This window comes from Aquarana catesbeiana, linkage group LG01, assembly GCF_042186555.1.
Source record: "Aquarana catesbeiana isolate 2022-GZ linkage group LG01, ASM4218655v1, whole genome shotgun sequence".
NCBI classification, from domain to species: domain Eukaryota; kingdom Metazoa; phylum Chordata; class Amphibia; order Anura; family Ranidae; genus Aquarana; species Aquarana catesbeiana.
In genome coordinates, this window is record NC_133324.1 from 807,572,495 (window position 1) to 807,860,852 (window position 288,358).

Here is a 288,358-nt window from a genome sequence, read left to right on the forward strand (position 1 = left end):
AACCAAATGCCTGCAAGACTTCACCCTATATAAATCTGCCCTTCTAAAATACAATTCATGCCCTCCATGCTGCCAAACAAGCCTACTTTGTCTCTCTTATTAATTCCTTGTCATCCAGTCCCCGTCGGCTCTTCTCAACCTTTAACTCTCTGCTTCGTCCACCACCCCCTCTGCCCACTAACTCACTCACTGCCCAAGAGATTGCCAGTCACTTCAAAGACAAGATCGATGCAATTCGTGAGGACATCTCCACTGTGCGTACGTCTTCCCCACCCAACATACCTTGCCTAGCAGCACATTTAACACTCTCCTCTTTTGAATTGGCTACTACTGAAGAGGTTACAAAACTTTTCTCAGATGCCCACCTAACCAATTGTCCCTTGGATCCTGTTCCCTCACAACTACTACGGTCACCCTCTTCTTCTATCCTATGCTCCCTCACCCACATCTTCATTCTCTCCCTCTCTAGTGGCATTTTCCCCTCCCCTCTAAAACATGCACAGATCACTCCCATTCTTAAAAAGCCCTCACTGGACCCTACCGACCTGAACAACTTAAGACCCATCTCATTTCTCCCATTCACCTCTAAACTTCTAGAACGCTTAGTCTACAACCGTCTTAGCTCCTACCTCAATGAAAATAACCTTCTTGACCCCTTACAGTCTGGCTTTCGCTCGCTGCACTCCACGGAAACTGCCTTACTAAAACTCACTAACGATTTACTAACTGCTAAAACCAACAGCCAATACTCCATACTCCTACTACTTGACCTCTCTGCGGCCTTTGATACTGTTGACCACCCGCTCCTTCTCAATAAACTATATTCCCTTGGCCTCCGAGATTCTGCTCTATCCTGGTTCTCTGACTATTTATCACAGCGCTCCTTCAGTGTCACCTACAACTCTGTCTCCTCCTCTCCATTGCCCCTTTCTGTGGGGGTCCCCCAAGGCTCGGTTCTTGGACCCCTTCTCTTCTCTATCTACACCTCCTCCCTTGGTCACTTAATAACTGCCCATGGCTTCCAATATCACTTATACGCTGATGACATCCAAATCTATCTGTCTACTCCTCACCTCACTCCTTCAGTCTCCTCTCGCATTACTAACTGACATATCAGCATGGATGTCGCACCACTTCCTTAAACTAAATCTCTCTATTAATATTAATTAATATTTCCCTATTAATATCCCCCCCCGCCCGTGCCCCCCTCCATGACTTTTCCATCAAAATCAACAATGCAACCATCAGTCCCTCCCCTCACGCCAGGGTACTAGGTGTAATCCTAGACTCTGATTTGTCATTTCAGCCTCAAATGAAAACTCATCTCTTCAGGAAAGCCTATCATGTCTCCAACTAATCTCCTACCACTTCCACCAGCTCATTCCCCACAGTTACAACCTTTTGTACCACCTGCCCCACCCTATTAGATTGTAAGCTCTTCTGAGCAGGGCCCTCTTAATCCTATTGTATTGTATTGTATTGTAATATAGCTGTATTGTCTCCCTTTTATATTGTAAAGCGCTGTGTAAACTGTTGGCGCTATATAAATCCTGAATAATAATAATAATAATAATAATTAATTCAACATTTGGGAAGCGTCTTCAATCTAATCGACTCAATTTACCTGAAAACCAACCATTACCCGGTACAGAAAGACCAGACATGCTATTTGTTTTTGTGGGTGATGAGGCCTTCGCTATCAACGAACATTTAATGAAGTCCTACTCACGGAGGAATCTGGACACCCAGAAGAGAATCTTCAATTATCATCTGTCGGGCACGTAGGCTGGTTAAATGTTCCTTTGTCATTCTTGCCAACAAATGGCAAAATATTCCTTAAACCTATCAATCTTAAGGTCGAAAATGCATGCAAATTAATCAAGGCAGCATATGTGTTGCACAATGTAGTAAGGGATAGAGATGGTGTTAATTTTGAGGACACATTGTCTCACAATTTAGAAGCTGCTGATTTCCCTCATGTCCATGGTCCAACAGTAGGTTTCAGAATTAGGGATGAATTAGCGGATTATTTTAGGAGCCCTGCAGGAGCAGTAAGTTGGCAAGGAAATATGATTTAAAAATTAGAGGTATCACATTAAAATGATCATTAATATGTTGAATATAATTTTTGTTCTTGTTTGTAACTATATACTTACAAACCAAATAGCATATTGTTATCAATTTTGTAAATTTATTTCTTATTGTATTGATTCAAGACAATAAAAACATGTTTACTTTGACCTTGTTTATACTTACTTTAGGAGTTCACTAATAACAATAATAGACAGTATCTCACAAAAGTGAGGACAGCCCTAAGTTAAAATGTCCAAATTGGGCCCAACATGACAATATTTTGTGTGGCCACCATGAATTTCCAGCAATGAGCTAACACTCTTGGGCATGTAGTTCACCAGAGCTTCACAGGTTGCCACTGGAGTCTTCTTCCACTCCTCCATGATGACATCACAGAGCTGGTGGATGTTAGAGACCTTGCGCTCCTCCACCTCCTGTTTGAGGATGCCCCACAGATGCTCAATAGTGTTTAGGTCTGGAGACATGCTTGGCCAGTCCATCATCTCTACCCTCAGCTTCAAGGCAGTGGTCATCAGCTTCAAGGCAGTGGTCATCTTGGAGGTGTGTTTGGGGTCATTATCAGGTTGATATACTGCCCTGTGGACCAGACTCCGAAGGGAGGGGATCATGCTGTGCTTCAGTATGTCACAGTACATGTTGGCATTCGCGGTTACATTAATGAACTGTAGCTCCTCAGTCCCGGCAGCACTCATGCAGCATCAGACCATGACACTCCCACCATCATGCTTGACTGTAGGCAAGACACACTTGTCCTTGTACTCCTCACCTGGTTGCGGTCACACATGCTTGACACCATCTGAACTAGACATGTGCAATTCGTTAAGTTCCGAAGTAATTTTTGAGCAAATTTTTACAAAATTAGTTAATTCCGAAATTTCCAAAATTCAAAAATTTTATAAGTACCGAATTCACGAAATTAGGAATTTTGGAAATGACAAAACACGAAAATAGAAATTTTCAAAATTCTAGAAATTCAAAGTTATGAAATTCTTAGGGTTAGGGTGTTAATGTTAGAGGGTTAAGAGTTAGGGATTAGGGTTAAGGTTGACAGTTTGGGATTAGTAAAAGTGGGATTAAGGTTAGGCTTATGAGTTTGGGACTAGTAAAAGTGGGATTAGGGTTAGGATTAGGAGTTTAGGACTAATAGTGGGATTAGGGTTAGGAGTTTGGGACTAGTAAAAGTGGGATTAGGGTTAGGATTATGAGTTTGGGACTAGTAAAAATGGGATTAGGGTTAGGGTTGAGGGTTTTGGATTTTGTGAATAGTCTCAATGGGATGGGATATTAACACTTACGTTGCCATGCTTATCCGTGTGTAATTTTTGAACTTTTCTGGGTGCTCTCTCAAGTTCTGATAGAGCAACACAAATTGTCCTCTTGGGGAGTGTGTTCGTAGGATGGGATGGATCCAATAGCAACGTTCCTCCTCTGTTTCAGGGTATGTTCCCAAAACATAAGCACAAAAAGTAGCAGTAGCTCAGTAAATTCCATTTTCTCTGTATTCAGTCTCTTCACCCACGAAATGCAGGAAATGTACAGGATGTGATGTAAAAGGGGTGGGTTTTTATGCTAACGCTTAATTTTAGCGATAACGTGGTAAAAGCGTGTCTAAAATGCTGCAATAGCGCTAGGCATTAAATAGGCATTTTTTAAACGTCTCAGTGTGAAAGTAGCCTAATGGGGGCTGAATACAAATGCATGCCACACTTCAGATATTTAATTGCAAAAAAAACAAAAAAAGTTTATCATTTCTTTACACTTCAAAATGATCTGCCACTTTGTGTTGGTCTATCTCTTAAATTCCCAATAAAATACATTTACGTTTTTGGTTGTAAAATGGCAAAATGTGAAAAATTTCAAAGTGTGTGAATACTTTTTCAAGGCACTGTATTAGGGAGTTTGCAGCACTGGGGTTCTGGTTCCACTATCTGTACATATTGAAGATTTTTATGAAATTTGTGAAGAGATCACTGCAGTTGGAACTGTTATGCCCTGTACACACGGTCGGACTTTCGGATGGAACATGTGAGATCAGAGCTTGTTGTCGGAATTCTGACCGTGTGTGGGCCCCATCGGACTTTTTCCATTGGAATTTCCGACACACAGAGTTTGAGAGCAGGCTATAAAATTTTCCGACAGCAAAATCCGTTCGACCGTGTGGACAATTCCGACACACAAAGTGCCACACATGCTCAGAATAAATTAAGAGATGAAAGCTATTGGCTACTGCCCCGTTTATAGTCCCGATGTACGTGTTTTACGTCACCGTGTTCAGAGCGATCGGATTTTCCGACAACTTTGTGCGACCGTGTGTATGCAAAACAAGTTTAAGCCAACATCCGTCTGAAAAAATCCATGGATTTTGTTGTTTTTAATGTCCGATCATGTGTACAGGGCATTAGTATGCACATGAATGTTTTGCACAATTTTATTTTTACATGCAATATGCTACTATGTGAAATATATTTGCTGATTATGTTTGATTAACTTAGAATGTAGTAGTTTGCACATTGAATAGTTTCACACAGGTCAGAAAAAAAAACAAAATGAAAAAATGTAAATGTAAAAAAAAATGAATGACAATATCTAACATTTTGCATTACACAGAAAGCAATACATAACTGACAGAGATTCTAACCCTTCTATAGCATATCCAAAACTTTTAAAATTTTCAAAAGCATCTAAATGGAAACATTTCTTGCTGCACAAAGCTGTCAGTTTCTGATGTTTGCTCATTTTAGAAGATATTGATGAGTAGAATTGATCCCAAATTTTAGATGTTAAATTTTGATGGAATTTAAGGGATTCTGATGGCCAAATACAAATGTGGATTTTAGTGTTATTTTTTAGTGACTATTATTCCAAAAAGGTTTCTTAGAGAGAGGGACCAAACGCTTTTTCAGATATTGGGGTTATTTGCTGAAGGCAAATGGACTGTGCACTTTGCAATGTGCAATTGCACACTGCAAGAGCAGTTGCTCCAGAGCTTAGTAAATGAGCAGAAGCTCTGCTGACTTCCATTATCCAAGCACATGCAAGCAAAAATGCTGATTTTTTTTCATTTTCCTTGCACGTGATTGGGTATTCTTTGCCAAATGAAGCTTTACCTCATTTACTAACCACTTCATCCCCAGCTTTGGCTGCTCAATGACCAGCCCATTTTCTGTGATACAGCACTGTGTCTCTTTAACTGACAATTGCGTGGTCATGTGACACTGTACCCAAACAAAATTGACGTCCTTTTTTCCCACAAATATAGTTTTCTTTTGGTGGTATTTGATTACCTCATGCGGTTTTTATTTTTTGCGCTAGAAACAACAAAAGAGCGACAATTTTGAAAAAAAACACAGTGGGGGTTATTTACTAAAGGCAAATCCACTTTGCAAAGTGCACTTGGAAGTGTAGATCCAAGGAGGACATGCAAGGAAAATAAAAACAGCATTTTAGCGTGCACATGATTGGATGATAAAATCAGAAGGAGCTTCCCCTAATTTCAGATCTACCCCTCAGATTTACAGTGACTGCACTTCCAAGTGCACTTTCAGTGCAATTTCAAGTGCACTTTGCCCTTGTAGTTTGCACTTGGATTTGTAGTGCAAAGTGGATTTGCCTTTCATAAATAACCCCCATTATCTTTTATTTTTTGCTATAATAAATATCCCATATTTTAAAAAAATGGTTTTCCTTAGTTTAGACCGATATGTAATCTACTATATATTTTTGGTAAAAAAAAAAAAAAAAAAACGCAACAAGCGTATATTGATTGGTTTGTGCAAAAGTTATAGCGTCTACAAAATAGGGGATAGATTTATGGCATTTTTATTATTTTTTTTTTTACTATTAATAGTGGTGATCTGCGGATTTTATCGGGACTGCAATATTGCGGCGGACAAATTGGACACTTGACATTTTTGAGACCATTGACAATTATACAGCGATCAGTGCAAAAACAATGCACAGATCACTGTATAAATGTCACTGGCAGGGAAGGGGTTGACACTAGGGGGTGATAAAGGGGTTAACTGTGTTCCCTAGGTGTGTTCTAACTGTAGGGGGATGGGACTTACTAGGGGAGGGGAGAGAGATCAGTGATCATACTTAGTATGAACAATCTGTTTCCTCTCCCCTGAAAGAACCCGTATTTGTGTGTTTAAACACACAGATCCCTGTTCTCTCTGTCACGAGCGATCACGGTTGCCCGGCAGTCATCACGCCCAATGGGCACTCGCATTGGTCAGGGCACACGCTGCAGGCACGTGCCTTCAGCGGCTCACGCATGCCTCCTACAGTGTCTTAAAGGGCTGACATACACCTACAGTGGCTCACCCAGGGGAGCCATTCTGCTGCAGTATAACTGCAACGGCCAGTTTGGAACCAGCCAAGCTCCATAGCAACTGCCTTTGCAGAGTGCAACTCAACTGCACTTTGCAAAGTGCACAGTCTATTTGCCTTTAGTAAATCCATCTTAAATTTGCTTCTATTATCACCTGAGAACCCTTCCTAAATTTACATGTAGATATTTTAAGGACGTGGCTCAGTGTGTTTTTTGCCCATCTAATTTGGTCAGGTGAGGCTGCCAGGAGCTTATAAAAAAATTCTGCACAATTTTCCATCATTTGCTGCTCCGTAATACACACTTGTGGGGGCATCTGGCTCAGATTTAGATTGACTTAAATAGGACTAAAAACGCTATACAGTATAAAATCAAACAATGTGAGCATGCAAAACATTCAGTGTTGGTGAGTTCACCATTACCAAAAAACATATGCAGATAAGGGGCATCTGTAGATAAAAACAAGCTGTGCAGCTTTGACCAGAGTTAAATGGTGCCCTTGCTATAGGCGTAGGCCATTTACATACATTGTGAAGCCTGACTGGTAAACTTCTAGGACATTGCTAAGAGTTCCCTCCTGTGATGGTGAAGGTGAGTAGTAACACTAGGCTTCTCTTAGTAATGTCCTAAGCAATGTCCTGGACGTTTTCCACAGCCAGGCTTCATGAGGTATGTTAATGGCCTACAATTATAGCAAGGGTTTTATTCAGCTTCGACCAAAGCTGCACAGCTTGTTTTTATCTACAGACTAGGGATGAGCCGAACACCCCCCTGTTCAGTTTGCACCAGAACATGCGAACAGGCAAAAAATTTGTTCGAACACCGTTAAAGTCTATGGGACACAAACATGAATAATCAAAAGTGCTAAATTTAAAGGGTTATATGCAAGTTATTGTCATAAAAAGTGTTTGGGGACATGGATCAATGCAAAAAAAGTTTTAAAAGCGGATGTTTTTTCAGGAGCAGTGATTTTAATAATGCTTAAAGTGAAACAATAAAAGTGTAATATTCCTTTAAATTTGGTACCTGGGGGGGTGTCTATAGTATGCCTGTAAAGGGGCACATGTTTCCTGTGTTTAGAACAGTCTGACAGCAAAATGACATTTCAAAGGAAAAGGCATTTAAAACTACTAGCGGCTATAATGAATTGTCAGTCCGACAATACACATAAAAGTTCATTGAAAAAAATGGCATGGGATTTCCCCACAGGGGAACCCCGAACCAAAATGTTTTAAAAAATTGGGTGGGAGTCCCCCTAAATTCCATACCAGGCCCTTCAGGTCTGGTATGGATATTAAGGGGAACCCAGCGCCAAATTAAAAAAAAAAAAAAAAAAAAAAAAAAAAGCATGGGGGTCCCTCTCAAAATCCAAAAGCAATGACATTTCAAAAGGAAAAAAAGTCATTTAAAACTACTTGGGGCTATTAATGAATTGCCGGTCTGACAATACACATAAAAGTTAATTGATAAAAACGGCATGGGAATTCCCCACAGGGAAACCCCGGCCAAAATTTTTTTAAAAAAAATGGCGTGGGGTCCTCAAAATCTATACCAGACCCCTCAGGTCTGGTATGGATTTTAAGGGGAACCCCGCGCCAAAATTTAAAAAAAAAAAAAAAAAAAAAAAAAATGGAGTGGGGTCCCCCCAAAAATCCATACCAGACCCTTATCCGAACACGCAACCTGGCAGGCCGCAGGAAAAGAGGGGGATGACAGAGCGCCCCCCCTGAACCGTACCAGGCCACATGCCCTCAACATTGGGAGGGTGCTTTGGGGTCCCCCCAAAGCACCTTGTCTCCATGTTGATGAGGACAAGGGCCTCATCCCCACAACCCTTGCCCGGTGGCTGTGGGGTCTGCGGTGGGGGGCTTATCGGAATCTGGACGCCCCCTTTAACAAGGGGACCCCCAGATCCCAGCCCCCCTGTGTGAAATGGTAATGGGTACAAAAGTACCCCTACCATTTCACAAAAAAAGTGTCAAAAATGATGAGTTTTTGACCTATCCTCTATTTCTTGCTCCGGTGTTCTTGTCCGACATCTTCCTCCATGGCATCTTCTTCCCATCTTCGTTCTCGGGCCACTGCGCATCCATGATGGGAGGCTCCCGCTGTGTGATGCTTCTCGTCTTCTGACGGTTCTTAAATAAATGGAGGGCGGGGCCACCCTCTGACACACGGGGACTTCCCTGAGGCTTTCCCTGTGATGTCAGAGGGGGCGGGATCACCCTTACATCACCCGCCCCCTCTGAGATCACGGGGAAAGCCTCAGGGAAGTCCCCATCAAATCCACGTTATTTAAGAACTGTCAGAAAACGAGAAGTGTCACACAGTGGGAGCCTCCCATCATGGATGTGGAGCGGGGGGGAAAAAAAAGAAGACAGAAGAAGACAGAAGAAAGTTGAGGGCATGTGGCCTGGTACGGTTCGGGGGGGTGCTCTCTCGTCCCCCACCCCCTTTTCCTGCCGCCTGCCAGGTTGCGTGCTCAGATAAGGGTCTGGTATGGATTTTTGGGGGGACCCCACACTATTTTTAAATTTTGGCACAGGGTTCCCCTTAAAATCCATACCAGACCTGAAGGGTCTGGTATGGATTTTGAGGGGGACCACCACGCCTTTTTTTTTTTTTTCTTCAGTTTTGGCGCTGGGTTCCTCTTAATATCCATTATCCATCCAATATCCATACCAGACTTGAAGGGCCTGGTATGGAATTTAGAGGGACCCCCACCCAATTTTTTTTTTAATTTGGTTCGGGGTTCCCGTGGGGAAATCCCATTCAGTTTTTCTTCAATGAACTTTTGTGTATTAGCGGACCGACAATTCATTATAGCCGCGAGTAGTTTTAAATGACTTTCCTTTGAAATGTCATTTTGCTGATAGACTGTGCCCCTTTACAGGCATACTATAGACACCCCCCAGGTACGAAATTTAAAGTAATATTACACTTTTGTTTCACTTTAAGTATTATTAAAATCACTGCTCCCGAAAAAATGGCCGTTTTTAAAACTTATTTTTGCATTGATACATGTCCCCTGGGGTAAGACCCAGGTCCCCAAACACTTTATGACAATACCATGCATATAAGCCTTTAAAATTAGCACTTTTGACTTCTCCCATAGACTTTTAAAAAGGTGTTCCGCGGCTTTCAAATTTGCTGCGAACATCCCAAATTGTTCGCTGTTCGGCGAACTTGCGAACAGCCGATGTTTGAGTCAAACATAAGTTCGACTCAAACGTCATCCCTACTTATTTTTATTTATTTCAGGTACTTATATAGCGCCGTCAATTTACGCAGCGCTTTTACATATACATTGTACATTCACATCAGTCCCTACCCTCAAGGAGGTTACAATCTACGGTCCCTAACTCACATTCATACATACTAGGGACAATTTAGACAGGATCCAATTAACCTACCAGCATGTCTTTACAGACACTAAAATAACTATCTATTATAAATAACCCAAATAAGATATACTGACACCAAATAACCAGCTATAAAACAATTGATGTCTAATGTAATATTTAGACCAGGGGGGGGCTTGAAAGTTTGCATTTCGTAAATCCACCATGTCTCATTAAGTGAAATCTTTCTTTTTAAATTAGGTCCTCTCCGATGCTTCTCTTTTTTTATATCTAATCGAGAGGGAAATGGCACTTTAAGTGAAGCGGCTGAACTGCGGAGGTGATGATATAAATATCCAATTTTATTCATAACAAGGTAAATATGGTAATTTCATATATACATAAAAGCACAAGGTATAGACACAGTGATACAAAGTATATAAATATAAACATAAATAAAGATAAATTCATGAGGTTAATGAATAGTATATGACAGCAATCTGGCCTTAAAATGCTAAACGCAGCATGCCCGGCCTCTATGTTAATAATCACATAAAAGAAATCTACAAATGTTGGGTTCATGTTATAACATCAAAGCGTAGTGTGTGTCTCTGCAGCATCCAATAGCTCTACGCGTTTCGTGGAATTGTCTCCACTCGTCAGGAGCAGATGCAACAGGTTCCTGTAGATTAAATGGTTATGGTGAAACCACATTATGTATAAGAATAAAGAATGTTATTTAAAGAAGACTAGCCAAATACACTCACCAGCCCTGGCAGTGGGAGCAATGAGGGGCTAGCGAGACAGGTGAACCGGAAGCATAGACCACATCACGGGAGCTGAGGCGGCGTAACTGTACATGGGCAGCTTGGGGTGGTGGTATGGTGCCTGAGGTGGTCCCCATGAATGTAGGTGCTGGCTTGGAAGTATAAGCAAATCAAAACATCTGAAAGCAAGAATGAAAATGTATGTGAGGTGAAATGATGAGGATGTGTAGAAACGAGCAAGGTATGTGTGAGGGGAATGATGAAAAAATGATGAAAAAGTGATGGTGGTGTAAAATTGTAAGCCCAATGTGTCAGCATGTGTAAATAATGGAGAAAAAAGATGAAATGTGAAGTGTAAATGGTGTAATGTGTATGAGATGGGCTGACCTGTATGTGAAAATGGTCTGAGAAAAACAAACCTAGTAGTGAAGTAGCAGCTTGGGTAAGTGTCCTTTGGTTCAACCCCACACACAACACGATTGGTTTTTGCACCTTTTTGTTTTACACATTTGCTTTTTTCACACTTTACTTCACTACTAGGTTTGTTTTTCTGAGACCATTTTCACATACAGGTCAGCCCACCTCTTACACATTACACCATTTACACTTCACACTTCATCTTTTTTCTCCATTATTTACACATGCTGACACATTGGGCTTACAATTTTACACCACCATCACTTTTTCATCATTCCCCTCACACATACCTTGCTCGTTTCTACACATCCTCATCATTTCACCTCACATACATTTTCATTCTTGCTTTCAGATGTTTTGATTTGCTTATACTTCCAAGCCAGCACCTACATTCATGGGGACCACCTCAGGCACCATACCACCACCCCAAGCTGCCCATGTACAGTTACGCCACCTCAGCTCCCGTGATGTGGTCTATGCTTCCGGTTCAAATGTCTCGCTCGCCCCTCATCGCTCCCACTGCCGGGGCTGGTGAGTGTATTTGACTAATCTTCTTTAAATAACATTCTTTATTCTTATACATAATGTGGTTTCACCATAACCATTTAATCTACAGGAACCTGTTGCATCTGCTCCTGACGAGTGGAGACAATTCCACGAAACGCGTAGAGCTATTGGATGCTGCAGAGACACACACACTACGCTTTGATGATGTTATAACATGAACCCAACATTTGTAGATTTCTTTTATGTGATTAACATAGATGCCGGGCATGCTGCGTTTAGCATTTTAAGGCCAGATTGCTGTCATATACTATTCATTAACCTCATGAATTTATCTTTATGTTTATATTTATATACTTTGTATCACTGTGTCTATACCTTGTGCTTTTATGTATATATGAAATTACCATATTTACCTTGTTATGAATAAAATTGGATATTGATATCATCACCTCCGCAGTTCAGCCGCTTCACTTAAAGTCCCATTTCCCTCTCGATTAGATTCAATTTAGGGATGGAGGTGCCTACCCGTGCCTCATTTAAAGTCCCAAACCTTCCACCTTCTTTTCTTCTTTTCTCTTTTTTTATATATCCCATCAAAAATTAAGGCTTTTAGGTCTTTTCCGTGCACAAGTCTTAAATGGTTGGAGACACGGTTTATTGAAACCCTTACTCCTAGTTTGCGTGTGGTGCAACCCACATATTAATACCCACAGGACACTCTATTACATACGTTACGTGTTTGGTATTACACATAATACATTTTTTACTTTCATACTTCCTGCCTGTTTTATAGGACTGAAATTAAAGTGTTTGTCACCCCAACATTTCATATTCCTGATATGTGCCTGCTGTACCATGTACATGCATGAAAGAGTATCCTGTTATTTGTATTGCTTCCTTTGTAAAATCACTGATGTTCCTGCCAGTCCCTCTGCTTTCCTATTAAATACTGAGCACACTAAGCATGATAAAACACTGTGGTCACTTCTCTAGCTGTGCTGCATTCACTGGTAAGCTTAATGTGCTGCTCTTTCTCCTCCCCCCAGCTCTTAAACAGCCGAGAACAGAGGGAATGTGATCACTTATGACTTGGTTAAATTGATGATAGGAAACTCCTATCCTCATATTGATTAGTGGTTCCAAATTAATAATAACTACTGCAGTAGGGAACAGACACAAAAGATACGCTCAGCATCTTTCCAAATTACTGTTCTGCTTTATTATGATGCAATTGAAGGTTTTTATGCACATGATTACGTAGGTATCACATCAATATTACAATTATACGTTAATGGTAACAAGGGGCGTTACATAGGCAGGCTAATTCTAATCAGGACTCGAAAGAATGTAAACATGTACTGAAAACATTATTAGTGCTGTGTGCACAGTGAGGGCAGTATGCAATACATACAAAATAGAATACAATTATTTACAGAATGTACAAATTTCCATTACAGTCTCCCCTCTTTTGATCAATATTTTGATCACTAACCATACCTGGCTATAACCTGGAACCTCCACACGCTTAGGTGGAGGTAGTCCCGGCCAAAGAGGCAAAAAACTCCATTGTGGAGAAAATAGCTGAGCAACTTTTTCATTATAAAATGACTTTTCATTGTGAAAAACAAATGATTGACAAGACATATTTACAGAGTACTGGCTGTAAACTCCTGTGGCCAGAATGGCCTTCTAGCTTAATTTTGAGCATGCTGACTTATCAGCATATGTGAACACAGACAATTCTACATAAAATGGAAGACATACAAAAGACAAAATATGACTTCAACATGGCTAAACTACTTTTCATATATATATATATATATATATATATATATATATATATATATATATATATATATATATATATATATATATATATATATATATATATCCCTTACGATTAAAGTAACTGAATCAAAAAGTACCCTAGACTGATCGCAAGAGGGAAACAAATCAAACAGATTTCTTTAATTTAATCATTTTTGCAGTGTCTGGTGTGGATCCAGGTGACTTTTCCTTCAAGTTTTGCAAAACATGTACATGAAATAGATGTTGTATTGAGTCTCCAAACATTTCCTTATATATAAATGTCTCTTAACAATCCACAAGTCACCTGGCTTTAGTTTTAGATCCTTCCAAACTTTTAGGATCTGGAATTGGGGAGAAAAAACAAATGAGTTTGTCAAAAACCTTAAAAGATCAGCAACATTCTCTGAGATCCGAATGGAGGACTTTAGCTGCTGAGACAAAATATAAGCAAGTGAGTAACACACTCCCAAACCATATCCTATAGGGAGAGAGTCCAACATCCCCCTTAGAGGCTTGATAAAATATAAGAAAACATTCAGGCAAAAGTTTTCTAGTTTCTTACTCGACTTTGTACACTACATTATAGACAGTAGGGGGTGTAAAAATAAAAAACACCTCAAAACTTCTAGTAAGAACTCTCCTATAAAAATGATTTCCTCTGTTACTCTCTGTACTTTCTGCACTCTAATTTACAAACTACTTCTGATAACACTTTTTACTGTGGCCTTTGCAGTAGCATTTGCCACTGGACATCCAGAAAACATGTCCATACAGACAAAATGCATACTCGTAAGATCCTAACTTGGGCATCTGGATATATCTTTTTGTAATCTCTGGAAGGGATGTTCAGCTTTTGGTAACACCTTTGGTAACAGGTAAAACAAGAAGTGGTATGTTATAAAAACAACTGTGGAGAACCCTGGCTCTATCCCATGCTCATTTACTAAGGCAGCCATAACTGCTTGTGATTGATGACACGGTCCATGTGTCAAGCTGGAGGGAAAAGAGTGGCTGGCAGACATAAATAATCACCTTTTCCAAAGTCCTGTTGCATAAGAAGTTGCCCCCTGTGGACCACTTGTTCTTCTCGTTCTGGGGACCTTAAAGTTGAATTATTAATCCCAGCTATACTGGGCCAGAACTAGGGTGGAATCTGAGTTGCACAGACCCAGCAAGTGTCCAGGGCTGTAAATGCAGCATCCTTAGTCACCTGGTCTGCTTCCATGTGTGAAAGTTAATATGGCTACCTCAGCAAGAACCTGGATGGCTGAAACCAACCAAATTATCTTGGCATGCTTTATTGGTTTACCTGCCGAAGTAAAAACAAACTTCTGACCCTTCAAATGGAACCAAAAGCTCTCTATATCTCGACTATCTATATAAATATACATTCTTTTTATAGCTCATAGGCTTTGCTAAAACATGGAGCTCTGCTTCTTGAGCTGGGGAAAAAGGATTCAATGACTCTAAATACAGAGTATCCTTTTGGGTGATAAACTGCATACTCAAATCTACAAAAAAAAATGTAATATCTGGGTCTTCAGGGAGTGTGTCCCGCACTGGGCTCACAGCAGCTGATTTCTACGTCATCAATTTAACACGTGTCTTTGTCTCCAGCCTCCTCCAATAGAGGCAATAAGGTGGCCGAATTCAAATGTATGCATTTTTCATTGTTAGATTTGTACGTAAACAAACTCATATTTTACTAAATAAATTGTAGCGCTGAAACACACATGCGCAATGTAAATAAAAAGTCTGTGCATGTAAACATAATGTCCCAATAGTGAAGTGTTGTCAAAGCAAAAATGGTCCACAGTGAATATGAATAATCCGTGTGTCAGTTGTATCTGCTTCCTAACTGTCAGCTCAGATGTCATCAAACTTGACGAATCGATGGGATACGCTTACCGGAAATGTTGGATTCTACTGCCATGAGCATAGAATCAATGGAGCTTTGTGCCACCAAGGGCAAAGGTGTAGAGTGATGGAGGCAGGGTAGAGCCTCTGCAGGGCCGAGATGTCACCTCTTGATCCACGGAAGCAAGGCAAGATGGGTTCCAAAGTACAAGTGGTTTCTCAATTCCCCGAAATATGTGGAAAGAAAGAGGAATGCTTCCACATAGTGTAACTCAGGGTATTTTATTAAAAAAAACCGCAATACATAAAAAAGTGATCACGAATAAAAGGCAGTGTACAGGGTGTGTAAAAGCCGCCCTACGCGTTTCGATCCAACAACCTTCAACTGGGGCATATAAGACCCTCATAATACTGCCCAAATTTATAAAATAATGTATACAATCAAAGATAGTGCAAGACCAATAGGCTGTAAACATGCGAACAACAATGAATCTTATTGGACCAGGAGAGCGTCCCCTATTTGGAGTATAACACACCCTCTCCTTCAGTCCAATCAGTGTACCTGTAATTAAATGTCACCAAATCTCTCTACCAATAAAGATATCCAATCTCACCCACATCTATGGAGATTGGTATAGTTCAGAGTGGGCGTCCACGTGTAGGGAGCCCGGGAAACAGAGCCAAACCTGAGCGTGTGACGCCAACAACCGGAAATGTGCGTGCCGCACATGAAGGTTGCCTAGCAACCATGCACGTCATGTCCCGAAAGCCTGTGAACACAAAACACGTGTCCGCGTTGCCATCACGTGACACTTGGCTACTTCCCCATGTGATGCCTAACGTCGCTCACATGTGGGTGGTCCGTGCAGGCTGCTAAGCTACTGTGATGCCGTGTCAGTGAAGCCTACAACCACGTGGGCGTAGGGCGGATTTTACACACCCTGTACACTGCCTTTTATTCGTGATCACTTTATGTATTGCGGTTTATTTAATAAAATACCCTGAGTTACACTATGTGGAAGCATTCCTCTTTCTTTCCACATATTTCGGGGAATTGAGAAACCACTTGTACTTTGGAACCCATCTTGCCTTGCTTCCGTGGATCAAGAGGTGACATCTCAGCCCTGCAGAGGCTCTACCCTGCCTCCATACACCTTTGCCCTTGGTGCCACAAAGCTCCATTGATTCTATGCTCATGGCAGTAGAATCCAACATTTCCGGTAAGCATATCCCATTGATTCGTCAAGTTTAATGACATCTGAGCTGACAGTTGGGAAGCAGATAGAACTGACACATGGATTATTCATATTCACTGTGGACCATTTTTGCTTTGACAACACGTCACTATTGGGATACATTACATGCACATTTACATGCACAGAGACTTTTTATTTACATGTATTTACATTGCGCATGTGTGTTTCAGCGCTACAATTTATTTAGTATCTGTTTACATTTTTGTCACATGGTTTGTAGCAGCTTGTTTAGTTTTTTCTGGGTAGCGCATTAATCACCCCCCCCCCTTTCTATTAAACTCATATTTTAAACCTTTCATTAGACAAAAATTTAGTTAGCTGTATATTTGCTGTGCAGAATGTCGGACCATTAAAAATTAAATGTTTGACCAAAACAATATCTAACTTTGTCTAATAGCACCTTTGCATAAAGCTACAGCTCTGATATATCGGGATGAACCCTTCATTACTGGGTCCAGCTTGCATAAATATATTACAATGGCTTGTTTTCTATCATGCTGTTTGTGTAAGAACTCCAGTTTCAGGTTTCAAAAGACATTTTTTTCCTGGCAATATTATAATAAATGATAACAATACCTTGTGGTCATGGAGAGATGCCCATAAATCCAAAATATTCTTCTGCTTATACCACAGCACTTACAAGGAAATGGGGCACATCGTTTCACAATCCACACATTCTGCTTTGGATTTCAAAAATAAAAATAAATAAAAAAACAAAAAGGATCAACAATCTGTATGATGGACCAGAAAGCATCAAAAACTATAAAACAACTGGCTGCAGGTGGCATCTATCCCAACAGGGTGAGTGGACTTGATGTGATGGGTCTGTTATATTTAAATTTTATTTATTATTACTTTCACATCATGGACCGCACATCAAGTTATTATCAAAAACCTTAAAATTTCATTTTTGTAGAAAAACTTATGTATCCCATCCATCTTGGCTTTGTTAAATATTATGGCAGCTGTATTCCAAATAACAACCTCATCTTAATCTTTTTTTTTCGCTCAATAAGGGCTTATTGAATAAATGTAAAATTACAAAAATTGTTATCTTAATCTAAACTAATAGCATTTTTACAAATTTCCCCAATAACCTGGATTTCATTTCCAACCAAAGGTTGTCTAAACCACTTTCAATATATCTATATTAATAACATTTTAAAACTCATATTAGAAATAAATACTCATTATTACTTAATATTACTTCATTTCCTTTTTTTAAATGCACTGTTTCCACTATCAAAGGATATTCAATTTGTGTAATACACGGTTAAATGTAACCTTCATTTTACCATGTTTGGAAAACAGATTCAAAATAATTGTGATCGCATGGTTTATCATTAGATTCGTTAACCAGGCACATTTTGTTATAAATGTTTTGTCTAAAAAAACTGGAATTGGCATGGTGTCCTTCCAGCTTATCACTGACCTCTCATCCCAGCCACATTTGTTCATGAGAGCACAAAGGAGGGGGTCACATCTGCGTACATGACACACACAAGCAATAGAACTAAAGGTCCCAGCATTCGCATACACATACACCAATATCTCTAAAATCGCTTACTTTTTTCCCCTTTGTACACAACACATGCATAGCATTCTCTCACTTTCTTTTAACTCTTTAATATTTCCCTGCCTTAAATTCTGCATTCCTTATTTTGTCCAGATATCTTTTATATCTAGCTTCTATGATCAGACGGGCAGCCAGAGTGCTCATCCCATCTTCCCTCTGACAACATATAAAGTATTCTGTTTTACCTCTCATTTCTCTGTTTCTGACTTTTACTAGTTGTAGTGCCTGACCTCAAATTCATCCCACAACTTAACATGAAAATGTCCCTTTCTGTCTAGTGTTAATGTCACCCTTGATCCATCCTGCTCACATAGATAACTGTTTCTCTAGCTGTTTACTGTGCATGATTCTTAGTCCCTGTTACCCATTGTGGATCCCTGTCCACTTTAACCATTTATCTAGGGGCTCAGTATAGGTGGAACCACACCTTCAGTTCATATATAGCACTCCTCTTGCGCTGGGCATTTTTTTAGGGTCTCTTACCCTTCATTCTCTTACTTAATTTAATGCCCATAATGACTGGCCAGTCTTCTCTACATGTGCCTATACCCTCTTGCCTCTAAACTACTTTATCTAGCAGCTTTACTACATATACCTGTGAACAGCACTATTCTTCCCTTTCTTATCTATAACACTCTGATGAACAATAGACAGTGACAACATATAACCTCCAATCAATACAGTTCGATTAAGGGGAGTAAAATAGGTTCCAAATTACTGTTCTGCTTTATTATGATGCAATTGAAGGTTTTTATGCACATGATTATGTAGGTATCACATTAATATTACAATTGTAAGGGGCATTACATAGGCAGGCTAATTCTAATCAGGACTCAAAAGAATGTAAACATGTACTAAAAAAACATTAGTGCCGTGTGCACAGTGAGGGCAGTGTGCAATACATACAAAATAGAATACAATTATTTACAGAATGTACAAAATCTCCATTACACTTATAAAAAAGGGAAAAATGGATATATATTTTTTAATCTATACACCAATGTTTTGCCTTTCATTTCTATTTTAAACGTAAATGGGTTTTTTTTTTACAAGGTGATCATTTACAATCACTTTAAGTCTTTCTCTCTTTATATCATTTTGCAAGAAAAACACCTACTGCACCTAAAAAAGTCAACTTCATCCAAAAGCATCCCACCAAACCATTACAATGTCATCAATGAATATTTTGTATAAAGTTAATTCTGGTCATGTCCTGCCAAAAATATTTTCCTGCTCCCACTTGTTCAGGAAGATATTAGCAAGGCATACTTTCCCCATCGCTACGACTTTATTCTGATTGTAAAAATGAAAGTATATTAGGTACTTTTCATTTTATTTATCTGCCCATAATTGTCCAGCAAAGGTGAAGCATGAAACTGGTAATGGCTTCTATTCAGGTCCAGAATACAAAAGGACTGCAATTGGTGGCACTCCCCAGCCACCTAAAGATGGGGGGGGGCGGTGAAATGCATTGAGGTGGGGGAATCGTGATGCCTACGTTACTTTCTGTGACATTACTTCTGGCAAGTGGAACTCACTCCTCTTCTGGGTTTTCGGATCAGTGGCAGCCAACTCACAGTCTTGTTGGATTACACAGGGTGTCGGTCTCATATGTGATATGAGTGCATATTGGAGCATGTAAATAAATGGGTTGTGCTATGATGTTTTCTGGGGTTATTTCATTCTTTTTTGAGCATTGGAGAGCCCAGAGACAGTGGGAGGAGATCTGGAGTGGAACTGGCTAAGAGGCATTATTACAACTGTGTGTGCAGTTTGACCTATATGTTCATAAGGTCAGAGGATGCCGTGAGTCTCAGTATGCACGGGGTGAGATATCACGAATAAACACAGAGCACTTCCTTTAGCATTTAAAGAGATATGGAACTGGTTGAGCACTTCTTTGGTTTTATATAATGGACACTAATTATGGACACTAATGGTGCAATATAATGCATAATATAAGTTGGTTATAAGTATGTAATTCGTTTTCTTGGTATTAGTCCATTACATCACTTTGGTATAATTTGCTTGAGCCTACTTGTGTTTGATAATGAGTGTCACACCCCCCCTACCCCCACAAAGTGTACAGAAACACAATTGCTGTCAGACAAAAGACTGTCTATTTCATTTTGGGTTGTCAGAACTACGGCCTGCAACCTGTCAATGTATGGATCTCAGCTTCTACAGTCACTAGAAACATGGAACTTTCTTTATGTTTTATTTTGCCACAAACCACAGTTTGTTTTTTTTTTTACTAAAGCTAGAGAGCGCAAAATCAGGCTGACGTCTGCATAGAAACCAATCAGCTTCCAGGTTTTATTGCCAAAGTTTAGCGGCGGCCCCACATACATTTACTGCAGCAGGGTGGCCGCTCTGTGCCAGATCACATACCTAGTACGTGAGCTGGCACTTCCGGGTCTGGGGAGCATGCCGCCGGTGACCCACTCCCGCTGTGATTGGACAAAGCAGGGCCAATCAGCGGGTCCAGTTATCGTGATGTCTGCCGGAACCTGCTGATCGTTCAGGGGAAAGGAAGAATGGCAGTCTGCCTATGTAAACAAGGCAGACCGCCGTTATGTGAGAGGGAAATGTGCTGATACTGTGTTCCTTCTAAGCAGGGACACAGATCTTTAAATTCCCCTAGTCTAAGCACCCCCCCACAGTTAGTAAGCACACCCAGGGAACACATTTAACCCTTTGATCGCCCCTGATGTTAACCCCGTCCCTGCCAGTGTCATAAGTACAGTAACCATGCAAATTTTCTAGCACTAATCACTGTATTAGTGTCACTGGTCTCCAAAAAGTGTCAAAAGTGCCAGTTAGGTGTCTGATTTTTTCACCGCAACATCACAGTCCCGTTATAAGTCGCTGATCGCCACCATTATTAGTAAAAAGAAAAAAAATTGTAAAAATTGTATAAAAATTTACCATAGTTTGTAGCCACTATAACTTTTCCACAAACCAATCAATATACACGTATTGGGATTTTTTTTATCAAATATACAGTATGTAGCAGAATACATATTGGCCTAAACTGATGAAAAAATTAGATTTTTTAATTCTTTTATTGGGAATATTTTATAGCAAAAAATTGTTTTTTTTTCAAAATTGTCTGTCTTTTTGTATATAGTGCCAAAAAAAAAACACATAGGTGATCAAATACCACCAAAAGAAAGCTGTATTTGTGTGGAAAAAAGGGACATAAAATTTGGGTACAGTGTCACACGCCCGTGCAATTGCCATTTAAATTAACACAGCGTTGTATCTCAAAAAAATGGCCTGGTCATGAAGGAGGATAAACCTTCTGGAGCTGAAGTGGTTAAACAAGATGAAGTTATAAGCTGATTGGTTGCTCTGCAGAAGTGAGCCTGATTTTGCAGTCTCCAGCTTTAAGTAAATAAACCCCATAGTAGCTTAATACAATGTGTTGTGGTGCAGCACAAATTAAAAAAGGGTCATGCGCATTTTGGTGCAATTTAGAGGCAGTAGGCAGCCCATTAAAATGAATAGGTTGCCCCACCACAATGTTTAAAAACATGCAGCTAATTTAAATGAATGTTTGATTTGTAGAGTATTTTAGTGTGTGTTTATTTTTTCAATTATTGGTATATGCTTTAAAATAAGCCTAATGCCCTGTACACACGGTCAGATTTTCCGACGGAAAATGTGTGATAGGACCTTGTCGGAAATTCCGACCGTGTCTGGGCTCCATCACACATTTTCCATAGGAATTTCCGACACACAAGTTTGAGAGCTTGTTATAAAGTTTTCCGACAACAAAATCCGTTGTCGGAAATTCCGATCGTGTGTACACAAATCTGACGCACAAAGTGCCACGCATGCTTAGAATAAATTAAGAGACGAAAGATATTGGCTACTGCCCAGTTTATAGTCCCGACGTACGTGTTTTACATCACCGCGTTTATAACGATCGGATTTTCTGACAACTTTGTGTGACCGTGTGTATGCAAGACAAGTTTGAGCCAACATCCGTCAGAAAAAATCCATGGATTTTGTTGTCGGAATGTCCAATCAATGTCCGACCATGTGCACAGGGCATAATATTTATCTGGAATTTTCTGATAATGCTGTTAAAGAAATCTCAGTCATATTTTTCTCTAACATTACCTTGTCATTGATACAGACTTAATTTTGAAATAATACACAGCTGAAAAATATGACACAAGACTTTAATATAATTTTATAGTTGTAGAGATAATAAGCATCTCTTTGGGAAGAAAGTGCATTTTCAATAGGTGAACAATAATGCACTAAGCTATTCTAAAGATATTTTTAGAAAGTTATATCTTATGGGGCGTACACACGGTCGGACTTTTCGTCTACAAAAGTCCAACGGACGCCGACGGACTAAAGCTGGCTGGTAATCCGGTCGTGTGTGGGCTTCTCCGGACTTTCAGCAGACTTTTTCAGCCTCAAATCCGACGGACTTTAGATTTGAAACATGCTTCAAATCTTTACGTCGTAACTACGACGGACCCCGAAATCCGCTCGTCTGTGTGCTAGTCCGACGGACAAAAACCCACGCTAGGGCAGCTATTGGCTACTGGCTATGAACTTCCTTATTTTAGTCCGGTGTACGTCATCACGTACGAATCCGTCGGACTTGTGTGGTCGTGTGTAGGCAAGTCCGTTCGTTAGAAAGTCTGCTGCAAGTCCGCCGAAAGTCCGCCGGAAGTCTGTCGGACAGGCTGTCGGACTTTTGTAGACGAAAAGTCTGACCGTGTGTACGCCCCATTAAAAGTCATCCTGCCAAAGACTAAAGTTATTAATTGATTGTTTTTTTTTTTTAGTCATTTGTGTATTTTTTCTATCTATATTGACTTACTATAAAGTATTAAACATTCATGTGATATAAAAAAAAAAATCCCCACTTACACTGAACAAAGTAACACCAAAGGGTGTGGTTGAGTGATGACGGAGAGGGAGAGAGAGTGTCAGCTGGAGCTCTGCTCGGATCATCTAATGCCTAATGCTTAATGGCAAATGCCTGATGCCTCATGCCTAGGTAGTGTGTACTGTCTGAGCCCATCTACTGAGACCGCTGACCACTTGTCCTATTGCCGCACAGCTCGTGTGTAGAGCTGGGTTACCTGTTGGGTGTTTTCGGCAGGAGGAGATGCAAAGAGGTTCCAGAGGATCTGGACATGCAGCGAGGAAGGTTTTCGGAATGGTCCTGTTAACCGAAGTGCGCTGCTTACAGGCTTCTATCCCATACGAGCTCCCGCGATATCTGAGCTGCCAAGAGAAGGCAGGACGTCAGACCCACAAAGCTTACTGAGCAGAGATATCCAAGAGCCACAGCACTTCACTGGAATCCTACTGCCGACACACAAACCGATGCCAAAGGGAATTCCAGATGGCACACACTGGTGATTTATGCAGGTGAGCCTACAAGGAAATCTATACAGGAGCCATCAGGAGAGCCTATACAGGACTTTAATAGTGCTATACAAACTGACAGTAAATGCAGAGATACAACAACCAGATGTTGGGAAAACAGAGGGGTGGGTCTCCTGGACAGTCTATACAGTCTGCACAGTCTGCACTAGAAACCTCCTCTGGACTTTCTGGGTTATCAGTTTTGCTGGGCGACCTAGACACAAGGTCTTTTTTATCCGCATTGTCCACCAAGTCAGATATGGACTGCATGACAGTCACCCTGCAACAGGTGCTTAGAGAGGAGTTCAAGGAGGTTAAATACTCATTGTATAGCCTAACAGCAAGGGTAGATACTATGGAGCAAAATCAGATCTCAGTAGATCAAAAGACCCTGGAGGCTAAGTTAACCGCACAATCACATTCTCTCCATGCCCTGTGACAGGATAATTTAGAAAACAGGAGCAGGAGAAATTAAAAACTACGGGGTATACCTGAAGCCACGACAGCAAAAGAGCTATATCCTACTGTAATAGCTATATTAAATAAGATCCTGGGTAAGGATCTGACAGCTGATGTTGAGTTGGACAGAGTCTATCGGATACAGGGTATGACCCCCCCCCGATGGACGGTAAACCTAGAGATACCCTATGTAGGGTCCATTTCTATACTATTAAAGAGGAGATTTGCATGGCATGGTTAATGGGTACCATTGATTTTAACGGAGCATCAATACAGATTCTACCTGATCTTTCAAGATATACCTTACAGATGCGACGCTCTATGAAGCCTCTTTTAGACAAGCTACATGAAGGCGCCGCGTGTAGATGGGGTTTTCCATTCTCCTTATATATACAGAAAGGTCATCAATCGTTTGTACTGCATTTGCCTGCCCAAGTGCCAGAGATGTTCTCCAAATTGGCTATTGCTCCTATTCTGCCCCCAGACTGGACTGTTATAGAATCATATTCAACCTCTATGCTGTCTTCATAATTGAAAAGATTTCCAAAATGTCTTTTTTTTTTTTTAGGCACTACAGGTGTTAGAGGTTTTTCCAACTTTCTGTTTTCTCTATTTGTCCCGCCCTTCCCATCCCCTCCCCCCCTCTTCCCCATCTTTTCCTTTCTCCTTTTTTCTTCTCTCCCTTGTTAAGATCATTAGATAAAGTTGGATATAAGACGATTAAGGAGGAGAAAGGTGGGGTGATTATGGATGGATGGTGGAAGGGGGATAGATATACGATATGCGACACTGGGGGAAAATGTATTGATAATAATGTTTTCGTAAAAGTTGCCATGTTCTATGGGGTTGGGTTAAGGCCAATTTAGATAGTGTAGACATCCTTCTTTGGGGGGGGGGGGGGACCAATGGCAGCCCCAATAATACTTGATGGTTTTTATGTTAAGGTAAACATTAAGATAAATGGTATCACGGTTGTTTCAAATAGAGACCACTAGGAGACCTGGTGGTATGGACATAATGGGGAAGGGGGGGGGGGGGGGGAGAAGGGAAAATATTAAACTGGCGATCACCAGGAAGATAGTATAGTAGCATCTGCCTATAGATTTAAAACAATTATGATATGATTATGTTCCCAAGATACAATATAGGAAACAAAAGAAGCTGTAACTAGATTAAAAGGTCTGAATACAATAAGACTTGATGTGAGCTTTATATACATATAAAAAACTTTTTTATCTCTGTAACGCTGGATAAAATATTGAATCCAAATATAAACAGAGAAGGGAGGGGAGGGTAACAAAAACTGGGAAGTAAACGAGGTCCAACTTTTGGTCTCTTCTTTACAGGTTGAAATATGTTTTTGAAACTCACTCCAATATGTAGTCATTAGGACAGAGGATCAGTATTGTTGTGCAATATGATCTGAGCGACTCCTCCTCTGGTGTCACATTTCCAGTTCCTCCTACATAGGCTTTTTGCCTCCCAGTGCTCTCCCTTCCTAGACTATTCTGGGAGGGGAACGCAGGGGTGAGCAGGCTCATTAAAGTGCCTTATTAGTTAATTATTGCGTATCCCCCCCCCCCCCGTGTCTGTTCCCGCTCTGCTGGTGCACAGGTAATAGATCCTGGATCTCATTATGACCAACATACGCTGTTTATCCTTAAATGTCAATGGATACCAGGGAAGCATACAATGGTTCTACGTGAACTCTGGCGCATGCGTACTCAAGTCAAATTTTACAAGAAACCCATTTTCAACCAGGGAAGAAACCAAAATTTCAGGATGATCGTTATCCACATGTGTTCCATAGTACAACCCCTGATTCCAAGATGAGGGGGGCGAGTATACTGCTTTCTGGGACAGTCCCATGGTCTTGTGTTGATCAGATGAGCGATCAAGAGGGGCGCTATTTGTTTCTTATGGGAGATTTAGCTGGCCGTCGAGTTAGCGTCTATCTATTTACTGAATCATGCTCAATTGAGCTGTCTGGATGTAATCCTTAATGCCCTACAAGGTTTTATGGAGGGTAGAGATCTCAATGTGGCTCTTGACCCATTATTAAAGGTCTCCAAATCCGCCTCACATCTATTATATCAATATCTTAGACGAATAAAAAAAAGCCCTCCAAACCGTCCGATTGGTAGACATTTGGAAAGTCCAACATCCAGCTGAGTGGGATTACACTTTTTATTCGGTACCACATGACAGCTATTCTCGAATTGACTATGTACTGGTATCCCAATCTTTACTACCAGCGGTAGTGAACTCCCCAATTGGAATACAGATGGTGTCTTACCATGCTCCAGTGCTTATAGACCTTCAGCTGGACAAGTTGGTTAACAGATCTTGGTTGTGGAAACTTAATGAATCATGATACAAAAAGGTCCACTTCGAAACGACCTCTAGTGAATTGACTAGAATCTTTAATGATAATGATACAGACAAAGTCTCCCCATTTACAATATGGGAAATGCACAAATACATTATGCGAGGTCTGATGATTAAAAAGGCGACTGAATTAGGGAAAAATAGTCAAGCCACGTTTCAAGCCCAACTAAATTTGGTTGCAAATTTAGAAACTAAGCATAAAAAAAATCACTTTCACAGTCGGTAGCAATAGACCTCAGGTTAGAGCGAGAAAAACTTTCCTCTCTGATGATACACTATGAACACAGGAATAAATCAGGTAAACTGTTGGCCCACTCACTTAGGGAAATTTCCCGGAGAAATTATGTCCCATATATCGACTCTGATAGAGGGGGAAACGTCATTTTATATCTAGAGAAATTGCAGAGGTCTTCCGAGAATATTATCTGTCCCTCTACAATCTGCTGACTAATTTTCCAACCGATCAGGTGGTACAAAAGCAACAATTAATTTGGGATTATAGCTCCTCCTCTGGATTACCGTCAATACCCGACGATGCGTCTCAATCACTAAACGCTCAGATCTTAATTGATGAATATATGAGGGCGGTTTAAATACTTAAGCCCATAAAGCTCCAGGCCCAGATGGGTATACGATAGCCTATTATAAAACGCATTTGCTTCCACTCTAGATCCTCGATTTATAAAAGCATTTAATTTCCTTTTAGAAGATCGGCCTATACCGAGAGAAAGTCTTAGGGCACATATTACAGTCATTACCAAGGAGGGTAAGGACCATGCCCAATGTAAGAATTACCGACCTATTTCATTATTGAGCGTGGATCTAAAAATTTTTACATGGATATTAGCCTCAAGGCTACAACCTCTCCTTCAAAATGTCATCCATCCTGATCAGGCAGGCTTTATGCCTACTAAGGAGGCAAAGGATAATACTACTAGAGCCTTGGATATTATTCATTTGGCTCACTCTCTCGCAAAATACCATTGTGCTTGCTATCCTCTGATGCAGAAAAGGCTTTCCACAGGGTGGATTGGATATTTTTGAAGGAGACACTGACCCATATTGGCATAGGGAAGGTGTTTAGTAAATGGATAGAGGCTATATATTTGGCTCCATTTGCTGCAGTAAGAATCAATGAGGTGACCTCTTTATATTTAATTTGAGTAATGGTGCAAGACAAGATTGTCCTCTATCCCCACTGATCTTTATATTAACCCTTGAACCATTTTTTGCAACATGTTTGAGGAAGTACTGATATTCAAGGCTGTCTGATCGATAAGTTAGATCATAAAATTGCAGCCTTTGCGAACAATATATTGTTCTTTATTACATCACCAGAAACCACATTACCAAATTTATTAAGCGAGTTTGAGCGATATATCTCACTTTCAAATTTTAAAATGAACATTCAGAAATCGGAACTACTTAATATTATGCTGTCAACTGCATGCGTGCAGGCCCTTCATCATTCTTTCCCATGGGCATCTTCATTCCTGACATATCTAGGAGTCAAATTGATTTCCTCAGTAGATAAAGTTTTTCAAGCTAATTTTCCACCGCTATTGCTGGAACTTTCCATCGATTTGGAAATATGGAATAAAGGTCCCTATACATGCATGGGCAGGAATACTATTCTTAAAATGAATATTTTACCAAGAGTATTGTGCCTTTTTCAGACTCTAGCAATAGTCACTTCAGAGTTTTTTTTTAAAATCACTACGTAGTGCTTTTATTAGATTTATTTGGGCAAAAAAAGCATCCATGTTTATCCTACCACTACTTGGCTATGCCAAAAGCCCAAGGAGGTATGGCTTTCCCAGATCCGATAAGGGAGGCAGTACCCCTCGCTAGGGTACTAGCTTGGTGTAGAGATGGGACACAAAGCCTGGGTAGCCATTGAACAATCATGTACTGAGATCCCACTCCAATGTGTGTCATGGCTACGGTCAAGAGCACTGGGAACCTTAAGACATCACCCCCTCATAGGGGCAATCCTAAGAGTAATTCAACAAAGCAATTTTTTTCAAAGTCAGATAGGGAAATTACTGGGCTTTATCCAGTCTTGGAAAATCCGGCATTCCCCCCAAGCTATACAGATAGCCGCTTTAAAACTAACTTTGAGACGTGGTAAATTTCAGCTAGGCAAAGAATCAAGGTTGAAGACTAGGGCAGAAATACAGTAGCTGTTTAATCCGCCACTGGATCCGTGGCGGATGCAACAGCTTACCCATTTTCTTAGCTCCGTTCTTCGCGGGGAGAGATCAGACCGTTTAAATACACCATTGGAAAACCTATGTCTGATAGAAACACCCTCTGCCCATGGGGTATGTGAGGTATATAAAATGTTAATAGTTTAATAGAAAATTCTTACAAGGTGGTACAAAGTCCCATCATTGTTACAGAAAATTTATCCAACAAAGACTAATACTTGCTGGCATTGCTGAGAGTCAGAGGGCAATATGGCTTATATCTTCTGGACCTGTCGGAAACATAGTGGACTTCTGGTCCAAAGTGCGAGGCATTATAGGACAGCTAACCAATTACAATTTGGGTTCTGATCCAGCTAGATATCTTCTTCATCTTTCAAAGCATAAATACAGAAACTCATTGGTCGCTCATCTTTTGAATGCAGCAAAGGCCAGTGTTCCAGCCCTATGTAAGTGGGAATCGCCTCCCTCAATCTCGCTGTGGCTTAAAAAAAATAGCCAACATATATGCTATGGAAAAAAGGTACAGCAACTATGCAAGGTAGAGGAGAAATTTAATAAAAAATGGACACAATGGTCCCTCTTTGTCGGCACTAGGGAATATGGCTGTGCACTTATGGAGGGGGAGCAGGCAGGATGATTTAAAAAAAAGATTTTTTTACTTTTTCTACTCCTTTTATATATTATATATCATTAATCATACCTGTGCACAAGTGAGACATGAAGGTAAACCTTATATAAGCGTTAGAATAAATAAACTAAAAGAAAATAAAAAAAAAAATAATATAAATATATATATATATATATATATATATATATATATATATATATATATATATATATATATATATATATATATATATATATATATATATATATATATATATATATATATTTTGATCTGTGTTAAAATATATTCTGTGATACGTATGCAACTGAATTGTGTTTGTCTATATGTATAAAAAAATAGTTGAATAAAATAGAGTTTAAAAAAAAAAAAAAATGAATAAAATAACACATCCATTGAAATGTTTACCAAGCAGTTGACTCTGCAGAGACATATTAAATTTGTCAAGCATCTTGCACATACAGAGATAAGGTACACCATGTATAGAGTTGTTTATAAATATGTGGGCTGTTAGTTTTTCCTATTAATTGGTCCCGCATCATCTCATTATGCCATGGGTCAACATGGCATGAAAAAGCTAATTATCACAACACAGCAGTGTCTAAAATTGCTCTTTTTCACCTTCCTAAAGTGCCAAAAACACTACATGTGGTCATTAGACAGCAGCAGAAGTAGGATTTAATTAGTTGTGAAATAATGATGGAATTCTGACTTCCCCCAAAGACCATGAATTTGCAGCATCTCAATGATAAATGAACATGTTCATTCTTAGATTCTTTTTGAAGTTACATTACCAAATGTTATTCCAGTGCAAAGTACAGTATCCCAGAACAATCACCCTCAATTAGTATGTTGATTGATCAAAATACAGTAATCTGAAACCTGGTTGGTCACTTTAGGCTACTGTTCTTTCTACTGCCTTATTTATTAAGCCTGATAGAAAAGGTATGTGCAGTTTATGCTTAATAAAATGGGCATATGCTTAACAGCATTACAAGAGAAGTTGGGTAATAAAGTAATTGGAAAGGATTGGGGAGGGTTGTGGCAAGAAGAGAGGAGTCTACACATCTGTCTATAGGAATATTCTATTTATATTCTGAGTTTGCTAAAGCATTTATAACCTTTATTCTTTTGTAAGAGCTCATACCTAGACAAACCAACAGCTGCTTTTTCAGGGCCTTTGAACCATTTACAAAGATTTAATGTAATGTATACATTAGGGATGTCCCAGTAATGTATTTTGATTTTTCACTTGGGGTACATAATACCTCTCCTCCCACACTCCACACTTTGTTCCTTATTCTTCAAAATACCCTTTATAAAAATTTAAATTTCTATGTGAAATTCAAGTTTGCTAAAAGCATATACAGTGTGAATTGAAAATAATGAAAATGTTATAGGGACACAGAAGGACAGGGAAGACTTCCAAGCACAAAGCAGTTTTCCTTGATGTCAACTTCAATTACCATGGTAACAAAAGAGAGTATAAGTTATTTTTTTTTCTAAGAGTAGAGGTGCCACACTATAGTTTTGTACAGGTCATCGTAAACCTGAGAATATCAAACAGCATTAATAAAAAAAAAAATCTGTTAGTCATTGATTAAATTGTTTTCCAATTTCTGATAAAAAGAAGAGGAAAAGAAAAAAAAAAACCATTAAAGTAAATGTATACCCAAACACTAAAATGTATTAAAAGTATGATCAAGGTGATCGTAATTTTAAAAAGAAATTTGCAATATTTTAAAATCTTAAAGTGATTGTAATGTCTAGTTTTTTTCCCCTATAAAAATAACAAACGACATAGTTACCTGCTCTGTTGCAGTGGAGTTGCACAGAGCAGCCCAGATTCTCCCCTTCTTGGGTCCCTCTTCTGTGATCCTGGCCCCTCCCTCCTGTTCAGTGCCCCCACAGCAAGCAGTTTGCTATAGGGGTACCAAGCCATTCAGACACAGAGCCCTGACCCCTCTCTCCCCTGATTGGCTAGCTGACTTTGATTGACAGGAAGAGGAGGCAGATTTGATGATGAGGCTGGATCAGGAAAACTCTCAAGGTTAAAGGATATGAATTAAAATGGGCAGGACCTTTAGATGCTCATCAGTCACGATGGAGCCAATCTTTCAAGATGGAGTCGCTGTAAGGTACCTGTGATAGGAAGTGTCCGAAGTGGAGCTTGGGTGCAGAGGATTCAGGCAAAAACTTAGTCAGGCAGATCAGGATGGCAACAGATCAGGCAAAACGGTACACAATCGAAAACCAGAGATTGGTCAGAAAAGCGAAGGTCATACACAAGCTGGCGGTGAAGTACAAAATCAGCAGGCTAGAGAGTAGTCAGGAATTCAGGCAGAAGTTCAAACATGGTATTCAGAGTAAAAAAAAAGCAGTCAAAACACCTAGGCAGCTGGTCCAAACAAACAGGCACTGAGAGATAGGAAGTGCTGCTATTTATGGGCTGCTTTGATTGTAGATTGTCCACAGCCGGCAGCAGGTGGGGTAGTGAGTCCAGGGTAATGCACCAAACTAAGAGAACATAGCTTATAACTCCAGAGCTCCTCTGTGGCACAACAAGCAAGAGTGCAGCTGTGGGACCAGGAACATCCTGGTTCAAATACACCTAGGTACATTACAATCGCGCAAGATGAGCTTCCTCTTGTCTCTCTGTGAGCTTCCATTTTTATCCTCCCAAAAAGTGCCTTAATTAGAGATCATCCCAAATGGTGTCATTTTTACTATTTAACAACAACTGATTGGAGGGCAATATTACCGATTAACTATTAGTTTGTATAATAGCTTAATTTACCACCAGATGGCACTCTGAGACTAGAAATCCCAACATTAAAGTGATTGTAAATGATCCCCTTGTACAACAACCCATTCAGTTTAAAACAGAAATGAAAGATAAAACATGTGTGTATAAAACATTATAAATACCTTTTTTCCCCTTTTTTGTAAGTGATCACATTCCCTCTGTTCTCAGCTGCATAAGAGCTAGGGGGAGGAGAAGCAGCAGTTCATTGAACTTCCCAGTGGAAATCAGTGCAGGGGTGGGGGGGCATGTTGGGACAAGTCTGATCATTGAAGGAGAGCACACTGAGTTCCTAGCTTAGCTAGAGAACTGGCCACAGTGTGTTCTCCTGCTTAGTGTGGTCAGTTTTTAATAGGGAAACAGAGGGACTGACAGGAACACCAGGGATTTCACACAAAGAAAACAATACAAAGAGAACAGGATACTTTTTCATACATGGTACAGCAGGAACATATCAGGAATATGAAATGTTGGGGTAATAAACACTAAGTTTTCTGTGAAGAGAATTGATTTATTGGATTTAGTCTTGATGGGATAAACCAATTTTATCCTTATATTAATCTAATTGTGTTCATTTATTTAGAGGGTATATAATCTAATTGCTCTGAGGTGTTTGTGGCATTGATGATTTTTAATCTTTGGTACAATTGCATCTTAAACATAAAACATAAAACCTTGACTAAAGAGATGTAATTTTATCCAGAGATCCATGTGAAAATATTAATTATCCACTTGCTGCCCGCCATATAGCAAAATGACTTCTGCAAAGTGGTTGCAATATTCTGACCAGACGTCATATGACATTGACAGGATGTCAAGCCGCTGAGTGCCCCCGGGGGCACGCATCGTGGTGATCATTGTTCTGGCGTGTCAGTCTGACACACCGCAACACCTATCTAGGTAGAGAGTCTCTGTCAGATCAGCCTCTCTCTCTCTCACGTGATCAGCCTTGTCCAATCATGGCTGATCACGATGTGAACAGAAAGAGCTGTTGATCATTTTTTCCTCACTCACGTCTGACAGACGCAAGTAGAAGAGAGCCGATCAGCTGCTCTCCTGACAGGGGGGGTCTGTGCTGATTGTTTATCAGCACAGCCCCCCCTCGGATTCCCACCCAGGACCACCAGGGATGGCCACCGCACTGAACCACCAGGTATGCCACCCCAGACCACCAGGGAAATGCCAATCAGTGCCCAGACAGCTGCCAATCAGTGCCTAGGCAGCTGTCGATCAGTGCCAATGAAAAATGCCAATGAAAAATGTCTGCCAGTGTCAGTGCCACCAGTGATGCTTATCAGTAAAATCTATCAGTGCCAGCCATCAATGCCCATCAGTGTCACCTATCAGTGCCATCTATCAGTGCCACCCATAAGTACCTATCAGTGCAGCCTTTCAGTGCCCATCAGTGTCGCCTATCAGTGCCCATCAGTGTCCACTAGTGCCACCTTTGAGTGCCCATCAGTGCCCCCTATCAATGCCCATCAGTGCCACATATCAGTGCCACCTATCAGTGCTGCCTATCAGTGCCCATGAGTGCCGCCTATCAGTGCCCATTGTCAGTGCCCTTCAGTGCCACCTCATCAGTGCCACCTCATTGGTGCCGCCTTATCAGTGCCACTTATCAGTGCCCATCAGTGAAGGAGAAAACTTACTTATTTACAAAATTTTATAACAAAAATAAAGAAAAACTTTTTATTTCAAAATTTTTGGTCTTTTTTAATTTGTTTAGCAAAAAATAAAAAAATAGTTTGGGTACAGTGCAGCATGACCATGCAATTGTCATTTAAAAAGTGACAGCAATGAAAGCTGAAAATTGGCCTGGGCAGGAAGGTGCGAAAGTGCCCTGTATTGAAGTGGTTAAACTCCTTAAATATTTTGTAAACACTTATACTATTACCATCTGACTTCTAAGAATGTATAGATTATGAAACACACATATTTCATATCATAAGAATTAGGGAAAAGGACATAAAGAATAAATATGCTGGTATTTAGAGGAGCTTACCAATGAGCTTGGTAATGATGAACTAGAATCATTATTGCACTGGTCACACACCGAGGGAGGAGGAGGTAAATAAGTTCATATACAGGTCATACACAATGGCAATATTGAGATGAGTGTGCAGAATAAGGGGAGTGAAGGTTTGAAAAACATCTCACAGTCACTGAGACTGAATAAATGGATCTGCAGCTGCTGATCCACCCATTCTTTCACCGCTTACAAAGTACTGCGATCGCTGTCTCTTTGTACTGAGCTGTCTGAAGACAGTTAGATACTCAATGATTAGGGAATAGTATTGCTGCACAATGCTATTTATCCAGTGGCATTTATAAACAACCAGACCAAGATGTTCTTTGTGATTCAACTTATTTGCACTGTAAACACAGAACCCATTTTGCACACTTTTGAAAAAATAATGAAATACAATACACTTACTATATGTATCTTTTTGAACAGGAAATTAAGGCTAAACTTTGGGCCAAGATACAGTAAGACACAAACGGGGTCACTTACTATAGCGCCGTGGTGCTAATTAGTGCTAATTACAGTGAATTATCGCAAATTGACGCTAATCGCGGTAAATAGCACTAATTAGCGCTAAAACGGTATTCACTATAGTGCTAGTGAGAAAATACCAAACCCTTACTCTACTTAAACCTGGAGAATTGCACATGGAAATATTGTTTAGAACATGATATAATTGCCTAAATGGTACTTTGGAACAATTGGTGCAATGGAAATTTGCGGTATATTATTTAAAAATAATCTGCTTTTAAACTATGTGAAAAAGTGATTTCTACACTGAAATATCTTTAAAAGTCTGAGAAGAGATAAATTCCCAGTTTTTGTACAACTAGATGCCAACACAACTGAGCTTGCGCAGACCTGCAAATAGCTCTCATTTTAGCTCCAATGTCTTTTTTACAGGGGACTATAGTACATACCAAAATGAGCTCTGTGTTAAAGCGCATTTTTTGAAAGTGAAAATCGGCACTATTATAGTCCAATGCAACTTTTAGCCATTGATTCTAATGGAACAATTGTAACTTTCACAAATAAATAATGTTAATGTTGAGATTAAATGTATCTTTCTCTGAAATAAATTTTCCTTTGCAACATTGTTGCTTCTACTTTCTAATATTTTGTTTTTAAGAATGCTAGAATTTGGAATGTTTTGATGTTTTGGTAAAATATATTTTTCTTTGTCACTTTCACTTGTTACTCTCCATCTCACAACAATCTTTACCCAAACTCACCCAAACTCACACAGATATCTTTACAAAGCACAAACAATGCCATTTCTGATTCAAATTTAAAATGAGTCACCATTTTTGTGCCTTTTATTACTTCCAAATAATCATAATTTGAGCCCCAAAAATGTGATATGTGTACCAAATCAGAAATAAAAATGTAATTCCCAAAAAATTGAGGGTAATTTCACTATTCTACACTGGCCCACAATGAACCAGCAGCTATCACAGAATAAATCAAGAAGAATAACTCTTGAATAATGTAATTCCATTGCCTGTATGTTCAAAGAAATGCAGTATCTATGAGTATTTATGTGTAGGAAGTTCTCACATGTGGCAGCTCTGTAGCTTAGAGGTTATAACTTCTACTTAGCATCCCTGAGTGTCTGTATTTGAAACCCAAACATGCCATTTCATGTAGAAAAGTTGTCTCATCTCCCAGGTCCTAAAACTATGTCTAAATGTAATATTTATGTGTAGGAGGGTTCCACCACCATTGTAAATCTTGCCAGATACACTATCTAGTCAAAAGAATTGTGATGCCTGCCTTTAAACAAACATGAACTTTAATGGCAGCCCAGTCGTAGGGTTAAAATTTGATTTGGCCCACCCTTTGCAGCTAGAACAGCTTATGGAAAGGCTAGGAAGGCTGTCCATAAGGTTTAGTATGTCTATGGGAATGTTTGACCATTCTTCCATAAGTGCATTTGTGAGGCCAGGCACTGATGTTGGATGAGAAGGCCTGGCTCGCAGTCTCTGCTCTAATTCAGCCAAAAGGTGCTCTATCCGGTTGAGGTCAGGACTCTGTACAGCCAGTCAAGTTCCTCCACCCCAAACTCACTCATCTATGTCTTTATGGAACTTGACTGGCCTGGACAGAATTCTGACCTTAACACAACAGAACACCTTGGGGATGAATTAGAGCAGAGACTGTAAGCCAGGCCTTCTCGTCCAACATCAGTGCCTGACCTCACAAATGCACTTGAAAGAATGGTCAAACATTACCATAGACACACTCCTAAAACTTGTGGACAGCCTTCCCAGAAGAGTTGAAGCTGTTATAGCTGCAAAGGTTGGTCCAAATGAATTTTGAACCTTACGGACTAAGACTGGGATGCCATTACAGTTCATGTGCGTTTAAAGGCAGGCGTCCCAATACTCAGGCCAATATATTGTATATTACTTGTGACACTGAGCATGGCTATGGACTTAGGGCTGGTTCACATCACAGAGATGCAGAGCACATGTGTGGGGCTGCCTGCTGGCTAAGAGGGTAGCAATTCTGTCTAGCAGCACTGGGGTTGCTGGTTCAATTCCCCAACATACTAATGCTTGTGTTGAAGTTTATATGTTCTCCCTGTGGGTTTCTCCCCACAATCCAAAGACATGCTGGTATTTTATTTTTCTCGTGTCATTTGGTCTGAGCAGGCCAGGTTTTTTTTTGCTGTGATTTGTGGGGGAGAAGGAATCATAGTGTGCATACTGACAAACACCCAACTAGGGCTGTTTGTTTGCTGAAATTCTTGTGAATTTTTTCCATCAAAAGTGGGTTTATGTGGCCATGCAGTCAATGTTGTGTGTGTATTGTTCCTGTCTGACCATGAAAACATGGTTTGGGAGCATGTGCTGACCTTCTACTCTTTAATCTCATTGCTTAATCGCGTACACAAAAATGCAGCTTGCAGCAGAACATACTCACCAATGTATGTATGTGTGTGGATTTGTGCGGTGGTGGTAGGTGTTATATGCTTTGTAAGAATAATGACTGTTAAGTATGTTTCTATAATCTTGCAGATTAAAAAGTGATGTGCTGTCCGTTATACACTGAAAGTAAAGCTGTGTCCACTCTAAGGTTTAGACAAATTTTAGATTGTAAGCTCCTGTGGGTAGGGCCCTTAAAACCCAATTGCTAACTGTTTTGCTAAATGTAGCACCATCTATCCTGTAGACAATTTTTTGAAGCTAGTAAATGAATGTACATAATTTTGTTTCTGCTGGCAAAATAAAAGTACATTATTAAGCTTGTTTGTTGTTGTGTTTTTTTCTCTTTTCTTTCTTCTTTTTAATTGGTTTTGGGGTGGTTGTTTTGGGGAAGTGCAATATCTTTTATATCTTATCATTTCTATATGTATTTGTGCAACAAAAAAATTTCTTCAGCACACCTGCAAGTAAATGATAAAGGTGGAATCGTTATATAACAGTTGTGGAGAATTGCAGGTAAGGAATTCAGCCGGTGGCTAGGCAGTGTTGTATGTGTCAGCCCTGGTTCGCATTGGTGCGATTTGACATGTCAAATCGGTGGCATTGCACCATTCTAATTGGTGCAGCGACACAATTTCCAAAAGTAGTTTCTGTACTACTTTTTGGCGACTTCGGGGTGTGCTTTTTATTGACATCAGTGCAGAAACCTGCACAAATGTCTCTGAAATTCCCCCCCACAGTCAGGACTGACATGCGGGAATGGAATTGTGTGAGTTCAGCTGAACTCGCATGATTTTCTCCCACTGTCAGTGTGAACCAGGGCTAAAACTGGGCCTTTGTCTTTGTAATTCACCTGCTGCTATCCCAGGGACACCATTTCTTATCAAACTCCCTTAACCGCTTGCCGCCCGCCGGCTGTCATATGACAGTCAGGCTGAGCGGCTCTCGTTCTGGTAGGGCACCATATGGGTGAGGGGGCGTGCACCCGCTGTGTCACTGGGCACCTGATGCGCGTGCCCGGCGGCCGCGATGTCCGCCGGGCACCCACGATTGCCCAGTAACACGGCAGGACCGTGGATCTGTGTGTGTAAACACACAGATCCACGTCCTGTCAGAGAGGAGGCCGATGTATGTTCTCAGTATAGAGCTTCACCGATTGGTCTCCTCCCCTTGTGAGTCCCCTCCCCCTTCAGTTAGAAACACTCCCTAGCAACATGATTAACCCCTCGATCACCCCCTAGTGTTAACCCCTTCCCTGCCAGTCACATTTATACAGTAATCAGTGTATTTTTATAGCGCGGATCGCTGTATAAATGTGAATGGTCCCAAAAATGTGTCAAAAGTGTCTGATATGTCCGCCACAATATCGCAGTCATGATAAAAATCGCAGATCGCCGCCATTACTAGTAAAAAAAAAAAAATAATAAAAATGCTATAAATCTATCCCCTATTTTGTAGACGCTATAACTTTTGCGAAAACCAATCAATATACGCTTATTGTGATTTTTTTTAACCAAAAATATGTAGAAGAATACACATCGGCCTAAACTGAGGAAAAAATTGGTTTAAAAAAAAAAATTGGATATTTATTATAACAAAAAGTAAAAAATATTGTGTTTTTTTTTAAAATTGTCTCTCTTCTTTTGTTTATAGCGCAAAAAATAAAAACCGCAGAGGTGATCAAATACCACTAATAGAAAGCTCTATTTGTGGGAAAAAAATAATACAAACTTCATTTGGGTACAGTGTGCATGACCGCGCAATTGTCATTCAAAGTGTGACAGCGCTGAAAGCTGAAAAATGGCCTGGGCAGGAAAGGGGTGAAAGCGCACTGTATTGGGATGGTTAAGTTTATCTTCAAATATCATTATAAGTAGAAGTACAGATTTGCATATCTGAAAATAAATAAATAAATAAATACATTCTAATTGTGGTTGCTATCAAATATTCGCAGCTGCGATCAAAAGAGCATGATTCACCTTCTGCCCTGGAAATGAGTCATAGTAATCACCCAGAAGTTCCTGTGCTGGTCAGGATCTCCATCTAAGCGGACATGACGAGGTCCCTCTTTAGGAAAGAGGAGGTGTTGCTGATTTGCCAGGTAAGTGTAGGATATTTACTTACTCAATTTCGGGGTGGATGTGGTAGTTAGATTCAGTGTGGGTAGGGTTCATTGATTTGTTTGGCATCACCACACATTTGTTTCTGGCCCACTTGCACACATCATTTCCTGCATTTGTTCTGTTGATGTAAATCAGTAAGGACTATGCAAATATAAATGAGAGTTCCTTTCTTTTAAAATATATATGACTTGTTTCACAGTTGGGTGACTTTTTCAGCAAATTTGGACCTCCGAGTTGCATGACAAGTTGTACCCCATGATTCTCAATGATGATATCTGTGCTACTTCAAGTTGCAACAACTTCAAAGTCGTCCCTGTACTACTTTGGTGTAACTTTCATGTGAATTGAGGTATATAGGGTGCAATATTACACAGGCATTCCCAGAAGTTGGGGCCAAGTTGCAGCAGCAAAGTGGCAGCAAAATAGTGTGACTTTCAGGTTGCAGCAGTGTGAATGAGATTCATGGATAATACCTTTAAATTAGGCACTATTCTCACTTGTGTATCCTGCAAGTGGGTCAAATTCGTTCCTGCACTACTTTGGTTTGACTTTGATGCAACTTGAGGTCCATATACAGCAGGATTACACAGGCATTGGTGCAAATGGGCCTAATTGAAAGGTTCCTTTCACACTCGGCTGACTTTTCATACAACTTGAGGTCCATAAGGACCCTTTCACACTTGTGCGACCTGAAAGTCCTGTGATTTTGCAGAGCTTTTTGATGCAAATTTGATGTGATTTGAAGCAATGCCAGTGTAATCTTGAGATCTATGGACGCAGGAGTCACAGGACAAGTTGCACAAGTGTGAAAGGGGCCTTAGTGCAAGGTTCGCACTGCTGTGCTGTTCGACATTGGATAAGATTTGCCCTGCACTGCAAATCACATGCAATGTCTGTGTGATGCAAACTCAGCCATACAGATTGTATGGTTGAATTTGCATCACATTTGGACCAAACTCGCACAGGACCCTTTTTTGGTCCACAGCAGAATCAGATCGCATGAGTGTTGTCTGAATTTGCAGTTCGCTCTGCAATATGCAAACTGATTTGGGGGTGTCATTAGCTTTCTACCGACACTCCCAGCAGTTCGCATATGGCAGTGTGAACTGCCTGCGAGTTGTATGAGATGTGGGAACCCGCACTGGATTCCCAGTTTTCACGCATGGCTCTAGTGTGAACTGGCCCTGACCCTAGGTTCAAACCTATGCATTTTTTAGTGTGTTTTTCAGTTTTCAGATACGCTATACAGTCCATTTAACATGGTTTCCTATGGTACTAGTTCACATCTATGCATTTTGCGGCCAGTGCATTTTTGGAAATGGTTGCGGACTTTTTTCACGCAATTTGCGGGTAATAGATTTCAATGGAACCGCACCAGAATCGCAACTGTTGCATTTGTGGTGTGATTTTTTATGTGTTTTGCTATTATTATTTTAACACTGTATATATCTGGTTGCTAACCGGGCCAGCTGCCGCGTCCTTAACAACCAATGAATCTTCTGCTGTCAGCGGCTTCCCCACTGAAAGTAAAAAAAAATTGCATGAGTTCCCCCCCAGGTCTATACCAGGCCCTTCGGGTCTAGTATGGATTAGGAGGGGACCCTCCCTCCCAGTCACTTACCAGACCCTTTGGGTCTGGTATGAATATTAAGGGGAACTCTGCATCAAAATAAGAAAATTGCTTGGGGGTCCCCCCAAAATCCATACCAGGCCATTCAGGTCTGGTATGGATATTAAGGGGAACCCTGCGCCAAAATGTGAAAAAAAAATGGCATGGGGGCCCCCAAAATACATTCCAGACCCTTATCTGAGCACGCAGCACAAGGCTGCAGGAAAAGAGGGGGGATGAGAGAGCACCCCCCTCCTGAACTGTACCAGACCACATGCCCTCCAACATGGGGAGGGTGCTTTGGAGTAGCCCCACAAAGCACCTTGTCCCCATCCCCACAACCCTTGCCCGGTGGCTGTGGGGGTCTGTGGGCAGGGGCTAATCAGAATCTGGAAGCCCCCTTTAACAAGAGGGCCCCCAGATCCCCCCCATGTGAATGGGTATTGGGTACATTGTACCCCTACACATTCACCAAAAAAAGCAGTGAAATGTGACAAAAGACAATAGCCAGTTTTTGACAATTCCTTTATTTAAAATGTCTGTTTTTTTACTGCTCCTACTCTCCAGCTTCTTCTTCCCCCGCTTCGTCCTCCATCTTCCTCCACATCTTCCTCCGGCCTTCTCCATCTTCCTCCAGCTCCGCTCTTGAAAACAATGAACATCCTCCGACGCTGCAGCCAGCCAATTAATCCGCATCCATAGCACACATTTCATATATAACTATGGGGCGTGGCTGTTGGATGACGCCATTGAGAGACCCCGCCCCCTTGTGACATCACTGACCCATCATGCCCCATGCCGTAAAGTCACAAGGGGCGGGGTCTCGGAGTCATGTCATCCGCCCCATTGCAGCATCAGAGGAGGTTCATTTTTTTAATGTTCAGCGGGAGCGGTGGCAGGAGCAGTGAAGGAGAAAGACCGGAGGACTGACCAGGGAAAGAAGAAGCCAGAGGAAGATGGAGAAGACTGGAGGAAGATGGAGGAAGAAGCGGTGGGAAGAAAAATCTGGAGGAAGGTGGAGAAGACCGGAGGAAGAAGCAGGGAAAGAAGAAATAGACATTTTTTAAAAAGGAATTGTCAAAAACTGGCTATTGTCTTTTCTCACAATTCACTGCTTTTTTTGGTGAATGTGTAGGGGTACAATGTACCTGATACCCATTCACATGGGGGGGGCCGGGACCTGGGAGCCCCCTTATTAAAGGGGGCTTCCCGATTCCGATAAGCCCCCCGCCCTCGACCCCCACAGCCACCGGGACCCCGAAGCACCCTCCCCATGTTGAGGGCATGTGGCCTGGTACAGTTCAGGAGGGGGGTGCTCTCCCCCCCCTCTTTTCCTGTGGCCTGCCAGGTTGCGTGCTCGGAAAAGGGCCTAGTATGGATTTTGGGGGGACCCCACGCTTTTTTTTTTAATTTGGTGTGGAGTTCCCCTTAATATCCATACCAGACTCAAAGGGCCTGGTATGGACCGTGGGGGGAACCTACGCCATTTTTTTCTTTGATTTTAACTCTATATTGCTGGGAATCTGGCAATTCATTACAGCCACCAGCAATTTTAAATGAAATGTTTTCCATTAGAAATGTCATTTTGCTGTGGTACAGTAATATACATGGTAAAGGTGCGCTACTTTACAGGCATAATATAGACACCCCCCAGGCACTATATTCAAAGGAATTTTTAATTTTTATTGTTTCACTTTAGGCATTATTTTAATCACTGCTCCTGAAAAACGACTGTTTTAAAAACATTTTTTCCAATTGATACATGTCCCCTTGGGCAGGACCCAGGTCCCCATACACTTTTTATGGCAAAGAAATTGCATATAAGCCTTCAGTGAGAACTTTGGATTTCGCAGGTTCAAGCCCCATTGACTTCCACTATTCCCGCATATGTGATCTGACAGGCATTTTTGCCGACAATAGCGCTGCTTTTCATTTGCATTAGCGCTCAGTTTCTGAGAGTTGAAGTCTTAATTGCCCTTAATTGGGCGCTATTTTCTGGGACTGCAGGATTTTTCGGCTCTATAGTAAATGACCCCCAAAAAGGCAGCTCTGTGTTAAAAAAAAAAGTATTTTAAAATGCAAGCAGTGTAAATGCCTCGATTTGATCAGTTTCCTGCAGGGCTAGAGTGTGAAAGGAAGTAGCAGCACAAGAAGCCATTCAGTTCATGGGCTGACAAGATGCATGCTGATAGGAGGAGATAACAGAGTGACAGAGAGGTGAGATTATCATTGTGCTACTTTTCCTTTGGCTGTCCAGTCACAGGCTGAGGCAGGTCCAGGATGACCTGGGCTCTGAGTAAGTGGGTGGAATTATGCTGGCCATGAGACTGAGACTATCTAGCAGTAATAAAAACTGTGGGGGAAATCCCTTGGATTGATGCTGATTATTCAGCAAAAGCTGGTTTTGTAATTGTCTCTTTTTAAAAGCTACTCATTTGTATCTTACTTTTTGGCTGGAGTTTTGCTTTAAATAGTTGTATATGTTAAAAAGGTGTCTTTATTCCCCTCTTTTCTTTATCCCATCCCTGATTGCATTTCTATCATAAATCATCAATGTTTCAGAGCATTGTCTTACCCCTATTTCAGTGTTCTTATCAATCACTGTCACTAAAATAATGGATGCCACAGAACATAACCAGCAGTATAGTCCTTTTAAAAATGAATCATTTTAACATTTCACAAATCTGATGCAAGCAAAAGGCCTTGTCATTTTTACAAATAAAAATACATAAGTATTCACTTAGTTTAGATTGCAATCAATAAACAGACATAAGAGAAAAGCATGATTTATAGAGTTCAGCATACAGTTTGTAAGGTTATCAATTTTTTATGCTGCTGTAAAAGAATAGTAATGAATTAAACATTTCAGGAATATCCAACACTGGAAATATAAACTCCTGTCTAATTAATCTAATGTGGGAAATAAATGATCATGAATTCTAATGTTGCGCTTACCTCTTATTATCCATTTCAAAGGAAATCTCAGCCAAAATGTAATAGTGTGAAAACAATACATACAGTAGATATCTATATAACCTACAAAACAGATTTTTTTTTTTTTGCTAGAAAAAAGAACAGCAGTGAATGTTAAAGTGAAGTGAAATAGAGGAATGACATTGTTTCTCATTGTTTTTGTGTCCAGGTTTTGAATCTCGAGATGATTTCATATTAACACACCATTTAATGTAAGAAAATACACCTACTTTGATCAGTAGAATGTACACTTAAGTGTCCAACTCAGAGTTACATGTACAACTGAAACAGAACCTGTAGGCCACATTTATATGAGTGATATGAACTGATTAGCATGAGTGATTAGCACTAATTTAGAATTCCAGCTGCAAGCTGGAATAACAGGTGTGTATGAAGAGCAGTGGCTGCTCAGCTTATACAAACATTTAGCTATCTGTGACTGTTTGCAGAGCCATCCAAAGAATTTTTCAAACCAGGAACATACAATCATTGCCTTATAGGATATATACATATCTTACCTCTATGGCATTATTCTGGCACATTCTCTATGATGGCATCCAATTGAATTCTGGGCTGTTCTGGTCATGTATCTGTAACACCCCAATCTCTCCCCCCTTGGCTGTATTTAAGCTAGCTGGCACAGTGCTGTGGCATACATGAGGAAGCTGGAGGGGATATCCTGTAATAGGCTGTTGAAGATAGGTGGTTTGCTTTGCGTCAATTAAAGTTCTTGCAGTAAACCCAAGGAAGCAATTTATTATTATTATTGATTTATTTATTTCAGGTAATTCTGTCAATTTATGCAGTGCTTTACATATATATATATATATATATATATATATATATATATATATATTATATATTTTACATCAGTCCCTGCCCTCAAGGAGCTTACTATCTAAGATCCCTAACTCTCTTTCATACATACACATACTAGGGCCAATTTGGACAGGATCCAATTAACCTACCCGCATGTCTTTGGAGTGTGGGAGGAAACCAGAGCACCCAGAGAAAACCCCACAGGCACAGGGAGAACATGCAAACTCCAGGCAGGTAGTGTCATTGTTAGAATTTGAACCAATGACCCTAGTGCTGCTAGGTGGAAGTGATAACCACTTAGCCACTGTGCTAAAGCTCTGTAGTGTATTAATGGGCTTTTACTAAATGAAAAAGCTGCACATACAAATTATTACAATTTTAGGAATGCATTATAAGACAGATAGATATTACAAAATATGCCTACACCATTCACAATCTCCTGCCTAACAAATAAGCGTGTACAATTTATGCAATAAGTATACTATATATCTACTAAACTTGGGCCTTCCTTCGATGCAATCTTCTTCTGGCTCCTTCCTTCTCTGAGTCCTGCAAACAACTGTTTCTTTGTCTTCCAGTACATGGTTGTCCAAGTCCTTTCCCCTGTCCCCACTTCCTGCCTGCATCATTCCCTGTAGTGAGCTTCACAAACCACTCCAACAAGTTCAGTTGAACATCAAAAGGGGAGGTTTCGCTTCTAAAACCATGCATGATCTTAATTCTATAGTTATGCTATAAAAATTACTAAAATAGCCATAGAAACATATAGATCAGTTGTAGTATTTTATGCACTGATATTTTTTTTTTTGCTGGGTAGATGAGAAGCGCTTATAGTCACTGCCCTGTTCACAGTAGTCTCTACTTGTCATTGTGTCCAGCCCTGTACCTATCAAGTATGGTAGACTACTCAGTGTCTGTGCTGCTACCAGTGTTTTTTCAGATACTCATGGAAATCAATCACTGTTTTTGCAGATTGTGTTCTGGCTGATTCACCTTTTCCTCAGTGTCCTGCTGGTAAGTGCAGTCTGTATCAGGTGTACGTTATTCCCTCACTGACACAAGATGTGTTTTTTGTGTCTGCAGTCAATCAACTCCTCGGAGTATTCAGCTGTGAGCTCTTCTAGAGTCATGTTCATTAATGTGAGGGTTTTCAGGTAAGTTTGTACTGTCATAAAAAATAATGGGTATTTTGAGATGAATGGACTGCAAATCTTTCCAGCCCACAATGTGAGCACTGCTGCTCAAAAAGCAGAGAGGCAATTCACTCCCTCTATCAATTTTGTTCAAGCCCTGAAGAAACTGTTATGTATTCAAGGTCATGGTAGCCAGAATAAAGGAAGACCATCACATCACAAAAATCGTCCAAACTTTGAACAGTACTGAGCTTTAGGTCAGTTGGCATTGCCTAGCAAGATGCTATGCCTTGTTTGCATGTCAGAGACAATGGTGGACAAAGAAGCAGGAAAAGGGGATGGTGTTTCAGTATTTAAACAAACCTTCGGAGTCTCTACTGAAGAGCCGTCAGAGGCAGCCCTTTCTGTTTTAAGTCATCCTCTAGCTCAGAGAGTCTTCACCAGCGTTCCTTTCTGAAGAAGAGTCTCCTTGGGTAGAACCTCTGAGAGTTGGCTTTGACTTTGCATCTGCCTAGCATCTAGCCAAAGTCATCAAGGAAGGCATTGTGTGGGATATGTCAATGGAACAGATTTCAAAGTTCAGGAAGTATAATCCACAAAGAAGTGGAAGAAGTCAGTGTAACCATTTCCTGTATATATTATAAATCTAATTTTCAATGAGTGTAAAGAAGTGGAAAGGAAACCCTCCTCTCTGTCAAGCAGGTTCACCAAGATGTATCCATTCAAAGAGGATGAAGTCCATTGCTTGGAATCAACATCCTTATGCCCTGTACACACGGTCGGACATTGATCGGACATTCCGACAACAAAATCCATGAATTTTTTCCGACGGATGTTGGCTCAAACTTGTCTTGCATACACGCGGTCGGACAAAGTTGTCGGAAAATCCGATCGTTCTGAACGTGGTGACGTAAAACACGCACGTCGGGACTATAAACGGGTCAGTAGCCAATAGCGTTCGTCTCTTAATTTATTCTGAGCATGCGTGGCACTTTGTGCATCGGATTTGTGTACACCCGATCAGAATTTCCGACAATGGATTTTGTTGTCAGAAAATTTTATAGCCTGCTCTCAAACTTTGTGTGTCGGAAAATCCGATGGAAAATGTCCGATGGACCCCACACGGTCGGAATTTCCAACAATGCGCTCCGATCGCACATTTTCCATCCGACCGTGTGTACGGGCTTTAGTCTATGTGGCAATCATCTGTCCGGCTAGATACATCATCTTACCTAAGAATTGCACTTTTTTTAGGTTTTCTCTTGATAGGAAAACAGCTTTGGAATTGAAAAGAATTTACAACTCCATAGGCCAACTTTGGTACTTACTTCTATTGGCAAGGGAATGAATGTCTGGTTAGAGAAGGTGGAAGCAGATCTGTTGGCAGATAACAAGGTCTCTTTAATCCTGCAATAAAGCTAGCTAGTGATTTTGTTGGTAAGGCCACTAATGAATCTCTTCATTACTCATCTAGAGTTGTGTTGCACTTTGTAATGTCCAGAAGAGCCTTGATGCTTCTTTGAAGTCAAATTGGTGCAAACTCCCATTTGATGGATCTTCCTTTGCTTGGCAACAAGTTTATGTCTGCAATATCTAAAGTTACAGGAGGCAAGTTAGGATTGATTCTGCATGATGGAAAACCTCAAATGGGTACTAAATTTAGACATACCAAGTTTTATTGTCCGGGACTGCATAAGGAGTACATAAAGGGATAGTGGAGCTCACAATCATCCTTTGGTGCTTGACCAAGACCAAGTCTATTCAGAAACAGCAAAAACATTAAAGACCAAATCACTCGAGACAAACAAGGAGGAACAGGAAACTATAGTGAAGGTGAAACAGAATATGTACAAATTTCATAATGTGATTAACCTTTCTCATATCCCCCTTTCAGATCCTGAACTATCTTTACTTTCTAAAGGTGTTTCTTCTTCTCCTTCAATACACTTTGATATCTTTAACACTTTACTGGATGTCAATCGTTTTGTTAGAAATATCGAAAGAAAGCATTTTTCTTCTGCATCGGATCCACCTCTGCAGCCAAGGCAATACACAGGACACATCGCACTGTGATGGGTTTAATTTTTAAGATTTAATGATAAGGTTTGCTTCAGAGAGCCTTCAGTCTAAATCCATGGAAGGGTCTTTTAGTTTAAATGAGGATCATACTACAGGAGGTGATAAATATTTTTATCCTGTCCCCACACGTAGCAATGCTGTGGAAATGTTCAAAATACTTGTGGAGCAAGATCTTGTTTCCCTTAATAAAAGGGTAGGAAGAACTTCTTCTTTCCAATTTGATAATCTGACTAAAGCAAAAAAACTGGCATTGAAAATCCTCAAAACTTGTAAAGGAATAGTGATCAGGCAAGCAGATAAGGGTGGTTCAGTGGTAGTCATGAGTGCGGAGGAGTATAACAACCTATCGCACTCTGACTGCCAATCCGACCACCCTATTTCAACAGAATTTATCACAACTATTAGACACAGGGGTAGAAATGGGAGTCATGACCCCTAAGACAGTGGAGTATTTGTTGGTCCATAATCCAGTGGTATTGTATAAAAATAAAAACACCCCCATAATCCAGGGGCCCCCCATTGTTGCTGAGATTGGTTCACTTTTTGAGAGGCTGGGCCACTGGATCAACCAATATTTACAACCTTTGGCCTTAAGGTTACTGGGGTATATCAAAGATACCACTGCTATCTTAGCCAGTACTGAAAATATGACATGCAATGACGCTTCCACTTGGATTACTATGGGTGTGAAGGCATTATACTCTTGTAATCCCCACAAACTAGCTCTTAATGCCCTCAGATTTAATCTTCAATGCTATAGTTCCTACAGCATGGAACTCAAATAGTTTATTATAATGATGGTGGATTTTTTGTTGAAACATAACTTTTTTACTTTGATAATACGTTTTATCTTCAGTGTAGAGGTGCCTCTAGGGGGCCTAAATTTTCCCCCTTTTTAACCAATATATACATATTGTGGCGGGAGGAATAATTTCTTTTCTCTCCCAAAATACTTTTTTGAGACATATTAAATGGTATGGTCGTTTCATAAATAACCTGCTATTTATATGACAGGGCACCTCTGAGTACATTTTGCTTTTTAGTCAGTACCTCAATAATAACAGCTTGAATTTGGAATTTAGTTGTGATTTCAATAAATCCAATATACATTTTTTGGCATATTAATTTGGAGGGCAATTCCACGAATGAAACCATATCTACTCGCACCTAATGGAAAGAATGTGCCGGTAATTTGGTTTTGTTGGCTACTAGCTGTCATCCACCTGGGGAATGCATAAGAGCCAAGAGAAACTGTTCCACTGAAGAAAGTTTTGTTCAAGAGTGTGATACAATAGCTTCAAGATTAATGGCATGGAAATATGTTAATAGAGCAATAGCCACAGCCGCAGATAGGGATAGATCTGTGCTATTAAAACCTAAATCCCATAAAATAGGTAAATTTGATGGCAATGATATTCTCACTTTTGTAACTACTTATTCAGGAGAATTTAATCAAATCAAGGATATAATCAAAAAACATTTACCTATCTTGTTCATGGATGGGGATCTTTCTTCATTCATAAAGAGAGGGTGTATTTTTCTCAGCTGTTGGGCTAAAACTCTGGGAGGAATGTTGTCACCCAGCTTATTTTCGTCTAAAGGTTTGGCGAGGACATGGTTAAATGCCAACGGATCAAATGCCTGTGGCATTAACATGTGTCGTTTCTGTAATAAACATACAAAAACATCTAAGATAGTACAATCTTGTTCTACAGGGAAGGAGTTTTTCTGCATGATTACATACATTGTGGTTCCTCCAATGTGGTATATGCAATATAGTGAACTTTGTGTAATCTGCAATATGTGGGCTGCACAATTAGATCTCTCAGGGCACGGGTGAGCGAACATTTTCATGGAGCTTCATATCAGAGTGACAAGGGACTGTCAAATGTATCCAAACATTTCAAACATGTACATCAAGGCGATATGTCCTCCTTTACTTTCTATGGCTTAGAGAGAGTGAAAAGTCCACCTAGGGGAGGGGACACCCACCGCAAGCTTTTATAGAGAGAAGTTTGGTGGATTTTTATCTTAAAAATGAATAAAGAAGTATGTGGCGCTGACTCAACTGAATAACATATAAATGAGAAAGGTGTGCTTGATAAGTCTATATATGCAATAAACAAACTATAAAGATAACACTTCTGTGTTACAATTGAATAATAAATAATAAAGTGCAAATAATCTTCAACATGCTTAACAATATATAAATTCACATTGCAATAATAGTTTTTAAAGTGCAAAAATAAAGTGCAATAAATGCTCCAAAGTGATAATACTGTAGTGCAAAAATATAGTCCAATACAAGAAATCTATAAATGACAGTTCATAGGGAAAAAAAAGTGCATGTGCAAAACAGCCAAAAGAAATCCACTTCATCCAATTGATTTCACCATCCGATGTGCGCCACTCATTTGCCCCAGCCTCTCACCTCATAAAAAGACCCCTACAGGTCAAATCAGGCCTTTGTATGGATCAACGCTGAATCCTCAGCAATTGATCAACTCCCACAGATATCCACAACAATGCCGGTACCAGGGTGTGTTTCAGGCTCATCCAATGCAGTATTAACTTGCAATATAAATGGGGGGCTCCATAGTGCAGTAATTCAATCCACTTTATTAAAAAACAAGTAGTAACTTACAGTTACAACAAACACTCGATACAGCTTAGTAAAGGAACTTCCGGTCTTGTCCGCAACCGGAAGTGATGACACCCAACTCCTCCCTGACACGTTGCGTCGCTGAACACATGACTTCATCAAAGGGTAATGGCATAGCAACAGCAATAATTGGTAAACCTCCTAATTCTCTCTGAGTTTACAATAGCATGCTACCAATATACTGGGAATACTCCTACACAGTTCATAAAACACTTTTAAAAGATAAAAACTAAGGCATAAAAAATAATTAAGAGCGTTCTGAAAGAAATTTATAATCCACCAATGGACAATGCCATCTAATGGTTATCCTCTTCCCGCCGAGCGTATGCAGATGTGCAGCCTTAGCTTTCGGGGGTTATACCAGGATGATGCCCGCAGCTGCAGGCATTATCCCAGTTCCGTTTTGTAGAGCGGGCGATCAGCTTTCCAGGGATAACAACCGATGTGGCTAAAAGCCGCTCGGCTGTTATCCCGGAGGATAACAGCTCTCAACGGGGCTCCAATCCCACCGGGAGTCCCACTCATCGATCTGCCTCTTCTGGCGGCTAGGTGCAGACTGGCACAAAGCCGGAAATGGCTTTTTTCCAGTCTCCTGATTGTAAACACGGAAGCGACGTCACAACGTCATTTCCTGTTTACTCGGCTGCCAATTAAAGCGCCCCTGTCCCCACGAGCTCGCGCAGCAAAGAAAACACATACAGAAGTCGCGCCCGCATATGTAAATGGTGTTTAAATCACCCATGCGAGGTATCGCTGCGATAGTCAGAGCGAGAGCAATAATTCTAGCACCAGACCTCCTCTGTAACTCTAACCTGGTAACCGTAAAAAAATTTAAAGCGTTTAAAGCATCGCCTATGGAAATTCTTAGGTACCATAGTTTGTCGCCTTTCCACACATGCAATTCTAAAGCGTGACATGTTTGGTATCTATTTACTTGGCATAACATGATCTTTTACATTATACATAAAAAAATTGGGCTAACTTTACTGTTTCATTTTTTTTGTCCCTTTTCCCAAAAATGTGCGTTTAAAACACAGCTGCACAAATACCGTGTGACATAAAATTCTGCAACAATCGCCATTTTTATTCTCCAGATTCTCTGCTAAAAAATATATATATAGTGTTTGGGGGCTCTAAGTAATTTTCTAGCAAAAAATACAGATTTTAACTTGTAAACACCAATTGTCAGAAATAGGCTTAGTCATGAAAGGGTTAAATCACATAGCTTATTACCCATATTATTAAGTAACTCTCTAGTGACATCTAGCGCATGATTAAAAATAGGAAAGAGGAGTAACACTGACATAATGTAAACCAACGTACTATCCTATCTAAATAGAATGACAAATTAAAAAAAAAAATAAATATTAGCTATAGGCTCTTCACATACAGTTGCAATAAAAAGTATGTGAACCCTTTTGGAATGATATATTTCTGCGCAAATTGGTCATAAAATAGGATCTGATCTCCATCTAAGTCACAACAATAGACGATCACAGTCTGCTTAAACTAATAACACACAAAGAATTAAATGTTACCATGTTTTTATTGAACACACCATGTAAACATTCACAGTGCAGGTGGAAAAAGTATGTGAACCCTTGGATTTAATAACTGGTTGAACCTCCTTTGGCAGCAATAACTTCAACCAAACGTTTCCTGTAGTTGCAGATCAGACGTGCACAACGGTCAGGAGTAATTCTTGACCATTCCTCTTTACAGTATTGTTTCAGTTTAGCAATATTCTTGGGATGTCTGGTGTGAATCACTTTCTTGAGGTCATGCCACAGCATCTCAATCGGGTTGAGGTTGGGACTCTGACTGGGCCACTCCAGAAGACATATTTTCTTCTGTTTAAGCCATTCTGTTGTTGATTTACTTCTATGCTTTGGGTCATTGTCCTGTTGCAACACCCATCTTCTGTTGAGCTTCAGCTGGTGGACAGATGGCCTTAAGTTCTCCAGCAAATTGTCTTGATAAACTTGAGAATTCATTTTTCCTTTGATGATAGTAATCCATCCAGGCCCTGACACAGCAAAGCAGCCCCAAACCATGATGCCCCCACCACCATACTTCACAGCTGGGATGAGGTTTTGATGTTGGTGTGCTGTGCCTCTTTTTCTCCACACATAGTGTTGTGTGTTTCTTCCAAACAACTCAACTTTGGTTTCATCTGTCCATGGAATATTTTGCCAGTACTGCTGTGGAACATCCAGGTGCTCTTGTGCAAACTGTAAACGTGCAGCAATGTTTTTTTTTGGACAGCAGTGGCTTCCTCTGTTGTATCCTCCCATGAAATCCATTCTTGTTTAGTGTTTTGCGTATCGTAGATTCGCTAACAGGGATGTTAGCATATGCCAGAGACTTTTGTAAGTCTTTAGCTGACACTCTAGGATTCTTCTTCACCTCATTGAGCAGTCTGCGTGGTGCTCTTGCAGTCATCTTTACAGGACGCCTCCTAGGGAGAGTAGCAGCAGTGCTGAACTTTCTCCATTTATAGACAATTTGTCTTACCATGGACTGATGAACAGCAAGGCTTTTTGAGACACTTTTATAACCCTTTCCAGCTTTATGCAAGTCAACAATTCTTAATCGTAGGTCTTCTGAGAGCTCTTTTGTGCGAAGCATCATTCACATCAGGCAATGCTTCTTGTGAAAAGCAAACACAGAACTGGTATGTGTGTTTTTATAGGGCAGCTGTAGCCAACACCTCCAATCTCATCTCATTGATTAGACCCCAGTTGGATGACACCTCACTCCAATTAGCTCTTGGAGATCTCATTAGTCTAGGGGTTCACATACTTTTTCCACTTGCAGTGTGAATGTTTACATGGTGTGTTCAATAAAAACATGGTAACATTTAATTCTTTGTGTGTTATTAGTTTAAGCAGACTGTGATTGTGTATTGTTGTGACTTAGATGAAGATCAGATCACATTTTATGACCAATTTATGCAGAAATCAATATCATTCCAAAAGGGTTCACATACTTTTTATTGCAACTTTATGTATATATTGTGAATCCTCCTACATAATTCATATAACGCTTTTGGAGAGAAATAATATATTTGAGAACTATCTAATGAACAGGCATAATCCACTGATGGGCATCGCCATCTAGTGGTTATACCACATATATAAACCTCCTTAATGAGAAAATCTCTAATGTCATCTAGGGGATCATTTTGAAATAAGAAAAAAGATAATGGATGTCACTGACATAATAAAGACCGACGTACCAGAATCCTAGTCCTCTCAACATTTGAATGAATAAAAATCACTATTGGACTCTTCACTTGTGTGGGACAGATATTAATATAGATACATAACTCATAATACACACCACTGTCTAGTGGCTAGTAAAGCCTAAATTAACCCTCTAATAACATGAGGATGAGTAATAAATAATCAAGGGAGGGAAAGAACAAAATTAAAAATGAGATATAAAACAGTTCAAATCTAACTCAACGTTATGTCCCAATGGTGCTAAAGTGAGTAGCTCATGTATCCAGTGAGACTCTGATTGGCTCAATTTGATAATTTTATTGTCCCCGCTCCAATGGGGTTTATACTTTTCTATCCCACATACCATCAAAAATGAGGGATCCCTATTGTGGTACTGTGCATAATGTCTTGATAAGCTTATATGTTTAACAAATCCATTCTTTATATTCTGCACATACTCTCTCAATCTTTTCCATAGTTCTCTTTTAGTCCTCCCAATATACTGAATCTGGCAAGGAAATTCTAAAAGGTAAACCACCCCTTCAGTCTGGCAAGATATAAAGTCTTCTATAAAATATTCTTTTGAAGTCACTGTAGATTTAAAACTTAGTTTCTTCTTCTTGCTTTCTTTACTGTGTCTGCATGTATAGCAGCTTTTGCATGGGTAGTAACCTTTCCCCTCAAAGAAGGAAAAGTTTCTTTTAGTAGGGGGGTCAAGTACATTTTTACCTATACGATTCCTAAGGGTCGGGGCCCTCCGGTACGTGAATTTAGGTTTCTCTGGAAGAATAGTGCCTAGATGTCGATCCGCTCTTATAATACTCCAGTATTTTTTACAAATTCTTTCAATCTGCTTATGTTGAATGTTATAGTCCATAACCAGTGGTACAATATTTCTATTTTTAGTATTTTTAGTTAAATTCTGTATTAATTTTTCTCTATCCAACAGAATTACATCTTTTATCCTTTCTTCAATAAATTCAGGGCGATATCCCTTTTATATAAATCTCTCTCCAATCATTTCAGCTTGTTTAAGGAACTCGTCTTTCATGGTGCAATTTCGTCTCAATCTGATTAGTTGGCCTTTCTGTATGTTGTCAAGCCAGGAGGTGTAGTGACAGTTGTCCAATGGCAGGTAACTATTCCTGTCCACTGGTTTGAAATAAGTTTGAGTGGTCAATCCTTCTCCTTCCTTCTTTATCACCAGATCTAAGAAATTGATTTTTTTCTCCGCTCACCTCCCAGGTAAGTTTACTATTTTTACTATTGGTATTAAGATCAAAACAAAAATCTGTAAGATTCTCTCTATCCCCAGTCCAAATCACAATAACATTGTCGGTGTACTTTTTGAACAATAATAGCTGTTGTGGTTTTTTTATTATAAAGGGCCTCCTCCTCCCATTCAGCCATATAGAAATTAGTTACACTGGACGCATATTTCACGCCCATTGCAATCCCTCGCACCTGTTTATAGAATGTCTTATCATACCAGAAATACCGTATTTATCAGCGTATAACGTGCACTTTTTTCCCCTTAAAATCGGGGGGAAAATCACGGGTGCGTGTTATACGCCGATCCCCGACGATCCCCCGCTGACAGATCGGAGCGAGCGCTGGCCGCCGATATACATAGATAGCTGAATGTACTCGGCTAGGTTCGGCTAGCTCCACTCACAGTCATGCCCAGTCCCAACCTATGATGGAACAGGGACTGGGCGTGACTGTGAGCGGAGCTAGCCGAACCTAGCCGAGTACACTCGGCTATCTATGTATATGGGCGGCGCTTGGCTCCACTCACAGTCACACCCATCCAGGGTGGGACTACGAGAGGAGCCGAAAGCAGCCGAGAGCCGCCGAGATACACAGGACCGACTCTGTGTGTCTGGGGCGGCGCCATTTTCAAACTGCAGTGACACTGACAAGTCACTGCAGTTTAACTGCAGCCTGGGCAAGGCTGCAAATAGACACTGACAAAACTGCAGATGGGCACTGACAAGGCTGCAAAGCTGCAAACGGATACTGATAAGGCTGCAAGGCTGCAAATGACACCAAGGCTGCAAATGACACCAAGGCTGCAAGGCTGCAAATGACACCAAGGCTGCAAATGACACTGGACAACCATGTAGATGGGCGCTGTGCAAGGCTGCCGATGGACACTGATAAGGCTGCATTAATGGGCATTTAAATGTAAGTTTTTTCCTTAAAACATTTTTTTCCTTAAAATTCCCTCCTAAACTTGGGGTGCGTGTTATACGCCGGCGCGTGTTATACACCAATAAATACAGTAGTTGTCCAGACTGTACCTAAGGCAATTGACAAGGAATCTTCTTTGTGCACATTTCAAATCACTCAGTTTTCTTAAGGCCCATTTTGTTGCTTAGATGGCTTCTTTGTGATCGATAGTTGTGTATAGTGACGTGACGTCAGCTATTGCCAGATAGGCTGGTCCATCACTCAAAGTGATACTATTTAGTAGCTGGATAAGATGTTTGGTATCTCTAAGATACGATTTTGTTTTTCTTTTGACCGCCTGTAGGAACCAATCAATATACTCTCTGATCCTTGCTCCCACCGAGTTTATCCCATTAACAATGGGTCTACCCGGGGGTTTAATTCTATCTTTGTGAATCTTCGGAAGTGTGTAGATTATGGATCCTACACGTATTTGGCTGGAGATACTTTTCTTCTTTCCTATTTAATAAATCTTTCAAAAGTCCTTTATGTATGACCTTAGCTAATTCCTTCCTGTATCTCATCATCGGATTACTGCGCAACCTCTGGTATGTGTCGTATGTGTCTTCATCGCCTAGTTGTCAATTCATTTCTTCTTTATATGCATCTTTAGACTGTATCACTATGGCCCCTCCCTTATCCACTTGCCTTATCACTACATCCTTTATGGCCTCTAGTTTTTTAATCCCGCTCTTTATATCACCTGGATCATATATCCTTTTTATTTTCAGATCATGCAGATCCTTAAGAACCATTTTTGGAAAATACTTCGATATGGCCATCATTTCCAATTGGAGGATTAAAGAGAGATTTATTTCTAACATTACTGAACAGAATCCCATTCGTATCAGGGGCACTTCTTGTTATGCCCTCACCAGGTTTACTTGTATGCAGACTCCGTGAAAATGTATTAATGTCAACATAAGTGTTAAAATTATTTAAATTCTTTTTAGGAGCACATTTTAAGGCCTTTGTCAAGCACCTTAATTTCATCTTTTGTTAATTCTATCCCAATAATATTCATAATTTCCTCTAACACTATTCTCTTTTTATTTTGTTTTGTGATTCTAACAATGGGGTTGATTTACTAAGAAAAAGGGAAAGCAATGGTCGCTCTACCTCTAATTACTCCCAATTAAAAAATGTGATACCTCAACTAGGCGTGAATAGGTATTACAGAGTAACCTCTGCTATTCTGTAAGGTTACATGTATTGAACATTTACAGTTACATATCTATGTTAAATTTTTTTTGGCTTAGTGGTCTGCACTGATCTCCAAAAAGCACTTAGGTCATGAGTTTAAATGCCAACCACCTAAGATAGCTGTGGTGGTTTTTCCAGTGCATAAGAAAGAAAAATAATATTTTTGAAAAATTAAAAAATTACATACTATTGCATGTATTTGAGGAATTAATGTTATGGAAACAACCATGCTAATGTGGCATTGGTGACTAGGCATTTACCTATTTTCATCATATTCTGCTGATTACAACGTAAGCTTTAAGTAGGTGATACCATCAGGTTATACCATCTTTGGGATCTGAACCCATGATGGAGTGCAGGAGTGCAGACCATTATACCTGGAATAAACATTAGTACAATGATTAACAAATTCACAAATTGTAGAAATAGAACTCAATATTCTCATAAAATACAAATTCAACATTAAAAAATACTTGACATGTACAGTAATAGAGATGTAACTGTAAATGTTCAATAAATCTAACAATGAGTGTTAGTATACTGTCTGCTATTTTGTAATGTTACATTTATTGAACATTTATAGTTACATCTCTATTATATGTCAAATATTTTTGAATGTTGAATTTGTATTGGTACCTAACAGTCAGCTCATAAGTTCAAATCCCATCCATGCTACCACCTTCCTAAAGTTTCAATGGCAAATGCATATATGCTTTGGCTAAGGTATAAGTGCCATTAGCAAAATAAATAAACCCTATTGTACAATATTTATACTGCAGGGTTTAAATGTATTGTGCTGATGGCAATTTAGCTTTCGCTTAAATCCATTCCCCATTGAAATTTTAGGGAATTTATTGGTAGCATGGCTGGGATTTGAATCCATGCCCTTACCGTTGCTAGAAAAGAATGCAGAGCCGTAAGCCACTGTGCTGACTACATTTGTACCTGGAATATACATTACTACCATGATTAACATATGGTAAACATTAAACTCGATATTCTCATGAAATACAAATCAACATTCAAAAATATTTGCCATGTAATAGAGATGTAACTGCAAATGTTCAATAATTCTAACAATAAGCGTTAGCATAATGTCTGCTATTTTGTAATGTTACATTTATTTAACATTTATGCCACGTACACACGATCGGACATTCCGACAACAAATGTTCGATAGGAGCTTGTTGTCAAAAATTCCGACCGTATGTTGGCTCCATCGGACATTTTTTGTCTGACTTTCCAACAACAAAAATTTGACAGCTGGTTCTCAAATTTTCCGACAACAAAATCCGTTCTCCTAAATTCCGAGCGTATGTAGACAATTCTGATGCACAAAATTCCACGCATGCTCTGAATCACGTACGAGACAGAAGCGCTTGGTCTGCTAAAACTAGCGTTCATAATGGAGATAGCACATTCGTCACACTGCACAATTTTTAATCTTTTAACCACTTAAGGATCAGCCTCGTTTTGGATTTTAGGTGTTTACATGTTTAAAACAGTTTTTTTTGCTAGAAAAAAACACCCTAAAAACACCCTAGAGAATAAAATGGTGGTTGTTGCAATACATTTTTTTGCACCTTATTTGCGCAGCGGTCTTATAAGCGCAATTTTTTTGGAAAAAATTCACTTTGAATAAAAAAATAAGACAACAGTAAAGTTAGCCCAATTTTTTTTATATTGTGAAATATAATGTTACGCCAAGTAAATTGATACCCAACATGTCACGCTTCATAATTGCGCTCGCTCATGGAATGGCGTCAAACGTTTACCCTCAAAAATCTCCATAGGGGACATTTAACAAATAATACAGGTTGCATGTTTTGCGGTATAGAGGAGGTCTAGAGCTAGAATTATTGCTCTCACTCTACCGGTCATAGTGATACCTCACATGTGTGGTTTGACCACCGTTTTCATATGTGGGCGTTACTCGCGTATGCGTTCGCTTCTGCGCGCGAGCTCGTCGGGACGGGGGGTTTTTAAATTTTTTTTTATTTTTATTATTTATTTTACATGATTTTATTTATTTTTACACTGTTTTAAAAAAAAACTGTGTCACTTTTATTCCTATGACAAGGAATGTAAACATCTCTTGTAATAGAAAAAAGCATGACAGGACCTCTTAAATATGAGATCTGGGGTCAAAAAGACCTCAGATCTCATATTTACACTAAAATGCAATAAAAAAAAAAATTAATCAAAAAAATGACATTGAAAAAAATATGCCTTTAAGAGGCGCGGGAGTAAGTGACGTTTTGACGTCGCTTCTGCCCAGCAGTGTCATGGAGATGAGTGGGCGCCATCTTAGCCTCACTCGTCTCCAGGCACAGCACGGAGTAGGACGCGATTGCCTCCGCCGCTCCCGACGGCTCCGGTAAGAAGCGGAGGGCACTGGATTGTGGCGGGAGGGGGGCCCCTATGCCATCACTGATAAAAGTGATTTCGCTGCGAATCCACCGCAGGGACCACTTTTATCAGAAAGCCGGCCGCTGCACGAAAACAGGGATACCAGGGTTATGGTAGCTAGCTGCTGCCATAACAATGATATCCACAGTCAAAGTTTGGATGTACATCGGCGTGTGGCGGTCCGGAAGTGGTTGATGCAGCGCATTCTCTTCTTCTTTATATTGCTAGAATAATGAAGTTGTTTTGCTGCTGATATTCACATAGAGTTCTCACAAACTGATTTCTTTATTATGTCTCGTAATCTCATGAATAATATTTGTTATTTTTTTAGTCAGATCTCCATAATTTAGAATTTATAATTATAGTGATTTTTTTTTTCTGAAAATCTCCATTTTTTAAAATATTTTTTCTGAAGAACGCCTGTTTTTTTTTTTTTTTTTTTTCTGAAGATCTCCTGTCTTTTTTTCCTGAGGATCTGCTGTTTTTTTTTATAGTCACCTTTTTTTCTGCTTTTTTATGAAGATCTCCTTTTTTTTATATTTGTTTTTCTACTGATCTCCATTATATTTTTTGTCATTTTGTGTGTCAAGTTACCACAATACCATTATTAACTTGTATTTTTTAACCTCAAGGAGGTTGTTTGGTGTTGGTGTTGGTGTCCCTTGTTAATTTTGACATTGTATTTTTGAAATGTACCTGCCTACTCACAAACAAAACTGTCCTTTTTGAAGTAAAACACATAGGCAAGTATTTGTGAAAAAAAAAATAGCCATTTAATATTGGTCATAACGAAATAAAGAGGAAGGCAACGCTGGATAAAATGGTAAAATTTGCGAAACCTTTGTACCCCACATCAACTATTTTACAGCCAAAATTGGTAGCATGAGGAGTCCATACAATAGTGAGCACAATCCGGTCCAGGACTCCGAGAGGTCACAAACAGCAGCAGATGACATATCTGTCCCCAGGCTGTGGTCTTAAAACAGCCTGCGTCTTTTGTCAGACCAGACCGAACCCAGCCTATCACTCTCTTGTCTTCCTTACATGCTTGCTTCCAGGCTGTGGCTCTGGTGTTGAAGTTGTGGCAGGAGGTGGAGGAGGAGGAGGAGGACGATGGTCGAACTCACAAACCTGGCCTTGGCTTGTGAGTTCGCCCCTCAACCCTTTATTTAGGGCTTGTAAGATAACTTCCTCACAAAAGAGGCGTTGGCCCTCCTCCATTTTCTGAATTTTGCAGGCTGCCATGCAGGCATAGTGCTCTTAAATATTGGGTGGGGTTCTGAGGGCCGCAGTAGCCTACCGAAATAGCCCAAGTGCTGGCTTCTCAAGGTTACTCCTCTTCCTGGGACTTTGTTTTTGATGGTGGAGGGGAAGGACCTGGGATTCAGGCAGGCTACTGGGCCCGGCCACCTCCTGGCTGCCACTTAGCCCTGCCACCTCCTGGCTGCCACTTTCCACAGCCTCCTCCTGGCTGCCACTTTCAACAGTCTCCTCCTGGCTGAGGCTTTCCTGTGTATGAAGAAGGGACATAGTTTTCGTTTTTGGTTCCTAAATCACACACAATTTTCAGCTCATGACTGTTGCAAATTGAATGTTAATAAATAGAAAAGAATATCATTCTGAGCCCAGCATTTTTCATTCTTGTCCCAATCATTTGTGGCCACTACTGTCTATTGATTTGTAAAACACTTTGTTAAATCAGAAATTGAGCAATAATAATATCTAGTTAACATCATTAATTTTTGGACAAGAAATATGTTGAACAATGCTATACCTGGCTCAAGCTGGGCTCCTCCACATCTTCCTGGCTATAAGGCCCAGATTGGACGTCGGAAGCCTCAACTGAGGTGGAAGGAAGCGTTGAAGGAAGACTGGAGAGTGCTGGCCTGGGTTCCCTCTGGTTTGCGAGAAAATGCAGTCTGTCATATTACCACAGCCTAGGTACATAAATGTAATCTGCTGCAGCTCCTGATCTCTGGGAATCCTGGACCTTCTTGCGCTCCCTATTATAAATGCTCCTCTTGCCACCAATTGTGGCCTTCAAATAGTTGATGTCTGCCATGGGGATCTGTGGCTTCACAAATTCCAGGTGGTTTAACTGCCACAGACAAGGCAGCTCCCTGTACATATCAATGAATAATGGGGATAAAGTCTTGATCATTCAATAGATCCATTTTCTCTACAAGACACAACACAAGACAAAAACCATAAAATGTCAGGCTAAACTCTTCTAATATTGTCCCAATATAGGCCTCAATCTATAAGCAGTATAGGCCCAAGTTAAAATTGTACCTTCGTTCTCACGATCGGTGCTTCCGATACTCCTTCCTCCGCTCACAGATCATATGTACGACGCACGTGTGTTATGATTTATATACACTGCTCTTGCATGAAACTTCGCCCGCCCCTGACCTTCTATCTAGTATATTCCCCGCCCCTTCTCTTTCGGCGCAGTGGGAGAGCACATGGCGGAGAGACAACAGGTGCATGAAGACAGCAGCAATGACGAAAGGCCGGAGCCATGAACATCCCAATCCTGGAGGAGATGTAAGGCCTGAAATATGTCCTTTATAGAGATGGCAGAGATGGTGGACATCTTGAAGAGGGCCGACGATGACGGGAAGCATGGACCTTACCCAAACCCAAATGTGAGAAAAGCCAAGATCATGACTAAAGTTGTGAAAAGTCTGCACAGGAATTTTGGGGTACGACGATCCAAAGATCAATTGAGGAAACGCTGGTCAGACCTGAAATTGAGGGAGCACGTTTAGTACAGAAGGATCAAGAGAGTTCTTCAAAAAAGTAAGTAGTTGTCGTGTGTTCCTATTATTATTATTACATTTGTGCTGCTCCATGTGCTTTTATTTACTGTTGTACAGTTTTAAATGGCAACTTTCAGGTTCGTAGGCACAGTAATCGTTCGTAGTAAACATTGTTCGTTCTCCCACTAATACAATGTTTTTGGCAGATACAGGTTAACTACATTTGTTCAGGCATATTTGTATTCCAAGAAGTTTATTACATTGTTATCTAGACGGGTTTGTAACTAGAATGAAATGAAAACTTGATTTAGTGTAAGGAGAGGACACTCAGCATCTGAGCGGTTTATGAAGTGGGTGAAACAGTGACCACAACAGGTGAGTGTCTGAGACCACAGCTTCAGGTAATAGATGGATGTCTGCATATTTATAATACATAGTGTGTTTTTTTATTTTAGGTGATGTGGATGTTGTAGAAGAAGAAACACATTTCACAAGTGCAAGTGCACAAGTCCTTATCGGGGAGATCATGGTGTGCAATCGTGATTTACAGAAGATCAAGGAAGACATCAATGATGTTTTAGGCAGAATCTAAAACACACCAAAATGTTAATAATTGTTTTCAATTTTTAAAAATTTGTTTTAAATTTTGAAAGCCAAATTTTGAAGATGCACACAGTGTGTCAACATGTGCTATCTGCCATCACAGGAGATCAATGTACGCGTTTTGTGGGTGCAACCTCTTCCTCGCAACTCAAGTAGCTGAGAGGAAGGGGTTGTACCCCCGAAACATGTCCATTGATCCCCCATGATGGGAGCTAGCCCATGTTGACCTTAGGCATGGGATCAGGAGGGAAATCCCCACTGTGACTCCCAATTTGTGTGCATCTTCAAAATTTGGCTTTCACAGGGGTGACATCAACCCATCTGATGAAGGCAAGATCAACACAGTTTGGACATACTAATGTCTGATATTGCCTTCAATTTATCAAAGTTGAACTTTGTAAGTTCCTGAGTTGTGTATTGGTTTATGTTTTTAAAAACATGCCTGTTTACCACCAAAAAGGATATTTCTAATATCTAAAAAAAAATATCATTATAAAAATATGTTGGTTTGTTCAAAAACCCTTTTCTAAATGCACATGTGAATGTGCACACAGTAAAAAAATGTTATACTCAACAATGTGTGGCTTCTTCTTTCGATGCGAAATAGCATTTTTGTTATTAGGTTGGTGTTTACAGTGATAGTGGGGGTTATTTACTAAAGGCAAATCCACTTTGCATTACAAGTGCACTTTCAGCTCTTTTGCAGTGCACTTGTAGTGCAAAGTGGATTTTACTTTAGTAAATAACACCCACAGAGCTTTATAATTTGCAACAATCAGGCCATTTTTGTGGTGCTGAAAATGATGAATATTTTTATCAGTAATGCATTACATACAACAAAAACAAGGTGTGTGTGTGTAGCAGACCCACAACATAATAGTTAGCTGAAGAAGAGATTGTCACCTCATGTATCAAATAAATTACGTTTGCTCTATTGAAGAAAAGGGCCAAAAAGAAAAACGCATTGGATAACCTAGGAGACAGCTAAAAGAAACACAAGCAGTAAATCAAAGGAGATATTTTTCAGTTTAAAATACAAATTTATTTGAAAAATGTTTATTAAACATTTTCTGGCATATCAATGGCCCCCCTACCCGCAAAGTACTCAATATATTTTAAACAGACCTCGCGGGCACTTTGGAGGGGCAAGCCAGGACGGCCAGCTTCAAGCACCTTCAGGGTTTGGTTTTGAAATCCGGCCTCAGGTCCAACTGAGGCCACATAGTTCATCGAATTTCTCCTTAAAAAGTTGTGGAAAATGCAGCATGAAAGGATTATATGGTTAAGTTTATATTCCGCCATATGTATGGGTGTAAGAAATAGGCGGAACTGGCTGCCCATTATCCCGAAAGTATTCTCCACCACTCTTGTGGCTCTGGCCAGCCAGCATCAGGTGATCAGCCAGCCCAAATGCTTCATCATCGACAAAGACGAATGGCAGACCAGCCACGTTGTCTTCCAGAGGTGGCAATCCCAAGCCACCACTCTGGAGCAGTCTGTAGAACTCAGTCTGGGCGATGACTCCACCATCTGACATTTGGCCATTCTTCCCCACGTCCACATAGAGAAACTCATATGTCACCGACACCACCGCCAACATCACAATACTATTAAATCCCTTATAGTTGTAATAGTATGACTCCGAGTTGGGGGGTGGAACTATGTGAACGTATTTCCCATCAATTACCCCTCTGCAGTTGGGAAAGTCCCACCGCTGGGCAAATTGGGAAGCCACAGTCTGCCATTCCTAGGAATGAGTCTATACCCCCCCAGGATTTATGGGTCTGGTTGAGGAGGTTTGGTGAAACATCGTGTCTCCTAAAAAAGATTGAGGTTGATAGAGGAATCTGGATGGGTGGGTGGTCAGTGTCAATGAGGTTGAGTGTGCGTGGGAATGTGGTCCAACATTTGCCCTCCTCTGCCTTTATTGATAAAGATAGGATTACCGTCTTCTACCCTGGTCAACCTAAGCTGTGCCATAAATGTGGAGTCAAGGGACATTTCTCCTCTAAATGTCCAGAACAGAAGTGTTCTTTGTGTCAGGAACTGGGGCATCTGGCAAGGGACTGTAACATCATTAAATGTAACCTATGTGATAAGATTAGTCACCCTTATAGCCGGTGCCCTGAGGCTTTGCACAATAAGCCAAAGTTAGTGGAGGAATTTTTCCGTCTGGATGGAGAAGAGTCTGGGTTGGCGGAGGTTTACCAGGGGATCCTAGTGTCTCTGTCCTGTCAGAATCTGTGTCTGTGAGGCCCTCTGTGGTGTCAGTGTCCCCCCAGTCTGTGGTTCCCCAGTCAGTGTCAGAAAGTGTGGTTGTCAAGTCTGTGTCTGCACCTATTGTTTCTCCTAGTGTAGTGAAGGCAGCGAAGGGTGCTGGACCAGAGTGTATGGTGGTGCCAACCCCTCCTCCTCGGCGTAGCAGAAGTGCGGGTGGAGTGAGGGATGGATTGGATGATGGTGGAGGGGGAGGTGGGAAGGGCATGAGGGTGGCTGGTGCAGAATGCAAGGTGAATGATGTGGAAGTCGGGGTGAATGATGTGAAAGTTGGGGCAAATGATGTGGGGGGAGGGGTTAATGGGGGGTTTTGGAATTGCATCCTGATGGTGATTAAATCTCAAAATGTTTCTTACCCTGGATTGTGTTTAAGTTGAGGTTTGGGGTTTGTAGTTGTCATTAAATATATGTTTCTTTCTATGTAATCTTGTAAGTAAACGGTTTTCTTTACTTGCTGATGTAAGCATGCTTGTTTATGTTTTTATTAATGAACTGTATGTTTGTATGATTTTTTAATAAAAAAAAAAAATTACACAGTCTGCCATTCCTGTGGCGTTGAAGGAAACTGTGGAGTGAAACAAAAAAAAAATTTAGTACTTTTGTACATAACATTGCAAGCAGATTAAACACAAACATTCTTGGCCAACATACACTTATTTGAAGGAGTATTTAAAAAAAAATAAGGTCCACTTATCAGATTCCTCACCCCCTCTGATGGCCCATTGTAAAAATTTTAGGGGGGGGGGGGGATGTTTTGGACAGTAACCCTCTCCACTTCATCGAGAGCTGAATGCATAAATAATGTGTGTTACTTTGTCCAGCCCCTCCTTACTTACACTATTGGCAGCCCACTGGACAGGTAAGGAGTGTCATAATACAAAAATATAAATACACACTGTACAAATTGAAGCACATTTTGACATTCTGCAATAACCTATCAAGATAATAAGAGAACAAAACGTTAAGCAGTACCATTTGAAAGTATTCAAGCAGGCCCTTTCACTACATGCTTTGGTGAATTCATCCATAAATATGACCACAAAAGAGGTAGGTATAGTGTGTATGGGTTTGGCAAAGTCAGCAGATAGAGGATTGGTATCGGCTGACTTAGCTGTTGGGGGGAGGGAGGGATCCAAATGAGTTTGGGACCCCCAAAAAAATCCTCTGGCACTCTGCCTAAATTTAAGCACACAAATCACATTTGTACACATTTTAGAGGGTGTTTAGGGGGTGTTTAGGGTAAAGCACTACGATGGAGATGACAAAATACATTCTTAAGTGAATAGGCTAGGTCTGTATGGGCCCAGGATAGCATGCTGGGGAGGTTAGTGAAGGCAAATATGCATGAAGGACAAAAAAGTAACTTTTAAAACTTCAAGATAAAGAGGACATTCACAGCATATTACAATCATGGTAATTAGGGAATGATGAAAGAAATACAATACATTAGCAAACATTAAATACATATAATGTGATGTTAAAGGAGAAATCTTACCTTAATATAGTCCTTCTGCAGGACCTGAATTATGGCAGAACAGGTCTCTGGAATAATGATCCCCAGAGCCTGGGGGAGATGCCTGTCAAGAACTTGATGTCCTGCAGACTTCTCCCTGTCGCCAAGTACCGCAACGTGGTGATGAGCCTCTGTTCGGGAGTGATGGGTTGCCGCATGCAGGTGTCCTGCTTGGTAATATAAGGGGACAGCAAAGCCAACAAACAGTGAAAAACGGGGTCCGTCTTCTGGAGATTATTCCTGAAATCATCGGGATTATTCTCACGGAACAAAGGCATATGCGAGAATTGGTCACGCTGGAGTAACCAATTCTTCATCCATAAACTCCTCCCCACCCTGTTCATGGACTGGACTTGGGTCAAAGTAAGAACCCCAACACCAAGCCCCTGCACAGCACGAACTCTACGATGAGTACGTACCCGCAACATGGCTTCAAAACGGTCGGCTGGTCAGAACAAACAGAACACACTGAAAATCGGAAAGGCACAAGAAGAGCGAGCTGAAAATCAGAAACGAGTGGACAAGAACGCACTGAAAATCAAATATGTAATATAAAAATATGCAATGAAACCCAGATGCGAACTGACTACACGCACTGAAAAACAGATACGAACCCACAAGCACAAACTGAAGAGCAGTAACAATCTGAAAGGCATGAGGCTGAAAAGCGCGAATCGTCTCTCACCAAACTTCTACTAATACAAGATAAACACAAAATTAGCAGAAGGAGCCCAAAGGGTGACACACTTCCTCTTTATAGTATGTACGTCAGCGCATTCTTGGCGATCAGAATTTCCAACAACATTTGTGCGACCATGTGTATGCAAGACAAGTTTGAGCAAACATCCGTCGGAAATAAATCCTGGATTTAGTTGTCGGAATGTCCAATCGTGCGTACGTGGCATTACAGTTATATCTCTATTATATGTCAAATATTTTGGAATGTTTAATTTGTATTTACATATAGCAACAGCCAGCTCATGGGTTCAGATCCCACCCATGCTACTACCTTCCTAAGAATTTCAATGGTGAATGCATAAGTGCTATTAGCGAGAAAGATATACATGCACCATGCATTGTACAATATTTACACTGTGGGGTTTAAATGTATCACACTGACGGCAATTATACTTTTGCCTACGCACATATCCATTCGCCATTGAAACTTTAGAGAGGTAGCAGCATGGATGGGATTTGAACCCATGATCTGCTTGTTGGTAGCTCTGAGAGCTAACCATTAACCCACTGTGCTGATCAGCATTGACAATGTGTCAATTTGAATTTTTTAGTAAAATTGCACAAAACACCAACAGAATGTTTTCACATGCTTACTACAGCTTATGAGAATGATGGCCTATCTCATGCACGTGTGTTTGAGTGGCACAAAAGATTCAGCGAGGGACGCGAGAATGAATTCCCAAAAGTTAAATCAGTGCTTAAAGGGACACATTTTGAGTAAGTTGATGCGGTAAAGAAGAAAACGGCGGATGTGTTGAAACAGCTGACAGAAATTGATTTTCTCAATGCCTTCGGCCAGTGGAAAATAAGACTGCAGCAATGTATTAGTGCAAATGGGGGATATATTGAAGGGGACAAGCATTAAATTTGTAATACATATAAATAAAGGTGAGCTATTTAATCAGTCTCGTTATTTAATAGACACACCTCATATATAACTAAAAGTCAGCATTCTAATAAAATTTTTTTTAGACATTAAAAATAATTTATCATATAATAGAGACCTAAGGGCCTGCTTTAGATTGGGGGGGCCCCCATGCTTATTTTTTTCCGATCAAATTTGTGTTGTTACACCCACTTTTGGCAGGCAGCACAACTTCACTCCACATAGCTACGTAGACAGGGCCGGATTTCCGACAAGGCCACCGAGGCCAGGCCTCGGGGCGGCAGTAGAGCAGGGGCGGCGCCAAAGCCGCCCCCCCCATTGAAACCCCCCCCAATCTGTCCCCACGAGTCCCAGCTCCCACGGCTGCCTCCCTGCACAAATAAAGCCCCCGGCGCGGCGGCGCGGCGGCCTGTAGATAAGAAACTGCTAGTAAACATAGGGGCGGATTTAGCCAAGGGGAGGGAGCAAATGACGCCCCCATTAAATGCCCGGCGCCGTGACTGGCCAGACCGGGTGTATGTCATTACAGTCACTGAGGCGGAGGCGGAGCCTAATGCTCCGCCTACCCTCCTGTGTATGTCATTACAGTGACTGAGGCGGAGGCGGAGCCTAATGCTCCGCCTACCCTCCTCTGCGTGACTGACACATCCCTATGTCTTCTTGTCCCATGGTCTTCTTGTCCCGGGGGGCGGGGTCTCGGGGTCTCTCTCTGTCACTCACAGGAGGAAACAAAAGAGGAGGATGATGGGATTGGAACCCCCGCAAGTGGTGGCCAGGACAGCAGGTAAGTTGAATTTATTTTTGTAAGTGGCAGTGCTCACTGCTCATCTTAGATTAAATGCAAATTTTCTGAGCATATTGCAATAAAGTGATCCATGCATGCTCAAACCCATTAAACTGTCCACATTCAGTGAAAGTTCATGTACTTTGCAGTACATGAACTTTCACTGAATGTGGACTGTTTAATAAGTTTGCATAGGTTCCAGCACGCATGGAGCACTTTGCAGTACATGATTTTTTACTGAATGTGGTGGACTGTCTGTCTAATAAGTTTGCATAGATTCCTGTAGAGTCCCATAGATTCATGATAGGCGACATTGGTAGGCTGCACTGATAGGCGGCACTGATGGGTACTGGTAGGCTGCACTGGTGAGCACTGATAGGCGGCACTGGTGAGCTGCACTGATGGGCACTGGTAGGCTGCACTAATGAGCACTGATATGCGGCACTGATAGGCGACACTGGTATTCTGCACTGATGGGCACTGGTAGGCTGCACTGATGGGCACTGGTAGGCTGCACTGATAGGCGGCACTGATGGGCACTAATAGGCGGCACTGGTAGGCTGCACTGATGAGCACTGATAGGCGGCACTGGTAGGCTGCACTGATGGGCACTGGTAGGCTGCACTGATAGGCTGAACTAATGAGCACTGATAGGCGGCACTGATGGGCACTAATAGGCGGCACTGGTAGGCTGCACTGATGAGCACTGATAGGCGGCACTGATGGGCGGCACTGATAGGCGGCACTGATGAGCACTGGTAGGCGGCACTGATGGGCTGCACTAATGAGCACTGATAGGCGACACTGGTAGGCTGCACTAATGGGCACTGGTAAGCTGCACTGATAGGCTGCACTAATGAGCACTGATAGGCGGCACTGGTAGGCTGCACTGATGAGCACTGATAGGCGGCATTGGTAGGCTGCACTGATAGGCGGCACTGATGGGTACTGGTAGGCTGCACTGATGAGCACTGATAGGCGGCACTGGTGAGCTGCACTGATGGGCACTGGTAGGCTGCACTGATGGGCACTGGTAGGCTGCACTAATGAGCACTGATACGCGGCACTGATAGGCGACACTGGTATTCTGCACTGATGGGCACTGGTAGGCTGCACTGATGGGCACTGGTAGGCTGCACTGATAGGCTGAACTAATGAGCACTGATAGGCGGCACTGATGGGCACTAATAGGCGGCACTGGTAGGCTGCACTGATGAGCACTGATAGGCGGCACTGATGGGCACTGATAGGCGGCACTGATAGGCGGCACTGATGAGCACTGGTAGGCGGCACTGATGGGCTGCACTAATGAGCACTGATAGGCGACACTGGTAGGCTGCACTGATGGGCACTGGTGAGCTGCACTGATAGGCTGCACTAATGAGCACTGATAGGCGGCACTGATGAGCACTGATAGGCGGCACTGGTAGGCTGCACTGATAGGCTGAACTAATGAGCACTGATAGGCGGCACTGATGGGCACTGATAGGCTGCACTGATAGGCTGAACTGATGGGTACTGATATGCTTTATGTTGATATTGTTAAAGTTGTTGTTGATATTTATTTTTGGAACTTAATTCTGCATAAAACATTTAATAGTGTAATTTCATGAGATATGTTTAGGTGTGAGGTGTGTTTAGGGGAGGGGCGGGGCAGGGCAGGGTTTGGGTGGGCCAAGTGGTGGTGAGTAACTCTTATGCCGCGTACACACGGTCGGACTTTTCGTCTACAAAAGTCCAACGGACGCCGACGGACTAAAGCTGGCTGGTAATCCGATCGTGTGTGGGCTTCTCCGGACTTTCAGCAGACTTTTTCAGCCTCAAATCCGACGGACTTTAGATTTGAAACATGCTTCAAATCTTTACGTCGTAACTACGACGGACCCCGAAATCCGCTCGTCTGTGTGCTAGTCCGATGGACAAAAACCCATGCTAGGGCAGCTATTGGCTACTGGCTATGAACTTCCTTATTTTAGTCCGGTGTACGTCATCACGTACGAATCCGTCGGACTTTTGTGTGGTCGTGTGTAGGCAAGTCCGTTCGTTAGAAAGTCTGCTGCAAGTCCGCCGAAAGTCCGCAGGAAGTCTGTCGGACAGGCTGTCGGACTTTTGTAGACGAAAAGTCCGACCGTGTGTACGCGGCATTAGCCTCGGTTCACACCAGAGGCGGCACGACTTGCAGGTCGCCTCACCGAGGCGATCTGCACACGACTGCCCGGGCGACTTGCAAAACGACTTCTGTATAGAAGTCTATGCAAGTCGCCCCAAGTCGCCCCCAAAGTCGTACAGGAACCTTTTTCTAAGTCGGAGCGACTTGCGTCACTCCCCTTAGAACGGTTCCATAGCACAGAACGGGAGGCGACTTGTCAGGCGACCTAGGTCGCCTGACAAGTCGTCCTAGTGTGAACCGAGCCTTAAGCCCTGGCTAGTGGCTCAGGACTTTTAGCCCTGCATTGTACATTCACATCAGACCCTGTCCTCAAAGAGCTTACAATCTAAAGTCCCTAACTGACATTCATACATACACATGGTAGGGGCAACAACCTGGAATCTAGTAGGTTAGTGAAAGCATCTTCATTTTCCTGTGAAGTTATACTGTATACTGCTGATTACCTGTCACTTTTACACACACAGCCATATATGTATGAGTGCACAATGGATAGTCTCTGATCATCTCCTGTAATGTGTCTGCAGTCTCTGACAATATCCTGTACCATGTCCCCAGTCTCTGACCATCTCCTGTACCATGTCCCCAGTCTCTGACCATCTCCTGTACCATGTCCCCAGTCTCTGACCATCTCCTGTACCATGTCCCCAGTCTCTGACCATCTCTTGTACCATGTCCCCAGTCTCTGACCATCTCCTGTACCATGCCCCCAGTCTCTGACCATCTCCTTTACCATGTCCCCAGTCTCTGACCATCTCTTGTACCATGTCCCCAGTCTCTGACCATCTCCTGTACCATGTCCCCAGTCTCTGACCATCTCCTGTACCATATCCCCAGTCTCTGACCATCTCCTGTACCATGTCCCCAGTCTCTGACCATCTCCTGTACCATGTCCCCAGTTTCTGACAATCTCCTGTACCATGTCCCCAGTCTCTGACCATCTCCTGTACCATGTCCCCAGTCTCTGACCATCTCTTGTACCATGTCCCCAGTCTCTGACCATCTCCTGTACCATGTCCCCAGTCTCTGACCATCTCCTGTACCATATCCCCAGTCTCTGACCATCTCTTGTACCATGTCCCCAGTCTCTGACCATCTCCTGTACCATGTCCCCAGTCAATGACCATCTCTTGTACAATGCCCCCAGTCTCTGACCATCTCCTTTACCATGTCCCCAGTCTCTGACCATCTCCTGTACCATGTCCCCAGTCTCTGACCATCTCCTGTACCATATCCACAGTCTCTGACCATATCTTGTACCATGTCCCCAGTCTCTGACCATCTCCTGTACCATGTCCCCAGTCTCTGACCATCTCTTGTACTATGTCCCCAGTCTCTGACCATCTCCTGTACCATGTCCCCAGTCTCTGACCATCTCTTGTACTATGTCCCCAGTCTCTGACCATCTCCTGTACCATGTCCCCAGTCTCTGACCATCTCCTGTACCATATCCACAGTCTCTGACCATCTCTTGTACCATGTCCCCAGTCTCTGACCATCTCCTGTACCATGTTCCCAGTCTCTGACCATCTCTTGTACCATGCCCCCAGTCTCTGACCATCTCCTTTACCATGTCCCCAGTCTCTGACCATCTCTTGTACCACGTCCCCAGTCTCTGACCATCTCCTGTACCATGTCCTCAGTCTCTGACCATCTCCTGTACCATATCCCCAGTCTCTGACCATCTCCTGTACCATATCCCCAGTCTCTGACCATCTCTTGTACCATGTCCCCAGTCTCTGACCATCTCCTTTACCATGTCCCCAGTCTCTGACCATCTCTTGTACCATATCCACAGTCTCTGACCATCTCTTGTACCATGTCCCCAGTCTCTGACCATCTCCTTTACCATGTCCCCAGTCTCTGACCATCTCTTGTACCATGTCCCCAGTCTCTGACTATCTCCTTTACCATGTCCCCAGTCTCTGACCATCTCTTGTACCATGTCCCCAGTCTCTGACCATCTCCTGTACCATGTCCCAGTCTCTAGCCATCTCTTGTACCATGTCCCCAGTCTCTGACCATCTCCTGTACCATGCATGTCCCCAGTCTCTGACCATCTCCTGTACCATGTCCCCAGTCTCTGACCACCTCCTTTACCATGTCCCCAGTCTCTGACCATCTCTTGTACCATGTCCCCAGTCTCTGACTATCTCCTTTACCATGTCCCCAGTCTCTGACCATCTCTTGTACCATGTCCCCAGTCTCTGACCATCTCCTGTACCATGTCCCCAGTCTCTGGCCATCTCTTGTACCATGTCCCCAGTCTCTGACCATCTCCTGTACCATGTCTCCAGTCTCTGACCATCTCCTGTACCATGTCTCCAGTCTCTGACCATCTCCTGCGTAAAAATATTTTTTAAAAACAGTCACTTTCGGTATTGGTGCTGTTTCGGTATCGGTTTCGGTTTTCGGCATCTTGTATTTTTCATTTTCGGTATTGGTTTCGGCACCAAAAAACCCATTCGGTGCATCCCTAGTTTTTTCACCTTAATGCATTAGATGCATCAAGGTGAAAAAAAAAGCCCAACTGTATTGATCACATGTCCCTTCACTGGCCAAGGATCTGCCCCTTTTGTATATTGTATGTTAGAAACTTAGAGGCTGTTATTTAAATAGTGAGAACATTTTTAAATGCCACAGTAAGAGAAAGATTAGGTGTCATTAACAAAAGACTATTTTCTTGATTTAGAAAAAACTCTAATATGTCAGAGAAAAGACAAAAATTGAGTGGTCATGGCTACCGCCAAAATGCAAAGGAGAAAGCTGAACGTAGAAAAGAAGAGCTCAAGCACATGCCAAAAATACAAAGTTTTTTCTCTAACAGAGGCACTGCTGGAGGTTCTGTACCTGTGGAGACTGAACAGGTGGCAGAAGGGCAGCAGTACATAGAAGACAATACCACTGAGCCTATTGCAACTTCTGAAATAATTTATTCTAATGAAGAAGCCAATATTGATTTGGTATTTTCTTCTGATCCTATGGATTGGGATAGGAATAGTGAAAAGCTAAAGGACTATTTAGCTATAAATGGCATAACTCAAAATAAAAATGCTGACTTTTCCTTATCGGCTTGCAAATATTCTGATCGGACCCGGTCATTCTCCAATTTCTTGTTTAAACGCAAACTGCAGAATGGAGAACTGTATGAGAGAACCTGGCTGGTATACTCTGAGAAAGCAAAAGCTGTTTTTTGTGCCCCTTGTCATCTTTCTGGTAGTTCATCTGCTAAATGTCAGCTGGCTCAAGAAGGATTTAGTGATTGGAAGAATGCTTCTGTTCGCCTAAGAGAACACGAAGACTCTGAGCAACATAAAACATGTTTTATGAAATTAAAAAACAGGAACGCTGCATGTGGCAAAATGGATAACATGCTAATTTTGCAACAAAACAAAGAAAGAGAGTACTGGAGAAATGTCCTCAGGCGTGTTGTTGCGGTTGTGAAGGCTTTATCTTCTCGTGGATTGGCATTTAGAGGCACAGATGAAAGTTTTGGCTCTCATACAAATGGTAACTATCTAATGTTACTTGAACTAATTGCTGAGTTTGATCCCTTCATGAACGAGCACATTAAGCGCTATGGCAATGCTGGCTCTGGCACAGCATCCTATCTATCCAAAACTGTTTGCTATGAGTTCATTGAAATATTGGCAGTCAGACTGTTGGATGCAATAATTGTCGAGGTGAAGGATGCTAAATATTACTCGATAAGCGTGGATTCAACCCCAGATGTTTCTCACGTGGATCAGCTAGCCTTCATTATACGATATGTGAATGACGAGGGTGTGCCAGTGGAACGATTTACAAAAGTTCATACCACATATTGGCCACAAAGCTCAAAGTTTATTTAAAGCTGTAAGTGATACACTAGAATTTCACCAACTTGACCTTCAGAATTGTAGAGGTCAGTCATACGATAATGCTAGCAATATGGCTGGCCCATATTCTGGACTTCAGGCTCGTTTTAAAGAAGTAAATCCACTAGCTACATATATACCATGCTCTGCACATTCCCTGAACCTTGTAGGAACATGTGCTGCAGAAAGCTGCGTAGAAGCAGTATCATTCTTTGGAGTCATCCAACAGCTGTATAATTTTTTTTCTGGCTCTACCAGTAGGTGGGAAGTCTTAACTTCTCATTTAAATGCCAAGTCCACAGTTAAAAATCTGTCTGTCACAAGATGGTCAGCACCTAGTGATGCATGTCGTACTCTGAGGAAATCGTGGACAGAAATTATTGAAGCCCTGGAAGCAATAGAGGATGGTGACTCTCAAAGGCCAGTGACAAGAAGTGAGGCTGCAGCACTTCTAAGAAGTCTGAATTGTCTGGAGACCGCCTTCATGACAGTATTTTGGAACAGCATTGTGGAACCTTTTAATGCAACAAACAAACGATCGCAGAGTGCAGATATAGACATTTCATCAGTTGTGAAGCTCTATGGGGCACTTCTCCACCTCATGCAAAGCTATAGAAATGAGTTTGAAAGGTTTGAATCAGAAGCCAAAGAACTCTCTGGCCTTGACCATTTCAAAACCGCCTGCGCTAGAGCTAGAAAAAAAAAATTTCCATTTGATGTAAGTCAAGAAGGACACGTACAGTTAAATGCTACAGACCATTTCAGGGTAAACACGTTCTTTGCAATTCTTGACAAATTAAACAGTGAGCTGCAAAGAAGATCTGAGGCTTATGAACAAGTCTACAACAAGTTTCATTTTCTTGAAAAGCTTACTACACTAGCAACCAGTGATATACAATCTCAGTCTTCCAACCTATGTAACAGCTATCCTGATGATTTGGAAACGTCACTTCCTGATGAATGTCTGCACCTTTGTTCTTACTTGAAAAATATTGATAAAGGTGAAGCTTCAATTTCAGAGCTCTACAAAACATTCAAAGCAGAAAAATTGCAGGTTATTTACCCTAACATCGATATAGCAATGCGTATTTATCTTTGCACTCTGGTTACTAACTGTTCAGCAGAACGATCTTTTTCATGTCTGAAACGAGTAAAGAACTATTTAAGATCATCTTTGGGTCAAGAAAGACTGAACAGTTTAGCTTTACTTGCCATTGAGTCAGAACTTTTAAATACTTTGTCCTACGAAGATATCATTGATGAGTTTGCCAAAAGAAAAGTTAGAGCTAAAAAATTGTAAAATTGTAGGGAGTTTCTTACTGCTGTAATCTTTAATTAAAAGCCAGTTATTTTCAGTGTTCTCGTGTGTGGAGATATGTTTTTAATTGATCTATTGTAGCAGTCATCGATAAAGGACGAGAATGGTGGTGTGTGTGTGTGTGGGGTGGGTGGGGGGGGCAGCATTGAAGGACCCGGCCTTGGGGCGGCAAAGGGAGTAAATCCGGGCCTGTACGTAGAGTTCCATGAACACAATTAAGAGCTACTCCTAACTTTCTAAATGTTACTGAAGTGGATTTGTATTTTGAAAAATGTTGTTGCAAAGCAAATGAGGATTAGGAATAGTTAGCAACTAGTTCATTTTAGGTAGCCATACACTATACAATCTGATGGTACAAGCTCTGTAGAATCTCCTTTAGATTCAACAAAACTATATAATGGGAGGACACATCACTCTTTATGCAATCAGGCAGGCCCTTTGAATACATAATTGGTGGCAGATCTAAAGGAGATTGTACAATTAGATTGTTTAGTGTATGCTGAGCCTTACAGAACCCAGGACACGCTTCTCCTGTTTTCAATACTACAGCTCTATCCACATGGCTGGTATCTGATCTCTTGTTTCCTGCACTCTCCAAATGGACAGATCCATGCAAGATGAATTTAAGAAAAAAAAGTCTGTATTTAGTGAGACTAGTGATCACTGATTAATTGTATTTGAAAACCGTGTACCTGGGGGTGATTGTGATCTACTGGAAGGAGGGAACACAGTCAGAGGTGTGTGTGTGCTAATGCAGTTAGCTGATGAATTCATTCCTGTGTCTTACTAGCTTCTCTGTTTAATATCTACATACCGGTGTCTTGCCGAGAAAGTTCCCTCGGCGGATAAGGACCCCCCTGTACTGCGCAGGCGCAGTGCCTGTGCAGTACGAACTACTATGAGCTGTACACGGCGCCTGCGCCCTAGGTCCAGGTTCAAGCCCCACCATCCAAGTGGACCTAGAGGGGGGAATAAAAAAAAAAGCCAAGCGAAGCGAGGCCGTGCCCGAAGCGTGGCGAGCAAAGCGAGCCCGCGAGGGGCCCTCTTACAGCGCTGTGTACAGCTGATTTTCAACTATTCATCTTCGGCTATTTCCGACGGATCCTACTGCGCAGGTGCAGCGCCTGCGCAGTAGACGGGGGTCCTTATCCGCCGAGCGGAACTTTCTCGGCAGAACACTGGCAAGGGATGAAGTGTTATAGGAAAGATAGCAAAAGTGCAGGTAAGGCCTTCTTGTCTCAAAAAAATAAATAAATTGTGTAGTTATTTGCAACAGAGGTACATTAATGCTGAATTGGTACATTGGGGGCTGGAATTTAGCAAAAAAAAAGAGGGCTTAGACTTACAGGGTGGCATATGCAGACACACTCAGCTGTCAGGGAAAACTATTAAAAATGTGACCATAAAGGACTCATCTGTGGCATTTTCTGTGAGTGGTGGACTTTTGATGGGGTGACATGTGAACAACACCATGATGAGGCAACCAAAAACTAGACAAGTATGTATGGGGTGGTGAAAATTGCTAGCTAAGTTACATGTTCATTATGACTATACAGGATCAGTAAGTACCACAAACCATACACTACATCCCCCAAAACCCTGGGAACACTAAGATGCCTCCCACACTTGCCTTGCAAATCAGCAACATCTCCTCATGAAAGTGATCTTACTGTTAACTTGCTGTCAAACCTGAGCAGCAATAACACTTGCAAATACATCTGAATGTTCTTCCAGACACGTGATGATGCATTTCCAGGTCAGGAGCTGACCTGGGCAACCAGTTGTGTGCCGTTGTGAAAAGATATGGGCGTTCGCTACCATCTTTTCGTATAATTCATTTTCTCTAATCACCAATTGCCACCCCATAAACACCATTTTTAAAATAAACATTAGTCCTCATGCACATGGACGTTTTAAAAAATGAGCTGTAAAGCTAGGTTCGATGCCTGGAAAAACCGGCGTTAAAAACGCGATTTTTACTGCATTTTGCATTAGCATTTTTGCGCGTTTTTTAGCGTTAGCGCTAAGTAGCGTTTTTTAATGAAAAACACATCTCTCAGCTATATACACTCCCAAATTTCCCACAATGCCACAGAAACCAAAGAAAATATGTTAATGAGCATGTGTCGGTGCCATTTTGGTAGGAGAGAGAGAGAGGAGAGAGTGTTTCAGAGTCTGTTTGAGTTTTGTGTATTTTTCTGAGAAATATGGATCCTGTCATCCAGAAGATCGATGAGGCAATCCTTCTGAATGTTTTGCGGAGGCTGCGGAGAATGAGACAAGAGGAGGAGAGAAGCAGCAGACGTCAATTTTGGTTGCATCCAATGGTATCCAATCGGTTTTCTACGGGGTACTTTGGCAATATTTATTCCCAACTGCGCTCATATCCGACAAAATTCTTTAACTTTACAAGGATGTCAGTGCCGCTCTTTGATGACCTGTTGGAGAGGCTCAGGCCAAGGCTCACAAGCATGGACACTGTGATGCGTAGCTCTGTGTCACTGGAGGAACGGATGCTAGTGACACTCAGGTAAGTGAATACACATATGGGAATAGGGTCAGGGTTAGGAGATAGGGTTAGGGTTAGGAGATAGGGTTAGGAGATAGGGTTAGGATTAGGGGTTAGGGTTAGGAGATAGGGTTAGGAGATAGGGTTAGGAGATAGGGTTAGGGGATAGGGTTAGGGTTAGGGGATAGGGTTAGGGGTTAGGGTTAGGAGATAGGGTTAGGAGATAGGGATTAGGGTTAGGAGATAGGGTTAGGAGATAGGGTTAGGAGATAGGGTTAGGGGTTAGGGTTAGGAGATAGGGTTAGGGTTAGGAGTTAGGGTTAGGAGATAGGATTAGGGGATAGGGTTAGAGTTAGGAGGTAGGGTTAGGAGATAGGGTTAGGGTTAGGAGATAGGGTTAGGGGATAGGGTTAGGGGTTAGGGTTAGGAGATAGGGTTAGGAGATAGGGTTAGGGGATAGGGTTAAGGTTAGGGGTTAGGGTTAGGAGATAGGGTTAGGGTTAGGAGATAGGGTTAGGGTTAGGGGTTAGGGTTAGGAGATAGGGTTAGGGGATAGGGTTAGGGTTAGGGGTTAGGAGATAGGGTTAGGGTTAGGAGATAGGGTTAGGGGATAGGACTAGGGTTAGGGGTTAGGGTTAGGAGATAGGGTTAGGGTTAGGAGATAGGGTTAGGAGATAGGGTTAGGAGATAAGGTTAGGTTTAAGGGTAGGGTTAGGACTTATGTTTATATTTTTCTCTTTCAATAACTAAATTTATTATGTTATCTTAGGTTCCTTGCCACGGGACAAAGTTATGCTTCCTTGCATCATTACTTCCTCCTTGGCCTCTCAACGGTGTCAAAAATAATAAAGGAAACATGTGTGGCAATATGGGAGGAATTGCATAACATTGTAATGCCAGAGCCAACAGAAGACATCTGGGAATCAGTTGTGGACACTTTTTGGGAAAAAACTCAGTTCCCAAATTGTATAGGAGCCCTTGATGGGAAACACATCAGGGTGAAGAAGCCTCCCCACTCTGGATTGTCATATTTTAATTATAAAAAATATTTTTCGGTGGTCCTCCTGGCATTGTCCGATGCACACCTTAAATTTCTTTTTGTTGATGTGGGAGCATATGGAAGCCAAGGTGACGCCCGCATATTCCGCAAGTCGGCCTTCGGACGTCGTCTACATGAGGGATGACTCAATATTCCTGAAAGCAGGCCTCTACCCTGCACTGAAGAACCCAGCTTGCCATTAGTCATGGTGGCAGATGAGGCCTTTGGACTGGCTGAAAATCTTATGAGGCCATACAGTGGCAATGGTCTCAGCCGACGACAAAAAATCTACAATTATCGGCTCAGCCGTGCACGCCGTGTTGTTGAATGTGCATTCGGGGTGTGCACGGCCAAATGGCGAGTTTTGCTGACAAGTATGCAATTGGATGTTGACAACGCCATTAAAGTCGTCCTGGCATGCTGCGTTCTACACAATTTTCTGTGGGACAGTGACAGAAATAATGTTGAACAGGAGCTCATTAACCAACTTCAGAGGGTTCAATTTATGGACTTGCGTTCAACTGCATGTGTCATGAGCATTCGAAACCAATTTGCAGAATTTTTTGAATCCCCTGATGGAGAGGTATCATGGCAAAATGATTATGTCTAAAAAATATTTGGAATACATCTACCTTTGCTTTCTTGTGTTTTTTGAAATAAAGCATTTCAAAATTGAATTTTGTTATTTTTATGTCCATTTATCAACGATTGTTCAACAAGTCAATTTGACTCTGCCTTCGGGGTAAGCCTAGGCTAAGCCCAAAAAAGAGCTAGCTTACGCTTGTCCGAAGGCAGAGTACGATAGAGTCCTTTGCACTCTGCCTTCAGGGCTAGCAGAGTGCAAAGGAGTGCTGTTGTGCATCATATAAAAGACAAATTGAACACATTTTATTTTTTAAGCAAAAAACGTATTTATTAAAGGATTGGGATCACAACTGGTATTTCAAGCAAAAAAAAATGTATTTTGGGATCACAACTGGTGATAGGTGGTGGTGGATGCTTGATTGCTTTGGGGATGTGGGGATTGGGGACGGGGTAATGGTTGGGCCTGGCGATCACTCCCAAAATCCTGCTGGTAGCGGGGTACAGGGTATGTGGGTTGAAAATGGGAGGTGGAAGGTGGGAATTCAGCATAGGAGTGCGGGTTATAGAACGAGGTCTGGGACGGGATAGGTGGTGGTTGGAGTTGAGGAGGGGGCTGATAGTGAGAGGGGGGTGCTAGCACTGCTGAGGTCCTAGGGGCCATTGGGGGATCATGAGAAACATTATATGGATCGCATGGAGGTGGCCCGCCACTCAATTTTGCATGTCGGTATTGCATTGCAATAGCGTACATGCGATCCATACAAAGCTTCTCCTGGTCTCCCCCAATGTCCTCCAGGATGTGGTAAAGGCTGCGGCAGAAGCAGGCGCGTGGGTTGTTGGTGTCTAAAAAGGCATCCATACTGCACCTCTCCTGCCGCACTTCCTGCAGCAGTGCTAGCACTCTGTCATCAGCCTCCGGATTGAACCCGCCCCTCCTCTGACGTCCACGCCCACGGCCACGAACACTGTCACGACTGCGCTGCTCTCCACCTTGCTGACTGGCAGGAGACGCGGATTCCAAAGCCCTTTCCTGCAAAAGAACAAAAATGTTTACATTGACATGTACATGGACAGACACACAATGAGATAGACAGGCAGACCTAAGCAGTTACCTCATCTGTGCACTCAACACCTCGCTGATTGGACGTGCAGATCCAGTGCTTGTCATGGGACTGCTTGGTCTCTCAACCTCTGCCTCTTCTGCATCCACCTCTCTCAGTCTAATGTTAGAAGTTGTCCTGCAGACAATACAAAATGTATAAACGTAAATACTTCAGCCCGGACCATTTAGCTGGCCAAAGAACCGAGCACTTTTTGCGATTTGTCACAGCGTCGCTTTAACACTGGTGGTCGTGCAACGTGGCTCCCCAAAAAATTTACGTACTTTTTTTCCCCTCAAACAGACCTTTTTTTAGGTGGTATTTGATCACCTCTGGGTTGGGGTTTTTTTTTTTTTTTTTTTCAGAGCTATAAAAAAGAGTAAATTTTTTTTTTAAATTTTGAATTTAAATTTTTTTAAGTAATAAATATCCCCCAAAAAATAAATAAATCTAAATTTTTTTTTTGGTTTAGGCCAATATGTATTCTTCTACAGATTTCAGTTAATACATTTTTTTTTATCAAAAGTTATAGCGTCTATGAAATAGGGGAGAGTTTTATGGCATTTTTCTTACTAATTTTTATTTTATTAGTAATGGGGTCAGCGATTTTTAGCCGGACTGCAACAATATGGCGGACACATCGGACAATTTTGACACATTTTTGGGAAAATTGTCATTTTTACAGCGATCAGTGCGATTAAAATTGCAATGATTACTGTAAAAATTACACTGGTATTGAATGTGTTAACCTCTTCCTCTCCCTGAGACGATCGCCGGTGTGCTCGCAATGGGAAAGCGCACCGCCAAGGCGGCAACTTAAAAGGGACATACAGGTACGCCCATTTGTGCAGCCGTGCCATTCTGCCGACGTGTATGTGCATGTGGCGTTCGGAAAGTGGTTACAATAGCCATGGAACATACTGCCTGAAAAGCAATGTACATAGGCAAATATATTAAAAAAAACAAAAACTTACGGCCTGGTATGGCTCAGCATATTTTGCCGTAAGAAGAGCAGATTGGTGTGGTAGACGTGTGGTCTCTTAGTTGGCGCTGGTGCTCCACTACGTGCCGCCTTGTCCTCGTCCGTGAGGTCCCTTCTGACATGGTCACATAGGGACTTCCAGCGGCGCTGTATAATTTTGCCTAAAATAACATGGAAAACAAAGGGTTAAATATGCAATCTTCATTTACATTACACACAAACAGATCATGCATTCAAGGAAAATAGACTTACTTATTTCCTTTTTTTCTGCATTTCGCAATTCTTCCCAGCCAGGGGTAATGGCAGCACTGATGTCCTCCCAGGCTTTGACTTTGCGGATGTGGTCTCCATGAAGTGGATGTGCCACATCCCACAGTTCAGGATGGGCCTGTACAGCGCTTATCAGCTCCACTTGTGACACAGAACTTGCCATCTTGAAATCACTAAGCACAGTCACACGGCTGTGCAAAGGACTCTTGGGTAATCTAATGTCCAGACAGGAATTTCCTGTTTTTACAGAGATTACAGTGGCCAATCATCTTTTTTGAGCAAAAAAAGCCGGAGCTAAAAAACGCGGAAAAACGCCGTGGTCGCGTTTTTGCGCGTTTTTGCGCGTTTTTCCGCGTTCCGTGTTTTTACAGCTCTAGCGCCGCGCCTTGGAACGCACTGGTCCTGGGTTTTTTTTACAGCTTAAAAACGCCTAGGCCATTTGCAGCTCAAAAACGTCTAGGTGGGCATGAATCCATAGACTAACATAGATAGGCGTTTTTAAGCTGTAAAAAACGCTCAAAAACGCGGCTGTAAAAACGTCCATGTGCATGAGGACTAAATGCCAGTCAATTTTTTTTTGGCAAAGTAACAATGTACAACTAGTGTTCCTATTGTCCAAATAAAATGTAGAATCTGTTTTGAATTATTATTTTTTTTTTGTTGGTGATTGATAAAATATTTTATAAGTGGAATGTATTGTTAACACACCTTCCAATCTCTATTAAATCTACTTGGCTACAAAATCATTTTATTCTGCACACATGTGTGTCATTAAATAGAGAAAATCCAAAACTAAAAAAGCAAGCTTTTTAACAGCTCCAGTGCTGATTTTCAGGTTCCAATGATTTTTGCTATGGCTTAGGTTAACTAATGAACATGTCAAACTAAGTTTTCATTTTCTATAATCACCAATTGCCACCCCATAAACACCATTTTTGAAATAATCATTTAGCGAAATAAGCATATTGATCACACATGCGATAAAATATGCTTACATGTTTTCACATGTGTTCAATGTGCTTATTTCGCTTATGGTGCAACATTTTTCACAGCACTTTACAATATGGTTAGAAGGGCCTTGCTCAAAAGAGCTTACAATCTAGAAGGGAGAAATACTTACATTGGACACACCTTCAGTTTAATAGTGTACAACAGGGACCAAAATAAGGCTAGCACTAACCATGCCAAATTTTAGGGTATAACAACTCTCACCACCCCACCCCCATCAAAAGTTTAAGTTCAGGATTAAACAAACAAAACAGACAAGATATAAAATTTGACAAAATAAAAGGCAGTGCAATAACTACAACCCTCCCCCCCCAATTCACACACACATACATTTCTGGTTAGGGTTAGCAGGAAGCTTCATTTTCATCGAAATCGGGGATATGCAATTAGCGGACCTCCAGCTGTTGCAGAACTACAAGTCCCATGAGGCATAGCAAGACTCTGACAGCCACAAGCATGACACCCAGAGGTAGAGGCATGATGGGACTTGTAGTTTTGCAACAGCTGGAGGTCCACTAATTGCATATGCCTGATCTAAATCATTACATTAACTAGATTAACATTAGGAGTTGTAAGTCATAAGTAACTAGAACAAGATATGGGTCTGCTGATACTCACGAACAATAAACACATGGTCAGACTGGACAAAGACACACAATTTGGAAACCATGCTCACAAAAATACGCTTTTGAGGGCCAAAATGCCAAACTATTCCAGAAAACAGACAAAGTAATCAAACCACAGCCTTAGTGGGGTGTGAGTTGATCATTATGCACACTATCTCTCTCTCTCCCCCCCACCCAAAAAATAAATAAAAAATATTTATAACAAATAACAAACTTAATACAAATACAAGCACTGCTGTGGTGACCCACAGCTATGCTGTCATAGGAAAAGAAAATTACTGATAGGTAAGTGTACAATTTTTTTCTGCATTTAAAAAACAAATTTTGTTCTGCTTGTAATGTTATAGGGTTACTGTTTGGGTTTTTCAGTCATTTTACTTTATCTATGTTTTATTAATGTTTACTTTTGCTACAGTCTTTTTTATTTTTGATAGGATCAATAGCAGCAACAGCAGTGTGAAGTTGTTAGTGACACCACAAAAGCTGCCTGTTGTTCGCAGCAAAGCAGCACTTATTATTGCTGTGCAGTTTAGTCCACAAAAGAACCACATTTTTCAAAGCTTTTGTCATAGCTGCTAATATGATAATGCGCCCTATGGTAATAACAGCATGTCTGGGAGGCCCAAAGGGAAAGGCAGAAGTGGTTCCCATGCAGCTATCAGGGGACATGCGGGATTCATATTCACAGGCCAAGGTAGTGGTAGAGGTAGGTCATGTGTACATTTCTTTTCTGGCAGTGGGTGTTTCATGAACCTAGAACATGCAAGGGGGTGGTGAAGTGGATAAGCAGACCTTCATCATCATCCTCCTCTGTCTCCCAGAGTTGTTAGTCATTAGCAGTTGTTCTTTGTCATTATCCACAGCTAACCCTGCCATTGCCCCATCCACTGGCATGGAGGACTCTGAAGGTAGTTGAGCAGAGTCAGTCTCATGCTGCAAGGGGATGTACAGCAATTAACTGAATCTGAAGTTGAGGAGGAAAGCATTGGGAGTATAGAGGGAGGTGACAATTGGCAACCGATTGGCACAAATATACCTGCAGATACAGCCTACTGCCAAGTTGGCTCCACTAATGGGGGTGATGATAATATATCAGACTGTACTTCAAGTGTAAGTTCAACTTTACAGAAAAATCTGTAAGGTGAACTTACACAAGTCCCCATCCTCGCCCCCCTGGTCCCGCTGACCTGGAGGCGGCAATCTCTAAGCCCTGGTATATCTGTGCCAGGAGCCCAGGGCTTAGAAATCTTCTCTGCATCCACGCGTCTTCTGCATAGCTGACAGGACAGGCTGACAGGATGGGCTATGTGGCTGCTGATTGGTCGGCACCGTCCATGTGATGGCGATGACCAATTAGAATGCTCCAAAACATCCCTCCTGATAATAAACGTTTTGGACATTCAGCTCAGGGGATTTCTAGGCCCCGGACTCCTGGCGCAGATATGCTTAGAGCCAAAGATTACAGCGGTCCAGGTCAGCAGGACCCGGGGGGGGGGGGGTGAGGAGGGGGTCCTGTGTAAATTCACCTTTTTCATCAGCAGGCTGATTAAAAAAAACTGAGTGGATTGCTCCATCCACACAATCGAAGTGGAGCGAGGAATCCTTTCCTCTGTGTTATTGGGGGACTCCTCTGTTGTCAGAATACACTGATCAGTGCATGCAGCCGATTGGCTGCATGCACTGATCGAATGAAAATATACCAACAGTCCCATTCAGGAGGAGTTGACCATTAGATTGACTCCTCTTGAATGGGAACAGCCATAGATGGATCAAAATTAATCCAGTCCCTGCTGAACTGGTCAAAGTTCAATCCATCTATGGTCAGCTTCAGCCATTCTTTTTATCGCTGTAGGCCTGAAGTAAACCCCACCAACAGGTAACATCTGTACTTTTTCATTAATATTTCTATACAGTTATGGAGTTTAACGGCTTCCTGCCTGGCCACAATATATATTCGGCTGGGCGGGACATTCGTCATGCTAGGAGGATGTACCCACATGTTCTCCCATTTTTTCTTTTTAACTTGGTCTCGGGGCCTCGCAGTGGAGCAATCTTGTGATGGCTTTGTCCCTTGGAAATAGAGCACCTCAGATCGGTACAGGGTTGCTGTGTCTGGCCCTTATACTATGTGATAACTTTGTCTAATCACAACCATCACAAACTGTAAACAAATGCGGGCATGTCTGTGTATCAGCTCTTTTCCTTCTCACACAGATAGCGTTTGTGAGGAGCAGCAGAGTCAATCTGTGCCTACCAGTCAGGATTAGTGAGTTTAGTGCACCAACAAAATTAGTGAGTCCCCAGTGCACCATCAAAATCTGTTGGTGTCCCCAGTGCACAATAACATCTGTTATAGGGTCACTAGTGCACCATCAACATCTGTCATAGTACCACCAGTGCACCACAAACATCTGTCATAGTACCACCAGTGCACCATCAACACCTGTCAGTGTCAGCAGTGTAGCATCAATGCCATCTCCAAAAAATTATACACCAGCAAGGAGGCATTCCAGATTCTAAGCATGACAGATGAAAGTAGCGGGGAACTCTCACTGTCAGACTCTGAATATGAACCTGTTGAGAGAAGTGGGTCAGTAACTGATTCAGAGGAATAAGTGGTTCCAACAAGGAGATTCAGAAGAGCAGCAACCAACCAACAGCAGCTCTGTACATCCTGGTGAAGTGGTGAGCACCAGCTCCGCAGTACATCTGGATGATAGGCCTAGCTCAAGCAGTGGGGTGTCACGTCAGTCACAAATAATTAGGACCCAGAGGTGATTTTAAATCCCATTTGGCTTCCCTCTAAATCAGCAGCATCTACAATTTCCCATTAACAATGCAGCTAGGCCCTAGGATAGTAACGAAAAATGTTACACCGATTCATTGTTATAAATTTACTTTTTACCAATGACTTATTGAATTTATATGTGCACCAGTGCAATCGCTATGCCAACCAATACACTGCCAATAATCCAAATTCATCTTATGCCCATCTATTTCAGTATTTCACTGATGTCCTGGCCCTCTTGCTGCTCCCTGATTGCCAGCCATGTGATCTCTGCAGCCTCTCCCCCTTATCTTGGAATTTCCCGAAATCAATCCTGTGCTCTAAGAGAACCACCAGCTACAGCTGGGGACAGACCAGCAGCTGCTGCTGACTCTCCTAGGTTGGGCCACCTCCCTGCTCCCGCAAGTGCTGCTGAAAAGATGGGGATGAAAGACAAGCCGCTACCAGCTCCCACCTCTGAAAAGGATTCCTCCCAGGCTCCACACAAGCAGAAGCTGATGAGCCTTATGTGAAAAGCCTTTTTACATTTGTAAATTAACCATGTTGGGTTGCTGTTGTATGTAAGCCAATAAATAAGCCAATAAAGTAACTAAATTATTACACATGCAGTTTATGTGATGACAAACTAATTAAATTCCTTGTGCTAGCAAATAAAAAATGACTGAGGCATCCACTACACAATCTAGATACTAGTGTAGTGATGGCCCCGTGGGGTTGCTACGTGTTACAGCATCCACACATTTTACTCTGCTGGTCAGACATCCATTGTACGCACACTTCCTCAGACAATGAACAGTCCCTTGCTTGTTTTTGCTGTTTTTTATTAGGGGATTGTACTTGGTTGGGAAAAAATGGATATGGGTAGCCCATAGGATGAATAGCTCTTAGTAGAACAAAAGTAATTGCATCAACACTTTTTCGTAGAACAAAAGTAGTTGCGTGTATACGTCTTAGTAGGATAAAAGTATGGTTGACTCTAAACTTGACAGTCTCCTCCATATATATATATATATATATATATATATATATATATATATAGTTATATAGTTATATAGTTATATAGATATATCTATCTATCTATCTAGATAGATAGATAGATAGATAGATAGATAGATAGATAGATAGATAGATAGATAGATAGATAGATAGATAGATAGATAGATAGATAGATAGATAGAAAGATAGATATAGATGTATCTATATCTATATATCCAAAACAGTAAAAGTAAATAATCACTAAACAGCAAACATCCACTTTCTCTCAGCGCTCATAAATCTGTTAAAATAAACAGGTCACAGATCCTTCAGCTGCTGCTTTTAAGTGAATCAGGAAGTAACAAATATGTCTACACACCCTAAGGAGATATAGGCATTAGCAGCACTAAACTCTTGTATCGATCCCAGAAAGATAATTTTATACATAATAATAATATATAAAACCAGCACAATGTCCTCATTATAAACAAGAATAAAAAAGTATAAAAAAAGTCTCTGTAGAGTAATTAGCTGTAACAAAATAACCAACAGTGAGTGGGGGAGTGTTGAAAGAATTGTAATTAATTCCTCAGAAAATTCATCCATTCACCACACCATGTGGGACACCGCTCCTTTAAGACTTTACACTCAACAGAAATCAGGTAAAAATCAGCTTTAAACTCCACAAATAAGCGCACTTCCTCCTCTGGTCATCAGATCATGGTATGGACTACCTCTTTAGCTTCTAACATAATTTCACCAGTATTAGGTCTGTACGGGTTCACACTGTGCTATATCCTGGAATGCTAGACTCCAATAGATTGCTACTGGATCCCAAGCTCATCAGCGATCATGCCCAAAGGATAAAGAAGCTCTCATAGCATAATTCAGTTTTAAACAGTTTTTAATTAAACCCCAAATCCCCCAAATTAAATATTGCACTTACAAATATAGGGTTAAAAACAAGCATGTAAACAGTAGCTTGCCTGCCTGGTGTCACTCCACCACTCCTAGTATTGAAAGGATCGTGGCGATGCCCGGGTTGAGCTACACGAGGGTAAACAAGCTGAGTGGCCATGTAGCCTTACCCTAACGCGTATCATCGTAGATTTCATCAGAGGGCGTGGCTACACGGCACAGCTCACTCTATTTATGGGCTGTCTTCAGGTCATTTAACCCTCCGACTGCCTCCAATTTCAATCAGTGCAGAAATCGCTCTCATCACCTTTCATAGTTCTCATGATACTCATAATGTGTGTAGTTTGGCCACCATACATTGCATTAATACATCCACCAAACGTGAAATACAACTTTGATAATAAAATGTGCAAACTATATGATATGTTCTAATGTCTTTGGATGGATCCATGAATGAGTTTGTGCCTCATGTTTAGCACATCAAAACCACCACAATATATTACTAAAGAGAAATTATAGGGGGTGTAGATCAGGGTACCGAGTCCAAAAAAAGAAGAAGGGAGACCGACTAGATGGGATATTCAATTAAGCCAACATTGCATTAAAGGATAAGGAAATTTATTTCTTAATGCAGGTTGGAAATGCGCGGAGATTTATAAATGTAACGTCTATATCGACATTCACAAATTCGCCAGAATTTTTTTTTTTAATTTCAGCGTGTAGCTCCCCTTAATATCCATACCAGACCCGAAGGGCCTGATAATGGACTGCGGGGAGCCCACACTGTTTTTTTTTCAATGATTTTTTATGTATATTGCCCGGATCCGACAATACAGTACAGCCGCAAGCAATTTTAAATTACATTTTTTCCTTTAGAAATATCATTTTGCTGCGGTACTGTTATAAACATGTGAAAAAGGCGCTACTTTACGGGCACACTAAGGGGACTCCCAGGCCTTATATTTAAAGGAATATTTTATTTGCATTGTTTTACTTTAAGCATTATTAAAATCACTGCTCTGGAAAAAAGTCTGTTTTAAAAACTTTTTTTGCATTGATACATGTCCCCTGGGGCAGTACCCAGGTCCCCAAACACTTTTTATGGCAATAACTTGCATATAAGCCTTTTAAAAGGAACACTTTTGATTTTTCAAGTTTGTGTCCCATATACTTTAATGGTGTTTGCATGTTTGCACACATTTTTTGTCCGTTCACATGTTCTGGTGCGAACTGAACCAGGGTGTGTTCAGCTCATCCATTCCTCAGGCTCTCCAAATGAAGACTGGATTTTAACAGACTAGTTCTGCACACTAAAGCCAAAATTATTTAAACATTACTAAGAAAAACACTAATGTAATAAAAATAAAATAACATAGGAAAGAAAAAGGAAAAAAGGAAAAGTTAAATCATTATTAAAACAATTGATGCCCCAAACAATATGACCAAATGGATAATAGGTTTTTAGAGACAGACCACTGGGTTTTGCTTTGTGAAATAACCCTCTTGGGTTACCAGTTAGGAGAGTATTTATCTATGGCAACCAGTTTTAAAGTAGAAGGGTCCTTGTTGTGAAATCTAGTATAATGCTTAGACAAGCTATGTCCTGTATAGCTTTTTTTTTAATGTTTACCAGATGTTCACCAATTCTGACTCCCAGTGCCCGCGTGGGCCGTCCCACATATTGCATACCACATGGGCACTGGAGCAAGAAAACAACAAACCTAGTAGAGTATCAGGAACCATAAATCAGACTGAGACAGAAATATAGTTTAATCACACTTGTTTCATAATAATAATAATAAGGTAAACAGAGTAAGCGTAGTCAAAACAAGCCAAAGTTCAGTAGCCGGATCGGGTCGTCAGCCAAGCAAATGTCAGAGAGCCAGAGATAAATGTAGTAGTACAGCAAGCAGGATCAGGAGTCAGAAGGAATGTCAGTCAAGCAAGTCTTCAACAGGAATGCAGAAAAGTCTCTGTGATGTGACAAAGGCGAAGGCAGAGATCAAGTGAGCTGGACGACTTTAAGTAGGCAGGCCTGACAAGCAGAATCAACAATAGCTGGGTAACTGTAGAGAGAAATGGAAGCTGGAAATTAGCCAACAGCTGAGCAGCCAGCTCAGAGAAGGAAGGGCTGAGCCCAGCCCTTACAGTACCCCCTCCTCAACGACCCCTCCCCCTCGGAGGACCACTGGGCTTGAGGGGAAAACGTCTATGGAAATCACGGAGGAGGACAGGGGCATGTACGTCCGAGGATGAGACCCAAGAGCGCTCCTCCGGACCATACCCCTTCCAATGCACCAGGTACTGTATGCGCCCACAGAACCTACGGGAGTCAACAATGGATTGTACTTCATACTCCTCATGGGTCTCAACCTGTATAGGTTGAGGATGTGGCATCGAGGTGGTAAAGCAATTGCAGACCAAAGGTTTCAATAAGGAGACATGAAACACATTTGAGATGCGCATACTAGGAGGAAGGTCCAAGGCGTAAGCCATTGGGTCAATCCTGCAAAGGATACAGAAAAGCCCAATAAAACAAGGTGCGAACACAAAGGAACACAAAGTCAGAGGTTGCGAGACAACAGCCAGACTCTGTCCCCAACCTGGTAGGAAGGTGCAGGCAGGCGTCTGCGGTCAGCATGGAGTCTGTACCTATCGTTAGCATGTTGCAAAGCCTCCTGAACTTGTGCCCTAGTGGAACGAAGACCACGGAGATGCTCCTATAATGCAGGAATACTCTTCGGAACAAACGGGTCAGGCAACATGGAAGGTTGGAAGCCATAATTTGCCATAAACGGGGACAATCAGGAAACTGAATTCAAGGCACTGTTGTGAGCAAACTCTGCCCAGGGTAATAGGTCTGACCAGTTGACCAGTTGTTATGATGGTCAGAAATATAGCAACGTAAGAATTGCTCCAAGGACTGATTGGCTCGTTCTGTGGCCCCATTAGATTGCTGACAATATGCAGAAGAGAAAGGAAGCTGAATTCCCAACTGTGCACAAAAGGCTAGCCAGAAGAGACAAACTGACTATCCCTGTCTGAGACAATCACCTTGGGTAGCACATGTAAGCAAAAGATCTCCAGAGCAAAAATGGAAGCCAGTTCCTTAGAAGTGGGCAGTTTCTTAAGTGGAATACAATGACACATCTTTGAGAACCGGTCAACCACCATAAGGATAACAGTGTTGTCTTGGGAGTTGGGTAACTCCACAATGAAATCCATAGACAGGTGGGTCCAGGGCCTCTCTCCATTGGGTGTGGGTTGTAGGAGGCCCACTGGAAGGTGTCGTGGAGTCTTACTCTGAGCACACACGGAACAGGCAACTACGAAGGCAGTTACATCAGTCTGTAGGCTGGCCACCAGAATTGTTGGGAAATGGCCCAAACAAGTTGATTCTTACCAGGCTGGCCAGCTGCCTTGGGAGAATAGTAAGTCTGGAACATGGCAGTACGGAGACTCTCTGGGACAAGCAGCGGTCACAAGGTTTCTCAGGAGAAGCATGGACCTGAGCAGCAAGAATTTTGTCACCCAAAGGAGAAGTAAGACTGGTGCGAACCGTAGCCAGAATATGATCAGGAGGAATCACAGGATCCGGAACCGACTCCAACTTGGAAGTGGAGGAAAATTGTCATGACAAGGCATCAGCCTTGAATGAATGAGACAATGTAATTAAAACTCGACAAGAAAAGAGGCCATCACGCCCTTCTGGGAGAGAGGCGCTTAGCTTCAGACAAAAATGTGAGATTCTTATGGTCAGTAAGAATGAGAACCGGCACAGTGGTACCTTCAAGGAGATGTCTTTATTCTTTCAGGGCTAATATGATCGCCAACAACTCTCTGTCACCAATTTCATAATTGCACTCTGCAAGTGACAATTTCTTGGAAAAGTAGCCACACGGATGCATAGCACTCTCAGAGTTAGGACATTGAGACAGAAGGGCTCCAACTCCAGTCTCAGAAGCATCAACTTCTAGGATAAAAGGCAAGGTAGGATCAGGATGTGCCAACACAGGAGCAGAAACAAGGGCAGCCTTGAGACTCTCAAAGGCCTTAATGGACTCCGGAGACCGTCTTTTCTGGTCATATCAGTCAGGGGCTTGACCAGAGACGAGAAATTATGAATAAACTTCCGATAATAGTTGGAAAAGCCCAGGAAATGCTGCAGAGGATGTAAACCCACGGGTCAAGGCCACTGTAGGACTGCGGAAAGTTTCTCTGGGTCCATCAAAAAACCAGCAGTGGAAATGACATAGCCCAGGAATTTAACCTGTTCACGATGGAACTCGCACTTCTCCAGTTTACAATAGAGATTGTTTTCTCTTAGTTTCTGAAGCACACGACAGACATCTGTGTGGTGGCTCTCCAGGGACTTGGAAAATATGAGCATACCATCGAGATAAACCACCACACATAACTGCAACAAATCTCGGAGGACATCGTTAATAAATTCCTGAAAAACTGCCGGGGCATTACAAAGGCCAAAAGGCATTACGAGGTATTCATAATGGCCTTTTCTGGTATTAAATGCAGTTTTCCACTTGTTGCCCTCCTTAATCCACACGAAATTGTATGCCCCTCTCAAATCATGCTTTGTGAAAACTGTTACTCCCTTGAGGCAGTCAAATAACTCTGTAATCAATGGAATCGGGTAAGCATTCTTAGTCGTGAAATGATTGAGACCCCTATAATCAATACAAGGTCTAAGTTCATCGCTCTTCTTCTTCACAAAGAAGAAACCGGCACCAGCAGGAGACAAGGATTTGTGGATGAAACCTCGAGAAAGTGCGTCTGCAACATACTCCTCCATAGCCTTATCCTCCAAGATAGACAAAGGGTAAACCCAGCCACGAGGGGGTATGGCACCAGGTTGAAGGTCAATTGCACAATCATAAGGCCGGTGTGGAGGCAAACCACCGGCTTGACCTTTGTCAAAGACATCGCTAAATTCGTGGTACTCCTCCAGCAGGGAGGAGAGTGAAGAGGTGCACTGGACCTTGGCTACCTTCTGGAAGCATGTCTCACTGCATTGTGGCGACCAGGAGAGAACCTCAGCATGGAGCCAATAAAAAGAGGGGTTGTGCCTCTGTAGCCAAGGATAACCAATAACCAGCGGAAACCTAGGTGAGGAAATAACTTGGAATTGGATTATCTCATGGTGAAGAGCCCCTACAGCCATGGACAATGGAACCATCTCATGAGTCACATGGGCAGGCTGTAGAGGTCTCCCGTCAAGAGCCTCAATGGCAAGTGGAGTGTCATGCAGCTGCAGCGAAATCGAGTGCTGCGATACAAAGGCAGCATCAATGAACAGGCCTGCAGCCCCAGAGTCGATTAGAGCCTGTATCTCGATGGATGACTCAGCCCAAGAAAGGGTGACCGAAACCAGGGGCTTATCCTTCTGGATGTCTCCCATAGAGGGTTTGCCCAGGCCAAGGCTCTCTCAGAAAGTAAAGATATCACAAAACCTACTTTGCTTCTGTCCATGGGAAATGGCTGGGGCAGCATCTCAAAGTAAATCTCAACCTGGTTGAGAAACCAGACATACCTCTTATAGAGGTAATACTCGAGGCAGGTGCCTGCACAGAGACTGGCACAGCAGGGACAGCCTGCAACTCAGGTTGTACCAGAGCCGCCACAGTGGGAATTCCAGGTGAGCCGTGTGGCTCAGGAGCATTTGTAACGCTATGGCAAACTGATCCATGCGGTGATCTTGCTAATCCAATCTGGAAAAAATATTACCAACAAGTGGATTGACTGTATCTTCTGAATTCATGGCCTTCGTCTACTATCAGGAACCATGAATCAGACCGAGACAGAAGTATAGTTAAATCACACTTGTTTAATAATAATAATAAGGTAAACAGAGTAAGCGTAGTCAAAACAAGCCAGAGTTCAGTAACTGGATCGGGTAGTCAGCCAAGCAAATGTCAGAGAGCCAGAGATAAACGTAGTAGTACAGCAAGCAGGATCAGGAGCCAGAAGGAACATCAGCCAAGCAAGTCTTCAACAGGAATGCAGGAGAAAAGTCTTTGTGATGTTGACAAAGGCGAAGGCAAAGATCAAGTGAGCTGGACAACTTTAAGTAGGCAGGACTGACGAGCAGAATCAACAACAGCTGGGTAACTGTGGGGAGAAATGGGAGCTGGCAATTAGCCGACACCTGAGCAGCCAGCTCAGAGAAGGAAGGGCTGAGCCCAGCCCTGACATAGAGCAAGTGACAAATTTTTTAATATGATAAGATCTGGGTAACATTGAAACTAAAGCTCTTGGTATGCCGACAAATGCAACTCCTACACACAATACGTGTTCTACACACAAAGAAACAAACTACATTTCCAAACATAGTGGTCTTAGGAGGTCTGTCAACCATATTGGGGGGATCTTATTATTATTAAGGTCTGGGATTTTCTAAAGATAATATTCGGTTGTTCAGGTATCACTTGCCCCAACACTCTGCCATTTCTTAATATCCCCCAGTGCTTCTGAAGTAATTTCTTTGCCAAATTGTGTTGGCTAGAGAAAGTGGTACAAAAAGACCACTCAAATGTATTATTCTCATGGGCATTTTTAACCAAGTAGTAACCGGTGTTTACCAGAGCTCCTGATGTTGGAGATGGGTATAGCTGTGTGTTAGTACCAGGTTGCAGTCCTCACGATCACCCCACCAGGAGGTGGGCAAGCCAGGGTCCAGTAATGGATATGGCAGGAGAGGATCAAACAGAAGCGTAGTCAGTAAACAAGCCAAAAGGTTGGTAGCAATTAGTTGCAGGTTTGGATCAAGCTGAAGCATAGTTGAGGAGCAATCCAAGGGTCAGTAACGAGTGGTAGTAAAGATATGGATGGCAGCAGGAAAAACAAAAGCGAGATACTGGCTGGAGAGAGCACAATAATCTGGCAAACAGGAAGTTCAGAGACATGGCTTAAATCAGGAAGTTCATGGGAGGAGCAAAGAGTTCAAGGTTCAGCAGAAGTCAATGCAAGGAGTAAAAGATGTCATCTAAGAGATTAAAATGAAAATAGGTTACGATGGGCACAGGATCCTAGAGACTGTCGAGTGGTTGCCTTGTCAAAGATGACAATATGCTGCATTATTCCATGTATACTTAATGTGTTTGGCAGCATTTCAGGCTCATGGAAGTAATAGTGTATTTTTGCCACACAATAGCCCCTTAATACCAACTGACCATCATGTAAAAGCCCAAATATGCCATAATACTGCCGTTGAAATGCACATGCTTACATTTTTGGGTAGCAGACAAGCAAACTTGTTAAATTGAAACTGAGTGTGCACACAGAGAAACACACACATTTTTTTTTTTTTTACAAAACAGGGGTGCTTTATTTCACATTACCACTGTACAGAAGAAACACGCAAAATAGAATACAATGTATTACATCATCAGTAAAATCAGCACGGAAATAACGTCATCAGGTGAAGTCCTCAAAAAACTCACATAGAGCAGATGCACATAACAGCACAATTATAATAGATTGTAGACATAACATGTAGCTGAAACCCCACACCCAGACCATCCATCCCACTTTTTCCCATTATGTTAGCCAGTTAACCAGAGGTCCATGGGGACCATACTTTATCAAACTTCCATGGGCATCCGTAGTTAATATATGTTAATTTGTACATGGAAAGGGCAGCATCTACCATAGACTCTCAGGAGGACATCCCAGGGGGAAATGGGGGCAACTACTTCATTAAAATGTATTTTTTAGTAGAGAAGATATGCTGTAATTTCCTGTTCAACTCCTCAAATACCTCCGCCCAGAACATATGGAGGTAGGAAAGAGGACATAATTTACACTGAGGGCAAACAGGATCCCTATCTGGAACAATTCTATGTAATATAGCAGGGGTATAATAGACCCAATGTAAAAATGTGACTTGTATTAGCTTGTCTTTAGAAGATATTTCCAGTTTGGGACCCTGTTCTAAACAATATTCCCAATTCTCCTTGTCCAAAGATGGAATAACACATAATATTTTAAAAAGTTACCTCTCTATATATCCACTATAAATATTTCCTTAATTCAACAAAAAATCTGTACTGTACATTTTGGAACTATCATTTTTTGCTGATGTTCATTGCTATGTGTCATTGAATGCATGAAATCATGAACTTTGCATACAAAATACTGATGCTCTATCTGCTTTACCTACCTGATAAGTTGGCAGCAAGAATAATGGAGTGAAACAAAGATTGTGTTTATAAATGTTTGCACTACAATGCAAAAAACATTTAATCTAATAAAGATAGCAGGTATGTCTACCATTAGCTTTAAGCTTATTTCCACAAAAAAAGTTATACTGAATTGTAGACCTAGCCTCTGGAAGAGAAGTGCATCAGCTGCCCCTAGCAACCAATTAGAAGTAATTTTTTAATTAAGCAAAGAATTGGCATGGTTTATGTGGGTAATACCCTAAGTATATGACATAAGCAGTTAAGTTGAATGTATATTTTCATAAATAACATCTCAGTCTGTGCAAAGATCAGGTGAGCTTTGTTTAGTCCTCCTGCCTAGCTGTGCCATTCGCCATGCATCCCATGTATCTACACCACAACATATGACCGTTAGCAGTAAATGGGACTAGAGGCAGACAAATACACTGACAAAAGGCAGCGTTGAAAGCCACATTTATTTTGCACTAAAACTCCTCCGGACATAATACACATTAAAGTAGGGGTTACTGGCTAAAAGTTCATATTTAATTAAGTCTTTACACTCTTGTCTAATGTGCATGACAAGGCTTCCGGTACAGCATAAAATATCACCAAAAGTCAAAATTAATTCTGCAGAAAACCAGCTGAACAGTGCTAATTAGCAATTTATCTGTACGTACAAGTCTAGCACATGTACATATATACGCTTGGTAGCAACCACAAGTCAGAATGGCAAATTATATCAAAAGAAAACCATCAGAGCATGAAAAATGAAACTTCATTAATTAGCAAAGAGTTGTTTGATTTCTATCACAAAGAAAAATGAAAGTCAGTTAGAAAATATTTTTAGTCCCAGTAAAATACTTTATATTACATTACGAAAATCTCTTATTTCTTGTACAATCAAGGACAAACATAATAAGAATTACTTATTTCTTGTACATTACTTCTCTACTCAATATATATTCATATAATGTGTAGTATATGTACTATGAATGAAGCAGCTGGGCAGGACGGGTGGTCATAGTCAGGCTCTCCTAATGGGAGCCTGTGACAGCCTCTTAGTTGCATTAACCCCCACTGCACCAGAAGATTACACTGGGGGAGGTAAGGGTGGTGGACAGAGTAGGATTTCACATTAGAAAGAGGCATCAGCACAAGAGGCACATCCTACTGACTGTGAGTTATGTCTCTCGTGCTGATTTTTCAGATTTTTATTTTGGCTCTACTAAGGCTTTAAAGAAAATGTTAAACTGTATAATCCATCATTATGCCATTGTTATACTTCAAAAATGTACTATTGTACCAAAATGTATTTACTTTATTTGTATTTATTACAGCTACTTATATAGCGATGTCACTTTACACAGCACTTCACATATATATTGTACATTCAAATCAGTCCCTGCCAAAATATAACTTTTTACTTATTATACAGTATATGCTTTACATGCTTATATATGCTATGACATCTACATTCAAAGGGCACATGTTTCCCATGCACATTTTGTAATCAGTCATACTGTCTGTGCGCCTAAATACTAGTCCCTCTCATATCCATGATGCAACTTCAAATGGCATTAATCTGAATTCAGGGTTCAATTTTACTCAGCCCAGTTACACTCAGAAATAGTTGACCAGAGGAAGATGAAATATAATTTGATCTATCTGAAAAAATATTAAGTTATAAAAAAGAGCCCAATTAATACAGCATTCCACATTTGCTTTTGACATTTTCTGGTTTAATATTTTCCTTTTTGCCACACCTATTTCACAATGTATAAAAGCTGTGTAATATGTCAAAAATATCTATGCTCTGTTTCTTTGTAATGACATTGTAAAAGTATTAACTCTGTACCTTGCTCCCATGTGAAAATTACAAAATCCTCAATTTTGCAGGCCTTTACATTGCAAATACACCTCATTTACCTGCAACAAATCTCTGGGGATCACACTTTCATTTAGAATATTTTTTATTTGAATAATGTAAGTATCTAAAATGTAGTGTCAAAATGTCTTTGACTTATAAATGTATCTTGTATCTTGTTTTTTTTAATTTAATTTATTTTTCTATTTATTTTTTTAAAATAAATTATAACAGTGCATTCAAGTTTAAAGGAAGAAAGAATGAAAACATTTTCTGAGATATGCAAAATTGAAAAGCCAGTCAAAGATCATGTATCATATTTGCAGAGGTTTAAGCAATTTTAAATCTAAGTGCAATGGCCTAATCAAAATGATAGCAAGTCTATGAATTCTTTTTTTATAAAGATATAAAAGAATGCATAATTGATGAGTGCATAATATTTCACCTCCCTCTGGAAACAGATATTGCTTCTCATCAAAATCAAACTTTTAGTATAATCTTTAAAACCACTCAGGCTTTGGGGATTTTAGCATCAACCTTTATTCCTCTTGTGATTTTGGGATTCTGATTGCAATTAGTATCTTTTTTTAAGATCTTTACAAAATATCCCCTTCAATATAATTTCCTATAATACACACTCAAATAAAAAAAAAAATGAGTAGGTATGATAACACGGTTGGCAGTAAAATATTTTTTATCAGCAATAAAGTTTAAAACATACTGTGGATAAGAGAAGCCTACACACTCCTGTTGAATTTGTTGCCATTATTAAATATCTAAATCTAAAAAAAATGATATGTAACATCTTTGTACTTTTTATAAAACTGTTCAGGTCAGGTAAAACTGGTCAGTAGCATTCTAACTAGGCTACACACTTCACATATGGGTACAGGCACCAATTAAATACCATTCCCAGGATTCTACTATTTGTGGGGGGTTTTACTAGAGACCAATTAAAATTAGGGACGTTTCATGTTTCTCATGAGTCATGATACCCTGATGCTCTGAACCCTGATCTCTCTATTATTTAAAGTAGTAGTAAGGTTAGAAAAAAAAAACTGGGCCGGGGTGGTTAAAGTCATAATGTTCTAGCACATAATGAGAGACTTACCTTAAAACAAAGTCCTCCAGTTGCATGCTGCCACCGTTGTTGGCGCTTCCATCTTCACCCGGTCATGCTTCCAGGTTCGCAGGCTCTGGCTGTTTGAATGGCCAGGCTGCAATGACGTCACACGCATGGGAGTCACATTCGCGACACAGCACTCTCAACGGACAGTATACTCCAATATGCCTTCTATTCAGAATGCAATGGGCATGGGCTTGTGACATCACTGGCCTCTACAAATGTGAATATCTCCTAAATGTTGCATGTTTTGGAGATATTCCATGCACCTACAGGTACTGTAAGCCTTATTATAGGCTTACCTGTAGGTATATGTCACGGAATGTCCCACACTCCGCCTGAGTGCTTCCGTCATATACCACTTCCTCCCAGTCTGTATACAGATATCAGATATTCCAACCTCTCTGAGCACAAAACAAGGCGACACTTGCTTGTTGCTACCATGAACTGGTTATTTAGAATCAAAGTTACAAGACTTTATATGCCGTTGGAACCTCCACTAACAATACAACTGTAACCTAATTAACATAATTAACATGAGCTAATTAACTAAAAAATTTACCCAGACCAGATGACAGACTTGTGGGCACCGAGCTTTACACAGTGGTATAAACACAATAGCTGCAGCTCCAATAGGAGCCGTCCCGTCTCCTACATTGTATAGAGGACAATGTGATCAGCTCATTCAATTAACATAAACACAGGTAGTTGGAGTTGATGACACCAGCATCTCCTCACAGGATGTGTCCCAACAGAATGAATCAGTCTTATCAGCAGGGGGCTGCTGGAGGAATCCCCCCTCCCTCTTCAGGGACACAAATCCACAGCAAGGAGTCCCCAACATAATCAAACAGCATACAATATATACATATATACACGACGGAGTCCTATTAGTATAGTTCAGACTGGATTTCTCATTCACCTCACAAAGAGTATTGTTCCATTGAAAATCCAGGGCCCATAATCAAAAGGCAACAGGCTTGCATTCAATCCTCTCCAACAGCCTCTGTCCCGTCTGTAGCACTTTAAGCTGACTATACAGTGTGTGAAATTTTTTCAGTGGGTAGCCCTGTCAACTATCTGTCTCCCGATATCATTTGAAAAATCTATGGAGTCAGGTAGAAAATTGTTGGTTAAAAAGAGGCCAAATATAATCAGATGCAGCCGCAGTTCAGGTATTTTAACAGCCAGTGGGGCAAGCTTTTAAAAAACAAAAGCCGCAGTGGAGATTCGTCCATCTGTGCTGTACATAGTGGATGGAGTAATCAATTTTTTCATTCAGTGTGCAGGCTGAATGAAACAAACTATTTGTGTATGGCCAGCCTTAGACTCTCTAAGTAATACCTACTTGCTTGACACTGCAGTATCATATCTTACCTAATTCTGAACTTGTGTTCAACCATAGAGACAGTCATAGTTATCAGTATTTCCATAATTGTAAAAGGGTAGCTTAAAAAAAAACAGAAACTGAGGCTCCAAGCAGGTAGGCATACAGCAAAATTTAGGTAGAATGTTACATGCCCGCTCTTAATTGCAAGTTATTTCCCACTGGCTGGAATGGCTACATATTTTTAGCTCATGGTCAAGCACTGCTTTTGTTTACAGTGTCCATTGTATGGCATACATCAGCCTGCTCCTCATTCCTTCACAAATCTTCTTTATCCTTCTCCCACTCTCAATCATACTCCCAATCTCAGTAACTGGTGATATAAGTTTGTCATTAAGGTATCATCTTCACTCCTACAAATCAGTTGTCATTCTCACACATCCTCTGGAACCTTTTATCCTTATGTACTCTGTGAACCCTTAAAGAATGGCCAACATGCCATAAATAAATTCTTTTTACCTAAACATTGGACATGCAGGCCCTCTTTATCAAGTGGATATACATGAACCAAACCTTACATCAACAGCATCAATAACATGCTGGCCAACTTGTCAAATATGAAGCCCAATGCCAAGTATATGTTCATACAGGGATCAAATCCATGACCTTGGAAAAATATGCATGGATCATACATACTAGTGGGAGTACAACTGGGGGAATAATTGGTGGAGAAGGATCTGGGTGTTCTGGTAGATCATAAGCTTAATAATTGCAATGCCAAGCAGTAGTTTCCAAAGCAAGCAAAATCCTTTCTAGTATTAAAAGAGGTATGGACTGCAGAGAGGGAGAGATACATCATTTTGCCCCTGTACAAATCATTAGTAGGACCTCATCTGGAATACACAGTTCAGTTTTGGACACCAGTTCACAAAAGGGATATTGGGGAACTGGAAAAAGTGCGGAGAAGGGCAACCAAACTGATAAGAGGCATGAAGAAGCTCAGTTACAAGGAAAAATTAGCTGAACTGAATTGATTCTCTCTTGAGAAGAGGAGATTAAGGGGGGGGGAGGGTATGATCAACATGTATAAATACATAAGTGGTCCAAATAGTGAACTCGGTGTACAGTTATTCACCTTAAGGTCATCACAGTGGACAAAGGGGCACCTTTTACATCTGGTGAAAAAGATATTTAATCTCCAAATATGGAAAGGCTTCCTCACAGTAGGAGCTGTGAAAATATGTAATAGAAACCCTCAAGAGCTGGTTCTGGCCAGCTCAGTAGATTGTTTTTAAAAAGACTTGGATTTTTTCCTAAACGCATATAATATAACTGGATACTAATATTTATAGGTAAAGTTGATCCAGGGAATTGTCTGTTGGGGGCTCAGGAAGGATTTTTCTCTGATAATCTATGGGTATAGAAAATGGTACATATATAGATAAAAACACTGCGCTAACAAAAATGTGAAAACAAGAAAAAGCTGCTACATAGAATGTGACAAAACAGTAAATACATGGTAGAAACAATGTAGCGCATAATGAATGTAAGTGTGAACAAAGTACAAATGTACAAACGGTATTCCTTAATTATACTTCAATCCAACAAGTATTGGTGATTCAACAACCAAATAACAAGTGATGTGTATAAAGTCTATAATGGTGAAATAAGTAGAATTAATGAATTAATGTCCCACTAAATAAATAAAGATGTAATTCAAAGAGGGATGGTATTCCAACATTTGACAGAAGATTAAATCCACAGGGAAGGCACATCAATCAGATGGAACACTTCAAGGAAAAGGTGGTGTGTAGAAAACTCTTATCAGATCATGTGGATTCCCTTGTCAGCGACAGGGAATCAAAAGAGCAGGGTGCCACCCTGGGCATAAGGAAGGATGTCCCCACACTCGAACCATCCCGGCTGGACTCTGTATGGATCTCCGGGGGCCACCAGGTAGGTCCTCACAATGGGTAACCAAGGCACGGATCAGACAAGGAAAGCATCGCACCTGGGTTCACCACTGCTGACACTGGCACTGGACAGTGACTACTATCTGCAGAGATGTCTGCCGCCAATCAAAACTAAGATGCTGAGTGACAGACGGATCGGACGGCCAATCAGGGACAAGTCTGTAAGTCCCGTCGAACGGCCGCAGATCCGCGTGTCGAACAAAGGGAAATGATGTCAGGTTCGAAAGCGCGCCTGGCGTCCATCTCCCATCACCTGACACACTACGGAGAACCAGCAGGGCCGCAAAGGGATCACGCATCATGCAGGGAGCCCGATCTCAGGTTGCACTGCGCATGCGGATCCACAAGTAAACAATGGAGTCACCTGATCCACTATGGAGACCCCAAAGGGTCATAGAGAGATCGCGCAACACGCAGAGAAACCTCCCCATGGCTGCACTGCGCATGCGGACCAAAAATGAACACTGGAGTCCCCTGATAGGGGAAATGAATCCCGGAAACACCAGGGTACCATCCAGGCCTTAAGTAACTGGAAAAACAGCACAAACCCCATAATGAATCCCAGACATAAGCATCCAATATCATAGAATACGCTTGCTGGGAGACATCAAGGGGAATTAGGATGGTGTGGGTGCATGTGTAATAAATGGACACCTAGAACTGAAATATGAAAAAATCTAGTTCTAATTGTAGCAAAACAATCCCCCAAAGGGGAAAACTCCCAAAATGACTGTAAAACATATATGGATGCGCACACATCCACATCCACCGATGGTAAATGCTGATGCATGTCCATCCCTTCTACTGTGACAACTCTTAAAGTAGAGATTGATTAAAGAAAAATACAGAAAAATAAAAAATAAAAAATATATATGAATATTCAGGATTGGTTAATGAAAGAGTTGAGGTCCCCACTCCACGTTCAACCCGAACGGGAAGTAGGACCTCAACTCATATATCCAGTATGTCTCAAGGTGTGAAACGCCACGTAGACGTGACTCACCCCTCCAGTGCGGGACGAACCTGTCAATAACTTGGAATAAGGTTCCGGTGGGATCCCTATTATGATACTCCAAATAATGACGCGGTACTGTATGTTTGTCTTTACCTTTCTTGATCCCAGCCACATGCTCATTAACTCGAACCGAGAAAGTCCTGATCGTACGGCCTACATACTGCTTGTGGCAGGGGCAAGTCAGCAAATAAACAATGTATTGTGAAGAGCAGGTAGTGAAGTGCTTCATATGGTATATACGGGAAGTGACAGTAGACTGAAAAGTAGTACTTTTACGTCTCCCTCCAATACGGTGACAGCACACCTTGCACTTACGGCAAGGGTAATAACCCTTGCATTCCTGAAAGAAGGAGACTTTCTTTGGAGGATCTATTATATTTGGAGTGATTTGTCCCTGAATAGACCGTGCACCTCTAAAGACAACTGCCGCTTGCTCCGGTAAAACTGAACCGAGAAGTCTGTCATTTAGAAGCATTCTCCAATATTTCTTTAAAATTGCCTTGATCTGTTTAGACTGGATAGAATGGGTGGTGAAAAAAGACCATTTGAATTTAGACTCTGAGGTGGTTTTGGGGCGCTCTGTTAGAGTGGAACTTCTTTCCGTAGATAGTGCATTATTAATTTCCCCATCCAAAAGGTCAGGATCATAACCCTTTTCGAGGAATCTATCTCTGAGGACTTGTGACTGTGATTAGAAATCGGAAGTTTTAGTACAGTTGCGCCGTAGTCTTAAAAATTGGCTGCGGGGCACTGATTTGAACCATTGATCTCGATGGCAACTGTCGATCGGAATGAATCCATTCTGGTCAGTAGGTTTGAAATATGTGCAAAACTCTAGATGTTGTTAGACAACAAATATTTCTAGGTCCAAAAATGAACCATAGTTGGACTGGCCTCGTAACTCAAGGATATCCCTCTATTGTTGGTATTGAGGGTAACCATAAAATTATCCAACGATACATGATCTCCACCCCATAGGAAGAGGATGTCGTCTATGTACCTGGCCCAGAGAACCAATTCGGGTCTCCGGGCTGCATAGACGACATCCTCTTCCCACTGGGCCATGAAAAGGTTGGCGAGGCTGCGGGCAAATTTAGCCCCCATAGCTACGCCCCTCTTCTGCAGGAAGAATAGGTTCTGGAAGCAGAAGTAATTATGCCTGGTGGCGAATTTTAACAGCTGCATAATGAAATTGTGTTGCAAAAAGGGGAGTCTATTATCTCTGGATAAATGGTTTTCAATGGCATCAAAGCCCAAGTCATGTGGTATGCATGTGTAGAGTGCCGCTACGTCAGCTGTAACTAAAAGCATCCCTTCTAGAAATTGAACTGGCTGTAACAACTTTATGGTGTCCCTAGTGTCCTTTAGGTATTGCGGGGTGGAGCGGACCAAGGGCTGCAAATAAAAGTCCACGTATTTCCCAATGCGAGCCATGACCGAGTTGATCCCACTAACAATGGGTCGGCCGGGGGGATTAACAGGGTCCTTTTGGACTTTGGGAAGATAATATATGGCGGGGATACGTGGAACTTGGGGTACCAGGAAACATTTTTCTTTTTTGTTTAGAATCCCCAATGCGAAACCTTCATCTATTAGTTTGACCAGGGCCTTTTTAAAAGCCACAGTGGGATCATTAGAAATGGGGCTATAAGTGTCAGAATCATTAAGAATTATATTCATTTCTTTAAGATACTCGACCTCATCTAAAACAACAATGCCTCCACCTTTATCGGCGGGGCGAATTATAAGATTCTTTTTCCCGCATAATGATTTGAGGCCAATTTTAAAGTCGATTTAACGTATAAACGTTTCTTCCATTCAGTTAATTTATCCAAGTCTTCTAGGACAAGACTTTTAAAGACCAGGATAGAAGGTGCTTGGGTGCCTGGGGGATTAAATAAGGAGGGGTTTGACAATCCTGAATGGACCACATTGGGGTCTGAAAGAACTCTATCTGTATATTGAGGAACCGTGTTATTAGTAGAAGGTACGGAGGGATCTCTTACAGAAGAAATCGCTTGGTGGATAGAGGGGAGGGAAGGTCTAGTTAAAAAATGTCTTTGAATACTAAGCTTACGCGTAAATTTAAGAACATCAATAAATGTGGAAAACTTATTGAGAGGTTTTGGGGGAACAAATGTAAGTCCTCTATCGAGAACCGATTTCTCGGCTTCTGTCAATGTAGCAGAACTCAAATTAAAAATACCTGTCCCCTTTATGTTCTTTTTCTTTTGGCTTTGGACCCTCCTCCCCCCTCTGGTCCCTCTTTTCTTTCTGAATGTCCTGGGTGTCCTTCTGTGGCTCTCTGAAAATCCAAAGATTGACTGGGGCCAGATCTATTTTGATTGTAATTAAATGGAGATCGGTGATAGTAATCGTCCTCTCTCTCATAATGAGAATATGTATACCCATATGTGTCATAGGGAACATTATCTCTGAGAGGAGTGAACCTATTACTAACATGGATCGGGGTATGGTAGTTATAGTCAAGACCCTGGTGTTCTGGCACACGATACTCCTGAAAATTACCATAATTAGGAAGGGGACACCTTGAATTACTCTTATAATGGGAGTCAATGGGATGTCCTCTGGATTGACCTTTTGTCCACGGGGCACCTCTTCCCCTCGAATTCTGAGGAGGAGGAGGGCCTTGGGATGGTCGAGGAGGTACCCGTTCCGGACCTCGTTTCCTAGGTATGGCCTCCCCAGACTCTGGTTTGTGAAGAGGTTGAAAAACTAATATTCTATCTGGATTAGCCATGGATGAAGTGGAGATTTCCATGGATACAGGTTCTCCACTGGAAGAAGAAGATGTATTCAGTTTCTTCTGCCAATTGAAAACCGAATGTGTGGTATAATCAGTATAATCTCTATTATACTTTTTTGTTTCGTTGATCTTTTTCTTCTTTTTCCAAAACATTTCTCAAGTTGGTAGATAATGAAACATATTCAGCAGAGGTTTTATGTGGGGTCAACTTGTCTCTCAATTCTCTGATTTCAGTGTCTATGAGGGACAATTTGCTCTTTTTCTTATCTAATAGGAATCTAAGTAGTTTTAAACCTACTTTGTTAAAATACTTAAACCATGATTCCAAATCTGACTCATCTTGTTGGGGGTGAATATCCCACCTAAGACCTCTAGGGACCGTCTGTTCCTTGACATATTGCTCAAGGAATGCTGTATCCCACTGGAGGTGAAGTTCGCTGATCATCAGATTTTTAAGTCTGACGAACAGGCCTCCTATTTCTGAGTTTGGATTTGTGTTTGTAAAAACACCTTCCGTATTGAGGGACCTAGAGGTCCTATATTCAAACACATCCATAAGGGCAAGGAAGTGTGAAAAAAGGGTGAATATGTGGAAAGCTGCTGTGTATACAGGTCAAATGGCAAGGGATAAATATATAAATAAAAACACTGCACTAACAAAAATGTGAAAACAAGAAAAAGCTGCTACATACAATGTGACAAAAACAGTAAATACATGGTAGAAACAATGTAGCGCATAATGAATGTAAGTGTGATCAAAGTACAAACAATATTCCTTAATTATACTTCAATCCAATAAGTATTAGTGATTCAACAGCCAAATAACAAGTGAGGTGTATAAAGTCTATAATGGTGAAATAAGTGAAGAATTAATGTCCCGCTAAATAAATAAAGATGTAATTCGAAGAGGGATGGTATTCCAACATTTGGCAGAAGATTAAATCCACAGGGAAGGCACATCAATCAGACGGAAGACTTCAAGAAAAGGTGGTGTGTAGAAAACTCTTACCATATCATGTGGATTCCCTTGTCAGGTTGTCTTTAGAGGTGCATGGTCTATTCAGGGACAAATCGCTCCAAATATAATAGATCCTCCGAAGAAAATCTCCTTCTTTCAGGAATGCAAGGGTTATTACCCTTGCCGTAAGTGCAAGGTGTGCTGTCACAATATTGGAGGGAGACGTAAAAGTACTACTTTTCAGTCTACTGTCACTTCCCGTATATACCATATGAAGTACTTCACTACCTGCTCTTCACAATACATTGTTTATTTGCTGACTTGCCCCTGCCACAAGCAGTATGTAGGCCGTACGATCAGGACTTTCTCGGTTCGAGTTAATGAGCATGTGGCTGGGATCAAGAAAGGTAAAGACAAACATACAGTACCGCGTCATTATTTGGAGTATCATAATAGGGATCCCACCGGAACCTTATTCCAAGTTATTGACAGGTTTGTCCCGCACTGGAGGGGTGAGTCACGTCTACGTGGCGTTTCGCACCTTGAGACATACTGGATATATGAGTTGAGGTCCTACTTCCCGTTCGGGTTGAACGTGGAGTGGGACCTCAACTCTTTCATTAACCAATCCTGAATATTCATATATATTTTTTATTTTTCTGTATTTTTCTTTAATCAATCTCTACATTAAGAGTTGTCATGGTAGAAGGGATGGACATGCATCCGCATTTACCATCGGTGGATGTGGATGTGTGCGCATCCATATATGTTTTACAGTCAGTTTGGGAGATTTCCCCTTTGGGGGATTGTTTTGCTACAATTAGAACTAGTTTTTTTTCATATTTCAGTTCTAGGTGTCCATTTATTACACATGCACCCACACCATCCTAATTCCCCTTTATGTCTCCCAGCAAGCATATTCTATGATATTGGATGCTTATGTCTGGGATTCATTATGGGGTTTGTGCTGTTTTTCCAGTTACTTAAGGCCTGGATGGTACCCTGGTGTTTTCGGGATTCATTTCCCCTATCAGGGGACTCCAGTGTTCATTTCTGGTCCGCATGCACAGTGCAGCCATGGGGAGGTTTCTCTGCGTGTTGCGCGATCTCTCTATGACCCTTTGGGGTTTCCATAGTGGATCAGGTGACTCCATTGTTTACTTGTGGATCCACATGCGCAGTGCAACTTGAGATCGGGCTCTCTGTGTGATGCATGATCCCTTTGCGGCCCTGTGGGTTCTCCGTAGTGTGTCAGGTGACGGGAGATGGACGCCAGGCGCGCTTTCGAACCTGACGTCATTTCCCTTTGTATGACACGCTGATCTGGACGGGACTTCCGGACTTGTCCCTGATTGGCCGTCCGATCCGCCTGTCACTCAGCAGCTTAGTTTTGATTGGCGCCAGACATCTCTGCAGATAGTAGTCACTGTCCACTGTCAGCAGTGGTGAACCCAGGCGCGATGCTCTATTGTTTAGCCAACGTATCATTGATGGTTAGGCCTGTTGGCCAACCCTATGGTTGCTGATGATTGGTTTTGTTACACTTCTGTCATTAAGTGTGGGACCATCTGATCATATACATCTAATCAAGATTAGACAATCACTTCCTGGTTAAGTTATGTAAGGGATGATCAGGTGACCTTTTTTATCCAATGAGATGGTTTGATCTTTATTAATTCTAATTGGTCTTTACAGGACATTTTATTTATAAATATATGGCAACCTGGAGTGGATGTTTCATGCCCCAGTAGAAGACCCCTAGGTCGAAACGCGTCGGGCTTATTCAGCATCCTCCATGTTGCCCACTCTGCTTTTTATATTGTGATCACGCTTTTATTGTATCAAGTTTTTTTTTTTAAATAACAAATACTCCATTTTTATCTGCACTATGTGGAGGCCTATTTTTTCTTTCCACATACCATCTGAACGAGATCAATTTCTTACTCCAGTTTCACGTGAGATGTCTTTCCTTGTCTGATCTGTGCCTTGGTTACCCATTGTGAGGACCTACCTGGTGGCCCCCGGAGATCCACGCAGAGTCCAGCCGGGACGGTTCGAGTGTGGGGACATCCTTCCTTATGCCCAGGGTGGCACCCTGCTCTTTTGATTCCCTGTCGCTGACAAGGGAATACACATGATCTGGTAAGAGTTTTCTACACACCACCTTTTTCTTGAAGTGTTCCATCTGATTGATGTGCCTTCCCTGTGGATTTAATCTTCTGCCAAATGTTAGAATACCATCCCTCTTCGAATTACATCTTTATTTATTTAGAGGGACATTAATTCTTCACTTATTTCACCATTATAGACTTTATACACATCACTTGTTATTTGGTTGTTGAATCACCAATACTTGTTGGATTGAAGTATAATTAAGGAATATCGTTTGTACTTTGATCACACTTACATTCATTATGCGCTACATTGTTTCTACCATAGAATTGTACATATGAAGATTTTCTATTTGTGTGCGTGTTTTTTTATTTTTTTATTTCTATGTTGGTTGAACTGTATGGACTTGTTTCTTTTTTCAACCAAAATAACTATGTAACTGAGAAAGTTCCTGCTTAATCACTTTTTTCTGTCAGAGAAACCTGAAATCCCCAGTTAAGCACATGATAACCAAATATACTACAATATGAACATGCTGGTTTAATTAAAAACAACTTCTGAATACAAAAATATTAAAGCCCCCACTGCACTGATGGTTTCTGCTTAAACACATTACTGGCTGAATCATGCATAGTCTATCAACTGTGGAAAGGCAAATACAGTGTCTTGCAAAAGTTTTCACCCCCTTGGCTTTTTACCTATTTTGTTACATTACAGCCTCTAGTTCAATGTTTTTTTAATCTGAATTATATGTGATGGATCAGAACACAATAGTCTTAGTTGGTGAAGTAAAATTTGAAAAATATATACATAAAGCTATTTTTCAGAAATAAAAACTGATAATTGGCATGTGCGTATGTATTCACCCACTTTGTTATGAAGCCCATAAAAACTCTGTTGCAACCAATTACCTTCAGAAGTCACATAATTAGTGAAATGATGTGCACCTGTGTGCAATCTAAGCATCACATGATTTGTCATTACATATACACACCTTTTTGAAAGGCTCCAGAGGCTGCAACACCTAAGTAAGAGGCACCACTAACCAAACACTGCCATGAAGACCAAGGAACTCTCCAAACAAGTAAGGGACAATGTTGTTGAGAAGTACAAGTCAGGGTTAGGTTATAAAAAAATATCCAAATCTTTGATGATCCCTAGGAGCACCATCAAATCTATCATAACCAAATGGAAAGAACATGATACAACAGCAAACCTGTCAAGAGACGGCCGCACACCAAAACTCACGGACCGGGCAAGGAGGGTATTAATCAGAGAGACAGCACAGAGACCTAAGGTAACCCTGGAGAAGCAGCAGAGTTCCCCAGCAGAGACTAGAGTTGGGCTTTATGGCAGAGTGGCCAGAAGAAAGCCATTACTTTCAGTAAAAAACAAAATGTAATGTTCTGAGTTTGCAAAAAGGCATGTGAGAGACTGCCAAAATGTATGGAGGAAGGTGCTCTGGTCTGATGAGACTAAAATTGAACTTTTTGGCCATCAAAGAAAACACTATGTCTGGCGCAAACCCAACACATCACCCAAAGAACACCATCCCCACAGTGAAACATGGTGGTAGTGGCATCATGCTGTGGGGATGTTTTTCAGCAGTCGAGACTGGGAAACTGGTCAGAGTTGAGGGAAAGATGGATGGTGCTAAATACAGTGATATTCTTGAGCAAAACCTGTACCACTCTGTGTGAGATTTGAGGCTAGGATGAAGATTCACCTTCCAGCAGGACAATGACCCAAAACACACTGCTAAAGCAACACTTGAGTGGTTTAAGGGGAAACATGTAAATGTATTGGAATAGTCTAATCAAAGCCCAGACCTCATTCCAATAGAAAATCTGTGGTCATACTTAAAGATTGCTGTTCACAAGCGCAAACCATCCAACTTGAAGGAGCTGGGGCAGTTTTGCAAAGAGGAATGGGCAAAAATCCCAGGGTAGGATGTGGCAAGCTCATAGAGACTTATCCAAAGGGACTCGTAGCTGTGATAGCCGCAAAAGGTGGCTCTACAAAGTATTGCCTTTAGGGGGGTGAATAGTTATGCACATTGACTTTTTCTGTTATTTTGTCCTATTTGTTGTTTGCTTCATAATAATAAAAAAAAAAAATCTTCAAAGTTGTGGGCATGTTCTGTAAATTAAATGATGCAAATCCTCAAACAATCCATGTTAATTCCAGGTTGTGAGGCAACAAAACACGGAAAATGCCAAGGGGGTGAATACTTTTGCAAGGCACTGTAGGATGTGGGAACCTGGATGATCCAGCAACTGCCAAGCCGAAACTTTCCTATGCAGGAGGAGAAGCAGATGATGTTGATATCCGGGACTATTCATTTTTGTTGAAATTACTGAATGTTTGCTTTGTGGATATCCACTAGAACTTTTATAAAACTTTGCTGACAGTCTATTCATCCATTGCGGGTGCTCATCCTCATCATCTCTCTGTTATTCTATGTTGAACTTATGTTGCTTTCTATGTATTCTGATGGTAACCTTCTTGTTTCATCACAAAATGTGGAAATACTAAAATGTTAGGGAAAAAATATGAAGAAATTAAGCAATTCATGTGGCAGTCTCTAGTGTCAGACTTGGGACAAATTATTTTATGATTACTTTAATTAACATGCAACACAGCCAGGCACTGTTGCTGCCTCCTGTTTTATCATTCAAAAGCACAAATGGCATATCTAAATATAAGAGTATGTGAGAACTCAAGCACTATGTGCGTACTAACTAAACCCCTGTTTTTAACGCAGACTGTCAGACAGGTTAATTTGGTTGGTTGGAAGACTGGTTGGTAAGTTGAGCTATGGAAAGTTCTGTTTTTGTCTTTCATGTGTTTGCCCTTCCATGTGCTACTTGCTGTGAAGGCCAGTTATAGGTGGGGGCAGGGGCCATTTGTTTGTTACTGGTGTAAATATGGTCCGGGGACAGCAATAGGAAAAGAAAATGCTGCTCCAGGTGAGTGATGGAATTAGGTAGGCTGGGGAATGTATTCATCTATGAATAAGTGCAACGTCGCTGTGTGAAATGTGTCTACCTGTACCTGTTTGCCTGTCCTGTGGTGTTATTCATGTTATGGAATTTACAAAGAAGTGATTCATCATTACCTTGGTGTGCAGCCATCCATTCCTTTTATCCATGGTCCGGGGACACATTGGACACCTTCACTGCCACTGTGCTACGTGCTGGGTGTCCAGTGTGCTCCTGTTCTTTTAAGGTGGATTGGGCTACCTCCAGGCCCACCTGCCCCTCATCTATCCATTTAATGCATGTGCTTCCATTGTGGAGACGCTCATAAATTCAGCATCGTTTATGACTGCAATCATACACAGGCTGCCGTGAAGAGGCCTTGCAGCTTAGGCTAGCATTTGCAAATACGTGCTAACTAAACCCCTGTTTTTAATGCAGGCTGTTGGGCAGGTTAATTTGGTCGGTTGGCACACTGGTTGGTGAGTTGAGCTATGGAATGTTCTGTTTTTGTCTTTCATGCATTTGCCATTCCATGTGCTCCTTGCTGTGAAGGCCAGTTATAGGTGGGGGCAGGGGCCATTTGTTTGTCAGTGGCAAAGTTGGAAAGACCTTTATATCAATTATTTAGATATTCTGAAAGTGTGCTTACAGATTATTATTGAATTATACAGCAGACACTATACTTGCAATATTTGAAGAAGCCTTGAAACTTTGACCGACTTTTGCTTCAGTTATGAGAATGATCATCACACCTTGGTGTAAGAGGTATCATAGTTATAAAACAGAGATAGGGAGTCAGTTTTCAGTGTCAGTAGTCCAAACCATGGCTTTGAGTGAAAAAAAGATTGCAGAATTAAAAGAAAAAAAGAAAGAAAATAGACTGAAAAGTGTAGTTTAGATATTGTAGAATAGGCGATAAAACTGGCTTGAGATAGAACATTCATAAAGCTGAAATGGTTAAAAAAATAATATATTAGAGTACCAACCTTTTGGGTCAGCAGATCCAGTGTAAACCCCCAGGGATTAGGAAATAAAGGAGTATTATTGCTAGTGTGTTCTTAAACGGTCTATTGGCAGTGAGTTGCTTCTTTAACCCCTTGCTGACCAGCGCATGACGATATACGTCGGCACAATGGCATGGCTGGGCAAATGGGCGCACAGGTACTTCCCCTTTAAATCGCAGCATTGTGGGCACTCGCACACCCGCCGCGTACTCCGTGACCATGCCCGCAGGTCCCACAGACTCAATGTCTGCCGGGGACCTGCGATCATGTCACGGAGCGGCAGAACGGGGAGATGTAAACAAGGCATTTCCCTGTTCTGCCTAGCAACATGACAGAGATCTACTGCTCCCTGTCATCGAGAGCAGTGATCTCTGTCATGTTATAGTGAGACTATACCCCCACAGTTAGAATCACTCCCTAGGACACACTTAACCCCTTGATCAGTGCATTTTTAATCAATGCATTTTTATAGCATTTATCACTGTATAAATGACAATGGTCCCAAAATAGTGTCAAAAGTGTCTGATGTGTCCGCCATAATGTCGCAGTCACGATAAAAATCACAGATCGCCACCATTACTAATAATAAAAAAATAATAATAAAAATGCCATAAATCTATCCCTTATTTTGTAGACGCTATAACCTTTGCGCGAACCAATCAATATACGCTTATTGCGATTTTTTTAACCAAAAATATGTAGAATACATATTGGCCTAAACTGAGAAAGAAATTTGTTTTTGTATATATTTTGGGGGGATATTTATTATAGCAAAAAGTAAAAAAAAAATTGTTTTTCTTTTCAAACTTGTCAATCTTTCTTTGTTTATAGCGCAAAAAATAAAAACCGAAGAGGTGATCAAATACCACCAAAAGAAAGCTCTATTTGTGAGAAAAAAAGGACATCAATTTTGTTTGGGTGCAACGTCGCACGACCGTGCAATTGTCAGTTAAAGCGACGCAGTGCCGTATCGCAAAAAGTGCTCTGGTCAGGAAGGGGGTAAATCCTTCCGGGGCTGAAGTGGTTAAGCAAAGGTCTGGTGGTACAGTAGATGCAGCAAGAAACTATTCCACCTGATGGATAATTATATTCAAAATAGTTGAGAGTCAGTAAGGGAAGAAAGAAATGGGTGGAGTTTATTGTGTCATATCTATGGAGCAGTACACATCCGTGACAACATATCAATCCCCAGTGCCCAAACCTGCAATCAATATATGGATGGCCTGATGCGGATATATATATATATATATATATATATATATATACAAACGAATGCAGTGCTCCACAATGTTCAATGACTCACCCTGTGTCTCCTATTGCTATGTATTCCCGGGGGGTCAGCCTCCTTGCTGGGGGCTGCTCTCAGCGTCCTTTTTTATTTCCAACCCAGCTGATGTTCATTAGTGCATACAGATTTAATAACATTGGATGAATATAGGGTAGGGGGCGGTCTGGTTGTAAATGTAACCCTGATTGTCCTACTAGCCTTATTACAGCAGATTTACATAAATATACAAAGTTAAACTAAAGAAACCGCATTTTTTAATAAGATAGTAGTATTGCTTAATTTTGATTCAGTATTAGAATGAAAGAAAGGGGGGGAATGAATAAGTGGATCTCACCAGACTAGACATGTTCGTCATGCACAGTAGAGGAAGGGATGGAGTCCAGCCTAATAATATGGAAATATTTCAAAGAATTGATTAAAGAAATGCTTTGTATGTATGACTTTCGTTTAGACCAGGGGGTTAGCATTCAAACGTTCAATCCAGACAGCTTCTCGCTGGTGGACCCTGTGATCCCAGTCTCCTCGATGAACATCCTTAGGGATCCTTTCAAGCACCACAAATTTAACCACCAAAGTTGTGGTGTAGGCCTATATGTCATCTCACTGTGGTAAATATACCGTTGGTGGAATAATATAGGTGGTCTCCTATTCTCTGACAAAGCTCTCTAATGATCTTGCCCACATAGAATGCATTGCAGGCACAGGCTATTAGATAACTCCTTTTGTACTGCAGTTAGCGTGAAACATAGGTATAAATAGTTCTCCGTTGGGGAGAATGAATTTTGTGCCCTCTTGTATCCAAGGACAACACGCGCACTGTCCACAATCGAAAATGCTGAGAAGTTCTTTTGGACCACAAGGTCCTTCCTGATAATGACTGCTATTTAGTTTATCTTTAAATGAAGTTGCCCTACAAAATAACAATTCAGGAATTGGCCTGACATATTTTTTAAGGATATGGTGATCAGTTAGAAGGTGCCAATGGTCAGAAAGGAGATTTTAAGTTGGTTGTGAGGGGCAGAAAATTTTGTTATCATTTTAACTGTCTTACAGTCATGGCCATATTGGAGAGAGGATCTAGTATGTGCTAGAGCTTTATTATAGGCTTTTCTAAGACTGGTTTGAGTGTAGCCTCTAGACAATAAGCGTTCACATAACGCCGAAGCCCGAGCATAAAAATCCTCGTCCTCTGTGCAGTTACGTTGTAGTTACAAATATTGAGCATAGGGTATACTAGAGGGTGAGGATGTGAGCTGGAAGCATGGAGCAACATGTTTACAGCCGTAGGTTTACAAAAAGGTCTGTTTTAATTAAGCCATTTGGGCCTTTGATGATTCTCAAGTCTAGGAATGGGATACTGTTATATTCATAGTTGAGAGTAAATCGTAGGTTGAAATGATTGTTGTTAAGTAACTCAAAATATTCTATTAAGGCACCTTCAGTTCCTGTCCAGATTATAAACAGATCATCAATTAACCTGTGCCAGAAAAGAACTTGATCTAGAAATGGTTGGAGTCTCTCATCTGCAAAGATTGTCCTCTCCCATCCTCCTAGAAATAAGTTGGCATATGAGGGTGCACAGGATCCACCCATAGCCACACCCTGTGTTTGTAGGTAGATTTGATCCATATAAGTAAAGTTGTTTTTAGTTAGAATAAATTCCAACAATTTCAAAATGAACAGATTTAGCGGCCAGGTGTTTTTATCCTGTTCCATGAGGAAAGAACAAGTCGTTTGGACACCCTGCTCGTGGGAGATACTCGAGTACAGTGCCTCAATATCAATAGCCATGAGCAGGGCATCCAAAGGGATCTGGACTCCCTCAATGTGTTTAACCTCTTCGCGCCTGCGCTATAGCCGAAAGACGGCTGCAGCCGGACGCTACTTGCCGGGAGGCCGTTCCTGGACGTCCTCCTGTTTACTTCCGTGATGCGCGCTCCCATGGGCGCGCATCGGGGAAGTTCTGTGCTGGCCGTGTTACACACAGCCAGTCACAGATAGCTGAAAACAGCAAATCATAGCGGCTGTTTTCAGCATGATCGGCGGTGCCAATGAGAGCTGATCTCATATGTAAACATATGAGATCATCTCTCATCGCCGGCTCTCCCTCCTCACACAGAGACAGTGTGTGAGGAGGGAGAGCGAACCTCTGCAGCGGTAAGTGTAAAAAAAAAGTGTCCCCACTGCCATCTGTCCCTGCCATCTGTCCCCACTGTCATGTCCCTGCCATCTGTCCCCACTGTCATGTCCCTGCCATCTGTCCCCACTGCCCTCTGTCCCCAGTGCCACATATTAGTGCCATCTGTCATCAGTTCTACCTGTCAGTGTCACCTGTCATCAGTGCCACGTATCAGTGCCATCTGTTATCAGTGCCACATGTCATCAGTGCCACGTATTAGTGCCTTCTGTCATCAGTGCCACGTATTATTGCCATCTGTCATCAGTGCCATGTATTAGTGCCATCTGTCATCAGTGCTACGTGTCATCAGTGCCATCTGTCATCAGTGCCATCTGTCATCAGTGCCACGTGTCATCAGTGCCATATATTAGTGCCATCTGTCATCAGTGTCACGTGTCATCAGTGCCACATATTAGTACCATCTGTCAGTGCCACGTATTAGTGCCATCTGTCATCAGTGCCACGTATTAGTGCCATCGATCATCAGTGCCACATCAGTGTCATCAGTGCCACGTATCAGTGCCATCTGTCATCAGTGCCACATCAGTGTCATCAGTGCCACATATCAGTGCCATCTGTCATCAGTGCCACGTCAGTGTCACGTGTCATTGTCCTGGTGCTCTAGGGCCTTCAAAAGTGTAATAGGTAGTCAACAGGTTAGATGTGTAATTTATGCTCCTAGAACACCTGATGGTGCTCCCTGCATGTTGGGCCTCTCTATGTGGCCAGGCTGTGAAAAAGTTCCACACATGTGGTATCGTAATACTCAGGAGGAGTAGTAGAATGTATTTTGGGTTGTTATTTGTGGTATACACATGCCATGTGAGAGAAATAACCTATTACAATGACAATTTTGTGGGGGGAAAAAAATCTTAATTTTGCAAAGAATTGTGGGAAAAAATGACAACATCAAAAAGCTCACCATGCATCTTACTTAATATCTTGGAATGTCTACTTTCAAAAAAGGGGTCATTTGGGGGGTATTTGTATGTTCCTGGCTTGTTCGGGTCGCAAGAATGAGATAGGCCACCAGTATATCAGGTGTGATCAATTTTTTATGATTTGCACCATAGTTTGTAGACTCTCTAACTTTCACAAAAAACAAATAATTTCCACTAATTTGGGTTATTTTTACCAAAGATATGTAGCAGTATAAATTGTGGCCAAAATTTATGAAGAAAAATTAATAATCTGCAAAATTTTATCACAGAAACTAAGAAAAATGCATTTTTTTTTCAAAATGTTCGGTCTTTTTTCATCTGTAGCGCAAAAAATAAAAAACCCAGAGGAGATCAAATACCACCAAAAGAAAGCTCTATTTTTATGAAAAAAGGACAAAAAATTCATTTGGTTACAGTATTACATGACTGAGTAATTGTCATTCAAAGTGTGAGAGCACTGAAAGCTGAAAATTGGTCTGGGCAGGAGGGGGGTTTAAGTGCCCAGTTGTCAAGTGGTTAAGTAAATCAGTTGTGTCTCGAATATAAGAAGGTAGACTAAGGACATGGGGCATTAGAAATGCACAGTATCTATAAATTTGCTGGCATTTTTTGTTGGGGAGCCTATTCCCAAAACTATTGGTCTTCCTGGTGGGTAGGGATGAGCTGAACACCCCCCGTTCGGTTCGCGGCAGAACATGTGAACGGACCGAAAATTTGCGCAAGCATTCGAACACCGTTAAAGTCTACGCGACCCGAATGTGAAAAATCAAAAGTGCGTATTTTAAAGGCTAATATGCAAGTTATTGTCCTAAAAAGTGTTTGGGGACCCGGGTCCTGCCCCAGGGGACATGTATCAATGCAAAAAAAAGTTTTAAAAATGGCCATTTTTTTGGGGACATTGATTTTAATAATGCTTAAAGTGAAAAAATAAAAGTGAAATATTCCTTTAAATATCGTAGCTGGGGGGTGACTATAGTATGCCTGTAAAATGGCGCATGTTTCCCATGTTTAGAACAGTCCCTGCACAAAATGACATTTCTAAAGGAATAAAAGTCATGTAAAACTGCTTGCGGCTGTAATGTAATGTGGGGTCACGGCAATGTGGATGAAAATTATTGAGAAAAACGGCATGGTTACAAACCCCCCAGTCCATTACCAGACCCTTTGGACCCAAATTAAAAAAAAGAAAAGGCATGGGGCCCCCAGGCCCTATATACTCTGAACAGCAGTATACAGGCGGTCCAAACAAGACAGGGACTGTAGGTTTGTTCTTAAGTTGAATCTGTTTGTAATTTGGAACAGGTACATTTTGTAAGTGTAGCTCCAGCCAAGAAATCATTTTTTAAGCTTTTTGGATAACATAGGGAAGAGTTATCATCACCCCTGTAACATTTGTTTTGCTGTCTGTGCCCCTGTTCAGAAGATTTCACCTCACTATCTGTCCTCATGGCAATTGGATTTTGAAAATTTGGGGTTATTAGAGAAACAAGGATTGGTGATAAAGCATCAGTGGAGACACCTTTTTCCAATATTAACTCTTACAGGAGAGAATTTCCCTTCCTAGGGGTAGATTTCCTCTCACTTCCTGTTGTCTCCCTCCGTTTGTAAGTAGGAGTCGTTTGTAAGTTGGATGTTTGAAAGTAGAGGACCGCCTGTATACACTATACGGCCTGCCTATATACTCTGCAGAAAAGTGGGCCTTAGGTGTTTGTGTTACCAGAACACTGTAAGCCCTCACAGTTACTCTTGGTGGGCGCTGTAACGGGCCCTGCTGTGAAATATTATATAATGAATTGTAATTACATGCCCCTGTTAACCAGGGGCAGAAAAATTGGGCCTTTGGTGGTGGTGTGGTGGTGGTGCCACAACACTGTAAGCCCTCAAGTTACTGTTGGTGGGCGCAGGAACGGGCCCTGCTGTGAAATATTAAATCAAATATTACATGCCCATGTTAAACAAGGGCAGAAAAATTGGGCCTTAGGCGGTGGTGGTGGTGGTATAACACTGTAAAGCTTCACAGATACTCTTGTTGAGCGCAGGAATGAGCCCTGCTGTGAAATATTACAACAAAAATTGTAATTACACGCCCCTGTTAAACAGGGGCAGAAAAATTGGGCCTTAGGCACTGGTGGTGGTGCCACAACACTGCAACCCCTCACAGATACTCTAGTTGAGTGCAAGAACGAGCCCTGCTGTGAAATATTACAGCAAAAATTATACTTATATGCCCCTGTTAAACAGGGTCAGAAAAATTGGACCTTAGGCACTGGTGGTGGTGCTCTGAAACAAAAATGTTCTTAGAAGCTCTCAACATGAACATTGAGGAGGAATAGGATAGTCACTCAGCATAACAGGATAGTCACTCAGCATAGGCAGTCTTCCAGGAATCTCACATTCATAGAAAAATGAATCGGTTACATCAGCATCAGGTGCTTGGTAACTGGTGATCCAAGACTGATTCATTTTTATGAAGGTGAGCCAATCAGCTGAGTCTATGGACAGGCACACTCTGTGATCGGTTACAAAGCCTCCAGCAGCACTGAATGTGCATTCAGAAAGAACGCTGGATGCAGGACAGGCCAGTAGCTAAATTGCATATTGTGGAAGCTCTGGCCAGTGATCCATCCTCAAGACCCAGTAAGCCAGTGGATTTTCGGTTGAAAAGGTCGATGTAAATCAGATGCTGGCAATGGTTGCTGGAACCGATCAGACCTTGGGGCCAAGGACTAAAGAATTGCCTGAACGCATTGGTTAGACGGCCACCTTCTCCACCACTCCTTCTGTGACTGACCGAAGCCTCAGCAACACGTTGTCCAGGAGGACCAGGAAATCGTAACCTCCCAGGCTCTGGAAATGCATTGCACAACCTTTCTGCAAGGCCTCCTGAAGATGTTTCATCCTCTGCTCCCTTTGCAAAGGATGGATAAATTCCGCAACCTTACCCTTGTAACGTGGATCAAGAAGGGTTGCCAGCCAGTAATGATCCCTCTCCTTGATACCATGAATCCGAGGGTCCTTTTGCAGGCTTCGCAGTATCAGGGAGGCCATGCAGCAAAGGTTTCCTAAGACATCCGATCCGGAGTCCTCTGGGTCACTAAGGATGACTTGATCCACAGCCACCTCCTCCCAGCCATGTACAGGTCCATGGGTTTCTAGGGACTGAAAATGATCCTTTGTAGACTGCTGCTGATGCTGAGTGCTAGGCTCCACCTCCATGCTGACACAATCCTCATCCTCCTCCTCCTCTTCCTGTGTGATCAGCGGGCCCGTAGGAATACTGTCTGGATAAAGGGGGCCTTGAGAGGTAAGGAAGTCCTCCTCTTCCTCCCTCTGTTCTGCCTCAAGTGCCCTGTCCATTATTCCAGGAAGCGTGTGCTCCAACAGGAAAACAAGAGGGACAGTATCACTGATGCATGCACTGTCACTGCTCACCATCCTCGTGGTCTCCTCAAATAGTGACAGGACAGTGCATGCATCCTTGATCAGTAACCACTGGTGTGGCGAAAAAAGCCAAGCTCCCCTGACCCTATCCTGGTGCCATACTCACACAGGTACTCATTGATGGCCCTCTGCTGCATGTGCAGCCACTGCAGCATTGCCAACGTTGAGTTCCACCTGGTGGGCATGTCACAAATGAGGCGGTTCTTGGGCAGGTTGCATTCGTTTTGAAGGTCAGCCAGCTGAGCACTGGCATTGTATGACCAGCGGATATGCCCACAGACTTTCCTGGCCTGCCTCAGGAGATCCTGTAATCCTGGGTACCTGCACAAGAACCGCTGCACCACCAAATTAAGGACGTGAGCCAAACGGGGAACATGGGTCAAGTGTCCCTGTTGGAGGGTGGAGAGGAGGTTGGTGCCATTGTTGCAAACCACCATTCCCGGCTGAAGCTGGCATAGCGTCAACCACCTCTGAGTCTGCCCCTGCAGAGCTGACAGAATCTCTGCCCCAGTGTGGCTCCTGTCCCCTAAGCAGACCAAATCAAGCACTGCATGGCATCTTTTTGCCTGAGTGCTTGCGTAGCCCCTTGAACGCCTACAGAGCACCGCTGGTTCTGAGGAGAAATCTGCAGAGGAAGAGGCCACAGAGGAAGAAGAGGAGGAGGTGGAGGAAAGAGGTGTGGCAGAATCACTACTACTAGCTATTTGGAGGCATGGTGGCAGAACAAGCTCCAACAATACTTCACCCTGTCCTGCATCCTTCCCAGCTGCCAGCAGAGTTACCCAGTGCACCATGAAAGAAAGGTAACGTCCCTGTCCATGCCTGCTGGACCATGAGTCAGTGGTAATATGCACCTTACGAGGCAAAGACATTGCCTTCCACATGCTGGTAGAGAGCCGGAATGGCCTTTCATGAAAAGAAATGGTAATTTGGAAACCTGCCACTGAGGTACTGCACATTCCACAAATTCACGAAAGGGGGCAGAGTCTACCAGCTGAAATAGCAGCAGGTGGAGTGCTAGCAATTTAGCCAAGCTAGCATTCAGCCGCTGAGCATGTGGATGACTGAGACTGAATTTCTTTAGACGGTTTAGCAACTGGGGTAGGGAAATTTGCCTGCTACAATCGGATGTTGGTGTAGCGGTAGCAGATTGCCCGCAAGTACTTGGCATACCTAATTCTACACCTTCATTCCCCTCAGTGCAGGTTGGACTGAAGGTATAGTGGGGTTGGAGATCCCAGCTGATGAGGAGAAAGAAGAGGTCTGCCTTGTTCTCTGGTGTGGGTCTTTTAAGTACTGTTACCAATGGACTGCATGGGAAGTCAACATATGTCTGGTCAAGCATGTGGTGCTCAAGCGGCTGCTGTTTTGGCCACGCTTGATACGCTTCAGACTATGTTGCAAACAGCAACAGTGCGATCTGCTGCACACATATCAAAAAAGGCCCACACCAAAGAACTTTTCAAAATACGCGGGGGGTCAGCAGCGCCCTGCACATCCGGAGCTCTGCGGTGCGATGCAGTCGGGTGGCTGCCCTTAAGCTGGCCCCTGGATGGTATCCTGCCTTATTGGAGTTGTGCCTCCTTCCCCTCCTCCTCCTCTCTTCTATCAGGCACCCAGGTAGAGTCAGTGACTTCATCATCCCCTCCCTCCTCATCACTGGAGCAAACCTGGCAGCATGCTGCAGCTGGGGGAACATGACTGCCAGTTTCTTGTCCTTCTTGGGCACCCCCTCTCTCTGGGCTCACGTTACTGCCTTCCTCAACCTGGGTACCATCATCGGAGCCTTCAAACACTGCGACACTGTGGTCAAACAGTTCAGGGGATTCCTCCATGCATGATGGTGGGGCTAGGGAAGGAGTGACTGATGACATTGAGCCGATGGAATAGGCCGCTTTGGCAGCTGCATTGGCAAGCAAACTACTCTGAGCCTAGGTGACAGAGGATGAGGATGGCTTATTTATCCACTCTACCAACTACTGTTGGCTGTAGACACAGAGCCTGCTTGCCCTCTTTAATGGCCTGTGAGCATCTGCCTCTCCTTGGTGGCCTTCCAGACATGCTGTAAAATTTTATTAGCAAAACACCGCCTGAAGTTTACATGAAAAAGTACACCAGGAAAGGCCTGCAGTCAGATATAGGCTTGGCTAGACTAGAATGCAGTAGATATACAGTATCTCGCAAAAGTGAGTACACCCCTCACATTTTTGTAAATATTTTATTATATATTTTCATGTAAATTTGTTGCCCCCTCAAAAGAACTCAACACACAGCCATTAATTTCTTAACCGCTGGAAACAAAAGTGAGTACACCCCTAAGTGAAAATGTCCAAATTGGGCCCAATTAGCCATTTTCCCTCTCCGGTGTCATGTGACTCGTTAGTGTTACAAGGTCTCAGGTGTGAATGGGGAGCAGGTGTGTTAAATTTGGTGTTATCGCTCTCCCTCTCTCATACTGGTCACTGGAAGTTCAACATGGCACCTCATGGCAAAAAACTCTCTGAGGATCTGAAATAAAGAATTGTTGCTTTACATAAAGATGGCCTAGGCTAAAAGAAGATTGTCAAGACCCTGAAACTGAGCTGCAGCATGGTGGCCAAGACCATACAGTGGTTTAACAGGACAGGTTCCACTCAGAACAGGCCTCGCCATGGTCAACCAAAGGGGTTGAGTGCACATGCTCAGCATCATATCCAGAGGTTGTCTTTGTCAAATAGACGTATAAGTGCTGCCAGCATTGCTGCAGAGGTTGTGTGTTGAGTTATTTTGAGGGGACAGCAAATTTACACTGTTATACAAGCTGTAAACTCACTACTTTACATTGTAGCGAAGTGTCATTTCTTCAGTGTTGTCACATGAAAATATACAATAAAATATTTACAAAAATGTAAGGGGTGTACTCACTTTTGTGAGATACTGTATAAATGTAGGAGACTGTATATATATTTAATGCACTGCAGATCACTGAATCACCTTCCTGCCTTCCTGAAAGTGTATTTGAAAACGTACACCAGGAATGGCCTGCGGTCAGATATAGGCTTGGATAGACTAGAATGCAGTGGATATATATGTAGGAGACTGTATATATATATATTTAATGCACTGCAGCTCACTGAATCACCTGCCTGCCTTTCAGTATATTAGAAAAAGTACACCAGGAACAGCCTGCAGTCAGATCTAGCTACACTGAATACAGTGGATGTATATATACGAGACTGTATATATATATATATATTAAATACACTGCAGCCAACTGAATCACCTGCCTGCCTGAAGTATATTAGAAACAGTACACCAGGAATGGACTGCAGTCAAATCTAGCTAAACTGGATACAGTAGATATATATATATATATATATATATATATATATATATATATATATATATATATATATATACAAGATTGACTGTATATATATATATATATATATATATATATATATATATATATATATATAAAATACACTGCAGCTAACTGAATCACCTGCCTGCCTGAAGTATATAAGAAATAGTACACCAGGACAGGATTGCCGTCAGATCTAGCTAAACTAGATACAGTGAATATATATATATATATATATATATATACAAGACTGACTTTGTATATATATATATATATATATTAAATACACTGCAGCTAACTTAATCACCTGCCTGCCTGAAGTATATTAGAAACAGTACACCAGGACAGGAACTGCAGTTAGATCTAGCTAAACTGGATACAGTGGATATATGAGACTGACTGTGTATATATATTAAATACACTGCAGCTAACTGAATCACCTGCCTTTGGCTCTCTTTGCTGGCGGCGCTGTGATTGGCCAAAGCATGCGAGTCATAGTGCATGCTTGGCCAATCATCAGACAGCAATGCACTGCGATGTCACAGTGCATTATGGGGCATGACGCGCCGCTCGAATTTGGTGGCAAACACCTCATAATGTTTGTATTTCGACAAACGCTCGAACAGCCAATTTTCAAGTCAAACTCATGTTCGACTCGAACATAAAGCTCATCCCTACTGGTGGGCAGTCTAAACTTTTATGGGTTTTAGGAACTGTATAGAAAGTAGGCATTCGTGGGGTTTTGGTATTGATAAAGTCTAAATTGTGTTTGTCGATCAGGCGCTCCCAATATGCTGCAATACAAAGTCCTTGAAATTCTTAAAAGAACTGCTGTATTAGTGTGTCGTTAATAGTTCTGTACCAGATGGAATTATCAAGTACATTGAGGCACATTTTTTTATCTTGATGGTGGGTCATTAAAACGATGTTTCTCCCTTTATCAGATAGTTTAATGATCGTATCGGGCTGTTTTTGTAGTTTGATTAAAACCTTTGTTTTTTGTTTAGATTTGGACCACTTTTGCTTCTTCAGTGTTTTAACCATTTAAGGACCAAGCCTCTTTCTGAGATTTGTTGTTTACAAGTTAAAAACATTTTTTTTGCTAGAAAATTACTTAGAACCCCCAAACATTATACATTTTTTTCCTAACACCCTAGAGAATAAAATGGCGGCCGTTGCAATACTTTCTGTCACACTGTATTTGCGTGGTTGGAAAAAATAAAATTTTTGAATTAAAAAATAATACAACAGTATTTCAGTACAACACACAACAGTGTTAGCTCAATTTTTTATATTGTGAAAGATAATGTTACGCTGAGTAAATTTATACCCAACATGTCACCCTTCAACATTGCGCCCGCTCGTGGAATGGCGACAAACTTTTACCCTTAAAAATCTCCATAGGCAACATTTAAAAAATTCTGCAGGTTGCATGTTTTACATTACAGAGGAGATCTAGTGCTAGAATTATTGCTCTCACTCTACCGATCGCGGCGATACCTCACATGTGTGGTTTGAACACCGTTTTCATATGCGGGCACTACACACATATGCGTTCGCTTCTGCACGCGAGCTCGTCGGGACGGGGAGCAATTAAAAATTTGTGTTTTTTTTTCTTATTTATTTTACCTTTTATTTTTTATTTCTACACTGTTTTTTTAAAAAAAATGTGTCACTTTTATTCCTATTACAAGGAATGTAAACATCCCTTGTAATAGAAAAAAGCATGACAGGACCCCTTAAATATGAGAACTGGGGTCAAAAAAACCTCAGATCTCATATTTACACTAAAATGCAATAAAAAAAAAAATTTTGTCTTTAAAAAAAATGGCCCTTTAAGAGCTATGGGCGGAAGTGACTTTTTGACATCGCTTCTGCCCTGCAATGATATGGAGACGGGTGGGGGCCATCTTCCCCTCACTCGTCTCTATGTCAGGCCACAAGAAGGATCCAATCGCCTCCGACGCTACCGTCGGCTCCGGTCAGCTGCGGAGGGCACCGGAGCGTGGCGAGCCCTCTCCCGCCGCCGATAAGAGTGATCTCACGGCGAATCCACCTCAGAGACCACTTTTATGTTAAACTGGACCGCTCACTGAAGAAGAGGATACCGGGGTTATGGCAGCTAATCCTCTTCAAACAGCCGAAGTATAACGATGGTTGGCGGTCCAGAAGTGGTTAATTGATTTGTGTAAAAAAAGTCTATAACATCTATGATAGACCCTTATCCGGGATAAGGGTTTGGGATGGATTTAAAAAAAAGTGTTGCATCCTCTCCAAATTCCATATCAGACCCTTATCCGAGCATGCAACCTGGCTGGTCAAGAAATGGAGAGGTCAACGAGCAGACACCCTCCCTTTCTGAACCATATCAAGCCACCTTCTCCCAACATGGAACCTAGTCAGGAGGCTCCCCGTGGCAAAGCACTTTGTCCCCATGTTAATGGGGACAAAGGCCTCTTCCTACATCCCTTGTCCAATGGATTGGGGACTGCAGAGAGGGGGATTATTGGAATCTAGAAGCCCCTTTGTGCAACAAACTGACCTGGGCTTCTGATAGTGGTAGTGATACCACCACTAAATAAATGGCATATGACTGCAGCAGTTAGAGGGGGCAGGCAAACTAGACAAACCTAAAACAGCTACAGCTTGGGTTCAATCTACCATTGATGTGAACACAAAAGCTCATCCCTACAACTGTGTTCCTAATCATTTTACTAATACCATTATCTGATCTGTAGATTATACCATAATTGTTATGCCCTGTACACACGATAGGATTTTCCGATGGAAAATGTGTGATAGGACCTTGTTGTTGGAAATTCCGACCGTGTGTAGGCTCCATCACACATTTTCCATAGGAATTTCCGACACACAATGTTTGAGAGCTTGCTATAAAATTTTCTGACAACAAAATCCGTTGTCAGAAATTCCGATCGTGTGTACACAAATCCGATGCACAAAGTGCCACGCATGCTCAGAGTGAATTAAGAGACGAAAGCTATTGGCTACTGCCCCGTTTATAGTCCCGACGTATGTGTTTTATGTCACCACGTTCAGAACGATTTACCTTTTAGGGAAGAGGTTCAGAAACTAGTGGAGTGGTGCTTAGTCAATAATTGGATAAATATTGGAAAAATGTTAAAATGTATTGATTTTAGGAAGCATATGGCAGATCTAGGTTGACTTTATAAATAGCAGATGGGATTGTGTCAGGAAATCCCTTCCAGCAGACGTTCTGGCACTAGAAGAATGCCTGTGCATAGAAGAGCCGTCCGGCGCGCGCAAATGCGCACTAGCGCGAATAGCGGCGCACGCCCCTTGTGACAGCACTTGGCGCCAACATGGGGCTATTTAAAGGAGACTGATGCCTTGCTTCCTTGCTGTCCGGTCTACAGCGTTTCCTGAAGACCCCTGCTGCCTTGTTACCCAGTTTACCTGAATCCAGTACTTACTTGGCTTGTCCCTGACTTTCCTGTTTGCTGCCTGCCCTGATTCCAGCTTGGACTCTGACTATTCTTTTGGATTGCCCTTCTGTACCTGATCTGCCCGCCAGTACCTTGACCCGGCTTGTCTGCACCTCCCTGCTGTCTGCATCCGGCTACGGGACTACAGTGCACCTCCCTGCTGTCTGCATCCTGCTACGGGACTACAGTGCACCCCCCTACTGTCTGTATCCTGCTATGGGACTACAGTGCACCTCCCTGTTGTCTGCATCCTGCTACTTGACTACAGTGCACCTCCCTGCTGTCTGCATCCTGCTACGGGACTACACTGCACCTCCCTGCTGTCTGAACCCTGCTACGGGACTACAGTGCACCTCCCTGCTGTCTGCATCCTGCTACGGGACTACAGCGCACCTCCCTACTGTCTGCACCCTGCTACAGGACTACAGTGCACCTCCCCACTGTCTGCATCCTACTACGGTACTACAGTGCACCTCCATGCTGTCTGCAACCTGCTGCCGAACTACAAGTGCACCTTTCTGCTGACTACAGGATTCAGCCCTCTACTCCAGGGTTCCAGTCAGGCACTTGTGGCCCTTTGCACTCTCGAGCCCCTGTCAACACTACCAGGGGTTCCTGAGTCAGAGGTATACGAGAGGCCATTCTCTGCATTCCGGGCTCAACCTACCAGGTACGTGACAGAGTGTCTTTTAGTGGGTGTTAGAAATTCTGTACATATCCCTACAGAATAGACAGTGCACAGTCCACATGGGCTTTGCTGCTTAACTGCTGACAGGAAACAGGAACTATTCAGGGAAAAGACATAGAGCATACCATAGATGCAGCCACACACTTATAAACACTGCTATCTACTGGTTGAAGAATATATCTCTACTAAATACTGATGTACAGTAGCTGTCACACAAAATACAATTCTGTATTCCAACACCTCCACTCAACAACTGCTCATTATATTAGTCCCATTTCGGATCTTGGCTATATAAATCTGTTTCCTGTAAGTGGTTTTGTCAAATGTTGTGATCCACTTTTTTTCTCATGAGTTGTAAGTTTTTGCATCTCATCCCATGAATCTGGCTCTGGTTTTAATGCTACCCGAGCAACATAGGGCAGACGTTTGGCTGGGATGCCTTTATGGCTCCTGGTGGATTTCCTGATTGAAGCCTCTTGTGGTCTGATTTCTTTTTTTACATCATTTTGAATTTCTGCATTTATTTCTATGTCAGTGTCAGCAATAGGTTTATTGCTTATCTTCACGTGACACTGATGTGAAATTTCTGTCAATTTGAAGTGTCTGCGTTAGGTAACGAAATTTTGAACACACTGAAGTTTCATCAACAATTACACTTCTACTGATGGTTACCTTATTTGTTTATTGGTGTAGAATTCTGTATCCTTTTTGAGATTCACTGTACCACACACGTACACTTTCCTTTCCGCAAGCATCCCTTCTTATATATTTTTCTTTTGGGATGTGCACATAGGCTTTGCTTCCAAAATTTTTTAGAAGGTTCTAATTTGGGTTTTGGAATTTTGCCAAATTTGTTGCTTACTTGAGCCAAACACTGTTCAAGTTTCTCTGGTACTTCACTTTTTTGTTTTACAGATATAGTATAGTACACCTGGAGTAATCATCTATAAAAGTGAGAAAATACCTCTTCTTTCCTGGAATTAATTTTTCCATTGGACCACAAAGATCAGAATGAATTAAATCTAGAGGTTTATTAGCTCTGGTGTTACTCTGCTTTGGAAAGGCTTTTCTTGTCATTTTTCCTTTTATACAGCTGGTGCATTTCATTGTTTGATCACATGGACTAATTTGTATTCCACTTGCATAGTCATTCTCAGTTAATTTCATTATTATGTCAGGACTTCTGTGCCCAAGTTGTCTGTGCCAGTTGTGAATGCAGTTTGAATGTTTTTCCTCCTTGGCAGTATTAACCACCACATTGCAGTTCAGCTGATACGGTTCATCTGTAATTTTAGCCTTTGCAAGTAATATATCCTTTTTGTGATAGCACAATTGTCATTTTGGAAGGTCACTAAATTGCTTTGCTTTGTGAGCTTCTTCACTGACAAAAGAGCAGGGACATAGAGGACATTTTCACAGGTATCTTTCTGGGGATCTCTGGGAAATAGGACAGCAAATAAAACTGTCTCCTATTCCTTTTGATTCTATTATTTGCCCATTAGCTATGGTGATTTTTGCTGTTTTACTCTGGTCAAGGTGAATAAAGACATTTCTGTCATTTGTCATGCCTGCAAAGATGAGGTGCAACTTTTCGATTAAAAAACTTTTATTTTTTTCTCCTATGCAATACCTCTCAGGCATTCACCCATTTCCAAGGTTTGCCTTATGTAATCCTGCATATCTTGGCCTTTCTTCAGCTTGGTTTGGTATAGCATTTTGATGTCTTTATGGACCTTGTTTGTGCACTGGTGCACAATCATGTTGGAACATTAAGGGGCCATCTCCAAACTGTTCCCACAAAGTTGGGAGCATGAAATTGTCCAAAATGTCTTGGTATGCTGATACCTTAAGAGTTCCCTTCACTGGAACTAAGGGGCCAACCCCAAACCCCTGAAAGATAACCACACACCATAATCCCCCTCCACCAAATGATTTAGACCAGTGCACAAAGCAAGGTCAATAAAGACATGGATGAGCGAGTGGAGGAACTTGACTGGCCTGCACAAAGTCCTGATCCAACCCAATAGAACACCTTTGGGATAAATTACAGCAGAGACTGTGAGCCAGGCCTTCTCGTCCACATCAGTGCCTGACCTCACAAATGCACTTTTGGAAGAATGGTCAAACATTCCCATAGACACACTGCTAAATCTTTAAAACAGCCTTCCCAAAAGAGTTGAAGCATTTATTGCTGCAAAGGGTGGGCCAACTCAATATTGAACCCTACAGACAAGACTGGGATGCCATTAACCTCCCTGGTGGTAATCCCGAGAGTGGCTCGGGGTGAATTTCCATTACAAAAAGCAATAACCCCGAGCCACACTTAGGATTAGATCGCAGGATCCAGGCAAAGTTATTTACCTTGTCCCCAGGATCCTGTGATGTCTGCCCACTGTGTGTGCGGGCTGTGTCCTCCTCTTGATCTATCAGAGTGCCGGGCTCCATTCCCTGCGAGCATCGCAGAGCCCGTGCCAAATTCAAAAAGTGAAAAACACATAATACATACAGTACACTGTAATCTTACAGATTACATTACTGTATTAAATTATTTCACATCCCTTTTGTCCCTAATGCTTTGTCCAGTGCCCTGCCTGAAGTTTTATATTATATATACTGTTCTTTCTGCCTGTAAACTTGAGAATGTCCATAGCAACCAAAAACTGTCTCTTTACGTCAAAAGCAGTTTTAGACCAGCTAGAAAACAGCGATAATAAATTAGAATCACTTGAAGAATTGAGCGATAGTGATTTGTGGGGAAATTCGTCATCAAACACTGAAAGTAATGACAGCTACAATACTGCAACTGAGCAAATTTCAGTGTTTTTGATTTGATTACATTAGTGAATAAATTTTTTGACTATTATATTATTCATTATAATTATTTATAGTTATTTATTATATTATAATTTAGTGTTTCAAATTTTATCATACTCGGCATGTCTACTAGACTCTTGTTTGGACAGATTTAAGTGAGTTATTCCTAAAAATTACAGGCCTACAATATAAAACGCCAAATTACCAATTTCAGCATTCGAAATCTGACATAATCATACCACCAGGGAGGTTAAAGTTCACGTACGTGTAAAGGCAGGTGTCCCAATACTTTGGGTAATATAGCGTATGTAAGCATATAGAGGAGCTAATAAATTGTTTTTATCCTTGGAAATACTACAATTTTGCCCTTCTTTAATGTTTTACATGGTTTCTGACTTACTAATTTGTGGATGGAATTGGGGGGGGGGGGGATGAAGAGTGGTGAATGGTTTAAAATGAATGTACACAGAGAGCCATCTAGTTTAATGGGCCTGAAAATTTGGTAAGGTGCATTGTCTTAAGGGTGTGTTGCTGTGTTGCGGTGAACATATGGTGGATGGATATCGCTTTGGGTGATTATGTTTCCCACTATAATATATGTTAAAATGTGAATATAATTTGTTTTGAATGTGAATAATATTTAAAGACGTATAATATTGTTGCAGTGCTTTTTGATGGGGTAAGAGTAGAGGAACAAAGGGGGAGTGGTTTGCTTCAAAGAGCACTGGGTTTGTGCTCAGCCAAACACAATACTCTCAAGCCTGACACCTTAAACTGGCATCTGAGTCTGAAAACATTTTGGGCAAAATTATAAAAAAGTTAAATCCAGGCACATTTTTTTTTCCTTGATACATCCACCAGCATTTGTATTTTTTTCCAAGACATATATTGTAATTTTGGAAACTGCAATTTAAACATGACACTCATTCACATATAACAGTAATAAGAGCCCTTTCACACTGGGACCGCTCCTCGTCAGCGGTAAAGGGGCGTAAGTTTTAGCGGCGCTTTACTGTCATTTTAGCAGTGCTATTCAGCTGCTAGCGGGGCGGCCGAAGAAAGGGTTAATATCGCCACTGCAAATTCCTTTTCAGGCTCTTCGGCAGCACTGCCTATGCATTCCAATAGGCAGGGGGTGGTGGAGGAGCGGTATATACATCGCTCCTCCACCGCCCCAAAGATTCTGCTTGCATGACTTTTTCTAACGTCCTGCAAGCGCACCGCCACAGTGTGAAAGCACTCAGGCTCTCACGTTGGGGCTGCAGAGGAGGCCTTTTTCAGGTGCTTTTTTTTATTCCAAAAGCACCTGAAAAATGTCCCAGTGTGAAGGGGGTCTTAATGTAGTTGCAAATTGAAATTTCCTTCTGGACACTAATAAACATCAACACGTGTTGTTTGATTTAACAAACATACATGGAAATACAGGCAAAAAATTTACATTATAAGTGCAACAAACCCCACAATGGCAAACCTAAGAAAAAAGGAGCATGAGCGGAAAATCAACCTTTTGCAGACAAATGTATACAGTAAGTCTCTTAGACAGTTTAATTTTCATCAAAAGCAGATAATGCTGGTACTCTTGGTAAACCACAAGGGGGCTTATTTAGTAAGATAATGCACACAGCAAGGGTGATAAGCAAAGCACAATAACCTTCAAATTATTTTAAATTTGTTGTCCAGGCAAGAGGGATGGAAGCTATGGACTACTGCACTTTGCCTTATTAATCAAGCTTATATGAGTCAATGAAATACAATCTTCTCATTACAAAATACAGATTTACCATTGTTGTCCTTGCTGAAGTTTGTTGCATATTCTAATCTTATATTTTAATTTTAATTTTCCATGGAAACGTCAGCGCTTTATTGCTCCTGAAAATGCAGAATGCTTTTAATAGTCCAGAACTGTGAGGAATAAGCTTAGTCCCTCTAATGACCACAATATTAAAGGAATTGGATTTGTTTGTTAGTACTCCAATGGGGGGTAATAGATTGGATTTACTACAAATAAAAGAAAATCTTTCCGGATTTGAGCTTTGAGTACAGTTCTTTACATCCTGAAAAAATGATAATTAAATCTGTCATGGTAGCTTGGTATTATTGCCTGGTTTACTGAAAGTAAAGCATAACAGCATGTACATTTTATATTGTAATATTAAGTTTTGCATTTTAATATTGGTATATGCTAAAAGAATTAATTTGTCAAATAAATTTGGACATAATGGAACCTGAAATTTCCTAGTGACCTTCAAAATGTAAGTTATGCACCAGACTCTATTCAACCAGAGATGAATAACATGTAAGTGGATACTACTGTGAAGATTAATGTTCATTTTATTGTTATTCTGCCATGTTGTACATTTTCATGACTTCTTATTAGATATTTGATATGTTATATAAGCTGTGATCATGGTTATGTTATGAAAAACAGTAATTTGTACAAAGTGTTTTATTATTGTATTGTATAACTCTTTTATGCCAAAAAATAAGGAAGTAAAAAATGCTTTGTAAAAAACCTTTGCTGGACACTGTGAATTAAAGGTCTGTGTATGTTCAAACACTACTATTGGACTTTCGGGATGTTACTTTAGCTTCATTATATAAATTGCTAGGTTTATTACAATACAAATAAATATATAATATTTCAATTTTAATCATATTCTATCACATTTACATGGGTCAAGGCTTGGATGAATTCTGTATTCTAGGTGATATTTTTGTTTGACATCTGAAATATTAAAATATCAAACTTTGCATAATGGAATGTCTAAATTACCATTCACATGCCAGAAAGACTAATGTAGCAAAAATAACATTTGTGTTAAGATTATATTTTCTGTTAGAAGTGAAACTGGAGAAAATGGATCTGATTTATGTACAGTATAGCAAAAAAAAAGGTATTGCCCATGGAAACCTAACTTCCAAATTTTATGCTTATTATCTCCAGAAATGGATTAAAGCAACAAACAGCATGGAATGCTGAGAATGCATGGAAATTTACAAGGTTCTTTAAAGAAAGATGTTTTGGCTTCATCGCCATAGAAAAAGCATGTGCAAAAGAATTCAACTGAATACAGACTGCCACATTTGAGCATGATAATTGAGATATCTATTAATTAGGAGTGGACTCTATTCAGCTGAATTCAGAATTCAGCTGCTCTATCTTAGTCATATTAGGTAAAACTCTTCCATGTTTCCTTGCATACATTTCCATCTTTCCTGTGGCTAAAGTGCTTATCATCCTTACCTCCATCCAATCAGATTGGAAACTGACATTATCATTCACAAACCCCAATTGAAAGGTTTAACAGTCCATAACAGTTACCATTGTCATTTGTGTGAGTAAACTGGCACTATAGACTTTTAATGCTGATTATCACCATCATGAATTACTATCACAATCACAGTGATTTAGGAACTGCCCCCCAGTGTCAAAACTCTATCAATGTTATTCAGTCTCCAACAATGCATTTGTAAATCATTTGTACTCTCTGACCAGTGCTGGATGCCAGTAATTCTTCTGATCTTCTTTCACTCACGTATACCCTGAGTGTGCAAAGAAGACACATAGGCTGAGAGTTTTCACAAAATAGAATGTATGAATATTCACTTTAATTAACCAATTATGTGAAACACAAATTCATGTTTACTTTTGCACAATCTGCACATGATTAGGCATTGGACAGGAAATTGTTTTTCAAATGATTGGATAATTGAAGTGAATATTCACACAATTTAGTGTGTGAAGATTCTCAACTTATTTAGTCTGCCAGGGTCAGGGTGAGTATCCTTTAAGTCTAAGGGTCAGACTTAGGAAACAAACTGAAAGCTAAGTCCTAACTTGCTGTTTAGTCTGTGAGTAGCACACACTGTGGACACTGAATAATATAGTATCCAAAGCATGCAGTAAAATACCAACTATGTTATGTATGTAGCGGTGCCTTCGTGGGGTCACTACACGTTCTAGCATCCACACATTTCACCCAGCTGGTCAGAAATCCATTTTGGCACACTTTCTCAGACAATGAACAGCCTCTTGCTTGTTTTTTTTGTTTTTATTAGGGGATTAAACTTGGATGGGGAAAAGGGACATGAGCTCCCCATTTCTTCTCAAAAAAATCAATGTTGGTTGAGTCTAGATTTGACAGTCTCTTCCTCTGCACATCTCCTCCAGCATACTACTCGAGATCAACTTGCTTCACTTCCCTGTCCAAATCTAAGTTCCTGTCAATATTAGCACATGGCTAGGCCTCACTCTGAATAAGTCCTAACATTTTCCTAATAGTCCATTACAGGCAGGGGTCTGCAGTCCCCTTTGAGATAGCAACCATTTTAGTAGAGAAGAATAAATGTGCTAACTGACACTTGGTGGACTACTGATCCCAGCACATCCAATGCAAATCTTGCCAGCCCTCGTGGATGCAAAGACTTGACTCCAAAACAACACCACAGTCTCTCCCTCTGGCTCCACATACAAATCCTGGCATGTCTCTCCCAGAGCTTCACACTGTGCTTCTCACTCACCGCCCCCAGCATTGATCCCTCCTGAATGACTTTCCTGGCAGTGCTCCCAACTGTCTTCTTCCTGCTCCTGTTCCAGGACACCTCTCAATGACCGTATAGAGAGAGGCTCCCTCCCAGCTCCTAAGCGCCAGGCCTGAGTTCACCCCCCAGAAAAGGGGTTCCCTTAGACCATGACAGTCTAACATTCCATCATTCAGTTCTTCCACCCGACAACTCCTCCCACAGCATGCTGACCATGTGTATATATAGGAAGCCTGCCCCCTGCCAATCCTAGTTGGAGATTGGTCAGGGCTCCCACATATGCCCCATGTCACTCCAGCTCTCTGCCCTGCCTCTTTTCCAGAACCTTCTGAAAACCAGAGGAGGCACCCAAGAGCTGATGCACATGTCAGTCACCTGCTGCTACACTAAACCACTCCCCTGCCCCAGATCAAAACAAACAGGCCTAGCTCACAGCATAGGCCTGCCTAAATTTACCTGTGCTGACAGTATAAAACAAACCCACTACTCTAGCACCTACCTACCTAAGGTAGAGGGTGCTACATGTACTTTTCCACAAAGTTCAAACATGAGAATAAATTGTTCTATTCCACCTGTACAGTATGTATACTAACTTTCAAGTGGAAGAGACAACTCATATTTTTTCTCAGTGTTCACTGAGCAGTAAAGTCAAGTAAACATTCAATGCTGAGAGAGGACACCACTGTGGCCTGTCTACACTCTACAACTGTAATAGAGAAAGCAGTGTCATTTGGCTGTGCTGTGTGAAAGTTATGTGCAAATCTCAGAAGTGGATGACTAGAAATTTACACGTTGCCCTATATGTATTTTTATATGTATCTTTAGCTGTTTGATTGCAATTATTGCAAAAATTGCAGTAGAGTGTCACACTCTTTATTGACAACTAATTAATCACTCCCATACACACGCGAGTTGTCAAACTGTTTTTTTTTTTTAGTGGCTGTGGCTTGACCCTCTCATTCTTCTTTGCAGAATCAGACAGCTGGTTAGCTACAGGTCATAACAAGCATCTATAGGAAACCTGTAAATGCCAGGCAACTTGCATTTTCAGAAGGAGAGGTCTGCAATGGCAGCCAACATAATTTGTCCCCTCAAAAGGTAATCTTTAAAAAATACTTTAAATCCAACCCAATTCCTATGTTCTGCGGCATACTCAACTCTGCTAAAACACCCCCTAATACTTGGAAATTCTTCAGTTTATATTACTGGGTTTGTCTCTTAAATACTGGTGTCCTAGTCGCTTTCTTAAACTTGCTGATAAAATAGATGGCTGTAAATTCATCCCCTTTGAGCACACATGGAAGGCTTTCCAAATATCAATCACAGCTTATTTTACCTATGCACAGATAGCCTCATATTTGCAAAGCAGTCCCATACCTACACTTACTGTGCCTGCAATGGCTTGGACGTACTGGGCTTCAGATGACAGTTTCACCAAAGGCATTACTATGTTGTACACCCTCTTCCAGTTTAAAGATATATTTACTAAAAACTCCTCATTGGTGAAATGGCAAACGGGAATTAGGCATAACCTTTATAGATGCTCAGTGGCTAAATGCCATACAACATAATTGCAGATACACGAAATGTGTAGATTTGTGGGAGCTCTCTCAAAAAATACACTTTAGATGATATATGACCCCTTTTTGAATAGCTAAATTTTCCTCAGAAAATTATAATTTATGCTGGTGTGGTTTGATGGTGGGAACGCTATATCATATACCGTGGGGCTGCCCACATATAAAGAGTTATTGGTATACAAAATTCTGACTCTTTTCTAATATTAGGGGTTGCATGCATTACGAGGCCCAACTCAGCTTTGGCTCTCCTGCAAAATGCAAACAGTTTCCCTCTGGAGGGATTAATAACAGCAGAAGTGGCCCGCCAGGGGCATTGCACATTCCTGTAGGCAGAAGTGCAGAATCACCTATATATACAGTATCTCACAAAAGTGAGTACACCCCCTCACATTTTTGTAAATATTTTATTATATCTTTTCATGTGACAACACTGAAGAAATGGCACTTTGCTACAATGTAAAGTAGTGCGTGTACAGCTTGTATAGCAGTGTGAATTTGCTGTCCCCTCAAAATAATTCAACACACAGCCATTAATGTCTAAACCGCTGGCAACAAAAGTGAGTACACCCCTATGTGAAAATGTACAAATTGGGCCCAAAGTGTCAATATTTTGTGTGGCCACCATTAGTTTTCAGCACTGCCTTAACCCTCTTGGGCATGGAGTTCACCAGAGCTTCACAGGTTGCCACTGGAGTCCTCTTCCACTCCTCCATGATGATATCACAGAGCTGGTGGATGTTAGAGACCTTGCACTCCTCCACCTTCTATTTGAAGATTACCCACACATACTCAATAGGGTTTAGGTCTGGAGACATGCTTGGCCAGTCCATCACCTTTACTCTCAGCTCCTTTAGCAAGGCAGTGGTGGTCTTTGAGGTGTGTTTGGGTTCATTATCATGTTGGAAGACTGCCCTGCGGCCCAGTCTCTGAAGGGAGGAAATCATGCTCTGCTTCAGTATGTCACAGTACATGTTGGCATTCATAGTTCCCTCAATGAACTGTAGCTCCCCAGTGGCAGCAGCAGTCGTGCAGCTCCAGACCATAACACTCCCACCACCATGCTTGACTGTAGGCAAGACACACTTGTCTTTGTACTCCTCACCTGGTTGCTGCCACACACGCTTGACACCATCTGAACCAAATAAGTTTATCTTAGTCTCATCACATGGTTCCAGTAATCTATATTCTTAGTCTGCTTGTCTTCAGCAAACTGTTTGCAGGATTACTTGTGCATCATCTTTAGAAGATGATCCCCTTCAGGGAAGACAGCCATGCAGACCAATTTGATGTAGTGGGCAGTGTATGGTCTGAGCACTGACAGGCTGACCCCCCACCCCTTCAACCTCTGCAGCAATGCTGGCAGCACTCAAATGTCTATTTCCCAAAGACAACCTCTGGATATGACGCTGAGCATGTGCACTCAATTCCTTTGGTCAACCATTGCGAGGCCTGTTTTGAGTGTAACCTGTCCTGTTAAACTGCTGTATTGTCTTGGCCACCGTGCTTCAGCTCAGTTTCAGGGTCTTGGCAGTCTTCTTATAGCCTAGGCCATCTTTATGTAGAACAACAATTCTTTTTTTTCAGATCCTTAGAGAGTTCTTTGCCATAAAGTGCCATGTTGAACTTCATGTGACCAGGCATTCAACTTCTTTGGTCGACCATGGCGAGGTTCTGAGTGGAACCTGTCCTGTTAAAATGCTGTATGGTCTTGGCCACTGTGCTGCAGCTCAGTTTCAGGGTCTTGGCAATCTTCTTATAGGCCATCTTTATGTAGAGCAACAATTCTTTTTTTCAGATCCTCAGAGTTCTTTGCCATGAGTTGCCATGTTGAACTTCCAGTGACCAGTATAAGAGTGTGAGAGCGATAACGCCAAATTTAACACACCTGCTCCCTATTCACACCTGAGACCTGGGGAGGGAAAATGGTTAATTGGGCCCAATTTCGACATTTTCACTTGGGGGTGTACTCACTTTTGTTGCCAGCGGTTTAGACATTAATGGCTGTGTGTTATTTTGAGGGGACAGCAAATTTACACTGTTATACAAGCTGTACACTCACTACTTTACATTGTAGCAAAGTGTCATTTCTTCAATGTTGTCACATAAAAAGATATAATAAAATATTCACAAAATTGTGAGGGGTGTACTCACTTTTGTGAGATACTGTACATGATTCTGAGGCAGTAAATTTGCTAAATTGAGGTCCGGAAGTGGTTTTATAAAAAACAGTTTTAACAAATTATATGATGAATAATACTTAGAGGTTGATTTACTAAAACTGGAGAGTGCAAAATCTGATCGTAGCCAATCAACTCCTAGCTTGTAACTTCAGCTCGTTCAATTAAGCTTTGGCAAAAAAAATCTGGAAGCTGATTGGTTTCTCTGCAGAGCTGCATCAGATTTTGCACTCTCCAGTTTTGGTAAATCAAACCCTTAATGTTTGTAATACATATGTAATAATTTCTTTGTTGTTTTTCATCGGATAAAAGTAGGGATAGACCGAGCACCCCCGGTTCGCCTCGCCTAATCTATATTGCAGCTGCAGGGACCAGGAGATGACATTTGGTGGAAGTCAAGCATATTTGGTGGTTCGAACATGTCAGTGGGCAGTGGGCAATCAGCATCATGATTGATGGAGATCTGCATCAGTGGACCGCATTATTGAAGGTCTTGTCAAAAACGTCTATTTTATTTACTGTATACTTTTTTGTGAATGAGTAGGAGTACCCCTTACTCATTCACAAATGTAGGCCAGTATCTGTTGAACCCCCTTATTTTGAAAGCGGTCTTCCAGACTCCAATAAGCCCCTGTCTGCAGCCCCCTGCGACCACCAAGCCAGGGTTGTAGGGAAGAGATCCTTGTCCTCATCAACATAGGGACAAGGTGCTTTGCCAAGATTCCTGTCATGTTGACAGCATGTGGCCTCGTATGGTTAGGGGATGGGGGCAACACCCTTTTCTGGATACTTCAGGCCTTGTTTTTTTTTTTTTTTTGCGTTGGGGTTTTCCCCTTAAAATCCTTACTGTATTCAAAGGGTCTGGTATAGAACCTGGTAATCTGGTATTTACCGAGGGACCCCATGCCTTTTTTTTTTCCATAGGGCCCCCTTTAAAATCCACACTAAACCTAAGGGGCCTGGTATTAATTTTGCTGGGGAACCATACTATTTTTTACACCATTCCCGCTCTTTGTTTACATTTACCTGTCAGTCAGGAATACCCCAGCTGGCAGCTGAAAGTCACATTTAACAATTGTAATAATTCCACAGTTAAAGTGATACTAAACCCAAAATTAAAAATGTAATAAATTGCAGCTTACCAATCATTAGATGCAAATAGAAGAAAATAAAGCCAAAAAAGAATGCAGCTAGCACATCTAACAGTTGGTAGGCTGCAATATAATAAATGTTTGCTTTTGGATTTAACACCACTTTAAAAGTTTCACTTCACACTGCAGCTGGAGGTTCACGAAGTCAAGCACCCATTCGTTCACAAGAATCCACAGTCTGTTCACAGTGCAGATCCCCCTCATACTATTTCCCCTGCTGGTCGAACATTCTCAGCCTATAGTGAAAAGCTGGCCATACACACACATTGAAAATTGTATAATGTATGGCTAGGCTTAGGCCAGTTTCTCTATTGGTAATTGTTAACTCTTATGGTCAAAAGTTCTTAGGGCTTTTTTTCTCCTATGGTCGAATGTTAGGGACTAGAACAGTCACCCAGCAAATAGCAGCAAGGAAACGCATATTACAAACATTAGAGGTATTATTGGTTGCACTTGTTGAGATGTTGAATGTTGAGACATTTGCAAAGTGAATTCTTTATAACTAGACCCCTTATACTCCCCGCTGGTTCACGTTACAATCCAAAACTAGATCAGTTCACACAACTCTCACTATTTCCTTGTCAAAAGAAGTTTATTGAGTATACAATGTTATAAAGATACATAAAGTAAGTTTACAAGGATCTATAAAGTAAGCTCATTGTTTTACAGTAGGGTTTATATAGGTAAATATCATGAAATTTCAAATATTAAACATTGGGTTCACGTAAACCTAAATTAAAGATATATATCATTTCCTTAGTTACTTTTGTAGGTATTTAAATGATTTATACCTACTATACATATTGTTTACAAGTAGAGTGTATATAGGTCAAATAAATTCTGATAATGAGCTTTAATCATAAGGTGGAGAAAAGGAAAGAGAAAGAAGAAAAAGGGTTGAAAGGAAGAGGTATGGTCTACAAGGTTGTCCCGCTCGTCAGTTTATTATTCTTTTTAGTTCTCTTTGAAGCCTTAGAATGGGTGTCTCTGTAAGTCATTTAATCTGTTACCATGGCAACAGGACAGAGTCATTGAAATTTGACAGGAACTGTTGTTTTATCCAAGGATGCCAAAGTTTTTCAAATTTTGGAATTTGATTTTGATCGATGGCTACCATCTTAGCATGGGACATTGTATTATTCATTCTGTGAATTGTTTCTGCTAGTACCAATGTTGGAGATTTCCATGCCTTGGCCACTGTTTGTTTTGCAGCCGTTATTAGTTGGATTATAAGTTTGAATTGAGAGAGTGTTAACCATTCCGGTTTTAGATTAAGTAAAGTTAAATATGGATCTGGTTGTATTATTTTTTAAAATATTTTAGATGCAATCACGAAGACTTCCTTCCAGAAGGTTTGGATTACTCGGCACGTCCACCATATGTGTAAATATGTGCCTATTTCTGGGCATCCTCGAAAACAAAGAGCTGAGGTATTAGGTGAATATTTTGCCACTCTAGCGGGTACAAGGTACCAGCGAGTTAGGACTTTATAATTTGTCTCCAGTGCTAAGATGTTGGGTGAAGATGACTTAGATGTGAGCCATATATTAGACCAGTCCGTGTCTTCTAAAGTTCGTCCCAGGTCCTCCTCCCACCTCTGAACGTAAGAGGGTCTATTAAGATTTGCTACTCCATATAATTGATTATAAAGTGATGAAATTGTACCTTTAGCAAATGGATCTTTTGTACAGATTGATTCAAAAATGGATAATTGGGATAATGGTGTATCCCCCTTTAGGAATGGTGTATAGAAATTTTTGATTTGGAGATATCTAAATATCTCAGAGTTTGGTAGATCATATTTTTCTCTAAGCGATGGGAATGAAAGGAATGATTTAGATACTATGAAGTCATTTAGTGTCTGAATGCCTGATGTTGTCCAAGCTTTAAAAGAATTTGGGTAGATCCATGCCAGATAAAAGGCCGGATTTCTGATAAAAGAAAGGAGAGGATTGTGTGGAGATTGTAACTGATATTTGGTTTTTAGTTTATCCCAGAGAGATAAGAAGTGTTTAGTTATGGGATTATGAATTTTAAAGCGGTCTTTAGGATCAAGCCATAATAAATTTGATATTAATAGAGGGTCATTTTCTGAAGCCTCTATAAATACCCATAATGGGATTTCCTGTTTTGCATGGTATTTGGTCAGACTGGCCAAATGTGCTGCTCTGTAGTAGTTAGTAAAATTAGGGTATCCCAGGCCTCCTTTATTTTTGGGAAGATGTAGTGTGTGTATAGGTATACGTGGTTTAGAAGAGCCCCATATAAACGAAGTTGCTCTTTTTTGTACTATTCTCAAAAAATAGGAAGGAATTGGAATAGGGAGGACTCTGAATAGATAAAGCAATTTGGGTAGAATAGTCATTTTGATTGCATTAATCTTCCCTATCCAGGATAAAGGAAGTTGCGACCATTGTTTTATTAGATTTGTGATCTGTCTTAATACAGGAGGATAATTGGTTGAGAATAAGTCAGAATGAGATGCTGTTAAATGAATTCCAAGATATGGGATTGATTTTTCTGCCCATGTGAATGGGAGTGCTGCCCTAGTCGGGATCAATTCCATGTTTGTGAGTGAAATATTAAGCACTAGGCATTTCTTAGGATTAATCATAAGGCCGGATAGGGCTGCAAATCCATCAAGAGCTGGTATTAAGTTAGGACCAGAGACCTGTGGTGATGATAGAAAAAGTAATATATCGTCTGCAAATATACATAATTTGTGTGTAATACCTCCTACTTCAATGCCAGTTATAGTTTGGTTTGTTCTGATGTATTGGGCCATGGGTTCGAGTATAAGGGCAAATAATAAGGGAGATAATGGGCAACCCTGTCGGGTACCTCTTTCGATATTGAAGGCTTCAGATTTGTATCCAGCATATTTTATATAGGCTTTGGGTTTATTATATAATGCTTTGATCCATGTTAAAAAGTGGGGTCCAAAACCCCATTTTTGTAATGAATATTGCATATATTGCCAGGATACTGTGTCAAATGCCCTCTTAATATCGAGAGATAGAAAACATAAAGGGATTTTCCGTTTTTTAGCAATATGTGCCAATAACACTGCCCTGCGTATATTATCGCCTGCCTGTCTATTTGGCATGAAGCCTACTTGATCTCTATGTATTAATTTTCCTATAATGCTATTGAGGCGTTTTGCTATTATTTTTGCTAATAATTTAATATCGAGGTTTAACAGAGAGATAGGCCGATAATTCACACAGGAAGTATCATCAGAAAGGGGTTTTGGGATCATACAAACAATTGCCATTAGTGTTTCTTGCCGAAAAGAATGTCCATCTAGAAGTTTGTTAAAAGTTTCAGTGAGAATGGGAGAGAGTATTTCTGAGAATGTTTTATAGTATAAAGCCGAGTAGCCGTCTGGGCCTGGTCTTTTGTTAAGTTTTAGGTCTTTTATGGCGTTAGCAACTTCATCTATAGTTATAGGCTCATCCAAACTGCTTTTTTGATTCTGAGATAACTCAGGTAAGGTTATTTTTGAGAAGAAGGATTCAGCCTCTGTAGGATTAAATTCATTGTTTGTCTTGTATAAAGTTGCGAGATGTGAGTGAAATTTATGGACTATTTTAACTGGATTACAAGTGTAAACATTTTTTGATAATTTCAAACGTATTGGTTTGAAAGATTTGTTAGTTGAATTTAATGCCCGAGCCAAATATGTACCTGGTTTGTTTGTATTCATGTAGAAATTGTGTTTGGAGCGTTTGAGGGATTTATCAACTGACTCAGTGAGAAATAGATCGTATTCCAATCTAGATTTTTCCAGATGAGATTTTGTACTCTGAGATGGATTATCTTGAAATGATATGTAGGCTGCATTAAAATTGAGTTCTAGTTTTTTTGCTAGATTTTTGCGTTCCCGTTTAAATAGTGCCATTTGTCTTTGTATTGTACCACGCAAGACAGGCTTATGAGCTTCCCACAGTGTTATTGGGGAGATGTCTGTTGTATTATTAATTGATATGTATTCCTTTAAAGCTTGTTCAATGGCCATCTGATGTAGTGGGTGTTTGAGCATTATGTCCGGTAAGTACCACGTTGGGTCATGCGCTTTTGGTATGGCTGAGGCTATAGTAGTGTATACTGCATTATGGTCAGACCATGGAATCGGAATTATATCTGATGCAATAATTTCTGGTATCATTCCTATTGTTAGAAAAATATGATCTATTCTGGTGAAGGTTTGATGAGGGTGCGAGAAATAAGTGAATTTCTTTTTCATTGGGTTACTTTCTCTCCATGAATCTACCAGATTGTATTTGGAAAGAAGTTGAGAAAAAGGTAATCTAGAGGTTATTTTGGATGGTGTAAATGGTGATTTATCTAGAAATGGGAGGAGGACCTGGTTCGAATCCCCACACATTATCACTGTTCCTATTTTGTGTGTATTAATCACTTTTAATATATGTGAGAGGAATGGTGTAGGTTGTTTGTTAGGAGCGTAGTAGGAAATCACCGTGATTGCTGTATCCATTATATAACCCATGAGTATCAGGTATCTACCTTCTGGGTCTTTAATTTCTGATGATAAGGTGAATGGTGTGGATCGGTGAAATGCAATTAGAGTTTCCCTTTGCTTGGTACAGGCAGAAGCCGTGTAAATTTGTTGATAAAAAGGAGAAATATATTTTGGAGTAGAATCTTTGGTGAAGTGTGTTTCTTGGAGGCATACTATGTGAGCCTTCTTGTTATGGAAAGTACGGAAGGCTTTGGTCCTTTTTTGAGGGACATTTATTCCCTGAACATTCAGGGAAAGTATATTCAGTGGTGCCATGGCAATAGATCAAATAGTTTTGACTTACTTTTTGTTATGCAGAGCTGACTGCGCAGATCAACCTGTGTGGACTGAAGAGATGAATAGATAGAAAAGAAACCAGTGAATTCTGGAGTAAAGAGTAAACAAAAAACATATGAGATTAGATGATACATTGTATAAATTATTTTTTGCAAGTAATCACAATTTACCCGTGAAAGAGAATAAATATCTCTCTCAGGGGAATAAGTGCCTTCGTCACACTCCCACATAATATGGTTGGGAGAATGAGGAGGGCTAATGGGGGTACATGGATCTTCCGCTTACAGGAGAGAAGTGCTATGTCAAAAGACATCAAAATGATGTTTCATTAATTGGAGTGCAGAATATAGTTTTTGTTGAAATTATTTATTCCAGGGTGGTTGTATATGGTTAGTCTTGCCCTAGGCTAAATAATTCAGTTAGAAAGGTACTGTTAATAACTTTGGTATTGATGAAGATAGTTTGAATTATTTTGGGATTTTAACCCTTTTAGAGTAAACAATTACATATTTTATTCATATGTAACTGTTTAGATATGTTAACTCATAAAATTGAGGTTGTATTGCTTCAGATTAGAATAAACAAAAACATAATTCTAGGGACTAGTTAGGTAATAATATATTTGTTTTAAGAAAAGAAAGAAAAAGCTTCCATTACTTCTGGATTATTGAACATATTTGTCCTAAAAAGTAATACATCTATTGTTATTACCTGATAATATATAACTGAACAAGAATTTCCTTATTTCACTTATATATTCTAAGGCTATATGAATCAGAATTAATAAGAAATATAACTGGAATGTAACATGATCCCACACAGTGTGTGACTATCAGAATGCAGTTACATTCAGTTATAAATATAGGTTTTTTATAGAGAACCATCTCTTAGTATAATAAATGCAGAGATATCAGGAATTAGGATGTCAGTCCATTGAATCTTCTTGGTCCATGGATGATGTGGCATAACGGCCTCTTTTGTGAGAATGATGATTCCCATTTTGTTCTGAAATTTTCTGGGTGCTGCCTGAAGGTGAAGATGACGCCATTCTTCTGCGTGTGGGAGTGGTGCTGCTTGTGGGTTCTGTCAGATTTAATTTTAAAAGGGTTTGTTGTAGTTCATCTGCTGATCTGCTTCTGTAAATTGTACCTTGGTAGTTAAATCTGACTGAAAAGGGGAAGCCCCATTGATACATAATGTTGTGGCGTTGCAGTTCCATTAGTTGGGGTTTCATGGATCGTCTTTTAGTAATAGTAAGTTGGGATAGGTCAGCAAAAATTTGATAATTGTGTCCTTGAAAATTAAGTTCCTTTTTTTCTCTTGCAGCAATTAGTATTTGTTCTTTCGTTCTGTAATAATGAAATTTTGTGATTATATCACGTGGGGGTCCATCTTTCTTTTTGGCTGTGAGGGCTCTGTGTACTCTGTCCAGTTCTAAACGTTCAATAGGGATATCTGGCTTTAGTTCTTGTAATAGAGCAGTAATAGTAGATTGCAGGTCTGTCACAGTTTCAGGTATTCCCCTTATGCGCAAGTTTGAACGTCTGGCTCTATTTTCGTAATTTTCAAGCTTAGTTTGAAGTATTAAATTCTCTTTTTTTAATTGTTCCAATTCTGTTATATTTTCTTGGGTTGTAATTTCAATTTCATCCATTTTTATTTCTAAGGCTGCGGTGCGGTTTCCCAGCTCTCTTATTTCTTTGGTTAGGCTTTTTGTTATTTGGTCTGAGGTTTGTTTTAAAGCCTTATGAAGCATCTTTTCAAATTGTAATAATATTACTGGGGATACTGAGGAGGCTTGTGGAGAAGTTTGTGAGAGGATTTGTTCTGTATCTGACTCAAATGGGGTGTCTTGCTGTGACATTTTCTGTCTGTGAGAGCGCCCTGATGCTGTGTATTGTGAGGTGACTGGAGCTGCTTCAGCTGCAGTGAGTGCCTGTGAGCTCTTTGTGAGGTGATTTTTATTTCTGCCATGGTTTCCTCCCAGTACCATATTTCCTGCCCAAACTTTCACAGTTTGTTTCCTGGGGCAAAAAGGTTCAAATGGATACCTTTTGAGCCTGCAGGCTCCGCTTTGTCCTTCTCTTCTCTCCTCAGCGGTGTGGAGCTCTAACAATGCATGTCTGCTCTGCTAGGCTCCGCCTCCTGCCCCCAACTCTCACTATTTCATAATTGTATTGGTATATCATTTATTGTACATTTGTTCAAAATAACAAGAACTTGTAACATGTTCCCATGTCTAAATTGTGATTGGTGGGTAACATGATAAATAATTTACAAGAAAATAGATTTAGAATTTTGCTTTCCTATTTTCCACATCACCAGCAATTCTGCCTGATTTATAATGTTGATTCTGATGCTGCAATCACGAATACAAATCATATAAAAAAAAAAACGTACTTGCCTTTTTATTGTCAGTCCCCCTGTATTTAACAAAACAAATTTACTCTAATATATGCATTGTATTATAATAAATGTAACAAGTTTGTATCAGGGACAAAAGTAAATGTTGTGGTTATCTGTAACAATTTACCAGATGTTGGCTTTAATTCTGTAACTTGCACTGGGTAAATAACAGATTGAATTTGTCTTGCTATAGACAGTATCTCCACTTCCTTTTCATCTATTTTTGGATGCAGGATGTTCACTGTACATTTGCAGATTACATTCTAAACACCCCTGGGAAAAGAGAACTAAACCAAAAGGTTAAAAAGGTTGTAAACCTCCAAAAAAAAAAAAAAAACCCTGCAAGACAAAGGCATATTGAGCTAGTATGCATCGCATACTAGCTCATTATGAAATACGCACCTTAGAACAATGCCCTGAATCGGTGTCAGCACACTGCTGACATCTTTCCTGGAGTTACTTTCAGGTTCGCAGGCTCTGGCGCTGTGATTGGCCGAAACCGCGATGATGTCACTCCAGTGCATGTGCGCGGGAGCTGTCGGTCATGCCACAGGCCCTGAAGAAACGGCACGAGCGTGCTGTTCCTTCAGTGCACATGTGCCAATGACGTCGTCAGCAGCATATATTGTAAATATCTCCTAATTGGTGCAAGTTTAGGAGAGGTTTACAGTACCTACAGGTAAGCCTTATTATAGGCTTACCTGTATGTACAATTGAAGAGGAAGGCTTTACTTCCTCCTTAATGTTACTAAACCCTGTATGGTGTTTGTTAGATTATCCTATACAGGGCTTTTTTTCTCAGAGAATAGGTGCAGGAACTCAACCATGCCTGCCACACACACACATACCTGACAAATGACATCAAATAGTAGCTCTTCCCTCTGCATACAACCCCTCCCTCCACTGCCCTCATCTTCTCCCCTCTCCTTAAAAGCTCCACCATCTGTCATATTTCTTACCTTTGTTGCAATATTAAGCTGAAGCACCTATCCGACTGTAGTACCTTCCAGCATACTATACTACAGTCACTTGCAAGGGAGATGATGTAGAAGGAGCATCAACAACTGGTCACCAGGGAAAAATGGAGACCACAGAGGGTGCAGCCTACCACGCACCCTCTCCTGCCCATGACTGCACTGAACCCTGGTTATTTGTTCTGTATCTCCCTTGTCCCTGTCCGGCACTCAGTGTGATCTGCGCAGGAGACCTGACCTGTGGGAGCTACTGACAGATAAGCTATCACTTGTAAACGCAGAATCTGGACTTACCAAGTGATAGTGGTGAGCAGGGAGCAGAAGACCTGAGCCAGAGGTGGTGGAACTGAGTTCCCCCTAGTTCCTGCTGAAAAAAAAAAGCCCTGATCCTATAGTGATCTCACCAAAAAAGGACAACTTTAAGGCACAAGTATATACAGGGCAGCATAAAAATCTGTGTGCCCACCTGAATAAAATGTTTTTTATTCCAGAGAAATGTACAATGTATATCAGTAGTTCAAAAATAATAATATAAAAAAAATATAAAAAAAACATGTTATACTTACCTTCTCTGCGCAGTGGTTTTGCACAGAGCAGCACAGATCCTCCTCTTCTCAGGTCCCTCACCGGTGCTCTTGGCCCCTCCCTCCTACTGAGTGCCCCCACAGCAAGCAGCTTGCTATGGGGCACCCAAGCTGAGCCGCTTCTCTGTGTCCATTCAGACACTAAGCCATGGTTTGGCCTCACCCCCTCTCTCTCCTCATTGGCTTACTGTCAGAGAGCGGTCCGCAGAAGAACTCGTACATCTGCTAATACCTAAGGGCATTGCAGATTGGCACACAAGAATTTGCCAATGCTATATGCATGTTCACACAGGCACGAATGGCCATGAAGATTCATGTGCCTGTGCGCAGGCATGTGCGCCAAAGTGCACGCAATGCATGACAGATTCTGGCACCCAGTGACCTATTTAAAGCCAGCAGCATCAGCCACTAGTTGCTGGATGATCTTCAGCTTCCCTGTATGTTCCCGAGTTCTTGTTCATGCTATTATTGGATTTCCTGTTACCGACCTGGCTTGCCTTTGACCTGTCAAATCTCCATTACTGACTTTGAATCTTGGCTTGTTCCAGTGACTCTGCTTCTGCCTGCTGATCCATGTATGACCCCGGCTGACTTCTGACTCTGCTTGTTGCCTTAATCCTGGCTGATCTTCTGTGCATGACTTCTGGCCTGGCTCCTGACTCCACTCCTGGCTCTCCCTTCTGCCACATCACCTGATACTCCTGAGGGACTCCTGGCCAGCAGTGCATCCTACTCATCAGGCTCCATCCAGCAGACATCTGCTCATCACCTCAGCCTGTCTCAGCTGGCAACCCCTGCTTCTCTGAGCAGAGCACTCCCTGTTACCACCTTCAGGGGCACTCTGCACTTAGCTGCAAGGAAACCCTCGCAGCACTTCTGGCCTCTGACCAGGTACATGACACTCACTGACTGATTGACAGCAACAGGAACCGATGGTGCCCCACTGCTGTCTCAGCCAATGAGGAGGGAGAGTCCAGGACAGCTGAGACATTCATGCCACATCGCTGGATTGAGATGGGGCTCAGGTACATATTAGGGGGGCTTAGGGGGATTGTAAACCCTCACATATGCCCAGTGAAGTGATAAAAATCTTTCTTCATCTCTTAGCAGTACACAGTGGTGCGTGAGGAGACTTGACTTACACTGTGTGAGAGCTGATTGGAGGAAAGGGACACACCCCCTCCACATAGAGGAACAAAAGAACATGAAGAGCTGTATTCTGAACAGACAAGCTGTGTGCTTATCTCCCCTTCCTAGCTCATGTTATCTCATGTTTTCGGAGAACTTGTCAGAAGTGACTCATGTTGATAAGAGAGGAACAAAGCACCAGAGTGAAATCACACTTGGAGCTTTGGAGAGAGATAAGTAAACATTGCAGATATAAAGTACCTTGAAAAAGTATTTATACCCCTTGAAATTGTCCTCATTTTGTCATGTTACAACCATAAACATAAATGTATTTTATTGGAATTTTATGTGATAGACCAACACAAAGTGGCACATAATTGTAAAGTGGAAGGAAAATGATAAACGGTTTTCAAATTCTTTTTACAAATAAAGATGTGAAAAGTGTGGCTTGCATTTGTATTCAGCCTCCCTGAGTCAATACTTTGTAGAACCACCTTTCACTGCAATTACAGCTGCGAGTCTTTTTGGGTATGTCTCTACCAGCTTTGCACATCTAGAGAGTGACAATTTTTCCCATTCTTCTTTGCAAAATAGCTCAAGCTCTGTCAGATTGGATGGAGAGTGTCTGTGAACAGAAATTTCTTGCCACAGATTCTCAATTGGATTTAGGTCTGGACTTTGACTGGGCCCTTCTAACACATGACTATGCTTTAATCTAAACCATTCCATTGTAGCTCTGGCTGTATGTTTAGGGTCATTGTCCTGCTGGAAGGTGATCCTTCCACCCCAGTCTCAAGTCTTTTGCAGACTTTACCAGGTTTTCTTCTAAGATTGCCCTGTATTTGGCTCCATCTTCCCATTAACTCTGACCAGCTTCTCTGCCCCTGCTGAAGAAAAGCATCCCCACAACATGCTGCCACCACCATGTTTCACGGTGGGGATGGTGTGTTCGGGGTGATGTGCAGTGTTAGATTTCGTCACACATAGCATTTTGCTTTTAGGCCAAAAAGTTGAATTTCGGTCTTATCTGACCAGAGCACCTTCTTCCATATGTTTGCTGTGTCCCCCAAATAGCTTCTCGCAGACTGCAAACAGAACTTCTTATGGCTTTCTTTCAACAATGGCTTTCTTCTTGCCACTCTTCCATAAAGGCCAGATTTGTGGAGTGTGCGGCTAATAGTTGTCCTGTGGGCAGATTCTCCCATCTGAGCTGTGGATCTCTGCAGCTCCTTTAGAGTTACCATGGGCCCCTTGGCTACTTCTCTGATTAATGCACTCCTTTCCCAGCCTGTCAGTTTAGGAGGACGGTCATGTCTTGGAAGGTTTGCAGTTGTGCCATACTCTTTCCATTTTTGGATGATGCATTGAACAGTGCTTTGTGAGATGTTCAAAGCTTGGGATATTTTTTTTATAACCTAACCCTGCTTTAAACTTCTCCACAACTTTATCCCTGACCTGTCTGGTGTGTTCCTTGGCCTTCATGATGCTGTTTGTTCACTTAGATTCTCTAACAAACCTCTGAGGGCTTCACAGAACAGCTGTATTTATACTGAGATTAAATTACACACAGATGGACTCTATTTACTAATTAGGTGACTTCTGAAGGCAATTAGTTCCACTAGATTTTAGTTAGGGGTATCAGAGTAAAGGGGGCTGAATACAAATGCACACCACACTTTTCAGATATTTATTTGTAAAAAATGTGAAAACCATTTATCATTTTCCTTCCACTTCACAATTATGTGCCACTTTGTGTTTGTCTATTACATAAAATCCTAATAAAATACATTTACGTTTTGGTTGCAACATGACAAAATGTGGAAAAGTTCAAGGGGTATGAATATGTAGCAAGGTCTCAGGCCTCCTTCCGTCTAATGAGAACCTCCAGGGCCAGAGACAGCTGACATCCTTCTGTATATGGTGGGTTGTGAGGCATGGTGGATGCAAGGTAATTAAAGTTATTGGATGCAAAAGAGAGTTTATTTCTCTTAACAAACTTTTGGGGGGAGAGAGGATTAGGGCCAGGACACCCTTAGGTAGTTGCAAGATTAATTGGCAGACTCTGAGACTTCAGTAGGAGAACAGCCATGCGGTGAAAGGCATCCAGCAACACTCCACATCTGCATGTCTAGGAATGCTGTCTCATTTGGCAACAGTCTTTAACAGTTCCTAGCAAAAAGTATAACAGTTCTTTCACTTCCACTACAATCACTTCCTGCAGTTCTTCAACCCACTGAGCTTCTCTCACTAGAATAGATGATTCACTGACACTGAATCCCTTGAGCTCCTCCAGTTTTCACAGTGGTATCTTCCTCAAGCATCAGCCCCGCTTCTCTGCTGGGTCCCTAGCTTGGCACTCAAGATACCTCTCAAGCTTCACCCCCGCTGGCCTGCTCGGTCCTTGGCTTGACACACAAGGCTGCTCTGCAAGTGTCACCTCTGCTGGCTGGGTTCCTGGCTTGATACCCACTGACGTTTCCCGATTCTTCACCATCCCCGGTTGTTGAGAATGCTGCTCCGGTACTTGCTTCAGTTACTCACTGTGGTCCCTGGTAATAAGGTGGTTGGGCCCTTAGTGGAGACAGATTCCCCTCTACCTTCTGACCATGACAGGTTCCCTGGCTGGCAGAACCATCACGTGCAGGTGCAGCAAGTGCAGTCCCAACCCTGCGCTGCTCTCTTGCTTATGGATAGGCCACCGAGACAGCCTGGCAGCCAGATGTGCCTGGGGAAGGGCCCAAACTCTATTGGGAACCCTTTGGGCTCCTTTTCCTAATCTCATGTTAGTAAAAGTTTGGTGAGAGACGATTCGCGCTTTTTCAGACTCGTGGCTTTCAGATCGTTTTCTGCTGTTCAGTTTGTGCTTGTGGGTTTGTATCTGCTCTTCAGTGTGTGCAGCGAGTACCATTGACTTGTCATTGTGTTCTTGTTCGTTCGTTACTGTTTTTCAGGTCGCTCTTCACAGGCCTTGCTGTTCTTCAGTGTGTTCCGTTACTTCATTCTGAGCAGCCGACCATTTTCTAGCCATGTTGCGTATAATTACTCCTCGTAGAGTTCGTGCTGTGCGGGGGCTTGGTGTTGGGGTCCTTACCTTGACACAAGTCCAGTCCATGAACAGGGTGGGGAGGAGTTCATGGACCAAGAATTGGTTGCTTCAGCGTGACCAGTTCTGTCATATGCCTTTGCTCCGTGAGATCCGTGAGAATAATCCTGATGATTTCAGGAACTTTCTCCAGATGATGGACCCTGTATTTCACCGTTTGTTGGCTTTGCTGACCCCTTATATTAGCAGGCAGGATACCTGCATGAGGCAAGCCATCACTCCGGAGCAGAGGCTCATCGCCACCCTGCGGTACTTGGCCACAGGGAGAAGCCTGCAGGACTTGAAGTTCTCAACAGGCATCTCCCCCCAGGCTCTGGGTATCATTATCCCAGAGACCTGTTCTGCCATCATCCAGGTCCTGCAGAAGGAGTATATGAAGGTAAGATTTGTATCCTTTAATATCACATTTTATTGTATTTAATGTTTGCTAATATATTGTATTTCTTTCCTCATTCCATTATTACCATGATTGTAATATGCTGTGAATGCCCCCTTTGTCCTCATGCATGCTTGATATTTTTGTAATTTTTTTTTTGCTCCTTCATACATATTTATCTTCACTTACCTCCCCAGCATGCTCTTCTGGCCCTATATTCACCTCATGTAGTCACTTAACAATGTATTTTATCAGCTCCATAGTAGTGCTTTACCCCAAACACCCCTAAAATGTGTTGAAATGTGATTTGTGCTTTAAATTCAGGCAGAGTGCTTTTTTTTGGTCCCCAAATCATTTGGAACCCTCCCTCCCCCCAACTGCTAAGTCAGCTGATACCAATTCTCTATCTATCCTCAATCATCTATCTGCTGACTTTGCCAAACCCATACACACTATACCCATCTATTTTGTGCTCAGATGTATGGATGAATGCCCCAAAGCATGTAGTGCAAGGGCCTGCCTGTATACTTTCAAATGGTACTGTTTCAAGTTTGGGCATCCTATTATTATCTTGATAGGTAATAGCAGAATGTCCAAATGTGCTCAAATGTGTACAATGTGTATTTATATCTTTGTATTATGACACTTCTTACCTGTCCAGTGGGCTGTCATTAGTGTAACTAAGGAGGGGCTGTTCCAAGTAATACACATTATTTAGGCATTCATCTCTCAATGAAGTGGAGAGGGTTACCTGTCCAAGAGCCCCCCCCCCTATAATGTTAGAAATGGCCCATGAGAGGGGGGGAGGGGGAATATGATAGGTGTACCTTATACTTTGGTCTTTAAAAATTCCCATAAATAAATGTTATCTTGACGTTGGCCAAGAATGTTTGTGTCTAATCTGCTTTCCATGTTTATGTGCAAAAAGACTAATTTTTTTTGTTTTCCTCCACAGTTTCCTTCCACGCCACAGGAATGGCAGACTGTGGCCTCCCACTTTGCCCAGCGGTGGGACTTTCCTAACTGCGAAGGGGCAATTGATGGGAAACACATCCACATCATCCCACCACCCAACTCGGGGTCATACTATTATAATTATAAGGGGTTCAATAGTATTGTTATGTTGGCGGTGGTGTCAGCTACTTATGAATTTCGGTATGTGGACGTGGGGATGAATGGCCAGATGTCCGATGGTGGAGTCATCGCCCAGACGGAGTTCTACAGGCATCTCCAGAATGGCAGCTTGGACTTGCCACCTCCAGAAGACAATGTGGAAGGACTCCCATTCGTCTTCGTTGCGGATGAAGCTTTTGCGCTGGGGGACCATTCTCGATGAGGACCCTCACCCCGGACCAGAGGGTTTTTAATTACCGGCTGGCCAGAGCCAGAAGAGTGGTGGAGAACACGTTTGGAATCATGGCCAGCCGGTTCCGCCTATTTCTTACACCCACACATATGGAGGAGTACAAACTGAATCACAATATCCTGGTGTGCTGTGTTCTACACAACTTTTTATGGCAACATTCTGCCAACTATGCTGGCTCAGTTGGGCCTGAGTCCAGAATTCAAAATGAACCAACCCTGACAGCGCTTGAAAGTGGCCGTCCTGGCTTGCCCCCCCTGAGTGCCCGTGATGTCCGGCTAAGATACCTTGAATTCTTTGCGGGTAGGGGGGCTATCAATATGCCAGACAATGTGTAAAACCTTTTTCAAATAATAAAAAAACAAAATAAGCAAATCTTTGGTGACATTTACTGCTTGTATTTGTTTTAGCTGACCCTGACAGAAATGTGGTGAGTCCTGAAAATGGCGTGATTGTGTAACCTTACAAAGCACTGTTGGGTGTTATTTACTAAAGGCAAAGACACTGCACTACAAGTGCACTTGAAACTGCACTTGTAGTGCAAAGTGTATTTGCCCTTAGGAAATAACACCCATTGTCACAGAAAGCAGCAATTAGAGCACCCCAAAAGTGTTGTAGCGTTGAGACAATAATACACACATTCTTGATTAACAATCTTTTTAATACCTGCACAATCACATGTGCATTTAGAAAAGGTTTTTAAAACAAACCAACATGTTTGTTGTATAACAATTTTTGGGGTCACATTATAAAAAGTAGAAATGTCCATTTAAGATAAAACAGGCATGTTTAAAACCAACAAGAAAGACAAAAATCTTGAACTTACAAAGTTCACATTTGGTAGAACTTGAAGGCAATATCAGACATGAGTATTTAGAAACTGTGTTTGATATTGTGTTCAGATGGGGTGAAGTCACCCCTGGAAAAGCCAAATTTTAAAGATGCACACAAATAGTCGAATGTCAACATGTGCTAGCTGCCATCATGGGGGATCAAGGGACATGTTTTGGGGGAGCAACCCCTTCCTCTCAGCTACTTTATTATTGAGGAAGGGGTTGCAGCCCTAAAACGTGTCCATTGATCTCCCGTGATGGCAGATAGCACATGTTGACACACTGTGTGCCTCTTCAAAATTTGGCTTTTCTCCAATTTGACAAAAAATGTAAAAAAATTGTAGCACACCATAAAACAAAGGGATTTGGAGGGGTTTTAAACTCTCCCCAAAACATCAATGATGTTCTTATTTTTTTGAAAAACATCATTGATGTTTTTCTTGATGTTTTCCAAGTCCCTATTACACCCCATGATCTCCCCAATCAGGATCTGTACACTTTCCAAGGTGAAAGGATCTGGATCCACAACATCACAATCACCTAAAAAGATATAAACCAAAAAAAAACATGTATTATAAATATGCCGGCATCCATCTCTTACCTGAGCCTGTGGTCGCAGACACTCACCTGTTGTGGTGCCAATTTCCACCACGTCTTCCTCCTCCTGCTCTGTTTGTCTTGGGTGCATTTCCCCTTCTTCCAGAGGTGGGGGTCTCTGGTCTCCTCGGATGAGGGGTGTCCTCCGAGTCTTTTCTCCCCTATGTAAAAAAAAAATGGTATACTTAGCACACAGATATTTGAGGGAAGAACTATAAATATGAAACATTGCTTGGAAGTGGGGTACAATTGTCTGTTTTGGCAGAGTTCCAAGATGTAGAATTTTTAGTGTCCTCTGTCAAGCTTTAATACTTTACCTGTTTTGTACAAGCTTCACAGATGGAGACACCCCTATAGTATACACTGGGGCACCTGTGGGCCCCCTAATAAAAAGGGTGTTCTTGTGTCCCAGACTAGTGCTCCAGCGTCCAGATGTGTAAACAGCTGCTGAGTGTCCTCTCCTTACACAGAATCTAGTTTGCTTTTCATTCTAGTAACAAACACATCTACACAACCAAATTATTTTCAGACAAGTAGACACTAAAAAATGTGGGCAAATGCATATGGCCAAAACAATGGTGTTTTATAGACGGAAGAAAAATGTTTGAAACGAACGAATAATGTGCCCATGAACATGAAAGTTGACATTTTAAACTGGATAACAGTTAAGAAAAGCACATGGAGCAGCACGAACGTAATAAACACAAAAAGACTAGGAACACAGCACAACTACTTACTTTTTTGCAACACTCTCCGGATCTTTCTGTACTGCTCGTGCTCTCTTAATTTTAGGTCCGACCACCGCTTCCTGAGCTGATCTTTCGATCGCCATACCCCGAAATTCCGGTGCAGACTTTTGACCACTTTCGCCATGATCTTGGCCTTTCGGACATTGGGGTTGGGGTAAGGTCCATACTTTCCATCATAGTTGGCCTTCTTCAGGATATCGACCATCTCCAACATCTCCCCAAAGGACATATTTGATGCCTTAAATAGTCTCCTTCTGGATCGGGATGTTTCTGCCTTCGGGCTTTCCTCCTCCTCCTCGTTGGTGTAAATATCAGACACCTGCTCTGACTCCGCCGTGTGCTCTTCCCCACTGCGCCGAATGAGAAGGGGTGGGGAATAGACTAGAAAGAACGTCAGGGGCGGGCAGAGTTTCACACATGCGCAGTGTCTCTAAAGCGTAACACGCGTGCGTAGTACGTACGATCTGTGAGCGGAGGAAGGTGTAATGGAGGCGCCGATCGTGATAACGAAGGTAAGATTTAACATTGGGCCTATACTGCTTCTAGATTGAGGCCTGTATTTGCACAAGAAGACTTTAGGCTGACATTAGGGTTTGTCTTGTGTTGTGTCTTGCAGTGAAAATGGATATCTTGAAAGATAAGGACTTTATGGCAATCTTCATTGATATGTTCAGGGAGCTGCCCTGTCTATGGGAGATAAACCACCCTGAATATAAGAACCAAACAAAGAGGAAGGCAGCGCTGGATCAATTGCTGGAATTTGTGAAGACGGCCATCCCCATGGCAGACATCACCTATTTTAAGATCCTAATTGGTGGCCTGAGGAGCACTTATCTAAGGGAGCACAAGAAGGTCCAGGATTCCCAGAGATCCGGAGCTGCAGATGACATTTATGTCCCCAGGCTGTGGTACTATGACAGGCTGCATTTTCTGGCAGGTCAGACTGAACCCAGGCCAGCACTCTCCAGTCTTCCTTCCACGCTTCCTTCCCCCCCAGCTGAGGCTTCTGACGCCCAACCTGGGCCTTCCAGGCAGCAACATGTGGAGGAGCCTAGCTTGAGCCAGGTATAGCATTCTTCTAAATATTTCTGGTTGTCCAATCAATGATGTTAACTAGATGTTAGTTTGGAGTACTAATTTATGATTGTGATTGATGATGCAAAAACTACAACCATGTCCCTTTTTCATACACAGGGAAGTCTCAGCCAGGAGGTGGCCGGGCCAAGCAGGCTGCCTGATATCCAGGTCCCTCCCCTACACCTTCAAAGAGAAAGTGGCAGGAAGAGGAGTAACCTGGAGGAGGCTGCCATAGGCCTCTTTTGGAAGGCTACAGAGGCCCTGAGAAGCCCCCACAGTGTGGAGGAGGACTTTGCTGGCATAACTGCCTGCAAAATGTTGCAGATGGAGGAGGGTCAATGACTCCTGTGTGAGTCCTTAATTTTGGAAGCTCTCAATAAGGGGTTGAGGGGCCAAATAACATGTGCTACCCACATTTGTAACCTCACACATAGTCCTCCTCCTCCTCCAGGTCCTACTACTCCTCCTCCTCCTCCTCCAGGTCCTACTCCTCCTTCTGCCACATCTCCAACACCAGAGCCACAGCATGGAAGGAAGCGTGGAAAGAAGACCAGAGAGTGATGACCCTGGGTCCAGTCTGGTCTGGCAAAAGATGCAGCCTCTTGTAGTACCACAGCCTGGGGACACAGATGTCATCTGCTGCTTTCATGATCTCTGGGACTTCTGGACCAGACTGTACTCCCTTAGATATGGACTCCTCAGGCCACCAATTTTGCTGTAAAATAATTGATGTCTGCCCTGGGGGTCCAAGGCTTCGCCAATTTCTGATGTTTCTCCAGCGTTGCCTCCCTCTTTGTTTGGTTCTGAGCCCTTAATAAAGGATTTTTTGTTTCAATTATACTCGCCTATGTGTGTTTTTCTTAAAAAAGGACAGTTTGTTTGTGAGGATATTATTTCAAAAATACAATGTGAAATTAACAAGGGGCACCAACACCAAGAAACCTTCTTGAGATTAAATAATATAAGATAATAATGGTGTTGTGGTAACTTGACACACAAAACACACAAAAAAATATTATGGAGTAAAACTAAAAATAAAATAAAACAAAGATCAGTCTTGAAAAAATACAAACCCACCAAAAAAAAACAGCCTTTAAAAAAAAAAAAATACATAAAACAACAAAAAAGAAATTTTGTCAGATGTGACAAATCAAAATATATTGAGGGAATCACGATAAATAATAAAGAAAGAAGTTTGTGAGAAGTCTGTGTGAATATGAGTAACAAAACTACTTCATTCTTCTCACATTATAAAGAAGAGAGTGCGCTGTATTAAACCATTTTTTACATTGCAGCGTGACGAAAGTGCTGTATCCATTAGGGATGAGCCGAACACCCCCCGGTTCGGTTCGCACCAGAACCCGCGAACGGACCGAAAGTTCGCACGAACGTTAGAACCCCATTGACGTCTATGGGACTCGAACGTTCGAAATCAAAAGTGCTCATTTTAAAGACTAATTTGCATGGTATTGTCCTAAAAAGGGTTTGGGGACCCGGGTCCTACCCCAGGGGACATGTATCAATGCAAAAAAAACTTTTAAAAACGGCCGTTTTTTCGGGAGCAGTGATTTTAATGATGCTTAAAGTAAAAAAAAAAAAGTGAAATATTCCTTTAAATATCGTACCTGGGGGGTGTCTATAGTATGCCTGTAAAGTGACGCGTGTTTCCCATGTTTAGAACAGTCCCTGCACCAAATGTCATTTTTAAAGGAAAAAATCTCATTTAAAACTGCTTGCGGGTTTAATGTCATGTCGGGTCATGGCAATATGGATGAAAATCAGTGAGACAAACGGCATGGGTACCCCCCAGTCCATTACCAGTCCCTTTGGGTCTTGTATGGATATTAAGGGGAACCCCGCACCCAAATTAAAATAAGGAAAGGTGTGGGGCCACCAGGCCCTATATACTCTGAACAGCAGTATACAGGCGGTGCAAACAAGACAGGGACTGTAGGTTTGTTGTTAAGTAGAATCTGTTTGTAATTTTGAACATTTTTAACGTGTTTAGCTCCAGCCAAAAAATCTTTTCTAAGCTTTTTGGAAAACATAGGGAAGGGTTATCACCCCTGTGACATTTGTTTTGCTGTCTTTCCTCCTCTTCAGAAGATTTCACCTCACTTTTTTGTCCCAATGAAAAATGTTTTTTGAAAATTTGGGTTTTTTTGTGGAACAAGGATTGGAAAGCATCAGTGGAAAGGAGAACTTGTTTTCCCATATTAACTCTTACAGGAGAGAATTTCCCTTCCTAGGGGTAGATTTCATCTCACTTCCTGTTGTCTCCTTCCGTTTGCAAGTAGGAGTCGTTTGTAAGTTAGATGTTTGAAAGTAGGGTCCTGCCCTATATACTCAGCAGAAATTTGGGCCTTAGGTGTTGCTGTGGCCACAACACTGTAAGCCCTCACAGGGCCCTGCTGTGAAATATTAGATCAAGAATTGTAATTACATGCCCCTGTTGAACAGGAGCTGAAAAATTAGGCCTTAGGCACTGGTGCTGGTGCCACAACACTGCAACCCCTCACAGACACTCTAGTTGGAACGCAGGAACGAGCCCTGCTGCAAATTATTGCTTCAAAAATTGTAATTACACGCCCCTGTTAGACAGGGGCAGAAAAATTGGGCCTTAGGCACTGGTGCTGGTGCCACAACACTGCAACCCCTCACAGACACTCTAGTTGGAACGCAGGAACGAGCCCTGCTGCAAATTATTGCTTCAAAAATTGTAATTACACGCCCCTGTTAGACAGGGGCAGAAAAATTGGGCCTTAGGCACTGGTGCTGGTGCCACAACACTGCAACCCCTCACAGACACTCTAGTTGGAACGCAGGAACGAGCCCTGCTGCAAAGTATTGCATCAAAAATTGTAATTACACGCCCCTGTTAGACAGGGGCAGAAAAATTGGGCCTTAGGCACTGGTGCTGGTGCCACAACACTGCAACAAGCTATCAGCGTGATGATTGAGGAGGAAGAGGATAATTACTCAGGGATAGTCACTCAGCATCAGCATAGGCAGTCTTTGAAGGGATCTGAGATTTCAAAAAAAATTATTCGGTTACATCAGCATCAGGTGCTTGGTAGCTGGTGGTGATCCAAGACTCATTCATTTTTATGAAGGTCAGCCGATCGACCGAGTCGGTGGACAGACGCACCCTGTGATCGGTTACCACGCCTCCAGCAGCACTGAATGTGCGTTCCGAAAGAACGCTGGATGCAGGACAGGCCAGTAGCTCAATTGCATACTGTGCAAGCTCTGGCCAGTGATCCATCCTCAAGACCCAGTAACCCAGAGGATTTTCGGTGGGAAAGGTGTCCAAGTCTGATCTTGCCCCTAGGTATTCCTGCACCATGTAAAACAGACGCTGGCGATGGTTGCTGGAACCGATCATACCTTGGGGCTGCGGACCAAAAAATTGTCTGAACGCATCGGTCAGACGGCCACCTTCTCCACCGCTCCTTCTTTGACTGACCGAAGCCTCAGCAACACGTTGTCCAGAAACAGGAGTTTGTAACCTCCCAGTCTCTGGGAACGCGTTGCACAGACCTTTCTGCAAGGCCTCCCGAAGATGTTTCATCCTCTGCTCCCTCTGCGATGGCAAGATAAGGTCCGCAACCTTACCCTTGTAACGTGGATCAAGGAGGGTTGCCAGCCAGTATTGGTCCTTCTCCTTGATACCACGAATACGAGGATCCTTACGCAGGCTTTGCAGGATCAGGGAGGCCATGCAGCGTAGGTTTGCTGAGGCATTCGGTCCGGAGTCCTCTGGGTCACTAAGAACGACATGGTCCGCAGCCACCTCCTCCCAGCCACGTACAAGTCCATGTGTTTCTTGGGACTGATCCCTTAAAGACTGCTGCTGATGCTGAGTGCCAGGCTCCACCTCCATACTGACACAATCTTCCTCCTCCTCCTCTTCCTCCTCGTCCTCTTCCTGTGTGATCGGCGGGCACGCAGGAACACTGTCTGGATAAAGGGGGCCTTGAGAGCTAAGGAAGTCCTCCTCTTCCTGCCTCTGTTCTGCCTCAAGTGCCCTGTCCATTATTCCACGCAGCGTGTGCTCCAACAGGTGGACAAGGGGGACAGTGTCACTGATGCATGCACTGTCACTGCTCACCATCCTCGTGGCCTCCTCGAATGGTGACAGGACAGTGCATGCATCCCTGATCATGGCCCACTGGCGTGGGGAAAAAAAACCAAGCTCCCCTGACCCTGTCCTGGTGCCATAGTCGCACAGGTACTCATTTATGGCCCTCTGCTGCGTGTGCAGCCGCTGCAGCATGGCCAACGTTGAGTTCCACCTGGTGGGCATGTCACAGATTAGGCGGTTCTTGGGCAGGTTAAACTCCTTTTGGAGGTCCGTCAGCCGAGCACTGGCATTATATGACCGGCGGAAATGCACACAGACTTTCCTGGCCTGCCTCAGGACATCCTGTAAGCCCGGGTACCTGCCCAAGAACCGCTGCACCACCAAGTTAAGGACGTGAGCCAAACAGGGCACATGGGTCATTTGTCCCTGTCGGAGGGCAGAGAGGAGGTTGGTGCCATTGTCGCAAACCACCATTCCTGCCTTAAGTTGGCGTGGCGTCAACCACCTCTGAACCTGCCCCTGCAGAGCTGACAGAACCTCTGCCCCAGTGTGGCTCCTGTCCCCCAAGCACACCAGCTCAAGCACCGCATGGCATCTTTTGGCCTGCGTACTTGCGTAGCCCCTTGAACGCCTACGGAGCACCGCTGGTTCCGAGGAAGAGGCCATGGAGGAAGAAGAAGAGGAGGGGGTGGAGGAGAGAGGTGTGTCACAATCAGCATTTTGGAGGCGTGGTGGCGGAACAACCTCCAACACTACTGCACCTTGTCCTGCATCCTTCCCAGCTGCCAGCAGAGTCACCCAATGCGCCGTGAAACTTAGGTAACGTCCCTGTCCATGCCTGCTGGACCATGAGTCAGCGGTAATATGCACCTTACCGCTGACCGCCCTGTCCAGCGAGGCATGGACATTGCCTTCCACATGCCGGTAGAGAGCCGGAATCGCCTTCCGTGAGAAAAAGTGGCGTTTGGGTACCTGCCACTGAGGAACCGCACATTCCACAAACTCACGGAAGGGGGCAGAGTCTACCAACTGAAAAGGCAGCAGTTGAAGTGCTAGCAATTTTGCCAAGCTAGCATTCAACCGCTGGGCATGTGGATGGCTGGGAGCAAACTTCTTTCGGCGGTGCAGCAGCTGGGGCAGGGAAATTTGCCTGGTACAATCTGACGTCGGTGTACCAAAAGCAGATTGCCCACAAGTACTTGGCTGTGACACACCTAATTCTACACCTTCATTCCTCTCACTGCAGGTCTCAGAGAGGACTGAAGGTCTAGTGGGGTTGGAAATCTCAGCTGATGAGGAGCAAGGAGAGATCCTCTTTGTTCTTTGGTGTGGGTCTTTTAGATACGCTTGCCAACGAACTGCATGGCAGGTCAACATATGTCTGGTCAAGCATGTGGTACCCAAGCGGGAGATATTTTGGCCACGCGAGATACGCTTGAGACATATGTTGCAAATAGCAGCGGTGCGATCTGATGCACTCGTCTCAAAAAAGGCCCACACCAAAGAACTTTTTGAATAACGCGCAGAGACTGCAGCGCCCTGCACATGTGGAGCTTTGGGGTGTGATGCAGTCAATGTGCTGCCCTTAGGCTGGCCCCTGGAGGGCATCCTGCCTCGTTGGTGATGTGCTGCCGCCTCCTCCTCCTCCTCCTCCTCCTCCTCCTCCTCCTCCTCCTCCTCCTCTCTCCTATCAGGCACCCACGTTGAGTCAGTGACCTCATCATCCCCTCCCTCCTCATCACTGGAGCAAACCTGGCAGTATGCTGCAGCAGGGGGAGCATGACTGCCAGATTGCTGTCCTTCTTGGGCACCCCCTCTGTCCGCGCTCATGTTACTGCCTTCATCGAGCTCAGTATCGTCATCAGAGCCTTCCAAACGCTGGGCATCCTCCTGGAGCATGTACCCAACACTGTGGTCAAACAGTTCGAGGGAATCCTCATGAGGACATGGTGGAGCTAGGGAAGGAGTCACTGATGACATTGAGCTGAGGGAAGAGGCCGCTGCTTTGCCAGACAAAGCACCCTGGGCATGGGTGAGAGAGGATGAGGAGGATGAGGACGGCTTGGTCATCCACTCGACCAAGTCTTCCGCATGTTGCGGCTCAACATGGCCAGCTGCCGAAAAAAAGGCCAAGCGTGTCCCATGGCCACGTGCTGATGAGGATGCACCGTCTCCACGACCAGCACTAGACACAGAGCCTGCTTGCCCTCTCTTATTGGCTTGTGACTGTCTGCCTCTCCTTCTTGGCCTTCCAGACATACTAATGGCCTGTAGCTGCACTAAGCTGGGATAGAACACCTGTAATTTTCTTCAAGTAGCTTTATATACTGTAACCAGACAAGCCTGCCTGTCAGTAGGAAGATAAGAGGAACGGATCTAGCTGAACACTGTGAGCAGGACGCACTGTACTAAATGTAAATAGTCTAGCTGCCTGACCGTGGTACTAATAGGATCAAATAGAACACCTGTAATTTTCTTCAGGTAGCTTTATATACTGTAACCAGACAAGCCTGCCTGTCATTAGGAAGATAACAGGAACGGATCTAGCTGTACACTGTGAGCAGGACGCACTGTACTAAATGTAAATAGTCTAGCTGCCTGACCGTGGTACTAATAGGATCAAATAGAACACCTGTAATTTTCTTCAGGTAGCTTTATATACTGTAACCAGACAAGCCTGCCTGTCAGTAGGAAGATAACAGGAACGGATCTAGCTGTACACTGTGAGCAGGACGCACTGTACTAAATGTAAATAGTCTAGCTGCCTGACCATGGTACTAATAGGATCAAATAGAACACCTGTAATTTTCTTCAGGTAGCTTTATATACTGTAACCAGACAAGCCTGCCTGTCAGTAGGAAGATAACAGGAACGGATCTAGCTGTACACTGTGAGCAGGACGCACTGTACTAAATGTAAATAGTCTAGCTGCCTGACCGTGGTACTAATAGGATCAAATAGAACACCTGTAATTTTCTTCAGGTAGCTTTATATACTGTAACCAGACAAGCCTGCCTGTCAGTAGGAAGATAACAGGAACGGATCTAGCTGAACACTGTGAGCAGGACGCACTGTACTAAATGTAAATAGTCTAGCTGCCTGACCGTGGTACTAATAGGATCAAATAGAACACCTGTAATTTTCTTCAGGTAGCTTTATATACTGTAACCAGACAAGCCTGCCGGTCAGTAGGAATTTAACAGGAACGGATCTAGCTGAACACTGTGAGCAGGACGCACTGCATTAAATGTAAATAGTCTAGATAGAAGATAACAGGAACAGATCTAGCTAAACTGAATACAGTGTATATATATATATGCAACACCTGGGATGCATATATATACACAATACACTGTAAGTGCAGCTAACTGACTGACTGTTCTGCCTAATCTATCTAACTCAAATCAAATGACACTGTCTCTCTCTCTCTCTATCTCTCAGCACACCGGAACACACACTACACAGGGCCGCCGTGCAGGCGGCCTTATATAGTGTGGGGTGTGTACTAAATCCCCTGAGCCATAATTGGCCAAAGCCACCCTGGCTTTGGCCAATTACAGCTCTCTCTACTGACAGCGCTGTGATTGGCCAAGCATGCGGGTCATAGTGCATGCTTGGCCAATCATCAGCCAGCAATGCACTGCGATGCCGCAGTGAATTATGGGCCGTGACGCGCCACACGAATTTAGCGCGAACGGCCCATAACGTTCGCAATTCGGCGAACGATCGAACAGCCGATGTTCGAGTCGAACATGGGTTCGACTCGAACACGAAGCTCATCCCTAGTATCCATTACGAACGCTAATTTTACCAGACCGAGCTGTTCCGTCTCGGAATTTCTTCTGAGCATGCGTGGCACTTTGTGTGTCGGAACTGGCCACACACGTTTGGAATTGACGCAATTGGATTTTGTTGTCAGAAAATTTTATAGCCTGCCCTCAAACTTTGTGTGTCGGAAAATCCGATGGAAAATGTCCGATGGAGCCCACACACGGTCGGAATGTTCGACAACACGCTCCGATTGCACATTTTCCGTCTGAAAATCCGACCATGTGTATGGGGCATTAGAGTGAAATCAACTGATCCTCAACAATTAGCCAAGGCAGCTATACCTGGCAGGTAAATTTAGGAGCAACCCTGCCTAAACACCAGCTGCTACAAATACTTTTTTAATGCACTGTATGTGCTTAGTTCAAATTTCATGAATGGGTTTTACAACCACTTTAACATAAAAAAACCTTCTGACTTTAGAAACATTTTAAGTACTTCTAGGAATAAAATGAAAGATGTTTGTAGATATGAAGGATATCTATATAATAGCAAATGCTGTGATCAGAGTTCCTTTGAACTAAAACCATAAATTATAGAAAGAGCTAAAATGACCAACACTGAATTTAGCATAATATCCAATATTCAGTGACTCAAGTAAACATGGGAATCAATTCATGAAACATGGTTAACTTGGGTTCTTGAACTAACCAACTCTCTGTAGATGAGACATATTGTATGTACCTTACTTCTACACAAATATAGAAATATTCAGGTTTGAACTGATTAATAGTGGTGGGGTGATTGCTTTGGCCCGAGCATGAGTTAGGGACGAACATTTGCCTGTTCGACCATTCGCCGAACACCCAAATTTGCAGGGTGCAACGCACTGCGGTCTGCACAGTGCATTCTGCACCCTGATTGGGCAAAGCCTAGCCCAATCAGGGTGCAGTGTAAGATGCAGTGTAAGGATCAGAGATGGGAAGCTAGCCGTGGCGTACTTAACAACTGTCAATTAGCTGTCAATAGGTTTCCCTGCTGACAGCTAAATTAAAAAAAAAGTACCATTAAAAAAAATGCAATTATATTCAAAGACTCTGAGGGGAAGTGGCCTGAGATGGAAGCAATGTGAGTGGGCGTCTCCAACTGACCCACACTGTGCCGCCATTCCCATCATGAGAGAGTGAACACCATCGGAGGACTAACTATATCCCTATCATTCTAATCATTCGAACCAACCGACAGATTAGCCGCACTAGGGCACTGGGACCATTCTGGAGCTATCTGGAGCAGAGCAGAAAGGTAACATACCCAGGACACATCCGGAGCACATCCAGAGCAGGGCCGAGCATACTCAGCAGAGTGAAACGGAGCGGAGCGATAATACCTTGGGATATACTAGCTTTGAGCTTTGGGTCCTGTGTCCTGTGCTCTGTGCCTTCCACATCTCCTATACCCTAGACCCTCTGCACTCCCATGCCATGTGTCAGATCCTGAGGTCGGATCCTGAAGCCAGGGAGAGGAGGAGGAGGAGGAGAGGGAAGGAGAGGAAGTGCCCACCTGCCAGCCTGACTTGACAACAGTGTGACCAGCATGAGTGTCAGCTTGTGCAGCTATGCTATGATCATGGCAGCGTTCAGAGGACTGAAGTCAGGGAGTGCAGGTCAGTGATATACACTACATACAACATACCATATATACTTCACACTCTATACCAGTGCATCCTGACCATACTGTATCCCAGTGCTATCCAGCAACCTAGAAAGTACAGTACCATAGCAATACATTGAATAGCAATACTATAACAAGCCAGCCAGGAGACCTGCTATTTACCTGACATCTGCTTTTACTTTACCTGCTTGCCTGCTTGTTGGATTGCTGGACTGTGTGGATGATCCCGGGGTTTGGGCGAGAAGTGGGGGAGTCGTGTGCTTGTGTCTGCATACTGGTGCTACAGCATACCTATAAGCAAGCCATAAATCAGCCCCTCCCCAGTCAGTATGTTAGCAGGCTGTTAGTAGCCGTTTGTTTAAACCTGTCTGAACTGACATAGGTCAGGAGAAAATTCCCGGTGAACTCACTAAAGATTTACACAGGTAAGAGCCTGTTGGCACAATAAACTGCTGGAAGCTGCTGGGAAATTACATTGAATGTACTGAATGCTATGCTGAATATTGAATACTGAACTGGTTCTGATACTAAACACTGTGCTGAGTGTTGAATACTGAATACTGGATCTATACTATTATTGAGTGTGGTGCTGAGTGCAGAATATTGAATACTGAGCTGACGTTGTTATTGAGTATTGTACAGAGCACTGAATACTGAACTGATATTATTACTATTGTGCTGAGTACTGAATACTGAATGGACACTGTTATTGAACACTGTGCAGAGTATTGAATTCTGAATACTGAGTACTAAATACTGAATGGATACTGTTAATGAATACTGTGCAGAGTATTGAATTCTGAATACTGAACGGATAATGGTACTAAACACCATGCTGAGTTCTAAATACTGGATTGCTACTGATGGTGAATAATACACTGAGCGCTGAATATTGAATAGATCATTTTTTTGATCATTTTTTTGATCATTTATCTGAATACAGCGCTGAATATTGAATGCCAAATATTGAATTGATATTAGTATTAAATACAGCGCTGAGTATGGAACTCTGAACATCAAATTGACACTGTCACTGAACTAATATTATACCTTAAACGGGCTGGCCTGACGTAGGGACAGATAAATCCTGTATAATAATAATAATTCAATAGGTAAGACTGTTGATACTGAAGGGGAAGGAGAAGTCATAAAATAAAGCTGTGTCTAAATTAAAGGGGAGAAGGAGGGGGGGGGGATAAAAAAAATAATACTAACTGGAAAGATGTCAAGAAAAAGAGGGAAGAAGGAGGAAAAGAAAATGCATGCTGGGGAAGGCCCACTCCAGGAAAGTGCTGAGAGAACAACTAAAATACAAACGCAGAATATCACTAAAAACGGTTATAAGACAGGAAAATCTAAAAATTTGTGAGCACACCACGGACCTGGAGAACAGGGTTAGTTCAATGGAGGATGCCTTGCCTTACATAAAAAAGGAACTCCAACAAACTAAAGTACAAATAAAGGATCAAGCATAGAGACTGGATAATTTGGAAAATAGGCAAAGACATAATAATGTCCGCATTTTGGGCTTTCCTGAGCATGAAAAAGGCCAATCACTGACCGTCTTTTTTGAAAAATGGATAATGGACACATTGGGTATGAAGGGTTTCTCAAGACTTTTTACAATCGAACGGGCCCATCGCATTTCCATTTGTCCACTCCCTTCTTCAAGCAATCCCAGGACAGTTATTATCAAAATGTTATACTACAGAGATAGAGATTTAATCATTTCCTAAGCACAGCAACAAGGCAATATTGAGTATAATGGTAATAAAATGTCCTTCTTTCCAGACTTTTCATTTGAAGTACAGAAGAAACAAGAAAACATTTGTAGAAGTCAAGCGCAGTTTATGATTTAAACAAATAATATATTCAATGTTGTATCCAGCTAAGTTGAGAATTATGGACGGAGATAATGCTCTTCTTTTTGAGAACCCAGAAGCGGCCAATGCATGGTTGGAAGAAAGATATACAAAGGAAAACAAAAACAAAACTTCCTGAATGAATCTATTGCCATTTTTTTTCTCTCTCCCCTTCAGATATCTATATTTGAATATTGAAATGGTGGATTATTTACGGATATTTATTTGGCACAAGCGTAACACTTGCAACTGTTTATAGCCATTAGACAGTCCCTTTGTATGAGTCCTGTGTGGACTGTGATGAGAGGTTGGGGTTATCACCAACCAGTTTAGGTGGTGGGTATTCCCATGAATGAATGGGTAAGTAAGAATGGGAGAATTGGGCTTGGGGGTGGGGGTTTGGGGGTTTTTGTTTTCTTTTTTTTGGGTGGCTCGTTGCTCTCTCTCGCTCCTCCTGTTATTTTGTCAGGATCCTTTTCGTCACATACGCCGTTATTTTAAAACTATATTTTATTTGGTCTGCTGGGGACCTAGTGGATTACCAGCTGGTGAAATAAAATAATGAGTAGTAAAATAAAATGTTGTCATGGAATGTGAGGGGCTGGGAGACAGGGGGAAAAGACAAGCAGTTTTTGAAGCAATTGAGTTTTATAAACCTGCAATAATATTTTTGCCCACCTTGAGCGAGAGGATACAACGTTTTTTGAAAGATCAAAATTCCCGTATCAATTCACGCTGTATATTCTACTTATTCTAAAGACGTCAGTGTCTTGGTTTCTCGCTCGGTACGATTCTCATGCAAAGAGAGTTTTAAAGACCCAGGTCATTGTGCTATGGTGCTCACTAAATGATAAAAACTTTATGATGGCAGATGTCTATGTTCCTCCTCCCTATAATAACAAAGTGTTGAAAAATGTCTTTAGGAAAATGGCACAGTGGCCGAATCTACCAACCCTACTAATGGGAGATTTTAATAACATAATGAACGAGGAGGAAGACAGACATAGCACCACAATAAGTAAAAAAAGATGAAGAGAACTAGGTTTGCTGGCCATCTACAAGAGATGGGGTTATTAGACATGTGGAGAATTATATAGCCATTAAAAAGAGTATACTCAAGCTGCTCGAATACGGATCTTTGTCAAGAATAGTTCTGGCCCTGGGGAGTGATCATTTTCTCCCATGGTTAGAGTCAATTCAATATGGCCCTAGGGGGCTTTCAGATCATTCTCCACTAATACTGACTATACAGACTGAAGGACAATTATCTTCTCCACCTTGGAAAATGAATCCACAGTGGCTGTCATTGATGTCAGAGGAGGATTTGATAGAATTACAGTTCATATAATTTTTCCAGAAAAAATAAAGACTCAACATCTCTATTAGTAGTTTGGTACACTATGAAGGCTTATATAAATGGAGTAATGATTAAATAAATGTATAAAATTAAGAGTTCATCTAGGAGGCGAGAGAAGGAAGTAATGCAAATGGTGACTCAAACAGAGCAGGATTATATCACGGATCCCACAGAAGAAAAGCATTTAGCATTTCAGGAGGCCCAGAAAATCTATAAAACTTTATCATTGACTAAAGCAGAAAATAGCAGATTTTTTCAAAATCAAAAACATTATGAGATGGGGGAATAGATGGGACACATGTTGGCCATGATAGCTCAAGCATAAGAGGGCTCGATAACTATCGCAGCAGTTGAAGATGCAGGAGGGATGGTGATGCAAGATACAAGTAGTATTCAGAATATATTTGTTTGTTGAGATAAATTGGTTCTCCCAAAACTTAAATTAGAAGAAAGAGAATTTATTCATAGTCCCATATCCCTGGAAGAGCTAAAACAAGCAGTTGCACAGACCCATAATAATAAAGCACCAGGGATCAATAAACTACCAATGATTTACAAAAAGTTTGGTAAGGTCTTTGGTAAGGTCTTGTTACCAGAATTATTAAAAGTATTAAATGATGCTTTCAGGAAACAAAAATGCAGTCAATGCAGGAAACGATAATAATAGTGATTCCAAAACAGGGTAAGGACCCAACGCTACCTTGAGTCTTATCGCGCTCTCTCCTCACTTCAGATGTTAAAATATTGGCTAGGGCTCTTGCAAATAGGTTATCAAGATATATTAACTTCTTAATCCACAGAGACCAAACAGTCTTTATCCCAACAAGAGCAGTATCGACAAATATTCGTAGACTTTTTTTAAATATGCAGCCACCTATGTAAAATATGGGATCTAGAGCAATATTGTGCTTAGATGCCCAAAAAGCCTTTGATATGGTAGAGTGGGAATATCTATGGGCCATATTGGACGCTTTTGGTATAGGCCTGAGATTTCTAAAATGGGTTAAAATGTTATACAGGGACCCAAAAGCAAGGGTAAGAATTAATAATACATTATCTAGCCCATTCACTCTGTCTAGAGGGACAAGGCAGGGTTGTCCCCTGTCCCCACTACTATTTGCCACAGCAGTGGGTTCTGACAGGCATAAAGAGAGGACAAAGTGGCCCTATATGCAGATGATGCTCTTATTTTCCTGGGGGATACCTCAAAGTCATTAACGGAACTTATGAGCCATATGTCTTATGTCTCCATATTTGGGCTATTCTCGGGCTTCCAGATTAATTGGGATAAGTCTGTATTATTACCACTAGATGAGTTAAAAACCCCTCTATTAAATCAAGCTTCCCAAATCCAAATTAAGCATACAGTGAAATATCTGGGGATAGACATATCTCGGAATGTAAAAGACTATATTAACTTGAATCTTAAACCTTTATTAGCGAAATTTAAGGATAAATGTCGGAGTTGGTGTAAGTTACCGTTGACAGTGATAAGTAGAGCAAATCTTATTAAGATGATCTGGACCCCACAATTACTCTATGTGTTTAATAATGCACCTGTATAGATCACAGCATTTTGGTTTAGAAAGATAGAATCTCTTTTTAGAGAACTTATTCGGAGGAAAAAACAACCATGTGTAAAGTTAACTACATTAATGCTAACCAAAGAAGCTGGTGAACTGGCGATAACCTATCCTAAATTTTTTTTTTTTTAGCCTCACAATTACAACATTTTCGTGGCTGGACAGTAGTATCAAATTCTGTTCCTATACAGAGCCTGCTACTATCGGTGTATGACGAATACTCATTAGTTTCTGTATTGGAGACTAGAAATCATTTGTTCGATAAAAGATTTTTTAAAATTATTTGAAAGAGTATGTCAGGAAATGAAAAAAATTACTGAAATAAAGGGTTATATGTTATATACTCCAATATGGAACAATAGTAGTTATGGGAAACTGATGAAACTGGAAGGGTTTGAGATATGAAGGCTTAAGGGACTAAGGTATAGGGCACAGCTATTTCAGGAAGATGTGATGAAAACCTTTATTGAATTAAGAAACGAATATAATATCCCAAATCAAAGATTTTTTCAATTTTTACAGCTTAGGCATGCATTAAATGCACAGGGTCGATTGCATGAATTGAAATTTAATAAATCAGTGGTAATAGCCTTGTTGAATAAGACAGAAAGAAAAAAGGGTTTGATATCACAATTATAGGATATATTATTTGATAAATTTCAAGAAGCTGTGGATATACCACAAAGGTCAGCCTGGTCTTGCGATATAGGGCTAATTTCAGATGAACATTGGGCACTGGCATTGTCGGCAGTACCCCTGGCTTCCCTATCCCCAACACAAAATTTAACACAATTATTTATTTTACATAAGGCTCATTATACACTAGAGAAATTATTTAGATGGAAACGTAGAGCTACAGCCCAATGTCCCAGGTGTAGAGAGGCCTACTAATTTAATACATATGCTATGGAGATGCCCCAAACTTCATTGTTACTGGCATGAGTTTGTGTCTATGAATAACAATGTTTTCGGGACTGGGCTGTCTCTAGAGCCAGGGGGATGTCTTCTGGGTATCCTGGATGAATCGGGAATCCTGGATGACTATATGGTATTAATAACAAGGAGCCTATTCCAGGCTCGTAAGCTTATAGCACAAAATTGAATATCACCATTTCCACCTACAGTAGCAGAATGGAAAACACAAGTAAGGGAAACCCTAATTAAGGAAAGATATACTTTTCAACATAGAGGCTGTCCAGGAAAATTTTAAAAGATATAGAGAAGATGGTTTGATATTTTGGATGTATGATGAGACAGGAGTAGATTTGATTAAAAAAAAATAAAAATACCAGACCCAATTTTAAGGGAAATCCCATGCCAAAATTAAAAACAAAACCATGTGGGTCCCCCCAAAATCCATACCAGATCCTTATCTGGCTATGCAGCCTGGCAGGTCAAGAAAGGGGGGACGAGCGAGTGTACCCCTCTGGAACCATACCAGGTCACATGCCCTCAACATGGGGGGGTGCTTTGATGGGGACAAGGGTTTCTTCCCAACAACCCTGGCTGTGCTTGTCGGGGTCTGCGGGTGGGGAGCTTATTGGTATCTGGAAGCCTCCTTTAACAAAGGGGCCCCCAAATCCTGCCCCTCCATAGTACCCCTACCCATTCACCAAAAATTGTACAAAAATAAATAAAAACAGAGCCAGTTTTTGCCAAATCCTTTATTTAAAAAAATAAATAAAAAACAGTGTCCCCTGGTGGCCCCACCCCCCTTGTAATGTCATGGATCAATGCATGCTGTGCCAGTGATATCACAAGAGGGCGGTGCCACCAGATGATGTTGCCAGGTGGCCCTGCCCTTATCTATATAAGAAATGTCAAATCGTGGAGGAGCCTTTTTTTTTATTTTCAGGTCGGCGGGCGGTGTGATTGATGGTGGATTTACATTGACGGACAAACTTTTTATTTTTTTAATAAAGGATTTTCTCAAAAAGTTGTCTCCTGTTTTTATATTTTTTGTAGATTTTTTTGGTGAATGGGTAGCCCACAGCCCAGGGTTGCTGGGAAGAGACCCTTGTACCCATCAACATGGGGAAAAGGTGCTTTGGATGGGGGGTGGTGCCCCCCTGCCCCAAAGCCTCCCCCTATGTTGAGGGCATGTGGCCTGGTATTGTTCAGGGGGTGTGGGGTGCTCGCTCGCCCCCCCTGTTCTGACCTGCTGGGCTGCGTGCCTGGATAAGAGTCTGATATGGATTTTGAGTGGGACCTAAAATCCATACTGGGGGAGGGACCCCATGCCGTTTTTTTCTTTAATTTCTTAATATCCGGTTGTCGGCAATTGCAACTGAGAGTCAATTTAAATGTGATTTGACTCGTTTTTTTCTTTAAAAATTTAATTTTTGCTGCATGCTGCAGCATGTTTCATATATGCTACAGATGCACCACTTTACAGACATAAATAGGACCCTCAGAGGCAAAGTAAAACATTTTTATTATTTAAAAAAAAATAAAAATACAATGTTCACCAAGGCATACAGCAGTCAATTGATGGTCATGCAGATACTTGGATTAAAAACTGACAGTACCTGGATGCTGGAGCCACATGGATGACACAGGGGCTTAGGGAAACCCAGCACAAAGCCGTTGGACAAAGAACACAGGAGCACGGCTGGTGGGGGGCCCATGCAGGACCATAAGGCCAGGGGTCCGATGAAGTGGGAACCAAATTGCAGGCACAGGAACTGTTGGGGCCAGTATACAGCGGCCGCTCGCACTGTGTACGAAGCCTGAAAGTGATGTCACAGCCTGGCAGAGGTCAGCCAATGGAATCTGAAAAGTATGGCTAAACCCTGCTGCTGGAGCCAATTAGGAAATGCCGGTGCCAAGGGAGCAAAGAGAGTCACACATGTCGACTGGAGACACTACATGTTTCAGGGACACGCCCCTTCTTCAGGTTATCTGATTAGTCGGCTAAGTGTGAAGATTAAATAGGGAAAATGACCTGGAAGTATAAGTGTGGGAGGGGGAGAAGCTAGCAGCCCCTGTCATCCATACAGCCCCACCCACCTGAGTGGATAGTAACAATACCCAGTGCACAATGCTTTATCAACAATTGCATATCTTAAAAATGTACTGTTAAAAAGTAATAATATTAATAATAAAAAAATATATCTATATCTAGATATATACAGTATATATATATCTATAGATATATATATAGATATATATATATATCTAGATATATATATATATATATATATATCTAGATATATATATATATCTAGATATATATATATATCTAGATATATATATATATATATATAGATATATATATATATATATCTATATATATATATATATATATATAGATATATATACAAAAACAACATTATATATATATATATCTATATATATCTATAAATATACATAGCTGTTGACAGGCTGATGTGTCAGCTGATGACAGGCTGATGTGTCAGCTGATGACGGGCTGATGTGTTAACTGTTGACGGTGTCAGATGGCGGGCGACAGATGTGCCTGATGGCGGGCGGCAGATGTGCCTGATGACTGGCGGGCAGATGTGCCTGATGACTGGCGGGCAGATGTGCCTGATGACTGGTGGGCAGATGTGCCCGCTGTTGGCGGACAGATGTGCCAGTTGTTGACGGGCAGATGTTCACTGACAGGTGTTTTCACTGTTTGGGGACACTGTGTTTTGGGGACACTGTGTTTTGGGGACACTAGCTGGGTGATCAGTGGGTAAACAGCAGACAAACAGCTTTATTACTCACTGATCTCCTGGCTGCAGCACAGATCTCTCTTCCTCTCCTCACTGACAGGCTCTGTGTGAGGAGAGGAAGAGATGAGAGCAGTTACTACGCTCTCTATTTACATTACATGACGACTGTGATTGGACACAGTCGTCATGTGATCAGGAGGGCCAATCACAGGGCCCTCCTGTGTTGTGCTGTCTCTGGGGAACACAGGCATATCGGGATTGCGCCGCTGCCCGGGCACGTGGCGGCGCGATCTCCTGTCATCTGCCACCCCCTCCCCCTTGTTTACTATACGATGGCTGTGATTACACACAGCCATCGTGCGGATCAGGAGGGCAAATCACATTGCCCTCCTGCCGCTCTGAGATGCGGCGTGTCCGAGTGACACGCGCGCATCGGTATCGCGCGGCTGCACGGGAGCGCGCCCGCGTGATCCCGCTCCTTCTGAAGGACATTCGGGAACGTCCAGTCAGAAGGAGGGAGCTCCCACCCAGCCACTGCACATATACGTGGTTAAAGCTCCATTATGAACGCTAGTTTACAAGACCGACAAGACCGACCACTTCCAGCTTGTCCTTGCTTCCGAGCATGCGTGTTTGTACTTTGGACTTTTGGCCGACAGACTTGTGTACACATGCTCAGAAAAGCCGACAACAGACATTTATCTGCAGAAAATTTTAAAGCCTGCTATCCAACTTTTATCAGTGGAAAATCCGACAACAATTGTTCGATTGCTTAAGTCTGTAGGGTTCGATATTGAGTTGGCCCTTCCTTTGCAGCTATAACAGCTTCAACTCTCCTGGGAAGGCTGTCCACAAGGTTTAGGAGTGTGTCTAATGGAATGTTTGACCATTCTTCCAAAAGCGCATTTGTGAGGTCAGCCACTGATGTGGACGAGAAGGCCCGGCTTGCAGTCTCTGCTCTAATTAATCCCAAAAGTGTTCTATCGGGTTGAGGCCAGTCAAGTTCCTCCACCCTAAATTCCTCCCCCCATGTCTTTATGGATCTTGCTTTGTGCACTGGTCCAAATCATTTGGTTGAGGGGGGATTATGGTGTGGGGTTGTTTTTCAGGGGTTGGGCTTGGCCCCTTAGTTCCAGTAAAGGGAACACTTAAGGCATCAGCATACCAAGACATTTTGAACAATTTCATGCTCCCAATTTTGTAGGAACAGTTTGGGGATGGCACCTTCATGTTCCAACATGACTGTGCACCAGTGCACAAAGCAAAGTCCATAAAGACATGGAGTCCTGACCTCAATCCAATAGAATACCTTTGGGATGAATTAGAGCGGAGACTGCGAGCCAGGCCTTCTCATCCACATCAGTGCCTGACCTCATAAATGCTCTTCTGGAACAATGGTGAAACATTCCCATAGACTCCTAAGCCTTGTGGACAGCCTTCCCAGAAGAGTTGAAGCTGTTATAGCTGCAAAGGGTGGGCCAACTCAATATTGAACCCTACAGAATAAGACCGAGATGTCATTAAAGTTCATGTGTGTGTAAAGGCAGGCATCCCAATACTTTTGTAAATATAGTGTATATAATGTTTGGGGGTTCTAAGTAATCTAGAAAAAAAAAGCAGTTTTTTACATACAAATGTCAAAAAAGATAGGTAGAGGAGACCAAAGAGAGACAAGATAGCTATTAATACCTTGCAATGTGGAATCGACAAAGCCCTCATGCTACCAGATATATGGACACCATATCTATCAGGCTCACACCTGTATTTGCAACATAAAGTATTCCAAAGGAGAATATTTAACAACATCTTTCTTCAGCAGAGAAATACCTAGGGGCCTATTAGTAAAAATGTTGGAAAAGATTCTTTACTGCTTTATATTTCATTCTCTGGTGAAGTAATGAAAAGAACTTGACAGGTCACTATAGGTAAGTGCTCATCTTGACTGGAGACCTTTTTTCTTCATTTTTAAAAATTATCCCTAAAAATGTGTTTTTTTAATGGTATATTTTGGTATGTTGCTTTACTAATGCAAACATTCTAAAATAAGACCTTTCTTCTGGTAATTAGTTGCTGTCTTTAAAACTCTCTTTGACATTGTTTTCAATTTTTGAACATTCAGGTTATTCTGAGAGTTTAGTACACAACTAGTATACAGAAAAGTACTCTCGGTAGAAGACAATACCTTGACTTGAAAATAGTTTAAATTATTTAAAATAGTTATGTTATGATGATATACTACATATTTTTTTCACATTGAGTTTTTATTTAGAGGAAATGTTTTACAATAACAAAATAATCATAACAGAACAAATATTAGTCTGAGTGCAATTCTTATGGTACAGCTTACACTATAATGATGTGTTAATGAATAGAAAAATCAGAAGTGATGTACTACATGTAGTTTTATGGGTCCCACTGGACCAATATTGTATTGCAACTCAAAAACAACAGTAAACAAAATTAAATAAATAAAAGAAACTAAATTAGAAAGATTACGAAACTACATATGTACCTCTACAGTGCAATGCTTGGGTAATAAAGAGAAGATGAAGACATTAAAGCTAGCAAATGTCATTATAATTTAGGATATATATTTAAGTTTATATGTCATAATTCAAGGTTTCCGTTCTTGTCGAAAATGTTTAATTCTACAGTACCATTACAGGCAGCATAAAAGAGTCCATATGAGCACTGCAGATGTACTCATTATGCAACGTCTGACAGGTTGGGTGAGTCATCTGTTCTTCACTTACTTAGTAATATTAATTGAGCTGCAGTTAGTATGTGTACTGCAACTGTATGAAGTTGAGTGGGAAACTCCACCATTTCCAGACCTAATAATGCCAGCTGAGGCGAAGGCGGAGTAAGGACACCTGTAATGGTAGAAAGACACACTACACTTTTTACTGAAGTGAAAAACATGCATTTTGGAATAATATATATATATATATATGTGATAAAATAAAATATTTACAAAAATGTGCGGGGTGTACTCCCTTTTGTGAGATACTGTATATATATATATATATATATATATATATATATATATATATATATATATATATATATATATATACCCCTCACATTTTTGTAAATATTTTATTATATCTTTTCATGTGACGACACTGAAGAAATGACACTTTGCTACAATGTAAAGTACTGAGTGTACAGCTTGCATAACAGTGTAAATTTGTGATCCCCTTAAAATAACTCAACACACAGCCATTAATGTCTAAACCACTGGCAACAAAAGTGAGTACACCCCTGTAGTGATCTAGTATATTAATATTATATTGGGTGTATTATAGATAATTAATATTTAGGTTATTATATAATGATGATGATGTAAGTACTCTTCCGCAGTAACCCAATTCTTCCAGAGAGATGCACTTTATTGACTTCCAACACAGCACAAAGTCCAAAGTCCACAGATGACAAAGAAATCCGACAGAGGAAATATAATTCAGAGACCCATATTATTCAGTCTTCCCAGCCATGCACAGACAAGCCTCCCCTACACAGACAAGCCTCACTCACTTTTAAACTTATAGACTGAATGCCATGTTATATTCACCAGGCATTGAATGGCTGAGCAATTTGATTGGCCTTTGATTAGCTTTAGTCTTTCAAACAGACAACAACCCCCAGCCGTGAACAGCTGTAGTCATAAACCACCCCAATTTGCACTCCCGCATATCAACATCAACAAGTCCCCTTTAGATATATGTAATTAGATTAGATTAACATACCACCTGAATACCCTTTGAAATGTTCAAATAGACTTGCATAAGATTAACACATCAAAGAGTCTTCAGCTGTTAAAATTCAGTTGGACAAATCAACCATTCGGTCAACATTGACTGCATGTGTACATACACACAACAATGTCCCACATAAATCGGTGAACATATACAACATAGTACAACATATACCCCCACTTGGGTCGGTTCTAACTACTAGAACTGACCCATAAATCAAACAACAAAAAATATCATTACGATTTAAGGTACTGGATGCTTTACAATGGCTCATATAAAATATGAAGTTGAAACTGGTTACATCTCTCTTCCCAGCCTCTAAAATATCCCCATGAAACAGTTATTAGATAATATAACTTTTAGACCATGACTAGAAAAGGATTTGGTAAACGTCAGTGGCCCATATAGCTGTTAGGCCTTATTATATCACATCAAGATCTTGAATATTGCGCAAAGATGAGCTGATGTCACAGTCCATTCTTCGGTCTGACTTCATCACATCTCTCACCATCTCACTGAAAGTAAACTTGGTATGCTCTGGGAACTCCAATCCACATAAGTCCAGGATTTTTTTCCATCTCCAGGCTCAAGCTTTCCATTTTTAAAGATACTTTTACGCAAACACTCTACTTTCATCTTTACAGTAAGAAGAACTATCAATGTACCAGCACTCACTTTCAAGGTCAAAAGGTTTGGATATGGCAGTAAGAACTGTGCTTCAAACTATTTTCTTGCACTTGACATTCATGAGTCCATCTTGCAAGCATTTTACAATTCACATCTGCTTCTTTCCATTTCCACAATTTGAACAAAGATGACCGGGTTGTGTACCTGTCAAGTACCAGAATTTGTTGATTGCCAGCCACAATTTGCTTTTGTAATTTGCTGTAGGCCGACCCCCCATTGTCTTCAATAAAGCAGTTACTTGGATCATTCAGTCCATAATTACACTTGAATGGTATACCAACATATACATATACCCCCACACGATGGTTCAGATAGAGTCAGCTTCACATCAGTGTTTATCAGATCTTCTGTCCAGACAAAGCGGCAGTGGAAATTCTTGCCAGTATCTTCACCATGAAAGGTAGAAAGATCTCTTTCATCCATATATGTCATAGCCTTTAGCATATTATAAACAACTGAATCAACAAAGTTTCAAATCATGACTAGAGTGATGAATTTCACTCACCCCTCTTATAAATTTATGAAAACCACCCAACATACTAAAATTTATGCTATGCCAAGCCATTGTGCAGCATCTCACCTTAGATGTCAAATATATTGATCAATACGCATTATGTAATATGTACAGATGTTATGAAAATTATTTTAGGTTAAAATGCTTCTCTTTGGTTTTAAGATAAAGTTCAAGAAATAAAACATAAAGAAAATAAAAAAATGAAAAGCAAAATATATCAGGAAAAGGGAGAAAAATTAAAAATTAGGGCGTTGAAGAAAAAAGAAAAAAAAAGGTCCATTGCTTGATGAATTCCGAGAGAGTCCATGAATGCTTTATAATTCCATGTAGTCTATTCAGCATTTCTTCCACAATTCTTCCACACTGGCCAGCAATTTCAGACTGTGCTTCTGCTATTCACCGTCATTTAAATGTCAATATCTGAAAGACAAAAAAACTCTCCAACAAAACTCATTAGCGAGGTCCTTAAACATTGTTTGAAGTTAAAACAAAACACTATTTACACGTTTACAGTTTGGAGCTAATTCACCCCCACTGCTAGAGAAGTGTCATCTGCATTCAAAAACAGATCTGGAGAATATACATCTTGTACATTCATGACACCCTGTACCCCCTTCAACTGCTCTAATAATGTATCACGCTCCTCTCTCATCTTGTCATACTCAATTTTCAGGTGGTCATATTTCTGTTTTAACTGAGAGAACGGTATCCAAGTCTTGGACCTTTTCTTATTATTATTTTGGTCAGCTCTGTTTTTCATATTAATATCACCTATGTTTGACCCGGAGTGTCCTCTCTGGGTGTTATCATAGGATATTATCTTCTGATCTTTATGCTCAGTATTTGTCCTAAACAATGTGGCTAAATCAATTTTGACAGCCTGCTCATTTGACTTTCTCCATAAATGGTCTGCTCTCAACAATATGTCTTTTAAATCATGAGGATTTGGGGTAACTAATAAAATATTTTGTTTGATATCTTCATGCAATGCATCTAGAAACATACTCATATGTATCAAGCCACCACGCTCAAATGCAAGATTATTACCGACCAATAATTCCATAATAGTTGCTATCCTGTGTGACAATTCATAGGGAGATTCATTTTGCATTTGTTGGATCTTCCCATGAATAGTAACATCAGAACGTACACCATACAAAACACATAATAATTCCAGTAATATGTCCCTTGTCCTCAGAGGCTGAATACAGATTTGTTTAATTCTCATCCAAAGACCACTTCCTACAGAATGTTGCAAAACTCTTTCTAAGTCAGATGGGTTGAGATTGTACATATCTCTGACTTGCTGCACATCACAAAACCATTTTAAAAATCTGTTTAAATCATGGTATGGAACCATTCCTATTTCTTTAAGAACTGCGTCTAATAATTTTGGTTTAAATGGCTTCATTACAAGCTGAACTTCACCTGTATTATTATTATTGTTATAAACTGTGGTAGTCACAGTGGGTGCAGCTGGTAATGAATTATCAGATTTAATATGAGGTTCTGTTTGCTGCAGATTGCTGAATCCAAGATTTGATGCATATCTGCATTTCTGAGATCTCTTCTCTAATTCCATAATTCTTAATTTTAATCTCTCATTTTCCTCTGATAATTCATCACAATGTTTAGATTTCTCAAGTAAAGCTTCTCCAATCGTAACCGCATGCAATTTTAAATTTACTGTCTCGGTGTCTGATTGGTTTTGTAACCTCTCACAAACATTGTTGCTATTATCAACTGCCTTCTGTAACTGGGTAATTTCCTCAACCTTATAATTCAAAGAACTTTCCATTGTTAGACAGCAAGATAACAAGCCCTGTATAATACAACCTTTTCTTTTACCTTCTGAAATTTTGCTATCAAAAACATTTTTCTCTAAAAATTCCTTCATCATCGTCCACGTCTGCTTACATTTTTCTGGAATTTCATAAGGACCGCCATGGCGCTTAATACATTTTAATACCCATCTGTTAACTTTATCAGAACTGACACTAGCTTCACACTGAGTAAGCATTTTGACTATATTACTAATAATTAAAAAAAAGGAAATATTTTACTCACCGCATTAGTTACTCCTTCAGATTCCAGTTCAGGTCTTCTGGTACACGACACAGTCCTTTTTTGTTGTTTCCAGTCTCCAGAGAATAATTCTGGGGTTCCCAACTTGTTAAATTTTGTAATCCAGACTCTCTTATGTCACAACCAGACAATAGAGTCACAGCACAGCTCTTGGTTCTTCATCAGACTTCTGTCCAACTCACAGGATTGTTGTCACCACCGACTTCTGTTACTAAGTCCGAAAATGCTCTTCTGGTCACATGAACGGCACCAGTGTAGTGATCTAGTATATTAATATTATATTGGGTGTATTATAGATAATTAATATTTAGGTTATTATATAATGATGATGATGTAAGTACTCTTCCGCAGCAACCCCGGTTCGAATCCGGGTCACGGCACCAGTGTAGTGATATAATATAAGTATTGAATATTGGGTGATATGATAATTAATAAGTACTCTTCCGCAGCAACCCAATTCTTCCAGAGAGATGCACTTTATTGACTTCCTCTCTCACCATCTCACTGAATCTACTAGTGATCTAGTATATAAATTTATTGTATATTGGGTTTATAGATAATTAATAAGTAAGTATTATTATATAATGATGATGATATAAGTACTCTTCCGCAGCAACCCAATTCTTCCAGAGAGATGCACTTTATTGACTTCCAACACAGAACAAAGTCCAAAGTCCACAGATGACAAAGAAATCCGACAGAGGAAATATAATTCAGAGACCCATATTATTCAGTCTTCCCAGCCATGCACAGACAAGCCTCACTTCCTACACAGACAAGCCTCACTCACTTTTAAACTTATAGACTGAATGCCATGTTATATTCACCAGGCATTGAATGGCTGAGCAATTTGATTGGCCTTTGATTAGCTTTAGTCTTTCAAACAGACAACAACCCCCAGCCGTGAACAGCTGTAGTCATAAACCACCCCAATTTGCACTCCCGCATATCAACATCAACAAGTCCCCTTTAGATATATGTAATTAGATTAGATTAACATACCACCTGAATACCCTTTGAAATGTTCAAATAGACTTGCATAAGATTAACACATCAAAGAGTCTTCAGCTGTTAAAATTCAGTTGGACAAATCAACCATTCGGTCAACATTGACTGCATGTGTACATACACACAACAATGTCCCACATAAATCGGTGAACATATACAACATAGTACAACAACCCCTAAGTGAAATTGTCCAAATTGGGCCCAATTAGCCATTTTCCCTCCCCGGTGTCATGTGATACATTAGTGTTACAAGGTCGCAGGTGTGAATGGGGAGCAGGTGTGTTAAATTTGGTGTTATCGCTCTCACTCTTTCATACTGGTCACCTGAAGTTCAACATGGCACCTTATGGCAAATAACTCTCTAAGGATCTGAAAAAAAGAATTGTTGCTCTACATAAAGATGGCCTAGGCTATAAGAAGATTGCCAAGACCCTGAAACTGAGCTGAAGCACGGTGACCAAGACAATACAGCAGTTTAACAGGACAGGTTCCACTCAGAACAGGCCTCGTCATGGTCGACCAAAGAAGTTGAGTGCACATACTCAGCGTCATATCCAGAGGTTGTCTTTGGGAAATAGACGTATGAGTGCTGCCAGCATTGCTGCAGATGTGGAAGGGGTGGAGGGTCAGCCTGTCAGTGCTCAGACCATACGCCGCACACTGCATTAAATTGGTCTGCATTTCTGTCATCCCAGAAGGAAGCCTCTTCTAAAGGTGACGCACAAGAAAGACTGCAAACAATTTGCTGAAGACAAGCAGACTAAGGATATGGATTACTGGAACCATGTCCTGTGCTCTGATGAGAAAAAGATAAACTTATTTGGTTCAGATGGTGTCAAGCATGTGTGGCGGCAACCAGGTGAGGGGTACAAAGACAAATGTGTCTTGCCTACAGTCAAGCATAGGGGTGGGAGTGTCATGGTCTGGGGCTGCATGAGTGCTGCCGGCACTGGGGAGCTACAGTTCATTGAGGGAACCATGAATGCCAACATGTACTGTGACATATTGAAGCAGAGCATAATTCCCTCCTATTGGAGACTGGGCCGCAGGGCAGTATTCCAACATGATAATGACCCCAAACACACCTCCAAGATGACCACTGCCTTGCTAAAGAAGCTGAGGGTAAAGGTGATGGACTGGCCAAGCATGTCTCCAGACCTAAACCCTATTGAGCCTCTATGGGGCATCCTCAAATGGAAGGTGGAGGAGCGCAATGTCTCTAACGTCCACCAGCTCTGTGGTGTTGTCGTGGAGGAGTGGAAGAGGACTCCAGTGGCAACCTGTGAAGCTCTGGTGAACTCAATGCCCAAGAGAGTTAAGGCAGTGCTGGAAAATAATGGTGGCCACACAAAATATTGACACTTTGGGCCCAATTTGGGCATTTTCACTTAGGGGTGTACTCACTTTTGTTTGTTTAGACAGTAATAGTTGTGTGTTGAATTATTTTGCAAATTTACACTGTTATACAAGCTGTACACTCACTACTTTACATTGTAGCAAAGTGTAATTTCTTCAGTGTTGTCACACGAAAAGATATAATAAAATATTTACAAAAATGTGAGGGGTGTACTGTACTGTATATATATGTGTATGCTCCTAAATTTTTTTTTATTCTTTTAGCCTTGATGAAAGGGTTTCCTGTGCACCCACAATATGTGTTGGCTTTAAACTGAATGCAACAAATAATACAATATATTTTAGCCACAATCAGTCTGGTGCTTTCTTTTTATAATTTTGACTTTAAATGTGAGGCAACACTGAAGCATATTGAGATTGATTTACTCAAGGAACTGTTCACTTTGCAGACCGGATGTTCAGCATGTAAAGTAAGTGTTTACTGAGCTTAATAAATAAGCTCTGTTTACTTCCATGAACTGTTAATGGGCTAACAAAAAAAAAATATTTTTTTTTTCCCATGCACATAATTGGGTTTTTAAAGTGAACATAGATTCACCTTATTAACAAATATTTACTTACTTGCAAAGTAACTGAGGACCCAAAGCCCTTTGAGGTTGCTTGCCAGGTAATGGGCGGGTCCTCTGCTGCCTTTACTCAGAAGCTGTGTTGTTTTTTTAGTCACACCATGCAGTTCATTCTTGCACTTTTTCTTGCTGGCAAGAAGACCATTTGTTCTGGGCCACACATGAGCCCCTTTCTAGAAAACTTGTGAGTGTAACCATTCTATTTTAACATGACTAACTTTGCATCTAGTTAATCGACTTGCTCCACTATCCTTGTCTTTCCTTTTGTTTTTGCTTTAGAATCAGTATCACACTGCCTTTGGATCAGTTTGGCAAATAAAAACACAGAGGAATGTGCTGCTTTTACAAGTGTAGAACTAACACACTCCTAACCTCTTACATGATGTTTTAATGATCTACTAAATATTAAAAACTGAACTAATTAAGAAGTCAAGTTGAGCTGTAATGATTTTATATACAGTACTAATGCTATCCAATTTTTAATAATGACACGAGTAACTGGATTACAATGAGATGCATTTTAACAGCTTCGTCTTTTTAATTAACACTTACAAAAGAGCATTACTGCATTAAGTTTAAAAGAAAAGATAAAAAGTTACTGTTTCATGGTTTGTTTTAATATTCATGTTCATCATTACCTTTCAAAATATTAAATTGTGTGAATACTGCTTTTTTACTTCCCTGGAATTCATTACAACATTAGTGATGTGGATGTTTTATGGAACTAACACCAATTAAGGAAAGAAAGTTAACAAAACTTAAGGACTGATCTAAATACTTACAGACACCCTATTATCATCAAATTTGAAGAATATTGTAGATACTGACTTGTTTAAGGAATTAACATGATACAGTTCTGAGTTTGACCTTTACCTCAGTGGTACGTAACAGAGTCAGAAGTGGTAAAATGTTCATAAACATTTTTAAAGTTCAGTCATACATACAACTGTGGGTTTCCTTGATTTATCTTCAAGGACTGCTATTTATTACTATCCTGCTGCTGTTCAGAGAGTTACAGATGTAATTATCAGCAAGGCTCTGTTTAACTGGAACATAGCTAGACTTCTTGTGTGGTTCCTGGAGGACCAGAGCTAGAAAAGACTGCACAAAGGCGTAATACTCAATCATTAGTGGTGATGCTTTTATCCTTTTAGTGCAGGTTAGACAGCAAGATCACATAATTGATTGCTTACTATAACTTAGTGCGAATATACACTAATAATCCATAATATGGTTATAAAAAGGAGAATAAGAACAAGTAGAATGCTGACAATTTTGAAGGTGAGACATGCCAGAAACTGATGCCATTTATTTAGAGTCAAAAACAACATGCTATAAACAAACATAATACATTCACTTAGATCTGTAAACCACCAAGACTCGAGTCAGCTGGATGTGTCTACAAATCCTTTTCATTAACTTACATACTGAACACCTTGCAGTTGCTGACACAAGGCTAAAATCACTTTGAAGGGGGCGGTGAGGTGATAAATAGTCACCTGATTCTGTTTGTTTGGCATAGATATTTTATTTTTAATGTCAGCATAAGGCAGATCTTTGAAAAAAGGCACAGTAGGAGCCTTATCTGATGAAAAATATGGATATTATCATTGCAAAGATATTCATTAAAGATTTATTTTATTTATTTTGATTTTTGCACTGCTGTATTGTGTCTGAAGCCCCACTACGGAATGTCCTAGAGCCCTATTGCACAGTTTATTGTAATACATCACAGCATCCCCACAGAGCAGCAGTCCCTAACTAGTGGCATGGAAGCCCTTTGTGTATCGTGCCTGGCTTTGATTTAGCTCCCAGCATCCTCTTAGCAGGACCTTTCAAACTGTATACTTGCTATGTGCTATAACTATAAAACCAGGCAGGTGATACATAATAAATCTAATGTTTTCATTACTATTAAAATATGTGACAATATTAGAATTATTAGTAGTATGCTTTGATCAGTTAGTATAGTTCTTAGTTGCAACCTGGTAAAGTTTAAAAATCTCTACCAAAGTTGAGGCTACAAAAGACTACAAATGACCACCTCTATCAAATCACTTGACAGAAAACCAATAATCACTGCCAACCATCATTGTGCTAGCAGTCATAGACAGCTTTTGAAAGCAACAGGTTTTACGCCAGAACCACCTCTGAGCTGTATAAATATATTTGCAATAAAGAGTAAGAATTTAATAAGCAAATAATCTCCTTCATCCATTCATGTTTAAATTAAAAATTGATCCTCATACTTAAAACAAGGGCATAGCACACTCCAAGGAATAATGGAGCAGGACTAAAACCCACAGCATTATTGTAAGTTGTAACAGAGTTCTAATTTATAAACAAAAAAAAGCCATAAAGCTAGAGGTAAGCATGTCTTCCCTGATTGCTAATGTGTTTCAGTGCATATCCTGTTCTGTGTATGTGCTCCTCTAACAATTGTTCAAGGGCAAATACTGTTGTGCAAGAAGGGAGCAAGTTGTTTGTTTAGAAGCTCAGATCCTTTATCTAAAGAATCAACTGGCAAAACTGCAAAGTATTAACAACTTGTGGGGGAGCTTGGACCTTACCCATCAAGTGCTTGCTAGGGCCAGAATAGAGGAGGATGGAGACATGGAGGAGATGGGGTCAGGAGTGGGTAGGTGGGTTACTGTTAGACGAAACGGCAGAGGGAAACATGTTATAGAGGCTAGTCCTGAATTTATACATCCTAAAAAATATGGTCGTTTGCACAATACTGGGAATATCAATTCAGAAGTAGCCTTGCTGGAGCCCAACACCTCCTCTAGCATCCAGGGGAATGACTGCTCCAGTAAGGATGGGATTAAGCAAAAGAGAGACAAACACTAGTGGCAGAGGACCCAATTATTAGTAGGGTAGCTAGGGTAATCTGCCACAAAAACCATGACTGTTAAACAGTTTGCCATTTACCGGGTGCTCAGATTCAACACATTGGGTCAGGTTGACAGATTATTGTGTGGGGCTGGGAAAGCCCTATCTGTCATGAAAAACACTAGTACAATTGTAAAAATATTAGGAAAATTAACCACTCGCCGACCATCCGCGCAGTTGTACTGCGGCAGAATGGCATGGCTGGGCAAAACAACGTTATGTAAGGTCACTTCATCCTGTGGCCACTAGGGGGCGCGCGTGTCCCCGCTCACCCCTGAGCCGATGCGAGTGCCCAGCGGTCACAATCACTGCTGGGCTCCCGCGATCGCTCAGGGCACATGGAGAACCGGGATCTGTGTGTGATCGTCTGTTCATACAGAGTATAAACAACGATCTGTCATCCCCCCTGCACAGTCCCCTCCCCCCTTCAGTTAGAACACAAACTAGGGAACACATTAACCCCTTGATTGCCCCCTAATGTTAACCCCTTCACCGCCAGTGACATTTTAACAGTAATCAATGCATTTTCTATAGCATTGATCGCTGTGTTAATGCCAATTGTCCCAAAAATGTGTCAAAATTGTCCAATGTGTCTGCCATAATGTCGCAGTCCTGATAAAAATCACAGATCGCTGCCATTACTAGCAAAAAAAAAAATATTAATAAAAATGCCATACAACTATCCCCTATTTTGTACGCTTATTGCGATTTTTTTACCAAAAATATGTAGAAGAATACATATCAGCCTAAACTGAGGAAAAAAATATTTTTTTATATGTTTTTGGGGGATATTTATTACAGCAAAAAGTAAAAAATAATGCATTTTTTCAAAATTGTTGCTCTTCTTTTGTTTATAGCGTAAAGAATAAAAACCGCAGAGGTGATCAAATACCACCATAAGAAAGCTCTATTTGTGGGAAAAAAAGGACGTCAATTTTGTTTGGGTGCAACATCACATGACCGCGCAATTGTCAGTTAAAGCGGCGCAGTGCCGAATCGAAAAAGTGCTCTGGTCAGGATGGGGCTAAAATCTTCCAGGGGTGAAACGGTTAAGCATTCTAAAAAATTACTTCACAGAATTAGGTACCAAGTTAAGCGAAAAGACCTTCAAGGTAGCATTTTCAGAAAAACTTCCCGTGCCACAAGTCACACCAGAGAGACAGCAGGAGGGGTTTGGGTGCCTGAAGAACTGAGTTGACTTTTTACTTGGTTACTGGCATTACTGTAGGGGAACTGCATTTAAATAGAGAAGGAGGAGGAGTTCTGTTGGGGGAGAAAATGGTTAGAATGTTGCAGGACCTTTTAAAATAGGATCTGAATGGGAGGGATCAGAAAAGTATATGCCATATGGAGAGTAGGAATGAACCAATGGTTTGCTCTGAACCTAGGTTTGGACCAAATTTTGGCTTCCAGACTAATGCTCAAACCATTTGACCCGCTGTTTGGCAAGTGTCATGCACCGTCAGAGGTGTATCTAGGGTATGGCAGCCATGGCACGTGCCATGGGCGCCATACGGGGGGGGGGGCGACAAAAAAGCCGCCCCTCTGCACAAAAAATAAAGTCCCACCCGTCCTCTAGCAGCCGCCTCCCGCTCTAATCTTGTCCCCGGCAGCACGATCGGCCTGCTGGAGCACGGCGCTGGCACAGCAAATGAGGAAGTCAGGACAGTGAAGCCAGTGACAGGTGAGGCGCCCCCCATGATGGCAGATGAGTTGGTCTGGCCACAGAGCGAGCGCCCGGGATGTCTACGCTGAGATACAGTAACTGGGGAGGCGAAGCCTAATGCTCCGCCTACCCTCCTCTGCGCAGCTGCTTCAGCTTCTCTTCTGGTGGGTCTCTCAGGCCGGGTCTGTGTCACGTGCTGACACCCGAACATGGAGGCTGGAGACCAGGAGAAGAGAGAGACGTCGGAGAGAAGAAAAACAATTGGAACCCCCCCAGGCAGCAGCAGCAGCAGGTACTAGTACTGTACAGCACTTGTCACCACGGTATTGATCATCATTCATGGGTGCTGATGTTACTGTATTTATGGGTGCTGGTTAGGCCGCATTTATGGGTGCTGATGTTACTGTATTTTTGGGTGCTGGTTAGGCCGCATTTATGGGTGCTGATGTTACTGTATTTATGGGTGCTGATGTTACTGCATTTATGGGTGCTGATGTTACTGCATTTATGGGTGCTGATGTTACTGCATTTATGGGTACTGATGTTACTGCATTTATGGGTGCTGATGTTACTGCATTTATGGGTGCTGATATTATTGTGATAATGGGTGCTGATGTTACTGCATTTATGGGTGCTGATGTTACTGTATTAATGGGTGCTGATGTTACTGCATTAATGGGTGCTGATGTTTCTGCATTTATGGGTGCTGATGTTACTGCATTTATGGGTGCTGATGTTACTGCATTTATGGGTACTGATGTTACTGCATTTATGGGTGCTGATGTTACTGCATTTATGGGTGCTGATGTTACTGCATTTATGGGTGCTGATGTTACTGTATTAATGGGTGCTGATGTAAGTGCATTTTTGGGTGCTGGTGTGGCCGCATTTATGGGCGGAGTCAGGGGTGGAGCCGGGGGGGGTGAGACAAAATGAGGTTTCACCTGGGGTGTCAAAAATCCTCTGTCCTTGTCACACTGCGTCCCTCTCTGTCTGTCTCCAGTGTCCCTCGATTGTGTGTTAGTGAGTGTCATTGTTTTTGTATGAGTTACTGTGTGCACCAATGTATTTTAATCAGTGTGAGTGTGCCAGTGGGTTGGCATCATCAGTGATTTTTGTATCAGTGTGTGCCCATTGTGTGTGTGCCAGTCAGCATGTGTATTTGAGTGTAGTGTATGGGTCATTGTCAGTGAAAGTGTATGTCTTTGAGTATATTAATTATATGTGTGTATGTGTGTATATATATATATATATATATACAAAATTGGAGGACACCAGGCCTGACAGCCCACTTCTATCAATCTTCAGGTGTATGGCAAGACCATGAAACCTTTCTTGATGAAGAAGAAGGAAAGTGGAGCTGAAGGACGGAAGAGACGACAGTTGGAGGCGGAGGAAGCCAAGAAGTCAAGCAAGTTCTTCATGACCTTCTTTGAAAAGCCTGGAACAAGTTGTTTGACACCTTCCATGGAGTCCCCTGCACCTGCTACAAGTTTATTAGAATCTGAAGGTGGAACAAGTACAAATGCATCACAAGACGAGGAGGAAGTCAAGTCAGATAAATCTGAGTATGAAGAGATTAGAAGTGAGGAGGGCAGAGAGAACTTGAACATGAGAGGAGGGGAAGACGATGGTGGCGGCGATGCTGTGTTTATCGATGAGATTGAACCCGGCCATGCTGAACCTGGTGAATTGGATGGTGTTGAAGAGCCTCAAACTGTCTTACCAGAAGTTATTGAACAGCATGACATTGGACTTCTGAAGTTCGACAAGAAATCTGGAAAAGCAATTCTGCCTGACGCATTGAGAATGAAAATAATAAAGCTGGGTTCAAAGTATTTCCAGAACAGTGAGGGGCCTTACCTACCAACAAATAACCGTTTAATGAACAAAACTTGGTTCAAGAGGAAATTGGGAAATGGTCGTGGTGAGGAAGTGTCTCGCTCTTGGCTGGTCTATTCCCCTTTTAAAAAGTCTGCATTTTGTATCTGTTGTCTTCTCTATTCCCGGGCAGACCATCAATCCTCATTGAAGCAGGAAAGTGGATTCCTCCAATGGAAAGCACCTGAAAGGATTGAAACCTGAAAGGTGTTCATGAAAATGCTAAGAACCATCGGGAGTGCTTTACACAGTGGAAAGAAATGGAAAGAAATTTAGCTGAAAACAGAAGAGTTATTGACGTGGAACTTCAGTCACAGATTGAGAAGGAAAAGCAGAAGTGGCGTGATATCTTGAGGAGAATCCTTCATTGTATAAAATTCCTTGCGACTCAGAACCTGGCTTTGCGAGGACATAGGGAGTCACTTCAGCTGGATGATGACTCCAATGTGGGAAATTTCCTTGGCCTACTGAAACTACTGGCCATCTTTGACCCTGTCATGAAAGAACACCTCAGTCATGTGGAAAGTCATCCTGGATCCATGTCTTATCTTTCACCAGGTGTTCAGAATGAATTCATTCACATGATGGCATCTACTGTTCGCCAGAATTTACTGAGAAGCATTCGTAAGGCCAAGTACTATGGTCTCATGTTTGACTCAACTCCTGAGCACACCATGAGCAGATGTCAGAAGTAGTGAGGTACATGGAAGTTGATTTTGAGAGGAAAACGGTCCGTGTTAGAGAGTCCTTCCTTGGATTTATAAAGATAAGCCAGAAGGATGCTGAGAGCTTGGTTGAAGACATCTTGAAACAGCTAGAGAAGGACGGAATAGAGCTACAAGATTGTCGGTCACAGTGCTATGACAACGCTGCCGTGATGGCTGGACACAAAAGTGGTGTTCATCAAAGAATAAGTGAAAAAAACAACCTGGCAGTGTTTTTGAATTGGAACAATCACTCTCTCAACTTGGTGGGTGTACATGCAGCCAAGCAGGATACAGTGATGGTCACATTTTTTGGCACCATTGAAGCTCTCTATGTGTTCTTCTCTCGTTCAACACAGCGCTGGGAAAAACTCAAAAACGCTGTGCCTATGGTTCTTAAGTCAGAGTCCGAAACAAGGTGGAGTGCAAGGACAGAAGCAGTGAAGCCCATCAACAACTACTTTGAGCAGATAGTTCAAGTTCTCCAGGACATGACAGACAATGAAAACGAGACCAGTGAGACAAGAAGTGATGCAAGACAGCTGTATAACCGCATGTTGAGTTACGATTTTCTGACTTTGCTAGGATTTTGGAACAAAGTGCTCATTCACATTGACCGAATTCAAAAGAGGCTGCAGGATCCTAGCATGAACTTCCACGATGCTGCCCTGGATTTGAAAGCCCTCCGAGATCATTTTGATGATGACAGAGAAGTGTTAGTCAGTGAGTCACTCAAAGAAGGATTCAGTCTCTGTCAAGACTGGAATATTGAAGTTGAAAGACGTCAGAGACGAAGGAAACATATGCCTGGTGAGCACTCAAGAGATGCTGGGTTATCAGCCAAGGATTCGATGGAAAGAGTCATGAAGGGAACACTCGACCGTCTTCACAGAGAAATGGATGAAAGGTTCACCCGTTTGCATGACACTGATGCCAAGTTTGGGTTCCTTCTCGATGTCGAGGGACTGTGTTACGGCGCCTACAATAATGACCTAAAAAAGAAGTGTGAACATTTGGGCGAATTCTACAGCTCTGATGTTGATGCACAGCAGCTATATGAAGAAATTTTGGATTGCAGAATGTTGCTATTAAGTCGGGCCAACATGAAAATATCAAGACCTAAAGAGCTTCTTGAATTTATTGTTCAATATGGAGATGAGAGTGTCTTCCCCAATCTTCACATTGCTATTCAGATAATGCTAACTATTGCAGTTTCCATCGCCAGCTGTGAGAGATCATTTATCAAGTTAAAACTAATACTTTCGTATTTGAGAGCCTCCATGGGTCAAGACAGACTCTGTGATCTTGCTCTGCTGAGTATAGAAAGAGAAGAAACAGAAAAAACTGACTTTGAGCACATCATAGACCAGTTTGCATCAGTGAAAGCAAGGAAGGTACAGTTGTAAATTTTATGTAGTGCCAATCCATAATTTGTTAATTGGAAGATAAAAAAGTTTGACTTGTAGTTTTGTTAGCTGTTTTTTTTGTTAAGGTTATCTGAAAGATAGGTTTCAAATGTTTTGACAGGGGCGCAGTTTCAGTTCTTGCCATAGGCGCCATTTTCACTAGATACGCCTCTGTGCACCGTATATAAAAGCAGTGTTTCCTCTGCGACTTTGTGGGCCCAGACGGTCAACTGTCCTCCTCGGCCGGGGTATCTGCTTCTGACCCCCTACTGGACTTCTGGAGTGGTCTCCAGCTATGTACCTTTCTTCACAGATGTTAGCGAATACTGGGCATATCTCGAAAGCTCACAGAATTGGAAAACATTTGTCCCCGAGGGGGGCCGATCCGCCATCGTCTCTCAACAATCTACTCCCTTTTGATTCGACCGGCAGATGGTTTTGACCCTCTGTTAATGTCCAGATGGGAATCGGACCAATTCACCGAGACCCAGAAAGAGAAGATCCTTCATCTTGCACAGAAGTCCTCCATAGCTACCAGAGACCAAGAGACCTGCCACAAAATTCTGACTCTGTGGTACAGAGTGCCTACCACTCTACACCGATTCTTCCCCCAAGTTTCTAGCTTGTGTTGGTGCTGTGGCAACACAGAGGGTACAATGTTGCATTTCTTTTGGGACTGTCCCAGGTTTGGACCATTCTGGCGGGAGGTGACCGACACAATCAAACATCTGACAAATGCCGACTTTGAGGGGAACCCTGCGACTTGTTTGCTCCATCTTTCAGCGTGACCAATTAACCACTTCCGGACACCGATATAAGTCCTTACTTTGAAGGGGGATATCGTTGTTATGGCAGCAGATAGCTGCCATAACCCAGGTTTTCCTCTTCTTCGGCCGGCGGTCTGCTTTCCGATAAGAGTGGTCTCTGCAGCAGATTCGCAGCGAGATCACTTTTATCGGTGGCGGGAGAGGGGCCCCCCTCCCGCCGCGCTCTGGTGCCCTCCGCCGCTTACCGGAGCTGTCAGCAGTGGTGGAGGTGATCGGATCTTCACCCTTGCTGGGCATGGGGACGAGTGTGGGGAAGATGGCCCCCATCTGTCTCCATAACAATGCACGGAGGAAGCGACATCAAAACGTCACTTCTGCCCATAGCTATTAAAGGGCCTTTTTTTTTTTTTTTTCAAATGACAATTTTTTTATTTTATTGCATTTAAGTGTAAATATGAGATCTGAGGTCTTTTTGACCCCAGATCTCATATTTAAGAGGTCCTGTCATGCTTTTTTTCTATTACAAGGTATGTTTACATTCCTTGTAATAGGATTAAAAGTGACACAATTTTTTTTAAACAGTGTAAAAATATAAAATAAAAGGTAAAATAAACAAGAAAAAAAAAAATTTTAAACGCGCCCCATCCCACCGAGCTCACATGCAGAAGCGAATTCATACGTGAGTAGCGCCCGCATATGAAAACAGTGTTCAAACCATACATGTGAGGTATCACCACAATCGGTAGAGCAAGAGCAATAATTCTAGCCCTAGACCTCCTCTGTAACTTAAAACATGCAACCTGTAGGATTTTTTAAACGTCGCCGATGGAGATTTTTAAGAATAAAAGTTTGCCGCCATTCGAGGAGCGGGCGCAATTTTGAAGCGTGACATGTTGGGTATCAATTTACTTGGCATAACATTATCTTTCACAATATAAAAACATTTGACTTTCTTACTTCAGATCAGTGACTCAGAAAGTATTATAGGGCGTACACACGGTCGGACTTTGTTCGGACATTCCGACAACAAAATCCTAGGATTTTTTCCGACGGATGTTGGCTCAAACTTTTTTTGTCTACACACGGTCGCACAAAGTTGTCGGAATTTCCGATTGCCAACCACGCGGTCACGTACACCACGTACGACGAGACTAGAAAAGGCCGGTTCAGAACCAAGCGCGGCACCCTTTGGGCTCCTTTTGCTAATCTCGTGTTAGTAAAAGTTTGGTGAGAGACGATTCGCGCTTTTTCAGACTCGTGGCTTTCAGAACGTTTTCTGCCGTTCAGTTTGTGCTTGTGGGTTTGTATCTGCTCTTCAGTGCGTGCAGTCAGTTCATATCAGAGTTTTCTGTGCGATCTTGCCCGCTCGTTGCTGTTTTTCAGGTCGCTCTTCACAGGCCTTGCTGTTCTTCAGTGCGTTCTGTTACTTCGTTCTGAGCAGCCGACCGTTTTCTAGCCATGTTTCGTATGCGTACTCCTTGTAGAGTTCGTGCTGTGCGGGGGCTTGGTGTTGGGGTCCTGACCTTGACACAAGTCCAGTCCATGAACAGGGTGGGGAGGAGTTCATGGACCAAGAATTGGTTGCTTCAGCGTGACCAGTTCTCTCATATGCCTTTGCTCCGTGAGATCCGTGAGAATAATCCTGATGATTTCAGGAACTTTCTCCGGATGACGGACCCCATGTTTCACCGTTTGTTGGCTTCGCTGACCCCCTATATCAGCAGGCAGGATACCTGCATGAGGCAAGCCATCACTCCGGAGCAGAGGTTGGTCACTACCCTGCGGTATTTGGCGACAGGGAGAAGTCTGCAGGACTTGAAGTTCTCGACAGGCATCTCCCCCCAGGCTCTGGGGATCATTATCCCAGAGACCTGTTCTGCCATCATCCAGGTCCTGCAGAAGGAGTATATGAAGGTAAGATTTTTATCCTTTTATATCACATTTTATTGTATTGAATGTTTGCTAATATATTGTATTTCTTTCCTCATTCCCTAATTACCATGCTTGTAATATGCTGTGAATGTCCCCTTTGTCCTCATGCATGCTGGATTTGTATGTAACTATTATTTTAGGTCCTTCATACATATTTGCCCTTCACTAACCTCCCCAGCATGGTGTCTCCTGGCCCTATATTCACCTCATGTAGTCACTTAATAATGTATTTTATCAGCTCCATAGTAGTGCTTTACCCCAAACACCCCCTAAAATGTTTGGAAATGTTATTTTTGATTTAAATTCAGGCAGAGTGGCAGAGGCTTTTTTTTGTGGTGTCCCCAAATAATTTTTAGTAACCCTCCCTCCCCCAACTGCTAAGTCAGCTGATCCCAATTCTCTATGAATCCTCAATCATCTATCTGCTGACTTTGCCAAACCCATACACACTATACCCATCTCTTTTGTGGTCAGATTTATGGATGAATTCCCCAAAGCATGTAGTGCAAGGGCCTGCCTGTATACTTTCCAATGGTACTGTTTAAAGTTTTTGTATCCTATTATTATCTTGATAGGTAATAGCAGAATGTCCAATTGTCCTCAAATGTGTACAGTGTGTATTTATATCTTTGTATTCAGACACTTCTTACCTGTCCAGTGGTCTGCCAATAGTGTAACTAAGGAGGGGCTGTTCAAAGTAATACCCATTATTTAGGCATTCATCTCTCAATGAAGTGAAGAGGGTTACCTGCCCAAGATTTACACACACCCCCTATAATGTTAGAAATGGCCCATGAGAGGGGGGGAATATGATAGGTGTACCTTATACTTTGGCGTTGTTAAATTCCCCTTAGTAAATGCTATCTGGAGGTTGCCCCATAATGTTTATGTATAATCTGCTTGCCATGTTTCAGAGTAAAAATAGTAATGTTTATTGTTTTTTCATCAACAGTTTCCTTCCACGCCACAGGAATGGCAGACTGTGGCCTCCCACTCTGCCGAGCGGTGGGACTTTCCTAACTGCGGAGGGGCAATTGATGGGAAACACGTCCACATCGTCCCACCACCCAACTCGGGGTCGTACTATTATAATTACAAGGGATTTAATAGTATAGTGATGTTGGCGGTGGTGTCGGCTAATTACGACTTCTTGTATGTGGACGTGGGGAAGAATGGCCGGATGTCCGATGGTGGAGTCATCGCCCAGACGGAGTTCTACAGGCGTCTCTAGAATGGCAGCTTGGACTTGCCAGCTCCAGAGGACAATGTGGAAGGACTCCCAATTGTGTTCGTTGCTGATGAAGCATTTGCGCTGGGGGACCACCTGATGCGGCCATTCCCAATGAGGACCCTCACCCCGGAACAGAGGGTTTTTAATTACCGGCTGGCCAGAGCCCGAAGAGTGGTGGAGAACACATTTGGAATCCTGGCCAGCCGGTTCCGACTATTTCTGACACCGATCCATATGGCGGAGTATAAACTGAACCATATTATACTGGCGTGCTGTGTTCTCCATAACTTTTTAAGGTAACATTCGGCCACTTATGCTGGCTCAGTTGGGCCTGAGGCCGGAATCCTACATCAAACCACACTGACGGCGCTTGAAAGTGGCCGTCCTGGCTTGCCCTCCCTGAGTGCTCGTGATGTCCGCTTACGCTACCTGGAGTTCTTTGCGGGTAGGGGGGCTATCAATATGCCAGCAAATCTGTGAAGCCTTTTTATAATTAAAAAAAAAAAAGAAATTCTTGGTGGACATTTACTGCTTGTGTTTGTTTTAGCTGACCCTGACAGAAATGTGTTGAGTCCAGAAAATGTCGTGATTTTGTAACCTTATACAAAGCACTGTTGGCTGTTATTTCCTAAATGCAAAAACACATTTCACTACAAGTGCACTTGCAATTGTAGTGCCAAGAGGATTTGCCCTTAGGAAATAACACCCATTTTTGCAGAAAACAGCAATTACATCACCCCAAAAGTGTTGTATTGTAGTGTTGAGACAATAATCCACACATTCTTGAGTAAGCAACTTTTTTATACCTGCACAATCACATGTGCATTTACCAAAGGTTTTTAAAACAAACCAACATGTTTGTTGTATAACAATTTTTGCAGTAGCATTATCAAAAATCGAAATGTTCATTTCAGATAAAACAGGCCTGTGTAAAACCAACAAGAAAGCCAAAAAACTTGAACTAACAAAGTTCACATTAGGTAAAGCCTAAAGGCTATATCAGACATCAGTATTTAGGAACTGGGTTTGATATAGCGTTCAGATGGGGGGAAATCACCCCTGGAAAAGCCAAATTTGGAAGATGCACACCAATTTACGAATGTCAACATGTGCTATCTGCCATCAGGGGGGATCAAGGGACGTGTTTTGGGGGAGCAAGCCCTTCCTCAACGCTACTTTATAATTGAGGAAGGTGTTGCACCCCCAAAACGCATCCATTGATCTCCCGTGATGGCAGATAGCACATGTTGGCACACTGTGTGCATCCTCCAAATTTGGCTTTTCAAAACATTGCAAAAAAATTTAAAGGTTGGACCACAATCCAAAAAGTGATTTTGTGGGGTTTTAAATTTGCCCCAAAACATCAATGATGTTATTATTTTTTTTAATAACATCATTGATTTTTTGCTGTATGTTTTGCAGTTCGACATTACACCCTATGATCTCCCCGATCAGGATCTGGGCACTTTCTGATGTGAAACGTTCTGGATCCACAACATCACGATCACCTAAAAAGAGAGAAACAAAACAAAAACAGGTCTCAAAAATCTGCCACCATCCATCTCGTTTACCTGAGCCTGTGGTCGCAGACACTCACCTGTTGTGGTGCCAATCTCCACCACATCTTCTTCTTCCTCCTGCACTTCTTGGGTTGGTGTTATTTCACCTTCTTCCAGAGGTGGGGGGTCTCTGGTCTCCTTGGATGAGGGGTGTCCTCAGAGTCTTTTCTCCCCTATGTAAAACAAAAATGGTATAATTAGCACACAGATATTTGATGGCAGAACTAGAAATAGGAAACATTGCTTGGAAGTGGGGTACAATTGTCTATTTTAGCCGAGTTCCAAGATGTATTTTTTTTTATTGGCCTTTGTCAAGCTGCAATACTTTACCTGTTTAGTACAAGCTTCACAGATGGAGACCCCCCTATAGTATACACTGGAGCACCTGTGTGGCCCCCTAATAAAAATGGTGTTCTGGTGTCCCACACTAGTGCTCCAGTGTCCAGATGTGAAAACAGCTGCTCAGTGTCCTCTCCTTACACAGAATCTAGTTGGCATTTCATTCTAGTAACAAACCCATCTACACAAACAAATATTTGGCATCCACGTAGGCCCAAAAAAATGTGGGAAAATGCATATGGCCTAAACAATGGTGTTTTAGAGGCCGAAAGAAAAATGTTTGATACGAACGAATAATGGGCCCATGAACATTAAAGTTGCCCTTTTAAACTGTACAATTAAGAAAAGCATATGGAGCAGCACGAACGCAATAAAGACAGAAAGAATAGAAACACAGCACAACTACTTACTTTTTTGCAGCACTCTCCGGATCTTTCGGTACTGCTCTGGCTCTCTTAACTTCAGGTCCGACCACCGCTTCCTGAGCTGATCTTTCGATCTTCGTACCCTGAAATTCTTGTGAAGGCTTTTGACCACTTTCGCCATGATCTTTGCCTTTCTGATGTTGGGGTTGGGGTAAGGCCCATACTTTCCGTCATAGTCGGACTTCTTCATGATGTCGACCATCTCCAACATCTCCCCAAAGGACATATTTGTGGCCTTAAAACGTCTCCTTCTGGATCGGGACGTGTCCGGATCCCGGCTTTCCTCCTCCTCCTCGTTGCTATAATTAGCACACACCTGCTCTAACTCCGCCATGTGCTCTTCACCCACTGCGCCAAACGAAAAGGGGCAGGGAATAGACTAGAAAGAACGTCGGGGTGGGCGGAGTTACACGCATGCGCAGTGTGTATAAAGCGTAACACGCGTGCGTATTACGTACGATCTGTGAGCGGAGGAAGGAGCATTGGACGTGCCGATCGTAAGAACGAAGGTAAGAGACAATCTTGTGCCTATACTGCTTTTACATTGAAGCCTATATTGTAACAAGATTAGGAGAGTTTTGTCTGACATTAGGCTTTGTCTTGTGTTGTGTCTTGCAGTGAACATGGATATTTTAGTGAAAGACAATGACTTCATGTCAGTATTCATAGATATCTTAAGGGAGCTGCCCTGTCTGTGGGAGATTAACCACCCCCATTTCAAGAACCAAGCAAAGAGGAAGGCAGCACTGGAGCAATTGTGTGAAATTGTGAAGCAGGTGATCCCCACGGCAGACATCACCTATTTAAAGATATTAATTGGTGGCCTGAGGAGTACATATCTAAGGGAGCGCAAGAAAGTCCTGGATTCACAGAGATCCGGAGCAGCAGATGACATCTATGTCCCTAGGATGTGGTACTATGACAGGCTGCATTTTCTGGCAGGCCAGACTGAACCCAGGCCATCCCTCTCCAGTCTTCCTTCCACGCTTCCTCCCCCCCCCTGGCTGAGGCTTCTGACGCCCAACCTGGGCCTTCCAGGCAACATGTGGAGGAGCCCAGATTGAGCCAGGTATAGCACTCCTCTAAATATTTCTGCTTGTCCAATCAATGATGTTAACTAGATGTTAGTTTGGAGTACTAATTTAGGATTGTGATCTAAAACCATGTCCCTTTTTCATACACAGGGAAGTCTCAGCCAGGAGGTGGCCGGGCCGAGCCGGCTGGCTGATCTGCAGGTCCCTCCACCCCCCTGAAAAGAGAAAGTGGCAGTAGGAGGAGTGCCCTAGAGGAGGCTACCAGAGGACTCTTTGGAGGGCTACAGAGGTCCTGGGAGCACCACAGACCGTGGAGGAGGACATTGCTGCCGTCATTGCCTATAAAATGCAGAGGATGGAGGAGGGCCAACAAGTCTTGTGTGAGGCGCTCATATTGGAGGCTCTTAACAAAGGTATGAGGGGCCAAATGACAGCTCAGACACACCTTTGCGATGGTCCTCCTCCTCCTCCTGCAGGTCCTCCTCCTCATCCTCCCTCTCCTCCAGGTCCTCACAGTCCTCCTCCAGGTCCTACTCCTCCTCCTGCCACATCTCCAACTGCACAGCCACAGCCGGGAATGAAGCGTAAAAGGAAGACCAGAAAGTGAGGACCCTGGATCCAGTCTGGTCGGCCAAAAAATGCAGCCTCTTGTGGTACCACAGCCTGGGGACACAGATGTCATCTGCTGCTATCCGAATCTCTGCGAATTCTGGACCAGACTGCCCTCCCTTACATATGGACTCCTCAGGCCACCAATTTTGATGTTCAAGAATTGATGTCTGCCGTGGGGGTCCCAGGCTTCGCTAATTTCTCATGTTGAGCCAGTGTTGCCTTCCTCTTTGTTTGGTTCTGATCCCTTAATAAAGGATTTTTGTATTGAATTATACTCTCCTATGTGTTTTACTTCAAAAAGGACAGTTTTTTTGTGAGGATTCAGGTACATTTCAAATATACAATGTGAAATGAACAAGGGACACCAACACCAAACAATCTCTTTGAGAGTAAATAATAAAAGATATCAATGGTGTTGGGGTAACTTCACACACAAAACACACACAAAAATATTCTGTATTAAAAATAAAAATAACATTGAACAAAGATCAGCCTTTGAAAAAATCCAAACATTAAATAAAAAAAAAGGCTTAAAATCCCAAAAAAAATTAAATAAAAAAAAAAAATTCTGTCAGATGTGACAACTAATAACAATATATTCAGGGAATCCAAATAAAAAAACAAAAATAAAACTTTGTGAGAAGTGTGTGTGAATATGAGCAGCAAAACTACTTAATTCTTGTCACATTATAAAGAAGAAGAGAGTGCGCTGTATTAAACCATTTTTAACATTGCAGCGTGACAAAAGTGCTGTATCCATTGCGAACGCTAAGTTTACCAGAACGAGCTGTTCCGTCTTGGAATTTCTTCTGAGCATGCGTGGCACTTTGTGCGTCGGAACAGGCCACACACGGTCGGAATTGACGCGATCGGATTTTGTTGTTGGAAAATTTTATCTCCTGCTCTCCAACTTTGTGTGTCGGAAAATCCGATGGAGCCCACACACGGTCGGAATTTCCGACAACACGCTCCGATCGGACATTTTCCATCGGAAAATCTGACCGTGTGTACGGGGCATAAGAATAAGTTCCATATTTTCCATAAGAAGTTTCAATTAGATACTAAAAGTTAATAGTTTCTGCTGTGTTCTCCCTTTAAAAACCTCCTAGTGCTTTTCTTATACCTATGTACTGTAAAAGAACTGTACTTTTTGTTTACTTTAATAGTTTTTTCTCTAATTTGTTGCCTTTCATCTTTAAGCTTTTTGTAATTATTGAATATTATTTTAAAACACTATTCCATGTGTATGCGCTGTCTGTCAAGCAAAGTGACAGGGATATAGACACTGACCACCAATGCAATGAAGGGCATTGTCACTGGTCATCAATGTAATGAGGGGGTTTGTAACAGAGGACATTGATATTTTCAATAAAGTCCTAGACAATGATCACCAAAACGAGAGCATTTACCTTTACCTACCAGCTATGTAAGTTTATGGCGGAAAATAGTTTGCAGATATATTTAAAGTAGTTGTAAAAGCAGAATGTTTGTTTTAAAAACCTTATGCATGCAGCGCCTCCCCCAGCCCCCTAACCACATACCTGAGCCAGATCTCAATCTAGCAGTGTGCACTAGGCTCTCTTGGCTTTATTCTTCCTCATTGTCTCAGATAAAGCAGCAGGAGCCGTTGGCTATTGCTGTTGTCAATCACAGCCAGTGATAAGGGAGCTGTGTCTTATGGACACATGGATTGGGGCTTGGAAGTGAGCACTCATGAGTGCCCTTATAGCAACCCGCTTGCTATGGGAGAACTTGGTGGGGGGAGGAGCAAAGAGAACCAGTAGGATACCCGAGAAGAGGGGGATCAGGGCTGTTCTGTGCAAGAACATTGCACAGAGCAGGTAAGTAAAACATGTTTGTTATTTTAAGATAATTTACAATCACTTTAAGTCTCTGTGTCATATGGCTATTTGACACTTGACAAATAGCTACTAAATTATATTGTAACCAAGACATTACATTCCTGGGTAAATGCATGCAAGAGACTGAGTGTCGAGTGTGTTTAACCCTTGCAGTTTCATACTAACCTCAAATATACCGAGAGAAAATATCTCACTACGTGAAAAATGGATATTAAGATTTTAATTGCTGTAGATGGTCCTTATCATAACATCAGGCAACAATGTGAAAGACTATGTTGATTTCTGAAACTGGTCACAATGAATGCAGAAAAAAGCTTGAAGGGACTTAGGAACCCTGAATGTAGAGTAAAAAAAGTATGGTTGCTGAGGTGCCTTAAAGAGGAGGTCCAGCCCCTGGACAAATACTGCAGCTGCTGACTTTAAATATATGTACACTTACCTGTCCAGGGAGCCCACGATGTTGGCACCCCAGTTGATCTTCAGATGGGCTGTCGGGTGCAACCACCACCATTCCTGGTAAGGGAACCCGGCAGTGAAACCTCTCAGCTTCACAGCGGGTTCCTTACTGCACATGCGCGAAGCGTGCTGCGCATTCTAATTGGTCCAGCGGTGAAGGAAGGAGGAGGAGGCCCAACAGGTACCTGTTTCCCCCCTGAAAGGTGTCAAATGTGGTACCAGAGAGGGGGAGGAGACGGATAAGCGGAAATTCCACTTTTGAGTGAAACTCCGCTTTATGCTCAGTGATAAATGAATGAAAATGACCTTGATATATACAAAAGCCACAACTTTATTATGCACTTAAAGCAATGTGTTTCATGATGAGCTCACCACTTTTCTCAGGTAAATTACTGACTCTATTCACATAATACAGATTATATAAAATATAATATTATAAAAGTTAATTAAAAAACACTTATTGGTAAAATCCTTTGCTGATAAGTACACACAATAGTGCTAAAACATATTAGTAAAACTCCTTTGCTCATATGTACACACAAGGGTGCTTAAACCATAAGAAGTGAGTGATCAGTTTATAAAACAAGTGTCCCCAAAAAAGACAATCCATAAAAAGTTCTCCTTAAAGTGCAGTAATGTGTCTCTTCATTCACATGACAATATTCCTGGTGTGGTGAGTGCTCCCAGCCTTCCAAAGGACCCCCACTTGTGCCCTCACTCACCGGTAGGGATGAGCCGAACACCCCCCTGTTCGGTTCGCACCAGAACATGCGAACAGGAAAAAAGTTCGTTCGAACACGCGAACACCGTTAAAGTCTATGGGACACGAACATGAATAATCAAAAGTGCTAATTTTAAAGGCTAATATGCAAGTTATTGTCATAAAAAGTGTTTGGGGACCTGGGTCCTGCCCCAGGGGACATGGATCAATGCAAAAAAAAGTTTTAAAAACGGCCGTTTTTTCAGGAGCAGTGATTTTAATAATGCTTAAAGTCAAACAATAAAAGTGTAATATCCCTTTAAATTTCGTACCTGGGGGGTGTCTATAGTATGCCTGTAAAGGGGCGCATGTTTCCTGTGTTTAGAACAGTCTGACAGCAAAATGACATTTTGAAGGAAAAAACTAATTTAAAACTACCCGCGGCTATTGCATTGCCGACAATACACATAGAAGTTCATTGATAAAAACGGCATGGGAATTCCCCAAAGGGGAACCCCGAACCAAAATTAAAAAAAAAAAAAATGACGTGGGAGTCCCCCTAAATTCCATACCAGGCCCTTCAGGTCTGGTATGGATATTAAGGGGAACCCCGGCCAAAATTTAAAAAAAAAAAAATGACGTGGGGTTCCCCCTAAATTTCATACCAGACCCTTCAGGTCTGGTATGGATTTTAAGGGGAACCCCGTGCCAAAAAAAAAAAAAACGACGTGGGGCCCCCCCAAAAATCCATACCAGACCCTTATCCGAGCACGCAACCTGGCAGGCCGCAGGAAAAGAGGGGGGGACGAGAGTGCGCCCCCCCCTCCTGAACCGTACCAGGCCACATGCCCTCAACATTGGGAGGGTGCTTTGGGGTAGCCCCCCAAAACACCTTGTCCCCATGTTGATGAGGACAAGGGCCTCATCCCCACAACCCTGGCCGGTGGTTGTGGGGGTCTGCGGGCGGGGGGCTTTTTGGAATCTGGAAGCCCCCTTTAACAAGGGGACCCCCAGATCCCGGCCCCCCCCTGTGTGAAATGGTAAGGGGGTACAAAAGTACCCCTACCATTTCACTAAAAAACTGTCAAAAATGTTAAAAATGACAAGAGACAGTTTTTGACAATTCCTTTATTTAAATACTTCTTCTTTCTTCTATCTTCCTTCATCTTCTGGTTCTTCTGGTTCTTCTGGCTCTTCTGGTTCTTCCTCCGGCGTTCTCATCCAGCATCTCCTCCACGGCGTCTTCTATCTTCTTCTCCTCGGGCCGCTCCGCACCCATGGCATGGGGGTAGGCTCCCGCTCTTCTCTTCTTCTTCATCTTCTTCTCTTCTTCTCTTCTTCTCTTCTTCATTTTCTTCTCCGGGCCGCTCCGCATCCATGCTGGTATGGAGGGAGGCTCCCGCTGTGTGACGGCGCTCCTCGTCTGACAGTTCTTAAATAACGGGGGGCGGGGCCACCCGGTGACCCCGCCCCCCTCTGATGCACAGGACATGACGGGACTTCCTTGTGGCATTCCCCATGACGTCACAGGGAAGTCCCGTCAAGTCACCGTGCGTCAGAGGGGGGCGGGGTCACCGGGTGGCCCCGCCCCCCGTTATTTAAGAACTGTCAGACGAGGAGCGCCGTCACACAGCGGGAGCCTCCCGCCATACTAGCATGTGTGAGGAGCGGCGGAGAAGAAAATGAAGAAGAGAAGAAAAGAAGAAGAGAAGAAGATGAAGAAGAAGAGAAGAGCGGGAGCCTCCCCCCATGCCATGGGTGCGGAGCGGCCCGAGGAGAAGAAGATAGAAGACGCCGCGGAGGAGATGCTGGATGAGAACGCCGGAGGAAGAGCCAGAAGAACCAGAAGAACCAGAAGATGAAGGAAGATAGAAGAAAGAAGAAGTATTTAAATAAAGGAATTGTCAAAAACTGTCTCTTGTCATTTTTAACATTTTTGACAGTTTTTTAGTGAAATGGTAGGGGTACTTTTGTACCCCCTTACCATTTCACACAGGGGGGGGCCGGGATCTGAGGGTCCCCTTGTTAAAGGGGGCTTCCAGATTCCGATAAGCCCCCCGCCCGCAGACCCCCACAACCACCGGCCAGGGTTGTGGGGATGAGGCCCTTGTCCTCATCAACATGGGGACAAGGTGTTTTGGGGGGCTACCCCAAAGCACCCTCCCAATGTTGAGGGCATGTGGCCTGGTACGGTTCAGGAGGGGGGGGCGCACTCTCGTCCCCCCCTCTTTTCCTGCGGCCTGCCAGGTTGCGTGCTCGCATAAGGGTCTGGTATGGATTTTTGGGGGGACCCCACGCCGTTTTTTTTTTTTTTTTTTGGCGCGGGGTTCCCCTTAATATCCATACCAGACCTGAAGGGCCTGGTATGGAATTTAGGGGGACTCCCACGTCATTTTTTTTTTTTTAATTTTGGTTCGGGGTTCCCCTTTGGGGAATTCCCATGCCGTTTTTATCAATGAACTTCTATGTGTATTGTCGGCAATGCAATAGCCGCGGGTAGTTTTAAATGAGTTTTTTCCTTCAAAATGTCATTTTGCTGTCAGACTGTTCTAAACACAGGAAACATGCGCCCCTTTACAGGCATACTATAGACACCCCCCAGGTACGAAATTTAAAGGGATATTACACTTTTATTGTTTGACTTTAAGCATTATTAAAATCACTGCTCCTGAAAAAATAGCCGTTTTTAAAACTTTTTTTTGCATTGATCCATGTTCCCTGGGGCAGGACCTGGGTCCCCAAACACTTTTTATGACAATAACTTGCATATTAGCCTTTAAAATTAGCACTTTTGATTTCTCCCATAGACTTTTAAAGGGTGTTCTGCGGCATTCGAATTTGCCGCGAACACCCCAAATTGTTCGCTGTTCGGCGAACTTGCGAACAGCCAATGTTCGAGTCGAACATGAGTTCGACTCGAACTTGAAGCTCATCCCTACTCACCGGAAAGATTCACCCCTGCAGGGGTATCAAGCCTGTAAACTGTGTCCAGCAGTAATGGTCCGTGGTGACAATCCTCCGTTCTCCTCTCCTTATCTGATATCCCGATCACCTCCAATCACTCCCCGATATCAACATCCATCTTGTGAGGATGCCAAGAGGTTTAGGAGGTCAGTTTTTAGCAAATCCCACTGTCCATTCACAAAGCTTGTAAACAATTCTGAAGTATTCCAGCAGTCATCGTGTATACGTCCATACCATCTCCAGGTGATCTCATTTGTAATGCTTTAACGCTTTGTGTAGAAAATGAGACACTCCATCCCCGGGGCCACGTCGGATCAGATGCAGCGTTGGACATATGTGTTCTGTCCGGAGGGGGGAGCCCAGCCCGATCCCCCATCATGTGACTGTGTGTGGCCCCGAGGGTGGAGAGCACTGACCGATATTCTCAATTAGTGATACAAGAATATACCAGGCAAGTGTCTCATTTTCTACACAAAGCGTTAAAGCATTACAAATGAGATCACCTGGAGATGGTATGGACGTATACACGGTGACTGCTGGAATACTTCAGGATTGTTTACAAGCTTTGTGAATGGACAGTGGGATTTGCTAAAAACTGACCTCCTAAACCTCTTGGCATCCTCACAAGATGGATGTTGATATCGGGGACTGATTGGAGGTGATCGGGATATCAGATAAGGAGAGGAGAACGGAGGATTGTCACCAGGGACCATTACTGCTGGACACAGTTTACAGGCTTGATACCCCTGCAGGTGTGAATCTTTCCGGTGAGTGAGGGCACAAGTGGGGGTCCTTTGGAAGGCTGGGAGCACTCACCACACCAGGAATATTGTCATGTGAATGAAGAGACACATTACTGCACTTTAAGGAGAACTTTTTATGGATTTTCTTTTTTGGGGACACTTGTTTTATGAACTGATCACCCACTTCTTATGGTTTAAGCACCATTGTGTGTACATATGAGCAAAGGAGTTTTACTAATATGTTTTAGCACTATTGTGTGTACTTATCAGCAAAGGATTTTACCAATAAGTGTTTTTCAATTAATTTTTATAATATTTTTTTCATATTTATATATTCACCTTTTTGGAATGATTTAAATTTTTATCACTCTATTTTTTCAGTGTTTGCATTCTATGTGGTACTACAGATTGTGGTTAGGTTATTTACACATGCACTTAAATTTTGTTTACACGTTCGGAACTTTACCATTTTTATATACACATAATTTTTTATTTTATTTTTTATTTCACACTCATATTTTTGTGTACATCATAGTGGACCCAGTCGAACAGTGCCAATCACCCCAATTTAGTACTCTAATATTTACCCTTAAAACATAAATGCACATCTGCAATATAAAATCATTAAATAAATAAATAGATAAGTGAACTCCAAAAAAACTCTGAAGACTTAAATAACAAAAACCCCACAATGGCTGCAGTGTTATGTCACCATAAAATGTGCTCAGTCCAACATTAATGGTGCTTAAAAGTCCAGTGCAATAAAGTGCTCAGTGCATGTACGTATTATTCACAAATGCAAAATTCATGACGTGTGAAAAAGTTCATCCAATAAAATGGTGATGTTTTCATGTGTGCATGCTCCAAAAGACGGAACTTCCAGTGATGTCATATCAGCTCTTTGAATGGCACTCTTCCTGATACAGGAAATCTATATACAGTATTTCACAAAAGTGAGTACACCCCTCACATTTTTGTAAATATTTTATTATATCTTTTCATGTGACAACACTGAAGAAATAACACTTTGCTACAATGTAAAGTAGTGAGTGTACAGCATGTATAACAGTGTAACTTTGCTTTCCCCTCAAAATAACTCAACATACAGCCATTAATGTCTAAACCACTGGCAACAAAAGTGAGTACACCCCTAGGCGAAAATGTCCAAATTGGACCCAATTAGCCATTTTCCCTCTCCGGTGTCATGTGACTCAGTGTTACAAGGTCTCAGGTGTGAATGGGGAGCGAGTGTACAGCATGTATAACAGTGTAAATTTGCTTCCCCCTCAAAATAACTCAACATACAGCCATTAATGTCTAAACCGCTGGCAACAAAAGTGAGTACACCCCTAGGCGGAAATGTCCAAATTGGACCCAATTAGCCATTTTCCCTCTCCGGTGTCATGTGACTCATTAGTGTTACAAGGTCTCAGGTGTGAATGTGGAGCAGGTGTGTTAAATTTGGTGTTATTGCTCTCACTCTCTCATAGTGGTCACTGGAAGTTCAACATGGCATCTCATGGCAAAGAACTCTCTGAGGATCTGAAAAAAATAATTGTTGCTCTACACAAAGATGGACTGGGTTATAAGAAGATTGTTAAGACCCTGAAACTGAGCTGCAGCATGGTGGCCAAGACCATACAGCAATTTAACAGGACAGGTTCTACTCAGAACAGGCCTCGCCATGGTCGACCAAAGAAGTTGAGTGCACCTGCTTAGCATCATATCCACAGGTTGTCTTTGGGAAATAGACGTATGAGTGCTGCCAGCATTGCTGCAGAGGTTGAAGGGGTGGGGGGTCAGCGTGTCAGTGCTCAGACCATATTCCGCACACTCCATCAAATTGGTATGCATAGCCGTCATCCCAGAAGGAAGCCTCTTCTAAAGACGATGCACAAGAAAGCATGCAAACATTTTGCTGAAGACTGGATTACTGGAACCAGGTCCTGTGGTCTGATGAGACCAAGATAAACTTATTTGGTTCAGATAGTGTCAAACATGTGTGGCAGCAACCAGGTGAGGAGTACAAAGACAAGTGTGTCTTGCCTACAGTCAAGCATGGCGGTGGGAGTGTCATGGTCTGGGGCTGCATGAGTGCTGCCAGCACTCGGAAGCTACAGTTCATTGATGGAACCATGAATGCCAACATGTACTGTCACAATCCCTTCCCTTTGGAGACTGGGCTGCAGGGCAGTATTCCAACATGATAACCACCCCAAACATACCTCCAAGAGGACCACTGCCTTGATAAAGAAGCTGAGGGTAAAGGTGATGGACTGGCCAAGCATGTCTCCAGACCTAAACTCTATTGAGCATCTGCGGAGCACCCTCAAACAGAAGGTGGAGGAGCACAAGGTTTCTAACATCCACCAGCTCAGTGATGTCATCATGGAGGAGTGGAAAAGGACTCCAGTGGCAACCTGTGAAGCTCTGGTGAACTCCATGCCCAAGAGGGTTAAGGCAGTGCAGTGGCAACCCGTGAAGCTCTGGTGAACTCCATGCCCAAGAGGGTTAAGGCAGTGCTGGAAAATAATGGTGGCCACACAAAATATTGACACTTTGGGCCCAATTTGGACATTTTCACTTAGGGGTGTACTCACTTTTGTTGCCAGCGGTTTAGACATTAATAGCTGTGTGTTGAGTTATTTTGAGGGGACAGCAAATTTACACTGTTATACAAGCTGTACACTCAGTACTTTACATTGAAAAAAATTGTGAGGGGTGTACTCACTTTTGTGAGATACTGTATATTTATGTAAGTATATTGGCTTTCATTCGTTTTATTCAATAAGCGTTTATTTCACTCTGGCAGGCTCTTCCTTCTCTTCTTGGCATTGATCGCTTCATCTCATATGCAGTAAATGGGAAACAATGTTGAAGGCGGTCGCTGGGTGTAATTAAAGTGTCATTAAACCCATACTATGAAAAAACTCTCATTACATACTATAGAGTGTTCATACTCACAAATCCACTTAAACATTCATTTTGTGTAAAGTGAAATATACCCGGTTGATCCTGCCATCAGCTGTCCCTTACATCGTCTCTGTGTCCCCACTGCAGGCTGGGATTGTATAGACCAGCTGGTGTCCTCTACAGAGCATGCTCAATTTCAGTTCCCTTTTAAGCTCTTCATTTCCTCATTTTTCTTTGCTGTGCAGCCCACATAAGTATAGAATCCAACATCTGGATGTATGCACAGTGGTAATTGACACTCCCCTCCCTCCTCCTTCATGTCCTCTTATTGCTAAACACTAAGGGGGCAGGATATAGTATACTGATACAGTATTAAATATACATAATGTAATTATTAATATCTGTAAAGTAAAAAAAAAAAAAAAAAAAAAAACCTTGGATACAGATGCCATCGGAACAAAATGAAAGCTAGTGTCAACCATCTCTGACTCCACCTACACCATATTACTGCACAAAAATACACATTTAATGTTCAATAAAGATTTATAGGGAGATGTAAAACAGTTATTTGATATGTATAATATAACTTGAATTGCTCTTCTGAAACTGTTTTATTTTTTTTAGTCATGTGACTAGTACAGCATCAATCAAGTCTATACAGACACAGACTCACACTGTAGAGAGTATATGTCAGCAGAGTAATAGAAGCCCTTCCCAAAGATCTTTCCCTGCAGATGCCAAAAAACAGGGCAAGATCAAGTGACCACACAACAGCACTGCTGAAATAAGGTACTTATAGGATTGTTAAAAAATACAGTGGCATGATATATATGATTTATGTGAATTAAATATGGCAAATAACACTTCTCTGTTTTAAAGTTTGGTTTCACTCACTTGATAAAACAAGGAGTCAGTAGTGTCTGCTCTCCCTTCTCTCCTTGGCATTGATCACTTCATCTCAGATGCAGTACACGTGAAACAACGCTGAAGTAGGTCCCTGGGTATAAATGAAATAGTGATCAGCGCATCTTCCTAAAATTAGATAACATACAGTGAAATAATTAGTGTGCAAAATGCATCAAAAACTGCACAAAGAGTATAATAATAATGATAGGTCAATTGCTGTGAAATAAAGTCCTTTTTTGAAACTATGTGCCAAAATTCCTGTGATCTAAAAATCTTGTTATAGACAATTCTTGTAATGAATGATTCTTCTATATGTGATTTTCATGTGAACTTAATGCTCCCAGAGCTCTTACCTCAATGAGAAATGTAAACCGCCTTAACGATCTCCTTGAGACAGATCAAATCTCCACCTCTCGATCCCACAAGGGTACTGTGGTTTCTGGTAATGCTGGACATGGCTACATGTTTTCCACCAGTATCTACGACTTTCCAGGCTCCCAATTATATGATGGTTCCTCTGATCACTGCAGGAAGTTCACTCATTTCATGCAATTCTGCAGCTTCTGTTCAGCCTTCTCCCCACATCAGTGTTCATATGGTGTCTTTTCATACCGCGGCGTCCCTCAGTGTAATTAATGCTTGGTTTGACTCAATTAATAAAACAAGGAGTCAATAGTGTCTTGTGATTGTGGGAAAAGTTGCCGGCGATAGGCCCCAGGAACAAATGCCCAGACCCAGTACCAATGCTTCCACATCACGCCTGAGTACCAGCACAAGCAATTCAAATCCCCCATATACTGGAGTGTCACGTCCCCCAAGAGCCAGTGCCTCTACATACATGCCAGGTGGTCTTGCCAACCCAACTGCCATCCGACTCGGGATTATCAATTATTCCCCCTTTCACAGCACAGCCAGGTGCACATGCCAACACCCAAAATTTCTCAGAGATTGATTGCTTTCATCTGTTTTTGCCCGACACTTTGCTGCAATTCATTGTGGACCAGACAAATTTATATGCCCAGCAGTATATTGCCAACCCCCAATCATCATATGCCCGTCCATTTGAGTGGAGAGATCTGAATTTGGAGGAGTTCAAATTGTTTATGGGCCTCACCCTAAGCATGGGGCTTACAAAAAAAAATGAAGGACATGCCTATTGGTCCATCAACCCCATCCACAACATGCCAATGGCCAGGTCCCGATACGAATGATAATGCGCTTTCTTCATTTTAGTGACAACACCCAGTGCCCTCCCCGCAATCATACAAATTACGACAAATTATATAAACTTCGCCCACTGATAAATTTCTTTTCCCAACAATTTGCAGAAATGTCCCCGATCAGAATATATGTGCCGATGAGTCCCTGGTACCCTTTTCAGGCTGGCTAGGAATAAAGCAATATATTCCTAGCAAAAGGGCCAGATACGGAGTAAAATTATACAAGCTCTGTGAGAGAGCCACGGGATATCTGTATGCGTTACGCATATATGAAGGAAAGGATTCTCAGCTCCAGCCCCTGAGTGCCTGGCCTACATGGGCACAAGTGGAAAGATTGTATGGGACCTGGCATACTCACTTCTGAACAAAGGATATCACATATACCTTGACAACTTCAACACCAGCCTGCCCCTTTTCAAACACTTATACATCGCAAAAACCCTGGCCTGTGGAACCTACAGGAAAAATAGGAAGGGTTTCCCACAATCTCTAGCAAACAAAAAGCTGCAAAGGGGGGAAAGAGCAGCACCGAGATGCAACAAAGTGCTGGCCTTGAGGTGGAAGGATAAAAGGGACGTGCACATGATGTCCACCATCCATGATGACACTACAATTGAGGTTCAAAGAAGACGAGGTCCCATTGAAAAGCCAGTATGTGTCCAAGATTATAATCTCTACATGGGGGGGTGGATTTCAATGATCAAATGATCAGCCCTATTTGTCTATAAGGAGGTCCCGATTCTGGTACAAGAAGGTAGCAATTTATCTCATCCAATTGGCCATTTATAATTCCTACGTAGTCTACACCAAATCCACTGAAAGCCCCGCACCCTTCCTACAATTCATAGAAGAAGTTATCACGTCCCTCATCTATCACCAAAGACCCCCCCAGAAGATCTTCGCTCTGAGACTGTTTGTCGACTTCATGAACGCCACTTCCCCTTCAACATTCCACCATCTGAAGCAGGCCAAAGACAGCAAAAAAAATGTTGCGTGTGTACCAAAAGAGGATTGCGAAAAGATACCAGCTACCATTGTCCCCAGTGTCCCTCCCAACCTAGCCTTTGCATTTGTGAATGCTTCCAACTTTATCATACATCCCTAAAATATTAGCCCATATTTTTAACCATTTCCCCATTTTCATCATCTGTACTGACCATTTTCCATGCTTCCCCAAATAACCATGACACTGCCTTCCACGTGAACTGACCCTGGTCTGTTTTTTGACTATGCCTCTGCCTACCGTTTGGACTGCTTCCATGTGACTTGACCCTGGCCTATTTTGTGACTATGCCTCTGCCTACCGTTTGGACTGCTTGCATGTGAACTGACACTGGCCTGTTTTATGGACTATGCTTTTGCTTACCGCTTGGACTGATCTGTTGCCCTGCTACTGTAGTACACAGGGGTCTCACATATGTGAGGGGCTCCAGAATTGTTTTTCTGGATGAAGATAACAATTTTTTTGTTTTCTCAAGGTTTCGGAATTTCCAGATTAGGGTCTGGAGTCTGGAGGATTCATAGAGATTTGGGTGGGTCGAAGCCTCTACCCCTGTGCCCCTGTGCACAGGTCTTACCTGATTGTGGCCCTCAGCCTGCTGCTGAGTTACTGCCATCATTCCTCTGCCTGCCGCATGAATGGACCACACCGCTACCTGGACTATGCAAATAATTAGCTGTAGCAAGAGGCAGTATGTTTATGAAGGGCTAGAGAGTGGTACAATGAGTGTCTGCAGGTAACAGTGTACCAGGACCAATAGTATGACTGTGCTGGCTGTCTCTGCCTGGACAATTTCTATGGACTGTGCTGTGCTAACAATATCCTTGTGCTGACTATTAGACAATATTTCTGCCTGCTGCCTGGATAATTACTATTGCTGTCACTAAGCACATCACTGCCTGCTGCCTGGACCAGTGCTCTCCTCTGTGGATACTGCTAAAAGCACAGGTAATGCTTTTTTTTTACCCTTTCCGCAATAGAATTTATTTTGGATTGTAATTTTTGGTATGTACATTCTATGTGTTAGAAATATGAAGGGCCTTCAAAAATGATAGGTTGCCAGGAAATGATATATGTCATTTATGCTCCTAGAACGCATGAAGATGCTACTTCAATTTTGGGCCTTTATATGTGGAAAGGCTGTGTAAAAGTCTCACACATGTGGTATCGCCATACTCAGTAGGAGTAGCAGAATGTATTTTGGGGTGTCATTTTTGCTATGTACATGCCATGTGTTGGAAATATCTGATAAATGGATAACTTTGTGGAAAAAAATGCGTTTTCATTTTTTTTCAACATTTTCCAAAAACTTCTGCAAAAAAATGATTATCATTATGCCTCATAGATTATACATTGGGATGTTATCTTTCCAAAATGGGGTCATTTTGGGGGCAATTCTATTGTCCTGGTGCTCCATGGCCTTCAAAAGTGTAATAGGTGGTTGAGAAATGAGATGTGTCATTTATGTTCGTAGAACGCCTGAAGATGCTACTTCAATGTTGGGCCTTTGTATGTGGCCAGGCTGTGTAAAAGTCTCACACATGTGGTATCGCCATACTCGGGAAGAGTAGCAGAATGTATTTTGGGGTGTAATTTGTTGTATGCATATGCTCTGTGAGAGAAATAACCTGTTAATATGACAATTTTGTTAAAAAAAATCTTAATTTTGCAAAGAATTGTGGGAAAAAATTACAACTTAAAAAAACTCACCATGCTACTTACTTAACCACTTCAACCCCGGAAAGGATTTACCCCCTTCCTGACCAGAGCACTTTTTACAATTTGGCACTGCGTTGCTTTAACTGCTAATTGCGCGGTCATGCAATGCTGTACCCAAACAAAATTTTCGTCCTTTTCTTCCCACAAATAGAGCTTTCTTTTGATGGTATTTGATCACCTCTGCCATTTTTATTTTTTGCGCTATAAACGGAAAAAGACTGAAAATTTTGAAAAAAAATTATATTTTCTACTTTTTGTTATAAAAAAAATCCAATAAACTCAATTTTAGTCATACATTTAGGCCAAAATGTATTCGGCCACATGTCTTTGGTAAAAAAAATGTAAATAAGTGTATATTTATTGGTTTGCACAAAAGTTATAGCGCCTACAAACTAGGGTACATTTTCTGGAATTTAGACAGCCTTTAATTTATGACTGCCTATGTCATTTCTTGAGGTGCTAAAATGGCAGGGCAGTACAAACCCCCCCCCACAAATGACCCCATTTTGGAAAGTAGACACCCCAAGGAAATTGCTGAGAGGCATGTTGAGCCCATTGAATATACATTTTTTTTTGTCCCAAGTGATTGAATAATGACAAAAAAAAGAAAATTACAAACAGTTGTCACTAAATGATATATTGCTCACACAGGCCATGGGCATATGTGAAATTGCACCCCAAAATACATTTAGCTGCTCCTGAGTATGGGGGATACCACATGTGTGGGACTTTTTGGGAGCCTAGCCGCGTACGGGCTCCGAAAACCAATCACCGCCTTCAGGATTTCTAAGGGCGTAAATTTTTGATTTTACTCTTCACTGCCTATCACAGTTTTGGAGGCCATGGAATGCCCAGGTGGCACAAACCCCCCCAAATGACCCCATTTTGGAAAGTAGACTAGCAGGTATCTGGGCTGATCCCACTAACACTGAGTTTTTGGGAACCCTAAACTGCTGGGGACGCTAGTATAGATCTGATTGGATCAGATAATGATCCGTTCAGATACTATACCACTAAGGGAGGTGTACGGTGCATGCGTGAGTGTTAGCGCTACTGGCAGTAACCTGACGCTGCCTGGGGCTGGTGCTTGCCAGTTCACCAAAACGCTACCAAAAAAACTGTTAGTGGTCGCAGGGATCAGGCCTGACTCTGCGAACGCTGCAGTTATGTGTTTAGTGTTTTCTAAGTGACAGTGATCGATCGATACTGCACTTGGGTAGGCTGGGCTGCGCCGGGCGGAGGGGCAAAACGCAGGTGCTAGCAGGTATCTGGACTGATCCCGCTAACACTGCGTTTTTGGGAACCCTAAACTGTTGGGGATGCTAGTATAGATCTGATCGGATCAGATACCACACTAACTGTCACAAACTGACACCAATGCAGTAATCAGAAAAAAAAACAGCTTGGTCTCAGTGTGACAGGGGGTGATTGGGGGGATCAGGGGATGATCGGGGGGTGATGGGGGGTGTAATGTATGCCTGGCGTGTTCTACTGTATGTGTGTGTGTTTTACACTCACATCGATGTCTTCTCTCCTCGGGGCAGGAACGGAAAATACCGAGCTGAGGAGCGATGACATCACTTCCTCTGCCTCTGTTTACTATACAGAGGCAGAGGAAGATTCTCATTGGCTGGGAGCGATCGCGAGGGGGGGCCACGAATGGATGGCCTCCCCCTCACATCTGATCGCTCCCGGACAGAAGCCGACTGCCTCGGGCACCGGGGGGAGTCCGATTTGACCCTCCGCCCGCAGGAGGCAGATCACGTACAAGTACATGATTCCGCCTGCCCGTGCCATTCTGCCAACGTATATCGTCGTGAGGCGGTCGGCAACTGGTTAATACCTTGGAATGTCTACTTTCTAAAAAGGGGTCATTTGGAGGGTATTTGTACTTTCTTGACTTGTTAGTGTTTCAGTACATCAGGTGTGATCAGATGTGATCAATTTTCAGTGATTGGCACCATAGTTTGTAGACTTCATAACTTTCACAAAGAACAAATAATTTACACTTATTTGGGTTATTTTTATCAAAGATATGGTTATTAAATACCACCAAAAGAAAGCTCTATTTGTATGAAAAAAAAGGATGCAAGTTTCATATGGGTACAGTGTTGCATGACTGAGCAATTGTCATTCAAAATATGAGAGCGCTGAAAGCTGAAAATTGGTCTGGGCAGGAAGGGGGTGTAAGTGCACTGTATTGAGGTGGTTAAAGCACTATTAATTCTAGACTGTGATTCATATTGTTTTGATTACACATTGAATGTATACAGCGTTCCCAAACCACCCCAATGATGCTGCTTGCAGGACTTTTCCTATTGTCCCACAAGTGCACCGCCGTGGTGTGAAAAGACACACTGAAATGAATGGGAGGCGGTTTTCAGGCGCTATTTAGAGGCTATTTCTAGTGCTAAAATGCCTCAAAATTGCCTCAGTGTGAAAGGGGTCTTAAAGTGGTTTTAACCATTAGCTGACCAGCCACCACAATTATACTGCGGCAGGGCAAATCTCAGTAGCTGTACGTCGCTCCTTTAAGACATCAAAGCAGGCGCGCACACCCGGCCGCCATGTGTCCCCAGAGCTGATGCGTGTGCCCGGTGGGCACGTTGACCGCCGGGCACCCGCGATCACTCGTGACAGAGCGAGAACCAGGATCTGTATGTGTAAATACACAAATCTCGGTTCTCTCAGGGGAGATGAGACAGATTGTGTATTCATGAGAATACATATCGGCCTAAACTGAGAAAAAATGTTTGGATATTTATTGTGATTTTTGCAAAATTGTTGCTTTTTTTTGTTTATAGCGTGACAAATAAAAACTGCAGAGGTGATCAAAAAGCACCAAAAGAAAGCTCCATTTGTGGGGAAAAAAAGACATAAATTTTGTTTGGGTACAACGTCACACGACCATGCAATAGTCAGTTTAATCGTCAGAGTGCCGTATCGCAAAAACTGGCCTTGTCAGGAAGGGGGCAAATCCTTCCGGGGCTAAAGTGGTTCAACCTAAAGCAAATATTTATTATATTGCAGCTTAACAATTATTTGATGTGATGTCTGTATTAGTTTTCTTTTCTAGGCTTTCCTTCTTTTATTCTCAGAAAAAATTGCCATCAATCCAGTCAACAAGTCTGTTGTTTTTCAAAAGGAAAGGTTCTCTAGCAGAATGTATCAGTTTACATGGATGAGACAAACCATTTACAACAGGGGTGATTAAAAAAATCACACATAATCATAATTTGAATTAATTCATGTAAAACTTTATCCTAAAAGGAAAAAAAAAATGTTGCTGTAACTGAATATAAAGTGTGAGCTGGAGTCTGGCTTTAATAGGTCAACACCCCCCCCCCCCCAGACTGAAAATGCTGCTGTCTGTTCTGCCTCTTGTGCTAACATCTCCAGAATTGTGTCTCAGTAATACAGGTGGTGTGTTATTGGCCAGATCACAAATCAAAACTGGGAGAAAAAAAGCCAAAGAAAACTGATGCAGCCACCACATCTAATGATTGGTAAGTTGCAATATAATACATTTTTGGTTTTGAGTTTAATACTGCTATAAAGGAAGTAACTTTGCACCAAGTTCACTATGAAAACAAGATATGTATTTATATATATTATCATATCCTCCCCTTAACCACCTCAATACAGTACACTTACACCCCCTTATACCCCCTTCCTGCCCAGAACAATTTTCAGCTTTCAGCGCTCTCACAGTTTGAATGACAATTACTCAGTCATGCAACACTGTACCCATATGAAACTTGCATCCTTTTTTTCATACAAATAGAGCTTTCTTTTGGCGGTATTTAATCACTAGTGGATTTTTTATTTTTTGTCCTATAAATAAAAAAGACCGTAAACTTTGTGAAAAAAAGTACCTTTTTCTTTGTTTCTGTCATAAAATTTTGCTAATTTAGTAATTTTTCTTCATAAATTTTGGCCAAAATTTATACTGCTACATATCTTTGGTAAAAAAAATAACCCAAATTAGTGTATATTTTTTGGTCTTTGTGAAAGTTATAGAGTCTACAAACTATGGTGCCAATCACTGAAAATTGATCACATCTGATCAGGGCTTCAGTACATCAGGTGAATCTCATTTCTTGAGACACTAACAAGTCAGGAAAGAACAAATACCCGCCAAATGACCCCTTTTTAGAAAGTAGACATTCCAAGGTATTAAGTAAGTAACCTGGTGAGTTTTTTTAAGTTGTAATTTTTTCCCACAATTCTTTGCAAAATGAAGATTTTTTTTTTTTTTTTTACAAAATTGTCAAATTATCAGGTTATTTCTCACACACTGCATATGCATACAACAAATTACACCCCAAAATACATTCTGCTACTCCTCCTGAGTATGGCGATACCACACGTGTGAGACTTTTACACAACCTGGCCACATACAAAGGCCCAACATTGAAGTAGCACCTTCAGGCGTTCTACGAGCATAAATGACACATCTCATTTCTCAACCACCTATTAAACTTTTGAAGGCCCTGGAGCACCAAAACAATTGAATTGCCCAAAAAATGACCCCATTTTGGAAAGTAAACACCTGGTGAGTTTTTTTAACCACTTCAGCCCCGGACCATTTGGCTGGCCAAAGACCAGAGGACTTTTTACAATTTGGCACTGCGCTGCTTTAACTTGCAATTGCGCGGTCATACAATGTTGTACCCAAACAAACTTTGCGTCCTTTTCTTTCCACAAATAGAGCTTTCTTTTGATGGTATTTGATTGCCTCTACGATTTTTATTTTTTGCAATATAAATGGAAAAAGACCGAAAATTTTGAAAAAAAATGATATTTTCTACTTTTTGTTATAAGAAAAATCCAATAAACTCAATTTTAGTCATACATTTAGGCCAAAATGTATTCAGCCTCATGTCGTTGGTAAAAAAAAGTCAATAAGCATATATTTATTGGTTTGCGCAAAAGTTATAGCGTCTACAAACTAGGGTACATTTTCTGGAATTTACACAGCTTTTAGTTTATGACTGCCTATCTCATTTCTTGAGGTGCTAAAATGGCAGGGCAGTACAAACCCCCCCAAATGACCCCATTTTGGAAAGTAAACACCCTAAGGAAATTGCTAAGAGGCATGTTGAGCCCATTGAATATTTTATTTTTTAGTCCCAAATGTTTGAATCATGCAAAAAAAAAAAAAATTTAAGTTGTCACTAAATTATATATTGCTCACATATGCCATGGTTATATGTAGAAAATACATTTTGCTGGTTCTCCTGAGTACAGTTTTGAAGGCCATAAAATGCCAAGATGGCACAAACCCCCCCCCCCCATGACCCCATTTTAGAAAGTAGACACCCCAAGCTATTTGCTGAGATGCATGTTGAGTCCATGGAATATTTTATATTTTGCCACAGGTTGCGGGAAAATGACTAAGTTTTTTTTGCACAAAGTTGTCACTAAATGATATATTGCTCACACATGCCATGGGAATATGTGGAGTTGTACCCCAAAATAAATTCTGCTGCTTCTCCTGAGTACGGGGATACCACATGTGTGGGATTTTTTGGGAACCTAGCTGCGTACGGGGCCCCGAAAACCAAGCACCGCCTTCAGGATTTCTAAGGGCGTAAATTTTTGATTTCACTCCTCTCTACCTATCACAGTTTCGAAGGCCATAAAATGCCAAGATAGCACAAACCCCCCCCAAATGACCCCATTTTGGAAAGTAGACACCCCAAGCTATTAGCTGAGAGGCATGGTGAGTATTTTGCAGCTCTCATTTGTTTTTGAAAATGAAGAAAAAAAAATGTATTTTTTTTTTCTTTTCTCAAATTTCAAAACTTTGTGACAAAAAGCGAAATCTGCAAAATACTCACCATACCTCTCAGCAAATAGCTTGGGGTGCCAACTTTCCAAATTGGGGTGGGGGGTTGTGCCATCTGGGCATTCCATGGCCTCCGAAACTGATAGGCAGTGAGGAGTGAAATCAAAAATGTACACCCTTAGAAAGCCTGAAGGCGGTGATTGGTTTTCAGGGTCCCGTACGCAGCTAGGCTCCCAAAAAGTCTCACATATCTCATGTAGATTTGAGCAATATATCATTTAGTGACAACTTTGTGCAAAAAAAAAATTGTCTTTTTTCCGCAACTTGTGTCAAAATATAAAATATTCCATGGACTCGACATGCCTCTCAGAAAATAGCTTGGGGTGTCTACTTTCCAAAATGGGGTCATTTGGGGGGGTTTAAACTGTCCTGGCATTTTATGCACAACATTTAGAATTTTATGTCACACATCACTCACTCTTCTAACCACTTGAAGACAAAGCCCTTTCTGACACTTTTTGTTTACATGAAAATTTTTTTTTTTTGCAAGAAAATTACTTTGAACCCCCAAACATTATATATATTTTTTAAAGCAAAGGACCTACAGATTAAAATGGTGGGTGTTTCTTTTTTTTTATCACACAGTATTTGCGCAGCGATTTTTCAAACGCATTTTTTTGGAAAAAACACACTTTTTTTATTTTAATGCACTAAAACACACTATATTGCCCAAATGTTTGATGTAATAAAAAAGATGATCTTAGGCCGAGTACATGGATACCAAACATGACATGCTTTAAAATTGTGCACAAACGTGCAGCGGCGACAAACTACATACATTTTTAAAAGCCTTTAAACGTCTTTACAGGTTACCATTTAAGATTTACAGAGGAGGTCTACTGCTAAATTTACTGCCTTCGTTCTGACCTTTGCGGTGATACCTCACATGCATGGTGCAATTGCTGTTTACATATGAAGCCAAACCGACGCTTGCGTTCGCCCTTGCGCGAGAGCAGGGGGGGCAGGGGTGTTTTGGGTTTTTTTTATTTATTTTGCTTTTTTATTTTATTTTTAAACTTTTCCTTTCATTTATATTTTTTTTATCATTTTTATTGTTATCTCAGGGAATGTAAATATCCCCTATGATAGCAATAGGTAGTGACAGGTACTCTTTTTTGAAAAAATTGGGGTCTATTAGACCCTAGATCTCTCCTCTGCCCTCAAAGCATCTGACCACACCAAGATCGGTGTGATAAAATGCTTTCCCAATTTCCCAATGGCGCTGTTTATATCCGGAGAGATCTAAGCCATGAAATGCTCGTAGCTTCCGGTTTCTTAGGCCATAGAGATGATTGGAGCCATTCTAGTCTCTGATCAGCTCTATGTTCAGCTTGCGGAACCACTGGCTGCATTCTCAGGTTCCCTGTTGGGACAGGAGAGCCAGAGAAAACCATGGAAGACGGTGGGGGGTGACATTCCCTCCCACTGCTTGTAAAAGCAGTCTAGAGGCTAATTAGCCACTAGGATTGCTTTTACATGAAAGCCGACTGGTGGCTGAAAAGAATGATACCAAGATGATACCTAAACCTGCAGGCATCATTTTGGTATAACCACCATACCAGTACGTTGCTGGTCCTTGTTGGGCATACATTGTAATCTTTTTTTTCATGTAGCCTGTGGGCTGAAGGAAAAAAAGAGATTGATCGGTGGGTATGCCCACCATTAGAATACCTCCCTTCATCCACCCACTTCTAATGATGGGCATACATGCACCGTTTATATATGCCGAAGCATGGGGGCATCCACCCCAAAAGGTAGGAGCAAATCGCTCCTCCGCCCCTGCTGCCCCCATGCGTCGGCATATATGCTCTTTTTTTTTAACTGTGGTGGTGAAATCACCTACTATAGTGCTGGAGTCACGGCTTTATGTAGCGTGGGAGCAAACGCTGTTGCGGTCAAGATAAATAAATCCGCCCTGCAGCTGAATGGCGTACCTGCTAAGCAAATGATGGTTAACAATAAAACAAAGTAACATTACAGTATAACAGTAAGACTTACCAAACCTGCAAAGCAAATACAAAAAAAAAAAACACAGTAAAAACTAAAACATTTTTTAACACAACCTGTGCCTTATATGTATATTTGCCGAAGCATGGGGGCATCCACCCGCAAAAGTTAGGAGCAAATTGCTCCTCTGCCCTCTGCTGCCCCCATGCTTCGGCATATATGCTGAAGTATGTAACTGTGATGGTGAAATCACCTCCGCCAGCGCTGGAGTCAAGGCTTTATGTATCGTGGGAGCAAACGCTGTTGCTGTCAAGAAAAACAAATCCTCGCTGCAGCTGAATGGCGTACCTGAAAACAAAAAAACAGTTAACAAGAAAACACAGTAAAAAGTAAAGTATAAAAAAATTACATACCTAAAAAGCAAACAGGATAAAACATGATAACAATAAAACATTGCAGAATAGAATACAGTAAAAAAGAGCAGAAGAATAGAGAGAATAGTGAGAGAGAGAACAATAAAGCGACAACTATTTTTGTTTTTTTTAATTTATACTTTTTTGTTTTTTTAATTTTTGGTGAGGTGGAGCACCATCTGGAAACAGAAGGGCTCTGATGATTAGAACCTGGGCACATGATACGGGAGTTGTTGGAGACTTCAGTCATAAACTGGAGACACATTACATGAAACTTTTAGAGATGACTGCCATTTCAGTCCCTTTATAAATCAGTGCTTTCACATTTAACCTCCCTACAGCCCCTTGTAACACTACTTGTACCACATCTGATATTTCTATATAAAAATCATGGGGGGGAAACAAAAAATAGTAAGATATTGCAAAAGAAAAAAACCCAAACCATTTAACTACTGAAAGACATTTAAAAATATTTTCTTTCATTGGCCTGAGTAAGCACCAATGTAGATAAAATGCAGATGATAGTGTATAAGGCCCCTGAAAGCAGCAAAATAAATATCAAATGGCGACATGTTGAACACCAGAGTGTTACCGAAAAAAAAGTGCTTAACCAAATATTGGTAATGGATTCCTAAAAGGGGCACTAGCTGTAGATATAGCATTTATGTTAAGAACTTACAATGTACAGCATACAAAACAGAGTCTGCCCCACTTTATCTGCTTATCACATGGTGCAGACTGGGCTAATCACAAAAAAACTAAACAAACTGAATCAATTGATTTTATTCGGTATAATGCTTGCGTATAGCATTGAAATTCATTGCTATAAGCAAATATAATGTGTAAAAAAACAAAAACAAACACTGATCACTTACCCCAGAGTAATACAATGTTACTATGGAAACATTATATTGCTCTAGTCAAAGTGTGTTAAAAATGAAATATTAAAAAAAGAAAAGATATATAATAGAAAATGCAAAAAATTTAATTTTTTTCTTCTTTTTCCGTACTGTCACCAGTCAGTGTCCCTGATCACCGCCACACCCATTATATAATGACGCTGAACTGCACTGGTGGCAGGATTTAAAGAAAAAAATTTAAAATCTTAATTTTCCAAAAAATTATGCCAAAAATTACTTCAATCTTCAAAAAACTAGCCATGCCGCTTAATAAATACATTGGACTGTCTACATTCCAAAAAGGCAGGGGTGCCCAACCTTTTGAAGAGTGAGGATCACTTAAGCGACTTGATAACCGGTTGCAGGCCACAATGAGCAGAACAGGCGGATGACAGGTCCGTGTCCACTTCGCATATGCAGAGTGGACATGGACACAGCCCACTCTACTCTATGGGCCCTCCGATCAGATACGCCCAGATGGGAGGGGACGGATTCCCTTCTGTTTCTTTTTTTTTTAGCGGATTGGATTGGAGGTAGGTGGGTGTAAACGGACACAAACCTGTTTATTTTTACTGCTCCATAGAGGTGAATGGAGGGTCTGATTGGGTTGGACCGATCTTGTGAAAGTGGCCTAAGACTGCTTTTACACTGATACGCTGTGGTTTACCCACACCGCGGGTACGGAGCAGTGCACCTGTGGCTTTCCTGTGTGTTAGCTGCACTTTGTCATAGACTTCTATTATATCCTGCGGGTGTAGTGCACTTTCTGAAAGTGCACCAAACCCGCAGGTAAGAAGAGAAGTCTATGGCGCAGTGCAGGTAACACGCAGGTGCACTGCACTACACCTGCGGATCAGTTTGAAAGCAGGCTGGTAATCACTACAGAACAGATATTCCCATATATACACTGTGATTTTAGTATTAAACTTACCTTTAATAACAGTCTTTCATTCAGATATCGCCAGCTGTTGCTAACCCAGTCAGAGTGCACTTGGTATCACTCCACCTGTGACAGGAGCCGGCGCTATACAGGAAGCATCATCTTATGCGGCTCTGCTCCACAGCCGCTTGCTTCCTTTACCGCCAGCTTCATTGACAACACTGTTGCTCTGTGATGGCAGGTCAGGAACCTGCGATCTGGGCTTGGCAACCAGCCATCCCAGAGCAGGAGGTTGCAGGCCACATCAGAGAGTTCAGCGGGCCACATATGGACCCCAAGCCACTGGTTGGGCATCCCTTCAAAAAGGGGTAATTTGGGGATCTATGTATTGCCCTGACATTTTCGGACCTCAAGAAATGAGATAGGCCGTCAGTACATCAGGACTGATCACTTTTTAAATATATACCATAGTTTGTGGCTGTATAACTTTCCTACAGACAAAATAATATACACTGATTTGGGTTATTTTCACCAAAGAAATGTAGCAGAATACATTTTGGCCTAAGAAAGAGGGGTTTTTTTTTCAAAATTTTCTGTCTTCATTCATTTACTTAGCCAAAAATAAAACACCCAGTGGTGATTAAACCAACAAAAGAAAGCTCTATCTGTGTGAACAAAATGATAAAAATTTAGTTTGTGTACAATGTTGCATGACCACGCAATTGTCATTCGAAATGCAACAGTGCTGAAAGCTGAAAATTGGCCAGGGTAGGCAGGGGGTAAAAGTGCCCATTATTGAAGTGGTTAAGAGAGACAAGTGGTTAAGAGACACAACATCTACATGAGGGACTGAGATGCTGGCTCAGAAATGACACATTTATGTCAATGTTGATCCTATGCAGTTCTTGGCTTTGTTCAAAAATGTCTGCCACAAATCAACCCCTTTTGCTGCATCTCTTTGTTGACATTAACTCAGTCTAGGTAGAGACACTTGCTTTACCTCAGAGACCACTCTTTAATATTAAAAGGTGCAACTTTATTGAAAAAAATATATTGTTGCTTTATAATGTTACATTATCAATATTTTTTTCATGCAAAGTTGTTATTAACCACCTCAATACTAGGCACTTTCACCCCCTTCCTTCCCAGACCAATTTTCAGCTTTCAGTGCTCTCTCACTTCAAATGACAATTACTCAGTCATGCTACACTGTACACAAATGAAATTTTTATCATTTTGTTCACATAAATAGAGCTTTCTTTTGGTGGTATTTATTCACCACTTCATTTTTTATTTTTTGTGATATAAGCGAAAAAAGAGCGAATATTTTGAAAAAAAAAAAATTCTACTTTCTCTTTTAAAAGAAACCAAAAAAAATTTTATTTTGTCGAAAATTTAGGCAAAAATGTATTCTACCACATGTCTTTGGTAAAAAAAATCCTGATAAGTGTATGATCATTGGTTTGTGTGAAAGTTATAGAGTCTACAAGCCATGCTACGCATTATTGAAAATGTATCAATCCTAATGCAGTGATGGCCTAATGCACTGATCACATTTCTTGAGGCCCTAAAATGTCAGGACAGTACAATAACCCCCCAAATGAACCCTTTTTGGAAAGAAGACAGTCTGAGGTATTTAGTAAGAGGCATAGTGATTTTTTGAAGTTGATATTTTTTCCCCACAATGCTTTGGAAAATTAAGAAATATATATATATTATTTTTTCTTCACTAAATTGTCATATTTACAAGTTATTTCTCACACATAATTGCAATTACACCCCAAATACATTCTGCTATTCGTCCTGAGTATGGCGATACCCCATGTGTGAGACTTTTCCACAGCCTGGCCACATACAGAGGCCCAACATCCATGTAGCACCATCAGGTGTTCTAAAGGCATAAATTACACATTTCATTTCCTGAGTACCTATCACATTTTTGAAGGCCCTGGAGCACCGGGACAATGGAATTACCCACAAAATGACCCCATTTTGGAAAGAAAACAACCCAATGTATATTCTATGAGGCATAATGAGTCTTTTGAACATGTCATTTCTTTCCACAAGTTTTTGGAAAATGTGGAAAGAAAATGAAAACCTATTTTTTTCTCACAAAGTTGTCAATTTAGAAGATCTTTCTAACACATAGCATGCACATAGCCAAAATGACACCCCAAAATACATTTTGCTACTCGTCCTGAGTATGGCGATACCCCATGTGTGAGACTTTTCCACAGCTTGGCCACATACAGAGGCCCAACATCCATATAGCACCATCAGGCGTTCTAAAGGCATACATTACACATTTCATTTCCTGAGTACCTATCACATTTTTGAAGGCCCTGGAGCACCAGGACAATGGAATTACCCACAAAATGACCCCATTTTGGAAAGAAAACAACCCAATGTATATTCTATGAGGCATAATGAGTCTTTTGAACATGTCATTTCTTTCCACAAGTTTTTGGAAAATGTGGAAAGAAAATGAAAACCTATTTTTTTTTTCTCACAAAGTTGTTAATTTAGAAGATCTTTCTTACACATAGCATGTACATAGCCAAAATGACACCCCAAAATATATTCTGCTACTCGTCCTGAGTATGGCGATACCCCATGTGTGAGACTTTTCCACTACCTGGCCACATACAGAGGCCCAACGTGCAAGTAGCACCTCCAGGCTTCTAATACATAGCATGTACACACCAAGAATAACACCCCAAAATACATTCTGCTGAGCAAAATGTAAAAAAAAAGCTCACCTGTGGTTTTAGCAGGCAGGAATACCGTTCCAGAGCAGTCAAAGCATTTGTCCAGACAGCCAAAGGAAATGTCCAGGAATTGTCCAGGCAGCAGACAGATATGGAAAAGTATGAACATGGTTTAGTACAGTCCAAAGTTTAGCAGGCAGTTCAGGTAACAGGCATAGACATGGCCAGTCCAGGTGGCAGGCAAAGGAATGGCAAGGTCATGTGGCAGGCAAAGGCATGGCCAGTTCAGGTGGCAGGCAGAGGCATGACCAGTTCAGGTGGCAGGCAGAGGCATGACCAGTTCAGGTGGCAGCAGGCAGCACTTTGTACATTGGGCCTTGGTCAGGTAAGACCTGAGGACAGGGGTAGAGGCCTCTTCCCACCCAAATCTCTACGAAGCCTCCAAGTCTCCAAACCCTAATCCGAGAAAACTAAAAACCCGGAGAAAAATGTTTTCTCCACTCGGAAAACCTTTTCTGGAGCCCCTCACATATGTGAGACCCCTGTGCTGTACAGTGGCAGAGCAAATGATCAGTTCAGGAGGCAGGCAAAAAGCATGGTCATTTAACAGTCTGGGTCAATTCACGTTGAAGGCAGAAACATGTTTGACAGAGTCATAGTCGTTAACAGTCCGGGTCAATTCACATTGTAGGCAGAAACATGTTTGGCAGAGGCATAGTTGTTAACAGTCTGGGTCATTCACAGAAATGGCAGATAGTGGAAACTGGAAAAAAATCATCTTTACTTTACTAATAGTGTAGTGAAGTATGATAGCTCCGATATCACGTTCCAATACAGAGGCCTGGCTGGGAGGGACATTGTCGACAGTAGTATCGGGTGTCACGGCTAATTCCTCTACTTGAACACACACAACATTTTTGGGGGGTTTGTGACCTGTTTGGGTAAGAGGGAGGATTTCAGGAAAGTGCCTTTCATGGAGTCTGGCTAATGAATCGGAGCGAATTAGTTGAGGGGCTTGGCCTTGGGGATAGAGAAGGGCTGTGACAACGTCTTCTTGGAATTTTAGATAGGTTAGGGAACTTTGGGTGCACTTAGAAAAAATTATATATGAATTAAATAGGGCAAGTTGCATCAAATAAATGGCGACTTTCTTGTACCAAAATAGTGATCTCCTGGTGGCCAAGTAGGGCTGCATCATCTGCTCGTTCATATCCACCCCCCCATGTATAGGTTGTACTCATGCACACATTTTGGCTTCTGTATGGGGCCTCTTCTTCTCTGAAGTTCAACCAAGGTGTCATTATGTATTGTGGTAAGGATGTAGACATCTCTTTTTTTATCTCTCCACTTCACCGCTAGTACCTTTTCAGTACGCATACTGGCCATTTCACCCTGCTTCAATTTCTTTCCAATCTCTGTGGGAAGCCTTTGCGGTTGGTCCGTGCTATCCCACAGGCCACAGTGTTCTTTAGGTACAAATGGCAGAAAAGTGGGAGACTTGTGTAGAAATTGTCTACATATAGGTGGTAACCTTTCCCAAGCAATGGTTGGATCAGCTGCCAAACAATTTTGCCACTTGTTCTCATGTAGATAGGGCATCCAGGGGGGTTTAGCTGTCTGTCTTTTCCCTCATAAATTATAGTCATATGTGTAACCCATGGCCCTGCCACGCGCCTTATAAAATTTTACCCCACGTCTTTTACTGGAGAGGTATTGTTTTATTCTGAGTCTTCCAGTGAAGTGTATAAGGGATTCATCTACACAAATATTTATATCAGGGGTAAACATCTCCTTGAAGCTGGCGCAAAAAAAATTGATTAGGGGCCGAATTTTGAATAATTTATCGTAACTGGGATGATTTGGAGGATGGCATTGGGTATTGTTATTGAAGTGTAAAAATCTCATAATCATGACGAATAGACCGGCATGTGGTGGATAGTTTGGGTAGACCAGTAGGGATGGAGTTCATTTTTTTGTCAGCCCCATGTTGAGGGTTAGGCCAAGGAAAATTTTTAATTCTTCCACGGTGAGGGGTTTCCAAACAGAAGCACGGGCATATGAAGAACTTGGATTGTTGGCTATATGTTGGCTGGTGTATAGATTACATTGCTCCACAATGTAGGTTAGGAGATCATTGGTAAAAAAATAAATGAAAATAATAAAGTGGGGTTACATTTTCCGTCTGCATCTGAGGGCCTGTCTGGGCTGTAAAAAAGGGGATTTCCAGGTTCTACTGACGTATCGGGCAGCCATGTTGGATACAGTAGAACATCTGGGAGGCTACTATGGGCACTGCCTCATTGATGGGATCCATTGCTAGTATCTGGCCTATCTTCTAGGAAGGTTGCAGAACTACTGGTGGATGCCTGCCTATCCTGGAGTACTGCGCTGCTGGTGGATGCCTGCTGGTGGATGCCCTGGAGTGCTGCGCTACTGGTGGATGCCTGCATATCATCCTGGAGTGCTGGGCTGCTGGTGGATGCCCGCATATCATCCTGGAGTGCTGCGCTGCTGGTAGATGCCTGCTGGTGGATGCCCTGGAGTGCTGCACTGCTGGTGAATGTCTCCTCCTGCTCATTTCTCCTGATTCGCCTTGTTAGGATTCTATCTTCCTCTGTTTCCATCTCGGAGCCACTGCTTTCCACTGGCTCATAGTCGCTATCCAAGTCTGACAGAGAGAATTCCCCGATACTCTTGTTCGACATACTCTGGAGTATTTGGAGAGCCTCCTCTGTGCTGCAAGATCTTTTCGTCATGTTGGCGGGCGGCAGATGTGTCAGATGGCAGACAGCAGATGTGTCAGATGGCGGGTGGCAGATGTGCCAGATGGTGGGCGGCAGATGTGCCAGATGGTGGGTGGCTAGATGTGCCTGATGTTGGAGGGCAGATGTGCCTGATGTTGGCGGGCAGATGTGCCTGATCGTGGGCAGATGGCGGGTGGCAGATGTGCCAGATGGCGGGCGGCAGATTTTCCAGATGTTGGCAGGTGGGAGATGTGCCAGATGTTGGCGGACGGCAGATGTGCCAGATGGCGGGCAGCAAATGTGTCAGATGGCAGGCGGCGCATGTGCCTGATGGCAGGCGGCAGATGTGCCTGATGGCGGATGGCAGATGTGCCTGATGGTGGGCGGCAGATATGCCTGATGTTGGCGGGCAGATGTGCCTGATGATTGGTGGGCAGATGTGCCTGATGATTGGCATGATGGCAGGCAGATGTGCCTGATGATGGTGGGCGGCTGATGTGTCAGCTGTTGATGGGCTGATGTGCCAGCTGTTGACGGGCTGATGTGTCAGCTGTTGACGGGCTGATGTGCCAGCTGTTGACGGGCTGATGTGCCAGCTGTTGATGGGCTGATGTGCCTGATCATGGGCAGATGGCGGGCGGCAGATGTGCCAGATGTTGGCAGGAGGCAGATGTGCCAGATGTTGGCAGGAGGCAGATGTGTCAAATGGCGGGCGGCAGATGTGCCTGATGGCGGGCGGCAGATGTGCCTGATGGCGGGCGGCAGATGTGCCTGATGGCGGGCGGCAGATGTGCCTGATAATTGGCAGGCAGATGTGCCTGATGTTTGGCAGGCAGATGTGCCTGATGATGGTGGGCGGCTGATGTGCCAGCTGTTGATGGGCTGATGTGCCAGCTGTTGTCAGGCAGATGTGCCCGCTGTTGGCGGACAGATGTGCCCGCTGTTGGACACTGTGTTTTGGGGACACTAACTGGGTGATCAGTGGGTAAACAGCAAACAGCTATAAAACTCACTGATCTCCCGGTTGCAGCACAGATCTCTCTTCCTCTCCTCACTGACAGGCTCTGTGTGAGGAGAGGAAGAGATGAGAGCAGTTACAACCATTCTCTATTTACATTACATGAAGGCTGTGATTGGACACAGTCGTCATGTGATCAGGAGTGCCAATCACAGGGCCCTCCTGTGTTGTACCACTCCACTGAGCGGGCACGTGGCGGCGCAATCTCCTGTCAAATGCCACCCCTCCCCCATGTTTACTTTACGATGGCTGTGATTAGACACAGCCATTGTGCGGATCAGGAGGGCAAATCACATTGCTCTCCTGATGTTCCGAGATGCGGCGTGTCCGGGTGACACGCGCGCATCGGAATCGCGCGGCTGCGCAATCCCGCTCCTTCTAAACGACGTTCGGGAACGTCCAGTCAGAAGGAGGGAGCTCCCACCCGACCGTTTATGTGCAGTGGCCGGGTGGGAAGTGGTTAAAAGGTCCACTTTAAGTTGAGTATTATGTAAAATGTAACCCCTTTTTACTTAAGAAATAAATAATGTTAGTTCTTTGAATTCTGTAGTCTTTTTGTATGTCTCGTATTATGATAACAAATGATCCGTTTTTGTCTACATGTAGTAGAACTGTCAGCTCAAACTCCAGAAAAAAGATTACTATTGCTGCAGAGCAAACAGATCAAGAAGCAGACACATTGCAAGCATTTGGGGATTAAAAGGAAACTCATGAATTTGTAAAAACAAGAAAAAGAATTATCACAGATAAGAATTAACAAACATAAGGATAATGAGTAAAGCCTAGTGATTAGTAGACCAGACAATGATTTTTAAGGCAAAAATAATATACAGATGTTATTGGCCTTCTGAAAAAAATATACTTTGACGATTTACTATGCTTGCTTTTAGATTTTTTTTCTCTTGCAATTCTGGGGGGCAGTTGTTTCCAGTTATAAAATAAAGTAGCCTTGCAGACACATTTGATGAAAAGAAAGTTTTTTTTTTATTCTGTGGTTGATTAAGTTAATTTTGTACATTAAGGCAGTAGTCATCAACCCTGTCCTCAGGGCCCACTAACGGGCCAGGTTTGCAAGATAACTAAAATACATCACAGGTGATATAATTTGCTGCCCAGTGATTGCAGTATTCTAGTCTACATCTCCCCAAGGTAATACATAAAACCTGGCCTGTTAGTGTGCCCTGAGGACAGGGATGATGACCACTGCATTGAGGGACACAGGATTTTGATACTGGAATGGGCTATACTTCAGTCTTCAGGAGGAATTGGACACTGGCAAACAAAAAAAGTAATTGGCCAGCCAGGTATAGTTCTTCCCACTCCCAGAATGCTTACATTTTATAGAAAAGCAATATTAGACATTGATAACAAACACAGAGGTGTGGGGCCATGTCCCTAATGAACTACAAGAAACAGATTGTTCCTTAAGGGACACAGAACTCAGTCCAACTGGGTGATGGGCAACAGAACAAAACACTAACAGGCCCAAATAAAATAAAAATAGAACTGGGGGGAAGGTTGCAGCTCAAAGAGCTGCCTAAGGACTTTATACTCATGCTATCATCAGGTAGGACCTGAAGATCCACCTGATAATATTTAAAGGCATGTGACAGTCACAGAAGGTTGGACAGGAGGCACCTGCCAATGAAAGGGAGGCTACCAGTCTTTGGAATAAGATTGCAAGGCCAAATGATGATTCAGACCTGATTGCTATCCTGTGGTTAGCATTTCAGAGGAGGAAAGGTGTCTCTCAGGTTGTACTGATACCACAGAGTCATCAAAGCAACCACTACTTTAACCAGAATATCTCTGCACCTGGATACAAAAAAAATTCTGCAAGGCTACAGAATTAAAAAAAAAATAACCAATAACTGTTAGTGCTCATAATGAATAAATCTCAAGCAGTAATTATGGCCATATATATAGTAGTAATGTTCGTGAAAAAAAGTCCATACAGTGAAAAATTAAGTAAAAAAATTGTGATCAAGTAGAATAAGACTGAATCAATTGGAAATATATAGCCTTTGTAGCATAAATGCTAGGATAGGTAGATATGAAAGACAGCCACCACTGATTGTAAGCAGGCTTACCGGAATTACAATCGGTGGTGGCTGTCTTTCATATCTACTTATCCTATAACTTATGCGACAAAGGACTATATCTTTCCAATGGATCCAGTCTTATACTACTTGATCACAATTTTTTGCACATTTTTATTATAATGTTGTGTTGTATGGGTCTGGAGTGGAACTGAGTGGAACTGAACCAATTGGAATGCCTTAAACGGGGTTACCATCATGCCCATGATGATAATGAATTGCAGAGGTAGACAGCTCCTGGACTATATATAAATAAAAATCAGAAGTTTTCCCTAAGGAAGGAAGACTTTGACTTGAGCTGTGTCTACAATTATTTAAGCAATGTTTCCGGTTTAGCACTAATTTCTGAAGGTTCAGGATCCAACCAAACCTTTTTAGAGTGTGGACTGTTTGCATCACATTGTTGGACAGAGTTTAGTCCAGCTTGATGACAGCCATGTCTGTTTAAGCCATTATCTAGATATCCAACAATGGAAGTGCCCTGAGAGTAAAGCAAGGATAATGGTGCCAATACCTTGGTGAAAGCTCAGGGTACAAAAGACAGACCAGATGAAAGAGTTAAAAGTTTGTAGTGTTGTTAGTCCACAGGAAAACAAAGGAAGCATTGTTGACCTGAAAAGTTGGATACATTCAGATACGCATTCTTGATGTTCAGGTTATAAAGCCTCCCTCATAGAGTGATGCTATGACAGACCTAGTCACTTCCATGCACACATGTTGGACATTTAAGGCCTTAAAGGCTAAGTTCATCTTTTGTATTTAGGGTGTAACTTGTAACATGCACCTGTCCTTATATCCTCTCCCTGCACCAGTTGTCACAATTCAAAAACAAGCTCTGCCCACACAGCTATGTCACTCATTCACACAAATCTGTGAATGAAATACAAGTCTCACCTGCCACCGTTGTTTTTAAAAGAGAAGTATGTTTTTTTGTTTTTTTTAAGAATCATACTTTTTAAGAGCCCGATGCTACATGTGTCCCTCTCCAGCTCTAACACTGAGAACCGAGCGATCGAACACCGCAGATCACTTGGTTCTCATAGCCTTGTAAGCAGAGCGCTGCTAACTGTCAGTTACAGCTCTCTGCTCTGCCCCCTCCTCGCTCACTGAGAAGCTGAGCTGGGTGTCAGTCCAGGGATATGATGGATCCCGACTCCGTGGTCATGATGACGCGGAGCCTGGACCGACCTCTGTGACATCAGCAGAGAGTGGACTTCAGCCTACTCTCTGCTGAAAACAGATAACAGGAGTGCAAAACGAACTGTACTTTGGGATCCACAGGAGAAGTACAGCCAAATCATCTTTGGCTGTACTTCTCCTTTAATGAACTGCAATGAAAGCTGATCAGTGCCCTCGTAGTTCAATACTCTTCCTACTCTTCAGTAACTGTCTGCAAATATGTGTGGTATAGGCAGACAGCTGAACTGAGTGTCTGCAGGAGCCTGACCTTGCATGCTCAATTTGCTGATTGCGAGTGCATGGCTCAGCAGGCTCCTGAGAAAAAATAGTAAATGCACATTTTTTTACCTACAGTACAAAAATGTGCATTCATTATTTTTTTTTAAGTTGAACTTATCCTTTAAGACCCAAGATGGGGCAGATGTCCCCTTTTTTCATACCATTGAAAAGGTTTAGGCAAAAGCACCAAAACCTTTCTGCTAGGGGAACAATGGCAATGACTTCTTGGCTCAAAAAATATGCTACAGCAGCATGTTGGTCTGCTAGCTGGTGCAGAAACATAGGTAGGTTGAACAACATGAAGCAGGGTGGGTGGTGATAGAGATCAGAGTTTTGGCTTGTAGATCCTGTCCAAAAATTATCTTACCATTTAGGCAATAGCATAGGGATGTAGACATAAGTTCTGTGTACTCCACAACTAAATGATTAGTAATGGCATTCAGCAGATCCCTTTACATTTCTATTTAGTTAATTTCCCTAAGATTTTACAAATGGACATCACCTTAATGGTGGTTGCATGGCTGGGCCTGCTGGTGAAAACAATGTTTTGGAAAGGGCTTCCAGATAGTCTTGTCTTTAAACATTGGTGCATAAGTAATGGGTACAGTCAGTTTTTTATTAAAGCGAATTATAGGATCCACAGTGGGGACAGCCCACTTCCTAATAAAAACCTGATCAAATGGCTATTGATCAGTGAAATGTTTTGAAGGAGTTTGGTTCAAATAAGGAGTGTACCTAATAATGTTTTTTTAGTTTTGACTCCCCTTAGGGATTACAAACTAGCAAGCGTACTAGTATCAGTCTTAAAGCTGCTCCTGTTTTAGGGTAGTTTGTACTACATCAAGCAGAACTTTTATAGAGGGGGACACTATAGACTGTTAGTGGCTCATGAGCTGGAGTTACACAAGTGCTTCTTCCTTGCACAGCATACTAGCACATTATGTGACACCTACCTTAGAACAAAGCCTTCCAGTGGCATGCTGTCACCGCTGAAGGCGCTTCCATCTTCACCTGGTCTTCCTTCTGGGTTTGTGGAATTCGGCTGTGTGAGTGGCCGAAGCCACGATGGGAGCCACCATTTACGGCATACTCTGAAGGAATGGCATGGGTATGCCGTTCCATCAGAGCACATGTGCCGGGGATGTCAGCAGCTGCATCTACAGTAAATATCTCCTAAACTGTGCATGTTTAGGCAATAATTAAAGTACCTATAGGTAAGCCTTATTATAGACTTACCAATAGGTAAAATTCATGCATGGGAGTTTCCTCCCACTTTAATTCCCCAGTGCATTAACCTATTATGTGGAAACAGAAAAGGGGATAATAGTGGTGCTTATCAATACTTTCAATGAAGTAGTTCCCAATGCTCAAACATATAATAAAAAAGCTTACAGAGATTTAGCATGGGACCCGGAGAGCACCTTCAGCTAACACAAAACATAAGGGTCTGGAAGGAATCACAAACAGAGCCCAGAGCCCAAAGGTCTCATTCTAGGCTAACTTCATGCCATCCATGAGCATATTCACAAAGTGAATCAGAGGCTGTCCCAAGATTTTAAATCTGGAAAGTGCCACAAGCACCAGAAAATCACGTACAGGCAAGCCTGCACTCTTCAGTCCAGCAGGGTCTGGGTATGGCTTCCACGCATAACTGATAAATCATTGATCTGCGTTAATGGATAGGATGCTTAAACATTTAGTGTGGGGATTACCCCCTATATCTGCAATACAAAGCATGGCATACAATAAATTGAAATACAGACAAGGTAAATCAACCTTAAATGGTCGCCAGCTGATGTCCCAGTCTTATATTTGTGTGTACAAACAGAAAAGGAAAAGATGGCGCAAAGACCAACACAAGCACTACATCAATAATATCAACAATCTGGATATAGCAATAATAAAAAATGATTGTTGAACAGCAAGTCCCAGCAAATGATGAAAGGGGTGGATTTTAGGCACCAGTGGCAGCTCCCTTGGGAGTTGAAGCAAACTCTGAAAGACAGGTAAAAAGAAGAACAAGGTGCGCCAGACTAAGTGCAGCATATAGCAAACAATTTATTTAAAAGTAAAAAAGCTAAATGGCTACTCACACAATGAAAGTAAGAATCAGGCAAATGTAAATGATAGTGGTGAAGTCCGTGGTCACTGTAAGGTCCAGGGTGACATCCAGAGTGGCGTCCCAGCAGGCTGTAGAAGATGAATCAGCAGAGCAGCCTGTGTAACCAGTCTAGTGTACTTGCTGGACGGCGTGCGTGCTCGGAGAAGTCCGTAAACCATAACCAGAAGTGCATACCAGAGTGGAACGCCAGCTCGTAGGAGTCCATGAACCAGAAGTGACATCCAGACGTGTCAGATGACACGTTTCAAAGCTTCCGCTTTTCCCCAGATCCAATTGGTGATTCGAGATGTCCATCATTTATGAGCTGACATCAGCAACATGTGATGGAGTCTGTGGTTGTAATCAAGTTTAAGGAGCCAGAAGTATAACAAATACCAGGAGATACCAGGAAGTTAATATACAGCAATAAAAATACACCATTAAATGAATAATACTAGATAAAATGAACAAAATATATAAATCTACTGTATAAATGAACAGAATGAAAAATCAATGGAATGTGTACAAAATATGTAAAACATATGAAAAATATATATAATGCCGCGTACACACGGTCGGACTTTTCGTCTACAAAAGTCCGACAGCCTGTCCGACATACTTCCGACGTACCTTCGGCGGACTTGCGGCAGACTTTCTTACGAACGGACTTGCCTACACACGACCACACAAAAGTCCGACGGATTCGTACGTGATGACGTACACCGGACTAAAATAAGGAAGTTCATAGCCAGTAGCCAATAGCTGCCCTAGCATGGGTTTTTGTCCGTCGGACTAGCACACAGACGAGCGGATTTCGGGGTCCGTCGTACTTACGACGTAAAGATTTGAAGCATGTTTCAAATCTAAAGTCCGTCGGATTTGAGGCTAAAAAAGTCAGTTGAAAGTCCGGAGAAGCCCACACACGATCGGATTACCAGCCAGCTTTAGTCCGTCAGCGTCCGTTGGACTTTTGTAGACGAAAAGTCCGACCGTGTGTACGCGGCATTATAGTCATAAGTGCTATGGAGGAACACATATGTTACCCATGATTACATACTGTTATGCAGATGTTTTTTTCAAATCATTGACATAATTGAAAATAATTAATTTTAAAAAATCTATCATCGACAAAAATGAGAGCTGATTTGTGATTAAATAGAAATTAATAATGAAAAAATATTTTTAAGATAGAGAAAACATTAATTAATTAAGTTAATTTACCATATATAAGGAATGGAATAAGAATTAATTAATAATTAGTAAATTACCCACTTTACAAAAAAATATATAAATATATAAAAAATATATATATACACATATATATGCACATAAAAAATAAATAAACTATATATATATATATATATATATATATATATATATAAGGCGCATAATGGACAAGTGTGGAACATTTACGTCTACATATGCGGCAGACTGGTGCATAAGGGATTATAAGCGGAAATGGGGATGTGGGCTAATCATGATCATAGTGATAAGAAGGCATATTGATCAAGATGCCTACACCCACAGCTGCACATAGGCACACACATACAGCCACACTGGTATGTGCAAACAAGTGCCTATTCTAATATAATGGAACTGTATGTAGTTGGATCGTGACTATTTACTTACCCCCTAGCAGGAGAATGTGTAGCCTCAAAGGAAGAAGAAAAGAAGTAGTGGGAAGAGGGTCCCTGAACCTAAAAAATGATGCAAATATATGAATATAAATAATCAATATATTTGAAAAAGTCATATTATACCTGTATAACTAATTGACCAATAAGAGAAGAATAATAGAAAAATAAAAATAATAAAGGAATAGTTATTATATGACTGTATTAATTTCAACTTCCTCATTACGGCCATGAGGTGTCATAGTATTAAGAGTATAAATCCACAAGGTCTCTTGTCTGCACAGGAGTTGGAACCTTTCTGCTGGTGTGAATTTCTCAGGTATGGATTCGATGATCCATACCTGAAGATCAGCAATAGCTTTCTGATGATGGACAGCAAAGTGACGAGAAATACTGTTACGGTATGCAAATGTGGGTACAGTGGGCAAAGACGAGGATAAATGGGGGTCCTGTGTGAGAATGGACCAATGTTTCTTAAAAATATTTTCCATTTTCCTGTGACTCACGTGGTATTGTGTAATATATCTAGTTACAGGCTCTGAACTCTGTTTTCTAGAAGTGGGTAGATTTTCTCTCTGATAGAGAGAACATGCTTCATCGATGAGATTAGTGGGGTAGCCCTTGTCAAGAATGTTTTTCTTAAGGATGCATTGTGATTTGTAGTCATCCAATCTGGTACAATTGTGTCTCAGATGATAAAATTGAGTTTTTGGTACATTGTTGACCCACCTAGGGTGGTGATAACTTGAATAATGAATTAATTACAGGCCGTGGGTTTCGTATAGTTTTTGGCGGTAATTGCGGGGTCCATTACAAGGGTCCATTACTGAAATAAATGATAAACCAAAATCATTGGTATTGCAATAGGTAACAAATTATTTGACAGAACTAGGGGCCCATCCCAAATGATGATGATATCATCAATATCGACCATAGAATACCAGGTGTGCAGAAAATGGTTTGTCGGCCCAAATACACCTGGTCTCCCAGACTCCCATTGTCAGATTTGCATAGCTGGGGGCAAAATAGCTGTGCCTTGTTTTTGTAAAAAATAATCACTGATCATTTTTTAAAACTTTTTTTTGCATTGATACGTGTCCCTTGGGGCAGGACACAGGTCCCCATACACTTTGTATGTACTTTAATAACTTGCATATAAGCCTTTTAAATGAGCACTTTTGATTTTTCACATTCGTGACCCATAGACGTTAACAGTGTTCGCGTGTTTTCACAAATTATTTTCCTGTTTGCATGTTCTGCTGTGAACCGAACCGTGGGGGGGGGGGTGTTTGGTTTATCCCTATTCCCTAGTGTTGAGTTGACACTTTGTAAATGTAAGTGTTCTTACATTATTTCAATTAAAAACTTGTGCATTTTATGGATTCACGCTATGAGAGCCTTCCATCCTTTTACTTGACCTAGTGTATATGCCTGACTGGGACCTGGATGTGAGGACCCACTGAGAGGGGATCATCCTGAGAGCCAGCATCTTGGAGTCTACTAGTCCAAAGGGATCAGTAATAAGGGCACCAGCCATTAACACCGGTGAGCTAATTTGGGTTGATCGGTGAAGAATCTCATTGGGGGTCATCTATATTGTTTGGAATACAGCATTTTCAAACAAGATTGATCCCCTTTTCTTTGAGTTTTAATGGGACTTTTTATTTTTCATCACTGAGGACTATGCTTTATTTTTCACTTTTATGATCTTTTTTGAATATTTTTGAGTTATTGTTGGTTTGCACTGCACTAGCACTTTATTTTTGCATATATTGCACATTATGATATAAGTATCTTGCACATTGGTTTTTTATTGTGTTAAATCATTTTGCATTGCACTAGCACTTTATTTTGAATTTTTCTTGCATATTTTTGCACTTCATGTTAGGAGCTAATTGCTATAGTGTTGCATTTGTATATTTCGATAGTTGTAATATTAATTCTAATAGCCACTATTTTTTGGATATGTTTTTCAACACAGATGGTTTTATAACACTATTATTATTTTATGGGGTGACCGACAAAGGGATTAGTCTTTGGCCAGTGCTGCTCTCCTTTTTTCTGTGGTTTAACCACTTCAGCACCGGAAGGATTTGCCCCCTTAATGACCAGGCCATTTTTTGTGATATGGTACTGCGTCGCTTTAAATGACAATTGTGCAACGTTGTACCCAAACAACTTTTTTTCCCACAAATAGAGCTTTTTTTTGCTGGTATTTGCTCATCTCTGCGGTTTATATTTTTTGCACTACAAAGCAAAAGAAGAGCGACAATTTTGAAAAAAAAAACAATATTTTTTACTTTTTGCTATAATAAATAACCAAAAAAAATATGTCTTCATCAGTTTAGGCCAATATGTATTCTTCTACATATTTTTCATTAAAAAATTGCAATAAACGTATATTGATTGGTTTGTGCAAAAGTTATAGCGTCTACAAAATAGGGAATAGATTTACTAGTAATGGCGGCGATCTGCAATTTTTAGCAGGACTACGACATTGCAGCGGACAGATCGGACACTTTTGACACTTTTTTGGGACCACTGACATTTATACAGCGATCAGTGCTATAAAAATGCACTGATTACTGTATAAATGTCACTGGCAGGGAAGGAGTTAACATTAGGGGGCGATCAAGGGGTTAAGTGTGTTCCCTAGGTGTGTTTCTAACTGTGAGGGGGTGGGACTGACTGGAGGAGGAGCCAGATCGCTGTTCCTACATAGTAAGAACACACTATCTGTCTCTCCTCCTCTGTCAGAACAGGGATTTGTGTGTTCGCATACACAAATCCCCATTCTGGCTCTCATGCCTGCGATCGTGGGTGGGGGCCATGCAGCAGGCGTGTGCATGCCTGTTATGGCTCTTAAAGGAGCCCCCGTACATATACGTCGATTCGCGCAGGAGAGCCAAGTATGTGAGCCGGTCGGAAAGTGGTTAATACTGTTTTTGATAGTTGCTCAAATTCAGAGCAGCAGCGGTTTACAGTTTTCTTTAACACTAGACAGTTTTAGGTTCCAGTCTCATATACTACCATTGGCACTGTTAAATTTACTTTTTTCCTAGTGCTAAAAATATGCGCTGTCACTGTACTAATGACACTACCTGGGAAAGGGTAAAACATTTAGGGAAATCAAAGGGTTAGCTGTGTTCCTAACCACTGTTGTTGTGTTTACTTTCAGGTGCTTTAACTAAGAGATGTGCTGGATTTAATTCCCTTTGCAGGGAAACAAAACCCAGCACATCCCCACTGACAGGACAGAGCTCTGCATTGTTTACATAAGCAGAGCTCCATCCAGTGCGTCTCCTTAATGACCAGTGGGTGCCGGAGGTCATACATTAGCCAGCACCTGCAGATCGGCTTCTGCTGTGACTAATCACCCCCTACCCGTAAGTGCAGAATTATGTACTGTATATATACATGATTCTGCACAGAGCAGTCACCCTTTAGCAGTAAAGCTGCTATTGGGTGGTCATCAACTGATTAAACCCATAACCAATAATGTATTAACCAGTTCAGCTCCAGAGCAATTTCTTTTTTTCTTTGTCCCATACATGTAAAAATCCTAATTTTTGGCAATAAAATTACATAAACCCCCAGAACATTATATATTTTCTGAAAGCAGAGGCCATGTAGAATAAAAAAGGTGATAGTTGCAAATTTATTTTCCATGTGATATTTGTGCATCTGTTTATTAAACGAAAATTTGCCAGAAAAATATAATAAAATTAATTTTAGATCACGCGATATAATACACATTTTTTGTTAAAATATAAAAGACGAGGTTGCATTGAGTAAATACAGTGGGGCAAAAAAGTATTTAGTCAACCACCAATTGTGCAAGTTCTCCCACTTAAAAAGATGAGAGAGGCCTGTAATTGTCATCATAGGTATACCTCAACTATGAGAGACAAAATGTGGAAACAAATCCAGACAATCACATTGTCTGATTTTTGAAAGAATTTATTTGCAAATTATGGTGGACAATAAGTATTTGGTCACCTACAAACAAGCAAGATTTCTGGCTCTCACAGACCTGTATCTTCTTCTTTAAGAAGCTCCTCTGTCCTCCACTCGTTACCTGTATTAATGGCACCTGTTTGAACTTGTTATTAGTATAAAAGACACCTGTCCACAACTTCAAACAGTCATACTCCAAACTCCACTATGGTGAAGACTAAAGAGCTGTTGAAGGACACCAGAAACAAAATTGTAGACCTGCACCAGGCTGGGAAGACTGAATCTGCAATAGGCAAGCAGCTTGGTGTGAAGAAATCAACTGTGGGAGCAATAATTAGAAAATGGAAGACCTACAAGACCACTGATAATCTTCCTCGATCTGGGGCTCCACACAAGATCTCACTCCATGGGATCAAAATGATCACAAGAACGGTGAGCAAAAATCCCAGAACCACACAGGGGGACCTAGTGAATGACCTGCAGAGAGCTGGGACCAACGTAACAAAGGCTACCATCAGTAACACACTAAGCCGCCAGGGACTCAGATCCTGCAGTGCCAGACGTGTCCCCCTGCTTAAGCCAGTACATGTCCGGGCCCATCTGTGGTTTGCTAGAGAGCATTTGGATGATCCAGAAGAGGATTGGGAGAATGTCAGATGGTCAGATGAAACCAAAGTAGAACTGTTTGGTAGAAACACAACTCGTCCTGTTTGGAGGAGAGAGAATGCTGACTTGCAACCAAATAACACCATACCTACTGTGAAGCATGGGGGTGGCAATCATGCTTTGGGGTAGGGATGAGCCGAATACCTCCTGGTTCGGTTCGCACCAGAACCTGCGAATGGACCGAAAATTCGCATGAACGTTAGAACTCCATTGACATCTATGGGACTCCAACGTTCAAAATCAAAGTGCTCATTTTAAAGGCTAATTTGCATGGTATTGTTCTAAAAAGGGTTTGGGGACCCGGGTCCTGCCCCAGGGGACACATATCTTTTAAAAACGGCCGTTTTTTCGGGAGCAGTGATTTTAGTGATGCTTAAAGTAAAAAAGAAAAGAAAAGTGAAATATTCCTTTAAATATTGTACCTGAGGGGTGTCTATAGTATGCCTGTAAAGTGGCGCGTGTTTCCCGTGCTTAGAACAGTCCCTGCACAAAATGTCATTTTTAAAGGAAAAAAAGTCATCTAAAACTGCTTGCGGCTTTAATGCAATGTCGGGTCCTTGCAATATGGATGAAAATCAGTGAGACAAACGGCATGGGTACCCCCCAGTCCATTACCAGGAACTTTGGGTCTTGTATGGATATTAAGGGGAACCCCGCACCCAAATTAAAAAAGGAAAGGTGTGTGGCCCCCAGGCCCCATATACTCTGAACAGCACTATACAGGCGGTGCAAACAAGACAGGGACTGTAGGTTTGTTGTTAAGTAGAATCTGTTTGTAATTTTGAACTGGTACATTTTTAACGTGTTTAGCTCCAGCCAAAAAATCTATTTTAAGCTTTTAGGAAAACATAGGGAAGGGTTATCACCCCTGTGACATTTTTTTTGCTGTGTGTGCTCCTCTTTAGAAGATTTCACCTCATTTTTTGTCCCAATGACAAATGTTTTTTGAAAATGTGGGTTTTTTTGTGAAACAAGGATTGGTGATAAAGCATCAGTGGAAAGGAGAAAAGTTTTTCCCATATTAACTCTTGCAGGAGAGAATTTCCCTTCCTAGGGGTAGATTTCATCTCACTTCCTGTTGTCTCCTTCAGTTTGCAAGTAGGAGTCGTTTGTAAGTTGGATGTTTGAAAGTAGGGGCCTGCCCTATATACTCAGCAGAAATTTGGGCCTTAGGTGTTGTTGTGGCCACAACACTGTAAGCCCTCACAGGGCCCTGCTGTGAAATATTAGATCAAGAATTGTAATTACATGCCCCTGTTGAACAGGGGCAGAAAAATTGGGCCTTTGGTGGTGGTGGTGGTGCTGGTGCCACAACACTGTAAGTCCTCACAGATACTCTTGGTGGGCGCAGAAACGGGCCCTGCTGTGAAATATTAGATCAAGGATTCTAATTACATGCCCCTGTTGAACAGGGGCTGAAAAATTGGGCCTGCACTGGTGAGGTGTTGCAGTGTTGTGGCACCAGTGCCACAACACTGGAACCCCTCACAGATGCTCTACTTGGAGCGCAGGAACTAGCCCTGCTGCAAAGAATTGCATCAAAAATTGTAATTACATGCCCCTGTTGAACAGGGGCTAAAAAATTGGGCCTTAGGCACTGGTGCCACAACACTGCAACACCTCACAGATACTCTAGTTGGAGCGCAGGAACTAGCCCTGCTGCAAAGAATTGCATGAAAAATTGTAATTACATGCCCCTGTTAAACAGGGGCTGAAAAATTGGGCCTTAGGCACTGGTGGCGGGACTGGCGGCGCCCAGAACTAAAAATGTTCTTACAAGCTATCATCATGATCATTGAGGAGGAAGAGGATAATTACTCAGTATAACAGGATAGTCACTCAGCATCAGCATAGGCAGTCTTTGAAGGGATCTGACATTTCAAAAAAATGTATTCGTTTACATCAGCATCAGGTGCTTGGTAGCTGGTGGTGATCTAAGACTGATTCATTTTTATGAAGGTCAGTCGATCAACTGAGTCGGTGGACAGACGCACCCTGTGATCGGTTACAAAGCCTCCAGCAGCACTGAATGTGCGTTCCGAAAAATGCTGGATGCAGGACAGACCAGTAGCTCAATTGCATACTGTGCAAGCTCTGGCCAGTGATCCATCCTCAAGACCCAGTAACCCGCTCCTTCTTTGACTGACCGAAGCCTCAGCAACACGTTGTCCAGAAACAGGAGTTTGTAACCTCCCAGTCTCTGGGAACGCGTTGCACAGACCTTTCTGCAAGGCCTCCCGAAGATGTTTCATCCTCTGCTCCCTCTGCGATGGCAAGAGAAGGTCCGCAACCTTACCCTTGTAACGTGGATCAAGGAGGGTTGCCAGCCAGTATTGTTCCTTCTCCTTGACACCACAAATACGAGGATCCTTCCGCAGGCTTTGCAGGATCAGGGAGGCCATGCAGCGTAGGTTTGACGAGGCATTCGGTCCGGAGTCCTCTGGGTCACTAAGGATGACATGATCCGCAGCCACCTCCTCCCAGCCATGTACAAGTCCATGCATTTCTTGGGACTGTAAATGATCCCTTAAAGACTGCTGCTGACGCTGAGTGCCAGGCTCCACCTCCATACTGACACAATCCTTCTCCTCCTTGTCCTCTTCCTGTGTGATTGACGGGCACGCAGGAACACTGTCTGGATAAAGGGGGCCTTGAGAGCTAAGGAAGTCCTCCTCTTCCTCTCTCTGTTCTGCCTCAAGTGCCCTGTCCATTATTCCATGCAGCGTGTGCTCCAACAGGTGGACAAGGGGGACAGTGTCACTGATGCATGCACTGTCACTGCTTACCATCCTCGTGGCCTCCTCAAATGGTGACAGGACAGTGCATGCATCCCTGATCATGGCCCACTGGCATGGGGAAAAAAAACAAGCTCCCCTGACCCTGTCCTGCTGCCATAGTTGCACAGGTAATCATTGATGGCCCTCTGCTGCGTGTGCTGTTGAGTTCCACCTGGTGGGCATGTCACAGATTAGGCGGTTCTTGGGCAGGTTAAATTCCTTTTGGAGGTCTGCCAGCCGAGCACTGGCATTATATGACCGGTGGAAATGCACACAGACTTTCCTGGCCTGCCTCAGGACATCCCGTAAGCCCGGGTACCTGCCCAAGAACCGTTGCACCACCAAGTTAAGGACGTGAGCCAAAAAGGGCACATGGGTCATTTGTCCCTGTCGGAGGGTGGAGAGGAGGTTGGTGCCATTGTCGCAAACCACCATTCCTGCCTTAAGTTGGCGTGGCGTCAACCACCTCTGAACCTGCCCCTGCAGAGCTGACAGAACCTCTGACCCAGTGTGGCTCCTGTCCTCCAAGCACACCAGCTCAAGCACCGCATTGCATCTTTTGGCCTGCATACTTGCGTAGCCCCTTGAACGCCTACGGAGCACCGCTGGTTCCGAGGACAAAGCACAGGAAGAGGCCATGGAGGAAGAAGAAGAGGAGGGGGTGGAGGAGAGAGGTGTGTTAGAATCATTAGTAGTGGCATTTTGGAGGCGTGGTGGCGGAACAACCTCCAACACTACTGCACCTTGTCCTGCATCCTTCCCAGCTGCCAGCAGAGTCACCCAATGCGCCGTAAAACTTAGGTAACGTCCCTGTCCATGCCTGCTGGACCATGAGTCAGTGGTAATATGCACCTTACCGCTGACCGCCCTGTCCAGCGAGGCATGGACATTGCCTTCCACATGCCGGTAGAGAGCCGGAATCCCCTTCCATGAGAAAAAGTGGCATTTGGATACCTGCCACTGAGGAACTGCACATTCCACAAACTCACGGAAGGGGGCAGAGTCTACCAACTGAATAGGTAGCAGTTGAAGTGCTAGCATTTTTGCCAAGCTAGCATTCAACTGCTGGGCATGTGGATGGCTGGGAGCAAACTTCTTTTGGTGGTGCAGCAGCTGGAGCAGGGAAATTTGCCTGGTACAATCTGATGTTGGTGTACCGAAAGCAGATTGCCCACAAGTACTTGGCTGTGAAACACCTAATTCTACACCTTCATTCCTCTCAATGCAGGTCTCAGAGAGGACTGAAGGTATAGTGGGGTTGGAGATCTCAGCTGATGAGGAGCAAGGAGAGGTCCTCCTTGTTCTTTGGTGTGGGTCTTTTAGATACGCTTGCCAATGAACTGCATGGCAGGTCAACATATGTCTGGTCAAGCATGTGGTGCCCAAGTGGGTTTTTTTTTGGCCACACGAAATACGCTTGAGACATATGTTGCAAATAGCAGCGGTGCGATCTGATGCACTAGTCTCAAAAAAGGCCCACACCAAAAACTTTTGGAATAATGTGCAGAGAAAGCAGCGCCCTGCACATGCAGAGCTTTGCAGTGTGATGCAGTCAGTGTGCTGCCCTTAGGCTGGCCCCTGGAGGGCATCCTGCCTCGTTGGTGATGTGCCTCCTCCTCCTCTCTTCTATCAGGTACCCACGTTAAGTCAGTGACCTCATCATCCCCTCTCTCCTCATCACTGGAGCAAACCTGGCAGTATGCTGCAGCAGGGGGAGCATGACTGCCAGATTGTTGTCCAACTTGGGCACTCCCTCTGTCCGTGCTCACGTTACTGCCTTCATCTAGCTCAGTATCATCATCAGAGCCTTCTAAATGCTGGGCATCCTCCTGGAGCATGTACCCAACACTGTGGTCAAACAGTTCGAGGGACTCCTCAGGAGGACATGGTGGGGCTAGGGAAAGAGTCACTGATGCCATTGATGCCAAGGGAAGAGGCTGCGTTGGCAGCTGCTTTGCCAGACAAAATACCCTGAGCATGGGTGAGAGAGGATGAGGAGGATGAGGACGGCTTGGTCATCCACTCGACCAAATCTTCCGCATGTTGCGGCTCAACACAGCCAGCTGCCGAAAAAAAGGCCAAGCGTGTCCCACGGCCACGTGCTGATGAGGATGCACCGTCTCCACGACGAGCACTGTTGCCTCTAGACACAGAGCCTGCTTGCCCTCTTTTATTGGCTTGTGATTGTCTGCCTTTCCTTGTTGGCCTTCCAGACATACTAATGGCCTGCAGTGAGATGTAGCTCCACTAAGCTGGGAAATATATATATATATATATATATATATATATATATATATATATACTGATACTGCAGCTAGCAAAATCAACTGCCTGCCTGTAGTATGGGAACACCACCAATCTTCTACAGGTAGCTTTAGATGAACACTGTGCAGGGGACGCACTACACCAACGTTAAAATAATGTAGCTGCCTGCGGTAGTGATAGGATCAGGAAAACACCACCAACCTTCTACAGATAGTTTTAGCTGAACACTGTGAAGAGGACGCACTACACTAACGTTAAAATAATGTAGCTGCCTGCGGTAGTGATAGGATCAGGTAAACACCACCAACCTTCTACAGGTAGCTTTAGCTGAACACTGTGCAGAGGTCGCACTAGACCAACGTGTAAATAATGTAGCTGCTTGCGGTAGTGATAGGATCAGGAAAACACCACCAACCTTCTACAGATAGCTTTAGCTGAACACTGTGCAGAGGTCGCACTAGACTAACGTGTAAATAATGTAGCTGCCTGCGGTAGTGATAGGATCAGGAAAACACCACCAACCTTCTACAGGTAGCTTTAGCTGTGCAGAGGTTGCACTACACTAACTGCACTACACTAACTTGTAGCTTTAGCTGAACACTGTTCAGAGGAGGCACTACACTAACTTGTAGCTGTAGCTGAACACTGTGCAGAGGTCACACTACACTAACTTGTAGCTTTAGCTGAACACTGTTCAGAGGACGCACTACACTAACTTGTAGCTTTAGCTGAACACTGTGAGGAGGACACACTACACTAACTTGTAGCTTTAGGTGAACACTGTGCACTACACTAACTTGTAGCTTTATATCAAAATTATGGTATATAGGAAATCCGCCCCCTCCTATATTCCAAGCGCTGTGCTAATGGAAACAAAGCCTGAAATTGAGCAGCCGCTTACAGTGTATATGAATATGTGTGCAAAAAATTAGATTCACCATAAACTAACCCCAACCAATAGTGAAATCAAATAGCAGCGCTAAATCAATCAACCTCAATGAACAAGTGAAAATATTAAAAAATGAAAAATAATACTTCACAATACAATGCATTAAAACAATGTGAACCGTAACCAAAAAAATGTGAGCATAATCAATTAAGTGAATAAAAGATCTGCGTAAGCTAAAAAAAAGTGTAAAAAGACTTTTAAATCAAGCAAATATGAAAAAGTCCAAAAATATGTGATAAATACACGAAAATTCCAATTGTGTTAATCCGTGACGTGATACAGTGTAGATCTTCACTAAATCAATCTTCCACTGCACCTCTGTGACTATGAATCCACTCCCCTTAGGTAAATAAACTCACCAGCTCCTCTTGCCTCACACTCTCATGTTCGGCTCTAAGGCTTTATCCCACACAGAAGGGGGCAAAGTGATGGCCTCCAATGGTTCACCGTTACACATCCAGAGTATTTCAATAAAGTGCTCTTGCGACAAAGTACCCCATGATTAGTGGGTCCTACACTATCCATAGATTGGGAGATCCTACTTCTCTGAACCATGAGAGCCACCCTGGCTTTGGCCAATTACAGCTCTCTCTACAGACGACACTGTGATTGGCCAAGCATGCGGGTCATAGTGCATGCTTGGCCAATAGAAAACCTTTGGAGGCAGTTGAAAGTCCTTGTTGCCCAGCGAGAGCCCCAAAACATCACTGCTCTAGAGGAGATCTGCATGGAGGAATGGGCCAACATACCAGCAACAGTGTGACAGTGTGACAGCAACAGTGTGACAACCTTGTGAAGACTTACAGAAAACATTTGACCTCTGTCATTGCCAACAAAGGCTATATAACAAAGTATTTAGATGAACTTTTGATATTGACAAAATACTTATTTTTCACCATAATTTGCAAATAAATTCTTTCCAAATCAGACAATGTGATTGTCTGGATTCATTTCCACATTTTGTCTCTCATAGTTGAGGTATATCTATGATGACAATTACAGGCCTCTCTCATCTTTTTAAGTGGGAGAACTTGCACAATTGGTGGCTGACTAAATAATTTTTTGCCCCACTGTAGATACCTGACATTTCATGTCTTAAAATTGAACGCGGCTGCAAAATTGCTAAAAACTATGATGCCCAAAAATAAACATAGGTGACGCTTTAAAAGCCTTTACAGCTCATCAATTTAGAATTAACTAGGAGCTCTTATACTAGAATTATTGTTCTCACTCTGACTTTTATGGCAATATGTTACATTTGTGGTGCGACCGCGGTTTACATACACATTCGCACCCTGGGCTTGCGTTTGCGCAGGTATATGGGGCAACGGAGGTTTTGGCAATTTTTTCTTTTACATTTTAATATATTTTATTATCATTTTATTATTTTTTTACTTTTTTCTTTTATCTTTTAATTTATTTTTACGTAATTGCTATCACAGGCGGCTAATAAACCCCTATGTAATAGCATTGAGTGGGTGACAGGTACTCTCTACGGAGACATTAGGGGTCTAATAGACCCCAATGTCTCCCTTGCCCTTCACACCATCTAATCAAGCACAGATTGGTTAGATGTGTCTCCTGGCTGTACTGGCCAGGAAAGTGTACATATTAAACCAGGAGTAACATCACTTCTGATTTCATTTTTTGCGTGTGAGATTGAGGCATGGATTTGCCTCCGTCTCACTGCAATCTCTCTCCCCCACTGGAGGATGTGTTCCCGGGTGCTGGTAAGCATAGGACAGCCCAGGAACCACGAGAGGAGTGGAGCCACCAGCGGGAGGGGCTTTGAAGCCAGTCTCTGGCTGAACACCAGCGGGAGGGGCTTTGAAGCCAGTCTCTGGCTCAGTGGTGTATTTAGGTTTTGTGCTGCCCTAGGCCTGACTAAACGCATGCACCCCCCTAATTTAAATACGACCCACCCCATCCTGCCGAGGCCACACCCCTTCCTGTTTAAGACCCACCCTATCATCTGTAAACAACACCCCTTCCTCTTTAGGCTCATTTGGCACCTTTCAGGGGGGAACGGGTACCTGTTTCTGACAGGTACTCTTCCCCACTTCCGGGAGACTGCGCTGTCCCCTCTGAAGTTTGCCCCCCTCCTCCTTCCTCCGCTGGGCCATTCAGAAAGTGCAACGCGCTTCGCACATGTGCAGTAGGGAACCGGTCGGTTTCCCTTACCATGAATGATAGTGGCAAAACCCGAGAGCCAATCCGAAAATCGGCTGAGGTGTCGACATCGCTGGATCCCTGGACAGGTAAGTGTCCTAATATTAAAAGTAAGCAGCTACAGTATTTTTAGCTGCTGAGTTTTAATGCTATCACGGGGGGGGGTCTCACTGTGCCCCATCAAATGCAGTCACTGTGCCCATCAAACACAGTCACTGTGCCCATCAAATGCAGCCACTGTGCCCATCAAATGCAGCCACTGTGCCCATCAAACGCAGCCACTGTGCCCATCAAATGCAGCCACTGTGCCCTCAAACGCAGCCACTGTGCCATCAAATGCAGCCACTGTGCCCCATCAAATGCAGCCACTGTGCCCATCAAATGCAGCCACTGTGCCCATCAAACGCAGCCACTGTGCCCATCAAACGCAGTCACTGTGCCCATCAAACGCAGCCACTGTGCCCATCAAATGCAGCCACTGTGCTATCAAATGCAGCAACTGTGCCCATCAAACGCAGCCACTGTGCCCCATCAAACGCAGCCACTGTGCCCCATCAAACGCAGCCACTGTGCCCCATCAAACGCAGCCACTGTGCCCCATCAAACGTAGCCATTGTGCCATCAAACATAGCCATTGTGCCCTCAAACGCAGCCACTGTGCCCATCAATTGCAGCCACTGTGCCCCATCAAACGCAGCCACTGTGTCCCATCAAACGCAGCCACTGTGCCCCATCAAACACAGCCACTGTGCCCCATCAAACGCAGCCACTGTGCCATCAAACGTAGCCACTGTGCCATCAAACGCAGCCATTGTGCCATCAAACGCAGCCACTGTGCCCATCAAACGCAGCCACTGTGCCCATCAAACGCAGCCACTGTGCCCTCAAACGCAGCCACTGTGCCCTCAAACGCAGCCACTGTGCCCATCGAACGCTGCCACTGTGCCCATTGAACGCTGCCACTGTGCCCATCGAACGCTGCCACTGTGCCCATCAAATTCTGCCAGTGCCCATAACATTGATATACTTTATTAAATCACTGTACCTGCTGTCCTGGGGGTTTCCCTCGTGCTCCTCTCTCTCCTCCTGACGTCACAGCCCCAGGGCCGAGGAGAAGATTCACTGCAGGAAAGCAGTGCAGGGGAGGGTAGGTGGAGCTTAAGGCTCCACCTGTCACCTGTTGCATATGGGGGGCGTGAGTGACACACGCCGCCCCCCCACATGAGAGAAAGCCCCCCCACCCGTCTGACTGATTCCCGGCTCCCGCTGCCGCCTCCCGCACACTTGCAGCCCACGGCGGCCGGCTTTCTGTAGCAGCGCCGCGGTGTATGGGCGTGCTTGTCAGAGAGTAGGGGGGAACCGGCAGCGGGAGCCGGGAATCAGTCAGACGGGTGGGGGGACTTTCTCTCATGCGGGGGGGCGGCCTATTTTGCCGCCCCCCCGCAAAGTGCCGCCCTAGGCCTAGGCCTTGTCGGCCTAGGCCAAAACACAGCCCTGCTCTGGCTGAACAAAACCCACACAGCTTGTGTTTAATGGTTCACTCTTTGGACATAAACAGTACGCCCAAAGAGCTGATCTGGTTAAATTGCAGCTTACCAAGTATTATGTGTTGTCCCTCATTCGTTTTTTTTTCTCTTTGGCTTTGTGTCCTCTGTTTTCACCTAACAATCTGGCCAGTAATACACCTCCTATATTAGCGAGACGTAACTCAGGAGGAATGAGAACAGGAGGCACAGCAGACAACAGCATTGTCAGTCTGGAGGGATGGTAGTGTTCAAGGGTAACTCCACTTTCGTGGGGGAAAAAATATAGCAAATAAAGAAAAAATAATATAGTGTGTACAATTGCAAAACAAGTCATATTGTAATTAAATTTTATTAAAAATTATCTTTCGTTTTGAATCTGCAGCCGCTGTAATTTTCTATAAATGCAATGCAATATGGCTACCTGGAGATATTCTGTACACAGAATGTGTACTGATTACTCCCCAGAAACATAATTTCCTGCTTGTGTGATTGGTTTACCAATTTGCCCAGAAGTCTTCCTAAGATACAAGTCAGATTTTGGGCATCCCCTGCAACAAAATGATAATTTTTGGTGAGATATTTCCAACAGGAACATGTCTAAAGGGATGCAGGCCCAGCAGATTTCCTCATTAGTGCCCTGTAGTTGTCACAGCCGACTGGTAATTATGAAACCACTCCCATTAGACCTACTTAGCACAGAGGCACAGTCAAACACACGTGAATCTCTTCAGAATAACAAAAGGTAGGAATCTGCAACATAGTTTGTTATAATCCGTGCAATGTACATTGATCACCCAGAAGGGATTGTTTTTTTTTCTCAACAATAGTGGAGTTATGCTTTAAATGTTTAAGCAGATTTAGATAAAAAATTGAACCCAAACTACAGCTCACACTTTACAGCTCTTCCTCGGCACTTTCAGTGTCTTCACAATCAGCTACACATCTTCTCTGTGTCCCGAGGGAGTTCTCCAGTCCGGCTGTGTTATCTTACTGTTACGAGATTCCTCCTGTGCTACTTCTCTATTATTCTATATGCAACAGGGATGGAGGCTTTTTTGATCGTTGGATAGACAGTGTTCTCCTGCCGTCCATGTGTGGGATCATCTATGTCCTGGGTGTCAATGTAACAAAATACGGGCTCTATACACCCAGGCCATGGCACCATTGACATGAATTTCTATGGCACACTTTGCATTGTACTAATTGTGTGGGTCTGGTTTATTTCCGGAAAAATACCCGCAATATACCCGGGAGCTGCGATTTGGGGTGCTGGCGCCTTCCCCCTCCCCCCTTTTGTGCATCGGGTGATGCGGGGGATCGGGTGGGCCTGCCTCTACCGCAAATCGGCATCACACTTCCAAGCCATGCGCGTGATGTCCCCATAGGGCTTCCAGGCACTGGCATGTCTGAATTTTTCCATCTGTTGTCACCATATGGAGGAGGGCGTCTCCAGCCTCCATGGGCAGTGGCTGCTGCACGGGCATAGATGCCTCTCTTCCTCTCTTGATGCACCTCTGTGATGTTGGGAGGAGCCAGTGGGTGTGTGCCGAGTGTATTTAACATCCTCACTCTGTGCTAGCTAGTCCTCATGGTAGCACCTCTCTGTGCATACTACATGGCACTTACTTTTTTTATATCCTAAACAGGTAATTACATGGTTTTTCTTTTTCTGTTTATGCTTACATATGCTCACTTTTGTTTTTGTCATCTATACCTGTCTCATGGTCTTCTTTTCTTTTTTTCTTTTCTTTTCTTTTTCCTTTTTCCTTTTCCTTTTTCTTTTTCTTTTTTTCCTCTTTCTTCTTTTTCTTTTTTTTCTCTCTTCTCTTTCTTTTTCTTTCTCTTCATTTTCTTTTTCATTTTTCTTTTTCTTTTTCCTTTCTTTTTCCCCTTTTTTCTCCTTTTTTCATTTTTATCTCTGATCTTTTTTTCTCTCTTCACTTTTCACATTCACTCGTTCACCTGCACTTTGGCATTGGGCTCTAGCTACTTCCCACAATAAAGAGTATTAATAGTACACCCAATATATATATTTTTAGACATGAAGCCCACTCATACCACTACCTGGATTTCTGCCTTTGGTTTTTCCAGGGGATGATGTTTTGTGCACGCGGTGCCTCTCCTGTGGGCTCCATCCACAGTTCCCGGTACAGACATTTTGGACAGCCTCTGATTCCTCGTCCCCTATTTTCCAGACTTATCATGATGTAAGTACTCAGAGGGATGAGTAGCTCTCTCTCTTTTCTCCTGTACACATCCTCCCCGTTGAGGGGTATTTTAGGATGCATTATCATGCCTACTGATAGGAACCTACTTAGACTTATTATCTACAACCAAATGATCATACTGTGTTTTTTATCATTGATTACACTGCATAGTGCCATTTAGATGACGTGTGCATATATAAATCTGCAATAATTTATTTTATCCATATGAAATCTCTTGTCAATTTTATATGCTGTCCCTTTGATATGTATATGTAATGCATTCATGAGGTCAATATCATGTATGTGTGTGTATACATATTAAATCTTTTTTACTATGTGCATCATTGTTATGTATTGGCAGACTCAATATGCCAATTAAATATACTTTTTAACCACTTCAGCCCCGGAAGGATTTACCCCCTTCCTGACCAGAGCACTTTTTACAATTTGGCACTGCGTCGCTTTAACTGCTAATTGCGCGGTCATGCAATGCTGTACCCAAACTAAATTTACGTCCTTTTCTTCCCACAAATAGAGCTTTCTTTTGATGGTATTTGATCACCTCTGCCGTTTTTATTTTTTGCGCTATACACAGAAAAAGACCAGAAATTTTGAAAAAAATGATATTTTCTACTTTTTGTTCTAAAAAAAATCCAATAAACTCAATTTTAGTCATACATTTAGGCCAAAATGTATTTGGCCACATGTCTTTGGTAAAAAAAATGTCAATAAGTGTATATTTATTGGTTTGCGCAAAAGTTATAGCGCCTACAAACTAGGGTACATTTTCTGGAATTTACACAGCCTTTAATTTATGACTGCCTATGTCGTTTCTTGAGGTACTAAAATGGCAGGGCAGTACAAAACCCCCACAAATGACCCCATTTTGGAAAGTAGACACCCCAAGGAAATTGCTGAGAGGCATGTTGAGCCCATTGAATATTAATTTTTTTTGTCCCAAGTGATTAAATAATGACAAAAAAAAAAAATTACAAAAAGTTGTCACTAAATGATATATTGCTCACACAGGCCATGGGCATATGTGGAATTGCACCCCAAAATACATTTAGCTGCTTCTCCTGAGTATGGGGATACCACATGTGTGGGACTTTTTTGGGAGCTTAGCCGAGTACGGGACCCCGAAAACCAATCACTGCCTTCAGCATTTCTAAGGGCGTAAATTTTTGATTTTACTCCTCACTACCTATCACAGTTTTGAAGGCCATAAAATGCCCAGATGGCATAAACCCCCCCCAAATGACCCCACTTTGGAAAGTAGACACCCCAAGCTATTTGCTTTGAGGCATGTTGAGTCCATGGAATATTTTATATTTTGACACAAGTTGCGGGAAAGTGACAATTTTTTTTTTTTTGCACAAAGTTGTCACTAAATGATATATTGCTCACACAGGCCATGGGCATATGTGGAATTGCACCCCAAAATACATTTAGCTACTTCTCCTGAGTATGGGGATACCACATGTGTGGGACTTTTTAGGAGCCTAGCCGCGTACGGGGCCCCGAAAACCAATCACTGCCTTCAGGATTTCTAAGGGTGTAAATTTTTGATTTCACTCTTCACTGCCTATCACAGTTTCGGAGGCCATGGAATGCCCAGGTGGCACAAACCCCCCCCCAAATGACCTCATTTTGGAAGGTAGACACCCCAAGCTATTTGCTGAGAGGCATGGTGAGTATTTTGCAGCTCTCATTTGTTTTTGAAAATGAAGAAAGACAAGAACAACATTTTTTTTTTTTTTTTTCAATTTTTAAAACTTTGTGACAAAAAGTGAGGTCTGCAAAATACTCACTATACCTCTCAGCAAATAGCTTGGGGTGTCTACTTTCCAAAATGGGGTCATTTGGGGGGCGTTTGCCACCTGGGCATTCCATGGCCTCCGAAACTGTGATAGGCAGTGAAGAGTGAAATCAAAAATTTACGCCCTTAGAAATCCTGAAGGCGGTGCTTGGTTTTTGGGGTCCTATGCGCGGCTAGGCTCCCAAAAAGTCCCACACATGTGGTATCCCCATACTCAGGAGAAGCAACAGAATGTATTTTGGGGTGTAATTTCACATATTCCCATGGCATGTTTGAGCAATATATCATTTAGTGACAACTTTGTGCAAAAAAAAAAAATTTGTCTCTTTCCCGCAACTTGTGTCACAATATAAAATATTCCATGGACTCGACATGCCTCTCAGCAAATAGCTTGGGTGTCTACTTTCCAAAATGGGGTCATTTGGGGGGGGGTTGAACTGTCCTGGCATTTTATGCACAACATTTAGAAGCTTATGTCACACATCACCCACTCTTCTAACCACTTGAAGACAAAGCCCTTTCTGACACTTTTTGATTACATGAAAAAATTATTTTATTTTGCAAGAAAACTACTTTGAACCCCCAAACATTATATATTTTTTTAAAGCAAATGCCCTACAGATTAAAATGGTGGGTGTTTCATTTTTTTTTTTACACAGTATTTGCGCAGCGATTTTTCAAACGCATTTTTTTGGGAAAAAACACACTTTTTTGAATTTTAATGCACTAAAACACACTATATTGCCCAAATGTTTGATGAAATAAAAAAGATGATCTTAGGCCGAGTACATGGATACCAAACATGAGATGCTTTAAAATTGCGCACAAACGTGCAGTGGCAACAAAATTAATACATTTTTAAAAGCCTTTACAGGTTACCACTTTAGATTTACAGAGGAGGTCTACTGCTAAAATTACTGCCCTCGATCTGACCTTCGTGGTGATACCTCACATGCATGGTGCAATTGCTGTTTACATTTGACGCCAGACCGACGCTTGCGTTCGCCTTAGCGCGAGAGCAGGGGGGACAGGGGTGCTTTTTTTTTCTTTATTATTTTTTTACTTTTTTATCTTATTTTTGAACTGTTCCTTTCATTTTTTTTTTTATTGTTATCTCAGGAAATGTAAATATCCCCTATGAGCCACTCTGGTCTCTGATCAGCTCTATGGTCAGCTGGCTGAATCACCGGCTGCATTCTCAGGTTCCCTGTTGAGACAGGAGAGCCAGAGAAAAACACGGAAGACGGGGGGGGGGGAATTCCCTCCCACTGCTTGTAAAAGCAGTCTAGAGGCTAATTAGCTGCTAGGATTGCTTTTACATGAAAGCTGACCACTGGCTGAAAAGAATGATACCAAGATGATACCTAAACCTGCAGGCATCATTCTGGTATAACCACTTAAAGTCGTGAATGGCGTACCTGAAGACAAAAAAATGGTTAACAATAAAGCACAGTAAACGGTAAAGTATAAAAAATTGCATACCTGAAAAGCAAACATGGTAAAACATAATAACAATAAAACATTGCAGAATAGAATAAAGTAAAAAAGAGCAGAACAATAGAGAGAGAATAGAGACAGAGAGAACAATAAAACGACAACTATTTTTTTTTATTTTATATTTTTGTTTGTGGTTTTTTTTTTTTTTTTTACACTTTTTTTTGTAACTGTAACTTTTATAACTGTAACCGGTTCCAGGTTCGGGTCTCTCAAAATGCGATGGCATCTTGGGAGACCCTGTGAAATGGCGCCTAGTCTGTGGAATGCTGTACCCTACGCTAATACTCAACTAGTGTATGGTAGCGTTCAAAACATTCACCAATGCAAAGACCAGGATTGTCAGGACACTAGGGACAATAATAGCGGGTGTCACGTCTATATCCGCGCTTGCTGCAGACACAACATCTTTTTTGGGGGGGTTCGTTGGGTAGGGGTACTCGGGAGGACATAAAGAAAATGCCTCTCATGCAGCCGACTGCATTTGGTTGGGGATGTGAATGGGGGAAGTACGGGTGCTGCAGAAGCAGTGGGTTCCCAATTAGGATTGGCGAATGCAGCAGGAAGGGCATTATGGGCACGACGGACCTGTTTGTCTTCTTCTTGGTGGCAGCGGGACACTACTTGTGCTTGCCACCTCACCAGCTTGAACTGCACTTATGGGACTCGCCACGTCACCACGTGTTACTGAAGTGCTGGTTTGACTACGACCGGGGTGTACTAGGCCGCTGGTGCTTGCCAGTTCACCAAAACGCTACCAAAAAAACTGTTAGCGATCGCAGGGATCAGGCCTGACTCTGTGAACGCTGCAGTTATGTGTTTAGTGTTTTGTAAGTGTCAGTGATCGATCGATACTGCACTTGGGTGGGCTGGGCTGGGCCAGGCGGAGGGGCAAAACACAGGTGCTAGCAGGTATCTGGGCTGATCCCACTAACACTGCATTTTTGGGAACCCTAAACTGCTGGGGACGCTAGTATAGATCTGATCGGATCAGATATTGATCCGATCAGATACTATACCACTAAGGGAGGTGTACGATGCGTGCGTGGGTGTTAGCGCTACTGGCGCTAACCTGATGCTGCTTGGGGCTGGTGCTTGCCAGTTCACCAAAACGCTACCAAAAAACTGTTAGCGATCGCAGGGATCAGGCCTGACTCTGCGAACGCTGCAGTTATGCATTTAGTGTTTTGTAAGTGACAGTGATCGATCGATACTGCACTTGGGTGGGCTGGGCTGGGCCAGGCGGAGGGGAAAAACGCAGGTGCTAGCAGGTATCTGGGCTGATCCCGCAAACACTGCGTTTTTGGGAACCCTAAACTGCTGGGGACGCTAGTATAGACCTGATCGGATCAGATATTGATCCGTTCAGATACTATACCACTAAGGGAGGCGTATGCTGCGTGCGTGGGTGTTAGCGGTACTGGCGCTAATCTGGCGCTGCCTGGGGCGACGCATATCACTGCCGGGCGATCAGGGGGCTAAACCTTTATTTGGTAATAAACGGCGGGTGCCCTGACACTATAAAAAATAAACAAACTAACCAGTGTCACCCGTAACAGTTATATGGTGATCAGCGGTGAAAGGGTTAACTAGGGGGCAATCAAGGGGTTAAAACATTTATTAGGTAGTATATGGGGGTCCCTGACGCTATAAAACGCTGAAGGCGAACCTAAATATTTATGTCCCTAACTAGCGTCACCAGCGACACTAATACAGCGATCAGAAAAATGATCGCTTAGCGACACTGGTGACGGGGGGTGATCAAGGGGTTAAAACTTTATTAGGGGGGGTTAGGGGGTAACCTAGACCTAAAGGGGGCTAACACTAACTGCCCTACCACTTCTAACTGTCACAAACTGACACCATGCAGTAATCAGAAAAAAAACAATAAACTGCTTCGTGTCAGTGTGACGGGGGGAGGGGTGATTGGGGGGTGATCGGGGGGCGATCGGAGGTGTAAAGTGTGCCTGGCATGTTCTACTGTGTGTGTGTGTTTGTGCACTCACTCAGATGTCTTCTCTCCTCAGGGCCGGAACGGAAACTGCCGAGCCGAGGAAAGATGACATCACATCCTCTGCCTGTGTGTACTGCACATAGGCAGGGGAGGATTCTCATTGGCTGGGAGCGATCGCGAGGGGGGCCAAGAATGGATGGCCTCCCCCTCATCTCTGAACGCTCCTAGACCAAAGCCAAACGCCTCGGGCACCGGGGGGGGTCCGATCGGACCCCCCACCCGCGAGAGGCAGATCACGTATGGGTACGTGATTCTGCCTGCCCGTGCCATTCTGCTGACGTATATCAGCGTGAGGCGGTCGGCAAGTAGTTAATTATCTCACCCCCACAAATCAATAGCCTCATTTAAAGTCCCACCTTCCTTTTTCTCATGCCTGCTACCTTCTCTATATCTGCCCTATTCCTTCACTGAGCCAAGAGCAGGCTGGCAAATCAGATGTCAGTGTGGTCCGAGCTCTTGCTCCTTCATACAGAAAAAAGAAGAGACCTTGTCGCTTTGACTCCCTATCGCCTCCCAGACCTCATTCATCGTGTAAGCATTGTTCACAGGCTGCCCAAAAGAAGAAAGCATCAGACTCCCCTCATTTGGGGACTGTTTCTATAGATGATTCTGTTCCTGCTTTACCTAATATATCGCATAATGCTGTGGATAATGACACAGTGATTGATCAAAGTCGTCAGTCACTGACACTTGATACTAATTGTTCTGCTGATGTTAATAATGTATCTGTTAGTCTTACAGCTCTGTCTACTATGCCTACTGTAAATTCGCTGATGACTGCCTCCTCCAATGGGACAGGTGAGTGTGATGATATACAGCTACTTTTGCGATGAGTGCGTTCATTGTCTTCATTGCAAAATCCTATTAGAGTACCACCTACCTAGTTCACACAGTTGATGCCAATGTTGCTGGTGTTTGGTTGGGTTCTTCTACTGTTAACCAACCTGCAGTGTCTCAGATATCTTCATACCCACATACTGTGCCAATAACTACACCTGCGATTTCTCTAGCAGTCCATGAGAGTTGTTTTGAAGAGGTCCTGTCCTGCAAACATTCACCATTAGGTTTCCATTTCAGTAATTCTGTTAAAGACAGAATTTGGAAGGGAGAATATATCAATATTTTGTCCCTTTTGCCTTCTTTTAAAGATAATCATAAGGAAAAGAGAGATTTGGATAAGAATGACAATGACAAGCGTAGATCAGTGCTTCGTGGCTTTAACAATTGGTTACAGGCATTTTGTATCTTTGCAGTGTCATGGGAAAGAAACATCCAGAATGCTGCTGTGGATTGTTCCAGCATGTTGAAATTATTTTAGTGGCATATAAGAACTTTAATGGTCTAGCAGTGTTCTTTTATGACAAATAATTTCATCAGAAACTGGCAGTTCACAAGACGTTGAAATGGGGATGAAAGATGTAGGGCTGTGGCTGAACTTGCTACTCCCTCCAAAACAATTCACCAAACCTTCTGCTCCTCCTACTGGATCCTTTTGGCATGGCGTTTGTTTTGGCTTCAATGAGGGTCAATGTAAATGGCCCAATTCCTGCAAATATAAGCACGAATGTGCTTATTGCACTGGCAATCATGCAGCGTCATGTTGTTTTAAACGGTTTTTTCATAAAAAACATGTTACCATGGCTACGCATTTGTCCAAATCAACAAATGGCTGCCCTGTTGTTTAGTGGTTTTTCGGATGGGTTTCCTTTGCCCTCTTTCTCTGGTTCTGGGTGTTTGCTTCATGATAATTTACCATCAGTTTGACGGCACGCTGCCATTGTGGCTAAAAAAAATTTGAGACTGGTTCAAGATGGTCGTGTAGCTGGTCCTTTTGATTCGCCTCCTTTTTTCCAATTTTAGGATTTTACCATTAGGAATTATTCCTAAAAAAGATCGTAATTCTTTGCGTCTCATCCACCATTTATCCTTTCCAGACGGAATGTCTCTTAAAGATAGCATATATCCTTCTCTCTGTACGGTATCTTATGCATCTTTTGACGATGCTTTGGATAAAATGTTGGCAATATTGGCAAGGGTGAGTTGTTATCAAACTCGGATATAAAATTTGCATGTAGGCTACTACCTATCCATCCCAAAGCCTTTAATTCTTTAGGTTTCTATTTCAATGGTGGGTTTTTTTTTTTTTAAATTGACAATTTTTATTTATTTTCCAAGAAAATAAAGAGTTGCAACATAAAATAGAAGGTGATACAGTTGGTAGTGTAATCAGTACATCTGAGAAAGAGTCCAACAAATGCAATTGGTGAAAGGAGCAGTGGAGTATAAGCAAGTTAGTCTAACAACTGTCAGGAGGATACCTTGACGTGACATTATTCAGATAATACTGCATTTATACCTTGCATAACTAAACGAAAATGAGTAGAGTAAAAGAGGAAGAGAAATAAGAGAGAAAGATAAGAAAAAGGGAGGGAGGGAGGGAGAGAAGGAGGGAGAGTAAAATGGAACATGTGGAGATGGAAGAAGAATAGTAGAGAATGATGAAGATGAAAGGGCAACGATCCGCCTCCGGAGCCCGGAATCTCTTGAAAGTTAAAGGAACCAATTAAAGATGACCAGGGGTAGGCAGCATTAAGTTATGGTATTTTCGAAGAGGACCCAGAGTTCCCATATTCGATTATGCTTCTCAAGAGTGTCATTCATGGAAGCTGTCAGGTACTCCATTCTCTTGACATCTCTGATCCTGGAGTGCAGCTCCGATAGTGAGGGTGGTTCTCTCTGTTTCCATTTTAAGGCCACCAAGCATCGTGCGGCAGTTAGTATATGTGACAAAAGTTTCTTGGACTTTTTAGAGAGAGAGATTGGCAGAAGACCCAAGACAAAAGTCTTAGGATCAAGAGGCACTTCAGTGTCAAAGATGTACCGGAGTAAGGAATGCACCATTTGCCAATATGAAGTGATCAGGGGGCAAGTGCAATAAATATGAAATAGCGTCCCCTATCTTTACAGCATCGCCAACATCGAGAATCAGCCGATGGATATATGGAGTGGAGCAAGTCTGGGGTCTGATACCAATGGAACAAAATCTTATATTGATTCTCTTTATATAGCGTGCATACAGAGCTCTTAGAGGCCTGAGACCATATGAGCTGCCATGTGTGCAGGGGCAAGTCTGCACCCAGGGCTCGCTCCCACTTTCCCATATATGCATGACGTGGTCCGGTTGGTGAAAAATCAAAAGTCAAAAGCTGATAGGTTCGCAAGATCATACCTTTAGGGGATGAGCCCTCTAAGCACAGTTTTTCAACTTCAGTTAGAGGGGAGAATTGAAGATTAGGGACCAGAGATTGTGCGTAATGTCATATTTGTACTTAACTAAAGAAAGCCTGTTTGGGAATGTCAAAGTCATTTTGTAGATCCTGAAAAGATCTCAGCATTCGGGTCCTAGGGTCTATCAATTGACCATAGCAAAATAAGGCCTTTTCCATCCAAAAGTGTGACATCTGTGAGGTCAAGCTGTCCGGGATGTTGGGGGTAAATAGGAAGGACATGAACGGTGAGGAGGAGGTGGTTAGTGGATATGTCAATTTGGCACGGCGCCACAACAAGCGTAAAAGGGACATTGGCCCTAATAACTGCAAGTTTTCAGCAAATACATGAGAGCTCCATAACATGGAGTTCAGATGTGTAGGGGCTAGCCACAGCTTCTCAATTTGCGTCCAGGGATTGAAAGCATGGAGGGTGCACCAAGAGGCCACAGGGCGTAGTTGGCTATGTTAGGAAATGCTAGGCCGCCCTGATTACGGGGAGTGTATAGAACCGATTTAGAAATCCGGTGTCTCTTATAGTTCCAAAAGAAGTTTATCAGGTCTCCCTGGAGCCTCTTGAGGTGTGAGGTTGGTATGGGTACAGGAAGTGTCTCAAATAGGTATAAGAGCTGAGGTAAAATTGTCATCTTCAGGGTCGCTAGACGACCATAGAGAGATAGTTTCAGGGACTTCCATTTGGCCAAGGAGGCTCTGATAGAAGTATATAGTTGGGGAAAGTTGGCTTTATAGAGGGTGTCATATGTAGGAGTGAGGTGGACCCCAAGGTATTTTAAGGAGGAAGTCTTCCAGGAGTAATTAAATGTTTGCAAAAGAGCCGTTAGTGTCTGATGAGGCATGCTGAGGGGGAGGGCCTCTGTTTTAGAATGATTAATTTTGTACCCTGAGAGGGTACTGTATCGATCCTACTCTGCATGTAAGTTCGGGAGAGAAATATGGGGTTGTGTCAGGGTGAGGAGGACATCGTCAGCGTATAAGGAAATCTTAACATCTCTGATGAGAACTGGGATTGCATGAATATTTGGGTTCTTCCTAATGTGGGCTGCTAAGGGTTCAATACACAGGGCGTAAAGGAGCGGTGAGAGTGGACAGCCCTGTTCCGTTAGATATCAGAAAGATGGTAGATGAGGCGAATTGGGTACAGACCAATGCCAACAGGGAGGAATATAGGTGGGAGATGGCTCGTAAAAAGGGGCCCTCAATTTCAGCACGGTGTAGAGTCACAAACAGGAAGGGCCAGCTTAGCCTATCAAAAACTTTTTCCGCGTCAAGACTGAGTAAAAGTGCCTCTAAGTTGGTCCTGTTGGCAATCTCCACAAGGTCAATGACCCTTTGTGTATTGTCCCCCGCTTGACACAGAGGGATAAATCCTACCTGATCTTAATGAAGCAGCGACGGCATAAAATTGTTTAATCTGTTAGCTAATAATTTCGTGAAAATTTTCAGGTCCGTGTTGAGGAGTGCGATAGGCCTGTAATTTGATGGTAAGGTGTGGTCTTTTCCCGGTTTGGAAATCAGCGTGAGATAGGAAGATTGCATATCCCTCGGGACAGGTGTATCAGACAGGAATGAATTAAACAAGGTTGTCATGTGGGGGAGTAAGTGCGGTAGGAAGGTTTTGTAGTAGTGGTACGGTAGTCCATCTGGGCTTTGTTATTCGGCAAGGTTTTAATCGTGTTAGCTACTTCCTCCTCTGTAATGTGGGAGTTTAGGGCAGAGGGAGAGAGCTGCGGTAATTCACAGTCATCTAGATAGGAGTAAATCATTTGGGATAAGTCAGGTGAAGGTGGGTTATGTGGGACAGTCGGATCGTTACATAATGTCGAATAATAATCGTGAAAGATCTGAGCGATCTTGGTGGGATGGGATTGAAGAGTGCCACTCTCATCTTTAAGATGGGAAGTTGAGGCGGTCGCCACTCATTCTCGTAGTTGTCTAGCTAATAGCGTATGTGGTTTATTAGCTTTATCGTAATAGGTCTGCCTTAAGCGAAGTAACGCCTTTTCAATCTTGCCTAAGTCTATATCTCTTAATCCTGCCCGAACGCTTACAAGCTCTCTAAGGACGTGTAAGGACGGAGAAGAAAGCAAACGTGCTTCCAAATGTTTGAGCTTATCTAATAAAGCTCTGCGAGCAGTATTAGCATTTCTTTTGAGAGAAGTAGAGAGTGAAATGCATTGGCCTCTGAAGACCGCTTTATGACCTTCCCAAAGAGAAGAGGTGGAAACCTCAGGGGAGCTGTTTTCTGCAAAATAGAACTTCAAGGTTTTTTCCAGTTCTATCCTGGAGGGGCCATGTTTAAGCGGAAAATCATTCAAACGCCAATGACATGTGCGGAAGGTTCCTGGGGAGAGTGCAAGAGACAGTTTGATCGGGGCATGGTCCGACCATGAGATAGCCTGGATATCTGAGCCTGTGCAAGCTCTCAAGGTCGGAGCATTTACAAAAAAGTAATGGGACTTGTGAGGGTGAGAATAGAAGGTGAATTGTTTGGCTGACGGGTAGATAGTACGCCAAGAATCAAGCAGAGCATATTTCCTAGTTAGTTGACGGAAGAGAGTTGATCTTCTATCAAGGGTCTTGGGAGTCTGCCCATGTCCTAGGGAGTGTCTGTCTAGGCATGAGGAATAAGTCAGGTTGAAATCTCCTCCAATAACTAAATATTGGTGGGGGGATGCAAATAATCGATTATACACTTTAGATAAAAAGGAGGTTTGATTAGTGTTCGGGGCATAAATGTTGCAGAGGGTGAGATTAGCACCTGTCCATGTACCTCTTAAAATGATATAGTGCCCTAAGGGGTCAGAAAATATGGATTGTAACTGGAAAGGAGAGCCTTGTTTAAAAAGAATTGCTACTCCAGCCCGTTTACGTGGATTAGAGGCTAGATATATTTGGGAGTAATGTTTGGATGCAAATGTCATGTTGTCTTAGTGAGGTGTGTTTCCTGAGTGAAAATTATGTCAGCTTTGGATCATTTGAATTCCCATAAGGCTAGACTTCGTTTAGTGTTGGAGTTGAGGCCTTTCACATTTAGTGATAGTATGTCAATCATGGTGGGTGGGTAAAGAGGGGGAACAATAGCTTACCCAATCGGTTGAACTGGCTCTTGACATTTAGGCAGTTGATCAATCGATTCCTCAAGAGGGATATGTAACAGTTGAGAAGTATGATTCTGCGGGTGGAGTCTGGGCTCCAGAGGCGGGCAACAGCCATAGGACAATAGGGAAGAAAAAGGAGGAGAGAAGAAATTCCAGTAGTAGAGAAAAAGAGAAAAAAGTAAATGAGAAAAAAAACAAAGTTTAGTACAAAATCAGGTAATAACCATTCACAATTTAACCCACCTCTAAAAGGTGATGGGTCGGAAACCTTTGAAGGACCCCCCCTACATAGGAGGTAAAAAAAAAATGTCCAAGGGGGTTGAATGGGGAGCCATTCGAAGATCTCTCGAGGGAGGATAGGATAGACCCAGGACGGGTGCAACCCTCTCTCAGGTCCGCTTGCTTTTAATTAAATATGTAGCACACCACAATAGAACAAAAAGAAAAAGAAAACCTGTACTTAACAACTGGTAACTGGTATATCATTTAACCTAAGCTATAACCTCAAATAGGAAAAACTGATGCAGTTATTTGCCCAGAAGAAAACAAAGAGAAGTGAAGTAGAGGTCTCTTGTCAGAATAGGAGCATAGCACCCTTCCTGGTGTTCCATAAAGGAGCCCAGGGAGGGTGAGAGTGATTTCCTAGGCATGATATTTTACCCTGCTATAGGATGGGGGGGAGGTAGGGATGGGGGGGGTAGGGATGGGAGGGGGGGAGGGGGGGAGAGGTGGAGGGTGGGTAGGTGGAGGGAGGAGGATAGGGAGGGGAGGGGTAGGAAATGAAGGGGAAATGGATAGGTAGGGGGAGGGAAACCCCTTCTGAAGTTTGGGAGAAAGAAAAAAAAAAAACAATTAAGTATTATCAATAATATGCAAACTTAACAGGTAGTGGATCAGAACCATAATACTGGAGTACTGGCAGATAGAACCTAGCCATTGTTTAGGTATGGGGAATAACAGGGTAAATTCGTAAGCGCTAAGAAGGTAGCCAGGGGTATAGAATCCTATTTTTGAGCCTCAGTGTAGTTAAGTGTCTCAAAGTAACGCAGAATTATCTCTGATCAGAGGATGATGGAGGGCCGGTAGGATGCGGTCTCGGGAGTTTTCTCCTAGTCACTTGGATCCAGGGTTCCGGGCGAGGTGGAGGGGTTGGAAGAGGGTCCCATCCAGGTGTGGGCGGGACTGGGATATCCAGCTCTCTGCAGAAAGAGTGGAGGTCCTCAGGGTACCGTAGGTGGTGGACCTCCCATCTTTCTTTGTCGTTAGGCTGAAAGGGAAGCCCCAATGATAGCAAAAGTCATGTTCCTTCAGTGAGGTGAGGAGTGGTTGCAGGCGTCGTTGCTGAAGGGTGATTCATGACAAATCTGGAAAAAGCTGTATGGGGGCACCATCAAAGTCAATGGTATGCATGTTGCGCTCTTTTCTCATTATGTCCTCTTTCAGGGCATAGGTGTGAACCCTGCAAATTACATCCCGTGGTCTGGGTCCCGGTCCTCAGGGAAGAAGTGCGAGGTAGGCCCCATCCATTTTAACTCTTTGGTTTTCTGGATGACCCAATATGTTATTGAAAATAACTTGTAGTGTTACATGCAAATCTTCATCCTGAGTTGCTTCTGGGAGGCCACGTACCCTGATGTTGTTGTGCCTGCCTCTGTTATCGAGGTCTTCAAGGTGACATTGAAAATCTCTGAGGGCCGAGGCTTGTGTGGACAGGCGGTCATGTATGTGGGAGATTTCCAGCCTTGTGTCACACGCTTCTTCCTCTATAGATGTAACTTTGGCAGATAGTTAGTGTAAATCAGTATGAAGCATGTTGATTTCAGATCTACAGGTATCGCGTACCTCTTGAATAAGCATGCGAAAGTCCTGTTTCGTAGGCATACAGCGAACATAGTCCCTCCATAATGTGCACGCTTCAGGTTCAGGGTCAGAGTCCATTGTATCATGGGCATATAAGTCCTGCATTGTAGTAGAATGAGCAGTCAATGGGGGGTAGCCTCTCTGGGGTGTATGTGGAGGACCAGTGGAATTAAGCTTCATTGCTTGGTTAGCTGCTTGTGGGTAGTCATCATGAGAATAAGCCCCCTGTAGCCCTGTGGTCTGTGAAGATGGGGGAGGCACTGAGGCCTTGCCAGGGTCCCTATGCTGTGGGGGTAGAGAAGGGATCCTGTCTCTGGAGGCCTGGGGTCTTTGAGGAAGGGAGCGGGGGTCCCAATCCTGGGCAGAGGGTTCCCATGAGGGAGAGACCTGGCCGGTATGTTTTGGCGGTGGGGGCTCCACGAGGCAGGGAGGGAATGGCTGAGACAAGCTTCCCAGCGTATTTCCCATAGGGGAGACCGAGACCAAGGGATCAGCCGGGATGGTGGTTGGTGGGATCGGTGGGCGAGCAGGTAGCAGGTCCCCCTCAGAAGCATACCTGTCAGTTCTTTGTCCCGGGGAGATCCGCGGAGGAGAAGAGGAGAGGGCCGCCGCATATGTTGGAGGAGCCGGTGTCAGCGCCATCTTGGCCTTGTGTTGTCCGGCCAAAGCTCCGTGACCAAAGTACTTCGTGATAAGAGGTGGGGGAGCCGAGGAAGATCTCGTAGCATGACCCCTAGATTTTGTGTCCTTAGCCTTGCGAGGTTTGCCCATAATGTCGGTGCTTTTTTGCTGCTTTTAGCTGTGTGCAGGTAGGCCTGGTCAGGAGCTTCAGGGAGACACGTCCGCTCCGGGAGCCATCCAAGCCACGCCCAATGGTGGATTTTATTACAACACATGCCTCCCTATGGGTTGCTCGCTTTCATTATTTTGAGACAATGGGGGTTATTAACGAAAGGCAAATCCACTTTGCACTACAAGTGCACTGCAAGTGCACTGAAAGAGCAGTCGCTGTAGATCTGAGGGGGACATGCAAGGAAAAAAAAACAGCATTTTTGCTTGCACATGATTGGATGATAAAATCAGCAGAGCTCCCCCTAATTTCAGAGCTTTCCCTCAGATCTACAGGGATCTACAGCGACTGCACTTACAAGTGCACTTGCAGTGCACTTGTAGTGCAAAGTGGATTTGCCTTTCGTAAATAACCCCCATTCTCAACTTTTTTAGAATGGGTAGTATCCTTTGAAACTAGGTCGGCTAATTTGATTCACTATTTGGATGATTTCCTGTTTATAGGACCCCCAATTCTTTGGACTGTTTATATTTATTGGGAGAATTTCAAGTAGTGTGTATAGATTTTGTAGTCCCCTTAGCCCCTGAAAAGACGGTATATCCAACCACTTGCCTTGAATTTTTAGGCATTTCTATTGATACCATTAACATGGTATTTAGGTTGCCTGTTTCAAAAGTTAAAAAAAGTCGGATCTAGTTTTTTTTGTTCTTTCCAAACATAAAGTTACGGTAAAAACTTTACAGATGATGTTTGCTTTTGCCTCCAGAGTTATCCCTATGGGTAGGGTCTTCTCTAAGCGTCTGTATCGGTCCATTTTGGGTGTTTCCTCTCCATTTCATTTTATACGTATTACTGCAGAGTTGAAAGAAGATTTAATAACTTGGCGCAAATTTTTGTAAAATTTTAATGGTTGTGCGTTATGGCAGGTGCCTTTTTGTTCCACATCTAATCTCAATTTATTGACTGATGCTTCTGGGGCTGTTGGTTATGGTCTTTTTTGGCAAGGATGTTGGTCGGCTGATCCTTGGCCACAATTAGGGATGAGCCGAACACCCCCCAGTTCGGTACGCACCAGAACCTGCAAGCGGACCGAAAATTTGCACGGACGTTAGAACCCCATTGACGTCTATGGGACTCGAAATCAAAAGTGCTCATTTTAAAGGCTAATTTTCATGGTATTGTCCTAAAAAGGGTTTGGGGACCCGGGTCCTGCCCCAGGGGACATGTATCAATGCAAAAAAAAGTTGTAAAAAGGTTTTTTTGGGAGCAGTGATTTTAATGATGCTTAAAGTAAAAAAAAAAGTGAAATATTCCTTTAAATATCGTACCTGGGGGGTGTCTATAGTATGCCTGTAAAGTGGCGCGTGTTTCCCGTGCTTAGAACAGTCCCTGCACAAAATGTATTTTTTAAAGGAAAAAAAGTCATTTAAAACTGCTTGCGGCTTTAATGTAATGTCGGGTCCTGGTAATATGGATGAAAATCAGTGAGACAAACGGCATGGGTACCCCCCAGTCCATTACCAGGCCCTTTGGGTCTTGTATGGATATTAAGGGGAACCCCGCACCCAAATTAAAAAAAGGAAAGGTGTGGGGCCACCAGGCCCTATATATTCTGAACAGCAGTATACAGGCGGTGCAAACAAGACAGGGACTGTAGGTTTGTTGTTAAGTAGAATCTGTTTGTAATTTTGAACGGGTACATTTTTAACGTGTTTAGCTCCAGCCAAAAAATCTTTTTTAAGCTTTTTGGAAAACATTACCCCTGTGACATTTGTTTTGCTGTGTGTGCTCCTCTTCAGAAGATTAAACCTCACTTTTTGTCCCAATGCCCAATGTTTTTTGAAAATTTGGGTTTTTTTGTGAAACAAGGATTGGTGATAAAGCAGTGGAAAGGAGAAATGTTTTTCCCTGCCCTGCCCTGTTGCCTGCCCTATATACTCAGCAGAAATTTGGGCCTTAGGTGTTGTTGTGGCCACAACACTTTAAGCCCTCTCAGGGACCTGCTGTGAAATATTAGATCAAGAATTGTAATTACATGCCCCTGTTGAACAGGGGCTGAAAAATTGGGCCTTTGGTGGTGGTGGTGGTGCTGGTGCCACAACACTGTAAGTCCTCACTCGCTCTTGGTGGGTGCAGAAACGGGCCCTGCTGTAAAATATTAGATCAAGAATTGTAATTACATGCCCCTGTTTAACAGGGGCAGAAAAATGGGGCCTTTGGTGGTGGTGGTGGTGCTGGTGCCACAACACTGTAAGTCCTCACTCGCTCTTGGTGGGTGCAGAAACTGGCCCTGCTGTGAAATATTAGATCAAGAATTGTAATTACATGCCCCTGTTTAACAGGGGCTGAAAAATTGGGCCTTTGGTGGTGGTGGTGCTGGTGCCACAACACTGTAAGTCCTCACTCGCTCTTGGTAGGCACAGAAACGGGCCCTGCTGTGAAATATTAGATCAATAATTGTAATTACATGCCCCTGTTGAACAGGGGCTGAAAAATTGGGCCTTAGGCACTGGTGCTGGGGCCACAACACTGCAACCCCTCACAGAAACTCTAGTTGGAACGCAGGAACGAGCCCTGCTGCAAAGTATTGCATCAAAAATTGTAATTACACGCCCCTGTTAACAGGGGCTGAAAAATTGAGCCTTAGGCACTGGTGGCGGCGCCCAGAACCAAAAATGTTCTTACAAGCTATCAGCGTGATCATTGAGGAAGAGGATAATTACTCAGGATAGTCACTCAGAATCAGCATAGGCAGTCTTTGAAGGGATCTGAGATTTCAAAAAAAATTATTCAGTTACATCAGCATCAGGTGCCTGGTAGCTGGTGGTAATCCAAGACTGATTCATCTTTATGAAGGTCAGTCGATCGACCGAGTCGGTGGACAGACGCACCCTGTGATCGGTTACAAAGCCTCCAGCAGCACTGAATGTGCGTTCCGTAAAAATGCTGGATGCAGGACAGGCCAGTAGCTCAATTGCATACTGTGCAAGCTCTGGCCAGTGATCCATCCTCAAGACCCAGTAACCCAGAGGGTTTTCGGTGGGAAAGGTGTCCAAGTCAGATCTTGCCCCTAGGTATTCCTGCACTATGTAAAACAGATGCTGGCGATGGTTGCTGTAACCGATCATACCTTGGGGCTGCGGACCAAAAAATTGTCTGAACGCATTGGTCAGGCGGCCACCTTCTCCACCGCTTCTTCTTTGACTGACCGAAGCCTCAGCAACACGTTGTCCAGAAACAGGAGTTTGTAACCTCCCAGTCTCTGGGAATGCGTTGCACAGACTTTTCTGCAAGGCCTCCTGAATAGGGATGAGCTTCGAGTTCGAGTCGAACTCATGTTCGACTCGAACATTGGCTGTTCGCAAGTTCACCGAACAGCGAACAATTTGGGGTGTTCGCGGCAAATTCGAATGCCGCGGAACACCCTTTAAAAGTCTATGGGAGAAATCAAAAGTGCTAATTTTAAAGGCTAATATGCAAGTTATTGTCATAAAAAGTGTTTGGGGACCTGGGTCCTGCCCCAGGGGACATGGATCAATGCAAAAAAAAGTTTTAAAAACGGCCGTTTTTTCAGGAGCAGTGATTTTAATAATACTTAAAGTCAATCAATAAAAGTGTAATATCCCTTTAAATTTCGTACCTGGGGGGTGTCTATAGTGTGCCTGTAAAGGGGCGCATGTTTCCTGTGTTTAGAACAGTCTGACAGCAAAATGACATTTTGAAGGAAAAAACTCATTTAAAACTACCCGCGGCTATTGCATTGCCGACAATACACAGAAGTTCATTGATAAAAACGGCATGGGAATTCCCCAAAGGGGAACCCCGAACCAAAATTAAAAAAAAAAAAATGACGTGGGGGTCCCCCTAAATTCCATACCAGGCCCTTCAGGTCTGGTATGGATATTAAGGGGAACCCCGGCCAAAATTTAAAAAAAAAAATGACGTGGGGTTCCCCCTAAATTCCATACCAGACCCTTCAGGTCTGGTATGGATTTTAAGGGGAACCCCGCGCCAAAAAAAAAAAAAAAACGGCGTGGGGTCCCCCCAAAAATCCATACCAGACCCTTATCCGAGCACGCAACCTGGCAGGCCGCAGGAAAAGAGGGGGGGACAAGAGTGCGGCCCCCCTCCCTCCTGAACCGTACCAGGCCACATGCCCTCAACACTGGGAGGGTGCTTTGGGGTAGCCCCCCAAAACACCTTGTCCCCATGTTGATGAGGACAAGGGCCTCATCCCCACAACCCTGGCCGGTGGTTGTGGGGGTCTGCGGGCGGGGGGCTTATCGGAATCTGGAAGCCCCCTTTAACAAGGTGACCCCCAGATCCCGGCCCCCCCCTGTGTGAAATGGTAAGGGGGTACATAAGTACCCCTACCATTTCACAAAAAAAGTGTCAAAAATGTTAAAAATGACAAATGCTTCTTCTTTCTTCTATCTTGCTTCATCTTCTGGTTCTTCTGGCTCTTCTGGTTCTTCTGGTTCTTCCTCCGGCGTTCTCGTCCAGCATCTCCTCCGCGGCGTCTTCTGTCTTCTTCTCCTCGGGCCGCTCTGCACCCATGGCATGGGGGGGAGGCTCCCGCTCTTCTCTTCTTCTCTTCTTCTTTTCTTCTTTTCTTCTTTTCTTCTCTTCTTCTCTTCTTCTTCATTTTCTTCTCCGGGCCGCTCCGCAATCCATGCTGGCATGGAGGGAGGCTCCCGCTGTGTGACGGCGCTCCTCGTCTGACAGTTCTTAAATAACGGGGGGGCGGGGCCACCCGGTGACCCCGCCCCCCTCTGACGCACGGTGACTTGACGGGACTTCCCTGTGGCATTCCCCGTGACGTCACAGGGAAGTCCCGTCAAGTCACCGTGCGTCAGAGGGGGGCGGGGTCACCGGGTGGCCCCGCCCCCCTCCGTTATTTAAGAACTGTCAGACGAGGAGCGCCGTCACACAGCGGGAGCCTCCCTCCATGCCAGCATGGATTGCGGAGCGGCCCGGAGAAGAAAATGAAGAAGAAGAGAAGAAGAGAAGAAGAGAAGAAAAGAAGAAAAGAAGAAAAGAAGAAGAGAAGAAGAGAAGAGCGGGAGCCTCCCCCCCATGCCATGGGTGCGGAGCGGCCCGAGGAGAAGAAGACAGAAGACGCCGCGGAGGAGATGCTGGACGAGAACGCCGGAGGAAGAACCAGAAGAACCAGAAGAGCCAGAAGAACCAGAAGATGAAGCAAGATAGAAGAAAGAAGAAGCATTTAAATAAAGGAATTGTCAAAAACTGTCTCTTGTCATTTTTAACATTTTTGACACTTTTTTCGTGAAATGGTAGGGGTACTTATGTACCCCCTTACCATTTCACACAGGGGGGGGGCCGGGATCTGGGGGTCACCTTGTTAAAGGGGGCTTCCAGATTCCGATAAGCCCCCCGCCCGCAGACCCCCACAACCACCGGCCAGGGTTGTGGGGATGAGGCCCTTGTCCTCATCAACATGGGGACAAGGTGTTTTGGGGGGCTACCCCAAAGCACCCTCCCAATGTTGAGGGCATGTGGCCTGGTACGGTTCAGGAGGGAGGGGGGGCCGCACTCTCGTCCCCCCCTCTTTTCCTGCGGCCTGCCAGGTTGCGTGCTCGGATAAGGGTCTGGTATGGATTTTTGGGGGGACCCCACGCCGTTTTTTTTTTTTTTTTTGGCGCGGGGTTCCCCTTAAAATCCATACCAGACCTGAAGGGTTTGGTATGGAATTTAGGGGGAACCCCACGTCATTTTTTTTTTAAATTTTGGCCGGGGTTCCCCTTAATATCCATACCAGACCTGAAGGGCCTGGTATGGAATTTAGGGGGACCCCCACGTCATTTTTTTTTTTTAATTTTGGTTCGGGGTTCCCCTTTGGGGAATTCCCATGCCGTTTTTATCAATGAACTTCTATGTGTATTGTCGGCAATGCAATAGCCGCGGGTAGTTTTAAATGAGTTTTTTCCTTCAAAATGTCATTTTGCTGTCAGACTGTTCTAAACACAGGAAACATGCGCCCCTTTACAGGCACACTATAGACACCCCCCAGGTACGAAATTTAAAGGGATATTACACTTTTATTGTTTGACTTTAAGCATTATTAAAATCACTGCTCCTGAAAAAACGGCCGTTTTTAAAACTTTTTTTTGCATTGATCCATGTCCCCTGGGGCAGGACCCAGGTCCCCAAACACTTTTTATGACAATAACTTGCATATAAGCCTTGAAAATTAGCACTTTTGATTATTCATGTTCGTGTCCCATAGACTTTAACGGTGTTCGCATGTTCGAACGAACTTTTTTCCTGTTCGCATGTTCTGGTGCGAACCGAACAGGGGGGTGTTCGGCTCATCCCTACTCCTGAAGATGTTTCATCCTCTGCTCCCTCTGCGACGGCAAGATAAGGTCCGCAACCTTACCCTTGTGACATGGATCAAGGAGGGTTGCCAGCCAGTATTGGCCCTTCTCCTTGATACCACGAATACGAGGATCCTTACGCAGGCTTTGCAGGATCAGGGAGGCCACGCAGCATAGGTTTGCTGAGGCATTCAGTCTGGAGTCCTCTGGGTCACTAAGGACGACATGGTCCGCAGCCACCTCCTCCCAGCCATGTACAAGTCCATGTGTTTCTTGGGACTGATCCCTTAAAGACTGCTGCTGATGCTGAGTGCCAGGCTCCACCACCATACTGACACAATCCTCCTCCTCGTCCTCTTCATGTGTGATCGGTGGGCACGCAGGAACACTGTCTGGATAAAGGGGGCCTTGAGAGCTAAGGAAGTCCTCCTCTTCCTGCCTCTGTTCTGCCTCAAGTGCCCTGTCCATTAATCCATGCAGCGTGTGCTCCAACAGGTGGGCAAGGGGGACAGTGTCACTGATGCATGCACTGTCACTGCTCACCATCCTTGTGGCCTCCTCAAATGGTGACAGGACAGTGCATGCATCCCTGATCATGGCCCACTGGCAGGGGGAAAAAAAAACAAGCTCCCCTGACCCTATCCTGGTGCCATAGTCGTACAGGTACTCATTGATGGCCCTCTGCTGCGTGTGCAGCCGCTGCAGCATGGCCAACGTTGAGTTCCACCTGGTGGGCATGTCACAGATTAGGCGGTTCTTGGGCAGGTTAAACTCCTTTTTGAGGTCCGCCAGCCGAGCACTGGCATTATATGACCGGCGGAAATGCACACAGACTTTCCTGACCTGCCTCAGGACATCCTGTAAGCCCGGGTACCTGCCCAAGAACCGCTGCACCACCAAGTTAAGGACGTAAGCCAAACAGAGCACATGGGTCATTTGTCCCTGTCGGAGGGCAGAGAGGAGGTTGGTGCCATTGTCGCAAACCACCATTCCTGCCTTAAGTTGGTGTGGCGTCAACCACCTCTGTGTGTCACAATCATTAGTAGTGGCATTTTGGAGGTGTGGTGGCGGAACAACCTCCAACACTACTGCACCTTGTCCTGCATCCTTCCCAGCTGCCAGCAGAGTCACCCAATGCGCCGTGAAACTTAGGTAACGTCCCTGTCCATGACGGCTGGACCATGATTCAGCGGTAATATGCACCTTACCACTGACCGCCCTGTCCAGCGAGGCCAAGACATTGCCTTCCACATGCCGGTAGAGAGCCGGAATTGCCTTCCGTGAGAAAAAGTGGCGTTTGGGTACCTGCCACTGAGGAACCGCACATTCCAGAAACTCACAGAAGGGGGCAGAGTCTACCAACTGAAAAGGCAGCAGTTGAAGTGCTAGCAATTTTGCCAAGCTAGCATTCAACCGCTGGGCATGTGGATGGCTGGGAGTGAACTTCTTTCGGCGGTGCAGCAGCTGGGGCAGGGAAATTTGCCTGGTACAATCTGACGTCGGTATACCGAAAGCAGATTGCTCACAAGTACTTGGCTGTGACACACCTAATTCTACACCTTCATTCCTCTCAGTGCAGGTCTCAGAGAGGACTGAAAATATAGTGGGGTTGGAGATCTCAGCTGATGAGGAGCAAGGAGAGGTCCTCTTTGTTCTTTGGTGTGGGTCTTTTAGATACGCTTGCCAACGAACTGCATGGCAGGTCAACATATGTTTGGTCAAGCATGTGGTGCCCAAGCGGGAGATGTTTGGCCACGTGAGATACGCTTGAAACATATGTTGCAAATAGCAACGGTGCGATCTGATGCACTCGTCTCAAAAAAGGCCCACACCAAAGAACTTTTTGAATAATGCGCAGAGACTGCAGTGCCCTGCACATGCAGAGCTTTGGGGTGTGATGCAGTCAATGTGCTGCCCTTAGGCTGGCCCCTGGAGGGCATCCTGCCTCGTTGGTGATGTGCCTCCTCCTCCTCTCTCCTTTCAGGCACCCATGTTGAGTCAGTGACCTGATCATCCCCTCTCTCCTCATCACTGGAGCAAACCTGGCAGTATGCTGCAGCAGGGGGAGCATGACTGCCAGATTGCTATCCTTCTTGGGCACCCCCTCTGTCCGTGCTCACATTACTGCCTTCATCTAGCTCAGTATCATCATCAGAGCCTTCCAAACGCTGGGCATCCTCCTGGAGCATGTACCCAACACTGTGGTCAAACAGTTCGAGGGACTCCTCAGGAGGACATGGTGGGGCTAGGGAAGGAGTGACTGATGACATTGAGCTGAGGGAAGAGGCCGCTGCTTTGCCAGACAAAGTACCCTGAGCATGGGTGAGAGAGGATGAGGAGGATGAGGACGGCTTGGTCATCCACTCGACCAAGTCTTCCGCATGTTGCGGCTCAACACGGCCAGCTGCCGAAAAAAAGGCCAAGCATGTTGCATGGCCACGTGCTAATGAGGATGCACTGTCTCCACGACCAGCACTGTTGCCTCTAGACACAGAGCCTGCTTGCCCTCTTTTATTGGCTTGTGACTGTCTGCCTCTCCTTGTTGGCCTTCCAGACATACTAATGGCCTGTAGCTGCAATAAGCAGGGATATATATATATATATATATATATATATATATATATATATATATATATATATATATATATATATATATATATATAATATATATATATATATATATATATATATATATATATATATATATATATATATATATATATATCAGCTAGCAAAATCAACTGCCTGCCTGTAGTATGAGAACACCACCAACCTTCTACAGGTAGCTTTAGGTTAACACTGTGCAGAGCTCGCCAAAAAATAACTTGTAGCTTATTTAGCTGCCTGCGGTAGTGATAGGATCAGGAAAACACCACCAACCTTCTACAGGTAGCTTTAGGTGAACACTGTGCAGAGCTCGCACTACACTAACTTGTAGCTTATTTAGCTGCCTGCGGTAGTAATAGGATCAGGAAAACACCACCAACCTTCTACAGGTAGCTTTAGGTGAACACTGTGCAGAGCTCGCACTACACTAACTTGTAGCTTATTTAGCTGCCTGCGGTAGTAATAGGATCAGGAAAACACCACCAACCTTCTACAGGTTGCTTTAGGTGAACACTCTGCAGAGCTCGCACTACACTAACTTGTAGCTTATTTAGCTGCCTGCGGTAGTGATAGGATAAGGAAAACACCACCAACCTTCTACAGGTAGCTTTAGCTGAACACTGTGCAGATGTTGCAAAAAAATAACTTGTAGGTTTAGCTGAACACTGTGAGGAGGACGCACTACACTAACTTGTAGCTTTAGCTGAACACTGTGAGGAGGACGCACTACACTAGCTTGTAGCTTTAGCTGAACCCTGTGCAAAGGTCACACTACACTAACTTGTAGTTTTCACTGAACACTGTGAGGAGGACACACTACACCAACTTGTAGCTTCAGCTGAATACTGTGAGGAGGACGCACTACCCTAACTTGTAGCTTTAGCTGAACGCTGTGAGGAGGACACACTACACCAACTTGTAGCTTTAGCTGAACACTGTGAGGAGGACGCACTACACTAACTTGTAGCTTTAGCTGAACACTGTGCAGAGGTCTCACTACACTAACTTGTAGTTTTAGCTGAACACTGTGAGGAGGACGCACTACACTAACTTGTAGCTTTAGCTGAACACTGTGCAGAGGTCGCACTACACTAACTTGTAGTTTTAGCTGAACACTGTGAGGAGGACGCACTACACTAACTTGTAGCTTTAGCTGAACACTGTGCAGAGGTCGCACTACACTAACTTGTAGTTTTCGCTGAACACTGTGAGGAGGACACACTACACCAACTTGTAGCTTTAGCTGAACACTGTGAGGAGGACTCACTACCCTAACTTGTAGCTTTAGATGAACACTGTGCAAAGGTCTCACTACACTAACTTGTAGTTTTAGCTGAACACTGTGAGGAGGACGCACTACACTAACTTGTAGCTTTAGCTGAACACTGTGCAGAGGTCGCACTACACTAACTTGTAGTTTTCGCTGAACACCATGAGGAGGACACACTACACCAACTTGTAGCTTTAGCTGAACACTGTGAGGAGGACGCACGACCCTAACTTGTAGCTTTAGAGGAGGACGCACTACACTAACTTGTAGCTTTAGCTGAACACTGTGCAGAGGTCACACTACACTAACTTCTAGTTTTCGCTGAACACCATGAGGAGGACACACTACACCAACTTGTAGCTTTAGCTGAACACTGTGAGGAGGACGCACTACCCTAACTTGTAGCTTTAGAGGAGGACGCACTACACTAACTTGTAGCTTTAGCTGAACACTGTGCAGAGGTCGCACTACACTAACTTGTAGTTTTTGCTGAACACTGTGAGGAGGACACACTACACCAACTTGTAGCTTTAGCTGAACACTCTGAGGAGGACGCACTACCCTAACTTGCAGCTTTAGCTGAACACTGTGCAGAGGTCACACTACACTAACTTGTAGTTTTAGCTGAACACTGTGAGGAGGATGCATTACACTAACTTGTAGCTTTAGCTGAACACTGTGCCGAGGTCACACTACACTAACTTGTAGTTTTAGCTGAACACTGTGAGGAGGACGCACTACACTAACTTGTAGCTTTAGCTGAACACTGTGAGGAGGACACACTACACCAACTTGTAGCTTTAGCTGAACACTGTGCAGAGGTCTCACTACACTAACTTGTAGTTTTAGCTGAACACTGTGAGCAGGACGCACTACACTAACTTGTAGCTTTAGCTGAACATTGTGAAGAGGTCTCACTACACTAACTTGTAGTTTTAGCTGAACACTGTGAGGAGGACGCACTACACTAACTTGTAGCTGTAGCTGAACACTGTGCAGAGGTCGCACTACACTAACTTGTAGTTTTCGCTGAACACTGTGAGGAGGACACACTACACCAACTTGTAGCTTTAGCTGAACACTGTGCAGAGGTCTCACTACACTAACTTGTAGTTTTAGCTGAACATTATGAGGAGGACGCACTACACTAACTTGTAGCTGTAGCTGAACACTGTGCAGAGGTCGCAATACACTAACTTGTAGTTTTCGCTGAACACTGTGAGGAGGACACACCACACCAACTTGTAGCTTTAGCTGAACACTGTGCAGAGGTCACACTACACTAACTTGTAGTTTTCGCTGAACACTGTGAGAAGGACACACTACACCAACTTGTAGCTTTAGCTGAACATTGTGCAGAGGTCTCACTACACTAACTTGTAGTTTTAGCTGAACACTATGAGGAGGACGCACTACACTAACTTGTAGCTGTAGCTGAACACTGTGCAGAGGTCGCACTACACTAACTTGTAGTTTTTGCTGAACACTGTGAGGAGGACACACTACACCAACTTGTAGCTTTAGCTGAACACTGTGAGGAGGACGCACTACCCGAACTTGTAGCTTTAGCTGAACACTGTGCAGAGGTCAAACTACACTAACTTGTAGTTTTAGCTGAACACTGTGAGGAGGACGCATTACACTAACTTGTAGCTTTAGCTGAACACTGTGCAGAGGTCGCACTACACTAACTTGTAGTTTTAGCTGAACACTGTGAGCAGGATGCACTACACTAACTTGTAGCTTTAGCTGAACACTGTTCAGAGGACGCACTACCCTAACTTGTAGCTTTAGCTGAACACTGTGCAGAGGTCACACTACACTAACTTGAAGTTTTAGCTGAACACTGTGAGGAGGACACACTACACTAACTTGTAGCTTTAGCTGAACACTGTGAGGAGGACACACTGCACCAACGTGTAACTTTAGCTGAACACTGTGCAGAGGTCTCACTACACTAACTTGTAGTTTTAGCTGAACACTGTGAGGAGGATGCATTACACTAACTTGTAGCTTTAGCTGAACACTGTGCCGAGGTCACACTACACTAACTTGTAGTTTTAGCTGAACACTGTGAGGAGGACGCACTACACTAACTTGTAGCTTTAGCTGAACACTGTGAGGAGGACACACTACACCAACTTGTAGCTTTAGCTGAACACTGTGCAGAGGTCTCACTACACTAACTTGTAGTTTTAGCTGAACACTGTGAGCAGGACGCACTACACTAACTTGTAGCTTTAGCTGAACATTGTGAAGAGGTCTCACTACACTAACTTGTAGTTTTAGCTGAACACTATGAGGAGGACGCACTACACTAACTTGTAGCTGTAGCTGAACACTGTGCAGAGGTCGCACTACACTAACTTGTAGTTTTCGCTGAACACTGTGAGGAGGACACACCACACCAACTTGTAGCTTTAGCTGAACACTGTGCAGAGGTCGCACTACACTAACTTGTAATTTTCGCTGAACACTGTGAGAAGGACACACTACACCAACTTGTAGCTTTAGCTGAACATTGTGCAGAGGTCTCACTACACTAACTTGTAGTTTTAGCTGAACACTATGAGGAGGACGCACTACACTAACTTGTAGCTGTAGCTGAACACTGTGCAGAGGTCGCACTACACTAACTTGTAGTTTTTGCTGAACACTGTGAGGAGGACACACTACACCAACTTGTAGCTTTAGCTGAACACTGTGAGGAGGACGCACTACCCTAACTTGTAGCTTTAGCTGAACACTGTGCAGAGGTCACACTACACTAACTTGTAGTTTTAGCTGAACACTGTGAGGAGGACGCATTACACTAACTTGTAGCTTTAGCTGAACACTGTGCAGAGGTCGCACTACACTAACTTGTAGTTTTAGCTGAACACTGTGAGCAGGATGCACTACACTAACTTGTAGCTCTAGCTGAACACTGTTCAGAGGACGCACTACCCTAACTTGTAGCTTTAGCTGAACACTGTGCAGAGGTCACACTACACTAACTTGTAGTTTTAGCTGAACACTGTGAGGAGGACACACTACACTAACTTGTAGCTTTAGCTGAACACTGTGAGGAGGACACACTGCACCAACTTGTAACTTTAGCTGAACACTGTGCAGAGGTCTCACTACACTAACTTGTAGTTTTAGCTGAACACTGTTAGCAGGACGCACTAAACTAACTTGTAGCTGTAGCTGAACACTGTGCAGAGGTCGCACTACACTAACTTGTAGTTTTCGCTGAACACTGTGAGGAGGACACACTACACCAACTTGTATTAAGCTGAACACTGTGCAGAGGTCGCACTACACTAACTTGTAGTTTTCGCTGAACACTGTGAGAAGGACACACTACACCAGCTTGTAGCTTTAGCTGAACACTGTGCAGAGGTCTCACTACACTAACTTGTAGTTTTAGCTGAACATTGTGAGGAGGATGCACTACACTAACTTGTAGCTGTAGCTGAACACTGTGCAGAGGTCGCAATACACTAACTTGTAGTTTTCGCTGAACACTGTGAGCAGGACACACCACACCAACTTGTAGCTTTAGCTGAACACTGTGCAGAGGTCGCACTACACTAACTTGTAGTTTTCGCTGAACACTGTGAGGAGGACACACTACACCAACTTGTAGCTTTAGCTGAACACTGTGCAGAGGTCTCACTACACTAACTTGTAGCTTTAGCTAAACACTGTGCAGAGGTCGCACTACGCTAACTTGTAGTTTTAGCTGAACACTGTGAGCAGGACGCACTACACTAACTTGTAGCTTTAGCTGAACACTGTGCAGAGGTCTCACTACACTAACTTGTAGTTTTAGCTGAACACTGTGAGGAGGACGCACTACACTGACTTGTAGCTTTAGCTGAACACTGTGAGGAGGACACACTACACCAACTTGTAGCTTTAGCTGAACACTGTGCAGAGGTCTCACTACACTAACTTGTAGTTTTAGCTGAACATTATGAGGAGGATGCACTACACTAACTTGTAGCTGTAGCTGAACACTGTGCAGAGGTCGCAATACACTAACTTGTAGTTTTCGCTGAACACTGTGAGGAGGACACACCACACCAACTTGTAGCTTTAGCTGAACACTGTGCAGAGGTCGCACTACACTAACTTGTAATTTTCGCTGAACACTGTGAGAAGGACACACTACACCAACTTGTAGCTTTAGCTGAACACTGTGAGGAGGACGCACTACCCTAACTTGTAGCTTTAGCTGAACACTGTGCAGAGGTCACACTACACTAACTTGTAGTTTTAGCTGAACACTGTGAGGAGGACGCATTACACTAACTTGTAGCTTTAGCTGAACACTGTGCAGAGGTCGCACTACACTAACTTGTAGTTTTAGCTGAACACTGTGAGCAGGATGCACTACACTAACTTGTAGCTCTAGCTGAACACTGTTCAGAGGACGCACTACCCTAACTTGTAGCTTTAGCTGAACACTGTGCAGAGGTCACACTACACTAACTTGTAGTTTTAGCTGAACACTGTGAGGAGGACACACTACACTAACTTGTAGCTTTAGCTGAACACTGTGAGGAGGACACACTGCACCAACTTGTAACTTTAGCTGAACACTGTGCAGAGGTCTCACTACACTAACTTGTAGTTTTAGCTGAACACTGTGCAGAGGTCGCACTAAAC